The 238,471-nt window shown below is 35.9% G+C and overlaps 31 protein-coding genes, 2 long non-coding RNA genes and 2 pseudogenes across 46 annotated transcripts; 18 read left to right on the plus strand and 17 right to left on the minus strand.

Annotated features, from left to right (window-relative positions):
- The first annotated feature begins 310 nt into the window (after positions 1-310).
- On the plus strand, positions 311-6,529 carry ATSUV3 (ATP-dependent RNA helicase). Of its 3 annotated transcripts, none has more exons than XM_007034758.3 (16): positions 311-605; positions 946-1,085; positions 1,696-1,817; positions 1,948-2,138; positions 2,360-2,500; positions 3,181-3,303; positions 3,659-3,736; positions 3,882-4,050; positions 4,591-4,703; positions 4,854-4,934; positions 5,075-5,140; positions 5,330-5,394; positions 5,568-5,613; positions 5,691-5,807; positions 6,135-6,226; positions 6,301-6,529. In XM_007034758.3, the coding sequence occupies exons 2-16, from the start codon at positions 1,027-1,029 to the stop codon at positions 6,419-6,421; spliced, it is 1,584 nt and encodes a 527-aa protein (XP_007034820.3). In that variant the 5' UTR covers positions 311-605; positions 946-1,026; the 3' UTR covers positions 6,422-6,529. The 3 variants fall into 3 exon arrangements, with proteins under 3 accessions (XP_007034820.3, XP_017974654.2, XP_017974655.2); XM_018119165.2 differs by having other exon boundaries at positions 959-1,085; XM_018119166.2 differs by having other exon boundaries at positions 962-1,085.
- A 603-nt stretch (positions 6,530-7,132) lies between these two features.
- LOC18603029 (Pentatricopeptide repeat (PPR) superfamily protein) lies at positions 7,133-9,157 on the minus strand. Its single transcript, XM_007034763.3, has one exon. It carries the CDS (start codon positions 9,046-9,048, stop codon positions 7,384-7,386), a length of 1,665 nt encoding a protein of 554 aa, XP_007034825.3. The 5' UTR covers positions 9,049-9,157; the 3' UTR covers positions 7,133-7,383.
- A 69-nt stretch (positions 9,158-9,226) lies between these two features.
- RDM1 (RNA-DIRECTED DNA METHYLATION 1) lies at positions 9,227-10,844 on the plus strand. Its single transcript, XM_007034764.3, has 3 exons — positions 9,227-9,476; positions 9,634-9,818; positions 10,215-10,844. Exons 2-3 carry the CDS (start codon positions 9,656-9,658, stop codon positions 10,580-10,582), a joined length of 531 nt encoding a protein of 176 aa, XP_007034826.3. The 5' UTR covers positions 9,227-9,476; positions 9,634-9,655; the 3' UTR covers positions 10,583-10,844.
- Positions 10,845-11,015: 171 nt separating this feature from the next.
- On the minus strand, positions 11,016-13,745 carry LOC18603028 (LOW protein: PPR containing-like protein). Its single transcript, XM_018119156.2, has one exon. The coding sequence runs from the start codon at positions 13,562-13,564 to the stop codon at positions 11,036-11,038; it is 2,529 nt and encodes an 842-aa protein (XP_017974645.2). The 5' UTR covers positions 13,565-13,745; the 3' UTR covers positions 11,016-11,035.
- Positions 13,746-13,923: 178 nt separating this feature from the next.
- On the minus strand, positions 13,924-16,864 carry HMT3 (homocysteine S-methyltransferase 3). Its single transcript, XM_007034766.3, has 6 exons — positions 16,614-16,864; positions 15,263-15,546; positions 15,000-15,129; positions 14,548-14,751; positions 14,314-14,385; positions 13,924-14,236 (listed from the first exon to the last, which is right to left on the minus strand). The coding sequence occupies exons 1-6, from the start codon at positions 16,788-16,790 to the stop codon at positions 14,066-14,068; spliced, it is 1,038 nt and encodes a 345-aa protein (XP_007034828.2). The 5' UTR covers positions 16,791-16,864; the 3' UTR covers positions 13,924-14,065.
- A 7,110-nt stretch (positions 16,865-23,974) lies between these two features.
- On the minus strand, positions 23,975-28,282 carry LOC18603033 (Protein kinase superfamily protein). Its single transcript, XM_018119175.2, has 6 exons — positions 27,809-28,282; positions 26,268-26,389; positions 25,795-26,003; positions 25,538-25,712; positions 24,945-25,079; positions 23,975-24,328 (listed from the first exon to the last, which is right to left on the minus strand). Exons 1-6 carry the CDS (start codon positions 28,140-28,142, stop codon positions 24,122-24,124), a joined length of 1,182 nt encoding a protein of 393 aa, XP_017974664.1. The 5' UTR covers positions 28,143-28,282; the 3' UTR covers positions 23,975-24,121.
- Positions 28,283-36,801: 8,519 nt separating this feature from the next.
- On the plus strand, positions 36,802-41,957 carry TCX2 (TESMIN/TSO1-like CXC 2). Its single transcript, XM_007034769.3, has 10 exons — positions 36,802-37,092; positions 38,135-38,295; positions 38,408-39,161; positions 39,638-40,092; positions 40,190-40,264; positions 40,562-40,742; positions 40,825-40,920; positions 41,000-41,066; positions 41,194-41,353; positions 41,434-41,957. Exons 1-10 carry the CDS (start codon positions 37,042-37,044, stop codon positions 41,777-41,779), a joined length of 2,346 nt encoding a protein of 781 aa, XP_007034831.3. The 5' UTR covers positions 36,802-37,041; the 3' UTR covers positions 41,780-41,957.
- Positions 41,958-48,537: 6,580 nt separating this feature from the next.
- Positions 48,538-50,389, minus strand: LOC148763366 (uncharacterized). Its single transcript, XR_016025716.1, has 2 exons — positions 50,252-50,389; positions 48,538-49,933 (listed from the first exon to the last, which is right to left on the minus strand). It is a non-coding gene; the product is annotated as an uncharacterized LOC148763366 (long non-coding RNA).
- LOC18603036 (protein NETWORKED 1A) lies at positions 49,387-56,033 on the plus strand. Its single transcript, XM_088805178.1, has 3 exons — positions 49,387-49,522; positions 50,118-54,379; positions 54,626-56,033. Exons 1-3 carry the CDS (start codon positions 49,420-49,422, stop codon positions 55,784-55,786), a joined length of 5,526 nt encoding a protein of 1,841 aa, XP_088661304.1. The 5' UTR covers positions 49,387-49,419; the 3' UTR covers positions 55,787-56,033.
- An 803-nt stretch (positions 56,034-56,836) lies between these two features.
- Positions 56,837-59,139, minus strand: LOC18603037 (small ribosomal subunit protein eS1). Its single transcript, XM_007034773.3, has 7 exons — positions 59,006-59,139; positions 58,855-58,902; positions 58,642-58,747; positions 57,952-58,092; positions 57,666-57,851; positions 57,286-57,486; positions 56,837-57,148 (listed from the first exon to the last, which is right to left on the minus strand). The coding sequence occupies exons 1-7, from the start codon at positions 59,014-59,016 to the stop codon at positions 57,053-57,055; spliced, it is 789 nt and encodes a 262-aa protein (XP_007034835.1). The 5' UTR covers positions 59,017-59,139; the 3' UTR covers positions 56,837-57,052.
- Positions 59,140-60,665: 1,526 nt separating this feature from the next.
- LOC18603038 (leucine-rich repeat extensin-like protein 6) lies at positions 60,666-62,091 on the minus strand. The gene has a single exon (XM_007034775.3). The coding sequence runs from the start codon at positions 62,016-62,018 to the stop codon at positions 60,864-60,866; it is 1,155 nt and encodes a 384-aa protein (XP_007034837.3). The 5' UTR covers positions 62,019-62,091; the 3' UTR covers positions 60,666-60,863.
- Positions 62,092-67,222: 5,131 nt separating this feature from the next.
- LOC18603040 (Tetratricopeptide repeat (TPR)-like superfamily protein) lies at positions 67,223-71,709 on the plus strand. Its single transcript, XM_088805135.1, has 8 exons — positions 67,223-67,658; positions 68,154-68,247; positions 68,397-68,447; positions 68,537-68,710; positions 68,944-69,123; positions 69,275-69,394; positions 70,274-70,407; positions 71,154-71,709. The coding sequence occupies exons 1-8, from the start codon at positions 67,480-67,482 to the stop codon at positions 71,230-71,232; spliced, it is 1,011 nt and encodes a 336-aa protein (XP_088661261.1). The 5' UTR covers positions 67,223-67,479; the 3' UTR covers positions 71,233-71,709.
- A 295-nt stretch (positions 71,710-72,004) lies between these two features.
- On the minus strand, positions 72,005-76,800 carry LOC18603041 (sulfate transporter 3.1-like). The gene is made up of 12 exons (XM_018120187.2): positions 76,359-76,800; positions 76,070-76,277; positions 75,706-75,877; positions 75,488-75,553; positions 74,756-74,869; positions 74,081-74,197; positions 73,678-73,804; positions 73,208-73,494; positions 72,920-73,110; positions 72,743-72,828; positions 72,575-72,651; positions 72,005-72,484 (listed from the first exon to the last, which is right to left on the minus strand). The coding sequence occupies exons 1-12, from the start codon at positions 76,675-76,677 to the stop codon at positions 72,296-72,298; spliced, it is 1,953 nt and encodes a 650-aa protein (XP_017975676.1). The 5' UTR covers positions 76,678-76,800; the 3' UTR covers positions 72,005-72,295.
- A 28,774-nt stretch (positions 76,801-105,574) lies between these two features.
- On the minus strand, positions 105,575-108,191 carry LOC18603043 (protein IQ-DOMAIN 19-like). The gene is made up of 4 exons (XM_007034784.3): positions 107,496-108,191; positions 107,142-107,378; positions 106,107-106,796; positions 105,575-105,991 (listed from the first exon to the last, which is right to left on the minus strand). Exons 1-4 carry the CDS (start codon positions 107,946-107,948, stop codon positions 105,971-105,973), a joined length of 1,401 nt encoding a protein of 466 aa, XP_007034846.3. The 5' UTR covers positions 107,949-108,191; the 3' UTR covers positions 105,575-105,970.
- Positions 108,192-116,672: 8,481 nt separating this feature from the next.
- On the plus strand, positions 116,673-119,568 carry LOC18603046 (neurogenic locus notch-like protein). The gene is made up of 6 exons (XM_007034787.3): positions 116,673-116,933; positions 117,100-117,258; positions 118,003-118,083; positions 118,169-118,294; positions 118,455-118,550; positions 119,145-119,568. The coding sequence occupies exons 1-6, from the start codon at positions 116,831-116,833 to the stop codon at positions 119,213-119,215; spliced, it is 636 nt and encodes a 211-aa protein (XP_007034849.1). The 5' UTR covers positions 116,673-116,830; the 3' UTR covers positions 119,216-119,568.
- Positions 119,569-131,150: 11,582 nt separating this feature from the next.
- LOC18603048 (VAN3-binding protein-like) lies at positions 131,151-134,835 on the plus strand. Of its 2 annotated transcripts, none has more exons than XM_007034790.3 (7): positions 131,151-131,590; positions 131,954-132,073; positions 132,875-133,316; positions 133,428-133,643; positions 133,838-133,887; positions 134,128-134,185; positions 134,357-134,835. In XM_007034790.3, exons 1-7 carry the CDS (start codon positions 131,264-131,266, stop codon positions 134,569-134,571), a joined length of 1,428 nt encoding a protein of 475 aa, XP_007034852.3. In that variant the 5' UTR covers positions 131,151-131,263; the 3' UTR covers positions 134,572-134,835. The 2 variants fall into 2 exon arrangements, with proteins under 2 accessions (XP_007034852.3, XP_007034851.3); XM_007034789.3 differs by having other exon boundaries at positions 131,152-131,590; positions 131,957-132,073.
- A 2,077-nt stretch (positions 134,836-136,912) lies between these two features.
- CLH2 (chlorophyllase 2) lies at positions 136,913-139,043 on the plus strand. Its single transcript, XM_007034794.3, has 2 exons — positions 136,913-137,313; positions 138,250-139,043. Exons 1-2 carry the CDS (start codon positions 137,059-137,061, stop codon positions 138,925-138,927), a joined length of 933 nt encoding a protein of 310 aa, XP_007034856.3. The 5' UTR covers positions 136,913-137,058; the 3' UTR covers positions 138,928-139,043.
- Positions 139,044-143,764: 4,721 nt separating this feature from the next.
- Positions 143,765-146,066, plus strand: LOC18603050 (uncharacterized). Its single transcript, XM_018118810.2, has 5 exons — positions 143,765-143,924; positions 144,798-144,894; positions 145,050-145,167; positions 145,265-145,417; positions 145,604-146,066. Exons 2-5 carry the CDS (start codon positions 144,887-144,889, stop codon positions 145,835-145,837), a joined length of 513 nt encoding a protein of 170 aa, XP_017974299.1. The 5' UTR covers positions 143,765-143,924; positions 144,798-144,886; the 3' UTR covers positions 145,838-146,066.
- Positions 146,067-149,262: 3,196 nt separating this feature from the next.
- On the minus strand, positions 149,263-150,261 carry CLL1 (allergen-like protein). The gene is made up of 2 exons (XM_007034797.3): positions 150,004-150,261; positions 149,263-149,892 (listed from the first exon to the last, which is right to left on the minus strand). Exons 1-2 carry the CDS (start codon positions 150,095-150,097, stop codon positions 149,648-149,650), a joined length of 339 nt encoding a protein of 112 aa, XP_007034859.3. The 5' UTR covers positions 150,098-150,261; the 3' UTR covers positions 149,263-149,647.
- A 4,152-nt stretch (positions 150,262-154,413) lies between these two features.
- Positions 154,414-158,559, plus strand: LOC18603052 (protein TIFY 4B). Of its 3 annotated transcripts, none has more exons than XM_018119549.2 (9): positions 154,414-154,707; positions 154,872-155,032; positions 155,108-155,259; positions 155,739-155,829; positions 155,915-156,080; positions 156,598-156,657; positions 157,264-157,327; positions 157,431-157,645; positions 158,090-158,559. In XM_018119549.2, the coding sequence occupies exons 1-9, from the start codon at positions 154,569-154,571 to the stop codon at positions 158,104-158,106; spliced, it is 1,065 nt and encodes a 354-aa protein (XP_017975038.1). In that variant the 5' UTR covers positions 154,414-154,568; the 3' UTR covers positions 158,107-158,559. The 3 variants fall into 3 exon arrangements, with proteins under 3 accessions (XP_017975038.1, XP_007034861.1, XP_088662115.1); XM_007034799.3 differs by having other exon boundaries at positions 157,270-157,327; XM_088805989.1 differs by having other exon boundaries at positions 155,742-155,829.
- Positions 158,560-158,753: 194 nt separating this feature from the next.
- LOC18603053 (acireductone dioxygenase 1-like) lies at positions 158,754-160,581 on the plus strand. Its single transcript, XM_007034800.3, has 5 exons — positions 158,754-158,996; positions 159,112-159,199; positions 159,281-159,375; positions 159,932-160,171; positions 160,273-160,581. The coding sequence occupies exons 1-5, from the start codon at positions 158,985-158,987 to the stop codon at positions 160,399-160,401; spliced, it is 564 nt and encodes a 187-aa protein (XP_007034862.3). The 5' UTR covers positions 158,754-158,984; the 3' UTR covers positions 160,402-160,581.
- Positions 160,582-161,362: 781 nt separating this feature from the next.
- LOC18603054 (acireductone dioxygenase 2) lies at positions 161,363-164,596 on the plus strand. The gene is made up of 7 exons (XM_018119550.2): positions 161,363-161,522; positions 162,371-162,482; positions 162,574-162,668; positions 163,251-163,365; positions 163,453-163,577; positions 164,099-164,169; positions 164,275-164,596. Exons 1-7 carry the CDS (start codon positions 161,505-161,507, stop codon positions 164,339-164,341), a joined length of 603 nt encoding a protein of 200 aa, XP_017975039.2. The 5' UTR covers positions 161,363-161,504; the 3' UTR covers positions 164,342-164,596.
- A 2,210-nt stretch (positions 164,597-166,806) lies between these two features.
- On the plus strand, positions 166,807-169,097 carry HSFA6B (heat shock transcription factor A6B). Its single transcript, XM_007034802.3, has 2 exons — positions 166,807-167,385; positions 167,950-169,097. Exons 1-2 carry the CDS (start codon positions 167,089-167,091, stop codon positions 168,733-168,735), a joined length of 1,083 nt encoding a protein of 360 aa, XP_007034864.3. The 5' UTR covers positions 166,807-167,088; the 3' UTR covers positions 168,736-169,097.
- A 3,555-nt stretch (positions 169,098-172,652) lies between these two features.
- LOC18603058 (dyggve-melchior-clausen syndrome protein) lies at positions 172,653-178,754 on the plus strand. The gene is made up of 18 exons (XM_007034805.3): positions 172,653-173,151; positions 173,641-173,880; positions 174,012-174,075; positions 174,159-174,288; positions 174,366-174,513; positions 174,628-174,876; positions 175,007-175,091; positions 175,477-175,579; positions 176,017-176,142; positions 176,218-176,331; positions 176,565-176,683; positions 176,798-176,879; positions 176,973-177,065; positions 177,164-177,253; positions 177,408-177,527; positions 177,746-177,837; positions 178,061-178,118; positions 178,421-178,754. The coding sequence occupies exons 1-18, from the start codon at positions 172,965-172,967 to the stop codon at positions 178,499-178,501; spliced, it is 2,181 nt and encodes a 726-aa protein (XP_007034867.3). The 5' UTR covers positions 172,653-172,964; the 3' UTR covers positions 178,502-178,754.
- A 178-nt stretch (positions 178,755-178,932) lies between these two features.
- LOC18603059 (early light-induced protein 1, chloroplastic) lies at positions 178,933-179,884 on the minus strand. The gene is made up of 2 exons (XM_007034806.3): positions 179,574-179,884; positions 178,933-179,478 (listed from the first exon to the last, which is right to left on the minus strand). The coding sequence occupies exons 1-2, from the start codon at positions 179,721-179,723 to the stop codon at positions 179,047-179,049; spliced, it is 582 nt and encodes a 193-aa protein (XP_007034868.3). The 5' UTR covers positions 179,724-179,884; the 3' UTR covers positions 178,933-179,046.
- A 793-nt stretch (positions 179,885-180,677) lies between these two features.
- LOC148763367 (early light-induced protein 1, chloroplastic-like) lies at positions 180,678-181,525 on the minus strand (annotated as a pseudogene). Its single transcript, XR_016025894.1, has 2 exons — positions 181,371-181,525; positions 180,678-181,276 (listed from the first exon to the last, which is right to left on the minus strand). The product of XR_016025894.1 is annotated as an early light-induced protein 1, chloroplastic-like (transcript).
- LOC18603061 (perakine reductase-like) lies at positions 181,374-185,888 on the minus strand. Of its 4 annotated transcripts, none has more exons than XR_016025891.1 (9): positions 185,577-185,888; positions 185,336-185,430; positions 184,186-184,356; positions 183,457-183,660; positions 183,186-183,358; positions 182,942-183,038; positions 182,650-182,803; positions 182,238-182,510; positions 181,374-181,512 (listed from the first exon to the last, which is right to left on the minus strand). XR_016025891.1 is itself a non-coding variant. In XM_018119404.2 (8 exons), exons 1-8 carry the CDS (start codon positions 185,704-185,706, stop codon positions 182,335-182,337), a joined length of 1,200 nt encoding a protein of 399 aa, XP_017974893.2. In that variant the 5' UTR covers positions 185,707-185,888; the 3' UTR covers positions 182,074-182,334. The 4 variants fall into 4 exon arrangements, 2 of the variants coding, with proteins under 2 accessions (XP_017974893.2, XP_007034871.3); XR_016025892.1 differs by having other exon boundaries at positions 181,395-181,530; XM_018119404.2 differs by lacking the exon at positions 181,374-181,512 and having other exon boundaries at positions 182,074-182,510.
- A 143-nt stretch (positions 185,889-186,031) lies between these two features.
- On the minus strand, positions 186,032-189,311 carry LOC18603062 (perakine reductase-like; annotated as a pseudogene). Its single transcript, XR_016025893.1, has 7 exons — positions 188,830-189,311; positions 188,092-188,262; positions 187,587-187,800; positions 187,319-187,491; positions 187,055-187,151; positions 186,780-186,933; positions 186,032-186,518 (listed from the first exon to the last, which is right to left on the minus strand). The product of XR_016025893.1 is annotated as a perakine reductase-like (transcript).
- A 146-nt stretch (positions 189,312-189,457) lies between these two features.
- On the minus strand, positions 189,458-192,766 carry LOC18603063 (perakine reductase-like). The gene is made up of 7 exons (XM_007034811.3): positions 192,598-192,766; positions 191,679-191,849; positions 191,114-191,317; positions 190,841-191,013; positions 190,629-190,725; positions 190,337-190,490; positions 189,458-190,032 (listed from the first exon to the last, which is right to left on the minus strand). The coding sequence occupies exons 1-7, from the start codon at positions 192,649-192,651 to the stop codon at positions 189,818-189,820; spliced, it is 1,068 nt and encodes a 355-aa protein (XP_007034873.3). The 5' UTR covers positions 192,652-192,766; the 3' UTR covers positions 189,458-189,817.
- Positions 192,767-192,926: 160 nt separating this feature from the next.
- On the plus strand, positions 192,927-196,389 carry LOC18603064 (emp24/gp25L/p24 family/GOLD family protein). Its single transcript, XM_007034813.3, has 4 exons — positions 192,927-193,247; positions 193,740-193,926; positions 194,133-194,240; positions 195,919-196,389. The coding sequence occupies exons 1-4, from the start codon at positions 193,038-193,040 to the stop codon at positions 196,050-196,052; spliced, it is 639 nt and encodes a 212-aa protein (XP_007034875.1). The 5' UTR covers positions 192,927-193,037; the 3' UTR covers positions 196,053-196,389.
- A 1,062-nt stretch (positions 196,390-197,451) lies between these two features.
- Positions 197,452-200,448, plus strand: LOC18603065 (stem-specific protein TSJT1). The gene is made up of 4 exons (XM_007034815.3): positions 197,452-197,849; positions 199,034-199,274; positions 199,395-199,515; positions 199,998-200,448. Exons 1-4 carry the CDS (start codon positions 197,647-197,649, stop codon positions 200,186-200,188), a joined length of 756 nt encoding a protein of 251 aa, XP_007034877.1. The 5' UTR covers positions 197,452-197,646; the 3' UTR covers positions 200,189-200,448.
- A 507-nt stretch (positions 200,449-200,955) lies between these two features.
- DMC1 (DNA repair (Rad51) family protein) lies at positions 200,956-204,333 on the minus strand. Its single transcript, XM_018119546.2, has 14 exons — positions 204,259-204,333; positions 204,090-204,172; positions 203,401-203,492; positions 203,238-203,309; positions 203,106-203,144; positions 202,948-203,005; positions 202,808-202,853; positions 202,617-202,662; positions 202,089-202,150; positions 201,878-201,944; positions 201,704-201,796; positions 201,552-201,620; positions 201,385-201,463; positions 200,956-201,209 (listed from the first exon to the last, which is right to left on the minus strand). Exons 1-14 carry the CDS (start codon positions 204,273-204,275, stop codon positions 200,956-200,958), a joined length of 1,077 nt encoding a protein of 358 aa, XP_017975035.2. The 5' UTR covers positions 204,276-204,333.
- A 3,597-nt stretch (positions 204,334-207,930) lies between these two features.
- On the plus strand, positions 207,931-214,539 carry LOC18603068 (Leucine-rich repeat protein kinase family protein). The gene is made up of 11 exons (XM_007034819.3): positions 207,931-208,789; positions 209,187-209,451; positions 209,970-210,132; positions 210,251-211,001; positions 211,134-211,560; positions 211,679-211,860; positions 212,339-212,498; positions 212,727-212,954; positions 213,031-213,381; positions 213,736-213,837; positions 213,927-214,539. Exons 1-11 carry the CDS (start codon positions 208,218-208,220, stop codon positions 214,161-214,163), a joined length of 3,438 nt encoding a protein of 1,145 aa, XP_007034881.3. The 5' UTR covers positions 207,931-208,217; the 3' UTR covers positions 214,164-214,539.
- Positions 214,540-221,322: 6,783 nt separating this feature from the next.
- On the plus strand, positions 221,323-224,467 carry LOC18603070 (uncharacterized). 3 transcript variants are annotated; one of them, XR_001927717.2, is made up of 5 exons: positions 221,323-221,627; positions 222,174-222,245; positions 222,498-222,599; positions 223,431-223,973; positions 224,125-224,467. It is a non-coding gene; the product is annotated as an uncharacterized LOC18603070 (long non-coding RNA). The 3 variants fall into 3 exon arrangements; XR_016025803.1 differs by having other exon boundaries at positions 221,327-222,245; positions 223,431-223,607; positions 223,710-223,973; XR_016025802.1 differs by having other exon boundaries at positions 221,323-222,245.
- Positions 224,468-226,395: 1,928 nt separating this feature from the next.
- Positions 226,396-235,371, minus strand: AGO10 (Stabilizer of iron transporter SufD / Polynucleotidyl transferase). Of its 2 annotated transcripts, none has more exons than XM_018119879.2 (22): positions 235,181-235,371; positions 233,465-234,142; positions 232,922-233,130; positions 232,533-232,682; positions 232,304-232,437; positions 232,105-232,214; positions 231,912-232,018; positions 231,582-231,720; positions 231,369-231,485; positions 230,749-230,856; positions 230,593-230,664; positions 230,085-230,207; positions 229,807-229,966; positions 229,500-229,621; positions 229,208-229,345; positions 228,970-229,112; positions 228,818-228,880; positions 228,378-228,441; positions 228,150-228,285; positions 227,970-228,043; positions 227,232-227,358; positions 226,396-226,859 (listed from the first exon to the last, which is right to left on the minus strand). In XM_018119879.2, exons 2-22 carry the CDS (start codon positions 233,960-233,962, stop codon positions 226,669-226,671), a joined length of 2,985 nt encoding a protein of 994 aa, XP_017975368.2. In that variant the 5' UTR covers positions 233,963-234,142; positions 235,181-235,371; the 3' UTR covers positions 226,396-226,668. The 2 variants fall into 2 exon arrangements, with proteins under 2 accessions (XP_017975368.2, XP_007034888.3); XM_007034826.3 differs by having other exon boundaries at positions 233,465-234,145.
- Positions 235,372-238,471: the final 3,100 nt, after the last annotated feature.

Genomic DNA, 238,471 nt, shown 5'->3' on the forward strand with positions numbered 1-238,471 from the left:
GAATTAAATGCCTATTAATTTGCAAGTTTCATGTAAATGACCCAGTGGCTCATTAAGATCATGAGTGTTATGGAGAGGACATTATTAAGAGTCTTTAGAATTCTTCCAACATGAACAATCTTGGAAATAAGACAAGACCAGCAACCTAATCAGTGATAAGTTTTCTAGCCTCAAACGTGTTGGTCTGACTAGTTGCGTGAGAATACTGTGAGCCCATGTTGTTTTGGGCTGATTCAAACTTTGGACATTTTTTAATAGCCCACTTTTTATTAATGATTCTTTTTCATTTTCTGTTGTTTTTTTTTCAAAGCCAACTGCCATCAAGGCCAAGCCACGTAGTCTGACCCTGGAGTCTGCGAAAAGCGCGAACTCAGGAGAAACAAGTCTCCTAGCAAAGAAATCTGCGATTCTTCCATTCCACCGCATGTTTTCCTTAGTCTTCGTATTTGTGCAATAATGTCTATTTTCTTTGTCTTCTGATTTTCCTTTTGAAAGTACAAACATCGTTTCTTAATATTAAGACAAAAGAAGGAAAAAAAACATGGCGTCTTTACTTCTTCGCCAACGAAGAGTTTCAGCTTTGGGTGTTTCTCGGATTCTTCAAGGTTTGACATTGAAGCCCTTTTCTATTGGATATAAAGTTTTGTTATTTCTTTGGAAAGAAAAGGAAAATTTTCCCACTTTTTGGTTCTCCTTGTTTGACATAAAAAATTTTTAGCTTCGAGGATTCTCCATTTGAGCATATATGAAATTTGATAAGAGAGATAGAATTTTGGTATGCCATTTTTCCAATTTTATGATTTAGTTCGATTGTTGAAGTGTTTTTGGCAATTGGGTATTTGTAGCTAATGGAGAAAAGTTGAACGTAGAGAGATTTGTGGACATCGGTTTTGTCATTTCAATTAGGCTATTTTGCCGGTTCAGTCTTTGACTTATATTTTAAAGCTAAATGCTTTAGCAGATAATGGGGATTCGTTTCGACTACGACTGGAATCGAAGTTTGAGACATTTGCTAGTATAGGTGTTATGATAAGGAAGTACAGCAGTGGAAAGAGTGCTGCAAAGTTTGACTTTACTGATCTCACGTAAGAAATATGTGACTTACACTATTAATAGTTATTTTTGAGTTGGATTAGCACCCCTTTCTTGTATTTCTAATTATGTTGGTAAAAATCTATTTGAGGCTTGTTCAATTCCATTGCATTCTTTTTTGGTTGCATGGAGTTTTCAATGTTGAGTTGTTTCCTGTCTTCTTTGTTATAGATATCTTATATGCTGGGCAATGGTTTTATGAATGCAGATTTCAGGTTGTAGCCATTTTCAGATTTAATGGTTCTAATTTTGTTATAGGAATACAAAATCTTGAAAGACAATAGATTTTACAAATCTGAATGTCTTGAATTTTTCTTGACAAGTTAGCTCTCTATTTTAGCTGCAAATGCTAATAATTTGGCTTATGTATCTAAAAGATATTAGTTTCTGTTCTGTGAAACTGAGTGGCTTTAGGTCCATCTTCCTTACCATAAGATAAAATTCCTTGTTTAGTATTTCCACTAAATGGAAGAATATCTGAAAAATGAGTTTTGCTTAAGGATTTTCTACCTCTCTTCCCCCAGCTCCCATCTCACAAAATTTTATTTTCCTCACATAATTTCTTTGTATCATTCTTGTAAGTGTATTTTTTGTTCATCTCAGCTGTCCCCATACATGGTACCCTAATGCTCGAAAAAAGAATCGCAAGGTTTTCTTGCATGTAGGTCCTACAAACAGTGGTAAAACATACCATGCTCTGAAGCGACTCGAATCAAGTCCTTCTGGTATATGTCCAATGCTAATTCTAGCAACATTCAATTAAATTTGTTCGTTACGTCAGTGAATGGTTGGAGGGGATTGAACTAGTGTTAATAAACTGACTAAATATTTTGCATTGGTCCTTTCCCTCTTCAGGTATATATTGTGGTCCTTTAAGATTGTTGGCATGGGAAGTGTCAAAACGGTTGAACAAGGCAAAAGTTCCCTGTGATCTAATAACAGGGCAAGAGAAGGAGGAAGTGGATGGTGCGAAGCACAAGGCTGTAACTGTTGAGATGGCTGACGTAACTGCTGATTACGATTGTGCTATTATTGATGAAATACAGGTAAGTGTATAGTTTAATTTAACATTCACCCACCATGTTTTACCAAGCTCACAAGGAATTTTTCTGTTGATTAATTTGTGAGTGGTACATGCACAATTATTAAACATAAACTAAATAGCACAACTTAAATGATTCTTATGCTACTGTCCAAAAATGCTATCAGCATTTTCTATGAATGGCAGGTCACTTAAATTCCAGTTAAAATTTTTCTTTCTCTGCAGATGTTGGGCTGTAAGACTAGGGGTTTTTCATTTACTCGTGCCCTGTTGGGAATTGCTGCTGATGAACTTCATCTTTGCGGGGATGCAGCTGCTGTTGCTCTTATTCAGGAATTACTGAAAGTGACTGGTGATGATGTCCAGGTAATGCAATTTCGGGGAAATGTCTGGTCAATTTTCTTCTTTTTCCACTTGTAAACATCAATATATATGTTAGAACATCTTGTTTTCTGATGGAGATAATTTTTGCTAAGAGCTAAGGTATTTCAGTCATCAGTTCATAACCCCCAAGTGTCAGAGGGGAAAAGAATGACAAATGATATGTCTGCTGCAATCCCAATTCTTTTGGGAGATTGAAACCTCATGCTTTTGGGCTTACACTTAATCTTGTTAGTTTGTTGTTGGCAGGGGAACTGCTTTCTTGTCGCATTGCTACACTTCTGCTTATATCTTGTGTAATGCATATACATATTACCTTTAAATCTTTTTAATCAGAGGCAAAGTCATATTCAAAAGGTTTTCTTATTGTGCTGTCTCAGTTTTACTGATATAAGGAACTACCTCTGTATGCTGGATAAAATAAATGGAAGTTGATAATTCTTCTGCTGTCCAACTTAGATGATGTCCACTTTTTCTGTTCTCTATCTAGATGCACTGTTGAATAGGCATAAAAATTGCTTTCTTGTGAACTGGGCTTAGTGCCTAGCATTGTTGAATAGCCAGAAAAAAAACTTTCTTGTTGCTTCCATGCATGTGGACCACTTTTGATGTATCTGTTTTTATTTGTCGGTATCATACACCATCTTGTGTTTTTAATATCCCAGGTTGAATCTTATGAGAGACTTTCACCACTAGTTCCCTTGGAAGTTCCTCTTGGATCTTTTTCTAACATACGAACAGGTGACTGCATTGTAACTTTTTCACGCAAGGAAATATACCAATTGAAGGTCAGTAGTACTTTCTTTATGTTTTTTGCGTTATATGTATGCTCCCTCCGTTTGATTGTTTGATTATGCTATAGTTTCAGTTAGTTAAACCTTGAAAATGGATAATGGAAAACTATCTTCCTAACAAAATCCTGGCAGGTTTCAATATGTCAAAACACTAGTTTTTCTTCTGTCTTACTATTTTACTTCTTCTTTGTCTTTCTGGGAGAAAGGGAAATGCATCTCAACTTTCCTCTCTTTTATCCTCTGTATTGAGGCTTGCGTATGGAATTTCAAAATTTGCTCTCATACCCCTTTCTTTTGTCTGTCCACTTCCTTTCTGAAAATGATTTCTGATTTTCCCTATCTTTCATAGAAAAGAATTGAAAGCAGGGGAAAGCATCTTTGCTCTGTGGTTTATGGTTCATTGCCTCCAGAGACTCGGACGAGACAGGTATCACGTCTTTCCTGCTTTTTTGATCAAGTTTGTGCAAGTAAGTTTGTGTGAGCATGTGGGGATGATGATGGTTTCATTTCTCACTGTTGTGCATTTATTTATTTATTTTTGTTTATTGTTAATATGTTCTTTTGGATTGCAGGCAACAATGTTTAATGATACAAGCAGTGAGTTTGATGTGCTTGTGGCCAGTGATGCAATTGGGATGGGTCTTAATCTGAACATTTCAAGAGTGATTTTTTCAACATTGAAAAAATTTGATGGTTCTGAAATGCGGGATCTTACAGTACCTGAGATCAAGCAAATTGCAGGTACCCTGTTAATTTTGTGGCTGAAGTTTGGAATATTTTTGGATATGAGTGGTAAAATTGTTATGGTCAAATTACTTTATTAACTTTCATAAGGGGAGGGTCTCAGATTTTGTCCAATTATGGTGCAACTGTGGTTTGCCTTTGGCTAGGACTGAGAATCTATATATTGATGATGAGCTAAGTCCCTTGGGCTATGTCTCAGGAGGCATAAGGGTTAAATGGTGCTGGATTATATCTTAGTAAATACTTTCACCTGCCAAAAGATAGATAATAACACTAATCTTAACATGAGGAAATTCTGGATTGTCGAAAGTTGGAATGTCATATTCCCTTTCACCCTTCTTGTTTTATTATTGCATACTTAAACCAACCCTAGCTGCACAAATAACCATTCTATGATATGACTATGTTCTGTTTGAATATTCGTGCGTTAAGCATATTTAAGCAATTCATATAAGTTTTTCAGTTGCAGATTTTCTTATTTCATGAGGTACAGGAAAGTTGATAAAATTTCATTAGATGACTTTTATATTATTGTAGGGAGAGCTGGAAGGTATGGATCAAAATTTCCTATGGGTGAAGTGACCTGTTTAGATGCAGATGATCTACCTTTGCTCCATTCATCATTGAAATCACCCTCTCCTATTCTAGAGGTGATTGTATCATCATTGAAGTTTCCTATGAAATTCTACACTGATTAGGCTTGTAACATTATCAATGGATCTCCGTAAGCAGTTTTTATATATTTTCATGTGTGGTTCAGCATTGTTGTTGCTTGAATCTGAGTCATTTTTATAATGCAGCAAGCTGGACTGTTTCCGTCCTTCGATCTCATTTTTATGTATTCACGTTTACAACCAAAAAGAGGTCTCTACCAGATATTGGTAGGTTACCTTATGATCATCTTTTTCTTCCTTTTTTTTTCCTAGTCCTCTTTTTTCCAGTGACAGAGAGTATCTGAACCCATCCGGGGTTTAAAAATATTTGAACCTCACTGTCCCCATTATTTATTTTATTTTTGCAGGAGCATTTTATAGAGAATGCGAAATTATCTGAGAACTACTTCATTGCAAACTGTGAAGAACAGTTGGTAAGTTTCTTCAGTCATGTTCACTTCTGAATTTCTGGGAGAGTAATGATTAGAAACTCCTTACAGAGGGAAATTTGTTTTCAGATAACAATATCTCCCCTTATGGGTATTTAACCTTTTTAAATTATAAATTGATGATTCATGTGTATTTAACCTCATTGAGTGCTAAAGACTCTTCATTGAAATCAGAAAGTTGCCGCCATTATTGATGAACTGCCTCTCAGGTTGCAAGATAAGTATCTTTTCTGCATCAGGTAACATCTTTGATCTTTCTCCTCAAAGAACCAGAAATTTGGTTAGAATCTGTTAGTTTTAGTTTGCTTAGGTTTTTTTTTTTCAACTCCTTGGAATCGACTGGCTGGGCATAGTATGTAGCAGATTTGAAGAACTTGGTTATTTTCTTATGTGTAGTACTTTTTCTGTGCAGTCCAGTTGACATGAATGATGAAATTTCATCCCAGGGTCTAACACAGGTAAAAAATTGTATCTTCTCTTGATTGTTTTGAATGTGGAAATTAATGGTCATCTATATTGTACTTTGATGGATCAGTTTGCCGAAAATTATGCAAAGAAAGGCCTTGTTCACCTTCGAGAAATATTTACACCCGGTACACTTCAGGTGCCCAAAACACATTCTGCACTCAAGGAGCTCGAATCTATTCACAAGGTAGGAAATTTTCTTTTCCTGACTGTCATGTGTGTGAAGATAAGCTGTGAAGAGTTTAGTTGGCCATTGGTTTAAAACACTATATTGTGTGACTGTTTTTAACTATTAAATGAAATGTCTTTGGCCCAAAAATTTCTTGATGATTGGTATAACTGAAGCTTGTGGCACTTGGATGATAGATCTCTACTATCTTTTTTGTTATTAACTATGTGCTTTGCTTCCCAGTTCTACCATAAGAATTTTTTGACGGGAACTTTAATTGTAAATTTACCCCATTTTCAACCATTCAATTAATTTGAAATTCCTTGTTGTTTGCTACATCTGAAGGTCCTGGAACTCTATGTTTGGTTGAGTTTTCGTTTGGAGGATTCATTCCCTGACCGTGAGCTGGCTTCTTCGCAGAAGGCCATCTGTAGTTTGTGAGTAACAATTGCCATTCTTGTTTTTTGGTTTGTTTTACATTGTTACCTTACAAGCATTGTTGAATTTGTAGGTTAATTGAGGAATTCCTTGAAAGACTTGGATGGCAGAAGCCAACATCAAGAAGGTTAACTTCAAGTGCAACCTTAAATTCTTTAATTGCAAACAAGAGAAGACATTACCTATGTGATTAAAATTTGAACTACTATTCTGTATTTATTCATTAAATTGTACATTTGTTTCTTTGTCTCAGTTTGGAATTGATGTAAATGAAAGTTTTTCTTGTTATGTTTGCGATTAAACCTGACGTTGCATCGAGCTTTTATTTAAGACATATAATCTTTGGCTATAAACCTATTCCTTCCATCTCGAATTTGAACTAAAGATTTTTAAGATGGAATCTCAAATTTTAATTATCGAGTTGTCCCAGCTTTTAGGGAAGGATGTATGTTGATATCATGACTGCACAGATACTTTAAAACACCTTAACATGTAAAAAATGCTCTGCCAAGCATATGGGCAGCCAGATTTCTGATGAAAATACAGAATATAATCCCACACTTCTTGCCCAACAAGTTCTAATGAACAAAACTTTTGCACCCCGTTCAGTTCGTCACCTAGAAGTTCAACTTTTGGATCGTCCTCTGCAATGCTGAATGCCCAGGCCTACAACTACGAGAATTTGTGGTTTTCTACCTCAAAGGATAACATAAGAATAGCAAATCCATATTGGTGCCACCTCCATGTATCAATACGCAAAAAAGGACTATTATCTGTCTGGAATCAGATGACACCAAACTTAAGCAAGTTTGTGACGAAATGCTAAGCATTCAAGTAACCCTGCGGGTTACGCGTGTGTGTGTGTCTGGAAGAGATATATTGCTCGGCTGATTGAAAAGGACAAATTATAAAATAGTACAACAACAGCTTTTAGAGGCAGAAAAATTGGTCTAAGAAAACTGCTCCAAAAGATTAACAGCTTCCATCACCTAGGTACCATTTCACACTGGCTTAATCAAGATTAACACACTGGCATGGATTGGTGTTAAATACTGGCAAAGACTAATGAACAATACATATGACAAATACTTACATGATCAAAACGCAGAAACATTGACAAAGCCCAATCTGGTGAGTCTATTCTGAATCTTAACAATCATTCTCTGTGAAAGCCTGTTTTTACTAGCTCTTTCAGATTTGACATCAATTCCTGAATTTGCTCTTTTGCTTTAGCCATATTCTCCTTCTCAAGTTTCTCTACCAGTGTCTTACGTATGGAATCCTTGGGAATCATCCCCTTCAGCACCATTTCTTCAAAGAATGCACAAGCTTGCTCCAGCTTTCCACTATTACAAAGCCGTTGAACCAATAGACTATAGGTTGCAAGATCAATACTGACATCGTTGTTTAACATGTGGCTTAACAGAAAGTTGAGCACCTTCATCCTCTTCTTCCTGCAGCACATTTTAAGTAAAGGCCCATAAGTTGAAATATCTGGCTTGCATGAATCCTCTTCCATCCTCTGAAGCAACTTCAATGCTTTCTCTTCAAGTGAATGCCCACAAGCTGAAGTAATCATTGTATTATATGTCAATACGTTCGGCCTAACACCTTGCTTTTTCATGTCCTCAAAGATTTCATCTGCGTCCTTAAGCCTACCTGACTTGCTTAGAATGAAAATCAACGAACTATAAAATGAAGAATCCGGTAAACAACCATCATTTTTCATCTTCTCATAAACCTCCAACGCCTTACCAATAATCCCTGCCTTCCCTCTAGCATGCATAATAATAGTATAGGTCACTACATTCGGCCTACACCCTTTCTCTTTCATTTCATCCAAAACAGCATCCACATTGTGAAAATCCTTTTCATGACAATAAGCCTCAATGAAACTAGTATATGAAACAACACAAGGCTGACACCCGTATTCCTCCATCTCATTCAAAATCTTCCTAGCATCATCTAATCTCCTAGCCTTACAAAATCCATGTATCAAAATATTAAAACTACTAGAATTCAAAGGCATACATTCCTTTAACTCAACAAAAACTTCATAAGCATGTTCTACACCATCCCCTTTGACCAATGCATCCAACAATCCATTCAAAGCCACAACATCTTTGCCAATCCCATATTCCTCTAACCTTCTGAAAGCCTCAATAGCTTCACTAAACCGACCAGCCTTAGCTAATCTCCTAATAACCTTAACCATTGTATTTAAACGAATATAACCTTTTAACTGATTCATTTCGTTAACTAAATCCAACACTAAATCAAACTTTTTAGCCTTCCCTAATATATCAACCATGGAATCATATAACTCAGGAGTATGCCTATAACCTGATTGTTTTTTCGCCCAAATGAAAACCCCATAAGCTGAAATCCAACAATGATAAAACCGCTTCAATAGTTGATCAACTGAAACGTTGGAAACACTTAAACTGGACCCGTCTAAGGCTTCCACAACTTTTTCATGCGATGGGTAGGGATGTTTAAGGATCTTAGTGAGTTTGTCCACTTGGGTTTCAGGTTTTCTGGTTGGCCAGTGCTTAACTTTGGGTTGGTTTTCAATCCAACTGGCAAGTGAAGGGATGACAAAATCGTCATCCTCTGAGGTTTGGGTCTCTGGGTTTTGGTTAGTGACCCAACTTGGGATGTCGGGCGACTCGGATGTGGGGGATGAGTCAGGGGAAGCTGATGCCTTGCTGTTGGTTGTGGTGAAGAGAGCGAAGATGTAGTGATTTAGAAGATTAGCATTGAGGTTTCTCTGAGGATGGGAACGGGAAATGGGGTTCAAGATTTGGTTTTTACGGAGCATCTTTCGGGGATGATCATGGAAGTTGACAGAGAAAGGAGAAATGTAAATGGGCACTAAAATGAGTCGATTGGCGACGTTGCTAGGGCGCGTAGGTTTTGTTTGGTATTCGGTAATGGTACAAGTTAATTGAAAACAAAAAAAGAAATAGAAATTTAGAATATAGAGTTTAAAATTTTTTAACCAACCTAAAATTGGAAAACTAATTCTCCTTATTTTTACTCTATACATATATATACTCGTATTCTCGAATAATAGTATAATAATATTACAAGCAGTTGTATTATTAATTTCTTCTTTCCATGTGTTCACTTTCACAGTAACCAAACAGGTCATCATCCCAAGGGGGAAAATTTTGATTAGGGTTTATGCAAAGACTTAGTTTCACCTTTCCCTTTCTTGCTATCACTCTGTAATAAGAGAAATTTCTGGTAAGAATATTTTACTTTTTTTGTTTGAAAACCTGAATTGGAATTTTAACGTTCTATTTCAGTTCTTCCGTTTCTTTCACTTCGGGTGTCTTCTTACATGGGTTTAGCTTGGAATTTGATTATGTGGGGTGATCTCTTTGTTTTTTTCTTACTTCAGGAAGGCTGGCATTATAAGCAGCATGAAGAGGGCATTGCCATGGAGTGCTCAGGTTGATGTAATTTTATCAGATGAATCCTCTTCATCATCATCTTCTTCTTCTTCTTCAGATTCTGACATTCAGGTCAATAATGGAACCACAAATGCCGCAGTCGATCAACCTCCTAAAGAGTTATCCTCTGAAGGTAATCTTGTTAAATGGGTTTCAAGTTTTCTTCCATTTGATTGAGCCTATAAATAATTCTTTGTGTATATTCTTTCATTTTCCATGTTATTACCTGAGAGCAGTTTTGTTTGATTAACAAGTTGATTATTTACCTTTCTGATATGGAAAGCTATAGGCAATTTCGGCTTCAATTCTTCAAAGAAACCCAGTGTTCTGTCTGTGTTCTTGTTTCTGATAATTGTCAGAACACTATGGGAATGCTCTCTTTAGGGATACTTCTTGTTCTTATAAAAATCCTTGTTGCATGAAATCAAGTTTATTGGTCAGAAGGGCAGAAATGTATCAGGAATATACGAAGCAATTGCCCATCCCAATACTTCTTGTTCTTATAAAAATCCTTGTTGCCTGAGATCAGGTTTGTTGATCAGAAGGGCAGAAATGTATCAGGAATATATGAAGCAATTACCCATCCCAACACAGCGTGGCTCTATTATTCCGTTTACCACATGGATGGGATTAGGCAGATCCATCAAACAATTATATGGGCAACCTTTGCATTACCTCACCAACATTCTTCTAAAACAGTGGGATCATTTGAGAATCGGCAGTGAGGATGAGCATAGCCCCCTCGATATCGTCATTCATCCTTGCAAAGCAGAAGCCACTGTCTGGCTCGTTGAGGAACTCCATCGGTGCACATCATCTCATCATCACATGGCCAAACTGTGGCAGTCGGATCCAATGCACCATGCTTTCGTCGATTCCATTTTCCCAAAATTGTGAAGTGCATGTTGAAGGGTTCATAAGTTTTTGCATACCCTGGACCTGATTCTGGGGTAAATCATTTAACATTCAACACAAAGTAGCAGAGGTTGAAAATATAAGTATCTTTCCTCCATTTCATCCAGTAAAAAATGTTGTTACTTTGTTAATGTAGTTTCAGAGTACATGATATCAATCCAGGATGAAAAGTTCTTGCGCACCCATCTCTTTTACCATGGAATTCTGCAGTTATCAACCGCATTGCATAAGTTTTTTGGTAAAACATGTACTCTGGTTGTTCAAGCCTGTTAATATTTTCTGCATCTGACTGAAGGATAAGTATGATGTTCATTTCAGAATTGCAACTAAACTGGTGTATTTATATAACAATAGAATTTTCTTTGCATGTGAAAGTACACGAGACTAAGTAATACAAGTTCTGTTACGGTAAGTAATACAAGTTCTGTTACGGTATTACCAATAATCATTACAAGAACAGATCCCTCTTTGGAAAAAGTGAAATCTGTTATTATCTCGGACAATAATCTCTCTGTCATATATTTTCGACGCCAATTTTGCAAATGAATGGCAGTCAGAACAGATTCGAAGATTCTTAACGACCCGAATTGGCATTCCCTGATTGGTACTGATTAGCCCAAACGCCATCGCTAGTTTTTCACTATGTCTACTTAGTAAATATTCTTTCTCCTGTTCATCAACATTTAGCAGAACATTAGTTAGATCAGGAGCATGGCCAGCGTCCCTTACTCTACAGTTCATTTCGTCCAGCATTGGTGCTATGTGGATCATTTCTGGATGTGATTCATCACCAGAAGTGAACTCATGAATTTCTCCATTAATCTCTATGGAGCTTGATCCAGGCACTTTCCTTGCCCCCTTCTCCTTCAAGTGCAGCCTCACCTTTGCAACATCAGTCCACTTCCCAGCAGAGGCATATATGTTTGATAGAAGCACCTGTATACCAGTTCTCTCAGAAGCCAATTCTTTGATCCTTTCAGCTGCATATGCTGCCATATCAACATTTCTGTGCATCCTGCATGCAGCTAAAAGAGATCCCCAAATTACATCATTAGGCTCCATAGGCATGCCTTTTATGAGATCTAGAGCTTGTTCCAACAATCCAGCACGGCCAATTAGATCAACTATACACCCATAGTGCACAATTTGGGGAGAGATTCCATGGACTGACTTCATTGACCTGAAAAGATCCTGGCCTTGTTCAACTAATCCTCCGTGGCTGCATGCTGTTAGCAATCCCACAAATACTACTCCATCAGGTTTGACTCCTTCCCTGAGCATCTCGTTGAAAAGCTCAATAGCTTGATTACCGTTTCCCTCCATAGCCATTGCTCCAATGGCAGCAGTCCAAGCCGACACATCTCTTTTTTCCATTTTATTGAAGATTTCCATTGCACTTAAAGGATCACCACACCTTGCAAACATATCAACTAAAGCTGTACTTAGCCGAATGTCACGGGGAACCTTATTCTTTTTAATATAAGCATGGATCCACTTAGCAAGATCAAGTGCTCCTAAATATCCACAGGCAGATGCTATACTCACCATAGTCACCCTATCTGCTTTTATCCCCTCACTCTGCATCATTCGGAAAAGTTCAATGGCTTCTTTGAACATGCTCTCTTGTACCAAAGCACTAATTATGGTGTTCCAAGACACCAAATCACTCTCTGGCATATTGTTGAAAACTTCCCAAGCTGAACCAGTATCACCATTTCTAATATAACCTGCAATTAATGAATTCCATGACACAACCGTCCTGTTTGCCATGCCATCAAAAACTGCACATGCAATCTTTTGTTTGCCACACTTCATATACATGTCAATTATAGCATTTGAAATACTATCCCAACCTTCAAGTCCATTCCTCAAAACATAACCATGACAGCATTTTCCCCACAAAATACTGCCTAACTGCGCACACGCTGACATTGCAGATAACATAGTGACCCTATCAGGCACCAGCCTCTCTCCCAACATTTGATCCAAAATAGCAAGTGCTTCTCTTGCCATCCCCTCGCGCACATAATTAGACATAATTGTATTGCACACAACCAAGTTTTTCTCTCCACATTCATCAAAAAGCCGCTTTGCAGTATCAAAAGCACCACATTTCATATACATATCAACAAGGGCATTCACCATTAACGTATTAACCTTCACTCCCAACTCACCAATACATCCACACACTCTCCCAGCCATATCAAGATCCTTCAACTTTGCACACGCAGAAATTACACAAACCATCGTAACTGAGTTCGGCCTAACACCTTCCTCTACCATCTCAAAAAACAAATCAACAGCTTCCTTAGCAAAACCCCACCTTGCATAACCACAAATCAAACTAGTCCAAGATACAACATTTCTCTCAGCCATTTCATCAAACACCTTGCGTCCCAACACAACTTCCCCGCACTCGGAAAAAAAATGTATCAAAGAATTTAATACAAATATATCTCCTTGAAAACCCATTTTTACAACCGATCCATGAACCTGTAAACCCTCAGCACGCGCTGAAATCTTCGTGCAAGCGCTTAATAAGAACGGAAAAGTATATTTATCAGGCGAAATGCCAAGTTCCAGCATTTCAAGATAAACCCAGATAGCTTCGTTACCCAGATCAATAGAGGAATAGCCTCTAATCAAAGAATTGTACATAAATAAAGTACCATCATTTTGATTATCTTGTCTAAACTGATTTAAAATTTTTCTAGCATAAATCACGCTATCAAAAGTGCCCATTTGAGTACATGTAGAAATAAGCTTGGTTATAGAAGACGGGTGGTGAATTAGGCCTTGTTTTGTGATTTGACAGTGTAGTTTTTTGAGTTCTGTCAAGTGATTGCAACTGTAGAGAGAACCAGTTGAAGAGGAGTCCTTGGTTTTGGTTTTGGGTTGGGTTTGGTTTGTGAGAGTTTTGAAGGTTGGGGAGGTTATTAGAGGAGAAAGAGAGGTTCCTGCCATTGTTGGTGGGTGAGCTTTGGGTGCTGCAGTTGCAGCAACGGCCAACTCGAGTAGATATCTTTTTCTATTCTTTGGCGTTGTATAGGCATTGATATTAATTTTTTTCACTTGTCATGGCAATAGTATATATATATATACGTATAATGGGTTTCAATTCATTACAAATTGTTGAGTTCTACACTGCCACTATCTAATCGAATCTTATTACATGTATGGGGTATCCTAAGATTTTGACAAGTATGATCGAAACCCTCCAGTACTCTACACGTAACAAGTTCTCCAAATTTGTCATTTGCACTTTGTGCATAGCAAAGCAAGACAGATAGCCAGCTGAGAGATGGAAAGTTTGTAGGCTGTCGTTAATAAGGTAAAAAAACCTTTATTTTTTTGACACATAGAGATGATCATTACATTGACTTCATCAGGAGATTTCTGCTCCATTAGGATTCACGGGATCGGTGCCCAAGGTAGCAAAATTTCAGATTAACATCTGATTATTATCTACATATCAGCCTTGGATAAAGTGAGTGAAGATTTGTCAAAGAGAATCCTGGATATGGCTCTGATAGTGTTTGGAGTAGTCCTGCAGCAACCACCAAAGAGAGATGCACCAATGTCTCGCCATTTGGCTACATATGATACAAAGTCCTCATCTGCTACCCCAGTTGATTTCTGCAAAAGAAAGCAGCAATTCAGTTTCTTGATCACTAACAGAAACCATAGAAAAAAAAATGCAGGCAGATACTCACCACCCATGTCTTGCGTTCAGCATCGTAAGTCTCACCGCTGTTGGGATATATGACCACTGGTTTATTTGTCACCTGAAATTACAAGATCATTGGTAGCACAACAGTCTTAGTACAGAAGCAGAAGAAAATTTACTACTCTGAGAATTTCAGTTCAGGACTTAGTTGTTTAAGGGAGAAGGGAAATTTTAGCAAAATCTAGCTAAAAAGAAGTTGCAAACACCAAATGATGATTACCTTCCTGATAGAGAGAATTAGTCCATGTATAAATCTAGGAGGGGTACAATTGATTCCTACAGCAGCAACTTGCTTGCACGAATCCGCAATGGAGGCACAATCACAAATAGAATCACCACTAACCACATTGATTCCATCCTTGGAGGTGAAAGAAAACCAAGATGGAATGTCTATACCTTCCTCCTCAAGAAGCTCAGCATATGCCTGCACTTGAATCAAGCAAAATCAGTAAGGAAAATCCCAGCTGGGAGAAAGTACTAGGAAAAGTTATTTTGCTATCAAACCATTGGTTCATAGTTTCTAAAATTATGATAGGATCAAGTTTTGTAAATCAGCCAGAATTGGGTGTTAAAGAGAAAATGGAAAGTGTCACGCTTTGCATGCCCAATTAGCAACTCTGCTTTTGAACAGCTATTGAAAATGTCAACACCAAGCCAATAATTTGCAAATACCTGCGCTTCTAGCTTGTTTGGAATTGTTTCAAATGCAATTAGATCAGCACCCGATGTAGCCAGAATCTGAAGTCTTCTCCTGTGAAAATCCTTCAATGATTCCAGTGTCACTGAATCCCCATAGTTGCCACTGTATAGGAACACAGGAAAACGTGATCGAAGAGATGATGTCAAAGAGCTAATATTTCACACACTGTTAGAAATGTTAAAGATTACTTAATGAAGACCACAAATTGAATAAAATGATAAAAAAAGCTACATACGTATACTCAGATCCATCAGCCAAATAAGCCCCATAGCTGCCCACAGAAGCAGCAACCAAAACTGGACGTCTGGTAATGTTCCCATCGACAAGGAAGTCCCAAGAATCTTTGGTGCATTTGTCATGATAAATTTGCCGAGCCTCACAAGCAATTTCAACACTTCTACTAATCAATGTTTCAGCTTCTTCTGTGGACAGGCCTTTGGCTTCAAAACCCTGAATAGTGGCCTGATAAGATGCCGTTATAATCACATTTGCGCCGGCATCAAGGTAATCTAGGTGAACCTGCAATATGTTACATCAAGCATGTCTATAAGCAAACAGAAGGGAGATAAATCAACATCTGTTTCTCTCAAGTAAAATATCAGATGGTTATTACTTGACAACCCTGAATTCCGGAATAAACTTGGAAGAAGAATAGCTTCTATCGACTGCCAAATACCAAAACCAGACTTATAAATTGACTGTATTTCACTGCTTGGGGACTTCTCCCTTTTCCAATTTTGCATTCCTGATTCAACGGAATCAGAGGTAACCTTCTTTATTCCCTTAAATCTCCAATTTCTTATGCAAATTGAATTGAAATTAATCAGTTATACTATTTGCTATCTCTCACTTTATTGCAGGGTAATATAGAAACGAAGAAGAAAATGAAAAAGTTAGGAACAGTAGCACCTGAGGCACTACTTTTAGCAGGGGGAAAGGCATCGTCAAAGGGAGAACCCTTATCTTAATCAAAAAGAATTTGGAAGGAACAAATATATTACAAACTTTGATTCAAATACTTTCAACCAGTGTGTCTCACTTTTTCAATTGCAACTGCAACCACATTATGCCATGTGGCCACCACGTCAGCAATGCATTCCTAGATTATTGTTGTTAGAAAAAATGAAAAAGAAAAAGATTGTCTTCCATTCCATCCTTCATCCTTGTTGGATGGAACAAGCAACCATGTGAAATTTAATACTCCTTTAATTTCCCCACTTTTTTCCAATTAGTATACTAATTTTTTAGCCTGTCAAATACTATATTAATCTTTGCTACCTTTCTGTCAAAATATTTCAACATGTTCTGTTCCATCTGACATTTTCAGATCTACTCTAAACCTATTATCTGTATGCATCTTCTGCATTCACGAAGATGAAGGTAAGATATATAGTTGAGTTTATTCATATACGTCCTAAAACGCTTAAAATTTCTCCCTCTTTGGTTTTTTTACCTGTTTATTATGTGTTCTATATATATATATATATATGAAAGAAGAAACTGATGACTAATAACCTAAAAAATGAAAAGATGAATTCCCCTATACGTCAAACTCACACAAGGTGAGAAAAGAAAGTAGTATGTACCCTTCTAACAAGGTGGGGAGAACTGATAAGACATTTGGCACTCCATAGAGGATCATTGAGGTCTTGGCCATGGCGTTCAAGCTCGGTGGCGAAGCCACCATCCACCACGGCGTAGCCACCGCACTTCGCAAGAAAATCAGACACGAACACCGAAGGTTCCACGCCTTCCAGTCCCATGGTCGGGGAGACAGAGAGTGTGAGAAGCACGCTCCGAAGAGATTAAGGAAATGAAGTGAAGGTGGTCGGTTTTCAGCTTTCTTGTTAATACACACGTTAACGTTTTATAGTGGGAAAAGATCATGTCAAGTTACACATTTCTCCCTGGTATTTATATGAGAAAGAAATTCAGCTCATGTGATTTCTGTCTTTTTAGGCTTTGGGGTATTATCATTTTTCTTATATGTAAATCCACCATATTTACTTGTCACGGATTTGGAAAGACTAAGTAAATCTATTTTAAATATTTACAAAATAATGTGGAAGTGAATGTAATTGAACTCGAAGAAAGAAATTTTTTGAGAGAAAAATAATTATATTATTTTTAAGAGAAAAATAAAAAAAAATACCTAAGATCCTAAGCAAATAGCTTGAATGCTTGAATAATTGATTACTTGGACAATTTGACTCTATTGTCTTTCAATTAATTCTAAGGGTGCTATTTTAATATAGACTATCCTAATCCTAAGGAAACTTCAATTCTTCTTGTAGTATAAGTAAAATTAATAACTATAAAAGAAATATAAATAAAATAAGAGTTCTACACCTAATAAAACTCGTCTAGCCTAAAGTCCTAGATTGATTTAACTATTCCTATCCCAGCAATCTTTTGAAACTCGGACTCTTTGTGCAACCAAGCTGCTGCTACACATCCTAATGTGTAGGCCGGGGACGTTTAACTTTCTTGCTTGTGGTCCATAGTCTGGAGAGATTGGGCAGTGCAACGTGTCTTTGACCTAATTGTTGTTGAAGATGGACCCTCAATCAATAGTGTCCCTAAATCGATTTACGGCCTTGGGAGGTGTTCGGCATTTATGAGTGTTGTTGGTTTGAGCCCATTATCGAGTTGGATGTGTCATGGTTCTAAGGATCATGACATTCTCTTCCACTTGCTATAGGCAACGTTCTCATTGCATCGTGGTCTTTCGTCACCACAAGTCTTTAACAGGGTTCCCACGATACTCATGGGTTCAATTGAGGTAGCCCTCTATTGGCAATCTTAGGAACACTTCCAAGTTGGGAGGTGTTCGATCGTGTGGATATCTGGCTCACGGTTGGTCTGTGAATCCTCTTTGAGACAACTCTGTCGCGTCCAAGTGCACGATGTCTCCATTTGCAACACACATAAGACACGAGGGGTTTGAACTTGATGTTTGGGTTGTCAATCCAATATCAAAGTTTTGTTGGTCAAATCGCCTAGTCTGAAAGTCACGTTGTGTGCCTTCTTGGTACTTGTCAACTAAATACATCACCCTCTATTCGAGACCTTTGACAACTTTTGTCATTGTTACTGCTGCATTGCTGCCATAATTCATCTAGCCCACATCATAGCGAATTAGCAAATCCACCACCATTCCTTATGAAGCTCATCATTATTAAACTCCAGCTCTTAGATACTGCCCTCGACGTGTTCAAGGTCTACAAGCACTTCCTTTTAAAAAATCATTTCCGAGCGAGACATGAGATCGTCAAGTGCACACAAGTTGTCCTTAAACTCAAAACGGTTTAGGGCACGTGTGTGCGTAATTTTCATGTTTACAACGCTCACATTATTGTAAATCAAGACGTTCAAGCAAGATGTAGTTTGGTCACCAATTGATGTCGATTTCCTTTCCATTCTCTTACTTTTTTTTTTCAAATTTTACGACTTAGATTTGGAATAAATTTATACTTTTCCTTGGCCGTCATAGTTGTTGAACCTTACTTCAAAACCTATTTCTTTAAAAATTGAGGTTTTTTAATTTTTCTATTTTTAATATAAACTTTCTCAAAATTTGGGATTCACCTATCCTAACTCTCCCCTTGGATCTTTTTCTAGCTCTAATACCAACTTTTGTTTGAAAGTTAGGTAAACCTTACCTAACCTAGCTCTGATACCAATTATCATACGTTTGAAATTTTAGCCAAAATCCATATGGTGTTTAGACTTAAGTATGAAAGACTAAGCAAGCCTATCCCTAAATATTTACACAATAATGCGAAAGTGAAAATAATTAAACTTGAAGAAAGACACATTTTGAGGAAAAAATAATTCTATTATTTTCAAAAGAAAAACAAATACCTAAGATCCTACGTAAATGGCTTGAATGCTTGAATAATTAGCTACTTGGACATTTTGACTCTATTATCTTTCAACTAATCCTAAGGGCTCTATTTGTAATATAGCTTTTCTTAGTCCTAAGAAAACTCTAATATTTCTTGTAGTACAAGTAAAATTAATAACTATAAAAGGAATATAAATAAAATAGAAGTTCTATGCCTAATAAAACTCATTTAGCCTAAAATCCTAGATTGATTTAACTATTCTTATTCGAGCAGTCTTCTAGAACTCAAACTCCTTGTGCAATCAAGCTATTGTTGCGTGTCCCAATGTGTGGGTCGAGTGTTTATAGCTTTCTTGCATGTGGCACATAGTCTGACGAGATTGGGCAGCACAACGTGTCTTTAGCTCATTGGTTGTTTAAGATAGGCACTCAATCGATAATGTCCCAAGATCGATTTACGACCCTAGGATGTGTGCGGCACTTGTGGGTGCTACTGGTCCGAGCCCATTATCAAGTTGGACGTGTCACAGTTCCACGGACTGTGACATATTGCTCTTTCATCTTCTAAAAACAAAGGCATAAGTTCTAAAAAAAATCCTTATACAATACATGTTTATTCAACTAAGTCCTTAACTCTATATACATTCAAATAAATTCTATAACCTTTATTTTTAAATTAAAAAAGTTTTTCGATCTAACAAAAATGTAATTGTTATTAAACTTTATACCAATTATGCTTTTCTACTCACATAGCATATCACCTAACCAACATGATATGATCGCGTGGCAAGATCAAAACTCATAATAATCAATTGTTGAACATGATTGAAGCTAAAAAAAAAAAAAAATCATTTTTGATTCCTCTCCTTTTTAGTTAATCCGAATCATTTTTCAAAAATTTCTTTTTTTTTTTCAAATCTAAAAATATCAAAATTTAAAATTTCTAAATTTTTATTTTTTAATTTGAAAAAAAGAAAGAAATTAATTAAAAAATTATTCTAATTTGTTATGAATATATATATATGAATGTCTATTATGTCATGATCCAAGAATTCAAACCAAGCCAAACACATGAGTGTAATTTAATGTGAACTCTTATATTTGATTGTATATATCCAACAACATTATATGAGGATAATACCGTTTGCATAACACAATTAAAAGAAAGATACATTAAAGACGATAGAACAAAACACATTTCCTCAAAATTTTTCTTCACTTATGATCTCCAAGAAAAAAGTGATATTAACAAATTCAGTCAAATGACAATCTAGCAGATTTATTCACCAAAGCCCTTCCTACTGCAATATTTAAAAAGTTAATACAAAATATTAGAATATCTAATTTTAAAGGTCTTAAATAATGTAGTCATTAGGGAAGTAAAATATGCACTTTACTCTTTTCCTTCACCAAGGTTTTTCCAACTAGTTTTTTATTGGTAAATATTTTAATGAAGTAGTATTTCAAAAATGTATTCTTGAAAATAATTATATACTTTTTTTCTTTCACTCAAATTCTTTTCATGAGATTTTTTCCTACTAAGATTTTAACGAAGTATATTCTTAATACAATTAACATTCAAGGAGGAGTATTATGAATGTATGTGTGAATGTCTATTATGTCATGGTCTAAGAGTTCATATCAAGCCAAACAGTTGAGACAAGCCAAACAGCTTAGCAAGCCAGACATAAGAGTGTAATTTGATGTAAATTCTTATATTTGATTATGTATATCTAGATTTGAATGTAGATTAAATTGGATTAAGATTAGAATTTAATCTATCCAAATTAAATCCCTTAAACATTATCTTTATCTTGTAAATTCTATTTAGATAAAAGATTATTAACCTATAAATAGACCCCTCACTTCATTTTTAAATGCATATTCTTACTTTTTTAAAATATCATTTCTCATATTTATTCTTTCAAGTTATATTGTATAACATGATTAACGAATGTATGAAAAAGAAAGAAATCGATTAAAGAAATGGGAGAAGGAAAGAAATCTAAAATTGATTTTTTGTTCATGATTTAAACGTTAATTGACAATCAGAATAAGTGATTCTAGATTCAAGTTCAGTCATGTTATATGCCATATAGATAGAAAACACCACTTGACATTGGGTCGGATCCGACAACAATTAATTTTTCATTACGGTTAAAGACTTGTTTGGTTTAAAATAAAAATTCAAGGACCCATTTGAATATTATTAAAAGTGAGAGATTTAATTGAATAAACAAATATAAGAGAGTTTTTAGAGTTTAAACCAGTAAAAAAACTTTGTTTACGTTTAATTAATTAAATTGTTAGATTATTCTCCTTTTGGAAAGTTTTTATTGATGGAAGACATGGTATTTATATTCTCCAATCTAATGATTAATTAGTTAAAATGTTATTTCTATCTAAAGATGACAATTAGTGTCGGTATTGGTTTCAAATATATATGTTTGTGTGTATGTGTGGCAAAACATAAGAAATCTAATTGATAATTTATAATAAGATTATAAGTAATGATATGTTTTTCATCTTTTGCGTGGTCAAACAATATTATCGTTTTATTAAGAGGACGAATACTTTATATTATCATTTTCATGAAGACTTTATTTTATTCCTCAACTTTATCATCAGAGATGAGAGAATTATGGAGAATATTAGCGGAACCCATGCATGTAAATAATTCTAAAGTATATATGGAGAATTGCATTGTTAGCCAACAAGAAGCATAATGGATATGAACTCATCAAATCCAGCCAACCTTGGGTTAAGATTAAAGCTAGCAATTTGTGGGTGAAGTAGGAATTAAAATAACTGGGAATCTCAACGCCAGACTGAATTAATCATTGTCACCATGACTCATTCAGACTATCACGTTGATTTTCCAAGTTGATGCATTCCATCGACGAGCCACAACTCAAATGCATGAGAGTAGGAGCCATAACCCAAAGGCCAGGTTTATTTTTCAGTAACTAATATGATGCATGGCTGACGTCAACCCAAATCAGCAAATTAAGTACAACCCTAGTCAGTCTTTTATTCGCCTTATGCACGCATAAAGCACCAGCTCATCAGCCACATGCCGTGTAAGAAAACCCAAGCAGCTTAGTTATGGTTCTTTGTCGATAATTAAGGTTACTATTTGGGAAAACTAACATGCCTGAACTTTGTTGACATGATGATAATCATTATCTTCACAATAATGTCCCTTTCTGTTTTCCCCTAAGAATGACAGCCTCTTTAGTTTCTTCCTTTATCAACTTTCCCTCTCGGGTACCATTTCTCACGTATGTATCAAGTTTTCTTCTTATATCATCACTTAGTTATATATATATTTTACTATACATCATAATGTGCAATGAACTGGCAACCTCATCGATATGTAAGCCAATTATTTTATTTATTTCTTTATTTATTTATTTATTTATTTCTTAACTGGCTCTTCTTGTCGGTTTTAAGGTTTGATTAATTAAGATTATGGCACAATCCTGGAGTTAAGGAATCAAGTAACATAATTATGCAATCAATTGTACAGAAAAACACCTAATATAAAGTTTGAGAATAATGTAGACAAAGGAAGGTAGTGGTTATATATTTTGTTGCAGATTCTCCACTTCAATCAAAAGGTTTCCTAATCATATTTATAAAAATCCCCGTATATCTTAATAAGCAAAAGGGGAGGACATATCCCAGTGCAAATTTTGGACAATACCCTTTTTAATTTGTTTCTGTCCACTTTTTCTCGGTCATCATAAAGGAAAAAGTAGTCGAACATTGAGTTCCACATTCTGAACAGCACAATTTTGGTTCAATTAGCAAAGATTGATGCTATTACCTATTTACCTTAAAAGTTTTGGATTAGTGACTTGTATTAATATTAATTTACATTTTCACTTGGAGTTAGAACAATCTATATAATCCATTTTCTTATCAAAAAATAAAATAAAAAAGCTTGTATAGAGTCCAATTTATAGTCCAAATTCTTCGCTATGTACACAGCTTTCAAAGCATCCAAGTTCAATTCTTTTTTCTCTTTTACCTGGCTCCAGAAAACCTTTCTCTTTTCCCCTTGCAATCAGGAGAGAAGCAGATACCTTTTGTTTCTTATGTTGGAGGATTTTGGATAAGGGTGAAGTGAACAAGAAAAAGTTTGTTTAAGTATAAGTGGAATGGAAGTGGAGTCACATCTAGGAGGGGAAAACACATGAAATATAATCAAGTGCGTTATCTACCAACACAACAACAAGACAAATCAATTGGAAACATTTGGGCAAATTAACATGCTGTCACGGCAAGATAAGGGTAGCCTGGCCTGCCATCAATGGTGAGGTTGATAGAACCTCGCATATGCAAGAAAACTGTCTTCTTATGCCCTTGGATTATTCATTGCGTGGAAACTTACAAATCTTGAACAAGACCAAAAAAGTTTTATCAATTTCAGAAACCACTACTAATTCATTACTTCACTGCGTTTATATTTTTCCATTACTTCTTTTGCTTCCTTTTTTTTAATGAGTATATAATCACGGACTTGAAATTTTAATCAAGATTCGTCTTATCCTGAATACCCAGTATTCTTTACTATTTACTCATATTTCTTCTTATGCTATGGTTAGACATACCAAAAACGAAACAATCTAACGGTCATCACCTTCCACCGATATGTGTAAATTCACAATCAGATGTTCACATTCATTGGTTTTATTTTCCCCTATTTATGCTTAAATTGCTAAAGCCTAAAGCTGATTTGTACAGCAAGCATGCAAGGGTTGTGGCCATATCGCCTTTGAGCACGTTCACAAAGAGCCCAATAGAATGATTCAACCCAACCCAAGTTCGTGGTTGTGGCCTGGGACTGCAATCCATCCCTTAAGGCAGAGCCGGCCATTCCCGTTACTGAACTGGAATTCTGATCCACCTTGCTTTGGAGGTGTTGGATGGACCCAGGGGCAGTGGCTCAATGGATCCTTGTCCAAGGACTGATTAATAATAAAGTTCCGGGGCAGGTTGCTGTCTTGAGGCGTTTGTGCATGACATTCGAACCAATAGGTGTTTCTGGGACTAGAGTAAGATACTACTACTAGTTATGTGATATTAACAATCAAATTGAAAATAAGATACTTCATTGAATTTCAATGAGGGTAAATCTGTTCTTTTAAGTGTGGTAGTTACAGAATACTACTACCAAAAACATTAATAGGATTTTCAAGGGCAGCTGCCCCCACGGCCTCCATTGGAAATCCAGCTCTGGAATCATGGACCGCGAGCAGGGGCAAAGCAAAAGCAAGCTGGCGTATGGTCATCAGGTATCATCCCTCCTCCCTTGCTTGTATCAACTGCTTCTAGCATCCTTACAACCTCATCCATTTCAGGACGTTTCTCAGGATTTGCGTCCCAGCATTTTCGCATGATGCTTGCTAAAGAACTTGGGCAGCATCTAGGGATCTCTGGTCGTAGATTCTGCCAATACACCACGTAAGAGTTAAACTCGCAAAATGGATTCAATCTTTCCATGATATATGTGAGCACATATAGTAACAAACATGCACACTGACTTCACTATTTTTCCCTAGCTGAAGCTAGCTACATACAAGATTACCAATGGCGAGAAGAGGACAATAGCTTCCTAAATTGAATGCAAACCATGTAAAAAACTTTTAACCTCAAGGAAAACAAGGCTTGCACATGATAATCTAAATGAGAGCTTTGGAATTTTAAAAAGTGCAATTTAATTATTAATAAAAACTTTCACTGATCACATAAACTAAATCAGTACTATCAATGATATCATACTAAATTGAGACTAGGATCATCTGAAAGCAATAGCCCATTAGCAAACATAATCAAGATATGTACCAAATTTACACTAGAATTCCTATCCATGACTCTAAGCATGCAAAGACTCTCAAATCTATAGACGAGTAATCATTCTTCTATGCTATTTCAAAACCACTAATTAAACACAATGATGAGATATATACATCAGGGTCTCCTCATGTCATAATGTTTCGAACAAAAACTTCAACAGAAAAATAGGATTGCTTTGACTATAAAATAGAATAGTCTGCAAACTAACCTGTCGAACAACAGCAGATGACACATCAGCAAAACTAAGATCCGGATAAGGCATGTCACAGCAATAAATTTCCCACAAGCAAATGCCAAAGCTGTAGACATCACATCTTCTATTGTAGGGCTTACCATCAAGAACCTACATAAAGATTTGTTAGCTTTCTAGTTTAACATAGAAAACAAAGCACACGGTCTCTCACAAAGTTTACAGTTCCTCTCCCTTCCTGTGCATGTGACCATTTGTGCATGGCACACTAACATATCAAAGAAGGAGGAAGGATTTTCTTCGTAGCACAGTATGCAAATCCAATTGAGTCTTCAATTCTAAATATTCATCTATATAAGGAAACCAAGTAATAGTATCACAAATTCACTAAGAGAGACCCCCACAGGTGCAAAGCAGATATAACCAGCCCCCTATTGGAGAATATATTTACCCCCATCCATAAAGTTTGAATGCATCATCCACAATGTCCATGTTATTAATCATTTTGGACAAAATGTAAACATAAAATATGTGGATGGCGTAGACTCCTGAACATAAATGATTAACCTTTCAACTATTTATGTTTTATCAAAATATTTAAGAAGGCGTACCTCTGGGGCCATATATCCAAGAGTACCAGTTTCACCAGTCATGTCCCTCGGATTCTGAGCTTCAACACGTGCAACACCAAAATCAGCAATTTTGAGATTTCTGTGAATATCTAGTAACATATTTTCTGTTTTGACATCACGATGTACAATCTTTCTTGAGTGTAGATAGCTGAGACTGCAATTTCGAAGAAGTATAATTGTCATTAGAGAGGTTTTATATACAGACTCTTAACCAAGGATAAGAACCATCCAATTACCCTCTAGAGAGGTCCAAAGCAAGTTGGACCACGACCTTAAAGGCGAGTTTCTTTCGCCTATTTCTTATCAAGTATTGTTTAAGCGTGCCACCAGGGAGATACTCCACAACAACACAGCATGCTCTAGAAGGAAGGGAATTGTGACTGTCAGCTGAAGGATTTTTTGAAGGAATCTTAAGGTTTGAAGTTCCCATTGAGGCCCCGACAAACTGTAACCAAATTTTAAAAAGCATAGGTTACAATAGAAAATTTTCAAAAAAAAAAAAAAACAAGAAGTTTTAACTTTTAACAAATCGAGAACTATATAAATAAAAAAACAGTGAGCTAATCATGTCAAGATATAGTGTACAATTTCTCACCAATTATTTGAAATGGATAACAATGCATTCCGAAAAGCCAACATTTACACTAAAGCTTTCACTGTCATGATGATATCAACAAGTAAACACAAGAAGCAGAAGAAAAAATTGGACCTTTGTAACATTAGGATGGTCAAGCTTGTGCCAAACAGCAACCTCTTGCCGAAATGACGCTCGCAGAGCAGCAGTTTCAGCAGTTGTGGCAATACCATCCTCGCCCCAGTCCAACAGCTTAACTACAATATTCAACATGACAGTGCAGTAAGACTTTGTAATCAACAAAGTGCTGAAGGCTATTAATTCTCAAATTAGTCAATAATATAAGAGACCTGACCAAGATAAGCTTCATCATACGCAATGTTCCGATTTCCCCCTAAATGAACCCAAGAATAAAGATCCTACTAGATTAATTCACCAGCAGCCAGACATTATTGCAAGTTCCTTACTAAATTCAAAAGGTCAAGGTAGTCCTAGCCATTTTCTCTATTATACTGTTTGACATTCTGCAAAAGGCCAAAAATCCTCAAGGCACGCTAAATAATTTTAGAAATTAACCACGCACATTTATTGTCACATGCCTCATGAGAGAGAAAGTATTGGTTTCTAAGGTGACCTGTATTCTAAACAAAATCATGTCATTATCCCTAATCATAAACAGCAAAGAGCAGTCCACAAACATAAAAACAGTTAAATCAATGAAAAGATCATCATAACCATCTTCCACTCTGACTAGCATACAGCTATTCCGATATAATGGAGCCTGCTAATGCTCAACTACACAAAAGACAGATATCACACCTAGGAGCTTCTATGTGAGGCTGTAGACTTGCACATGAGAAAAAATAGCATCAAAATTAGATTTCTATTCTCGAAATAGATTGTCAATGACAAAAAAATATATTTAATTGTCAGTCAGCGTGTTGGGTTGTGGGGGGGGGGGGGTGGTCAAAAAGTAAAATCAAAATCAGATTACAAGGGTGAAAACTTCAAAAATTTCCAAAAATCAACCAAAGATCAATAACACAGAACAGAGTAGGGTAGAAACACCAATATGAAGCAGAAATATGGTAGAACACAAGCCAATACAAGATAAAGTCAATTGCAATTAGGTGTTTTAATGTCAGGTAGTTCCAATTGAGCACATTTACGCCAAGACACTACCAAAGCAAACAGCCATGAAATACGTTTACCTATCATGAACTACACAAAATATTGTACTATCATGCCTTCAGCCCCAATCTGGCTTAGCACATACCATGTAGACATCATCGGCTTAAATTTTTTTCTGTCTCGTGAACTAATACCTAATGTTTAATTTTAGAAGAGACTGCAAGGATTTCAGGAATGCAGATTTGAACTCAATAAACTATCAATATGAGGTTCAATAACAGATTAACCTATTTTTATGTACAGGACGAACTCAAAAACTAAGAAATACCTAGGAATTGTTGCTGCTTAACAGAATTTTCAAGCTGCATCTAATAATTGGTCATTTTGATCAACAAGAAGCTACACAGCTTAAGAACTAACAGAAACAAAACAAGGGATATGGATTCCAAATTTTCCTTTCTTCTGTCTCCATCTCTTAGGAAAGATCAAAATAAAACAATTACCAAATAGTAAGAATTACGAAAAGGGAAAATGAGGGCAAGTACCTGCAACATCTTGATTATCATAAGTGGCACGATACACTGTGCCATAGGTTCCATGGGCTATAACATGCCTTAAATCCAATTTCGCCAAATCAATCTCCCACTCCTCTACAGGCCTTTGGTTCTCAATGCTTCTAGACAAAACCCTGCTCAGGTGCTTCTCCAGCTGAATATCTAAGCTTTTTAAATCAATTTTATCAGCTCTAAAGATCATATCTTTGCTACTAATGCCTCCTGTACCCTTCATCTTTGAATTTCCACCTCCTTCTTGTTCATCTGATTTCTTTGGTGTCCTGACACCACCACCTTCCTCTCCACTTTTCCGTTCCATATTCATAGAATAACAAAATTTCCAGGTAAAAAATTTTTAAAAATACAACCAAAACCCAGGTAAAACCTATCTATTTGTTACCTTAAAATGACATGAGCAAAACTGATGATGGAATTAAAGCGCAGTAAAGTTTGAAAATTTCTCCAACTAAGAGCTAAAAAGAATCAAGAAAGCGGATCAAATATCACTCAAATGAAACGGGTTGAACAATACATAAATATGATCGGATATAAAACCCAGCTTCACCAACCCCAGTTCCTATTAGAACTCTATCCAATACTGACCTTATAACCCAAAATTTATGGTTTTTTATTTTCAAAATTAGCTTTTTTTTTAGCCCCGAAATATATGAAACTTTGTAGCTGAAAAAACCAAAATTTCCCGTCACCAACAATTTAAATAATTACAAACAGAAAAGAACAAAAACCCAAAAACAAAAAAGTAAACCCCCTAAGAAAACGACCCAATTCCCACCATTAGCTGACCGAGACCAATGACCCAGAAATTTTTTAAAAATTTAAATTTAAATTAAAAAAGGAACAAACTTTTTAACTAAACCCCAAAAACAAAGAAGACCCAAGAAAGAGAAACAGGCATGCGAAGAACAGAATACAAAATAATGCAAAACCCAGAAATAATAAAAAAAAAAAGGTATTTAAAAGAGATAAATAGACGAAAAATTTGACTTTGAATTGAACCCTCTATAATGGAAATAGAAGAGGAGAACTGGAGGAGGGAACAAAGGTCAGTGGTGGTGTCGTTGAATTGAATTCCCCTTTAAGAATGAAAGATGAAAAAAGGCCATTGAAGAGCTCAAAGCAAACGAGAGAAACAGGAAAACCTTTTTGAGGCTAAAATAAGGAAGTAATTATTCACGGAGGAGATTAATAAAAGGAGGCAAGGAATCCAAAGGAAGAGAGAAATTGGAGTTGGAGAAGAAGAAGATTGGTTTTTTTTTGAAGAAGAGAGAGGATGACAGAAAAGCGCGGGGGGGTTGTTCCCTCTAGTTTTTTCTAGATATAAAGGCTTCAAATGAAGGGATGCTTTCAACCAAAAATAAAAAAAAATAGCTAAACAGCAAAAGCACTCTGTTACATGCTCTGTATCCTCAACGAAATCAATCTCCTCTGTTACAAATGGCCAAAAGAAAATATCCCTTCTGTTTTATACTAGTTTGCTCCCTTGCCTCTAAATTAGCTTTTCTTTTTCCAATTTTATCAAATTTGAGGATTCTATCATTATAAAATTTAGCAATATCTTAATGAATTATTCAATTTTATTATTAGCAAGATATCATAAAGAGGAAGGATCCAATTGCATTCTACTAATTAATGACACGTACTAGACATGGGAATACAATGTTTCTTTGTAAGGAATCTAAATCTGCCTTGTTCACTCACGGTGCCACCGAGGCCAATCTTGTTTTTGACCATTTTGAGTCCATGTTTTGTCTTTTAATTCTTCCATGGGGTTTGTATGTCTAATTTCTTTTAACTTTTTGAAAATAAAACAAGGTGTATTAATTATAAAGACATATATTATATTATTAGCTTTTGGCTTTATCCAATTTAATTTGTGATCAATATCTTTTTTTTTAATACATTAAAAGTTGAAGGGTATAAGAAGAGTTACCTTCTATCATGTTATGTAAACAAAAGAAAGAAGTCCATTTGGTCTTGGAACATCATACAATGATAAGATAGATATTGCAAATATGTATTCCAAATGGTAACATATATTAATACCTTATGCAAGTTATAGCTCCAAAGGACAAAGGGCAATTCAAAAGGACCTCAACTTATACATTTGAGGGGCTGATGAGCAGACGAAGACAAATGTATGATACCAACAAGCTGTCGAGGCTTACTTTTTCCCCTTGCAATCTGTTTTACAGCATGAAAAAACAATTTGTTTTTTCAAAGTACGTCTCTTCTCTCTTAACTGTAACATGTTACAGTTTAACTGTCTCAGGCTCGAATGATGAAATTAAGAATCAGTCGCAAGTGTCTTCACTTAAGATCATACAAGTCAGCGATTACAGCAATGTGATTGGCATAAAAATCATACGCATTTCAAATCAAGAATAATGATTATAATAATAATAATAATAAAAGGGTGCAGCTATTGAGGCTGGCATTCATTCTCTTATGATGATAAATGGATGAAAAACAAGAGAAGCACTAAAGGATTACAGCAACATAATTGTATTCAACAACTAGATCAACAGCAAATTCAATTAAGTGGACTGTTGAAGAATTACTATAAACGATTTAAGTTTCAAAGTTTTCGGCTTTGATTCGTCTTTTCAATTTCAACCAATGTTTTTTTTATTTCATTGTCTTTTAGTCAAAAGCTAGGGCACATTTCGGATGTTAAATTATCCGACATTGTACATCATATTTTCATTTGTTATAAATATAACAAGAATCTTTCTATTTATCCTCAATTAATTTTAAAAATTAAATATTCGTCATAAAAAATTTAATATAGTACCATTAGAGTAAGTATTGCTTTTGTTCATTGATCGTTTATGAGTCTTTTTTTATTAATCTCTACACATAAAGAAGAATATTAAATTAATAATAATTCTACATTTATAAAATTCGAATTGTTTTGAACATATAAATATAGTAATAACTTCTTCATTTAACATATCACATATGTTAAATTAAGAGTATCTTAAATATTTAAATATAATAAGATCCTTTGTACTATAACCAATTGATTTTAAGTAACAAGTAATTAAATAGTGATACTACACGAGTGAAAGCACAAGTTAAGTGGTGTAGCAAGCCCCTTGCCAAAAACCATTTGAAACTATGGTAATTAGATAGAGAGTTCCCTTTTCTCCTTCGAGCTAGTTGTTCTTCCTTCTCATATATCGTTCCTTTTTTGCCCATTTTTACTTAAATGTACTATCCTTGGGGAAAAATAAGCATGCAATTTGAAATATCTGATAGAACTTGGAACTTGTAGTTGCAATCTTGGGAGTGTTTACTATTGTCTCTCAGAAGATGAATAGCGACCAACATGGTGTCTCTCCATCCTCTGAATAGCCATTGAAAGTAATGGACTGATCATCAGCGACGCTAAAGGTCAATCCCCCCGGCACAACCACCTATGTTTTTATGACTTTAGCCAAAATTCCTTTGCTCACATCTTGGACTCACACTAGGAGTAGTCCGAGCCAAACTTGTTTCTAGTGTGTAAAATATGGATGGAACCCAGCTTGAACCTTTGACCATTATATTATGTTCTGTACAATTCTCATACTCTGACCAAACAAAGCCTTACAAATCTATTAATAGAGTTGCAAAAGCTTGTAAAGGCATGTTTGCTTTTAAGCTATAGAAAAGTGGCTAGTGACTACACCAATCATTGCCTCAGTGCCATTCTTCCGTCTGAGTCATGATTATGTGAGTCGTGGCTCTGGATGCAAGAACTAGCTGGACTAGGAGCGCTGGGGGTTGCTGGCGTGCTGCTGTATATTCAGGTCAGGACCAGCTGAACCGTGGGGCCCTGATTGCATGGAATTGGGCCAACAAGATTTTTTGTGGTCCGATGAGGTTGTTCACTCTTTGATCATTCCTTGTGGCCCATTCTAAACTAATGCGAGTAGTACTATAAATTTTGATATAGAATTTAGGAGACATGGTCAGCCAGGAAATTATTCTAGTGTGATAATACATGTACTTTTCCTTGTTAGCAATTATGCGCTACACGAACTGGAACTCTGGTAGGGAGAATTATAACATTGTAAGTTATCTCCTAAAACCTCAACCTAGTCCTTTACCCTAGGATCACAACCTAGTTGGCGACAACAGTGCTTACACTTCCAAAAGCTTTATCTTTTTCATTTTTCTTTGTAAGGGATGCATTAAATCTCACATTTCTTAATAATTGAACCCCGTATCAGATACAACTCATTTAATCCAAGAAAGGAGACTCGGGTCTTATCACTCAAAGTATCTCATGTGAGTTTGTGCTAAATGATGTTTATCCTACATATGTATATAAAGGCTATTGGACTTTCGATTATAGATAGAGTAGAAATCTACTCTCATTCTATGGATCTCAATTCTTATTTCAAAAATTAAACATAAAATTTTCATAATGAAGTTTTAAATTTTAATCCTTAAATGTTCATTCTCAGATAAGTATATAATTTATAATAACAAAACGGATAAAAAAATAATTACTAGAATACTTGTATAGAGAACAATTAATAAAAGTACAAGTGCCTAAACCTAACTCCACTTAGAGTTCAAAACAAGCTGAAACAACTTTTATTTATTTAATATATATATATATATATATATATATTATTCTTTTGTACAACCCTAGCCATTAATGTTTAAGTCAAGGTTAGATTCAACATTGAATATGTTTCCACAGTAAAAAGTCAAGTAGGCAAAATGTAGCATGCTGTATATAATTATTATTCTTTGTAAATCCATAGCCATGAATGTTCAAGTCAAGGTTAGATTTAACATTGAATTTGTTTCCACTGTACAAAGTCAAGTAGGCAAAATGTAGCATGGTCCATTTGGTAGGATATGGTTGAGTAGTTGGTTTGCACAAATAAATTGGCCTCCCTGTAGCCCTTTTCTACCTGCTTAGGTTCAGTGGTTAGGCTTCATAGTTTTAAAAAACATATATAACCCTGATTTCCTTCAAATTTTCAAAGTCTTAAGCCAAATGTAGGGAATATTCAATTACTCATCAATAATCAGCACTCTTTTTTCATACAAAACAAACTACTATCTAGATTCGAATATATGTTGGCATGTAAGTCATAGTTGGGTAATTGGGTATTATTTTATGTTAGATATCTGCAAACCAAACTAATAATCCAGAAAAAAAAAACCAGTGAACTTTTTGAATTATAACCTGTAAGCCTCTACCATGGGATTCAAATCATTAAGGACGATAAGAGAATCACCTGTCTAAAAGGTTGGGGATTCATATTTTTCCAAGGGAAATGAGCCTGCAATGGCCTGATGTGCTTGTCAAATGGGAAAACTCAGCAAGCAACATAACATGAAGAAAACCAAAGAGAAAAAGAAAGGAAAACACCCTAGCTAATATAATAAAACCAAAGCATTAAAGCACAAAAAATTCCCCAAAACCCAAAGTTTCTAACAATGGCCCACCCAACAGGATCTAATTCTGCGAAGAAACTTTGTCTACACATGCCATGGATCCCTTTCAGAAAGCATTAACAGACAGTTTCTCATATAATTATACTTTTAACAGCATGACTTTTCTTCTGTTCGCTTGCAAACAGCAAAAGCATCCAGGGATTAGTTAAGAAAATGAAGCCCCGAGTGTTTAGTCAATAAACCCTTTGTTATTCTATTAATCCACAATCTGACATTCAGATAAGGACCTCCTAGACTTTGCTTATTTCTAGATCAAAGCATCACCCAAAGAAATCATGTTCATCATTAAACAATAAACCTTAGTACTATAATATTGCTTCTCAAATTAAGATTAACGTTTTGTCGTGTTTTGCCCATGTGGCACGTGCTAAAGCAGGCACGGAGTAGTGGACACTATGATTTTGGCATGAAGTTTAGATCACAGAGAATGTGGGGAGTTGGGAAAGAACGAATGTATAATAGTAGCAGTATCATTATTTGGTTAAGTACTTGTGCCTGCTAAAATTTTTGGGGGTTTGTTAAATTTTTGTGGGGATAGGTACTCTCAAGGTAGAGTCTCACGTGACATATCTCTGGCCTTTATGGGTGCATGGACCAAGGGTACCTGCCCTAATGAAGGTAACCCCCTCAGCCCCAAAGGCCAATCCCAATCCAATAATTTGTCCTACAAATGCTTTGGAAAAGTGAAAATTTCAGTTGGGTGAAAATGAGGAAGGAACAAGGTTTTTTTACTTCCACCATACTTGCAAGTGGGACATAAATGGGAATAAAATTGATGACGGACCCATCGAGACCGTACACGTGGCAGTGATGGGTGGGTTGATTAGTGTCGCTAAAAGGATGCGGATTTTGAAACTTTGATGTGAAAGCTTAACAAACCTTGTGATATGTCGTTTAGTTGATGTTTCCTAATATGCAAAGAATAGAATATATCCTTTGTGAAATGGAAACACAAGACATGGGATTGAGGTTTGGTCTTTGATAATGGAGTCATGAGTCAACTTATTATAATTTTTTTAATTATCTAATTAATATTCATATTAATGCATTGATCTAATACAAACATGTGGCTTCTTTCGTGAAAGATAACTAAATACTTTGTTTTTGTACCTTTTTTTTTTCCTACGCACAAGTATTTTCCTAACAACCTATTAAACAATCAAACACATCACATACCACATTAATATTTAAATTTATTAATAAATATGTTGATACAATCTTCATCCATATTAATTTTGAATAGACAAATTTTAAGTAGTATAATATATATAATGTGAATCCGAAAAATTGAGCAACAACATATCTCTGCTTAGAACTATTACTACTATTTGACATGAATTGGTGAATGGTTGTACAAGTAAAATATACATGCGAGGGTCTATTGCCATGTGGTGGAGGTGAAACTTACCAAACCATGTACCAACCTTTTTTCAAAAAGTTTTAGGCGGGAATTGCTGTTTGCCCTGTTTACAGGATTATGTGTTTGGACCGCAACCGCATGAGTCATTCTCAATGATAAAAATGGTATAATTAATAACTAGTGGAAAACCACATTTCATTTCAAAAAGAAAAAATAAAAATAAAGGTAAAACTTTAGTATCATAAAATAAGTGGGTAAGGATGAAAATTTTCCTTCTTTATGACTCACGGGGAAACCATGTTCTCTCTAAATAAAGACAATTTAATACCACGTAGCTACTTTCTCATTCCTCTTTGTGACATACCATAATTAAACCTAGCTACCATTATCAATTTCTCATGCCTCAATGTGCCATATCCCAAGAAAAATTTCAGACTTGCATTAATATTGTATTTTTCTTTCTTTTTTTTTTTTAATTTGCTCCCTATTGAGGATGTGATCATGTCATTATTAAAAAAGAAGAAGAAGACGTTATTACACGGATGGTTCTAGTTCGGACAAATTTATTTTATCTTTAAATATGGAAACGTAAATTTTATATGTAATAATCACTTATTTTTATTCATAGTCTTATAATTATTATTGAACGGTATTGTTTTTTTCTTACTTATTAAAGCAAATCTAACCCAATTAATATTCACTAATTAATGTTTTAGTTGCAACAATCAAGTGTACTAACAAATTATCAGGTACTACTATTAACAAGATAAATATCAAAGTTATATATATATATACTAGCTTGACAGCTAGCAGTGAAACAAAAATTCAAGAGCAATTTAACTCTCGTAACAATCGAAATTAATTAACATCAAAGGTGTAGTTTTTTAAATTTAATAACATTATTAATATCTTATATGTTACGGATGAAAATAAATATATATTTCTAGTAATTTTATCTTATTTTATTTACTTTATGAGGTAATTTGAGCATGTCGACATTGTAGAACATGAAAGGGCAATGGTCCCCTCTCGTTAAATGTGCGGCATGGAAAAATTTATTTCCACCAAATTTAATAAATTATAGTAATTTATAACCCCCAAGGAAAGGTTACAAAATTATTGTTTCTTATGGAACAGTTACAAAAATTATTAATAGCAAATAATGAGTAATTAAATCCATATTGCCTTCTTCTTACTTTTTTTGGATTGATTCGGGTACTTACAAATTTGTCCCGTAGTTATCAATCGTTTAATAGCAAGAAAATATTGATGATTAGGAATTAAAATTAAATTAAAAAAATCCCAACCAAGCAGTGTCAGAAGTCTAGATTGGGTTTCTAAGTGAATAACACCTGGCAGTGACTCATCCTTAATGAATAAGAAAAGGGAAAAAATTATTGAAGGTAAATGAATTTCTCAAGGTGCTATGCTATACACCAGGAACGGTGATCATGCATTCCAATGTACATAGATTTGACCACTTACCAACAAGTACCATCAAAGTTAGTAATTCTCTTAAACATTTGCTAAGATTACCATTTACTAATGATAGTACTTCAAAGTTAGCAATTTTTTTTAATTTTATTTCTTGGGTAAATTTCAGATTCTTACAGCATTTGGTAAAACATATACTAGCATATTGTTCTGAATCAAGGATCATTCAAAGCAAAAGGAAACCAACTTCAGAACTGAAGATTATAGTTGCAGAAAAGTGAAGCAGAAGAAACAAAATAGAAAAGACTATTAGCAGAGCTAACCAGAATCTGAGTAGTAAACACTTCTTTTTATATATATATATATATATATTTGTTTTTTCCATATGTTTTCCCTCCAAAACCCCAGAAGGCCAGAAAGAGAATATGTTAAAATTATATAAAAGAAACAAAAGGAAGGAAAGAGAAAAGAAGGCGGATAGTAGATTATTACAAAATCCGGTAAAAGAGTAAAGAGTGGAAGATGAACAACTGTAGGTACGTTACTTTATGTTAAAGTGAATTTGGGTTTCTCTTTCTCCACGTATAATGACTAATGAGCGGCAACATGGGAATTGGGACAGCTGTGGACAATGTGGGGCTCTCTCTTTTGCTTTGCTCATGGTTATGTAGGGCCTCTCTTTCATTACAATATCTCTCTCTCTCTCTCTCCACGAGAAAATCCCAAGCTCCCGCCTTCCCGCTTCTTCTTGAATCTTACTAACTTGTAGTGGTAAGTAATATACTACTCTCTATAGAATACTACAAAGAAGTAGAAAGATAAAGTAGATAGATTTGGATATTGAGATAGAGAAAGAGAAACAAGATACAGAAGAAACAGAGATAAAGGAGGGCAAAATATCAACAGTAGTGAGTGAGGGAGAGCATGTGGAGGAGCTTCTTCTCTGGAGATGGATACCCCAGAGAAGACCCAGATCAGCTCTTCACTCTCAAAGTTTGAGGTAATTCTGCTGCACTTCAACTTGATCTCTCGGGGTTTTTTTTTTCTTCTTCTTCTTGGTGATGGTTTTGGTTTTGGTTGCTTTCTGCTTCACTGCACTGCATGTGCTTGGATTCGGTTTCTGCGTGAGAGTTGACCTTGACCTTTCTGTGTCTTGGTGTTAAAAGTCTGTGCTTTCTGTTCATAGTGATTAAAAGTTATGTTTTTTGGGAGTGTCAGTTTTTTAGTTTCATGTGAATAGATCTCTTGTTAGAGTTTAATTTTTGACAATTTTCCTTCTTCTGGTTTCTGGGCTCTTCTTGTTTTGGTGTTCATTTGATGAGCTTACAATTAAAATTTTGCTTTAAGTTCTGATTTATTTGTGAAACTCATCTTTCTGGGATTTTTTTGAGGCTTCCTTTTCAATTATATCCTTCCCTGTTGGCTCACAGACATTGTAATGAATTTACTTTAAAATTTTCAGTCACTCACTGCTTTCAATTGTTCTCCTTTCTCAGACTCAAGCCTGGCTGATATCTAGCCCTTGCTTTTCTTTTCTTTTCCTTTTTAATCACAGAGGTTTCCTTCCACAATCGGCAGTAGCAGAATGTCTTCTTGCTTACTGTTAGACCTGTGAATTTTTTTTAAAAAAATTTTCTTTTCATCTTTTTCCATCGAAAGTCCAAGTCCACCTTCCCCCCCCCCCCCCCCAACCCCCTCTTAAGATCATTATTTTAACCTGGATTGCGTTGATAGTAATTTGACAGTAGAACTTTTTCACCGAGCCCAGTTATTTGTTCAATATTTCTATTTTTTCAAGAGATTTCAAAAGCTTTGCTGTTGCAACAGCATACATGTGTCATTTCCCCTGCTCTTGCTTTCATATTTTATTGCAAAATTTTGTGATGTCAGAGAAGCAGTTGATTTAGATCAAAAGTGTTTTGCGATTGTTTCAAGCTTAAGAACATCTAATTCCATGCTAGAACTTGATTAATTTAAGCATTGCATATTAACTTTGTAACATTATCTCAAAAGGGTGTTTTCATTTTTGCCATTATGTACAGGATTCCCCAGTCTTTAACTATATCAACAGCCTCTCTCCTATCAAGCCAGTCAAATCAGTACACCTTACGCAGACATTCAACCCGCTTAGTTTTGCCTCACTTCCGTCTATCTTCACATCACCCCATCTCATCTCTCACAAGGAATCTAGATTCCTGAAAAGGTAACGTGAAATATAATATATTCTTGATTGTTGGTGCCTAGACTGTTTAATTTCATGCCTTATTACCTCATTTTCATTTTTCTTGTTAATGCTAATTATTCTTTCTTTCCAGGCATAGCTATACAGATACATCCAAACCTGAGTTATCTTCTGGAGAGGGGACTAAAGTTAGTACAAATGAAGAGGCTGGTGTCGAAGCAGGTCAGCTGTGTGGTAGCTCTACTGAGTTGCAGGAGAATTTTGATCCAGGAGTTTCCCTGGGAGAAGCTTCTCTTGAGCTGCCTAATGAAGCTTCAAGGTTTGCAATTGAGCTGCCACGAACCTTAAAGTATGATTGTGGTAGCCCCAACTGTGACCCAGCACCTTGTGTTATTGAGACAAATTGTGTCTCAGAATCGAATTGCGCATCTGTCTCAATTGTTCCATTTGTTCAAGAGGCCTCTGAAAAAGGTTTATCTGATGGTGGAGTGGAAGTAGCGGGCGTTTGCCAGATTGAGCAAAAAAGGGAAAATATAGGATGTGACTGGGAAAATTTGATTTCTGATACAGCTGACCTATTGATTTTTAATTCCCCTAATGGTTCAGAGGCTTTTAGGGATGTAATTCAGAAATCACTGGACCCAGATACAAGATTTTGTGCTACTCTTATTTCTCGGTTCCCACAGAATGATATCAATGAAGTGTCAGAAACTACTATTGATTCTGATAAACACAAAGATCCTTCTCTGCAAACTGGAGAAGCCGTGGAGCTGAAGGAAATAACCCATGCACATGGAAATTTTGAGAATGCTCGTCTGACCAACTGCATGTCTGGCAGTCTGACTGATAATGTGGAGACTGGGATGTGTGCCCCATTTTCTTTTAAGGTAGGAGATGCTGCCTAGTTTTGTTAACAACATTCACGCGAGTGTAAATTTGAAGTGATATAGAGCAATTTGTGCAGCACAAGTTGCAGAAAAAGTAGAAAAATTTAAACATATTTGTTCTTTAACTAACTGCAGTATGGTCTGAGTATTTTCTTCATGTCATGTTATAGTACTAGCGATGTGGACACTTTACTTATAATTGTCTTCAGCTCTCAAAATTATATTTCATTATTGATCTTCACTAGAAGTGAAGAAAATGTTTGGCCTTAAAAACAAAGTGAAGAATATTTCCACTGTGGTAGTTCAAGTTAGCCTGTACTCCTGCATATTGATTGGTCGTCTCATTGTTACAAGGATTTCTTTATTCAGTTGTCTGTGCAAAAATTTTGTTATTTCAGTTCTCCCAACTCGTCATATGAAAATCCATTTCTATTGATCTGCTATCACTGACAATGCCTTTATATATTTGCATACAGCCTGGTTCTAATTTGCATCGTGGGTTGAGGAGGCGCTGTTTAGACTTTGAGATGCTGGCAGCTCGGAGGAAGAACTTAGTTGACGGTTCCAATACCAGTTCTTCTGTAGATAACCAATTTGTGCCTAGTAAGCCTGGCAATGATTCCTCAAGGCGCATTTTACCAGGAATTGGTTTGCACTTAAATGCTCTTGCAACAACTTCAAGGGATAACAAGAATATCAAGCATGAAACTTTATCTTCTGGTACACAAAAGCTAAGTTTCCCTAGCTCCACTACATCCATTTTACTCCCCACAGCAGGTCAGGAAGCTGTTCATGAATCGTTGACTTCAGTCTCTACTGAAAGAGAAACAGATCCTGTTGAAAATGGGGTTCAACTTGCAGAAGATGCTTCTCAGGCATCTGCCTATTTAGTTAATGAAGAGTTCAATCAGAATAGTCCCAAAAAGAAGAGGTACAAGAACTTGACAATAAGTAGTTTATTGGATTATTACTGTCTGATATTATATGTCTAACCTCTGTTTTGTACATCATCCTTCCACAATTTTCAGACGGAGATTGGAACAAGCTGGAGAGACCGAGGCCTGTAAGCGTTGCAACTGCAAGAAGTCAAAGTGTTTGAAACTGTAAGTTCTAGCTTCGTTATAAGTTTTAGAACATGCTTCTTCATATTTCTGGTTACCTCTGTAATCTACTAGAATGAGTTCTGAGTCCATGCCAGCTCCCTCGCTTCAACATTTTGTGTTAATTATTATTGCAATGTGTTGCCAACATTCTCCCTTCTCTGTGAAAGATATTGTCCATATTGCCTGTTTTACTTCTATATCTGTGTGGAAGAATAAATAATATGTGGGAGGGGACAATAATAATTTGTATTTTCTCATTAGATGTGCTCATTTTGATTTTTGAACCTTCTTTTTCAGCTACTGCGAATGCTTTGCTGCTGGCGTATACTGCATAGAGCCATGTTCATGTCAAGACTGCTTTAATAAGCCTATCCATGAAGATACTGTTCTTGCAACTCGCAAGCAGATTGAATCTCGTAACCCACTTGCATTTGCTCCCAAAGTGATCCGGAGCTCTGATTCTATACCTGAAGTTGGGGTAGGGAATAACTCTGGCATTTATCTATCTAGTCAGTCAATTGCAACTTGCTACATAGCCTAATTGCCATTACTTCTTGCAGGATGACTCTACCAAAACTCCAGCTTCAGCTCGACATAAAAGAGGATGCAACTGCAAGAAATCAAGTTGCCTGAAGAAATATTGTGAATGCTATCAGGTTTTTCTCTGCAGCAAAGCCTCTCTGCTTACATTGTTCTACATAAACTGACATAGAAGTTGTATTTTTTCTCTTAAAGGGTGGTGTTGGATGCTCCATCAACTGCAGATGTGAAGGGTGTAAGAATGCATTTGGTAGAAAGGATGGTTAGTGTGCCTTTGGCTTGAATGATTATTTCAATGCATGACTCTAGTTCAATCTATTTGATATTTTGTTATTGTCTATTTGACATTATTTTCAAGTTCTTATTCCCTTGATTACTTCATAACACAGGATCTGCTATAGTGGAAACAGAAGAAGAGCCAGAAGAAGAAGAAACAGACCCCTGTGACAAGAATGGGGTGGAGAAAAATTTAGAGAAAACTGACATCTTGGATAATGAGGAGCAAAATCCAGTTTCTGCTCTCCCAACAACTCCACTACAGCTTTGCAGGTTTCCTCTTTGAACTGCTTGTTCCATGATAAAAGTAATACTCATTGTTACTATAGCTTTAATAAATATTTTGTACACAGATCTTTGGTTCAGCTGCCATTTTCATCAAAGAGCAAACCACCACGGTCCTTTATTGCCATTGGATCATCTTCCACACTGTATAATGGTCAAAGATATGGAAAGCCAAATATTATTCGGCCTCAAAACATCGTCGAAAAACATTTCCAAACTGTTACAGAAGATGAAATGCCTGAGATTCTACGAGGCAATTGCTCTCCTGGTACTGGCATCAAGACTTCTTCTCCCAACAGTAAGAGGATCTCTCCTCCTCAATGTGAGTTAGGTTCAACCCCTGGTCGGAGGAGTGGCCGGAAGTTGATATTGCAGTCAATACCTTCATTTCCCTCTCTTACTCCTCAGCATTAAAATGGCAACTTTCCAGTTTCCATAAAGTTAAGATGAAATTTTTTTAATCTTTGCTCTGTTAGAGAGTATGCCGTTCGCCTTTAGGCTGTATCTGTATAATAAAATTACATCTTGCGTCCATAATGTTCAACTACTCCTGTATAATATGGTATCTTGTATCTCTATTTTCCAAGCTCAATTTTGTAAATTTCATTATGGTTCTCAGCTTCTCTATCTGGACATCTCTTCCTGGCATCTGTATTTGAGCGTCTTTCCTTCTTTCTTTCAAAGGGAGGGGATAGGCCGTGGGGGGATTCCAACAGTTCAATTTTTTCTTTCTGCTATATTAAGTTCTACTCGGATATGCTATCGAACATAAGCCCAAGTTTCTAAATTTCATCAATGTTCTTACCTTGTTCAACTCCCGGTTGAAGATTGTAGCTTTACCTCACACGGGACTGCTTTCGGGGTGATGAAATAATGTTTAGCTTTTGACCAGGAATGCAAATAATTATAGCAGCTTATTGAATTATCAGGTCCTGTTTGTCTTGGTGCAACTGTAAGATATTGGCAGAGATGAGTAGAATGTCTAAAAGATATGTTGAAACTTAGAACCTATGTTGGGACAGGGGCTACCATTTTATTTTATCATCTTAGAAATTAACCAGGAAAAGTCTAAAACATATACTAAATCTTAAACTTTGAACTATGAAAGTGCACAAAACGGTGCAAGGTAGTTGGGATTGTTATATTGACCCTGATAAATTCAGAGAAGGGTTTATGCTGTAGTTATCTAGAACTAGAAGCATGGCTAGCAATAGCATCTGTGCCAGCAAAACAATGTGTTGGAAACCAAAAAACATTAGGCATTGAGATCCGACGTTTTCCTGTTAGGATACATCAGCGTCTGAACGTTGAGAGATGTCTTGCCCGCATGTGGCAATGGCAAGGATTATATGGTGTTAGAGATATTTCTTTATAATGCCTCCATTTTCTTAGGTTTTGGTAATGAATGGAATCTCTGGAGAGCCTGCGTAGATGAAGAGGGGCTTTCGGATGGCCATTACAGACGGCGTAGGAAAACAAAGTTGGGTTCGATAATTGGTCAGACCTAGGTGCCAATTGTTAGAAACTTTTGTCCTCCTCGGTAACGCCTTTGGCAAAATTTAGAGCTACAACATATGCATAAATACGTTAAATTCGAGCGTTTTCTTCATGAAAGCACTCTTAACTTCTGACTGGGCCGACCTCCGAATCCCAAAGTTAAGTCATGCATGAATGCCCACTGGCCTTGTAGGAGGCCCAGTAGGATTGAGCAGGATTCTGATGGACAAAAGTGGGCTCGTGCCTCGTGGGGTTAATCAAAGGGCTTTTTGCAAGATTGTTTGGCGATCCTCTTTCTTTGGTCTAGTTCTCCGTTCAAGTATCACAACATGGGTTAACTTCGTCAAAAGTCTTTATAAATTTAACCGGTGAAGGTTGCAATAGCCGTGCCAACTCGAAAGAAGCAGAATCAAACGCGATAAGCTGTCGTTGGAGATCTTTCCATAAATAGAGCTTGGTCCAAGTGGTAAGATAGAATTAGAGTTAGGACTAAGTTTCAGTTTTGCTGTTCTTTTGTTTCACTCAATGGGTTTATTATGGATTTGGCCAGTGTTAAAGGTTTTATGGAAAGATTAAGATGTTGTAAACTCAACCAAAAATCATTCATAAACAAATTATTTAATTGACATTCATCAGTCGAAAATTTTTTTGTAAGATCCAAAGAGAAAGGATGATAGGCAAACAAAGTATATAAGCATCCACTGTGGCTTCCGCAAAGAGTATAATGTGGTTAATCTAATAGGAACCCAGTGCCGCAAAATAGTGTTTCTCCCACTTACTGTTCACACCTTTCCATGTTAGAGAATGTGGAGAATAGCTGCTCCAGGACATGGGCAAGAGAAATGGAGGTGGCAATGGCCAATGTCATGGCCTTTTTCCGTTCATCATGGCAATGTGTGGGAGATTTTGTTCCTTTTCGCTGCTTAGTTTACTACTACCTTTTTCCTGTAGTAGCACAAAACCCTGAAAAAATAATTGTTGCTTTTGATTGAAACTTTTCAGAATCTTTGGAGGGGAAACAAGAGGTAGCCTAGCTGGCTACTTCACTAAAAAACGAGAACACAATCTGGAATTATCTTTATGTCGGGGTCCCCATTGCATTTTTCATCCTCTCTTTTCTCTTTCTCCACTTTTCCTTATCAGATTTTGTAGGCAAAAGTTGTAGTTGTGGTTGGTGGGGGGGGGGGGGGGGGGGAGGGGTGCTGGTTTTAATAGTGTGAATTAAGGGAGGTAGATAGAAGCCTAAAAGTCTTCCATACCATCCATCCATTTGTTTTTTGCTCACAGCTACTTTTTCCCACCCAATAAGTTTTAGTGAGACCGACTGCTTAGTTTTCCATTTTCCTTCTCTGGGGAGAGAGAGACTGAGTTATCAAGATCAATACTGTCGGTGATTTTTGGTAGCTCTAGTGCCTTCAAAGCATGGCCAGGCAGGCTTTGGTAGCGAGTAAGCATCAATAGTGCTTTAAAAAGGATAGGAGTGACATTCAAGTTGACCTGTATACAAACTTTGTCTAAGTAAAGTTTTAGTTGTATTCTTCTCCTTTGGCATCACATAAATTTGGGTTCAATTCAAATCTTCATATTTTTTGAAGAATTTTGGCACTACTTTTTCTTTACATCGGCATCTATTTTTGGACTTGAGCCAAATCCTGGCAAAACCATCACGCTTTCAATGACCTGTAAAGTTAGATGGGGTGTGGGAAATACAATTAGAAAGGTGGAGAAACTGGAGTGAGACAGAACCATTTATGCCATAACCTGATTTTGGGGCCCAACAATTCCATGGGATCAAAAACCGACCATTCTTCGTTGATCCTACAGATAGTTTTCAATTCTTCTTCCAAGAATATTCTCATACCCTTTTTTCCTCTCTCACTGTCTCTCAACTTATTGGTACCAATAACACATATGGTAAAAAGTTATTAGTTTGAAAAAAAAAATTTCAATTATTTTTTGATCAAATTAGTGATTGGCCCATAACAAATTTAATCAGAAGGGGACTATGTCCATAACTATAATGTATAGCTAGGGGGTCTTGGTTGCGGTACCTAATGATCTAATCTTAAGGCTACAAAAGCCACCTTCCCCATCAAAACATTTCGGTTTAGTTTGGCATTACTGTTTGGGAAAAGTTTTAGGCTGACAAAAGCACCTCTCCATTTCGTTTACTTTCAAAAGCTGCTTTTAGACAACTTAATGCGATGCCAAACTCAAGTTTTAACAAGGATGGTCTCCTATAAACATTGGTTTTGTCGATGTGCAAAGACTTGCATGGTTTCGTACCCTAAGACACTGCAGACACAGTGAAGAAATGGTGCTACCCCATGTGGCCAGTGGACCCATAATGATCCGTCATCACATGTAGTTTTAGAGTCAAGATCCATCCCTTGTCATCATCCATGTGGGGGATAATTAATCCCACGGCTTTGATGTTTATTAGAATATTCAAAGAATTTCATTGAAAACAGCTGTTTTCCGAAGCTAGAAACAAGACAATGGTGAACTACCCTACTAAAGCAAAAAAAAAAAAAAAAAAAAAAAGAGAAAAAGATTCAAATGGTTTAACCCCAAGAATCATGATTATGGTTCTTAAACTCACTTTCCCTTGTGTAATCATGTTTAGTTTTCCCGGTTGGTAAGTATCATCTATCATCTTAACACCCTTTTTTCCTTCCTTCTTTGTAATGGAAATGATGTACTACCTTTTCTTCTTTTGTATATTAAACAGTTTTATTTTGCCTTCCCACCTTTAGCAAAAGGGAAAGTAAATGAACCATGTGAATAATACATATCTAGTAGTTAAATAGTATTTTAATTTTTCTCAACCAAAAGGCAAAATGTTAGGCAAAGATTAGTGGGTGAGCTACCACCCTTGTTAGGGGCAGTTTTGCCAGTTAAAATGTGGTTGTCCATAAACCCAATTAAAAGCTTGATCATAACTAGAAAATATATAATATAGTTCATCAAATACTAGCAACATAATGTTGAGAGTGAAAGAATAATGATTCTGAATTTGAATAATTCCATAGAAATTTATTAGTCTTGAGATTTGAAGGGGTTAAGTTGAAATTCTATAAAGGAGATTTCTTACAATATGACAAAAGTGGCACCACTCCTAGAGGCCCACCCTTTGAAAGGGAACAGCCTACCTCAATAAAGAAACAAACGTAATCCAAAATCCTAATGCAGATAATGTGTCAATTTTGAAGAAAATGGCCATTAGGTTTGCCATATTGTTTAATATAATTGTACCATCTGTTGGCTTGCTTTGCTTGCTTCAAGTCCATACTATTGCAATAGAACAATTTGTTCACACGTATATATACTTTATGAACTAAGAATTGCATGCTAGCTAACTTCATTTGTTTTTGTTTGATGGGCCAATAACAACTTTATTTAACTTATAAATTTTGGGAACCAAAAAATATATCAAAAGCCATGATTGATCCACTCTTTATAATCCTTTCCCTTTGTCTAGTTCTGAAAATGATCAAAATGTCAGAATTGTTAGAGCTTCTACTATTTAATTTGACTTTTAACCTATGATGGATCAATCTTGAAGAATTTTCTAGTCTTTTCCAATGTCTATCTCTCATAACCGACACCATTTAAGTGTTGTTAGTTGAATTTCTAGTTTTGTTGATAAGCAATAAGTCAACTTGCTTGGGGCTACCAACATTGAAATCTTTACTCCCATAATGGAACTTTGTAATTGTCTTGCTCTAGGGTGGTGCAAGAGCTATAGTGTACTCTTTTTTTAGGTTACACGAAGGGTTTGAATTGCAAATTAAAAGATAATTCGATAATCTTCTTTCATCTTGTCCAAAATTTTTGAAATCGAGTCTTGAAATTTTAACTGTCCAAATGTCTTATAATCGAAAAAAATCTTTAACCCTAATTTAAGAGCATAAGTACTAGCTTAGAATTTTCTTTTGAACAATATATATTTTTGTAGTAAACAATGAACAAGACCTTAAACTCACAATTCATTAGCAATAATAATTTAATTCATTTCATGATTAATTAGTTTCACATTTTAGTCATATATTGGTCTTAAATATGTATGTTGAGTTTTCAAGAAGGCCTAAACACAATTAATTTCATATTAATTTGGTAACAGAAGGAGGAATGGATGTCACCACTAAATTGCTTCTCTCACTCTATCACTTTAGTAAAAATTGTGATTTTCAAAAGGTGACCTTTAATATGCAAATCAGTTCCTCAGTTAGGTTTGTAGGTGATGTGATTTGTGTGAAAGGTTACCAACTGTACCAAATTAATTGTCTATTTGAGATGCATTTAATGGCAATTATGTGTTTGATAAAACAAAAAGAAGAAAAATGAAAAAAAAAAAAAGGAAAAGCAAGAATCCTTTGCTTAAACATACATCATTTTGATATTTTATTTTTACTTTTTTTTGGATATTACAAGACAATTTTTTGTATTTTATACAAATGTATACATAATTTAACTCATAAATATTATCATGGATATAACTCGATGTTAATTATTATAGGTTCACTTTAAAATTTCAAATAATTTCGTAAATTAATAGATTATATGAGAATAACTTCGAACCCTAAATCTTTGAGTACTCACTAATAATTTACTATTATAAATAAGGTTTATAAAAACTTATAACTTCGAGAATTTAATAAAGAAATTTAATCTCATGAGATACTTTATTATAAATTTATGTGTAAAAAGGAATTTGAAAATTTCATGCAATGACAAATAATGAAAATTTTTAAACTTGAATGATTAAGGAGTATAAGACAAAATTAAGACAAAATTCCTTTTTTTTTTGTTAAGGTTAAGATAGGGTTTTCTCTTCCTTTTCAAAAGAAAAAAAATTAACTCTTTGATTAGGAGCATAATTTGTGTACTTGAATCCAGAAAGCAAACTTTTTTGAAACCCAAGAAAGAACATTATTGAGATCTTAAGCAAGGGTAGAGAAGTCATTTAGTTTCCATTTCCATTTCCATTTCAAGTATACTTGCCCATAGCACAGTAAAATTAAACAGAAAAACTTTAGAAAAAGACAGCAAAAAGGATTTGACCATTCCCATAATCTCCCCATTCATAAGTACCATATCTTTAAATTTAACAAAGCAAAGTCCTTCTATCATAAAAAAGAAGGCAAAGTCCAATTCAGTCCCTTCCTTACTTGCAAATTATTTGTACAGGAAATATCATGAATTTTTAGAAAATTCATAAATGTCTGACCTGGTTAACTTTGCTCATTCTTTTTTACTCTCTCTCTCTCTCTCTCTCTATCCTTCTCTCTCTCTCTCTGCCAAATCTAAGAATATAATGCAAAGAACTCATTTGAGAGAGAAAAAGGAGTGTAGAGAGTGTGTGTAGGAAACAGAGGGAACAATGGGTTAACTTTGGAGAAGATGCAGCTGGAGGTTTACTATCACAGCTGCTGATCATCAGAGTCCCTTTTCCCAATTTTCTTTAGGTGTTTTTGGTACGGTTTCTTGATCCTAACTTTTGTTAACGATTTGTTGTTTTGCAGGTTTTTTTTGTTACCCATTTGCTTAAAGTTCATGTTTTTGATATTAAAATACTTCTCTTTTCATCATTTTTGCTGTTTTTGTTGATTAACCATTTGTTTAAAGTTAAAGTTTTTGTTGTAAAGATCGTTTTTTTTTTCTTCTATTTTGCAGTTTTTGTTGATGACCATTTGCTCAAAAAAGTTGATTTTTTGAATGTAGCTTTTGCTTGCTGATCAGATTCCAGTACTAAATTTTGTTTTTTTGGTATGTCTTTGATGTTGCTGTTTGTAAAGACTGTATCTTTTCCCAGTTTTGCCTACTCGTGGTCATGTTGTAGTTTTTCCTCTTTTTCGAGATCAATTTGCTTAAAGATCATGTTCCTTTTAAATAGTAGATTTGTATGATGAACTCATTTGGTAATTGGACCACTGGGTCCAAATAACTTTTTTTCTATCTAACATGATTCCATTCTTGTTGAATCACTTTCACTGCAAGTACAAATGCTTTATGTTATATCCTGCCTTTTGAGAATCTGCATGCACTGTGTTTTTGTTTCTAAATTCCTGGCATTCCAGTTGTTTGATTAATCATGAATAATTTTAGTTGTCGAGTGTTGACATTATTTTTACTAGAGCCTTTTTTGACAAAGTTGAAGATCTGACATCGCCCTTGTCATTTCAGTGGATTAGTGCTTTTTCACTTTGAAGGCTGGATTTCAGTCACAATTGCCAATCATTCGAGTGATCTTGATTGAGCAGGTAATTTGCACTATATACATGATAAGTTTTCAGGCATTTTTTTCAATAGTTCAAAGAAACCAGTGTGAATTTTGTAGTTTTGAATGTACTTAAAAGTCCCTTGACTTGATTATCTGGTTGCACAGGTGCAAGGAGTCAGGCATAAAGACCTCTTGTTTCAGAAAGATATAGGGTAGTAGAGCAGAGTAAATTGTTATTCTGGCCTGGATCCACTACTTGGGTTTTTATCACTGGTATAAGGACCAGGCTTTTGCAAAGTCCAAACCTGTTGCACTGTTGTTCTTTGCTGGAATCATGGCAACTTTGTTACATTCTGAGTCTAGACGCTTATATTCCTGGTGGTGGGACAGTCACAACAGCCCAAAAAATTCAAAATGGCTTCAAGAAAATCTTACAGGTATAAATTTTCTTTCTAAAAAGTGCTCTGTCAGTGTTCTAGAAATATTCTCACTGCAAAAATATTTTGTATGTTAGAAAAGATGTAATCCAGTTCATACTTTTATGTGTCAGATGTTAGTGTGAAACTTAGGTAATATGTTATGTGTGCCAGTGGGAAGTTGCTAAATAATTGAAAGCTTACTGAAGGAAATGTTAAAAGTCACTTGCATCTCTAATTGATTCATTAGGATGGAATATTAGAAACTGTTTTTTTGTTTTTTATATTAGGATAAAAGCTTTTACTGTTTGAATTACTGTTGTGCAGTCTTCAAATATGATAATACCAAGTTGGTACTGATTTTCCAGCAAGTGTGGGATATCACTGTTTTTCTTTTCTCTGCATAACAAACCAGCTAGCACATAGTTGCATCTGAAAAAAAATGGATGATCCAATTAATATCACAATTGTTTTGTGCATGATCTGCATTGCATACCCCTTAGCTCTTAATCTCTGGAGTATAATTAAGATATGGAGTGTCATTTTCTTTTTTCCTTTATGATTTACTATTGTATTTTGGTCCATCTCCTCAACTTGAGCTATTCTGTTTCAACAGATATGGATACTAAAGTCAAAGCAATGATCAAGCTGATTGAAGAAGATGCAGATTCTTTTGCCAGAAGAGCAGAAATGTACTATAAAAAACGGCCAGAGCTCATGAAATTGGTTGAGGAGTTCTATAGAGCTTACCGTGCATTGGCGGAGAGGTATGATCATGCAACCGTGGAGCTTCGCCATGCCCATCGAACCATGGCAGAAGCCTTTCCCAACCAAGTACCTTTTGTACTGGCTGATGATTCACCCTCGGGCTCTTCAGGCCTTGAGGTCGTGCCGCACACCCCAGAAATGCCACACCCGATCCGTGCGTTCTTTGATCCAGATGACTTGCAAAAGGATGCAGTGGGACTGTCTTCAACTTTTCATGCTATAAAAAAGAGTGCTGGAAATTTAGAAGAATCAGACTCTGGAATAAGCAAAAGGGGTTTAAAGCAGTTGAATGAGATATTTGGCTCAGGAATAGTGCCTCCAAATTCCAATATTGCTGAAGGAAGGATGAAGAAGGGGAATGGTGGTGAAGCAGAGGAAAGTGAGCAAGGTGGAGTTTTTCAGTTATCAATTGAGAATCAAAATCTGAAGACCCGGGTTCTTCCCGAGTCTGAGCGTGCAGGTAAAGCTGAAATTGAAGCACAAGCCTTGAAGAAAACACTTGCTGAGATTCAAGCTGAAAAAGAAGCTGTCCTTCTCCAGTACCATCAGAGTTTGAAGAAGTTATCTAGCCTGGAGCGAGAACTTAATGAGGCTCAGAAGGATGCTGGGAATCTTGATGAACGAGCCGGCAAAGCTGAAATTGAAATCAAAGTATTGAAGGAATCATTAACTAAATTGGAAGCTGAGAGAGATGCTGGTCTTCATCAGTACAATCAATGTTTGGAAAGAATATCCTGCATGGAGAATACTATTTCCCAAGCCCAAGAGGATGCCAAGGGGCTTAGTGACAGGGCTTTTAAAGCAGAAATTGAAGCTCGAAATCTTAAGATAGAGCTTTCTAGATTAGAGGCTGAAAAGGAGGCTGGTCTTCTACGATACAAGCAGTGTCTTGATATGATATCTGCATTAGAAAATCAAATCTCACTTGCTGAGGAAAACGCAAAAATGCTTAACATGCAAACTGAGAGAGCTGAAAGTGAAGTTAAAGCACTAAAAGAAGCTCTTGCTAAGCTGAAAGAAGAGAAAGATACTGCAGCTTTCCAGTATGAGCAGTGCTTGAAAACAATAACCAAGATGGAGAGTGAAATTTCTTGTGCCCAAGAGGATGCAAAACGATTAAACAGTGAAATTCTAGTCAATGCTGAAAAATTGAGGAGTGTGGATGAACAGCGTTTTCTGCTGGAGAGGTCAAATCAATCTCTACAGGTAGAGGCAGATAATCTGGTGCAGAAAATAGCAATTAAGGATCAAGAACTTTCAGAGAAGCAAAAGGAGTTGGAAAAACTTCAGACTTCACTGCTGGAAGAACATTTACGCTTTGTGCAAGTTGAAGCCACCCTACAAACTTTGCAAGAGTTGCATTCACAATCTCAAGAGGAGCAGAGAGCTTTGACATTGGAGCTTCAAAATAGGCTTCAAATGTTGAAGGAGTTGGAGATAAGCAACACGCAATTGGAAGAAGACATTCAGCAGGTGCAGGGAGAAAATCAGAGCCTCAATGAATTAAACAGTTCTTCTGCTATTTCAATCCAGAATCTGCAAGACGAAATTTTCAGCTTGAAGGAACTGAAAGAAAGACTTGAATGTGAGGTTGCACTACAAATCGAGCGAAGTAATGTCATCCAGCAAGAAGTTCACAAATTGAAGGAGGAAATTGAGGTCTTGAGTAGTGCATACCAAGCTTTAATTCAGCAGCTGCTGTCTGTGGGTTTGAATCCGGAATGCCTAGAGTCGTCAGTGAAGGAATTGCGAGATGAGAACTCAAAGCTGAAAGAAGAATGTGGCAAGCATAGAGGTGAAACTGAAATTCTTTATGAGAAATTGAGGGACATGGATAGCCTTTTGGAGAAGAATGCTGTTTTGAGAAGTTCACTATCAGAGTTGAATGGGAAATTGGAAGGGTCAAGGGAGCTGGTTCAGGAATTACAAAAGTCCCGTGGATTTCTTCAGGGAGAGAAATCTTCTCTTTTTGCTGAGAAAGCCACTCTTCTTTCTCAGTTACAGATGATGACTGAGAATATGCAGAAGCTCTTGGAGAAAAACACATCGCTGGAAAGCTCCCTTTCTTGTGCGAATATTGAGCTTGAAGGCTTGAGATCAAAGTCAAAGAGCTTAGAAGAATTCTGCCAGTATCTCAAAAATGAGAAATCCAATCTTGTAAATGAAAGAGAGAGCCTGATCTCTAATCTCGTAAATGTCGAAAAGAGGCTATGCATCCTGGAATTCAGATTTGATAAACTGGAGGAAAGATATGCTGACCTGGAGAAGGAGAAAGAATCAACACTCTCTCAAGTGGAAGAACTACGAGATTCCCTTAGTGTGGAACAACAAGAGCGTGCGTGTTATGTGCAATCAAGTGAATCTCGGTTAGCAGATTTAGAAAACCATGTGCATCTACTGCAAGAAGAAAGTAGGTTGAGGAAGAAAGAATTTGAAGAAGAGATGGATAAAGCTGTCAAGGCTCAGGTTGAGATCTTCATCTTACAAAAATTTATAAAAGATCTTGAGGAAAAAAACTTGTCTCTGTTGATTGAATGTCAGAAGCATGTTGAGGCATCCAGATTGTCAGATAAACTAATTAGGGAGTTGGAGAGTGAAAATCTTGAGCAGCAGATAGAGGGTGAATTCCTGTTGGATGAAATTGAAAAACTGAGGTCAGGGATTTATCAAGTTTTCAGGGCTCTTCAGTTTGATCCAGTTAATGGGCATCGAGATGTGATTGAATCAGATCAAATTCCTCTTTCACATATATTGGATAATGTTGAAGACCTAAAGAGTTCACTGTCAAGAAACAATGAGGAGAAGCAGCAGCTGCTAGTTGAGAACTCAGTGCTCTTAACTTTAATTGGACAACTCAAATTAGAGGGCACTGAACTTGAGTCAGAGAGTCGAACCCTTCAGTATGAGTTTGAGATTGTGGGAAAGCAGAATGCCATGCTGCAGAAAAACAAGCAGGAGCTTGTGGAGATGAATCAGCAGTTGATGTTGGAAGGGCGGGAGGGAAAGCTGGAGAAAGAAATATTAAATGCTGAATTGGAGACCCAACATGAAAAGTTGAAGAGCATGCAGGGAGCTTGCCTGCTGTTACAGGAGGAAAATTTCAAGCAGCTTGAAGAAAACAGACTTTTGCTCAAGAAATTTTTGGACCTCAAAGAGGATATGCATATTCTTGAAGACGAAAACAATGTTGCCCTACAAGAAGCAGTAGCCCTTAGTAGTCTTTCTTTGGTTTTAGAGACCTTTGGTGCTGAGAAAGCTAATGAAGTTAAGGCTCTTGCTGAAGATGTAAGTGGTCTCCAAGTGATAAACACTGAACTCAAGGAAAAGGTTGGGAAACTGGAGGAGAAGCTGGACAAGAAGGAAGCTGAAAATTTACATCTGAATGGAACTTTTGAAAAGTTGCACAAGGAGCTATATGCTGTCAAAGATTTAAATGACCAATTAAACTATCAAATTATTATTGGTAATGATTTTCTAAAACAGAAGACCATTGAGCTTTCAGAAGCAGATCAAAAGCTTCAGGCTGCACATAACTTGAATGCAGAGTTGTCCAGGATTCTTGAGGAACTGACGAGGGAATGCGAGGAATCGAAACAGATTAGAGAAAATTTAGAGAAGCAGATTCTCAAACTGTCCAAAGATAGCAAAGAACAGAAAATGGAACTTCAACACCTTCGTGAAGTAAATGAAAATTTGGGGTCTGAAGTTTTTACATTACAGAAGGAAATTGAAGAACAAAAGTTGCATGAGGAATACCTGAGTCTAGAGCTGCAAGAGAGATGCAATGAGTTTGAACTCTGGGAGGCTGAGGCTGCTTCATTTTACTTTGATTTCCAAGTTTCTGCCATCCGCGAAGTTCTACTTGAAAATAAGGTGCATGAGCTTACTGAAGTTTGTGTGACTCTTGAAGAAGAAAGTGCTTTGAAAAGTGCGCAAATAGGACAGATGAAGGAAAAGGTTGAGTTTTTAGAAAGTGAAATTGGAGGTTTGAAGGTCCAGATGTCTGCATATGTTCCTGTCATAGCTTCACTGCGAGACAGTTTAACATCCCTTGAGCATAATGCCCATCTTCAGCCAAAGCTCTGTGTTCCAAGCTATGACAACGACAAGGTAATTTTTCTTTCTATTTTAGGGGATTTTTTTATGATTGAAACAACTTAGCGTCTCAAATCCAAGTTTGGAAGAAGTTTCTAGTGTCCCCTTAATTGGTTCAACATAATGTAGCCAAGTTTGTTGGTCAGAATAGAAGATTTTTGGGCCCAATCCATGATACATGCATGCATATATTCTACCTTTTGCTTGTTGGATTATCAGATTTTACTACTTTTATAACTACTATTTATTGGCTTTCTCCAGGATGTAGAAATGGCTGATGACCTTCATGAAATGAGCTTCGAGAAAGTCAAAGAAGAACAAAGTTCTTTTTTGACAGCTGGTATTTCTGAGTTGCAGGAGATGCACACTAGGCTTAAAGCAGTTGAAAAGGCAGTGGTGGAAGAAATGGACAGGCTTGTAATGCAAGAAAGTAATAGGAACAGCTACTACATAGAAGCTTCAGTGAATGGCATTGAGCCCTCGTATCAAGAAAAGAACATAAAGAAGAAAGATATGCAACCTAGTGATGAGCTTGCTGAAAACCTCAAGTCAAAGAAGATGAAACCAGAAATTTCTGAATTAAGGAATGGGATATTGTTGAAAGACATTCCCCTGGATCAAGTCTCAGATTGTTCATTATATGGAAGGAGCAAGAAAGAGAATGGCACAGCTGATGATCAAATGCTTGAGCTGTGGGAGTCTGCTGAGCATGAATGTGGTGTTGATTCAACAATGAGTGACATGCAAAAACGGGCAATTGTACCAGGGGAGATCATTGCTTGTCATCCATTCAATGGTGTAGAGCAGAAAAATGATGATCTTTCTTTGGGAACACAGGTTGAGAAGGAGCTGAGCATTGATAAGCTAGAGATATCTACAAGCATTAGAGAGCCAAAGAAAGGAGTGAAAAGCAGAAAGGTCTTAGAGAGGCTTGCTTCTGATGCTCAGAAATTGATGACTCTTCAAACTACTGTAAAAGAGCTCAAAAAGAGAATGGAAATCAAAAAGAGGAAGAAGGCGTATGATCTAGAATATGGTCAAGTGAAAGAGCAATTGCAAGAGGTGGAGGACGCAATCACAGAGTTGGTGAATGTTAATAGTCAATTAACTAAAGATGTTGAAGAGAGTCCTTCATCTTCAGGTGGGACAAACTCAGCTGAGTTGGAAGAAGCTGGAAATAGCTGCTGGAAAAAAGTGCGAGACCAGGCACAAAGAGGGTCTGAAAAGATTGGAAAATTGCAGTTTGAGGTGCAGAGCATCGAGTATGTTTTGCTGAAACTGGAAGATGAAAGGAAGAGCAATGGGAAAAACAGAACAGGTATTCTCTTGAGGGACTTCATCTACAGTGGTGGAAGACGTACTGGAAGACGGAAGAAGGCTTGTTTTTGTGGATGTGCAAGACCTTCTGCTAAAGGAGACTGAGGCTAGCATTCAGACAAAAGAAAACCTGTCGTTCCTTGTTAGCCACAAATTCCCTTGGAATTTTCCTGGTTTTATGCTTAAGATCTGTTAGAGCAGACTGTTACTTCTAGCTTTTAGAGCATTGTAAGGGTTACGCCTGATCTAATCAATTAATAAGCTGCCTCCAGCATTTTTATTTTGTAATTTCGGGTAGCAGTGTCAAAGAACTTACTTATATATCCAATTGCAGTTAGCCTGGTCAATTAAATTGAAACACGAAACATGCAGTTCAACTGCTCAAGGCTCATATTCTCAACTCCATTTTGTTTTTAGATTTTATAAGCAGCCTGTTTGATCTTACAGACTCAGGCCATAGAAATACAAATCATTTGGGTGTTATTTAAGCAGAGCTGGTGTCTGAGGAACGAGGGTGAAACTAATGACGCTGCACTATACTGCAAATGACCATGATCATGCTTTGTACGAGAGGTAGTGAGTAGCTCTTCTAATACTTTCAAAGCCATTTTAAAACCACCGATTGTCTTGTTGAAAATGATTTAATTGTCGGCCTAACTTCCACCCAGATACTTTTGTAGTTGGTTTAATAAATAAAATCTAATGCTAGCTTTAAATCGCAAGTAACTTCCAAAAGAATCAAAACTCCATTTTCCATCTCAGATGGCATCTTCTAGTTCAAAACCTCCATCACTCCTCATAGCCTGGCTGGTCTTAGAAATCCAAACCTACGAGGCACGCATACGATTATAATCAGAAAGACCCAATCCTTGCACGTTGGATGGTGATCAGAATTATAACCTTCACGACTTCACCCTAGCATACCTTCCGTGCACCACAACTTAATGTTTCATATAAAACCAACAAATTATCAAGTTTTAACTTATAGTACTAACAAAGACATAATTAAAGATAACGCAAGCCAGATCTTCGGACCTTTAAGCAAAGGGGGGCGGGGGAAATCGATGATAGTACTTGAAATGATTTCCCCACCATTAAAATATTCAATGTTCCTGATGGCTGTTCATGTAGCAATAAAAGCTTACAATAGGGTCATTTTAGATAAATGGCATATGACATTAATTGTATAGATGCTAGATACCAAAAACATGTCCAATGAGTAACAGAATGTCTACTCAATTACGTTGCAAAATCATATCCTTAACATCAAAACCATGGAGAACTCTACTCAAGTTTTCAACAAAAAGAAAATGATCAACAAAACTCTTAGAAGCTGAAAAAACAAAAACAAGACATTCAAGGATTTTTCATTCAAGCTCCTACGACCTCTGTAGTAGCCTCAGCCATTGTCTCATCAGCAGGCCTCTCTAATTTCACACCAACATCTTCGCCGTAATCACCATGAACCTATATGAGGAAAATAAAAAAATTAGGCGCAATTGAAAATTTGCCTTTGAATATCTTATTCATGGGATACTTTCCAAGCAAAGGTTGATAGTAAACGGGGAAAAATAAAAGCAGAGAGGAGGATATAAGAAACATGCCTCCATCAACTTTCCAAGATCGAACTTGGGAGCCTTCAAAATTTTGACTTTACGAATGAACACATTCTGCAAAGGATAGATGCTAGATGTTGCCTTTTCAATTTCCTTTCCAATCATCTCGGGGATGAACTTTTGAACTAATTCCTTCAAATCACAGGATGTTGCCTGGGCAGTCATTATCTCTCTCATCTTCCGGCGTATCTGAATAACAAAAGCAACTTCACTCAGTTATCATGGGATTCACCATATCATCCAATTACAGGAAAAGCACACAGAATAAATGATCAGGGAAGTTACAATATGTATCAAGGTATGTGAGTCAAGAAAATTCACTCACAAGTCACAAGTACTAAACATTTTGCAGAATATCGGGGTGGTACCTGTCTAATCTGGCTGGATTGTGCATAGCAAGTCCTTTTAACTTGGTTTGGGCGTCTCTTAGTGAATCCAATGCAGAACATTCTCAAAGTGTAATTGTCCGTTGTCTTCACATCAACATGAGCTTCAATCAGAGTTTGCCATTTACGCACCAAAGACCTGAGTTTGTCAGTTGTAAAATCCATTCCCTGGATATTTAAAAAGGAGAATAAACCAATTTTGTTAATTTATTACTAGAAACAACACTTTATTAATAAAAATAAATAAAGATTTCCAAATTTATCATACCCAGAAGTTGGTCAAAACATTTCTTCCTTGAACATCTTCAGCTCTCAACCGAATCTTTCTGTAAGCGTGATCCTCATCACCACCTTGAAGATCGGCCAGTGAAATCTCAAACACACGGTGTTTGAGTCCTTCTGAAGCAATCTGTCATCATATAACCAAGTTCAAACAATTTATCTGTATACATAGAAATCTGTACCGTATCTTTACTAAATGTAGCAAGCAGGTCTAAGCTCCCTCCTCTAAAGAAGTCTCCATCTTTTAAAAGTGAGGACAATATACTGAGTACTGGACACATGATCTTTAAACTGTATTAAGAACTAAGTATTCAGTTGCCAATTTGCTTCATAATATAATAACATGTCAAGCTTTTAAAAGTTTAGTAGATGAAACAAAATAAAAGATTCAGCATTTGAGCCAACAAAAGGATCATTGGGATCAAACAAAACAACCTACAAAATAAAACATGGCAGAGCTAAAAAATGCAATTCCCAATTTCATAGTGAGCAAAACAGCAGAAAACAAGAATAATCAAAATAACACTACACTTACTTATCTCGTTTCTATAAAACCTAAAAACCGTAATGAAAAAAGAATCTCTATGAAACCCAGTTTCACCTCAGCCTCAAAATATCAAAAAATCATACATACAATAAAAAGAAGCATTTTTAAAACGGTAATAAAAAAACAAACCTTGGTACCCTGAGTACGGGTAACAAGAGTCTTCCCCACATTTCTGGTAGTGAAAACTGATGGAGCTTTGATATCATACCAATCCTTCTTAGCAAATGGATCAGCTCTATAAGAAAAACCCCAACAAATAACATCAGCATTAAACGAACAGATCCATTTACAAAATACCCAAAATGAGATTCAAGCTTAAATCAATGAAAAAAAAATACTCACGCCTTCTTCTTTCCTCCCTTCTTTCCCTTGGAAATCCTCTTGTTCTTCCTATATTACAAATCAAAGAAAAAACCCAAAAGCAGATCAGACCTAAGAAAGGAAGCTAAACCCACTTCATGAATAAGATAGAGGAAGAGATAAAATGACGTACCCGACGGCCATGGTTGGAGCTGTGCTGGTTAGCAACAAAGAGCAGACGGCTGCTGGAGAGCAAAACCTTTTCCTCTTGGTATGGGAGAGACTTCAAAACCCTATTTTTATCGTTTGGTTTATAAAGCTCTTCGGCGGTTCGTTTTTTGCCTTATTGGGCTCTCTAGAGTTGTACTTTGAGGGTGTTTTGGGTCTTTTCTGGTGAATCTGAGTTGGGTTTTAGCCAATATGTAGGCCCAATTAATTGGGCTTTACAATTTGTTCTTGGAGAATTGGACTAAGTTCGATACTTGAGCCCACTAACCAAGCCATGTTCAGTTATTCTTGTCAGGCGCTCAGGGTGGTGAGCCCTATTTTCATCCCTTTTTTTTGTGAATTTTCATATTTATCTTGAAGAAGAATATACGTTTAAAATCTTAATTTTTATTTACAAAAGTTAATTAGAATAAGATCATATTTCATGGAGCCCATTTGATTTTTCCTTTTTTCCAAAAATAGAGCTTGCTTGCACCCGAGCATTTAGCTTATTAGTTGGTGTGTATCCCTCTGCATAATGAGTAGGGCTCAAATCCCCCCCTCTCAAAATTATAAAAAAAAAAAAAAACTTGCCTAGCTAAGAGCACAAATTCTTTTTACAAAATTTTTATTTTTCCAAACTCTACTCTATAATTATTAATGAAACAAAAAAAAAAAGTTGAAGAGTTCAAAAATAAACATAATATCTAAAAAATTTCTAAATTATTATAAAAATTTAAATAAATTTTTAATTTTTTATTATATTCAATCAAATTTTTATATTTTTATATTAAATCAATTAAGCCCTCATAAGTAACCGTTAATTAACTGTTATTAATCAAACTACTCTTGTCAAATTTTATACCACATGATGTTGACATGTCATAATGGATGATGATATGATATATTTATATAATATAATATTATAATTATGTGACATTTTCACCATCCACATGAATATAAAATGACAAGTGAGTGCTGAGTTGATTAATGGTAGTTAATCGACCATAAGTTATGAGAGTTTATTTAGTTCAAAATAAAAGTAAAAGAGTTAGATTGAATGTAGTAAAAAAAATAAATATTTATTTCAATATTATTAAATAATTTAGAAACTTTTTAAAACATTCTGTCAAAAAATAATGATAATTTGGAATTACTTCTAAAATTTATTTTATTTACACACTATGTTGTTATTTTCTTCCTCTTACTTTTTGAATTTGGATCAATTAGCATATTCCTAAGAACATATAGAGATTCATCTATGTTCTATCCGAGTTATTACTGATTTTTTTTTCTCAAAACTTTTTATTTAAATAGTCAAATAATTTAATTAGAATTTAGGTACAATTTCTTTTTTGCTTACTTGGTCCCCTCACCTCTCACGTTGACCATGAGTGCATGATTAGTATGTAAGGCAGATCACCTCGACGTGCTTAGATATATATTTTATTGAAGGCTGTATCTTGCTTTGATTTCATTTTTCCTTTGCCCAACTTGTTCTTTCTTGTAGAATCGTATTGCATTCCAAAACAGTTGGTTTCTTAACTTATTGCTAAACAAGAGAATGTGGATTGAAACAAAAATAATCATATAGTTTCTGAACATATAATTAATTATATGGAAGCATTTGGGTATGAAATATAGGGTTGCAAAGAAAGAGAGGACCTCAGTAGCATTATTCTCCAATCCAGAAATGTACATGAAATAAAAATTGGATGTTGATGCTCAACAGTCAAATTGAAAAGAAAAAACCCAACTGTGTTTTAATATCCATACATGACAAGATCACCAAAATGAAATAAAAACGAAAATCTTCTTTTTCTTTTTCCTGATCCTTGATTTGGTCATGGCCAATGATGCACTGGTGGAGGCGGAGGTGGAGGTGGTGGACTTCTAGGTGAGCAGCCCGAGATACTACAATCGACTGGATGTGCATAGAAAGACTTGCATTCCATTGGTGATCTCTGCAATGGCCTATAGGGAATACAATTCTTTCTGTCATCTTTGTCAGGCAACTTGAGGCATTTTGGAGGTTCGGAAGCGAAGAAATTATTGGAGTAGGTGAAATTCTCCAGCTTAGGCAATGAACATATGCTCTCTGGAATATAACCAGATAGTTTATTGTTTGCGACATTGAGCTGCTCCAAGCTCTTCATTTGCCCAATAGCATCTGGCAAAGGCCCAACAAGCTTGTTAGAGCTAACATCAAAGACTGTCACTCCCTTTAGGTTACCAATTTCTGGTTTCAAACACCCTGTAAAGCCATTGTTCATCAAAATGATTTCCTGGAGAGTTCCTGCCATCTGTGCCAAACTTGATGAAGGAAAGCAGCCTGTGAGGCCACTATTTGCCATGACAATAACTGATACAGGAGAGTTACCAAAGTTTTTGGGTAAGGATGATTGAAACTTGTTGTTGTTAACGAACAAGGCATCTAGTTTCAGATCAAACAACTGTGAGGGGATTGTGCCACTGAACTGATTATATCTGATGTCAAGAAATTTGAGTGAAGGTAAATAAAGAACAACATAAGGGAACCTTCCACTGAATCGGTTATTACTAATATCAAGCTCGTGAAGAAAGTTGAGGTTGCGAAAGCTTTCAGGTACCTGGCCACAAAAGCGATTGGAATTTATGTGGAAGAGAGCAAGGTCAGTGAGGAGACCAAGATCTTCAGGTAAAGTACCAGCTATGTTGGCATGGTTTAAGTCTATGCCCGCCACTGTAGTGATGTAAGGGTCATCCGGAGCTGGTGCACAGTAGACTCCGGTGTAGTTGCAAACTTTTGGGCCATACCAATTTGAGGTAAAGCGATTGGGGTCAGAGGTCATGGCATGTTTCCAAGCTTGGAGAGCTGTATAGGCCTTCAGAAGTCGAGGGTTTGGGATCAATGGTGGATTAATATCGGTATCTATCAGGCCATGAGAGGGTTTAGAGAAGAGAAGTATGATAGTTAGGATCACTCCAAGGGATGATCTTAGGTATGGTATTTTCTTCATTTTGGAGAAGGATATGTCAACGAGGGATGATTACTGAAATTTTTGCTTGATGGCTTTGGAAAGAGGGAAGCAGATTAGGAATTATATAAGCTATATTGACGACTCTTGGAGAAGGTTGCATGTTGTAATCAATAATTTACTAGCAGCATTAAAAAATGTGCAGTTAAAAGGATGAAAAGCTTGACTACCTCTTATCATCATTGTTTATTTGATATCTCTTTGGAAAATTGAGGCTATATTTAGTGGAATACAGAAGGGTTTTAATTTAAAAACTTTGACTTTGATCATTAACAGTAGCATCATCATGTTCTTTCTTTCTCTTAGACTTGAAGTTTGCTTTTACAAACTGTTAATGCCAATGTACTGGCATCCTGAAGATACAGTAAAGTTTCTGGTGGATGGTTGGGCAGAAACTGATAAATGATGTTACCAAAAACACGGTTTCCGCCATTGAGGCACTAGGTTTAAAATTATTTTTTGAACCATAGGTTTAAGTTTTAGATCAAGATGACTTCCAGTTATTATAGCAATTCAGGGTGGAAATGAGACTTTAATTAAATTAATGTTATATGCAGAGCAGGCATATTTGACAAAACACATACTCGTGGCTAGAAAATGAAAAAAAGTTAACATCGAGATAGGGTTATAAAACTGCTAATTTGTATGGGAACAGGGTGAAGACAGGAAATGGGAATCTGAAGAATTATGATAGCTACATTTTTCCCGATTATAGGTTCAAGTATACATTTTGTTTAGTTTTGAGAAAATTTTTATATATGAGAGGGAATCTGTTTCAGATTGTGGTTGGCTATCCACAATGTTTTTCTTGGTGGTTGGAAACTTAAGATCAAAAGTTTCCATTCTATAACACAAAAAAAGCTGTCAGTTGTACATGCAATATTTTAATGACATGTTGCTTGAGTTGACAAAGGAAATGTTTGTGGAACAAAAATGTTAAGAATAAAAAAAAAATTCATATTTGTAATTGTTCTAATATATATATGATATTCTGATTCATGAGAAGCTGATTAAGCTTCCATAGCTAGGGATCCCATTTGATTTTCTTATTCTAGTTGTAAAGAAGAGCAAAAAAGATTTAGACAGGAAGAAGCTAATGACTATAGTCTAAAATTTAGATCACCTGAACCCCAATGATTTACATGTTACAAGGCAAGAAAAGTTGGTCATTTAGACCCTAATAAACCAACTGCCCTTTGACTAGAAATTAACACCAAAAGTTAAAAAAGAGTGTGTGACCAAAGATCAACAATAACTAAGTTGCACTATGAATTCAATCATATGTTTGAATCAGAACTCTTTTTTTTTTTTGGTGGGGGGGGGGGGGGGGGGGGTGTTGTTCTCCTGATGTGAACTTTTGTTTTATTTAATTCCAGTTGCTAATGGAAAGTTTGTGTATGAGAGAGAGAGAGAAATCAAAAGTCTGCCATTATAAAGTTTTGGTTTTAAGGGACAATATGCTTGAATCAGCAAAATAGAATAAAATGTAATGAAACAAGGAAATCAAGACAAAAGTATTTTATAGAAAGAAAGAGTAGGTTAAGGTCAAGTACCGCAAGTTTGGTTGGAGGGAGAAAAAATTACCAAAACTAGAATATGAAATAATACTTAGCAAGAGCACCCAGAAATGTCTCAATAGAAGTAATGGATGAAGAAGACTCCTGAGGAAGTTAAGCACATAGATATCAGAAAACATATGACCATGTGGAATTATATGGCTTTCTGGTGGCAAGAAAGAGCACTTAAGTTAATTAAAAGAAAAATTCTAGCAACAAACTAAAACATTTCAAGAATGTCGTGTCCCCTGGGGTCCATACGACAATATACCAAACTCATTAGACCAAGTCACTGAAATTTGAGCAGTTACAGCATTCAGCAGACAGCAACCTTCAACAATGCCTTACATGTGAACAATTAGAAAATAAAGCCAGAAGACCTTTTCAATGCATGGAGCAATAAGATATATAGAAAATCCATACCAAAAAGACGATTAGCTAAGGACCAAACTTTGAATTTTAATTAACACAGTTCTCTAGTTGATTATTGGTATGCTGAGGTTTGATAGTGGTTTCTATTCGTTGTCTTGTTCTGTTTGAGGGTGATATATGGCTAGGTGCTGGTCAAGTATCAACGTCCATGTGTTTTGGCTTATGCAGTGGATGGGGTACATTAATGAAAGGCACTGTTGCTTGTAAGTGTTCTTTAAGGTTTAAAGAGGATAATGAAATTAATGTAGGTCCAATATTGATGGTATTCCATGCATGTCTACAAGGCTTATTGATTTGACTTGGTATATTTGTTAAGTTTTCTTAGCAACTTGAACGTTTTGGAATTTGCCTCTTCGATGTAAACAATTAAAGATATTAGCTGAATTAATTTGTTATGTAAGCTTAGAATGAGATAAAGCTATAGTATGTGTTTTGGTAAATTAATATAAAAGTTATTGCTAATGTTGATTTTGGTCTCATTCAAGCTAACATAGCAAAATCTGTAAACTGGTATACCAAAAAGTTCTAGAAATTCCAGATATTCTTTCTCCTGGAAGTCAAGAAACCAAAGTCATTAGAGTAAATTGCCTAATCCAATTATCTTCAACAATGTCGGCTTTCGGCACCTAGCTTGGTTGGTATAATGAGTTACATTAACTCAAGAATGAGATAACCCTTTTTCTTTTCACCTAAAAGAAAAAAGCCTCATAGCAATCAGACAAAAACTCTATAGAAAGCGCTGAGCATTGTTGTCATGACTATTGAAATGGATGGTTAGTTGATTACTGCTGCAAAAGTGAAAAATAAGACCTTAAAGATCATTTAAGGTCTCTTTCTTTCTGTCTCAGCATATTGCAAATGAGAGAATTAGTCATTGGGTCATTTGTTCTGATGGAATTCTGTATTGGCAATGCTGTCATATTGTTGACAGCAGTCGACGAATGGCAAATTACAGCTTTATCAAATGTTGGAAGCACCATTTAGTTTGCAAGCACAGGAGGAAATAATGTAGGAGGGCATAAGTTTAGCCAATGCATGATCATCTTTGTTCTTACGCAAAAAGTATATAGTCCCTAAATTAATATTAATAAAAGTGTACTTGTTATATTGGTTTTTTCATCAGAAAAAAACAAAGGGTATTGATTTCTCATGCGTACAAATCCAGAATCCAGATGGACATTCTGCTCCTATCAAAAGGATTATTATTATAGTAATTAAAGTCAATTGCACAGGTATTTAGGATATGCATAGACAAATTTAAGTACAATTTGAAAGATTCTGCTTGTGAAACATGTATGGACCCATAGAGAATGTTCTTTATGTATTAGCATTAAACAAGGAAGCAACATCATGAATTTTGGATCTCCATATCAAAAACATCAGCAGTTGCATCACGTAAACTAAACTCCAGTGACTGTCTTTGGGAAATGATGGATGAACAGGGGCCAGAGTATGATCTTTGATAAAATTCCTTTCTACAAGTTCTATATATATACATATATATATATATATATATATATATATATATATGATTATTAAAACACCACCAACAACATTTTTCTTTTGTTTTTTTTTTTACTTTAGAGTAATGGAAGTCACCTGGACTTGGGTTAACTGGTAATGGCAACAGATGAAGCATTAATTTAGGTAGGAGTTGGGCTCCCCTTCACTGGAAAGTAAGTGACAGAGAAGTAGTGTAGAGGAGTCGGAATCAATAGGTTGAGCTCCGCGATCTCCTATTGCTTATGGAAGAGTTAAGCTATACTTAGACATGTATCTTTTCTAAAGGCCCAAAGAATAAGAAGGTTATGCTACAAATGAACAAATGGAAATAAAAAATGACAATTAAATTGATAAAAGAAATATAAAATTTTGATCAGAATGTCTTCATTGTTAAGAAATAGTTTGTGTGTAATTTCCCCACACTCTGTATGTAATTTCCTTGGAATCTGTACTTAATTTCTTCGTAGTTTATTCCTAATTTCTTCGAAGTATATGTTAACCGACTAGAATTTTCTAGGCAAGTTATGCATTTCTATATAAACGTACCAATTCCTGCCTGCTTCTGCATTACTCAACCCTGATTTGTCATCCTAAATTTCCTTTCTTGTAACCAGTACAATGATGTTTTCCTGGAAGCCATTCTCCTGCGTTGTCAAAGTAGTTCTTCTTGCTTTGCTGTTAATTTCTGGTCCGAAGCCTCGTGAGGCTACTAGGCTTTTAAATGACAGGAAGCTGAACGCGGCTCACACGAGTCTAGAACGTGCGCCTCCAGTGCCACCGATGGGTTCTAATCCGATCAGATACACCCCTAAACCTCCTGCCCATCATTAACAAGGCTTCTCCAACTTCTGCATGTTCTATGATCCCCGGCCAAAGCTATCCATTCCTATTTCTTGGACTTCGTTGCAATATAAAGTAGATAGTTCTAAGACAATGTCCAGATAGCTAGACGTTTCTTTTCTTTTCTTTTCTTTTTTGGGGGTGGGGGTGGGGGTGGGGAGAGAGCTAGACTTTTGTTCATTCTTATCCTTTAGTGATCATATATGTAAGAAATTGTTTCATTTTGTTAATTTCATTGTGTAACATATTGTACATTATACATTAGTATCAAGGTTTATGATGTTCATTATTTATTTATATATATATATATATATGCATAATATATATATGTAAACCGTGAAGATTACGATTAACTTAACTCATAAATTTATTTGATAATGGTACCAAAATTTAGAAATTCAATGTTGCTTTTCACTACCGATGACTGGTTTTGAGAAAGATTTTTCCCCTCTTGTTTGCTAGCCAGAGGTCTTGAACCAGACAAAAGTAAAAGATACATGTAAATCTATGAAAAAACATGAACATCAATCATATACAAATATTGAAATAGAATAACAAACATTTTAAGGAGTCAATTTGTGAAAGAACATCGAAATGTCCGAACATTTTACATGAAACAGACTTGAATACAAGCAAAAGAAAAACACCCGGAAAGTTCAACAGGCTGAGGCCGAAGTTATGATGGGCAGCGTGCCCCAATTTCTAAAGGGCTTTCATACAGAGTATAACAGTGAGTGAGCACATTTTTTATTTTGGTTGGGCTCATTTGTATTTGTTAAAATGGCAGGTCAGGACCAAAGTTTAGATTCCTGGACCGGTGCTAGAACTAGAAAATCTTTCTTGACACAACTCGAAAACTCCCTTGTTTGCTGCCTCTATCGAAACAAAACCAATCCCACGTTTCTACTTTAAAACCCCATCAAGCAGGATCTTTCTTTAAAACCCCATCAGCTTTTCACTCTGCAGATGAACCTCCAAAATTATCCAAAGCAAAAGCATTTCTCTCCCATTAACCCTAGCAGCAACAAATAAAAATACCCACCAGAAAACAGCAAACCTGAAAAGAGAGATAGAAATAGCACTTTGTTTGAATCCCTGTGTTATTGAATAGGATGGCAGAAGCAGAGGTGGGATCTGGTAAAGGAGGGCCTGCAGGAGGTAATGGTGGGGAAGAAGAGATATCATTGAAGGATAAAGGGAATGAATTTTTCAAGGCTGGGAACTACCTCAAAGCTGCTGCTCTTTACACTCAGGCCATTAAGCAAGACCCTTCAAATCCCACTCTTTATAGGTAAATTCATGACTTTGGGTTGATTAGTTGAGGTTTTGAGAGTTTTTATCAAAATGCAACTTTAGGTTGGTTCTAAAACTGCTCACTTATTGTTTGGAGTCTTGCCAAATGCAATATGGGGTTGATGTTAAAAGCTGCTAATTTGCTAGCTTTGCATCGTGTTCCACTTGAAGCTTTTGCTTTCTTTTTCATTTTAAATCTTTCTCCGTTTCAAACATCATGTCCTTAAAAAAATTCTTGAGAATTATCATATAAATGAAAGTAATCCCTTCTGAAATAAACATGTTGGCTGATTTTAGCTATTTAATTCTATGCCTAGATTGATGAATGTGGGTTCATTTGCTGTTATCATTTATTTGTCCTTTTGAATTGTTGCTTCTCTACAGGTTCCCGATATGTAGTTGTATGTGTGCCTCTATAGTCTTCCTCATTTCTTTTCTTTTTTTCTTTTGCACCAATGCATAATGTCAATGTACTTCCTTTTTCCTGAACCAGCAATCGAGCAGCAGCATTTCTAAATTTGGTTAAACTTAACAAAGCACTTACTGATGCTGAGACAACAATCACATTGAATCCTCAATGGGAAAAGGTAGACTTCTGTATTGTCTTTTTTTAAAAAAAAAAAAATTTGGGGGGGGGGGGGGGGGGAGGAGAGGGTGTCAGTAGTAGGGCCTATAGGGATCAGATAATCATCAAACTTGAATTGTTTAATTTGTGTGTTTTTTGGCATATTTCCAGGGATATTTTCGGAAAGGATGCATATTAGAGGCCATGGAACGATATGATGATGTAATTTCCTAGCTTCCCTCGAAATTTTGATAAAGAGTCGATGCCTATTGTTTTATGCTGCTGATATTTGTAATATTCATTTATTATAGGCTTTAGCTGCCTTCCAAATAGCTTTGCAATACAACCCACAAAGTGCGGAAGTATCAAGAAAAATTAAGAGGCTTTCCCAGCTTGCCAAAGATAAAAAGCGAGCTCAAGAAGTGCAAAACTTGCGATCCAATGTAGATATGGCAAAAAGCTTGGAGACACTGAAATCTGAAATGGTCAGTTCATTGAGCAAAGTGTTGTGATTTCCTCATAATACTATAAGACTAAGTTACACTTACATTTGATCTTTGGTTTGATTATAGGTTCTGTTTTCTCTTCCCGTTAGTGAATGCTTGTCAGCTAAGAATTTTCTATTAAAATTCTGACCTACTGCTGTAGAGATTTGATATCATTAGTCGGATTCTTTCCAGTATAATTCTTGGCAAAAAATTGGTCTTTCTCTTTGCAGTCTGAAAAGTATGGAGCTGAAAATTGCTGGAAAGACATGTTTCTTTTCCTTGTTGAGACAATGGAAGCAGCTGTAAAATCATGGCATGAGACTTCAAAAGTGGATCCTAGAGTCTACTTCCTTCTTGATAAGGAGAAGACCCAGACTGATAAATATGCTCCGGTTGTCAACATTGATAAGGTATTAGACTTTTGAAACTATCTAATGTATATTACAACCAAGTCCAAGAAACAGGAATTATATAGCTCTCAATAGTATATTGCAACCAAATTAAAAGAAAAGGGTTCTCAATCATATATAATGAAAAATTGCATCTTTTCTCTTGTGCCAGGCATTTGAATCACCCCACACACACAGCAGTTGTTTTTCATTTCTTAGGCAATATGCTGAGGATTCGTTCTCTGGAGCGGCTTGCTTAGTTGCACCCAAAAGTATCATAGCTTATCCACAGGTAATTCTTCATATCTATTCTAAAATTTCCATAGAGACTTAGCTCATGGACAACCTCCATAGACTTCTGGATATCTCAAATGCTACTTTTATTTGCAGTGTCTGTCTGTCTTGTGCACTTTTTTTTTTCATTTGCTGCAGTGCAGGAAATGTAATTATGGTATAATAATTTTTTTTTTTTGAAAGGTTGTATGGTAGTTTGGATAATATAATAAGTTTTAAGTTGGTACAGTCTGTTGGAGACTTGAAGTGCTGCTGAGCTTGGCTTTCTATCTATCTATATTTGAAAGATAAGAAATAATAGTTCTTACTATTATTCATTGCAGTTTATAATCTTTAAAAAATGTGGCTTATGGTTGTAGCTAAATGTATGTCATGTTTTTCACATTCTGTTTTGTTCCTCTATTTGTTCTTCGTGGAATGGATGAGTGCTTCTTATTTTTTGAAGTTTTACTCGTTTCTTTTAACAGTAGTAAGGCAGCTTAGAGCTGATTCACAATTTATAGCTGGGTTAACAAATCCAAGCCTTTGATCCACCAACTAATCTTACTACAAGTAATGGAAGTTTTTGAAGCAAATTCAAGTGTTAGTTCTTACTCACATAAATGTCACTCCATCGGGGCTAGAGTTTCTGCTCTGAGCCCATTATCATTGAGTAAGTTCAAAGTCGGTGGTGATCTTTGCTTATCTGGGGGAAAAAGCAGATGGCTAGTCTTGTTCAATTTTGCACTCTCTTGAGAGTCCTGCCATCTCTGAATCTAAGTTATGCTTGAAGGGTCTAATCATATATTTACATCAAGTTTAATTGATAGTTTATTCATTGCACAATACAAGATTCATCAGGTCTACAAGCACCTTTGATTCAATGCTATCATTGCAGGTTTGGAAAGGTCAAGGGTCAAGGAAGTGGAGACATGGGCAACATGATGGTTTCTTTGTACAATTTGAGTCACCACTCTTGCGAAAACTATGGTTTATTTCAAGTGCCAATGAGATGGGGCAGACATTGTGCAGGTTCGCGCTCTCTCTCTCTCTCTTTATGCTTGCTTGTAATTTCATCCCTAATAAAGGTGTAGATAATCAAATGCAACTTAAGTAATTTGAATTGCTAAAATTATATGACAGTTGAAATATGTCTTGTTTACTTGTGCCATGAATGCGTTCCACTGAAATTGTATTCGGATAGTTCATTCTCTTAAAAATTAAATATACTGCCTATCTGTTAAAAGAAAAAGTTACTTTACCTTCCAAAATACTGCAACTGGGAGAGAGTGTGTACATTAGCTGGCTTGTCAATTCATGCATTTCACTTCTCTGGCTGCATACTATTTGAAAATTTTTCTCCCTTATGGAGCGTTTACATTGATTCTTCACTATATTTCACACACATGCTGATTTAGGGGTTGGGAAAGAGATGTACTATGATGGTCGATCAATTTAAAATGTCACTTATTTGCTGCCCCTAAACATTATAACTCTGTTTATTTCTGATCTAATGAAATGATGGAGAGTGATTGTATTAGATTCCTTTTACATCAGTCTTGGATTTTATGTTTGGATTGCTCCTTTCAAGGAAAAGTCTTTTTGAAAGTTTCTCATGGAAATATCAGTATTCTTGATCTATTCTCTTTGATCATAAGGCATCAACAATGTATTAAGTATGCTTTGGTGAAAGTTTATTGTACGAAATTGATTACTCCTTTACTGAAAATTTATTTTTGCGTAAATGATTTGAGTTCAAGGACCGTTTTATATTTCAGGGCTCCAGACGTTCTGGATATAGGTGCACATGAACTGCTTCCACGCCTGTTCAAAGAAAAGCTGTCCAATTCTTCATGAGCTTTCTTTTTGGCTGAAGGAAATAACTAAGGCAATCGGGTGGACTTGATTCGAAGGTTCTCATATTCAGAAAAGAACAGACAACATAGTGTGCTTTTTTGTTGCTTTGAGCTGGATACAAATTCCCTTTTAGATGTGAAAGTTTGCAGCAAGGTGCTTTTCTAAGTCACATACATGTTCTTGATTTTGAAAATTTTCTAAAGAAGTTTACAGGCATCTTTGAGTCATACTGCATTTTGTTGGTGTTTATTGAAATTGCTTTCTTGCACTTGTTGATTCAAGTGTTTTGGCTCTTGTGTGGGTTTATGCTTTATTTTTGTTCCATTCTTACGTTATATGTTGGAAGAGCATTAAAGCTACTTGGTGTAGAACTTACTACTTTGTGTTGTAATTATATGTAGAAAGTGATTCAAGAAGGGCCATAGTAGTTTTGACTCATTTCCTATTGATTTATGCATCAATTTTTTATTAGCCATTTCCCTCCTGCTTCTTACCTTTTATGTTATACTATTATAGACTATATCAATCGATTTACGCTTGTATGTTTTGTCGTCAACTTCTTTAGCATTTAATCTTTTGTGTCTGAGGTCTGGCTTGGTTGTAAGCCCCTGCTAGAACTATTAAGATGATCTAAGAATCTGTACATTTCACGATTGTTAGGACAATGGTAATGGTAATGGTATAGGCCTCTAGATTGTATCTGCCATTTTTCATTTGAAAATCTACAAAACAACCAGGTTACTGAAAATACATCAGAATGGAACAATCATACTTGTATTTAAATGTTATTATTTTGATTCCACTCATAAACATTAGTTAAGGATGGTAAACATTAGTTAAGCATAGAAGGATCCCACCAGGATCTTAGCTTTGGTGAGAATTACGTGTCATATTTCATACGTAATATTACAAAGCTTATACTCATAAGCACTTCCTCAAAAAATTCTTCTCTTTTCCTCTTCTGCATTAACCAAAACAGGTAAACATGCAAGCTTCCTCAGATGGTAGCTGCGAAGCTTTAGTACTTAGCATCAGTAGATTCATTCGTCTAATTGATTGTAAATTAGACATTGTTATCTTGTGCATGATAGTCGACTGCAACGGGGTTTGACTTCCATGTATGTAACATGAAATTACATGCTGCTACAGCCTCTCCTACTGTTAGGTAGATCCATTCTTGACCAATTGTGTCGATGAGTTTGGATTTGTCTAGCTTCTTCATGACCTCACTCTTTGGATTAGCTAATACAAGCTGAAATCAATGACAAAACATGTCATTTAAGCAAACGATTTTAGACGTGAGAATAACTCAACACGAAATGTGTCAGAAAACAAGTTATACCTTTAGACCTTTTCTATCTACATTCTTCTTGACTTCTTCCAGCATGCTAATCCCACTAGTATCAATGCTACCTACGGCTGCAGAATAAATTTGCTCCGCTGTTAGAACTTAAAGAGTCATATTTAGGTGTAGGTGTTTATTTGTTTCTGCCTTTATGACTCAACTTACCACTCAAATCTAATATGACATAGTGTAAGCTTGTTTCTCCTGCAGATTTTAGCCTGTCTTCCTCCTCATAAATCCATCTTGAGATCCTGAAAAAAGTTTGGTGCCCACATGAATTAAACAATAATCACCTTAACCTTCCTAACTATGTATATAGCTGAGATAAAACTGTTTGCCCACCTTTCCCTTAGATAGCTTGCATTGGCAAAATAAACAGGCGCATCTATCTGAAGTATGAGAATCCCTGGAACTTTGTTTGCAATCGGGTATTGATCCATACTTCTATAGATACCAGAGTTTGGAATATTGCCTAGAACAATTGTTCTAGGCCTCGCCACAAACAGAAGAATCCTTAGCAAGGAAACCATGATCTGCATTGATATATACAAGTTGAAGCAATGATTTTATGTATGATTTGAGGTTAATTTGTATAGGAATTATTGCTGGGCAAGGTTTAGCTCTACTTACCGCAATGATTAGACCAATCTCAACACTGCCAAGGACAACGCCAAGATACGCACCCAAGCAGATGAAGAAGTCGAATTTGTCAACTTTCCAAAGGTGTATAGCAGCTTCATAGTCAAGCAGGCCAAGCATGGCAGCTATAATTATAGCGGAAAGCACCACAAGAGGAGTGTAATGAAACAATGGTGTTAGAAATAACAATGTGAGCATCACTGCTGTTGCCATGACAATGTTAGAGACAGCAGTTTTGCTTCCGGCATTGGAGTTTACTGCAGTTCTAGAAAATGGTCCTGCAATCACAGCCATGACCCACAAATAATTAAGTTTTCAAAACTTTCTAATGACAAAAGTAATGATGGTTATTGGTAAGAGCATATTCCAAAGGGCCCGTGTTACTTGGCCCAACCTATGCTCAAAGTCAGAGAGCAATCATATCTGTTACAGGGCATGACTTGCGAGATGTGAACCAGTACCTGCAGTCAGGTAGCAAGAAGTGCAAGAGCCAGCAATGTTCATCATCCCAAAGGCTATCATCTCCTTGTTCCCATCAATGTGATAGTTCTTGAACATGGCAAAGGTTCTTCCGACTGCAATTCCTTCCTGTATATTTACCACAATGAAGATTAGTTTAACCTATAGTTTTTCTTCTATTGTTATTATAATCAAGATTAGTTATATTATAAAGTTATAAAATTATATTGTCCATGTGTAAGATGATAATTCTGACACTCTGGATAACCACAATTGCTTGGACCCACAAAAACGAGATGGCGTGTCATTAGACAAAGCCAACTCTTGTTTTTGAGGTCAAAACGATGACGTCCCATTGTCGTGGAGCATGTTTTAGTGACAAAAGGTTACGATCAGATTACTCACAGCAAGGCCAATGACGCCGATGATGATTCCTGTTTTTATCGCCGCCGCCAAATGGGGAGACCCAAACGCCAGATCTGACACAGACGGCGGATTCAACCCTTTCTTCAAGTGCCCAATCTGGAGAAAACCAACAAAATTTTTCATACATATCATCATCATCATCATAAAACCACACATCTCATCAGCCTGCAGAGATTTCCTTGGCTACATAATTTTCTGTCACAAGATTTTGGAGCTTCGCATGACTGTGTGTGCTCAAGTCCAAATCCTTTTTTCGGTTTTTCCTTGGAATTTAGTTTGAAAACTCTTTTCAGTGTTGATGTGATGATGACAAGAGAGATCAGTTAGCCTGTTGCTATATCATGCATTAAAAAGCTACCAACATATAAGCTAAGTAATTCTTTGAATTTCGATACAAGAAGATAAAATCAAAGTCTCCATATCCATTTCCTTTGAAAGAGTGTCCATATGCAATTTACATATATGTTGGACTATAGATGGAAATGGACTCTTAACCTTCATTTGAAAATACAGATCGACCAACCTTAATAAATAATAATCCACCCAACATAAATTAGATATTTGGACCAAATATGATTAGAGGGTATAAATATATCATAATGAAGCATGTGAAAATGTTAATCTAGAGAGAGAGAGAGAGAGAGAGAGACTGACCACTTGAACGCCATGTTTCTCTGCATGAGTCACATAGACGAGAAGGCTTCCCAAAATAACTGATGTGAGCGGTGCCATGGCGTTTATCCAAAAAAAGGCTGCCTTTCTCTTGCTCTACATGGAGTCAACATTTAAATTGTAAATATTTTAATCCCCAAAGGCACAAAAAAAAAAAAAAAAGCTATACTCTTGAACTTGATATATTAATATGTCTATGTTATTATAATAAAGATATCCACAAATATTGCCCTTTATGAATGTCTTTCTGAGGCCTTTCTACTCGATAGAATTGCACCAAAGTCATGGGAAAGAATACTAGTATTAGATTATCAGCCTCTTTATGTGAAAACAGCTGGAATTCGTACATTAATCAGTCTGCATAGTTTGCAATTCAACTTTTTTGCTTTCCCGAACCATCAATTAATATATATACATATATATATCTATATGGAGTGTAAAATAGCCAAAAACCATCACTCATTCAAACCTCTAATTGAGTTATTTCTAGTTGATTTATTTTACGCCATAGCCTTGCAGTTAAAGAAACTCATCCTTTTCGCAACGTTATGATTATTGGGTTGGTTGGAAGGGTTGATTTTGCATACATTTTTGACAGCAACAACTAGGCAAATTATGATATGAATAGCTTCCTTCTTTTTCTCGTAAAAAAGAAGAATTAACAACTTTTCAATGGAAATTACTCAAAAGTAAAAGAGGGTACACTGCACTCACAAAGTATCTTGTCAGGAGGAGGAAGAAAAGGAAACAACAGCCCAAAACAGCACTCTCCCATCTCCACTGCAACCACCACAAATAGAATTAATATCTTAACCATTTCAATATTTCTAAGAAATATATATATATATATATATATATATATATATGCTAACATGAACAATTAATGGTTAAAATTTAATTAGTTAGCAAAAAACAAATGGTTGTAAATTAACCTGGTGAAATTGGCCGAAAACTGAGCGCATAACGGATACAAGATCAGTCTCATGTGTGAAATGGAGTAAACCAAGCATCCCTTTCAATTGCTGTAAACAGACAATCGTGGCAGCGCCACCCATGAATCCCACTATGGTTGCATGTGACAAAAAATCCACGATAAATCCAAGTCTGCAATATTTTAACACATAATTACAGCACCATGTAGTCATCAACTAATCAAGGAATTGAGTATGTTTTAGAAAAAAACCAATTAGCTAATTAATCTTTTCTTCAGTCTTTGTCCACAACTAACTTTTTGATTAAGGACTAATGACCTTAATTAAAATTTAAGCAACAAGACAAAGTGTGAACTAATTTTACCTTAAGATGCCAAGGGAAGCTTGGAACAGCCCAGCAAAGAGAGTAGCCGTGAAGACTAACTGAACATATTGTTTGGGGTTCTCAGTAGGGCTAACCTCCTTGCCCAGCATAGAAGATATTAGGAGTGATGCCACAGCTACAGTCCCCACAGCCAAATCTTTAGAACTCCCCAACATGGCATATACCAACGGCGGAACAAAGCTTGAATCTGCATTAATCCAAGTTCATGATATCACATTTTCTACTAGGTAAGGTTACATGGTTATTCATAAAATTAAAAAGAACTTACAGAGTCCAATAATTGGTGGTATGCTGGCCAAATTTGCATAGCTTATCCCCTGAGGAACTGCAAGACTGGCAATGGTGATGCCAGCAATCAAATCAGCCTTGAAGAAGTCGAAAGTGTAACGAGGAGCCCATTCCAGGATTGGTACAAAGTACTGTAATCCCAACAAAAACTTCCTGGAGGCAGGCTGATTCTTGAACTGCCTAAAAGGGTCATCAGGGAAGAAAGTCTCCTTGAGACTAGTTTGTAAACACTTGAGAAATGGTTTGGAAGGAGGAACCGGCACTCGATGCGGGCACTCATATTCTGCTGTAGTACCCATTTCAATAATCTAAGTCGGTATTTCAATAGATTTGCTGCAAATTAGAGCTGCTTTTGGAGATAGTGATGTTAAGACTAAAAGACTAGCTAGATATCGCAGGCTAGAGTAGTTCTGGTTTGTTGTAATGAAGCTGATCAGGGCAGCCTTTTATAAGGTGGTGGGAGGGATATCTAAGTGCTTCAAGGGACCCATAAGTGGACTGGCACGTGGCAGGTGTCAAAATTCTTGACCCCCTTGACCATCAGCCCTTGTAATTTGCCTCCCCAACCCTTAAGCATTTCAATATTTGCTTAGTATAATTAGTTCACTGCCATCTTCGCAGCTTCAACGCGTGGTTCATTCTGATAGGATGCAGGTTTCGCCTACCACACGTGGTGGTTCACTAAAGGGTTGGGGACAATGAGTCAATGAGACCGAGGAATTTCGGGAAGATACGCGAAATTTTTGTTATAATCACCTTTGTGTTTTAGAACTAATTAAAATATTGATGTCCCTCAATGATATTATTGACGGCCGGGCAGCTTCATTTAGTGGGATAATTAGCTGGTTGTGGCTTCGAAGCAATAACATTTCAATATGCTTAGGTTTTGTAACAAACAAAACCTAACTATGTTGGCTATATTTTCATGGAATCATTGAGATCTTGGAAATTCCGAAAATCCATTTGACATGGAATGTGTTTCAAAATTAGCATCAATTCGAGGTGCATGATGGTACTTTGAATTCTTCAAATCATTTAGCTTTGAACAAACCTTAAATCAATCTTTCATTAATTAGTGGATATCGAAATAGCTTGTGAATTTTAGGTTAAGTTTTTTTACATGTGTTTTTAGTATTTTATTTTTTTCAAAAAAAAAAAAATTTCGATCTTAAGCATTGTATTTAATACAATAAAAAATAATAACATAACAAGAATATATGAATTCGTATATTTTTTTTATCAAAAAAAGAATAAGCGAGTTCATACTATGCATTAAGTTAAAGAATATCATTATTTTGTTCAATAATCAATTATTTGATTATTCAAAGTAGTGAAAAAATGATAAATTGCAACAATTTTATATATATTTATTTTTTATAAATAATCAAATATTTAAGTATTTAATTTAATAATAATATATTAAAAATAATCGAATTATACACTGTAATAATTTTTCGATAACCATGTCTTGTAAAGGTACGCAAATGGATGGATTAAGTGGTTTGATCCACCATACCTAAGAACCAAATTGACTAAATATTTTTAGAAAACCGATTAAAATCAACCAATCATAAAAGGAAGATCAAATTGACCAAATATAAAATTGGCTTGCTTAGTTTGATTTTGGACTAATGGATTACAATTTTATCATTTTTTTTTACAAATTATAATATTAAAACTTATAAACTTCATCCATAATTATAAAATATACAAATTAGTATAAATTAAATATATATAATATATTACTTTATTATTTTTATATATAATTAATTACACAACTTATATATTATAATATTTTATTTTTTATATCAAAGTTTGTATAAATAATAACTAATTATAAACAATATGTTATAAAAATTAGGGCGATAACTAATCAAATTATTAAGTGTAATTATATAAATAAAATTTATTATAAGTTACAGTAATATTTATGTATAAATTAAATATATCTATATGTATAATATATTACTATATTATGTATATATGAAATTAATGACACAATTTATATGTTACAATATTTTATATCAAAGTTTTCATACATAATAACTAATTATAAATAATATGTTATAAAAACTAAGATGATAATTAATAAGTTTATTAAGTGTAATTATATAAATAAAGTTTATTATAAGTTATAGTTATACATATATATATAAATTAAATATATATAATACTTATACAATTCTATATATTTATAACATTTTATATTATGAACCATTATCAAGGTGTAATAATTACAACAAATTAGTATGTAGGATATTTACTATCATATATTATAATGTTAACATATAAGTTATATCATTTAGAATATATAACTTGTAATTTCATATTAATACAGATTTATAAATAAGCATATAACTAAAATTAATATATTTATGAATTATATATAATACATAATAAATTAATATATTTTAAGTATATTATTAATTAAGTTTACCATCAATTCTTCTTAACATATATAAAAAATTAGTTTGATTTTTTAGATAAATTGATTTAAAAATTTTAAAACTAAGAATCGACTAAAAAATTAATTAAACTAAACATTTTAAATCAATTAATCTAATAAATTAATTAAATTGAATCATTTTATTTAAATTATTAAATAATTAATTTGATTTGATTTTACTCACACCTAATGCCTCATACAACATACCAGGGTTTAGCTATGTGACTCCAGGACGCAGAGTGCCACCCATGTTTGACGATTTAAAGAATCACGTTGACTTACCGTCTAAATCAAACGTTTCATCTTTCAAAATGCGAAAGTTGGCCGACAACGCTAAAGTTTGACACACGCGTGACCCACAACATGGGTGAAAACTGACGCTTAACAAACAGGGCACACCTCTTACTTCTGTGTTATCACTTTTCCTTTTACCTAAAATGGTCAAAAAATGCTGTATTTTAACCATACAAAACACATGCTGTACTCTGCTACTTCGTCATGGCTGACATTCACTCGACTTAAAGCAGCAAAATTTTAATTTACAGACTTATGAACTTTACAACAATATAATTCACATTTATAAACCCTGGCTAGATTTATCCTCTCCATCACTATAAATGTAAGTACTGCTCTTGCCGAAATTAATGAAAAAACTAAAGAAATGGAAAAAGGTTTATCAAGAATTATTTCCTTAGGTTGTAAAAGTTGACAATTTATTTTTTTAATTTTTGGAGAGATTCTAGAAATGGAGATTAGGTGTTGGGTCCAAAATGAGGACTAAATTATTAGTGGGTTTGGTTTGTTACTGTCCCTTATCTTTAGACTTAAGTAAAATCTTTACCTGCACATCAATAATGATTACAGGTAAATTAATCAGCAAAATGGATAATAATTACAGTTACTAGTTAAGTATAGAAGATCAATTTTCTGTGATCATCTGATGACTTTTTTTTTTTTTTTGAAGACAATGGTAGGAATAAATCATTAGCAGAAAAGAACCTTTTGAGTTGAAATTGAGTGCAAAACTAGTTTGCTGAGCTTACTTTTGTATCATTTCAAGTTAGGGGTTGTAGGACCATCTTGAACACAATGTTTCGAAATTATAAGTGAAAGTAGGACGAAAATGCAATAAGTTATCATCTCACTTTAATGATTCATTTATCAAATTCCAGGCCAAGTTATTTGAATGCCCCAAGTGAAACGCAACACATTTTATGTGGAGAATAATCACATCAAAGAGAGCAGCCTTTTTTGGAATGTCTCTCTCTCTCTCTCTCTCTCTCTCTCTACATGCTTAGAGGAAAAGCTCTTAGTCATGTAGACACATAAATAAAAAAAAAATAATAATAATAAAATAAAATAAATAAAAAAAATTAAAAAAAAAAAAAAAATCGGGATGGCTGGGCGTACGCCCAGCCATCCCGTCGCCGTCCCATCCCCCACCCACTACGCGGGATGGGGGTTCTGGCCACCAACCCCAGGGGTGCCAGAACCCCCCCCTCACCGGGTTGTCCAAAAAATTGGACAACCCGGCTCCTTAAAACCCTGCAAAAAGAAAGAAAACGGGAGTTAGCCACACAAAAAAGAAAGAAGCAAAAAACAAAAACAACAAAAAGGAGGGGATCTGAGAGGAGGAAGCCGGCGGACGGAAGAGAGGGAAGGGGTCTGTAGATGTTCAACCAGCGTTGAGAGAGAAGAGAGAGAGGCCGACGAAAGAGAGGGGAGGCGAAGAGATTCGCCGGGAGAAAGAGAAGAGAGAAAAAAACCGAGAAAAGAGGGCGCCGGCGCCGGAAGAGAAAAAAAAAAAAAAAAAGATTTTTAGAGAGAGAAGGGAGAGTGCCGCCGCTAGAGAGAGAAAGTGAGGGTTGGAAGTGAGGAGAGAAAGAGAGAAAAGGGGGTTAAATACCTAGGTTTAGGGGGGCAAAACGGCGTCGTTTCGGAGAGGCAAACAGAAGCTGGAAAGACCGGGCGAAACGGCGTCGTTTTGAGCGGCTTCGCAGGCATCAAAACGGTGCGTTTTGGACTTCTCTTTGCGGGCTTCCAGAAACAGGCCGGGTGCTGGATTTGGGCTCCCACGGGCCGCCGGGTTGGGCCGATTGCAGCCCAACAAGGTATAACCTTTTTTACTTGGGTCTAGCCCATTTTAATGTATTTATCATTTTTTAGGAGCAAATATTTATATTTAATATTAAAAAATAAAAATAAAATCAAATAAATAATAATAATAATAATTCAATACGCATATATATATTATATTATATTTTTAGATAAAAAATGAAAAAATAAAAAAAATAAAAAAATATATAAAATAAAAATATATAAAAATAATGATAATAAAATGAATAAATAAATAAATGAATGTAATAAATAATATAATAAATATTTGAGTATTACCACCAAAAAGGGGCAAAGAGTTGCCTCTTTCGGGTGGATGTTTTTCGGGTACGAAGTTCGAGGCGGATTTTCACCGAAGCGTCGGGATAAATCCGAACTCTAAACTCCAAAACCCATTAAGTCAAATAGTCATTATTAGAAAATATTATATGTAGAAAGATTTCGTTAATTTAAATAAATATTACTAAATAAAGTTAATCCAATCGTTTAAAAATTAATTAATTATCTATTAGATAAGCTTTGTAATTAAGTAAAAAAATTGGCCAACAACAAACATGGATTTTAAATAATCAAAAAAATAAAGTATATATAAAAATAATAAATAATAAATGATAAATAAATAAATAACCAATTTTTTTTAAACAATCAATAAACGCGTGCATATAGATACCATCATTTTATACTGTCATCGCACGCCACCCTTATTTTGCAAATGGCGCGGGAATCCCGACGATGGGATTTTCCTGAGGAGCTCGTAGAGACGAGTTCTTCCGGGGATATCTCTAGGTGAGGAAAATTTCGAGACTTCACCAAAGCGTTGGGATAGTCTTCGAATAATTTTCCAATAAAAGATTACCGACACCATCATTTAAAATAAACAAGTCACGACATCATTCTACGCTTGCATCATATGCATACGTAAGACCAAGTGAAAAACTCAGTCTGACAATTCAATAAAAATTTAATTAATAAAATAGGGATTAAACTAAGAAAAGGCTACATTAAGATAACTTAAGATTAAATGGTACCGTTCGTAGAATGGGCGTCACGGAGGTGCTAACCCTTCTCCGTGCGTAACCGCACTCCCGAACCCATCTCTAAAACGTGGACCAGTTCTCGTTCTTTCGACGGACCTAAAATTAATTTAGGACTTCGTCGATTAAGAATCGGGTTAATAGGTGACCAATCACACCTAGATAAAAAAGATTGGTGGCGACTCCCACACCACACGATTTTAATCTTCGCCCCGCGTCTGGCGGACGGGTTTCCGGACCCGCACGTCACGACAGATGGCGACTCCACTGGGGACCTCGAGAGTCAAGCCATTAATTAATCATAAGTTATCTTAAGCCTTAAATAATTTGTTGTTTTCCCTAACATTAATTTTGCATATTTTTGTCTAGTGCACTTATTTATTTGTTTGTTATTATTACTTCACTATTTTAATAATTGCGGGAAATTTAGGATAAGGAGAATGTGAAATTATTGGTCCAAGGTCGGTATATTCCTTCTCACACACTACACATCTTGCATTCATGCATAAGCCTTCCACCCGGGCTTTATCCTTAATTAGGAGGGAGTTAAGTAGCTACGCTCTCGTGAGGTGATAACCTCCGCATGGGCTAGTGAAGACTCCCACTCAAATCGAACCTAGTCCGTTTGAAGCCTGTAATGGGTGAGGACCGGGGTGCCTTACTAGTCCGTGTGGACGACAGTGAGGAGCGATTTGGGAACCTTTAGCTCCATTTTTAACCCAAACTCAGCATGTAGAATACCGAGAGTCACCTTTGCCTAGGTAGAACTTCACCCGTGAGAATATACCTTTTGACTAGGTACACATGAAGGAATTTTCATAATCCCCTTGTTCTAAATTCTTCTCCGCGAATAATAAAGGTATCAGGTTACTAATTACTTTCATTCATCTTTTGGAATTTTTGTTTATAGTGCTAACTTGAATTTTTTGTCATATGCATATTTGCATCATAATAGGAAAAGTATTTGTCACCTGACAACCATTAACAGAGTAGATCCAATTGCATACATGGAGTCGTCATGGCCATCCTCCAGTTACGATGGAATTTATCAAGTGACTCAGCATATGGCGAGTACCCAACAAAGTGAAGGAGATTGCTTGTCAAAGGATCACTTCTCATCACTACCTGATAGGGTCCACCTTGATCTCAAACAGAACGACTTCACCGATTTGCTCAACATATGGGATAAGTGGGGGGCTACCACTCGGGCAAATTTCGATAGAAAATATGGTCACATTGCTCGACTCCTTAAGGTCCAGGTAGATGAACAGTTGTTGAAAGCCATTGTGCAATTTTGGGATCCGTCGTATAGATGCTTCGTGTTCAATAAGGTGGATATGGTCCCCACGATCGAAGAATACTCGGCTCTCCTGCAAATCGATCTCGATAATCCGGACAAGATATATTGGAGAGGACAGAAGACCGGACACAGGCGAAAGTTAGCCAAGATGATGGGTATTACTTCGGCAGAAATTGATCAGAACCTAAGGAAAAAAGGGGACAATGAGTGTATCCCGTGGAGTTTTCTACGTGGTTATATCATGAAGCAACGGGACACCGAGCAAGGACAGCTTGTGATGGCCTTGGCAATTTATGGGCTAGTGATCTTCCCCAAAGTTTTGGGACATATAGAAGTCGGAATTATAGACTTCTTCGAGCAAGTCATCAACAAGACCAATCCTTCACCTTCTATTCTAGCGGAAACTCTCAGATCACTGAATTACTGTCGAAGAAAAGGTGAGGGACGATTTGTGGGATGCGCACAGCTTCTTTCCATCTGGATAGTGAGTCACTTCGAATGCAAGGTCGATAAGTTCAGAAAGCCATTTCATCCGCAAACCGCCCCTATCAGAGAATTTTGTGAGAGTGAATGGCCAGAAAATAGGACTAAGGAGCAATGGATCTCTAGATTTCGGGAACTCATGAGTGTGGAAGTGACATGGAGAGCTCCGTGGATGCCGCATCACCCGGTCTTGTACAAATGTGGAAACGAACCTTGGGTACCGTTAATGGGGCCATGGGGAGTCATCAGTTACGCCCCAATTATGGTGAGAAGACAATTTGGGTCAGAACAGTTTGTACCGATGACACACCGACTTAATACTTTAGAGTTTGCTTATGGAGAGCCGGGTTTTCTGAAAAGGATTGAGGAAATTGCACAAGCTTGGAAGAAAACTAGCCGAGTTGATCAAGGGAGGTACACCGATGAAGTGACTACCGGATATCAGATATGGCATGACCAACGAGTTAAGGACGTGGTATATCCGAAAAAAGATGCACTACGTGGCCCAGTTGATCCAGAACCACGAGACGCTTTGCTCGAAAGTGAGTTGGCTCGAAAGAAGTCCGAAGCTGAAAATGCCAGTTGGAAGCAACGGTATGAAGACCTCCAAAAAGAGTGTGAGAAAATGAAAAGAGAAATAAGTGAGCAAAGAAAGAAAGTCCGGAAAATGGAAGGGAAGTATGAAGGCCTGAATGATAAGTTTTCTGCCACAACCAGCGAACTTCAAAGGGAAATACAGGTGAGAGAAAATCGAGGCAATGAACTTCAAACGCACAATGATGGGTTAAGAAGACAAGTGCGATTCCAACAAGAGTCCATCCAATTACTAAGACAGGAGTATGAAGAGCTCGAAGGGGTCATGACGACTTATCAACAGGAATATGAGCGCCTCAAGCAACAGAGCACCAGAATCCAAGAATGGGGTGAATCGTACAGACAAGCTTATACAGAGAAGTACAACCAGATGGATTACTTGGTTTGGCAAATGAGGGAGGTGGCTTACAAGGCGAGAAGCATGGCTTGGAAGACGGACATATTAAGAAGCCAGATCTTTCCAGTTGGAAAACAAGAGCAACAGTTGATCAAGTATTTAGATGAGGTGTATAGCCATTATAATAAGATTGGCGAATATTTCTAGATGGCCTTTGAGTTGTAATCTAAGACAAATATCTTATGCAATGGATGACTTTTGTTGTTGGGTGTCATGTGATGAATACTTTTAGTACATAATCATTCATACATGCATAAATCATCATTTCATGGCAATAAGTATTTCCATTTAAAAATAAAGATAATGGGTTCACTCATGCATCAAATACGCATCTAATTCATGTTTATGATCAATAATAAGGTTCCAAAATAGCTCGACCACCTAAGCCAAGTGATCAACGTGTTCATAATACGCGTCAACGAGCAAGGATCATGGAAGAAGAACAAAGAGAGCGAATGGACAGAATGGAAAGAGCTCAGGAAGAAATGAGAGAACAGTTAGCAAAGATGATGGAATTGATGATGAGTCTCAGTAAAGGAAAAAGAGCGATCGAAGAGCCAGCTCCGTTAGAAAACCCACCAGCACAAGACAGTGAAAACCAAAGGGATGATCCATCCTATCCCCCAGGGTTCACTCCACCACATGCCCAAACCTCTCAAAGGGTCCACCCTCAAGTGATGCCATCCATCTATTACAATGCACCACCCCCGCTAGGCCATCAACCGACTCAGGGGCAATTTGGGCCATATTCTGGGATAAATCCTGCTGAACCAATAAATGTCCCAGATTTAGACGATCCGAAGGAGCAAGAAAAACTAAGAAAGGACTCGTCACAAACAGGGGAAAATGAAAAAGACCAGAAAAAGTATGATCTGTTGGAAGAACGTCTTCGTGCTATCGAGGGAGTTGATAGGTTTGGTACCATGGACGCAACCGAGCTATGCTTAGTGCCTGATGTATTGATCCCTGCCAAGTTCAAGGTTCCGGAATTTGAGAAATACGACGGAACAAAATGTCCTATGGCACATATTACTATGTATTGTCGGAAGATGGCGGCACAGTCTCACGATGATAAATTACTGATCCATTTTTTCCAAGACAGCTTGACTGGGTCAGCTGCTCGGTGGTACGTACAGCTAGATCGAAACCGTATTAAGACTTGGAAAGACTTAGCAAGAGCCTTCATAGCCCAATACAAGCATGTGGCTGAATTAGCCCCTGATCGTTTGTCATTACAAACTATGGAGAAGAAGCAAAGCGAGAACTTCAAGGAATATGCCCAAAGGTGGAGAGATACAGCAGCGCAAGTTCAGCCACCTCTCACTGATAAGGAGATGACTGTTTTGTTCATAAATACCCTCCGAGCTCCGTTCTATGAACGCTTGATCGGCAATGCCACGAAAAACTTTGCAGATCTGGTCTTATCGGGAGAAATAATAGAAGGAGCTATCAAAAGCGGAAAAATTGAAGGGCATGAAGTTGCCAGCTCAAAGAAAGGGAGTACGCCCAAGAAGAAAGAAGGGGATGTGCAAGCAGTTGCTCACGACAGCCAATAAGCCCACAACTTTAACCCATATTACCCGTACCCTCCATACCAACCCTTCTATCCGCACATAGGCAACGTCACACAAAACCCATATGTGTACCAACCCGTCCCGCAACCAACATTTCAAACCAATGTTCTTCCACAAACTCCACCACCCAGACCGGTAGCTTCAACCAATAATCCTGGCAATGGTCAAAGAGGACCTAGAACTACCCTAGAAAAACCAAAGTTTGATCCTATTCCAGTCCCTTACACTACATTGTTGCCACAACTCATAGAAAATCGACTCCTTGCTCGAACCCCTTTAGAACCACTCCGACCACCTTTCCCGAAATGGTATGACCCGAATGCACATTGTGATTACCATTTTGGAATTCAAGGGCACTCCACCGAGAATTGCACTGCTTTAAAACACAAGGTCCAAGCGCTCATTAAGGCAGGGCTTTTAAATTTTGCCAAAAAAGACAGCTCGAGTGTTGATGGGAACCCGTTACCTAATCATGGAAGACCGACTGTGAATGCCATACATGAAGGGATGATTCGAAGGGTGAAAAAGGGTATTGATGAGATTCAAACGCCGATGGATAAAGTGTTTGAGGCGTTGTCCAAAATAAATGTCATCACTCCAGAACCCATCGACACAAAGGAATTGGGGCATGATCTCGCTTATTCTTGCAAATTTCATATGGGGGCAATTGGGCATTCCATTCAAAATTGTGATGGCTTTCGCCGTAAGTTGCAAGAATTGATGGACTCATCGGTAATTGAGTTTTATGAAGGAGCTGAAGAGAATTTGGTCGGAACCATAAACGGAGACACCCCAGCTGAAGTGGCATCAAGTTCATTCGGGGCAAACAAACCTAAACCTCTCACCATCTTCTATGAAGAAAACAGAAGCCCGATGAATGATACGTCCCCAACTATGATCCGAAATGGTATCACCATCGAAGTCCCCAGCCCATTCCCTTACAAGAGCGATAAGGCTGTCCCATGGAATTATGAGTGCAATATTTTGGGCACAGCTTCATCCGCCCCCCAAGCATCTTTTGAAGACCTAACTGGTGTGGGGGGTATAACGCGAAGCGGGCGATGTTATTCCCCTGAGGTAGCAGAAAGAGTTGGAAAAGGGAAACCATCACAGGGAGAGGGAGGCCTAAAGAAAGCAGATACCGTTGCCAAGGACCAAGTTGACGAATCCGTAGTTGCCCCGAACAGTGAGGTCAAAAATCCTGTCACCGAGAAAGAAGCGGGTGAATTTCTCAAGTTTATCAAACACAGTGAATACAGTGTGGTAGAACAATTAACCAAGATGCCCGCTCGCATCTCGTTGTTGTCTTTACTGTTGAATTCGGAAGCACACAGGAACGCACTGCTCAAAGTCTTGAACCAAGCTTATGTGGCACAAGATATATCAGTGGAAAAGTTAGACCACATCGTGGGGAACATTACAGTGGGAAACTTCATTGCCTTTAATGATGAAGAAATACCATCGGGTGGTCGAGGAGGTAACAAAGCGCTGCACATCACCATCAAATGCAAGGACCATGCCGTACCTAGGGTCTTGGTCGATAATGGTTCAGCTTTAAATGTCATGCCTCGCTCTACTTTAACCAAGTTGCCAGTAGATGTGTCGTATATGAGAACCAGCCGCATGGTTGTGAGGGCTTTCGACGGGACCACAAGGGAGGTGGTAGGAGACATTGAACTACCGATAAAAATCGGCCCTTGCATTTTTGAGGTCCAATTTCAAGTCATGGACATTGCCCCGTCCTACAATTGCTTGCTAGGGCGTCCATGGATTCATATGGCTGGAGCCATACCATCTTCCCTTCACCAAAAGGTTAAGTTCATAGCTGAAGGCCAACTGATAAGTGTATGTGCGGAAGAAGACATACTGGCTATTCAACCATCATCTGCTCCCTATGTAGAGGCAACAGAAGAAGTCCCAGAATGCTCTTTCAGATCTTTTGAATTTGTTAATGCTACTTATGTGGGGGAAAGGAAAGTGATACCAACCCCTCGTTTGTCAGTAGCCACTAAAATGGGAGTTAAGCAGACTGTGGGTAAAGGATGCCGTGCTGGTTTGGGGTTAGGCAAGAATTTACAAGGAATTAACCGTCCTCTGACTCCAATGAAGAACGAAGAAAGCTTTGGTTTGGGGTATAAGCCTACCAAAGAAGAGAGAAGGAAGCTGACAGCTCAAAAGAAGATTAAAAGGATGGCTCAACTGGAGGGAAAGGAAGAAGAATTCGGGGAACGGACAATCCCACACCTATACGAGACTTTTCGCTCTGCGGGTTTCATCCATCCCGAAGCGCCATCAATGGTCAATCAGGTTCCACGGATGTTTGGTGAGCTATCAATTCATATGATCAGAGATGAAGAACCTGATGGGAAGATCCCTATGGTGTATCCAGTACTGCCAGGAGAGGAGCTAAGCAATTGGACAGCCACGGAACTGCCCATCATCTTTAAGTCTTCCAAAATGTAATGAACAATTTATCTAAATGCCTATGCCCAATGGTGTTAAGATTAATTTCCTGTTTAAGTAGGGCTTTCTGTTACCTTCATCATTTGAATAAATGACAATGCATAATGTGTTTCATAATTCATCAATCTTTTTGCGTATTTCCTTTCATCTATTCTTTTAGCCAATAAATACTTGCCCATACACCCGTCCAACTTTACCTGTTTGCAGGTCTTTAAATAATGAACACGAAGACAATCTAGACAACGATTTGAATATCGATTTTGAGATAATTCCGAACATTGATGAATTGAAAAATGAAGAGGAGGTGGATGACTACAGCTTACCCCCTGATTTGTCGAGAATGTTGGAACAGGAAGAAAAGGAGATTTTACCTCATCAGGAACTCACGGAAATGATTGACCTCGGAAGTGGGGAAGAGAAGAAAGAGGTTAAGATTGGCACCTCGCTGTCATCCGATGAACGGCAAAAGCTGGAAGAATTGCTCCATGAATATGTGGACGTGTTTGCTTGGTCATATCAGGACATGCCAGGTCTTAATACTGACATGGTTGTTCACAAGTTACCTTTGGAACCAGATTGCAAGCCTATTAAACAGAAGTTGAGAAGGATGAAGCCAGAGATGTTGCTGAAGATTAAAGAGGAAGTAAAAAGGCAATTCGATGCTGGATTTTTGGAGGTGGCTAAGTACCCTGAATGGGTGGCTAATATAGTTCCAGTTCCTAAGAAGGATGGAAAAGTTCGAATGTGCGTCGACTATAGGGATTTGAACAGAGCGAGTCCGAAGGATAGCTTCCCTTTGCCACATATTGATACTCTTGTGGACAACACTGCAAAACATGCTTTGTTCTCATTCATGGATGGCTTTTCTGGTTACAATCAGATTAAGATGGCACCCGAAGATATGGAAAAAACAACGTTCGTGACCATGTGGGGAACGTTTTGTTACAAAGTAATGCCATTTGGATTGAAGAATGCAGGCGCCACTTACCAAAGAGCAATGGTAGCTTTGTTCCACGATATGATGCATAAAGAGATAGAGGTATACGTGGATGACATGATTGCAAAATCTCATACAGAAAGGGATCATACTGTCAACCTCAAGAAACTGTTCGAGAGATTGCGGAAGTTCCAGCTCAAGTTGAATCCGGCAAAATGCACTTTCGGTGTAACCTCTGGGAAATTGTTGGGGTTCATAGTCAGTGAAAAAGGAATCGAAGTGGACCCGGATAAAATACGAGCTATTCAAGAGCTACCACCTCCCAAAACGCAAAAAGAAGTGAGAGGATTTTTAGGGAGGCTGAATTACATTGCTCGATTTATATCCCAGCTCACCTGCAAATGTGATCCAATCTTCAAGCTGCTTCGAAAACGAGACCCAGGAGAGTGGAATGAAGAATGTCAAATAGCCTTTGATAAAATCAAAGAATATCTCACAAATCCACCGGTGTTGATGCCACTGACGGTCGAAAAACCTCTCATTTTGTATTTGACTGTGAACAAGGATTCTATGGGATGTGTATTGGGACAACATGATGAAACTGGGAAGAAAGAAAGAGCCGTATATTACTTGAGCAAGAAATTCATGGAGTATGAGTCCAAATATTCTGCGCTCGAAAAGATGTGTTGTGCACTAGCGTGGACCGCTCAGAGGCTCCGGCAGTATATGTTGTATCACACAACATGGTTGGTGGCGAAATTAGATCCCATCAAGTATATTTTTGAAAAACCCTGCCTGTCCGGAAGAATAGCTCGATGGCAAGTGCTATTGTCTGAGTATGACATTGTGTATGTGTCCCAAAAATCAATCAAAGGGAGCGCCATCGCCGATTTCCTTGCAGATCGAGCTAATGAAGATTATGAATCTGTAAGTTTCGATTTTCCAGATGAAGATTTGATGGCCGTCTTGCATATAGAAAAGGTTGGTCCCAATGAACTTAATCCATGGAAGGTGTATTTTGATGGGGCATCCAATGCTTTGGGGCACGGAATTGGGGCAGTGTTGATTTCTCCAAATGGGAAGTACTATCCAGCCACGGCGAGATTGAATTTCAATTGTACTAACAATATGGCGGAGTATGAGGCGTTGGTACTGGGATTACAAGCAGCAATTGATATAAAGGCTGATGCGATAGATGTTTACGGAGATTCGGCTTTAGTGATATGTCAAATGAAAGGTGAATGGGAAACTAGAGATCCAAAACTAGTTCCATATAAAAAGCTGGTTACAGAATTAAGCAAACAATTCAAAGAAATCAGCTTCAACCATTTGCCTCGAGAAGAGAATCAGATTGCTGATGCTTTAGCCACCCTCGCAGCGATGTTCAAAATAAAAGAGGCGGCCGATGTACGCCCTTTTGATTTAGAAGTCCGTGAAGTCTCCGCACACTGCTTGAATGTTGAAGAAGAGGTTGATGGTAAGCCGTGGTATCATGATATCATGCAATACATCAAGCACCAGACATACCCTGAGAATGTCACGGATAATGACAAGCGAACTCTTAGAAGGTTAGCAATGGTTTTCTTCCTTAGCGGAGAAGTGCTCTACAAAAGGAGTCGAGATCAAGTACTCTTGAGATGTGTGGATGTTGCGGAAGCCAACAAAATAATGAAAGAAGTCCACGAAGGAACTTGTGGAGCTCATGCTAATGGACATATGTTGGCTAGACAAATTATGAGAGCTGGTTATTATTGGTTGACGTTGGAATCAGACTGCATAAACTTTGCTCGAAAATGCCACAAGTGTCAAGTATACGCTGATAGGATCCATGCTCCACCAGCACCATTGCACGTTTTCACGGCACCTTGGCCATTTTCAATGTGGAGAATGGACGTGATTGGACTTATTACGCCAAAAGCCTCTAATGGACATCGATTCATATTAGTGGCCATTGATTATTTCACGAAATGGGTAGAAGCAGCTTCCTATGCCAATGTGACACAAAAGGTGGTGTGCAAGTTCATCCAAAAGGAGATCATATGTCGGTATGGGCTTCCAGAAAGGATCATTACGGATAATGCAAGCAATTTGAATGGTGCGATGGTGAAGGATGTTTGCACTAAATTCAAGATCAAGCATCATAACTCGACAACTTACCGTCCGAAGATGAACGGAGCGGTAGAGGCAGCCAACAAAAACATCAAGAAGATTGTCGAAAAGATGACTGAAGTTTATAAAGACTGGCATGAGAAACTTCCGTTTGCCCTACATGCATATCGAACTTCTGTGCGTACCTCCACCGGGGCAACTCCGTACTCATTAGTATACGGTGCAGAAGCAGTCCTACCTGTTGAAGTAGAAATCCCATCATTGAGGGTGTTGATGGAAGCGGAATTGGAAGATGCTGAGTGGGTCCGCTCCCGCTACGAACAGTTGAATCTGATTGAGGAGAAAAGGCTGGCGGCTCTTTGTCATGGTCAGATGTACCAACGAAGGATGATGCGAGCATACGAGAAAAAAGTTCATCCCAGGCAGTTCCGAGAAGGAGAGTTGGTTCTCAAGAGAATACTCCCTAATCAAACTGATTTTCGGGGAAAATGGATGCCGAATTGGGAAGGGCCATACGTGGTAAAGAAGGCTTTTTCAGGAGGAGCTTTGATTTTGGCTAACATGGATGGGGGAGATCTGCCTAATCCAATAAATGCGGATGCGGTGAAGAAGTACTATGCCTAAAAAAAAAAAAAAAAAAAAAAAAAAAAAAAAAAAAAAACGGAAGGGGTTCGTGTTGAAAACCCGAAAAGGGCGGCTCGAACCTAAGGGAGGAGGCTCATGCCGAAAACCCGAAAAAGGGCGGCTTGAGGCCGAAAAACAAGAAGATAGAATGGAATTTGGGGATGTCAGCCTAAACACACCATGGATGGAGCTCCGCAATTTCACAAAGAAGGGGAAGCTAAGGAATCTGCAACCTACAGATTTGATCAAAGCATCAGTCAAGGACAATTCTTGAAGTCGAGTATCAGATTGTTTGCTCTTAGTGGTCTGGGTGTTCATTATTTAAAAGATCTAATGTCTGCCCTGTAAATTCTGTTTACCTTGAACTATTTGATTCCTCATATATGAAGTTTTTCCTCGCCTCTTTATTTCAACTCTTTCGTTATTTACCATCCCATGATTCACATAGTGATTGTCATAGAAATGAATGATGATTGGTAAAAGAAATAAACTAATTAAACAAGAAATTACACTCATTGTTCAGCAAAAGACTTAAGGATGAAAAAAGAATGACAGAGCCCTGAACCAAAGGCAGAGCCAGATGTCAAGAGAGAGGGTACTTAAAGGAAAATTTGGAGTTACCTGAATTCTACAGGAGGAAAGAAAACAGGCAAAGAAGATCGAAAGTTGCAGTGAAAAATCGGATGAAGCAAGAGGAAGGTCTTGGAACCTTAATGAATCGTAAACATGAAAAGCATTCAATCATGTCAATCATGCATACATGCCTAGCCATGCACTCGACAAGAATCAAAATTAATTCATGTTCCAAGCGTCAAAGGTAGAAAGTCACTCGACCTAAAGGGTTGAGATTGTAAAACTTCAATGGAAGGATTTGAGTCTTTTCATTTCATGTTATTCCAATTAAGTTAGCATTAAAGGAATTTTTAAATCGAACCTGTTGTGAGATAGGTCGAGCCTAGATTAAGTCTAGGAATTTTAATTTTCTTTAAATCGAACCTGTTGTGAGATAGGTCGAGCCTAGATTAAGTCTAGGAACTTCAATTTTTTAAATCGAACCTGTTGTGAGATAGGTCGAGCCTAGATTAAGTCTAGGAACTTCAATTTTTAGATCAAACTTGTTGTGAGATAGGTCGAGCCTAGATTAAGTCTAGGAATTTTAATTTTGTTTGAATCGAACCTGTTGTGAGATAGGTCGAGCCTAGATTAAGTCTAGGAATTTCAATTTTGTTTAAATCGAACCTGCTGTGAGATAGGTCGAGCCTAGATTAAGTCTAGGAACTTCAATTGTTTAAATCAAACCTGTTGTGAGATAGGACAAGCCTAGATTAAGTCTAGGAATTTTAATCGAACCTGTTGTGAGATAGGTCGAGCCAAGATTAAGTCTAAGAATTTTAATTGAATTTGTCCTAACATGGGTCAAGCCCAGATCAAGTCTAGAAATTTCGTTTTTGTTTAAAATCGAACTTATTTTGAGATAAGTCGATTCTAGATCGATTTGATTAAACCAACTGGCTTCGAGATAAGCTAAATGTGGTGTCTACGTCTTTGCACTATCCTTGATTCTCAAGAATGTGCAAAGAGGGGCAACTGTAGACACATAAATAAAAAAAATAATAATAATAATAAAATAAAATAAATAAAAAAAATTAAAAAAAAAAAAAAAATCGGGATGGCTGGGCGTACGCCCAGCCATCCCGTCGCCGTCCCATCCCCCACCCACTACGCGGGATGGGGGTTCTGGCCACCAACCCCAGGGGTGCCAGAACCCCCCCCTCACCGGGTTGTCCAAAAAATTGGACAACCCGGCTCCTTAAAACCCTGCAAAAAGAAAGAAAACGGGAGTTAGCCACACAAAAAAGAAAGAAGCAAAAAACAAAAACAACAAAAAGGAGGGGATCTGAGAGGAGGAAGCCGGCGGACGGAAGAGAGGGAAGGGGTCTGTAGATGTTCAACCAGCGTTGAGAGAGAAGAGAGAGAGGCCGACGAAAGAGAGGGGAGGCGAAGAGATTCGCCGGGAGAAAGAGAAGAGAGAAAAAAACCGAGAAAAGAGGGCGCCGGCGCCGGAAGAGAAAAAAAAAAAAAAAAAAGATTTTTAGAGAGAGAAGGGAGAGTGCCGCCGCTAGAGAGAGAAAGTGAGGGTTGGAAGTGAGGAGAGAAAGAGAGAAAAGGGGGTTAAATACCTAGGTTTAGGGGGGCAAAACGGCGTCGTTTCGGAGAGGCAAACAGAAGCTGGAAAGACCGGGCGAAACGGCGTCGTTTTGAGCGGCTTCGCAGGCATCAAAACGGTGCGTTTTGGACTTCTCTTTGCGGGCTTCCAGAAACAGGCCGGGTGCTGGATTTGGGCTCCCACGGGCCGCCGGGTTGGGCCGATTGCAGCCCAACAAGGTATAACCTTTTTTACTTGGGTCTAGCCCATTTTAATGTATTTATCATTTTTTAGGAGCAAATATTTATATTTAATATTAAAAAATAAAAATAAAATCAAATAAATAATAATAATAATAATTCAATACGCATATATATATTATATTATATTTTTAGATAAAAAATGAAAAAATAAAAAAAATAAAAAAATATATAAAATAAAAATATATAAAAATAATGATAATAAAATGAATAAATAAATAAATGAATGTAATAAATAATATAATAAATATTTGAGTATTACCACCAAAAAGGGGCAAAGAGTTGCCTCTTTCGGGTGGATGTTTTTCGGGTACGAAGTTCGAGGCGGATTTTCACCGAAGCGTCGGGATAAATCCGAACTCTAAACTCCAAAACCCATTAAGTCAAATAGTCATTATTAGAAAATATTATATGTAGAAAGATTTCGTTAATTTAAATAAATATTACTAAATAAAGTTAATCCAATCGTTTAAAAATTAATTAATTATCTATTAGATAAGCTTTGTAATTAAGTAAAAAAATTGGCCAACAATAAACATGGATTTTAAATAATCAAAAAAATAAAGTATATATAAAAATAATAAATAATAAATGATAAATAAATAAATAACCAATTTTTTTTAAACAATCAATAAACGCGTGCATATAGATACCATCATTTTATACTGTCATCGCACGCCACCCTTATTTTGCAAATGGCGCGGGAATCCCGACGATGGGATTTTCCTGAGGAGCTCGTAGAGACGAGTTCTTCCGGGGATATCTCTAGGTGAGGAAAATTTCGAGACTTCACCAAAGCGTTGGGATAGTCTTCGAATAATTTTCCAATAAAAGATTACCGACACCATCATTTAAAATAAACAAGTCACGACATCATTCTACGCTTGCATCATATGCATACGTAAGACCAAGTGAAAAACTCAGTCTGACAATTCAATAAAAATTTAATTAATAAAATAGGGATTAAACTAAGAAAAGGCTACATTAAGATAACTTAAGATTAAATGGTACCGTTCGTAGAATGGGCGTCACGGAGGTGCTAACCCTTCTCCGTGCGTAACCGCACTCCCGAACCCATCTCTAAAACGTGGACCAGTTCTCGTTCTTTCGACGGACCTAAAATTAATTTAGGACTTCGTCGATTAAGAATCGGGTTAATAGGTGACCAATCACACCTAGATAAAAAAGATTGGTGGCGACTCCCACACCACACGATTTTAATCTTCGCCCCGCGTCTGGCGGACGGGTTTCCGGACCCGCACGTCACGACAAGTCAAAGGCTAGAAGGGTGTGTTTCATGTGGGCTTAGATGATAGCAAAGAAGGAATTTTATGGTAGCAAAAGAAAGAAAATCATGGCTTTTTTAAAACAAGGGAAGGGCTGGCGAGCTACTTCCATCCCCTTTCCATCATCTTTCCTTCTGTATAATCATTTAAAGGATGGGAGGATTGCAAATTGCAATGACCTTTTTGTTGCTTCTAGATTCTCTTTCCCTACCTTCACCCAAGTCACATGGTAGTGGCAATTATTTGTTTTTGTGATGATTAAAATGACATTCTCTTTGCGATTTCTGAAATGGCCGATCTTAAAACCAAAATTGTTAGTCCACATCCCTAAAACCTAGTTCTAAAGGGACCCAATTCAACATTATGCATCAGCAATTGTCTAATGCTAAAGAATCTTTTTGCCACTATTCATGGAATCATATAGTATATAAATTGAATCCCAATCCCAAGGTAACTAGTGGATCCCATGTATCTTACTTTCTTTTTAAAATAAATATGTAAGTCTTTGTATTCTTAATGCATACATACAAATTAGCTTGAATAATTATCTGATATATCTGTTTCAACACACCTTGGCAACAAGTAGTGGTGAATCCTTCAGCAAACTGATCATGTTGTAATAGCTGAATCCCCCCTTCCCTAGTCTCAATTTCCCACAATAAAATAAAATAAAACAACTCAACATTGTCGGAGTATGTTCTGTCCTATAGCGCAAAAAGATACTAATTGATTCATCATTCTTTTTGGATGAAAGCTAACATGATTTAGTAATTAATTAATGTAATATTAAGATTATATATACTGCTAAATCTTGATTATGGGAACCAACATTAATGATGCCCACAAAGCAATTATATATATATATAAAATGTCTTCTTGCAAACTTAGAGTTAAGATGCTGACGACATATTGATGATACAAAAAAGATTCATGAACTTGATCCAATTTTGTAATGTTAAAGTAGGCTATTATTTAAATAAAAATAAATGAGCATTTTGGCACATGATTGAAGCAAGATGCTCATACCATATTTGAAAAATAACTGAAAGTCGAGGTGGTAATGGAAGTTTCCATTACATTGGGGTTAAAAAAACGATCCTGGTAATGATTAAATTCCCCAAGCAATATGTATTTGGTGACTCTGTGACTCCCAAAAGATGAAATCGGGTAAAGCTGCCCTAGTTGAGACCTTCAGCTTCAATCTTTGTCTTCTTCTTATCTTTATTCTTCCACTACAATTCTTATGGAAAGGACCTTCACTTTATAAAAATAATCATAATGATATCGTCAATCCAAAGATTAAAGCTCAATAATTAACATGGTAATTATAACTTGAACCAGATTCTAATTAAATTCTCCAGAAAGTAAAAAAACAAAAGTTATTTTCCAAAGAAGATATTTCACAATGGACCTGCATGCCTATGTTATTTTCCAAGGAAACAAAAGAATAAGTCGGTACTATATTGCATTCTGAACTAACCAGAAAGGGGGTCCCAAGGAGCTTGAAAACAATGTAACATATCAAGTCAAAAATCACATACAACAATATTTTAGGTCTTCAGATCACTTTATATGATCATGTCCAATTTTTCCTCTTTTAATTAACTGTTTAATCAGAAATGCTTTGGTTTTAATTTTTGAACTTGATAATAATGAAGCACTTCTATTCCCAGCACAGTTGAACTAGACTATTTTGAAACCTAAATGACGTTGAAATGGTTTCAATAATAGGAAGAGAGTCAAACAGATAAAGCAAACTCATGTCCACAACTGGGCTGGCAGACCATGTGGGGAATTACCCTTCATTTAATTGTGGGAAGCACTGTTTTCAGCGTCTCCGTAAGATCATTTGATTATGGATGATGTTTTAAGTAATGGACTTCATCATTATGAACCATTTGAAACTTAAAAAACTCTATAGAGCGATGAATATCCTTTCGGGGAACATTTTGTTGCTTTTGATGGAGAACTCCAAATGAAAGAGAACCAAGTGAAATGCTTGAGGTGGTTGATCGACCGCGTAATTGCAATAGATTAAGAGCAATGAATCCGTTTGCTTTAATCATCAAATGATTTCTCCGTGTAGGGAAACAAAGATGGGGCAGCAACACACCAATTTCTCTGCTCTGGGTGGAACAGAGATTTTGTGGTCTGTCAGGTGGTCTGATTTGCTGGGTAGTGATTCATCTTAATGTTTCATATGCCTGCAGTACGAACCTCTGTTGTTGCGACTCAGATATATATGCATGCATATACGTATTCAATACTCACCACTAAATTCGAATAACATAGGTATGAATCAACCAATATTCAATAGTTTCTGAAGTACAATAATTCGTAAGATGCTGGTCTAATGGGCGGTGATCCCCGTGCATTTATCGGTGATAATGGTTTTGACTCTCTCAAGTCTTGACACCCCAAAATAGAAGATTTTGTACTTGAAATCACGCGTCTGCTGTATATACTTGAAAATGAACCCAGGCCAGTTTCTGTCATATCCTATGGTGTTAAGATTGTCGTCTGGTTTTATTACAGTCGTCAAATCGAGTGTGGGATTCTTTTCCTAATTCCTTACTAAGATCAGGGTTCATAGAATGATCGGGCATCTGACATGGTATTGTTATTATTATGTATATTCCAACCAATCTTTGTTTCGTTAACTTGACAACCACCATTGACATTTGACAGTACGCCAGTTCTTAGCCGCTAGTTTAGGTATGGACAAATCGAATTTTCATTCCTGATGTTACCTCTCCACGTTATTCACATCTGTAACTAGAGTAGTTGGGGGGGACCAAGTTCTTGTATAGGAAGGCTTGATTTGACATCAATTCTCCCCTTGTCGGCTAGGGAACTAAAGTAAGCATCTCTGTGAAAAAATTGGTACATAGGTCAGAGCATGGGTGTAGAAGATACCAGCAGAGTAAGAATATCAATCGCAGAGCCTCTAAGAAAGGCGGATGTTGAATAATTTCAGATGAGTAGTTACAAAGGAACTTTAGTGGTTACTAGTCTGTGTTCATTGCATTTGTCAGCTTTTTTTTTTTTTTTTTATGCCTAATTTTTTGGGATTCTTTGCTAAAGATTTGGTCAGGACTTGACAAAAGAAAGCACTCCAGGAATTATTCATGGAGAATCTTTAATATCTTGCATAATGCAATTTTAAAATATATATATATATATATATATATATATATATAGTACTGTGTTATGGTAGTGCCTGCACTCTCCACACTGAGCTGTGTATTTGGCAGATGAAAACAACTAGAAAGAGAGTACAGTAGGAGAGATGGTCCAAGAAGAAATGTGGATGAAATTAAACTCTGCTAAAAAAGAAAAGTGGAGGACGTTGCACCAATAAAACAGGAGAAACTTTCACATGCGCAAATGTCTATCTCATCATCGTCCAACTAATGGCCGGCCATCCACACTTAGCTCTTTTTCTCTTCCCTAATCTCCTTTCTCCTCCTCTCCTCCATAAATCAAAATATTCCTTCTATACTCAGTATCGTTGCTTTTTTTTTTTTTTGCAAGTCAAACCCTGTTCTCTTCTTTCTTTAGATTTGGTGCATTTGGAACTCTTATCAAAATTTAGAACTTGAAAAAGTGATAGTGGATAAAGCTGCAGCTGCCCTATTCTTCCTTTTTCGAAAATGTGGCTATAACTGCAGTATCTTTCCTTTTAGAAACGTGGTTGCAGACATCATTATTTTTCTGATCGAATATTTTTTATTTTTTGTTTTTTAAAAAATATTTTTTGTTATTAATATTTGTAAGATTTATTTAATTTGTAAATATTCTAGAATTCCTCCGTACTATACATATACACTAATTCATTTCTTTTCATCTTTCAACATCAAACTTAGTGTTGTTTCACCTCCATAAGTATATAGTAAGAATTTGAGAATCTTGTTTATTCAAGGTTTTACAAGTTTTCTTTTGAAAATTACAGTAATTAATAAAACTTTAACATCAAAAAAAGTCAAAAATGAAGATTTGATTTTGAAAAGTTAAAACAAAGCATTTGTGGGACAAGTGAGTGTATACAATATACAGGGTAGTCAGCTGTCAAGTTTGAATCATTATTGCTACTTTAATTGGCTGAAATTTAAGTTTAGATATACAATAATCAGCTGCTATCTGATTAACAATATTTTATTTTTAATGCCTATTTGATTTGATTTTTTTTAATTTATCTACCTCTTAAAAGTTACAGTAAGACTAAATAGAATTTTGAGACACTCTTGAAAAAAATAATTTTTTTTATAAAACAAAATCTAAAAAATTCAAAAAAAAAACTCCAAAAAGAACTTTCTCTCCTATTCTTTAAAAACATACCAGCATTTCAAGAAATTTTTTTTTTATGTTTCAAAATTATCCTCATTTACTAAATATAATCCTAACATTACCCTCTCACAAATTACCTTAGTCTCTTTCAATCGATCTCCCTCTCCTCTCCACAAATCATCCATTTTCAACACAAATCGCGATTTTCTCCTCCTTTACTTCTCTATGTAAAAACCATTAGAAAAAACAAATAGAAAACCCAATAGCAGAATAGTAAAATCTGTTATTTTTTTAGTTCTTACAAAAATTAAGAGAAATTAAGATTCAAAATTCAAAAGTGCATTCTAAGTACTATTTTTTTAGGCTTTGAAAATTATTTTATTTCTCAGTTCACTTACCTTTTTATTTTGAGATATGCATTTGAGTTCTTGTTAAATAGATTAACGAATCAAAGTTACCATTTTGGGTTTTTTTATTAAATACTCTTTATGATAATTTTAACCAAAATTAAAATTTATACAAGTTGTTTTGCCAAACAACTTATCTATCAAAAAAGTTTATAAAAGTAAATTTATTAAAAGGTTTTAGCTTAATTTTAAAAATTATTATTTTTTATGAGAGTTTCACAATAACTTTTAAATTAAATGAAATAATTCAAATTAAAAAGAGAATTCAAATCTTTTGATTTTATTAAAAAATAAAAAATTCTAAGTTGAGTAGTTCTTATAGGGAACATGCAACATCATCCTCAATATGGGAATTTGACATGCAATGTATCCTTTAAATTTGGGAATTATATTAAACATAGAACAAAATACCCGAAAAGGTATGAGGAATCTCCTTCTCTTCCCCACACTCTTTTTCTTTTTCATTTCATTATCTCTTTTATCTCTTGTCGTGTGCGTACACGTATATGAAAATCATATTGATGAATATAATTATTTTATAAAAATATATTATTTCAATTTTAAAATGTATAAACCATTTAGAGTGCGTTCAATATGTTAGACAATTAAATGAATAAGGTATTTTTCAACTAAACACTTTTTCTTTTATTCCTTTTCTGGAAGGAAGATATAATTATTATATGGATTTCAAATCTTAATTATGTGGACCAAATTGAACTATCAAAGTACGATTGCAAATGCATCAAATTCACTAATTCAGCCATGAAATATTCTTACGGCTTATGATTATATATGGATATCGATATCGTAACAAAGTTGAGTGATGAGTTAAAATAGCAGAGCTTATTCTTATGATTATATATGATAGGCATGCAGGATGGCAAAGTGACCATATGGGGTTGACTTCTCTTCCAATAATTGAAGAGGAAGTAGACTTGGGAATAGATTTGAACCAGACTAATTCCAGTGCTTCTTTCTTTTTTCTCTCATTGGTTTGGAAAAAGAAAACGGATTGGAATGGCAACTTTCACAATATTTTGAGAGAGATGGAGACCTCTGCTCTCTGGGACTCATGAATAGCTCCTAAGATTCTGATAATATAAAGTTTCAATTTCCAATATATTCACTAGATTTTCATGACCACAATGTCATCCTGGACCAATTATCATTGGGCCATCCAACCATTGCTAAGAAAGATGACAAAAGTTCTCAAAGGATCTATAAATAGAAGAACTATCTCCTCATTTATGCTTTAATTAATTGGGTTAATCTCCTAAATCAGCAAAAGAAGAAAGTCAGCTAGCAAAAAGATTTTTTTTTTTTTGGGATACAAAGCTTTTTCTAGGAAACAATGATTATCTTTTATTAAAACATTGAAAAAACAAGGATATCATTTTTTTTTTATTCAAAAGCATGCTGTCACCCTAGTACACACTGACACACACCAAAAAGAAAAAGGTAATAAAAATATTAATGTAAATACTCATAGAAATGAGAAAAATATACAATATTTATGTTATATTTTAAAAGTGAGAGTTCAAAGATTAAATATTTTTATTTTTATTTTTATTCAAACAATCATTTTATGTGTGGGGAGAGACATAACAATCGAATTAAGCAACCAAAAAGAGAAATATATTATATCTTACCAAAATTTTAAAATTAAAATCTCAATATTTCTTATAGATAATATCTCTTTGTAGACAAAAAGGTTATATATAGAACTGACCTTACATAAAAAGGTGAGTCAAAAAGCGAATGAGCAGATTTCCCCTTAAGAAGAAGAAGGAACGTGATACAGCAACTACTGGGGAGCCATAATCCAAAAGCGACACAGAATTATCATTGTTGATGAGAACCTCAAACTAATTTATAAGTTTGGCAATGTTATCAGGTTTAACTTTAATTTTAAGCCAATGGCAATGTTATATTCTTCATAGGAAGCTAGACTTGGTCTATGGATAAAATCGAAGTCCGAATTAATTCCATATTGAAAATAAATTTCTCCTTTGTGATTTTTTCTTTCTTTTTCTTCTACGCTCACATTGGCACACGTCGTGCGCAAAGGATTTGCTGTCTTTTCACAGGTCAAAATAAAATCTTAACAATTGTTCGTGTGTGTTAGAGATTATGATTTGATTCCCCCATAAAGACTAGCTCTACTATTATATATCATTGTCAATAAAGCTTGAAAACAGATTTGCTCTCACATGTCTCGTATCACTAAAAAATAAAATAAAATTTGAATATATAAATAAAAATCTTTTATCACTTATTAAATATATGTTTTAGATTCAAAATATGAACTTATAATTTATAGGTTTACTGAAATAAACATAAAGCATTTTGTAGTAATCTCAAACCACCAAATTACGTAATAATTTTTTTTTTTAACTTTTATTGCACACACATACATAGATACATATTTCATTAAAAGTAACGGAACCCACTCATAGACAAATACTTTAATACTTGACTCCCTTAAATTCTCCTTGTATGTTGATGGAGAAATAGAAGGGTGAGGCAAGGCTGATTGAACTTTGGAAACACAAATTTTGACAACTCTAATTGATGGGCATCAGCCTTAACCAAGCCCAAGTCTAAGAGACATTTTCAGATCATTGTCTATAAGAATTATAGAGCCCAAAGCTCAAAAAGGCTTTCTTTAAACTTCCATACACAGGTTCCAACCCATTCTGGTCAGAAGAACTCTAAACCTTGAAAGGGAGCCTTTGGGTTTCATGATTTAATCTCTTTGAAATCATCTACATGTTCTTCAGATATTGTTTCCTTCTTTATTTTTTAAATTTATAAAGTTGGTATTTACTACTTTTTTTCTCTCCATTCTCGTTCCCTCATTCTCCCCTTCGCTTCCCCTCACCTCTCTGTCGCTCCTCACTACACACCGCCGACGAGAGCACTGTTCTCGCTGCCGGCGGCTCTTTATTGCTTCCTCCTCCTACTCCTTTTTTCACCGTTTCTTTTCTTCCATCTCTCTCACTTTTTATTTTTATTTTCATGTGCTGCCGTCGCCGGTGGCGTTAGTTCTGCCGCCGGTGATGTTTTATCCTTCTCTTCATTTGCGTTTTCTAGTTTAGGTTTTTTATTTTTTTATTTTTTAAACCGCGTGGGTTTTTAAGAAACCCTTGAATTTTTCAAACCCTTAAACCGGTTTTTTCGAAACCCTCGAATTTTTCAAAAGCTTTAAACCGGTTTCTCAAAAACCCTTTAACCGTTTTTTTAAAACCGGTTTTTTAACAACCCCCCAGTTTTCCAAAACCCTAGAATTTTTAAACCCTTGAACCGGTTTTTGGAAAACCGGTCAACAGAATCGTGAAAACGATTCAAGAAACCATCTTGCCATCGCATCTCCATGCCGCCTTGGTCTCGCTGTGCGGAAGTAGTGGCATATAGCAATGGTAACGGTACTATATTTACGATAAGGGAAGCAAGCCAAAACCCGATCGTTCTAGTCAATGCGGCATGCACATGCTGTTGGGGGCATCTGTTCTTGGAATGAGATTCTCATCTTACAGATAAGTGCTTTTAAGGGCAGCCTTTCTTTCATTCTTTTTTTGGGTTGAGGAAAGGAAATTTCAGGGGCATTCTTTATTTTATTTTATTTTATTAATAGCTAATTTGATAATTGCCTTATGTCATTACAAAGTTTATCCTATATGGAGTACTAGACATAATTTTTCATCAATGGCATGGTCATTTTGATGGGTTTCATTGGACTGTCAATTCTGCAGTAATGCCTGGAAATCCATATTTATTTGTGGGTTGAGTTCTTACTTATGGATGGTTGCTTACATCTAAGTTGCATGCATAATAGTTTGTTGGTTAAATTCTTGTGTACACCTTACCTTAATAAATATGTAGGAGGCGAATAACTTTATTATGGGAGGTTTTGTGGATTATACTGCATTATCTGATTTACAGTATTGCTTAGAGTCATTTGTACCTGCACTTTAAGGAAGTTCATTTATGCAATCTATTTGGGTATTCTTTTTCTCTAATTATTATTTAGACCCATAGTTGTTCTCCCACATCTGACAGTGATTTACCTCGATTTTGGCAGTGATGGTATAGTATTTTGGGCAGATGCAATTGGGGAAATCATGTATATAAGTCTAAAGAAATGGTCAGAAATGTATGGTTGCTTCTATAAAACCATCGAAGTTTTTGGAAGAAAGAGCCATTAAGGGCATCGCAGTTAGTGCAACAGCAACATCATCAGGGTGTGTTTTTAAGGTGAGTGGCGATGAATGGGTCGAAGTAAAAGTAGTGGGAGTTATGACAAGACTTCGCGTACACCTTGGGGCGAGCCTTGTAAGCGTGGGTACAGGACTGCATCTAGCAAGCGCAGAAAGTAGTGCTTGATCCATTTGGCATTTAGTAGTACAGGACGGTATTTAATGTTCATATTTTTGAAGATTTTGTTCAGTTATAGAACTCCTTGTATGGATTGAGCTGTTGAAGTTATACGAAGGTGTATGTTTGTTCTTCAAAAAAAGAAATTCTTATTTAAAGCATAACATGAAGCTGGTGCTTCTGGAAACTTACTATCATTGTGGGGAACAGAAAATCTGCAGGCAATCTCTTAAATGACGTTCGAGAGTATATAGGGTGGAAGTTTAGGTTTAATTCTCAGAAAAAGAGATAAAGGGGGATCCTGGATTTTTGTGGCAAAGAAGTAGTAAATCTCTGATTGAACTAAATTAGAGTAATAAGTTATTATGAGGGAATAAATCACACCATGAATTTCTATTGACATATCATTACTAAATCAGTAAAGCTGAGCCCTGCAATTCTTGCAGGTCAGTTTCCTCAATGGTTTGCCAAAGGAAGACATTCAATCAACTCATGTTCGAAACATCAAAAGCAAAGAACAAAAACGTTTCTACACAGGGGAAAGGGGAGGGGAGGGGTGTTCAAACAGTGCTCAACTTTGAAATCAGGAGTGAAAATTTGTCAGGCCATCATAGCAGCTTCTACATTAATCGTAGATGTCAGTTTCTTTGGCTTCTCCCATCGCAGCTTGCACTATTTATTTGATTTAGATCTACTTTTTTTCAGTTGAGTTGAGCCACACTCTATGTCTGTCCCAATGGTAAGAGAGATATGCTATTAGTACCTATCTCCATGAGGCTGCAGCCACAGAAATCAACCAAATTAATAATGTAAATGAAGCTGAATTCACGCATTCTTTATATTTACTTAAATCTGAAATTCTGTTAATATTGTTTTGTAATTTCATACTCACATCATATGCAACGAGGGATCTGCAGTAGTTGGTGTTTGTGAGTACTGTACTGGTGGATCCACACTCACTGTCTTTAAGGGATACTGCTGATCTATCAAGTTTTATTGACCAGGGGTATTGGTAGTTTTGAGCAGTGGCTCCAACGTGTGAAGATGACCGCTGCATCCTTACCGCCCTTGGGACATTTCTGCCTTCAATCGATGCCCTTCGCCTGCTTGGTTGCCTTTCAAATGAATCTGGCCTTGACTTTGGTGCACTTTGTGATCTGACTTTGGCTCTTGAAGATTCTGTGTTAGCCATGTAATTGGGGAATAAGGGGTAGTCATATGACACAGACTCTGCATATTCAGGCCTTGGAAATGCAAAAGGAAGTTTTGATGGATCAGGTTTTGAGATAGCTGAATAGTATGGGGGGCTGCTTTGTGCTGTGCTGAAAGAATAGTCCTCAAAATGACCACTGCAGGCCCTGGGGCTCATGTCAGTCAAAGCTGATGGTGCTGGAGATACCTGATAATTGTCTTGCTTCGAGTATGCATGATTTGAGGAATAATGAGTTGAGAATCTATGTTCCACTACTCGTTCTGCTTGAGGATAGTGTGAATAGCTATTTCTACTCTTCAAACTTCCCTTTAAATCACCAAGATCCATCTCTACAATCTTAATGTTTTCTTCCATTCCTCTATCAATCTCCTACATGCAGAAAAACCCATGTTGCAAATCAAATTGTATAAGAATAAAAAACGGTCGTTTAACAGGTGAAATGAAATACTCCTCTGCTGCTTCTCTTTTACGCCCGGAGCCAGTAGTAAACTGTTTTGTTTGGCTTTTGGTTTTGGCATTAGTACTAATTAACTATGACTGCTCTTTCAAAATTGAAATTGATGAAATCCCTGGTAAGTTTGGCATACTTTTTGCCACAAATTGTTGATGGAATATATTCCAGGATAGAAAGAAGAAACGAAACAAGTTCTTTTTGAGATATTCAATATCAGATGATAGCAAGAAAACTCCTTGAAAGGCAAAGGAGAAACGTACATGATATGCATGCCTGAACCTGTGATCTGGTGTTGACCTTCTGTGGGGTGATTGTCTCTGGCTAGCAGGATTTGATTCTTCAACCATCCGAATCCTCTGAGCTCGAGCTCTGGCTTGTGCTGTAACCAATGCCTGCATGCATCGGAGAGTAGCTGTGGCCTGTTTTCTCACCAGGTGACCCCTTACCAGCGCCTGTAACTTTACTAGTCCTTTTAATGCATTCAATGCTTTTCTAGCCTGTTATAACACCAATGAAACGACTTGCAAATATCATATCTCATAATATGTCTTTTAACTTGAAATTAGATACATTAGCTACAAAAAAAATTCGTGGACACTTCAGAAGTTACATACCAAATATGATCGAAAGACAGATTGAATTTTTATGGCAGCAGCCTCTTCAGCTGCGCTGGCTTTCTCATTGGCAGCAGCAGTTAAGCGGATCACAGCAGCTGCAGCCTGTGCAGCTGCCACAGCAGCGTCAGCAGCAGCTGCTGTAGCCACTGCCACAGCCATGGCATGCTTTTTCTGTTCATCCCCATTGTCCAAGGTGGCCTCCACTGAAGGTGGTGGAGTGGCAACTTGTTCTGTAGAATTCAAGTCCTTTGTAGGGGTTGCTCCAGCTGAAGATCTCCGAAAACTCCATCTTCTTTTTTCTTTAGGAGTTGTTGGTGGGATTGAAATGGGAGTAGTTGGATTCTCGGGGGCAACTGAAGAATTCTGATTGCTTGTGTATTTTCCTTTTTCTTTCTCCTTATCTTTCTTGCCTGTCAAGAAGCTTTTAAGCCATTTTCCTGTCTTCCCCATCCCTGTATAAGACTCTTCTAGTCCACCATTGCATCACAGAGGATCATAGAAAGAAGACAGCAACAAGTGATATATAGATCCCCTAGGCTATATCGGATAAGTAGCTTTCAACATGTAATGGGCTTTCTTGTTAAAGCAGATCTTAATTGCAGTTTTTTTTGTCTTTTTTGACAGCCTAATCTAACTGCTTCATTATTCCTTCAGTGATGTAACTACCACTTTCGGAGGATGATTGGGTAATGCTCATTAGGTAAGCCCTCAATGATGGGTAAAGAAGGAAGGAGGAAGCTGCCTTGGCAAGCCACTTGCCACCATCCTGGAAGATTAATGGTGAGATTCCTTAGCTGTTTAAACTTCTTCAGCAACCCATTTTGTCCTTGCAGTTAAAAACTGTCTGATATAATTTTCAAGGGTGTTATGGTAACTATGTCCTGGTTAACATGGAATGGGACATCTCAGAAACCATGTGAAAATGGGTCGAGAACATGCAGAATCCGTGTAAAATACTCGTTTCAGGGTGGGAGATCTGTCCACTTGAGGTCTATTTTTGGGGTCTTGGATTTTTAGAACCTGGAAAACCTTTGTGGGGATTGTGGGCTCCACTGAGAAAATGTACAGAGTAGAGTAGCTTGGATTGCTTGTTGGATGAGCACATGCTTATTTACATCCCAGCGGTTGCAGTATCCTCTCGTCTTTTGCATCAAGTTTTCTGTCATGGTCCCTAGGAAAGTGAATTTAACCTTGTTGATACCAAGACCCTGTAAGAAGTCATCTTCTCACCAGCTCTTTTTATCCTTTCCTCATTCCAGAAAGCTGTGGGTCCAATAGATTTATACCACTGCACTGGAGACATTGGGATGTGATCGAGGCTTGATAAAACAGTTGTTGGGGAGACAAGGGGTAGTTTGCAAATAACTGTCCTGTTTAGCTTGGAATTTGAATTTTCCCACTGTAGAGGACCACTAAATAGGTGTAGCTGATTGATTAGGAATTTTATTTGGGGTGTTTACTGACACTGAGAGCTCTTACCATAACAACATTAAAGCTGCTGTAAGAAAATTAACTAGCTGCCAGCCTATCTCTCTGCACAACAATCAAAAACTGAAGTGTGTTTCTTTATGTAGTTCCCATCAATATATTTCTGTAGATTCAAGTGTTTAAAGCTTTCAGAATGTTTTGAAAATTGCTGATTGTGTCCATTAATTTATGACCCCCCCCCCCCCCCCCCAACCCCCTCAAGGAAATTAATCATGGTGAGTCTTATTATTTACTCCACAAGTAATAGATTTCTGTTTTGGGGAGTCTGTTACCTTTAGGTAGTTAAAAAAATGAACAAACATTGCTGCTGCAGAAGCAAAACCCATAGAAATCAGAAACTCAATGTGGAAAGTCTATCCTACTCAATGGGATCATGAAAAACATTGCAAGGAAAATTTTCTGTTGACCTCATTAAAAAGAAAAATAATTATAAAATTAATTTATTATCTGCATATATGCCATTTAAAATTGCAAAAAAAATAACAAACTTTTATGAGTCAAAAAATAGTAAGACATACTAGTATACAAGTACAACAAAAACAGTTGTCCAAACCTCTCTGGGGGCTCATATATGAACAATGAAATAATGTGATTTGGACCAATCTTAGCCACTGTACATGCACAATTAATGTACAATTTATATAGAAATATACTTTTATAATATGGAAGGATTAGTTGGCACTCACATGGTGTGTTTATATGATCCCCCATTTTGAATAGGTCCTGTATCCAGGGAAACACTGTGGGATCCTCAGTTTTTCAATTCCAGTCTCTCAATCCCTCTTCGTTCAATTATTAGAAGATCACAAGCATGCATGGTTCCCTTTTGTTTTTTGGGGATATTAACAATTGTTATTCTCGTACAGAAAAGAGGTAATAATAATTTTAGTTCTTGTAATCGATAGAAACTTGTGTTTGTTTCTATAAATAATAAATAAAGACAAATTACTTCTTTTTAATTGATATTTCTAATTACTAACTTAATATAGAATGCAGAAAAGGAAACACAAGGTCGGCGTAGGGAATTTGCATTCACTTATATTAGAGTATGACTCGTGCGTTTTACACAAGTTAAATATAAGACACTCACGCATACGATTCGTGCAGAGTCCATACCTTACAATCTTTGTGAACAATTTCAGGCCTCTTTTAATAGTGTTGTTCAACCTTTTTATATATTTTCTAAAATTGACACGTGGTTAAACGAGAAAGTCCCTTTAAAGCTTTTTTTTTTAAGTATGTTAGAGATATTATTTGTAAAAATGATGCAAATATTCTGAAATTTTAAAAAAAAATGATATGTAATTATTATGTAAAATTTACCCACTTTCTTAAGATAAAATAATTTCATTAATTCAAGAAATTAGATTACAATTATCAATAATAATGAACAACAGAAGATGAGGGCAATCTTCTTTGCAGTAGACATCTTCCCCCTCATTCATCCCACACTTAGCTAATGCATGAGCAGCTTCATTTCAAGTAATTCTTGGCAAAATTTGTTGCTGTGTGAGGGCCTTTCCACTGATCACCATTGCAGTTCACCAATTCGGCTGGACCAAATATCCCAAGCAGCTACAAGAAATAAATCAAAGCGGTTTTGCTGTCCTTTACATGCCACCTAATGCAACCAGTTCTGCAACATTCAAAAAACCGTTGCTGTCGCTGCTCCATTTGAAGTTTAGTTGCTCCCACACTGCGTTCGCTAAAGAACAATCTTCTATGGCATGCATCATTGATTCCTCTTCTTCTCCATACTGAAGGCAACTTTTCTCCACATTTAACTTTCTCTTTTCCAGGTCACTTTTCACAAGTAAAATTTCCTTCATTACCAAGTAATTTGTATTCAATGTATCCCTTTGAAGCCGTAATGCTAAACTAGTATACCTAGGTATCCAAGTTTATTAAGTGGCAGAGCATAAATGGCCTTGAGTACACCAATAATTGCTTAACATGCTGTTAAATTCCTGACACAACGATTTTGGCAGCAAGAAGCAGTTCATAGCACAAGTTGGGATTGCTTGTAGAATCAACTTGATGAAGACTTTTGGCTTTATCCTTGCTGCTTTATATTGATCTTGTCCCATGGAACCCTATAAGCACATTTAAGACCCTTTCCCACCGGTGTAGTAGCTTTAACTATTTCTCTGGATTGGAATACATGATATAGGGTCAGTTTTGTTCTTACATAAAATATTTTTGGAAAACATTTTTAAGATTTGTAATGAAAAATTGATTTCAAATGTAAAATATTTTATCAGTTAATAGAAAAATATCCATTAATCACGTAAAATGTCTTACACCTTTGAGAGTTGTAAGACATTTTTCAAAAAATAAAAAGATGTTGTTATATTAAATAATATAGATTTGATGAATGTTAATATTTAATTTAAAATATTAAAAAATTAAAAATATTAATATATAATTTTAATTAAAATATTAATATTTAAACTATTCAATACTATTAAAATTAAAAAAATATTTTTTAATAAAATCACTCAATACAATTTAATATTTTTATTTATAAATAAATAAATCTTACTAATAATTATAACAAAAAATATTTAATAATCGTTATTTGATAAATACATATTTACAAATATAGATTTTGAATGTTTTACTCAAATTGATGAATGTTGATATTTTTATAATGTTATGGTAAAAAAATAATGAGATGAAAATCTTTTTAAAAATTAGAACGTACTTTCATTACAATATGTGGTTAAATATTTAGAAAATATCATTATTAATTTTTCTTATTTTCATTTTCACTCCTAATTTTTTCTATTTATCATTTTAATACCCAAATAACTCATCACTAATGATGAAAAATATATTTCACCAATGATCCAAACATTAAAAAATGTTTTCAACAGTTTATCTAAATAGTTAAAAATATTAAATTTTTTATACAATATTTTACGAAAAAAAAATTTTACACAAAAATTTTTTTTAATAAGTTATTTTTAAATTAGCAAGGAGATCGCATTCTTGACGTCTTTTTTGTGCAATTCACCTTTGTTACGACTGATAAACAAGCTTGATCTTCTGCCCGAAGCCATTCCATTATTTCTCCAGCATGTGCTTCAACCTTTCTCTTTCCCTACTGTCAACTGTAGCAAATAATAAACTATCATCTGCGAAAAAGAGGTAACTCTGGCTCATATCTGCTTGCTTTAACAACCTTTATTAATAATAAACTATTATACATATTAAGCAAAGCTAAACAAACTTTCTATTATTTCACATCAAGGAAGTAACTAAAAACAAGAAACTTTATTTCACTAGGAATTGATTTTAGCTTAATATGGTTTAAATTGGAAGATGTGTATAAGCACATTATTAGAAATTAGCATCCAATTTTTGTAGGCCCGCACCTTTACCATTAATCGGAACAAAACAAAGAATCATGATTCATGAACCGAAACTCATATTTAGGGCGTCCCAAAAATAATTTCGGGATACCCCACATTGAAGGATAAAGATTTAGCAGTACAAAAAACATGATAGATAAAAGATTTGGTTTTCTTTTCCTCTTTGGGCTTGGGAGCGAAGGAAGGTATGGGATAAATAATATGGTGAAACATCTATGACAATTGTCTTTAAAATTTATGATAATCCTGATTTATGTATTTATTATTTTAGAAGATGTGAAACATGAGAACCAGCAAAGATATGTAATTATTTAAGATCCTATCTCAATTTCATAAATTATGAACAAGAAGTTAATCCAAATCCATTTAAAGATATTTTGTCAGATCAGGCAATATGAATCAAATTATTGATTGTGTTATCTGTCTTAAATTACACTATGAATTGTTTACATATGTACAGTGAAAGATATATATATATCAAAGTGGTAAGGAGAATCCATTATTAAAATGTGAGTGTTGCATGCTTACATTGTTTAAGTTCTCAATCACATGGACTGGGGAAAAGAATAAAAAGATTTTCAACATGCATGTGAAAAGATTCATTGATTGAGGATAGGTACTCTTCTCCTTTTTGTTTGCATTTTCTCACTGTCTATAGGATGGTTCCTTCTCATGTGCACTTTGGGCATTTCCGGCATGAGGAACCATATTTTTCCTATTTCACCATTGAGCTTGTCCTCTTCATTTTCATGTGGCCTTCCTAACTGGGGAGAACCCTCAAGTGGTCAAATTTCTTTTCTCAGAAAGATCTCTATTCTTATACTTGATCCAGCATTTTAAATTTAAATATTATTATCTTATACACTGACAATAGAATTTATATAAATGTATCATGTGTTCATTTTAACTAGATATCATGTAAACTCATAATTATTTCAAGTGAACTTCCTTATTCTAATTCACTAGCAATTTTGTTACTAAAAAAAAAATTGGAATACTAGTTCTTTTTAGTTTATAATAAAAAAAAATAGTCAAATACAAAGTTCTTGTACACTAAAAATATATTAGTACACAAATTAATGGAAATGAATGGCATATTGAATAATAAAATAAGCTTCAAATTTTTATCGTTTAATTTTACATAATATTTAATTTTATGTTGATTTATTTAATTTATTAGTTGATATTTTCTACTTAATATGTCATATATATATATATATATATATATATATATATATATATATTAAATAGATCAATATAATTTTTGCTTGTACATATAATCTCATGAAAATCTTTGTACTAGTTTGACTTCATATTGTTGTTGGAATAATAGGAATTTTTCTTGTTGGAAAGGTTGTGTTTTCAACCTCTTGGCATCCGTCTGTCATGCTTGCTCTGTTCATGGACCACAGTAGGTATGAAAATGAATTCCAGGAAATGTTTTTGTATGAGGATTGTGCTGAGAGGTCAACATCTTGCACCATTGATCCTTATATTCCGATGCGCTTGGATCATGTCGGATTTTGACTCCAAAGGCCCAAATTTACTATACTACTTATTTACCTTCAAATATCCCACAATCCTCGAGGTGAACATTGTTGATCCCAAAGCCAAAGCCATTTTCTGACTTTGAATGCAGTAATTTTTTTTTTTTTTACCTTGAATTATCAAGTAAAAGAACACAATATTTTCCGTGCCCATCCACAATCTTGTAAAGGGCAACAAGAGTTCCCTAATTAATCTTATCAAATGTCACAACTCTCAAAACAAGTACATAAATAAAAATTGTATTAGAATATTTAACTAATTAATTAATGCATGATGTCCTACCTAAAAAGTAAAATTTAAATCTCTTTCTTTAATTAAAAAAATATATAAATAAATATTGTTGAATTCTAAGGAAGAATAGCAGCAACATCAAGGTTTTGGACCGTTTGGATTTTAACCTTGGGCTGAGAAAATGGTAACCGTGTACAAAACTTGTGGTCCAGTTTAAAATGGTCTTCATATTTGCTTCACCTTCCTACCGACTTGCATTTGCTATCAGCCCATCAATCAATTAAATTGCACGCTTTTTGTACCAAATCAACTAAGCCTGTCCAAATAGGCCTTGAGGGACAGTACAAATTCAGATCTGTCATCAGTGAGATTGGATTCTTCAGCTACTTCTTTATTACCACATTCACTGAGTGCTCACTGTTCCGCTTAACAGGAAGCCTGTGGTCCCCGAAAATCTTTCATTGTCCTTCAATTTCCAATGCAATTGCATTTTGGCCTTCACAATCCCAACATGAACCGTGTTGAACTAGTCGACAAAAACCAATTAAGTAATTCCCAAGAAAGTTTCTAACCAAATGGATTGGACGAGTGTTACTTTCACACCTTTTCAGCTAGGAATACATGCAAACTGTTTCATCAAAGACCCACAATGAATGTACATAGTTGGAAAGCGTGGCAATCAGTCTGCAGCTCCATCAGGCTATGTCCGGCCTTACACTGAACCCAAAGGCCACAACACTGTTTTCGCTGCCCCAGATATGTATTGAATAGCCTAGAGGTTAGAGCCCTAGACACGAGCTAATTAGGCCCACTATGTATTGGGCTGACTCCTGCAAATCAAAATGTTCATGAGGCCCGGTTATTCTAAATCCCTAATGCCTGAGGGAAGTTAACTACGGAAATGAAATGAACTTTCTGACCTGTCAAGAAGAAGAATCCAAATACAGAGAGGCAAAAGGATATTTAGTTATTTCCTTTGACTTTTTGTGGGTGGCGTGAATCATTCATTGAAGAGTACCAAAACAGATCGTGACTAGTGTTAGCTGCTAAGCATACTGATAATGGGAACACAATTAATAAGCATTGAAGAGAGTCTGATCCAAAGTCTATGGCAAAAGGGTATTTATTGGTAAGGTTGCACCAACATTTTAGATGGCATCTTTCCAGAAACCATACCTTCAGAACCGAAATGGCTGATTCCATTGATAAATGCAGTTCATCTGTGAATCATCATGCACATGTCTTCAAGACAGACCTTCCCATTTAGCTCTCTTAGGTTGGGCAGCAGAAAGTCATACCTTCAAAACCCAAAATGGCTAATCCTATCGATAAATGCAGTTCACCTGTGAATCATGCACATGTCTTCAAGACCCTTCCCATTCTGCTCTCGTCGGTTGGGCAGCCGAAAGTCATTTATTAGGCATATGATTGAAGACAATGCTTTTCTATATTCAAAGTTCAAACAAAATTATGATTCTTTGTATCTTCTTTTGCAAGTAATATAAAAAAAAATTCAAACTCGACAATAAAATGATAAATTTTTATTCTTTCTTATATATATATAAAAAAACTTACGTCTGTCTCAAGTAAAAAAAATAAATTATTTAATGACCCGTATTTATTTAATATGAGATTCCAAATTCAATCTCAATTCTTTATTTTTTTTTAGAAAAAAGAGTAAAATAAAAAAATATTTATATTCTCATGAAATTGAACAAACATCTCTAAAAAGAAATTTGGAAAATTTATTTTTGGTTATTATTGAATAACAACTTTTTTTTTTTGAACAAGATGAATTTGATGTCACATTCTATGATTTGGAATTGTGATAATGATGATTAGTAGTTATGAAGTCAAGCCTTGGCTTGCACTATAACCTCACAAAAGGTTAAAATTAAACCTTATTATCAAAAATCATTAAATTCAAATATTGACAAAGAATATTAAATTAAACACTAGCATTAGAGTTTTTTTTAAAAAAAAAAACAATATTTTCATTTAAGATAAATAGCATTGAGGATACATACATGAACAATTGACTCATTAATTAATATATAATTCTTTACGAAAAATACCAACTCAAGCCACACGCCAAATTCTAGTATTAGTTTTTTAATAAAAAAATCATGGAATATCTTATTATTAAAAACATCATAAATCAGTGTGACAAATATTAAAAAGAACTATGTTAATTAAAGGGTCTAGAAAATAAGTCCAATAATGACTCAAATTCATGAACAATACTAGTTTAAAATTTGAAAATAAATTTTGGCATAATATTTTTTAAAAAATTTTAAATAAAATCTTTTATTACATTTAATTAAATTTTTATAATTTTATTTTAAATAAAAAGATTTTTATACTTTTAAATATCATGTCTAAAATTTTTATAAATGAATGGACGGCTATATTTTGCAAATCTTTCCCATTGTAAAATGAAAACTGCCGTAGATAAATCAAGCTTCGAACCTCCAACTAACAACAACTGAGTTTAGCTGAGTCCACGCCACGTAAAACACTACAACCTCCAACAATCAAAGCACCGTCCACTTACATTTTTCAAACTCTTCCGGCTGCTTGGAACTCAATAAAAAAACCCGACCACCCAGTTTCACTCTCTCTCTCTCTCTCTCTCTCTCTCTCTCTCCATCTTTCTATCATCATCATCTTCTATCCTTGCATGCTCTAGACATGGCTTCTCTTAGAACCGTTGCTTTTATTGCAATCCTTCTTGTTCTGCATCTTAAGATTGCTGAAAGTGACTTTTTATCTCCACTTTTGTCTCCCGTGTTTGGTTTGTTACTTTCCCTTGTAGTCTTTGGTCTTTTGCTTTTGGCTTACAAACTAATGGTTTTGAGATCTTTGAGCTTTGTTATTAACTTTGGTGTTTCTTGTTTGTGATTTTTAAGAGTTTTGAGCATGTTTTGTTTGGGTTTTTTTTTTTTTTTCCCTTGCTGCAGATGATGTATGCAAAGAAGTGGAATGTGGAAGAGGAAAATGCAGGCCGTCTTTAAATGGAACATTTCCTTATTATAGGTGTGACTGTGATCTTAATTGGAAACAAACTCGGGCTGACAATGATGATCATCTCAAGTTTCTCCCCTGCATTGTTCCTAACTGTAATTAAGCTCTGCCTTTCTCTTGCTTTTAAGGCACATGTTCATCTTTGAAAATTACCTCTTTTCATTCATACATGTACTCTGTTTTTAAGTTATTGGTCATGGTTTGTACATATAATCAAATCATGAATGTTTTGTGACTTTTGCATTAACTTGGTCAGGCTATCTAAGGAGCTTTTTGGACATTAGAAGTGGTCTTGGGGTTGTTGTGGGGAACTCAGAAAGATTGGATAGAACCATAGATTAACCCCCAGCTACATCATGTGAAGGCGGTTAGGTTGTTGTTTTAGAGCCATCGATTCACCCCCCTTTCTTTGCTCTTCCTTCTTTGTGGCTAAGAATAGTGGTAGCTTTAATTTTGGACTAGATGTCTTGCTAAGGAGACAAAAGCTAGATTAGATTTGACAATGAGAAAAGCAATAAAATATGATGTGAACAAATAGAAGGAAGATAGAAAATGAATATTTTAATTCAATTTGGTGATGGATGCTAATCACACCCAAATCCTCTCAAGATTATGTCGTGGTGAGGACCTTTCTTGAACAAGGGGTACTAAACACTTGTCAATATGTGATTTTAATATCTTAGCTGAGTCAAAGATTGAAAAGTTTAATCTTCTTTTGAAAAAGTTAGATTGCTGATCTGAAGATGTGATCGATTAAGATTTTACATTTGTTAAATAAGAGTTATTAAATCATTTCATTGCTTTGCATTTTGATGATGCTGACAATTCGGTGTTTTTAGGTACACTAAATTCTGCTTGTGCAGCAGCTACCTCCCCTGTGCAAGAAAAGGCAGCCAAAGCGAATGAGTCTATCCTTGATAGTAAGAATATGTACCATTTAGGCTTTCTATTTGGTCATTTGATATCATTTTGTTAATGCTAATGCACTTTGTCATGGTTTCACAGTCTGCAGCTGGACTAACTGCGGAGGCGGGTCATGCAACAAGACATCACCATTTACATATGATTGCAAATGTTCGGAGGGTTATTTTAATCTTTTTAATGTCTCTGCCTTCCCATGCTACAGAGAATGTAAGAACACACTCCTATGAATAGTTAAGTTGAATCTGGAGGTGGCTGTAAAATATAGGATTTCTTGTTTTGATGTAGTGTTAATTACGTTGGTAAAGTACTATGTTCCATTTGGTTTTCTGAAAGAAATTGCTAATTGAGTTTGAACTTGTGATTTTAGGTGCAATTGGAGTGGATTGCTCAAACCTTGGGATCTCAATGTCAAATAAGTCTACTTCCACTGCACCAACATTGTCTCAAAGTGATTTGAATCAAGGTAAAACCAGGCACATAGATTTTTTTCCTTTTTCTGTTGCCAAAACAAAATCATCATATAATGATGCTCTTATATAGATTTAAATGTGTTTCAAATGCTTTCTGAAAGAATAATAGTCGGGCAACAATGATGTAGTTCAACCTTTTACTTCTCTCTGTATCCAAGCATTTAATTTATTGGTTGGTGCATGATCCCGTGCCTAAAAAGCAAGGCTTGAATCTCCTTCCCCCAATCAAAAAAACAAAAAAAAAAAAACCAAAAAACCCTTTACTTCTCCTTTTAAAGATATGGGAATTTCATGGTCATCTTAGAAAGCAGCATCTTTGCACTCTCCATCTCCTGAGTTTTAAGAACTGGAGAAAAAAATACTTCTTTTTCTGAATTTTAAGAACATTTTATCATAATTTCACCCATCATGCAAAGATTTTCTTTCTAAAGACACAAGCCACTTAAGGACTAATTTACTTAGTGTAGGTCTGTTTTCACAGTTCTGATTTAATGATTGAAATAAATTCTCCATATCGTTTTTTATTTTGGGATATACATAAATTGCTATATCAATAATTTTAAATAATTGCTTTCTATTTTTCTCAGCTGGCTTGAAGCTTCTAGGAAATGGTCATTGGGTGATAATCTCAGTGTTGTTGATGGCTATGGTTGCTTGATTCATATAGATGAAGCTGATGCTCAGGGTTTCCAGTTTCATGATCCAGATAGGACATGGAAATTCTAGCATCAAGCAGCAGCATTGTTTGTTGTGTTATGGCGATTATAGTTAGATGTTATGCTTTCTATGTAAATTTTTCATCTCATATCAGTAAGTCTGCTTTGCTGTACAGTTTAGGAGGAATTAGTTATTGTAGCCAGTGCTTGCATATGATGTAGGAGGCGACTTTTTGGAGTTCACTTATGGATGATGGCAGTTATTTACAGGTTGTGTGTAGAACATCATTGCCATGATTGTATTATTTCTTGTTATCCATTTAAGAGATTCTGAGCTTGGTGTTGGTTTGTGTAATTTATAATTCCTTTTACTTCCTTAGTCCCCATTAACTGATACTCTTCCATTATGAAAGTGTGTGCAAAATAAATGTATGACCATGGCCCATTCTAGTTAGAATCTAAGGCATTTTCTGGATGGGTACTTTTATTTCTTGGGTGTTCCAAGAGGAAAAACTGTAGCCTGAATTTACCAAGTATCAGGTCTCAGGACGATTTGTGAGGCTTGTAGGCTTGGGTTGGAACCCAAGCAAACCCATCCCCATCACCCAATACCATCTGGTATCAAAGAGAATTGTTTGATGATGTGGGTAATTGATATCAAGCCTCGAGAGTAGTAATGAACAAAACCCATTCTCTTTCAGGCCCAACTCAAGGACCTGGTCAAAGTCTTGAAGTGCCAAAACTTCCAACAAAACTTGGCACTTGGGGCTAGTGGGCCTGTGTAATCACCACTAATAGTGCAGGTTGCAAGGATGCAGTAGAATTGTTTTTCTAAGGTAGTAACTTGTGTTTGTTTTTTGGGACCAACTAGCCACTATATTCCCAAATTATTCACCATTTAAGATTTCCAGGTCGATTAAACTTGAGGCAATTCCTAAGATATCAAATCTTGATCCTATTGGATCCCAAGGCTTGGCTTGGTGGTTCCTAATTCCCTTCAAAGGATGGAGAAGTGTTTAATCTAAAAAGATAAGAACAACTCTGTTTTCTCATCAAAAGAACAACACAAAGAAAGACAATTTTATGCTAATAAAAGATGGTTGCACTTCCTATATAGGAGTTAAGCAACTGGATCTCATCTTTTATCCTTTGCTTTTTGCCCGTACAAAATAATGGTACTACGAATCAGCAACAGGAGTCTGTATTTAACCCAAAAGAACAAAAAGAAAGCAAATGAGGGAATACAACACAGAATACTTTTGCGGTGAATGATGGAGTAGTAATAGAAAGGCCGCTGAGAAACATACATCCTAGTCTGTCACGAAGCCTAATTACTACGTATAGGTCTCTGCAGCTTGTCATTCAACCAATCAATCTCTCCCCTTCTTGAAAAAGCAAGAAACTAAATCCAATCTCATTCAGCATAGCCCTACACCTATTCCAACCTCTACGATCCCAATTAGTCCAATTACCTGTCCCATTTCCGACAAACAAATCGATAAAAAAAAATCTCTCTCTGCGTCGGCGGCTTACAGAATCACTCATATATATTTTTTAAAAATATTTTAATTTTTTAAATTTTAATCAAAATTATATAAAAATTCATTAATTTTTAAAATAAATATTCTATTTCAAAATTAAACGCCCTATTAATAAAAATAAAAAATAAATTTATTTTTTATTAAATTAAAAAATTATTACTATATTTTTAAAATAAATAAATAAATAAATCGATGCTCCCTGCTCTCCAAGAAAGGGAGCACTTGATCTGGTCCTTCCAAACTCTCCTTGGGGAGCTCGATCGAGGCTCCTTAAGGGAGCATCGAGTTCCCCAGGCGGAGCACCAGGTGCTCCCTTGAGAGCCCTGATCGGGCTATCCAGGGGAGCATCGGTGCTCCCTTGAGGAGCCCGACCTGGGCTCTCCAAAGGAGCTCCGTGCTCCTCAATAGAAATTTTTTTTAATTAATAAAAAACTAATAAAATTATATAATTATTATTATAAAAATTAATTAAAATAAAATTATTTTTTAATATTTATCAGGTTAATAAATTAATTAAAATATTAACGATTAATTAACAACTAAATCTATATATCTAACTAATAATATTTTTTAAAAATAAAATTTTATATTATTTTAATTAAATTTAAAAATTAAAAAAAAAATTTACCCATTTTTTATAGTAACTCCCCCCTCTCTACACAGGTTTATTCTGATTGATTTGAACCGTTTCTTTCACTTCTTTCTTTTATTTTTTGATATTCGCGTCTGAATTATTAGTGGACCTTTTTTCCCTTCTTTGCCTATGCTTTTCTTCCCTACCCATTCTTCGATTTCGTTTCACTCGATGCTTTTTGATTTTCCTTCAAGTGTTTCTTCATCGCGGTGGTGCCTGCCCATGCCTAGTGCCTCCCATGCAAATAAAAGGACCCCTTTGGTTTTCCTTCCAGACCCCACCTTTTCTTTTTTACCATACTTTTTTCTTCTTTGTTTTGTTTCACAAATTTTTTGTGAGAGAGGAGAGCTGAATGACGGCTAAATCTATCAGTGTGGAGAACTGCTGGCCTGCTGGGGGGTTAAATGTTGTTGGTACTAAATCATGGTCTTTGGGAATTGGAGCGACTGGCCACCATGTTTTCAATCTCATTTATGTGATTAATGCTATGCATTGATGGTGACAGATGTGTCCATTATTGTGACGGTGCTCTTTCACCTAGTTGGTGCATAAATAGCTACTAACTACTAATTTGGTTTTTACCAAATTCATGTTTGCAACTTAATTAAAAAACCAATTCCCTTTTCTTTTAAATGCTAACACAAAAACCACTTCTCGGGTTGCGTTACACAGTAAGAGCTGGGGAGAAAATCAATAGAAGCAAATAATAATATAACTATTTTGAAAACGATGCATGTTGCTAGAAGAAGAAGAAGAAGAAGAGAGTTTCCAAAGGAAAAAAGCTACTACAAATAAATGATTTACCTTCGGGCTATTACCTTTCCTCATTATGTGACAATGATTTATGATTAATGCAAAGTGAAAACTATAGATTATGCCACGCAATCTAGCAAGTTGTACATAAATTAGAAGGCGTAATAAGTACAAACATCGAATTTATTTTGGTTCGTTATGTGTAATCATCATTGAAAAAAACTTATAACATAATGTAAAATGCATTGTTTTTAGTGGGGATGGCCTAGCTTCCACTTCCTTCTTTAAGGAATCGTCTAAAGTTGGATTCCCTCTACTGGTTTTATTCCTTATCTGCAGACAAGTTCTAAGTCCCCCTATGGCCCATCCAGTTGAATTTAGGCATTGTCCGTTTCTCAATCTTCTTGAACCAGTGGCCAAAACAATCTCCTTGGGATCCAAGTATCAGACCTGAAAACTAGAACTGAGTAAGCTTTCTGATCTATCCAATATCTTCCAAATCAAATTTAAGTACTTGAGACGTTGTTTTTTCCATTCATATAATGTAAGGAAAGAAAATATAAGTTAAAATTTTGATGTTTGGACATGCCGATGTTTCCTTTTCAATCATTTGTTGCAGGGGGAATTATTGAGAAGACTTTTGGTGAAAATGAATGGTTGGTCCACCTTAAATGAACGTGTAAGAGATATGCATGAAATTAATAGCACTGTTTTGATGCAAAACTGCAGAAAAAGATTTTGAGTTTCACAGAGGAAAAATCAATTACGGAGATGGGATGTGTGACCGAGAATGTGATATGTGCTCTCAATTGCCCGGCATCCATATCAGATCTCCCTGATGTTGGTATGGGCCTTAATTAAGAACTGGACCACTCCTTTGTGGGCTCAAACTTTAGGTTCGAGACAGCTTGGATAATTGATATATATATATCTATATACTGATTTATTTTCGAAAAAATAAATTTGATTTTGATTTTGTGAATGGGATGTATATACTTATCATGGAATCAATTAAAACCAAATGTTTAGGTGCATCTCCAGTCATTTTAAGCGCTCTCATAATGTAAATTGAGCATGGTTGCTGACCAAAAATAAGAACATACATGTATGGTGCCCTTAATCAAAGATTCCACTGATATTGAAATTGAAATTGAAGGATGGGTTATTCGGCCAAGTGGGATCATAGAGCAAGATATTGGTTTCAGCAGTGCAAAAAGAAACAGTAGGGTCTCCTTGTCATCCACAAATAAAAGTTTCTCTACAGACATGGAATTCTGTGAAGCAACTTCAGTGGCTCACATCACCTTCCTTGACCTTGGAAGTTGGTGGTGGGTTTTAATCTCCCATTTAATCCTCCCTTTCCTCTTTTTGGTTATCCTTTGTTAGGGCACTGTCCCATCTCATCATATCTATATGGATTCTTTACTCTATTTCCCCAATTTCAGCATTATTGATTTTAATACTCTGGTAAAATTGAGCCGTTTTAAATATTTAAAATAAATATTTAATTTAAAATTTTTATTTTTATTTTATTTTTTTACATATAAAAATAATAAACTTATCACATAATATTAAAAATTGAATGTCTTTTTTATATTTAAGTTTTTAAAATATTTTAAATTTAATTCATATAAAGTTTCTTTTATCATCACTTCAATATTTCTTTAAAAAAAAAAACAATGAACTTATTATATAACATAATATCTTAATAAATTAGTTCTATATTCATATTATATTGACATCAATTTGAGATTTCAAATTCAAAATTTTAGTCGAATAAACCAAATAAGTTAAAGATTCGAATAGAGTTGCTTCACATCATTATGAAAAAGCAATTGAATAATAAAAGAATAATTAGATTATAAAAAGTTCAATATCATACAAACATGTCATATTTCATTCCTTGACTTTTGTAACGGACGTGATATATGAACATTACACCTTACAATTATCAAAATCGAGATTATTATGGCTTTGGTAAGATATTTCCATGATAATCAAAATAAGATGGGTTTTACCCAAATGTGGGTGATGGCTAAAGAAAGAAAAAGACCAACGGTCATTTTTGGGTCCAGCCAGGAACCCCCCCCCCCCCCCCCCACCAGGTTCAGGCTCAGGGGGTTACGAGTCTGAGTCACGGTTAACTGATCTTTGGAGCCATATAGGGGTTTATAGGTCTCCAAAGAAACACGTAGTATCGAGTCTTAATGATGACAACGAGATCCCTCTGTCCTACCAACTCATTCACTCCCCACTTTAATCTGTTTCTTATCACTCTATCTGTCCCTGTCTCTTGATATTTAATGAGAGCAACCATTGGAAAAAAAGAGAAGAAGGAACAAAAAGGAAAGTGTTCTCTGGCAGACTTTCATGTAGCTTAAGTTTATGATATTTGTATATATAACACACGGCTCCAATCATAAAGCCTATCATGCTTAATGAAGGTTTAGAAAAGGATAAAGGGGAAGCCAACAATATTTTTGGTGCATTACTTATGTGTATAGTGCCAATATTTTTTTTGCTTTGGGGGCCAAGGTGAATGATGAAGAAAATGCTGCAGTTGTTTGGCTCAAAAGTTACAGCAGTGTACAGATGTTTTTCCCTCGATTCCTTAGAATGTTTTATTATTATTCTCTTTGATTCTCAGGATTGTTCCTAAATGTAATGATAATGATTCTCTTGTTTTCTTTCCCATTTTTAGCTAATGAAGTCTACAGTCAAAATGGGCAATAGTTGTCTTCCTTCAATCTGTCACCAAAGCTTTTCCTACGATTGAAAAAAAAAGATTATAGAGTTAGTCATAGTAACACGTAAAAATGGGATGCAAAACATAATAATCGAAAATGCATCTCCAATTTTCACCATGTACATATGGAAGACAAGTCAAATTATTTGAGAGAGAAAAAAAAAAAAACTTCCCTTTCTTCTGCAAACCATTGAGTCTCTTTTTATGGATGAGATGTGGTTTTTGGATGAATATAAATATAGCAAAGTATTGGCCCATGTTCATTTAATTTTAACGTGACAAGCTAAGAAACATCCACCTTAGGCATATGAGAACAGAAGTAAACAAGGGAATAGACACCATTATTTTTCGGGTAGATGGTAGCTATCAATTTGCACATGCCCTTTTCCTGAGAAGTCACAAAAGAACTTGAATGAAAGAAATGTGCCCTTTTTTGGCCTTTGGGTGAATGGCCAAAATCAATTTTTGCATAAAAGGAGAAGCACCTGACCTAATGGATATACTCCTCTCGATGGCCCTTACCACCCCCACTGCATCAACATCACCATTAATAATCGGTTGTCTAGCTATCCCAATGTGCCTGTTCAACTCTCTTCTGTCACTGTATTGTTTTTAAGTGATCAATTAAGATATAAACTCATTTATCTTCAATATGATTAAGCATGAGAATTACTTAAATGTGACATATACATTATTTCAAATGTTAGATGCCATTATTACCTTGGGTCACACTAGCCCAAAGCTTTTTCAGTTTTCTCCATCGCTCTTCCCCTCTTTTTGACATCAAGGACAAGCATAATAGTCCTTGTAGTTTTGTCTTTAAGATACCAAGTTTCAAGACATGTTCCCACTCCCCCACTCATAAAAATGAGAGTTCACGCCCACTTAACTGAAATTAAGGTTTTATGAAGTTTTAGTGAGTTGCTTGGTCTATGATTGGCTTCCCAATTGATAAAATAAATACTACCATTTTGATTTTCCTCTCATTTTCTCCCAGGAACATGATTTTAGTTGACACAAACCTCAATAAACTTGCTTAAGCTGAAATTAAACTCTCTTTCTTGTTGGGTTTTATTGGAAAAAGGAATGTTTTAATCACTTCGCATTAAAGAAGTACAAACATTCTTCATTTACGTCAAACAACCCCTACTGTTCAAGCCCATTTATTTGACCGTAAGGGAACACTGTCTGTGATCTGTCCCATATTAAATTAATAGCACCATTGAAGTCAGAATGTGAAGATCAAAAACAAAATCCTGGTAGGGTAATAGCATTGGAGTTTTAATATGTTCTTAGGATATTACTTTCATCTCATTAAATTTTGAAAATATTTGTGATACACAGAGTGATTATTTGGGTCTCTTCCACTTTGGATTTTGAATCATTTAAACCAAAGAAATAGTGATTTGTAAATCAAGGTCATTTTAACTCGTGCACTTTGTCATGTTAGCTGCACTGATCAGGTGGCTGCTTGTGTACTTGAATATCTAATCATCCTAAGTTTATAAAGGAAAGCTGCTCGTTTGAAGAAAAGAAGAAAAACAAAGCAACAATCAGTGAGACAGAGTCCTCTTGCTGGTCTCCCTCGTTCCATGGATAAGAAACAGAATGTCAAAAGAGAAGGTAGAAAGTGGCAAAAAAATTTTTTTAAAAAGTAAAAGCCTGTTGTGTTTTTACACTTTCAAGCCTTTTGGTCCCAAGATGAAATCAAAAGAGGGAGATGATGACGCAGCCAGGCACGCCTACACGCGCAATTTTTCTGCAGAAGGGGTGTCCTTGGCTAAGCCTCCGACCCTAGCCCCCACCTCCCAGCCACAGAGCCATAACCCAACCCCAAAAATCTCTGCCAAAACCTCTCTATTAACTCCACAGAGTTTACTGCTAAAATGACCAAAAGAATTGCTGATTCTGTCAGGTTTCTCTCTATGCTTGTCTGTCTTGCTGAAAGCCAAGGGACAGGATCAGCTGAGTCACCTGCGGATGTCCTCTATTATTTTGTATTACTATTACGTGGCAGTTATCTCTTGGGGAAGTACTGGTTGGACCCACAGGAGTTTTGATGGGCCCTAACTTGATTGAGAAAATTAAGGAATGTGAGGCTCAAGATTCGTGCCCATGTACACGTTGGGGTCCCTCCTCCCTCTTCGGTCTTCTCCCACCAGAACAAGCTTGGACTAGAACACTGAATTAGCTAACCACTGCTTACTTACCGAGGAACTTTCCTTGTCTTTTACTATCACAAGTTGTTCAAGTCGGTAGCCTAAGTTTGGAAAATCACCCCAATCTTCATCTTAAAATATAAGTTGGCATGGGGGACATAAACTTGCATACCATTACTACTAATCTTCATCATTACTATACACAAGTACGTATATGTATGATCCTCTGTTTTCATCCATACCTCTCGTTTTAGTGCTTTATTAACATCTGATTACATGTATACGAGTCTGAATTTCTACTTGTTTTCAGCAAGCAAATGTCATCTAGTTTTATTGATGGCCGATGGGTGCCTTGTTGGAACTGAGTAAGCAATCTAGAACGATAGGACTGAAACTGACAGGCAGTGGATGAAACAGTGTTGCAATTAGGACCCCATTATCAAACTGTTTCCCCTCGAAGAAAGACTTGCAAACACCAGCCAGCTTTAGTTGCGGTTTCTTGTCTCGCCTTGAGGCATGCAAAATCTATAATTGGATCACATGAACCATTGGCTGCAAGGCTGGCTTGGTTTTATATCAAAATACTACAAAAGAACATTCACCACTGGCACTCTCTGGTTTTAGGTACTCTAAAGCCCCCCATGATTTCTTGTGACAATAACAGGAAAGCCAAATGCCAATAAGGAAGACTGGTACTGATTTAAATTGGTTTAAGACTTTGACTCCTCAATGGTCCTCAGCAAGTTAAGGTCCCAAAATTTATTGGTTGACAAATTTTTTTAATGTGCCAAAATTCCATCGACAATAGGACAAAGTGCATAGCTTTTCTATTGAAAAAAATGTAGCACTAGTACTTACTACAGGAACCAAATAATTCTTTCCTATTAAATTATAAATTGCATAGATTTGATGGAATATATAATTATTGAGATGTGAGCATTTTTCCCCATGTCGGTGGGATTTTTTAATTGTTCAAGTGGAATCGACTTATAATCGAACTCAATAGTTTCTTTCTCTTGATTTAAAAAAAAATAGTTTCTTTCTCTTTTTTTTTTTTTGGTAAAAATTATGCAAGGGTTATCAAAATGAAAGAAAATGAAAAGGAAAGGGAGGCCATTAATGGTGGCATAATATTTATGGTAGGAATGCTTTGATTCCTCTATGTTACCATCCTTGCCTGATGGGAACATTTTGCTATATGTAATGTAACTAGAGAGTGGTGCTTCCCATCTTCAGGTTCAGACTTCAGACCCTAAATATTAAAAGCACGAACAACCATAGAAACCTTACAATTAAAGTACTCAGCAACTAACATGAAGAAAGATAGTAAAATGCAGTAACTAAATTTTTAATTGAAACTATTTTAATATGTTTTCGATCTTTCATTAAAAATAGAAATACGAAATCTAAAAAAAAAAAAATTTCAACAGATGAAATGTAGAAAATATATATCTGTGACTGAATTTTGAAACTCAAACTCAAAATTTCAAAATTTTCGAGATATTTTTAATAGCATATTAAAGAGCAAACCCTATAAAAAAGAAGCCATAATCCGAAGCAGAAGAATGCAATCCGTAAGGACATTTTTCATTAAAAAGCAATGCTCGTAGTCATCCCTATTCCCTAATGATTGATGTTAACCATTCAATGGTTGCTCGAGGCCTTTTACTTCCATCGCAGGATAATATTCATAACAATAATAATAGTAATAATAATCTTTACATTAAAAAGAGGCCCATTTCATTAAATTGTTCCAGATGGATACAGATAACAAAGCGTGATTCAGTTCTCCCTCCAGGGCCCCTCCTGCCAGCATTTTCTGTTTTGAATGTTTTCCTCGTTCTTTTTTTTTCCTTCCTTCAGAATTCATGCTTGTTTTATTAAATTTTCCTGTTTTTCCAGGTTTCTGTTCATGAAAAACAGTTCCTTATCTTATCTGTCCTCTGTTTTTTAACCAGATATGCTGGCTGGGATGGAATTATTTAGGTTACAACTTGACATGATACGCATTTTTTTGACTTGACCTAACCTATTAACTTGCAATGGTTCATAAATATGGCCTTCCGTCTTCATTCATACGGTAAGTAATCTGCTTTTTGTTGAAGAAATAAAGGTAGAATCAGTAGTTGAAACTTACAAATTTGTGATTGAAATTTTTCATGTTTTGTTTTTTCATCATTTTTTTTTTTTGAGAGCTTCGGATTTTTTTCCAACAAAAAGGAGGTAATAATCCTAAAGATTTATATTTGATAAATTATCAATATATAATTACAAATTGTCTTTTCATAAATGTGTAAAGTTTAAAGTTTATTAAAAATTTTTAAAACCATGGATTTTTATTTTTGAGAGTTTCAAACTTTTAAATTTATTTACTAACCAGACGGGAACCTTAAGTTAATTATTAGTGTATAGAATCTATACACTGATAATTTATCAAATATAAACTTTAATTATAATAACTTTACAAAGAATTTCATGAGAAAATTCATGCCATAATTATCAAATATGATTGATTTCACTTTTTTTTCTTCTCTGTTTCCATTGCATAAATTCTATGATATGTTTGAGGCATTGTACTTAGATTTGGTTTGTTATTAATATATAAATTATAATGAAAGCAAAAATCATGTAAAATTAATTAAAAAATTCAATATATTTATATATTTGATTGAATCTAGGAAGATAAAATTTAAATCTATATTTTGTTTAGACATTTCAAAAATTATCAATTATATATAGCAATTTTAATTTGTACTGAATTTGAAATTCATATATCTTCTCCCTCCAAATAAATTCAAGGTGGAGGATGTCAACCATAAAGGGGAAAATCCCAACTCCAAGTTTGCCAAACAATTAGAAAAAATAGTTGCCCTACCTCCATTCATTGCTAAAAAAGCCTATAACCTAACATGATGGCATGCATCCCTTGTGTGTTTTAGATTGAAAACTTGTCACCTCATTAATGGAAAGCTAACCAATGAGGAACAAGAGTAAAATATACTCATTAAGGAAAAATAAAAAAACCTAAAGTAGTTGCACATGGTCAATAATAATTAAAATTACACCAATGGAAAAGGATGATGCATTGTCAAGTCCCTTATAAATGAAATTAACTAACACCCTACTCCCACATTGTACAAAAGTTATATGCTGCAGGCTTTGGACCTTGCTAAGTTTACTATTCACTACATTCACTTTATTAAAATGCAACAAATTTCTGTACCCAAAAAGTAATGTAATAAATTCAGTTGTCAAATTTTAATATTTTTAATTAAATTTTTATGTTATTAATTGGAGTCAAATAAATTTTTAAAATTAATAATTGACTAATAATATTTATTTATTATTTTATGTCACGTAGTGATATTGAAGTGTTATGATTTCATGGTCACATGGTCTACAATAATTACTTGTTATTTTTTGTTACTTGGCATTAAAGTATTATGATAACATGGTACTTTTCACACTACATGTTAATATCATATTAATGTTATACGGATACAAAATGATATTTTGTTTAATTGTAGTTAGTGAATTGTTAGTTATAAGATTTATTTGATAAAAAATATATAAAAATTTTAATTAAACATAATAAAATAATAAAGGATTTATTTATTTTTTTATATAATTGAATTGTTTTTAAAACATAACTTCGGATATTAAAATTTATTTTATATTAACAAAAAATGAATCTATAAGTTAATAATAAGGATGATTTTATATGGATATATAATGATGTTTAATGACATGTTTAATCTTAATTTCTTTTTTTTTTGTTTTTTGTGATGAGAACCTTTGTTTTAATTTTTTGTAATGATTGATAAAATAAGAATTAAACGTAACATAAAATAATATGTCCATAAAAGGCAACAGCCAATAAAATACCGAAAAGTGGCATGAAGAAAACCCTGAGGATTACTGATGCTCTCTCACTGATTAAATTCAGCCGTTCGATTTCTTACCACAACGTACTTTCTTCTTCCAGCGCGTGAGCACACTCGAATCCCCTCAGAAATTTGCATACTTATAACAAAAAGTTTTACTTTCCACTTTTATCCTTCCCTAGTCATTCAAATTACAACTTTTAACATCCTCAATAAAAAGTACAGCCATTTCCATTTCTTCTACATCGGACACTGTCACCCTCTATAAACCTCAGCTCAATTCCTTCTCTCCCAGGAACTTAAATAAAAAAGAAAAAAAGAAAAGAAAAGGAAATGGAAAAACCCATTGTCGAATCGTGGAGGCCAGAACCGGTGCCAGTGCCCTTCAGGCCACCGGAGACGCCACGTGAACCAATGGAGTTCTTGTCACGTTCATGGAGTGTTTCAGCTTTAGAGGTTTCAAGAGCTTTAGCTCCTCCATCTTCCCAAGCTGCTGCTTCTCATCAAGTGTCTTTGAAAGGTTCTTCGAGTGGTAACGTTGTCATACAAGAAGACGTCGCGGGTGAGCTCGAAGACAGCGGCATAGTTTCAGGCAACCCTTTCTCTTTTGCTTCTTCTGAAACTTCCCAGATGGTCATGGAAAGGATCATGTCACAGTCGGTACGCATAGCAAGACAACCCCCCATATGTCAAGACAAAGAAATTTTTTCATTCTTGTTGAGGTTTTGGTTTTTAGTTTAACGTTTTCACTCTTCATTTTTTGTTTTGTTGTTTCTAAATGGGGTTTTTTCCTTAATGTTTTTCTTTTTAGTTTTCAACGTCTGGGTACTTTTCATTTTCTTTGTTTTGGATTGTTCTGTTTCGTTTAAAACAAAATATTCTTGTTTTGCCTTGTTTGTTTATAGGAACATTTACGGACTTGTGCAATAATTCAATCATTCAATCTCTTTAAAGTTCCATTTTATTTTTTTCTTTAAGAAAATCTCTTGTTAAAGGTTTCTTCTGTTGTCTCCTTTGTATTAGCAGCAAGAAGTATCTCCAAGAACTTCAGGGAGGCTATCTCATAGCAGTGGGCCATTAACCGGAGGTGGTTCCTTAACAGATAGTCCTCCAGTTTCTCCTTCAGAGATTGATGATGTTAAGGTTGGTTTTATTTAACCCACAACTGCCCCTGGAAAACATGAAGACATTCAATAATTTAGTGAAAGAAAATCGAAAGAAAGAACATTTGGGGAATTATGTGGGTTTTAACTTTAAAGGAATCAAAATTTTGTGGGCAAGTGTTTGTTTCTGTTTTGTTTGGGAACAATTTTAGGCAACAAAGCACCGATTTGAGCTTCTGAGTCACTGACTCAGAAATATAATTCTCAGGCTTTCACTGTAACCAAAGCCCTCTTTTATTTAACAGAGTAACAGACCCCTGAGCCAAATAGAAAAGAAAGTGAGAGTGTAGCATGTGTTTATGCTTCACTTTCTTCTATGCAAAAAAAAAAGGGATTTTTTTTTTTTACTTGTAGGAAAGAAATCTACTGCCTTTCACTCGAGTGATTCTGCTTCGTCTAGTACTAAATATTTTGTTTTTGGATTACCAAAGTTACCCTTGTTTGGTGTTTAGTTCTGTCCCGAAATATTCACTGTCCTTTTGATAGGAGTAAGTACGCGGGACGCGTTGGTCCCCTAAGGTATTCTTTACCATTCTCAAAATTGAAAGGTTTCATTTAATGGTCTAAAGGTTTAATTTACTAGACCCCAAAGAAAACCCGCCTTTCGATGGTGATGGTTAATAGTTGTTATGTTAACAGGCTTTTTCTTTTTTGTTTTAAAAATATTTTCATGTTGAATTCTTAATATAGATGAAAAGAACTTTTTTTTTTCATTAACGGAAAGAGTCCCAATTTAGACAATTCACTCCAGCGAATGACCGACGCCCATTCACCTTTGCAGCAATTTTGCCGCGTCAATAATTCCCTCAATTCGCAGTTTCGTACAACCGCTGCGGTTGCTGCGGCCACCCCCGCTACAACTGCCGTGACAGGTGGCGGAAAGACGGTGGGACGATGGCTGAAGGATAGGAGGGAGAAGAAGAAGGAAGAAACCCGGGCTCATAATGCTCAGCTGCATGCTGCTATTTCTGTTGCAGGGGTTGCGGCAGCCGTGGCTGCTATTGCGGCCGCCACCGCCGCCTCCTCGAGTGCCGGAAAGGATGAGCAGATGGCAAAGACGGATATGGCGGTGGCATCAGCTGCCACCCTTGTAGCTGCGCAATGTGTGGAGGCGGCAGAAGTCATGGGGGCTGAGCGTGAGCATTTGGCCTCCGTGATCGGCTCCGCTGTCAATGTCCGGTCTGCTGGAGATATCATGACCTTAACTGCTGGGGCAGCAACAGGTATATAAAGATTATCCAACGTTTAAGGAAACAAAATTTAGCATTGTCCAATGCGATTGTGTTTCATTTCTTAAATGAAATGGTTAAAAATTTTTTGGGGTGTCATGGTAGCATTAAGAGGGGCGGCCACCCTGAAGGCAAGGGCGCTGAAGGAGGTATGGAACATAGCAGCTGTTATTCCTGTGGATAAAGGTGGTGGCAATGGGAGCAATGGTAGCTCTAATGGCAGTTTTAGTGGGGAGCTTGTTCCCGAAGAGAATTTCTTGGGAATATGCAGTAGGGAATTGCTTGCTAGAGGTTGTGAGCTTCTCAAGCGCACACGAAAAGGTAAATTTCATTGATCCATGTGCTTTGTTTCTTGGGATAAACTGAGGAGAACAATTTTGTTTGATTTATCTGGTTGCTGTATTTGAAGACATTATTATACGACATGTTGTTTGATTATCCTTTCTCCATTTTTGTTTTGGTTAGTTAGATTAGTTTCAGATGGTGACCGCTTTGGTTAAATCTGATTGTTGCAGGTGACCTTCACTGGAAGATTGTCTCTGTTTATATAAACAGAATGAACCAGGTACGGCTATCTGGTTCACCGCCTTGTTTCTTTGATATTTTAATGAAAGATCAAATTCCTCAATTATTGGGGAATCGATTGTGCTTTAGATTACAGAAATGAGTGTGAACCTGAGAGGGTAAAAAGTCCCTGAACAAAAGTGAAAATTCTTAAAAGCGTGATGAGATAAATTGATCCGTTTGCTTTCTTTTTCTTCTTTGTTACATTCTTTTAACTCTTTTGAAACTTCTTTTTGTTCAGGTTATGCTGAAGATGAAGAGTAGACATGTTGCTGGGACCATCACAAAAAAGAAAAAGAGTAAGTGATTACTTTTGTCTTTCTCTAATAATGTGAAATTCAGAAATGGATGTGGGTCTTTCTTTGTTCCATTTGGGGATTTGAGAAAGCTAGAGGCACTAAAGTAAAAGAAGATCAAAAGGGGTTGGCTTTAACCTTTAATCTTCATCACTTTTTTGAATTTTTTTGCAGATGTGGTCTTGGAGGTGATTAAAGATATGCCAGCATGGCCTGGCCGCCACTTGCTTGAGGGTGGAGAGAACCGGAGATACTTCGGATTGAAGACCATAATGCGCGGGGTTGTAGAATTCGAGTGCAGGAACCAGAGAGAGTATGATATTTGGACTCAGGGTGTGTCAAGGCTCCTCTCCATTGCTGCAGAGAAGAACAGCAGAAATAAAATTTGAAGCTTTGGGGTACATTGGGGGAAGAAATCTAGCAAAACAAAAGCGGGGTTGGGGGTATATATACATATTGGGGATTATAGGATCAAATGCCTCTTATGAGCATATCAGATTTTTGGAAAGATTTGATGGGGCTGTGATTTTTGGGTGTTTTCTACTGTAACAAAAGTTGAAATTAAAGAAAAAGTTATCCAAACGAGTTTGTGGGCTGTTGTTCTTATTTTTGAACTGGAAAAGAGTGAAGTAATTTGAATCAAAGTACCCAAATCCATGTGATCCAACTCTCTTGTTCTTTCACTGTTGAGGAAAGAAAAGTTTGAGTATCTTGGACCGGGGATGGTCAAAAAGAGGGAGAAAGGAATCCCATTTTGATGAAGGAATAATATTTGAAGATGATAAAGACACCCCCGATTCTATGTGCTTTATTATTTATTCAAGTGAGCTGAGCTTTTTGTTTCTTTTAAATTACCCTTTGGGCTCTTAGTTTTAGGTGTTGTATATAGTGGGACTATGATTGTCTTTGATTTGTATGTGTCATTTTAATATATGATAATAATCTGGCTTGGACTAAGTCAATCAAAAGAGTTTGGTGAAAATATCTTATTTGTGATAGCTAAGAGAGGATGAGAACCGAGATCTTAGTTGTCAGAGGAATGTTTGAAATTTAACAATTTCTTAGAAACTGTCTCAAATGATGCTTTCAGACTTGGATGAATGAGCACTCTTTGATAGATTCTTGCTTTTATATACATACATATATATATATATATTATCTTAATTAAATTGTATAATTGTTTGCTTTGTTAATGACAATTATTCTTTTTGGACTGTTGTGAGTTTAGGAGTTTGGGTTGCTCCAATGAATGACTTGTGAAACTGTCTTCTCTGTTCTGGGGGACCACTAGAAATCTGCCTTCTACCTTCTCAATTCTGCACACTGTTTCAAGTTTTGATTGGTGGATGTGGGTGGGAGAGCTGGGCTCTATGCAAAAGCTGACACGAATTTGTTGGAGGAGCTGCCCAACTTGTAACTTGTAAGCAAGGCTCAAAGGGTCAGCTTGTGCTACCTGGGCCTGCCATCTAACTGCATTTGATCATTGAGAAAATGGTTTAGCCAATTTAACTCATTGTGGGCTTTCCAACTATTTAATGTCTGTCTTCAAATTCATATACAGTAGCATACAGAATGAAAACGATCAAAATTTAAGAAGCAAAAAGAATCTGTAATTGCAAAACAAGAAAAGCGTGATACCCTGCAGGAAAGAGGAATTGAAGAATGTCCCTGCCAGCTTTATAATGAGAGGAGGGTGAAGATAAATAAGGGAACACTAATAGGGAAAGAAAAACCCGAAAAAGAACGGTTACTGTCGCCAAAGGGAAGAGCAAATTAACAGAAATCATATTATGATACCAAAATCAAATATAGTAATAATATGTACATGTCCTATTCACCTGTATTTTGACAAGATTTACATGCTTAAGGTTTTATATTTGGGCAGTAATTGTCCTGCTAATAAAGGAGTCAGGAAGCTACAGAAGGATGGATAGAGCAGAGGCGCCATGAAGGTGCTTAGCCCTCAGATGCCCCGAGTATTGAAATGAAAAGGTTGATAATGTCCAGATAAAGAGAGACTGAGGCCGAAACATATTCATCATAGCTGTAATGCTTGAGTCAACTTACCAGTGTCATATACTATAAAACCATAGAAGATGATTGCAGCAATGCTAGCTTTCCAAGAGGCAAAAAGAACTGTCCATTGGAGAAAAAAAAGTCCATAAATCAGAATTTAGGAAGTAGGAGAGAAACAAGCAAAATATAAAAAAACCGGAAGAGAGGGAGGAATCTCAAGTATAGGAAAATGAAGGTATGGAAGCGCAAAATAAACCTGCATGAGAGCAAAACCACAGAGCAGACAAGAAGGGTCTCCAAGGAAGCTACAATCATAGCCTTTGTTAGCTGCCTCAAAATGTGTAGAGTGTTAAGGATTACGACCATAACACTTGTCAGAACTACAGCCTCCAATACAACCCTCCCTACAAATTAAGAAAGTTAAGAGGCTAAGTAAGAGTTAGTAAAAAATGAATTAAAGAAATGAGTTAAATGATAAATTTAAAGTTTTTAGGGGAGGTAAAGTAAATATAATAACCAAATAAGGAAAAACCTTTTGGGTCAAAAGGCAATTTACGCAAAGCCAGGCCCCTCCAACCTATTTTATTGTCAAGAAAACTTTGGCCCAAGAAACACACTTGGGTCTAGATATTTAGGCCCAAAGTTTAACCCTTAACCAGCTTTTGAATTACTCGCTCCGATCAAAATATCTACCTGCTTGATATGAAGTCAATTCCTTAGGCCATTGGCGTGGCTATAGAGGGTGTCATACGTACCAGAAACTTATCCCATTAATGCCATAAATCTAAAGCAACAAACAAACTTAGTAAAGATCTGAAAAAAAGGAGGAAGCAGAAGCAACAAGCTAAAGAGTGAAAGACATGTCTGCTCCCACAACTTCTGCTACAAATGTTTTTGGGTTCGGAAGCTTCACCACCATGCTTCAGAAGGTGGACTCAGTTACCACTTCTTCGCTTCCTGTTCCACCTCCAAAGCCGCTTCTGATTGCCACGCCTTGTGAAGCAGGAGAATTCCCACTAATCATTTTCCTCCATGGTTACCTTCAGTACAACACTTTCTACTCTCAGCTTCTCCAACATGTTGCTTCCCATGGCTTCATTGTCATTGCTCCTCAGGTAGCCCTAAATGCTAATCTGTTTCCTTTTCCCTTATGCCATGCATAAGCATAATTGTGTGTTATCTCAACGCATTTTTGCTGTTGTTGTACATAGTTGTGGAAGAAAATTATGATTATTTTAGTTTTCCCACTGATAACCTTGATTTTTTTTTTTCTAAAATTGGGAAAGTAGCTCAAGCTTTGACAGCCATGACCTGCATGACAGAAAAGAAATTTAGATGCCCCTATGCGTGTATTGTAATTTGATGAGGTCCCGAATTTCTTTGGAGTTATTATGGTCCACAAGTCAGCATGAATTCCCTAGTGTTACCACCCAAGCAGTCAAAGATGACACCTATCCTAGTTAACTTAGCCAATAAGGCAAAACAAGCAAGTGTGAAAAGCTTGGGCTGTTTATTATGCTCAGTGTTCCAAGGGAATTCTGGAAGCACTAAGGCCACCGATGATTATGTTTGGCCAAAAAAATGGTAATGACGTGATTGGTACTAGGTGAGCCAGAGGGGTAAAGATAATTGATTATGCTAATATAATTCTGTTTTACCCCCTTCGTTAGACTCTCCTGTGCATATAATTCTCCCAGCTATGCCCCTTCAGATTAAAAGCTGCTGTTATAGTTCAGTAGTAGTACTAATTCGTTCTCATTCAAGAGGATGTTGAATGCTATATACTTCGATGATTTTTGGTTTTCTTGAATGTTGAATCCTATATACTTTGATGATTTTTGGTTTTCTTAATGTTGATATTGTCTGATATGGACCATATGGTGTATTCTGCTATTAGTTTGTGTTCCATTTTCTAAGGCCAGAGCTGAAAAGGGACTTCAATGAATAATATAGAGAAACAAAAACCAACACAAAATCAAGAATCTAATCACTTATAATTGCTACTCTGTCTTTGGCTCATAGCAAATTTCTGCTTAATTCATACTCAACAGTTGTACACCGTGGCTGGAGCAGATGCAACTGATGAGATTAAGTCCACAGCTGCAATAACAAGTTGGTTATCCAAAGAAGTACTGCAAGGCTTGCTTCCACCGTATGTTCAGCCAAATTTAAGCAAGCTCGGACTCGCTGGCCACAGTCGAGGAGGCAAAGTTGCTTTTGCACTAGCTCTGGAGAAAGCAATGACTACATTAAAGTTTTCAGCCTTAATAGGTGTAGACCCCGTCGATGGAATGGATAAAGGGAAACAAACGCCTCCTCCAGTACTAACCTATGTTCCTTATTCATTCAATCTTGATATGGCAGTGATGGTTATTGGTTCAGGCCTTGGTGAAGTGAAAAGAAATCCTTTGTTCCCCCCTTGTGCCCCTAAGGGAGTCAACCATGAAGATTTCTTCAAAGAATGTAGGAAACCGGCTTGTTATTTCGTTGCAAAGGACTATGGTCATCTTGATATGTTGGATGATGATACTAAAGGGATCAGAGGACGTTCATCGTATTGTTTGTGCAAAAATGGGAAGGCTAGGGAGCCCATGAGGAGGTTTGTTGGAGGAGTTGTCGTTGCTTTCGTGGAAGCTTATCTAAATGGAGATCACACTGACTTGATTGCTATAAGAGATGGGTATGAAACTGCACCTGTGGAGCTTAAAACTGTTGAATTTCTTGTTTAACACTTAAATAGGTTGGTTAAGGAGTTAACCATAGTAGCAACCAATATGTAGTATCAATATTGCTAATTGCCCTTTGATGACAGTATTATATGGTCAAAATCTTTTCTTTCTCCTTAGGAATTTGTGATGATTACGAGTCTTGAATTCTTTCACAGTTCAAACTCCAAAGCTCAACCCAATACCATCTTTTGATAGCTAACAGGGTCTTTGCCCACCCAAACGAAGGTCATTCAGATCAAAGAAAAAGTGTAATACCAAATTACTAACATTAATAATCACTACTCTATGACCCAAACCTTCCATCAACTTGAAGGATTTCGATTTTCACTACCAAAGTAAATTCTGATGATATTGATGTTGTTCCAGCCATCCCGACCGTAATTTTGTTGAAAATTTTCCATGGAAGAGTCAGTAAGTTAAAGCATCGGAGCTAGCCCAACCTTGTAACTGGGTTGGACACCTTGAGCAAAGATTTTGAAGATTTAGGCTCAGTTCAGTTCAACCCGAATGGAAATCTTCATTCCCAACATCCTGCTACTCTTTCTGCTCCTCCAACAAAATTATTACCACTCTGCATAATAGAAATCAAAATTACCTGTTGTTTTATTATTAACAATAACACATTTAATCATAAAGTCAACACTGCCTGTTTGATGAGATATTGACATAATTCGTTCGTACTGAGATTTGACTTTATGCTCAAATATAAAATTAATTAATAAATTAAAAATATAATACAAAAACAGTCGAATCTTACGAGATTAATATTTATATTTTTCATATAATTATTTAATTAATTATAAATACTCATAAATTTAAAAGTAATATACCTTGTTCTATATATCGTAATTAAGAGCCAATTAAATCAAAATCTTTGCTTCTTAAGATTTATCAAATCTTCAACCACCCAAGTGTTTGACTTTTAACAATAATCCACACAATAGTGACCGAATAAGGCGTTTTCAAAAGTAAGATTTTACTTGTGCTAGTAAGTTTTTGTTTCTAAAACAACAAGATCAAAAGTTCTTAATTTAACTAAGTCTTTATGAACTTAATTAATTTCTCATTTTATTTTGATTCTTTTCAATTAAGTCCAACTTAATTAATTATCTTTATTTAATCTCAATCATGTCACTTAATGTGTGTGATCCATTAACCTTCTAACATGTTGGCAATAAATATAAATCCTAATTAAATATCAATTTGATAATTAATTTATATTTATAGATCATGAGCGGCACTCAAATGTTAGAGAGTTAATTAAAGAATTTAACAAAGTCTTTTAGTGCAATACAGTATTTTCATCAAATATCCCAGATATGTCATAAAGCATGACTCAGTATCTACTTATAACATTCCATATTGGTTCTCATAATTTATTATTAACCTTATGATTTTAAGAAACTAATTTTCCTCAAATTCATCATGCTTTGACCAAAGACTTTATATAAGTTAATAAAAAATTGAAAACAAGTGATATACATTCCCTCATATCACTTGGAGTGATGAATTTCTTTTAACCACTCATTCACCTTCACATGTTTCATGGCATTTCAAAAAATATCTTGTTTAGGCATTTGGTTGCCTCCAAGCCCGTAGAGATGAAATCAAAGTATGTTATTTTCTATACAAGTTGACCTAGTATCTCAAGTCATAGGACTAGTTGCACAACAATCACATGAGAATATATTTCATAGACATTTGAGTAAAATATCAAATAAAATTCTCATAGTGGGTCATGTTCAATGAACTTGCTCTTTAACAAATATCTACATGTTATCCTCAAGTATCTCATATATTTCAATTTATGATATCGACTACTTATTTTCTAAGTAAAGAGGCTTAACATGTACTAGTATTTGAGTATTGTCAATGCCCTATCTTAATAATACAATGATCAAGAAAAATTTTAAGAACATGGCTTTAATGTATAGTGATCTCATAATTATAATAACTTTACAATTCCCTTGTAAGATCTTTATGTTTCATGAGTTTTATCCAATTAATACTTAATAACTCTTTATTATTGTACTAACATGAAAAAAAAACCTCTATTACATATAGTTATGTGATTAAATATGTATTAAATAACAGTATATATTCTTTGACCAATCTAATTGACTTAAAGGTATATACCAACAATTCAAGTTGCTGTTAATTTGCAACTATCTCGAAGGGCCAAGGCTGATTGGAATTAATAGTGAACATTATTACCTCGGGACCGCCCAACATTGCTGCGACTGAATGTTTACAAACATAAATAGGAAAAAACTCGTGCAGTCAAAAATTTTAGAACTAATATTGAAACGCGCAATGCATTTTTGAACCCATTTTTGGAACTTGAATCGTTAAAACAAACTGGCCAAGTCTGTCTCAGCAACTTCCAGCAACCTACGCTCTAGGTCCAGTGTTATTATACAAGAATAAAGTCTATAAATATCTCCCATGCTTAAGCTTGTGGCAGCCAAGCTCGGAACATTTTCTTCAAGCATGGGAATATTGGACAATGTCAAGGCATTTTCCTTTCAATCGTCCTATTCATTGGCCAAAAGCTTGGCAATTATGAGCCACCGGCATTGCCACAGCCAGCTGCCTCCCCTGTTGATGACATTGAAGCAGCAGTACTTGAGCTGCCGGTGCACGCTTCTGCTGCAAGAAACCAAGATCTCCAGCAGCTCACTACTTTTGTAGCTCTTCAGCAGAATCTCCAATGGCAAAATGTAATCTTAACATTTTGCTTCACGTTAGCTATTGAAGTATCCCTACACCAGCAATCTTCACAAACCAATCAGACCCAATATTCTTCCATTTTTATATCTTTGGCTAGTTTGTTCACCTTTCTTCTTCTTTTGGTTGTAAAGCTAATGGATGGGACGTTTACCAAGATTTCCCAAGTGCTGGAGAAAGTGGCCATCCTCCTTGCCGCAGCTGCGTTCTGCTACATTGTCGCAATCCCAATTTCACCTGGCCTCAAGTACACCATTTGGGCTATCTCCGCTATCTCCTTGCTTATTGCTCTGGTCTGTAAATGTATCCATGTCACGGGCAAAGCTGGTTAGAGTTAGTCATATCCCGTTTCAGCTATCAAATAAATTGAATTATGGTCAAGAGAGAACGCTTGTGTTCTTTCCAGTTGCTCTGCATGGAGGAAATTATGGTTTTGCTTTCTTCTCTGTTTTATAACCAAAGAGCACTAATTAAACTCTTATGTTTTTTTTTTTTTTTGAAAATCTAATTAAACTCTTCTCTATTAAATTACAGTAAAATCTCTAAAAAAAAATACCCTTGAAACTATTAAAATTTATTAATTAATCGATATATTATTTAATCAATAAATTAATAATTTATATATTAATTATTAAAAAATTAATTTATCAAGGTATTTTTTATTTTTTTAAATATTTAACTTAATACATATTTGTGTATTGTAATTATACGAATATTACGTAATTATCAAATTATGAATGATCATTATTCTATATGTTTGTTTAATCAAAACAAGTTCATGAATGTAATTAATCTTATTAAACAGAAATTATGAATTTATCTATTTTTGCAACAAACTAAAATTACATTTGATATATACTCAATTAATATACTTAATGAACATTAAGTAAAGCAAAAACATCTATAAAAAGAATATACAATATCACAAACTGTAAAACTAAACACAATAACCTCTTGTGATGTAAAGAAATTAATAACGATGGATAAAATGCGTCAAGCATATATAGAAAATCCAAATTGTACCCAAAAGCAATCGTAACAATAGATGTAAAAAAAGTTTAACTTGCAAATAAGTCAAGTAATAATATCAATACAATCAAAATGCAACAATCACATTCTATAATTTTCTCTTACAATACCAGAACACTACACTGAAGCTTCTTAATCCATTATGAAAAGTTATAAATGAGGTCTAATAAGACATCAATTTTAAAAAGGAACAAATAATATTGGAGTTATATTTTGTAAAAGTCTCTTAATTTAGTCAGATAGATATATAATTTTGAAATATAAAAATATTATTAATTTATATATCAAGAGAGACTTATATATTTTATTTAATTGTATTATCTTATAAATTTGATGAATTATTAATTTATTACGTTAATTTCAAATCGAGACCGATTAAAAATATTGTTTGATCAAAATTATTAATTTATTGAGATTTTACTGTAATTTAATATTAAAGACGTGATCCCTTCTTGAGTTTAACGAGAACATGAATGTATTTGCTAGTCTAAAAGGATTAATCCAAGCCATGGCCAAACCTTGTTGCACATTGTCTTGGAGAACGTTAGTACTTAAATCCTCTCAAGTACAAATATATGAAGAATCACAACAACTAGCCACACTGGGCTCTGCTTCATTCTCTGTTATATATTAATGGGTTTAGATGATGTTAGGGAAGCTAATCACCCAACCAAAATTTTATTAATGGGTTGTTCCATGTATGACATAACTGGAGGGTTTTAATAGAATAGAACCTTTAAATTTGTGCACCCCTTAATCATATTAATGGGTTTAGTCTAATATTATATTGATTTTGTTTGATTTATTTATTGATTTCTTCTGTCGATATACTATTTGATATATATTAAAAATTATTTAGTAAAAATATTCTATTTTCATCCATACACTATTAAACTTGCACCAGAAAATGCAATATACTATTAAAATTACACTAAAACCAAAAGGAAACCCATAAATACGAAGCCCCCAATATAACACAGAGGTAAATTCGACTATTTTTTCATTATTTTATTAGTTTGTTAAGCCCAATGTTAACTAACCATGGGCCACTAATCGAGCCCAATTCTTTTATTCTTTAGTCCCAACAGTCCAATAGCAGCTAAAACAGAGCCAACCCTGTTTTGCTCCGCGTTGTATGAGGAGCTTCTCCGCCGTCGTTGTAGGCGGCGCCAGCACCACCACTCATCACGCCGACCACCACTGATGAGGACGTTTTGTTCATGGTTTCAACTTTTGTAAAGGTACCAGAAAATCCTTTTTTCCCTATTGCTGACTATTCTACATTTCAGTAAAATTTTTGTGTTACAATTATCTTCTTTTAATCTAACATAGACTCCATAGGCATATAAAATTTTGGGTACTTCAAATTTTGTTTAGTTTTTCTCTTTAGTTTCGTTTAAGGGTATTTCTCTTTTTCTTTTTTTTTTCATATTCTAATATGTATGAATTTATATCAATTTTGAGGGGCTTTTTTTTTTTTTAGTTTCAAGTTGTTGTTTTTGTGATTAATTTAAGTTGTTTAACGTCCTGTGCTCAGGTGCAATTGAAGTGTTTGCTTATATTTTTCAAAGAGAAATGATTAAGAAGCCAAAGCCAAAATCGTTACATGTTCTAGTTATTTTTCTACATCTGATGTCTTTTTTATTTTCTTTCTAAGAGAAATTTTAAAATTTCAAGCTACCCCTTTTCTTTCATATAATGCTAGAATAAAACTTTAATTGAAGGGGCTTTGATTTTTGTGCATTGGTTTGTCTATGGCAGCATGAAGAAGAAGTTTGTTTTTCTCGTCTTTGTGAATATTATTGATATAAACCAAACTGTTACCGGTTACTTTACTTCCAAACCAGGAAATATTGATCTTGTTCTGATTTCTCAGTTCCAATTGTTCATTTTCCAAGGTGTTTCATCACTTGCCAATATAAAATTTGGCATCTTGATATCTATTGGTTATCAGTATAAGCAAAAGGCTATTCAAAACAAGGTTTCATTGTTATCTATACTTTTGATTACTTATGGAGAACATTGCAGCTGTCTAGGAATACAAGTGGAAAACTACTGGACATAATGGTGGTTTTGTTTTTCTTATATATTTGATTTTGTTTTCACATTTGCAGGATCTAGCCACCCAGCTGAAAACTGCTTGTGCACTGTGTACAACTCGTATACTTTACAACGATCAGTTTCATCTCCGTTACCCTGCAGGATGAAGATGTATGTGCTTCCCTTCATTTTGTTTAGTTTGTTGCTTTAAATTAAATGCTTTAGCTTCTTTGGTCAATTTGTTGGGGACTTTCTTTCATTTTTTTTCTTATTCATTTGCCTTGAGGTTTCTCTTAAAAAGTGTAAGAAGGTGGAGTCTTTTGCAGAAAAGAAGCTAATGCTGGTGCGCTTACCAATTTTGAAGTACTTGACTTTCTACGATCTAGAGGGGCTTCAAAGGATCCTACAAGAGTTATTGTTCCAATAGCACCATCTGAATTCAAGGTTGAATTTTTATACTGATCTTTTTACCTATATATGTTCCTATGGTATTGAAGAAGTGAAAATGTATTTGTTGCTCAGTTGTCTTGGTATGTTCTAGGTCTATGATTATTTGGTGGAGAGTGCCGCTTGCAATCAAACAAAAGAACACATCAATGACTTCTTGGAAAGGTGTAAAAATTATAAACTTGCAAAAGCTGAGGTTCTCAATATCATCAATCTGAGACCATCTGCTTTAGTTGAAATCGACCCGGTAAAACTCTTCTGTTCAATGTTTCTATTTTAGTAATATTCCTTGAGCACCGTCAATCATATACTGTCATCCATGATCATTCCTGTTTTTTATTGCTATGGTGCATTTATTAAATAGCCAATTTGATTTGGTGAAGAAGGGTCTTTCTTTGACACTTGCATTGCTGAATTTTATTTGTTTTCCCAGATAATTGAGCAGTCTGAGAAGCGTTTTGGAAAACAACTAGAAGAGTTGGTTAATTTGGTGGTGGAGGTGTTGCCAGAGCCTCCTACACAAAAGAATGCTGAACAAGGGAACAGTGAGGATAAAGAAGAAACTATAGACAGGAAAGACATGGATGAGGGTGAAAGGGAAACTACAAATGGTGATGAGGATCAAGCAGAACAAACTGAAGATGGTGAGAAAATGGAGGATAGTTAAATCCCTCTATGCAGGGATAATTCCAATAGCAATCCTGCTCCTGGATATATAAACAGGGGAAAACCGGTTTGCTGATCTTATGAACTTCAGTTAATGCATTTGGAAACCTCATTCTTGTATACTTGACAAGTTCATCAGAAGTAGGTTGCTCTAGGCTGTAATCGTGGCATGAGATTATTATTATTTTTTTCCTATGAATCAAATGAGGTGTACAACTGAAATTCTAGTACTATACCCTGTTATTTTCGTGGGCGCTCAAGGCAAACCATTCAATTTGTGGCTCAACCTAAATCAGGCTTTAGCGTGAACCTGCCCCTAAACAAGGATTGAAAGGGGAATCCAATTAGGAAACCCTTATTAAGGACATAATAATAATTGCATAAGATCGAAATGTTTGTACTTTGAGATGAGGGTGTGAACGAGGATGTTGGATTTCAGAAAAAAGAGCACTCGTAGATAATTCAACCATCTAGTCCACCAGCATCCCCAACCATTCTGGTCAAATCAAACATCACTTCCAAATGTCAATTCTCTCTCTCTCTTTGCCCTGAAAATTGCCCACAGTTGGTGAAGGTGGTGACTGATGACTGGTGAACTAGATGGGCAAACCTGACCAACACTCTCCTTTGGGATTTGAATATATTTTGGAGCCACGAAAGGCCCTGCCCCTCCCCCCACCACTCCACCTTCTCTCTTCTTTTTGTCAAGCTGTCTCACCGAATCCAGAAAAATAACTCACTACTTTTTCCTTATGAATATTGTGAATTACAAAAAACCCCTAATAGTCTTACTTAAGCACTTACTAATAATTTTAAAGGAAGAAATTCTACCTTATTGTAATAACTAAGAATTGATTCATCGATCTCAGATTTTAAGTTATCTTATACTCGAATACCATGATTCCAAATTGACGTTATAACTTATCCGTATTTGTATTTTGTTTCGAGTTAAAAATTATATATTTTAAAGAATTAAGATAGTAATACTGGAATTTTATAGAAGTGATTTTGTAATAAAAAATAAAAATAGAGAGAATTTATTGTAAAAAAAAAAAGATTGCAGTATTAATTTATGAAAAGATAAATATGTCAGGTCTGGTGAAAGGACAGTTGAACAAGACATAATAAAGAAATTGGGAGTGGAATTCTCTGACTACATCTACAAATAATCGTCCCTCTTTGATTGATATAAAGGTTCGTAGCGAGTAGGGACCCTTTAACAGCGAAGGCTGTGCCCTTCTTTTACTATTTTTCTTTTTTTTTTTTTGGCTTTTTAACAGGCCCTTTTTTTGCTTTTTGAAATTCCCTTCTTTTCTCATACCTTATTTTAGATAAACAACACTGCCACATGGAAGCAAACAGATATGTATGTTCCAATTCCAATCCTATAAGAAAAACACAAGGAAGCCAACCCCCTCGTGTGTCTACAGTCTACTGAATTTATTACGTGAGCTCTCACTGTTTCCCCCTCTCCAGCAATGAACTGCTGACTTCTTTTTTCTCCTTCCATGGATTGTTGAAGGAGTGGAGAATACAACTATTTTTCCATCATAATGATGAGAAAGGAAAGCTTATTCCTGCTTCCTATCAATTGGAAGCAAAGAGAAAATAGTGTTCATGCATCTGTTTGAGATAAATATAAGCCTAACATTGTTGAAACTACATTGATTTGCATCAGAACAACAATAATGGAAGAGAGGCGGAGGAGGGGGGGTGGGGTCCTGGGGATAAGGTTTTTTTTTCTCAAGAATGTACCTCAAACATATGAAAAAAACTGATGTACTAACATTAAATTCAAAATCTAATCGAAAGACTTTGAAATGAGCTTAGAAAGCAAACTTGTTCCCTCGTTAGCAAACATTCCACATGCTATGGATTTTTCTTTTCCCTCAAGTTAATATCAGCCTGGGAGTAAATATATGAGCAAAACCGAGAGAAACTCACTCTTTGCACACAACTTCTGACCAAAGAAAGTTGACTCGTAATGAATTATCATAAAATTTTCCATGATTCAATGGTGATGATACAAAGAAATGATCTGAATTCGAAAATAAGATTATTTAATTTGGAAGAGTTTTCCGTAAAATTCAAGACAATGATAACATAAACTCATTTGACTTTGTCTTGATGATCACCACTTCCCAACACAAGGCACATTCCTGCTGTCCATTTGCACTCTTCCTGAGCAGCAAAATCGAGCTAATGGTCTTAACTTACGAAACATGTCTCCCAAACTCAAGTAAAAAAAGGTTACTGTAGTAAAGACATACGACAACTTGACAAGTAGACCAGAAGCATTAAAACTACCCTAATGGCCCTAAACGAAGGTAGAGGGAATTCGAGGGATTCAGTGAGGGTAGCTGTGGGGAAATAGAAATAATAAAAGAGACCCTTTGAGAGCAGGGTACAATGAATGCTGTACGTATCCTTCAAACAGCGAAAGAGATTATGGATAGAGAGGGAAGGGAAAGGGGAAGAAAGAGAGAAAGAAGAGAAGAAAATGTGTGTGTAGTATTAGAAGAAAGGAAACAAACAACCAACCAACCAACCAACCAGGTTTGCAGATGAGAAAGCGAAACAAACAAGATGTCCCCATCATTGTTCGCCTTTGCTGCTCTATCTCTGTAGGTTCCAATTCTATTCAGAATAGAAAATAATGGAACCCCATCTTATTGATCATTCACATGCACTTTTTCTTCCCTATCTACTCTTTCTTTGAATTAAGAACATTGCTGAGATGATTGTTACTGTTCAACTAACAAAACTTGAAAACACATCCCCCCATTTTCCGAACTTGAACTTCCCCCATCTCACTGGCTTCCTCTAGCATTTTACTCTTAAAATTCTTGATATTATTTCAGCATGATGGATCCTACAGCATTGAGTATTATATCGAACCAGAACTAAATAGACCCATTATGATTTTTGTTTTCAGTTCCTCATTCAAATACCTAGAGATAGAGATGTCACAGGATACTTTTTAGGTGAAAGTATTTTTTATGTACAATCCATTGAATTTTCAATAAAATAATGTTATATAGAAGATGGCGCATGCAATTTTGCCACGTTGTGTGTACTTGTTAATTAACTCTTAACTCTACTAAATCCTACTTCAAATGATACTTAAGGACAGAGTACCGCAATATCGATATTTGGCCACAAAAGATATTTCGTCATAATAAAATATGGTAAAAATAACAAAGATGGGGCTGAACTAAATAGAGCTAAATCTGGGTACATACGGCTTCATATCAGATGTAAACCATCATGACAATTGACAGTACTAAAAAAACCTGTTAACTGACGATATGTAGCTTGAAACAGATCTCATATTCAGTGTCAGTATCAATTACTGCAATTTAAAGCTAACAATAAGTGCTCAAAAAAAAGTAAGAAGAACAATATGCATGATACTACAAGTTAACATTACACTCGCAACTTCTGTTTCTCATAAAACATAATCTTAATTACAGTCTTTAACTCCCAATCTGTCTCATACAAACTTGCTTTAATGCAAGTGAAAAAGGAAAAAGATCATACGCAAAAGAGAGAGCAGCTGAAGAAGAACTAAAGAAAAGAAAAGAGAGAGATCTCTCTTGGTAATCTCACCTACAAATAACTTACATTCCCAAAGCTTTCCTGTCTCTCACAGGAAACGCAAAATCATTATATAAACATAGAAAGAACCAACAGTGTAAGTTACCAAAATAGCAATAATATATAGTAAGTACTAATAAAAAATTTTTTTTTCTTCTTTTTTGAAAAAGGTCTTAGAATTTTAATGTGTTTGCTTTGTTCTCTTCTTTTCCTTTTAGGGCATAAAAAGCTTGTTGCCACACTTGCAACGCCAAGCTTCAGGATAGTACTCAAGTGGCATACTAAACCCTGGTTGAATCGGCACGTGAACCGGTTTACAAGGTGAGCAACTTCCACACTTGGATCTACAAGAAGGTGGTGATGAACCAGGGCCACCGAGTCGTTTCTGAGCCAAGAACCGGTCCAACACCCCTGACCCACTTCTCTTCTTACTACCCTCTCTCTCCTGGAACCCGCTGCCTGCACAAAGAAACACAAAACCGCACTGAGTTAAGACCGAGTCGAACGGTTACATATACATATATTCAAGGTCGAAAGTCCTAAGAACAAAATGGAATTAATTTAAGTTACCGAGTTGAGAAAGAGTGATGACTGAAGCAGAAGCAAATAAGAGAAAGGTGAAGGCAACGACGGTGTGGTGGTGGCGGTGGCAGGATACGCCCATGCCGAGGAAGAGCTGGCGGAGGGGAGGTTACAAAACTCAGCTCAAAGAGTTAAGGACTCAGGGAGGAAGAAGATTGTTTTCTTTTGAGAAAGGGAAGGGGAGTTGCTATTATTGAAGGGTTTTTTTTTTCCCTTTCTTTCTTCTGTTGCGTGAGAGTCCAAGTCAAAGACACAAATACACAAGGAAGATTATAAGAGAGAAGGGATATCTTTTTGTTTTATTGTTTGGCCAAATGGGTGTGGCTGGGGTCTACCAGTACCCTGAATGATTGTGATGGTGTTTTCTACTGTGCCTTTATAGTGGGTGACTTATTACCATTGTACGTTAAAAAACCCAAACATTAGATGGTAACTAAAAGCACATTACCACTATACTTTTACTTCATAATGTCAGCTATTTTCTCGTTGATACTTTTGGACTTGCTAAATTTTGCCAAAATCGTAAACTGTGTGCTAGTTGGATCCATTACTATATAAGCTCTTCCTATACATTACGATCCATATATACATATATATATATTATTTAATATTTATTATTAAATTAAATACTCGAATACTAGATAAGAAATTTTTATAATGTGATACCTTATGATTTGTTGGATTTAGAATTGATAAGAGTAGAGTTAAGAGAGCCTGGGATTGCAAGCTTTCAAATGGTACCAGTATGCTATGGTACTTGTGAAGAAAATTTTTACGGATCGATGGTAATAGAGTGTTTCACATTGAGAGCCTCAGGCTGGCTCCAGCTCTAGATCCTTTTGGGTTATGTTCATAACTATGCACCAAAAAGTGAAAAGGTTTCTGTTCACGTGCAAGTTGATGTGACAGATATTCATCATGTTTCGGTTTGTGAATAGCACCTTAGTCCTTACGCTCTCTATGAAAATTTCTACTTGTATTTGTACTCTTATATATTGTTCACAACATTTATTTTGACAAAGAAAATGTCAACAAGTTATGAAAATCCTACCCTAGTTTCAGTCAAAATCCAATGGTTTGCAACATTGGGCCCTTAACCTGTTGGAGATTAAAGAATGGAAATACTTGATTGAATACAATGATCCTTTTTTAAGGTAAACTTTTTGGCAAGTTTCAAGTTGGATATTTTACCATTGGACCTACCTTTCCCAGGTTCGATTGAATCCCTAAACTTAACAAAAATAGCACCCTCATTTCATATTATCACCAGGATAATTATGGGAATATTGGTACCTGTATAGCCATAATAATTGTGGAGAAAGAAAACAGAGGAGAGGCTTAAAACGTAAATTTCCCAAAAAAAGTGGGTGTTGAGTTGGATGGAAGCAGCAGGCAGCAGGCAGCAGGCACCCGTGTGTTTGCGTACGTGTGTGAGAGACTAGGGGCCTCTGATCTGTCCCCGTACGGGATGAACATCTGAGTCAAGCCCCTTAGCCTTAAGCCACCATTATTGAACTCCCTTCCTTTTAGAAGACCTTCTCATGGTGAGTCTTAGTGGTACTCTTATCACCCTATTAAATTTGAGGTGGGAACCCAAGGCCAAAAACCAAAAAAAAATTGTTGACAGAGACGGATAAAGAGGGGAAGCATCAAATTCAAAGAGATCAAGCCAATAAATCACAATAAATTTTTGTTTTTTGTTTGTGACAAAATATTAGTAGGGTCTTGGCTCACCAAATAAAATGGTCAAATTTGATAATAAATGGTCTTTAATTTCTAATTTCATCTATCTCGATGTTAATGTTTGAATATACGATTTTTGTAAGACGTGACGTACGTAAGATTATTATGATACGAGTATTATTTGTATCCATATATTATTTTTGTAACATGTGAAATATGTATTCTTAGGATGAGATAGTTACAAGGGGAGAAGGTTTAATAAATGAACATGACCCTTTTTGTAAGTGAGGACCTGGACCTACTGCTGCCTGCCACTGGGGTTTGGTCAGTGATCCTTGGGTTTGGTTTGGGTGGGGTTGAGACTTACAGAAGCATTTAAGGCAAAATTGAGTAGGGTGGCTCAGGGCTCTTGATCGGTTGGCTAGGGTCATTGTTTTTCTGGTTCGGGTCCCATTAGGTAACCCATCGACATTTCATGATGCTACTTCTCAGTCTAACTGTAAACGCTATAATTCCTTGTGGAGTCTATACTCTATCCGATCATTTTAGGTCTCTGTGGTAAGTTTATTTTTATTTATATATATATATATATATATAAAGAGTTTCATCAATTTTTTAATAAATATACTATGCAATTACTAACGAACATAAGGAACTAAAATAATATAAAAATGATGGTATCTATAAGATAATTAGTTCATAATATCATATCCATTAGATTAAATTAAAAAAATAATATAATAATTAAATAAAAACGTGTAACTTAGAAGTTAATAAATTTTACACAATAAAGCAACCCTTTTAACATTAATCATTTAATTAAAACTTTTGGTACTTTTCTTGTCAGAAAGAGTTTGCCTAATAGACCTATTAGATTGTCTGACATCATGAACAATACTTATAATGCACTTATTTTGAAAACATAGTCCTATATTCTTCCTTTTTTTTTTTTTTGTTTCCTGTTTTTGTCTTCTTTTACACTATGCTGTGAAAATGATAGTAGTAATTCAAAATAGGACAGGGAAAATGAAAGAAGATATTAACAAAGCAATAAAGAAGTATTGGACTGTTTGGAGGATTTGAATTGAATATCCAAACTTTCTAGTTTTTCCAATTTCTACTGTTTGGTTGAGGGTAAATAGTGTGAGAGCATGATCATGGAATATGACTTATGAGACAAATAGGGAAAGCAAGTGGGCCTATTGAAGGACCAAAAGGCCAAGCCATGAACCCTTGATAGGGCCTTTGGAGATTCTAGCATGAGAAGGGCCATGTTTTGAACAGTGTCCCTACAAGAGGGACAGTCATGCCAGACAGCTACCATTACTTCCAAGCTTAGCACTATATACATTCATTGGGTGTAGAAACTAGAAAGGGACACTTCATAAAACTGGGCCCTTTTTGTGATACTAAATTATGATAAATTAGAAAAAAAAAAAAAAAAACACACCAAAGAGATCTGCAGAAACCTGTTTGGTCCTTACCATGGAAGCTTTCAGTAGTGAAGTTATTTTTTACAACTTTTCTCTCTAGATATTTTATAATTTTTTAAACAAATTTTCATTTTGATTTTTTTAAAATTAGTAGTTTGTGAATAATTTATATTCTCACAAGATGATAAAATATAAAATTTATCCAATAAAATTAAAAAAAAACTCCTAAATTTGAACAAAAGTGACTAATTTTGAACTGACTATATTAGACAAAATTAATAACTTAATTTTTATGAAAACAAAAAATATCTACAAAAACATTAGTTGAACAAATTGATAAAAATATCATAAAAAAAGTTTAAATCAGAGACGAAGATGAATTTTCTTTTTTTTTTCAATTTTTTGGGTCAAATGCTAAGGAAAATACCGAAACGCCCACAAGAGAGAGAAAGAAAACCCCACTTTCCCTATTGGTAAATTAAACTTTTACCTATTTCTGAACAGAAAAAAAAAAAGGAGGGATAATGCTCAAAAGAAAAAAACATGAAAAAGGTTACAGCAACTTTTAATATTCATACCTTTTGGTGCTGACAAACTCGAATAGTCGAATTAGTAGTCAAAAGTCATTCTGGGCTGGAACTTGAGCAGACAAAGGAACAATAATTTACTTCCTTGGCCAATTTATTAAAATAATATATTTTTTCAATTCAATTATCTGATCCCGTGCCACGTGTTTGAATAACATAGGTTGTTGCTAATTTTTCCTTCTAATAATTCCATTAAAATAATAAAAAAAGAGCTTAATGTTACTAGCCAAAAGGTTCACCTAAATTAAGAACATCTATAAGTATTGTTAACTTGTGTACCAACATTTAATTGAGCGCCTAACCACAAAAGAAAATATTAAAATAAAGTTATAGTATTTATCATTTATTAACCTTAAACCAAAGTAAAGGCAAGAAAGAATTATCCGTTCTAATTTTAAAAGTAATAAAAAAATTGAACAGGGAGAATCTAAGGACAAAGATACCTTAATTTCCTCGCTACAATGACATATTAACACTTGTCAACAGGAACGTGAGATAGTTTTCAACTCCCATTAACGTTCGCCACGTCTCTCCTAAAATGGCAGAACCGCAATTTCTGACATGATTAAGCCCACATTTACTCTCCCTAAAATCTCATTATTACCACATAATAACAACAAACCCCCAGCTTACGTGGCAGCCTAGGGTGCTTCGCAGCTCCTCAAAATCACCCCCCACCCCCGAAAAAAAGAAAATAAAAAATAAAAAACAAAGTCCCCCCATCCCACCCCAGCCTTCTCCCATAAGATTGCTTAATGCCGCGGCCTCTCTTTTAGTAGACAAAATTGGGCCTTCTAAGTACTTGTATTTACTAGCGCTGCCACTGTGGTGGGTTTCCGGCGACGGATAGATGGAGGCGGGGGTAGCGACGACGACGACAACGACGGAGTCGTTTAGGTCGATACTTGATAAACCCCTCAGCCAACTAACAGAAGAAGACATTTCTCAGCTCACTCGGGAAGATTGTCGAAAATTCCTCAAGGAAAAAGGTTCTTTAGATTTTTGGGTTTTCCTTTTTCATTTTTGTTTTCCACTTTTGCCCTTTCATGGTCTCCGTATTTTCTTAACTGTATCCAGAATCCCGGGAAACATGGAGAGATAGGAAAAATATGTAATAATAAAAAAGAAATTATATTGACACGTGGCGTAACAGGAATGCGGAGGCCGTCGTGGAACAAATCGCAGGCGATCCAGCAAGTAATTTCACTCAAGGCGTTGTTGGAGAGCAACGAAGATTCCGGCGCCGGAGCTATCCGGAAGATCCTCGTTTCTCCACCATCACCGTCAGTGCCTCCGCAAAATGCAGCGGCGCGTGTCAGTTCACGGTCCTTTTTGCTTCATTTTATTATTTAGAGAACTAGAGTAATAATTTTGGAATGCTCTGTTTAGGTGGCTTCCAATTCATGTGATTCAGTAAAAGAAGCGGTTGTCGGAGAAGAAGGAAGCCCGTATCGGCGAAAAGATCCTCCTTTGAAACCTTCTCCGGTGGGGGAGATAAATTGCCTTGGCGGTGACACGGATAACAAGAATCTCTCTCCTAGGTTTATTTTTTTCCCTTACTAGTAATTTTTTAAAGTTAATGTTGTGTTAGTGTATTTTGCATTCAGGGTTTTATCCGATTCCCTTGGTCGATCTAAAGTTTTACTTGATTTTTGGAGTCCTTTTAAATTTTTACAAAGCAATGCAATTCAATAATTGGGCTTTCAGAAGGGATGATATGGATGGGCTCTCTATATATTTCTTCCAATTTACAATAGTTCATGTTTTATGTGAAATTCTGTCATGCTATTGCCTTTTTCTTCCATTGATTTAGGTGGACTCTAGAATGTTAGTGTTGAGAGCATACCATAACACTGGTAATATAGTCAAGGCTAACAGTTAACAACTTGAATGTGTGATTTTTGTATGTGCAGATAGGCTGCATGATGTTCAAGTTAGATAGGGTGATGTATAATTGTATGCTTTTGTTTGTATCCTTGACTTTAAGTTCTCAATGGGATTATTCATAACTGTTTGACAGAAGTCCATGTGAATCAAATGAGTTGGGTGGGCAAATGACAATTTTCTACTGTGGAAAGGTCAATGTGTATGATGGAGTACCACTTGATAAGGTAATGAGGCTTCTTCTTTCTGTGGATACCTGGAGAACAATGATAGCATGTTGGCCTTCCAATGCATCCAAATATGGGTTTGCAGGCACGGGCAATCATGCATCTGGCAGCGACTCCTATTGATTTTCCTCAGGACAATCAATGTAGTGGAAATGCAGCCCTTAGGTCCTTTATGTGCCATGTCCAAGCAGTCGGTGACAAAAATGGCCTTGTTGCTTCTACTGCCTTGAACTCTCATACCATGCAAACAGGTTAGGTTTGCAAGGATAAATGAACTGTTTTGTTTGGCTACTGTCAGGAAGGAAATTATTGTGTTTGAAAAGGTTATCTAAGCTATACTTGAACAGTAGCTACATTTTTAGTTAATGGAAAAGAAAAATCAGGAAATGGTTGTTTCTGATGTTTGGAGCAGAATAACATGACTGGGTTTGTGCTTGAAACATATCTATTTGTTATCTAAATAGAAGGAAACTAACTTTCGCCATGTTTATTAGTGGCAGTTACACTTTATGTAGCTGTGTATCTTCTTTTGAATTGGATACGTGCATCTCATGCGTTAGTTCAGTTGCAGTTGTAGAACCAAAATAGAGCTAGGTGCAGTTTAAACATTTTAGGTCTTCTACTATTCATAATTAATCATTTGACAGTATTGGCATGAAAGTCTTGCTTCCAATAATATTGCATGGTTGACAATGTTTTTAAAATCTTATTGCTGGATATAGTAGCTTGGTGATAGTCTAGTGACAGTGATTGCAATTAACTTTGCAGAGAAGTTGACAGAATATCAGCATCAGTTTAGGGAAAAAGGAAATATCGCTCGTGACGCTGGTATGATATTTGTTTCTCCTTTTCCATTTATTGTTCTTGTACAGTGTTCTATAATGTGCAAATGTTAACGTAACTCTTGTTTGGTGAAGTGATGATTCTATACATAAGTAACTTGAATAAAAGGAAAAGAGTTTTGAATTTCAGTGGCTTTATTCTCCAGCCGAAATGCTAGATTTAGCTAAGCAGGCAGAACCCTTTATCATGATGATCATTATCTTAACTGTGGAGAGATCCCTAAGGAGATCATGCATAGGGGTTTGTCTACCAAAAACCATACCCATCATCTGAGCTATAGAGTTGGTTATAGATAAAGTCTAAAGCGAATTCCTGACCATAGATTATTATGGAACCTCATGCTACTAATTATAGGTAAAGCAAATGTGGAGCAATATCGCTATTTGTGCAACACAAAAAAGCAAGTGCTTGATCATATTAGTTATCATAGCTAAATGAGATGCTCTTGAAAAGCATATCTGAATGGTTCCTGAAAGGACATTCATGATAACTTATTGACGACTGGGGAACTAAAAATCTTTTCTGCTTGATAACATATGATAATTCATGGCTCTTTATATGCTTTCTTAACAATTGATGGTTGGTCTTAAGATGTAGATGGGCAGGTGAACAGAAAAGTATCATTGCAGAGATATCGTGAAAAGCGAAAAGACAGGTATCTATTGTAATGTATACCACTAATCTCGACTTACTACAACACCTTCAAAGCACTAAACATTTCCAATTTTAAATTTCTTGTCGGTCTATTCTTTTATTAGGGGAAGATTTTTTAAGGGCAGGAAGAATACAGGACAAGCTTCCTCTAGCTTGGAGATGTACCTGAACCATCAGATAAGAACTCACAACTCAAATGGACAATCAAGCCGGAGCAGCACGGGTTCTCCACCACAGTCTGGATTGCCACATGCATTTTGTAGCTCAGCTGACAACCAAGCAAAACTTGTGAATCTTTCTGTAGATCTCAATGACAAAAGTAAGCTATCAAATATCTTCTTTACATTTTTTATGATGTAAATATGCTTTTTGGTTGGTATTCACAACGAGTAGTTCAGGATACTTGATCATGTATTGGGTAAATTCTGGTTCTAGTAAGAAATGTGGTGGAAGGATGCATATATACTGATATACATAACTGCTGAGGAACTGTTTTGGCAATCTTTGTGTGCATAGATTGTCAGATATGTGAGGAACAATCTAATAATTTTGCAAGTACTAAATTCTGTTAGATATTTAGTTGACAACTGCCTATAATATTGTTAACTATATGAAATAGTTCATTCTGGAGTTTTACTTGCATAATGTTTGTACCAAGTGAACCTAATTCAACATAGTTACCCATTGGTCGTCCGTATCATCCAAAGTCAACCTTGTAAGTATGCATGGGTGGAATCTTATTTGTGGTGTGATTTCCATGCAGGTGTTCAAGAACACTGAATTTAATGTGCTTTATACGTCAGAATATATGTGGACTTAAGGAAAGAGATATGATCTTTAGGTGCATTACCATAGCAGACATAGAAGGGAAGAAAAATTAACCTGAGAGCCTTCTACATTGCTGCCTAATATATGATTTGGCTTTGTAAGGGGTTGAGATTCTCACACGGAGAATCCTCTTTTGAATGGTACGAGTTTTCACAATCCTCTGATCAATTTTGTACCTTGTGAAGCTTAGGACCATCTTCGGGAACAACTTGTTTCGGATGGTCGGATCTCTTTGGCTTGAGTTATAGAGCCACTTGTAGCGGCAGCGCTTTTCTTCGTTATATGTAAATTTTTTGACTTACCTTTGGCTATATGCTAATAGCTAAAGCTTATTGTACCACTTGAACTAGCTCTATTTCCTATTAACCACTGTCATCATATCTATATCGTGCTTGTTACTTTCAATTTCAGATTCCGACTCAATTTGGGTTATGGTGAGTGCTGACATGATTCCTTGGAGATAAGCTTTAAGACAGATTTTCTTTCCCAGTTCATATATTTAATTTCCCCATAAAATTTAAAAAAGAAGGCAATTTCTCTAAAATCCCATTCATAATTTTAGACCAGAAAGTTGAGAAAAAAAAAAAAACACCGGGGAAAGGGTTTCAATTGACGCCAAAAACGATATTATTCGGATTGCGGAGGCAAGCACCACAAAAACAACAAGAGAAAACCAAACCCCGCACGTGGCAAACCTGCAATTAATCAGAACCAAAAGTCCAACACGACAGAAATCTCCATATCGTTAAATACGAAACTAGAACTCACTCAACTTCAATGTTGAAATCGAGTCACTGAGTTCCAACACCGAATCATCATCATCATCATCCATGGCTATCGAGGTAGGTTTCTTCAATGCCAATTACATCTCTAACCTCAATCAAAATTAGAGCTTTTGCAATAACCTTGAAAGTATGGGTTAACTGATATTGGTTTTTCTTTAAATGGAAAAACCAGGCTTGGTTTATGGATGAAAGCAATGAAGACCAAAGGTTACCTCATCAACGCAAACCCAACGAGCCTGTTTCGTTGGACCACTTGGCTGGTCAGTTCCATTTCTCTCTCTGCTCTTAGGTTTTCTGCTTTTTTTTTTTAGGTTAATGAAAATGATGTTCATAAATGGCAGAGTTGGGAGTGCTGTATTGGCTTTTGAACCCTAAGGTTTACGAGAATGATGTGGAATTGAAGAAGATTAGAGAAGCCAGAGGTTACAATTACATGGTACTTTTGTTTAATTTTTAACTTGTGTTTTTACTTTTAAGATTAAAGTCACTGCTAACATTCTGTTTAAGTTCTCTGCCCAATCAGCTTTTTCTATCTATGCTTTGTCTGGTCGTTTATGGTACTTTTGTGTGCTTTAATAGAAGCCTTTTCTTGTTTTTCTGATTGGAGAAAGTGAGATTCGAATTCGGCTCTTTGAGCAATAGAATAGTTGCACCTATCATTGAGCTTATACTTGGCATATTCAAAAGTGTAGCAGCTTTTTTTTTTTTTTGGCATCTTAGTATTGATTGATAACATCCACTAGACCAGGAGTCAATACATACATATCCTTCAAGTAAAAATGAAATTTTGACTTTTTAGATAAGGAAAGCAAACAAGCGAGAAGTAGTTAAAGTTGTGAATATATGAGTTACTTCATCGAGAATTTTTCGAGTTCTGAAAATAGGATCTAGTGTGACCATAGGTAGTCTATCAGCCAAAGCAGAACATAAGTTACTAGGTAATTTCTAGGTATAAGAACCTTCATTTGAATAGGTCATTGTTGTATGTATAGGATATGCTTGATTTACGCCCAGAGAATGTTGCTAACTTTGAGGAGAAGCTGAGGAACTTTTATACTGAGCACATACATGCTGATGAAGAGATACGCTACTGCTTGGAAGGCAGTGCATACTTTGATGTTAGGGACAAGGAGGACCGCTGGATTCGAATTTGGATCAAAGCAGGTGATCTCATTATATTGCCTGCTGGAATCTATCACAGGTTCACTCTTGACACCAGCAATTATGTCAGGGTAAGGAAATCTGCAGCTTCTCATGCTTTAGAATGAAATTTATTAGTGAATGTGGATATTGAGGAGCTGTGCTTGATCGATTTGTGTGTTTCAATGTGCAGTTGATGAGGTTGTTTGTGGGAGAACCAGTGTGGACAGCACATAATCGGCCACAGGAGGATCACCCAGCAAGGAAAGAGTACGTTAAAAGTTTGACTGAGAGAGTTGGGGTGCCACTTGCAGCTCATTAGAGCTATTGAGTACTAGAGTTTATGCTGTTATGTCTCTGCTTTTATTGTCTGTATACGTTAGCTGATATGCGTAGTTTGGTAAGTTTCTCATATACAAAACGTAGTAAAACCTTATATAGCTGTATATCAAACATCAAACTTCATCTAATAATGTATCGACTATTGATGTACTTCTTATTATGATTCGAACGTGTAACTACATGCTGTGTCTTCATTTTGTTGTTCTGCTTCTCTTAAAGTGAATTGGCATGAGAACGAGACACGACCCTTGGTACAGAGGATGGATGTTACAACCTTATTACCTTATCTCTGATTAGTTGATTTATGAATGGCACCACGTCTAGCGTGGCTAGAAATCAATCGGGAGGGTAATGCGAAGCAGAGGGGGGTCGTAATTATGTAAGAGATTTTTCTAATATGATGTAATGCCCGCTATGATTCATCATTTCATCTTTGTTGGGAAATGAAGATTGGTGCTTCTCGTCTGCATCTTCTCCCAAGTGAAAATTTTGGTCATACAGATTTGGTTTGTTAGTTAGTCTCCGAAAATGAGGTCTGAGGCATTATTGAAATCTTTTTTGCATTCCCTTGGACACATTCAAAACAGGTGGAGCAAAACTGAGGAACATAGAATTCTTACAGTTGACCAACTTCTGTAAGATTTTCATTGGAGATAAAAGCTGACTTGCCTTCTTGAACCGGGAAAACCAACTTCATCGCTGCTTGGTTTACAGGCAAAAACATCATAACACGTTGACCGGAAACTAGGAAACAAGGTAAATAAGCATCAATAAGCCGGCATGGGATGGGAAGGATGACCCGAGCGCCTATGTAAGCCTTGACTCGCGTAATGGAATTGTCAAGTACGCACACGGACCATAAAGCCCCTCTCGCGCTTCCATAGAGATTCAATTAACCTGGACATACCGCACGCCCCAACAAATTTAAGGGCATAGTGGTCTTTCCATATTTACTATCGGGCATTTTTTAAACCCGTCCTCAGATTCTCCTCCTCCTCCTTGTGGCGTTGCCTTAAGGCGTTTTGGAAGAACAGAGATATTTTATTATTCCTTTGACAGGAACAAAAAAAGGAGCTGAGAAACATGGGTGCTTCCGATAAGGTAATCTGTTTGTTTCATAGGAAAAAACTGTGTCTTTCATCATTAATTTTCCCGAGAAATTTTTGCTATGATCAGTGTTTGTATGTATCTGTTTATGAGGATAGTGTTATGTTAACCGTTTGGGATTCGATTTTAGTGTTTCTTTGTTCAGAAGCTGATGAATTTGATGTTTTTTTTTTTAAAATATGGTGAACTGAAAGAGGGATTTTTGTTTAAAAAGAAAAAGCCATGGAATTGAAAAAACTAGTATTAACTTTTTAGAAGCTGTTGGCATGACTTGGACATTGAAGTTTTATTGGATATCTATAGTATTTTGCTCCTTTGGATTGGTGGGCTCAATTTGGATTTGGTTGTTAAAAATACTTAGGTCTTATTTTAATAATGATTTTTATCTTCATGTTCTGTTGACATTGACGCATGTAGAGATATTGCCTTAATCTTTTACTTTAAAGATTACAAAAAGCCAATTTTCTGGGTCATGTTTGAAGAAATGAATTAAGGATAATCAAGTTCTCCAATTGAGGGTTTGATGGATAGGCTTGTTCTGTTGTGTCTTAAAATTTTCTTAATGTTTGCTTACACTGCATTGTTGTAAGGACTAGATGTGATATTGAACATGCTAAACCTTGCTGGCTTCATTCATTCTGCTGTCTTCCCATTCTTGTTTATGATGTGCTGCTGTGTGGAGTCAGGAATGAGTTCTTGGTGAAGGGTGCCTAATAGTTAACATTGATTATTGGTTTTCTTTGGTTGAATGTGCTGTATATGATATTCTTCATTTCCGAGAAAGATTGAAAAAAAATGAGGTTGAGGTTGCCTGTTGTGTCTCTAACTTTTGAGTTCTGTAGGATTTGAGGGAGGAAGTGATTCAAGCATGGTACATGGATGATAGTGATGCAGATCAGAGGCTTCCCCATCACCGTGAACCTAAGGAATTTGTATCTTTGGATCAACTTGCTGGTAACCATCTTAAATAAGAAGTAATTGTCATTAGATGACCAAAAGATTTTAGACATTGTACTCATTGTATGCAGTCATGTTTATGTTGCAGTACTTGGAGTACTCAGTTGGAGATTGGATGCTGATGACTATGAAACTGATGAGGAATTGAAGAAAATTCGTGATGATCGTGGTTACTCCTACATGGTCTGTACCGTAATTTTGTTTTTTTTCCCCTTTAATTCCAATGCAAACAAATGAATCATATTTGGCCTTAAGCCTTGTACAAAGAGTTTTTTAAATGCTCATAAGTAAGGTTTGTTATCCATCAAAAGATTATTATTTTCCAGTTGTTTTATTCTGTACTGATACCATTGGATCATTTACCATTAGGACTATAGTAGATTCAAAAAAAGGACTTATTAGTTTTTCTTCTATTTTCTTTCTCTGTGTCACATAAGCAGTTTTGGTTCTGTACGGATACCATTATTTTCCCCTTTGATTCCAATGCAAACAAATTAATCATTTTTGGCCTAAAGCCTTATATAAAGAGTTTTTCAAATGCTCATAACTGAGGTTTGTTAACCATCAAAGATTATTATTTTCCATCAGTTTTGTTCTGTACTGATACCATTGGATCATGACTTATTAGTTTTTCTTCTATTTTCTTTCTCTGTGTCACATGAGCTGTTTTGGTTTAATGCTTCCAGTTTCTATATACTTCCTCAAAGTAACGTTTAATCAGATTGTACTACATGTTTGCATTGACAAGATACTCTTTTTCTTCAGGACTTCTGTGAGGTTTGCCCAGAGAAGCTGCCAAATTATGAAGAGAAGATAAAAAATTTCTTTGAAGAACATCTTCATACTGATGAGGAGATTCGTTACTGTGTGGCAGGAAGCGGTAAGATTTTTTGCTAACCGTTTTGTTTAAATGGTAGTCACATTTCTTACTAATTTCTGGCTGTCTAATGTCCGCTTCCCGGTGAAGGTTATTTTGATGTCAGGGATCACAATGATCAATGGATTCGCGTGTGGGTGAAGAAAGGAGGCATGATTGTGCTACCTGCTGGAATTTATCATCGCTTTACACTTGATACAGACAACTATATTAAGGTACAAACTAGTCCTCCTTCCCCTGTCTATTCTCCCATAAAGTGGACTTCCGTTGAACACATTGTTATAGGGGGTTCTCCTCATTCTTGTAATTTGACTTTCATTTTATGAATGAGTGTGAATGTTTGCTACTTAGACAAGGATGACTGTTCAAACATTATTAAACTTCTGCCACCACTTCCACCTCATCAATTGCACAACTGGCTCTTGTTTTCTTTGCCTGAATGATGATTGTCAATGTGGGTGTCCTTATTTAATCAGATCAATGGATGTGAAAGGTTGATTTTATTTTTGGAAGGATGGTTGCTTTCTTCTACCCGCCTTATTAACTACTGCAAAAGTTCTTTTTTGTCTTCCATCATGCTTCTGTTTATTTGCATGGGCTCAATGTTTTCTATGGAACTTTATTATAGTATTTCTAGCATGACTTTGAATCTTAAGAGATTTTTAAAGATATTTACAAATACTTCTCTAGTATGAATTCTAAGCCAAGAGATTTCCTCACAAATTTATTCACGCAGGCAATGCGGCTCTTTGTTGGTGATCCAGTATGGACTCCTTACAATCGTCCTCATGATCATCTTCCTGCAAGGTATGCTTCTTTCTTCTAATGCGATGGAAATCTCTACATTGTCTGCATGTTGCTGGCGAAAAGCATTTGAGGGGCTTATTCTTAAACATTTGATTTCTGTTGCAGGAAGGAGTATATTGAAAACTTTTTGCAGAAGGAAGGTGGTGGTCAAGCTGTTGATGCCGCAGCATGAAATTAGCATTTGCCTCTGTATTGGGTCTTCAAAACTACTATAAATAGGAAACCCTGGAATTGGTTGTAATAAACAAGTGTAGGCTTGTGTGCTTGTACTGCGTGGTTATGTGGGGGTCATTTTACTTACCTGTATGGCTTGTTATATGTAGCTTGCTACATTACTATTCCATACCAAGAACTGGCATGTTATTTGCTACAGTCTCCTAATGATCAAGTACATTGTACATTGCTGGTTGTGTTTTCTGCCTCAAAATGTTTGGGTCTTGAATAAGTTGTCAACTTCTCTCCTCTAAACATGCTTTGGTCTAAATTTAGATTTACCATTGCCCATTATGTTTAGCATGTGGTTTGTGTATGAAACAAGCTATAAATCTTGAAATTGTTTACCATTTGGCCATATAAATCTTGAATGCAGGACCCTCTTGAGAGGCGTTATGTGCAAACCATGAGCGGGGGAAGATGAGGAGACCTCGATTTTCTTTGCAGTTAGCCTGTGTTATGTACCATACTAGCACGTCGTACACAATACTGCTGACTTCTGTTCATTTGAGAGAGGAGTGCGGCATCTTAATGCCTTCAATAATTCATTGCAATAATTCATAAGCTAATAACCAACCAGACAGGTAAAAAAGTCCCAAAGCTAAAAACAAATTGAACACCAACAACTCCTTTTAACCTCTCAACTTGCCTTCGGAAATTCTTGTCAGATTTGGCTCTGTCGGGTATATTCGGATAAGTTCTACACTAATCTTCATTAAGCTGTTGCTCGTACTATTTATTTATTGCCACAGGCCCCTCCCTTATCGAGTGTAATTGTCTCTGGCTATCGTGTCTGCTTGGAACACTGCCACTTGTGTCTCTGTAGAGTTGAATGAAAGAAGCGAAGTGAATCTTTCATCACATCGGCTGTTGTCTGACGCTAAGGGCCACGTGCCCCATACCTTTTGATGCCACTTTTGCCTTTTTCCTTGATTAGGGAATGAGGGTCAAGGACAATGAACCCCAACTTCATAAATATCTTAACTAAACAATTTGTTAATTAAACCCCTTGTTTAGGTTCATAGAGTTCAATTTTTGTACTGTATCAATATACAGCAAATATTCATTAGTGTTACTCAAGAATAACAGTCATTATCACTCTCTTTCTTAGTAATTGACCTTGCAAGAGGTATATTGCTTCAATTCTTGTTGTTCTAATATTAATACTTAAAAAGAGAAGATTCAACAGGTTAAGCATTGGATTAAGACGGAAAAACAGGGTGAGAAGATAAAAAGGACAACAAAGAAAGAAACAGGGCATGTGATTATCTTTTTGACTTCATTAAACTAATCCAACCTGTACACTTTTCAGCAGCTGATTAGAGCATGGAAGTGCAAACGAATCACATTGTGCCACACAACCAAATTTGAAATTACCGACATCAAAAGAAAAGTACACCACATCAATGATAATCAAATTCAATATTAAAGACCTAATCAGAAGGGTGGGGCATCCACATATCACCATCAAGAAAATCTGGTGAATGAAAATATAAAAGATAGCAGGGTCCAAACTCGTACTCAATTTGATGAGTGCGTATAATAATACTACATCAGTTAAGATATTTTCCAATAAAAAAATAGAAGCAGCACCAAGATATTTCTGGGAAACCCAAATCTTTTCCCCCTTTTCTCCCCTAAATCCTCCAAACCAGAGGCACTTTCCGGGCGCAAGTCTACAAGCCTCCAAGATTCTGTAACTGTACCCTAACCGAAGTTGTTTATAGTTACTGAGGTTACCCCCTGTTTTTTCAGGGGTCCCCCAATACGTATGTATATATAACACAGAAACTGAAAGGAGAAAAAAGTTTCTTAACTATTATTTCAGGGGACCCCAAAAAAACCCAAAAAGAGCAGAAAGCAAAATGCTATTTTCCCTTTTTCCCAGGAACAAAAATGAAAATTATGAATAGTCTGAAATCCACTCAAAAGGGTGCAGCACAACTTGCGGTAAATGGGAGTAGCAGAACTTTCTAACCCACAATTTGATTGCCGTAGAGACAGGAGGGGGCTAAAAAGCAAATGTCCTCAGTTTCTTTAGAATCTTCGTTGTCTGAAATTTCAAAATTTTTCAGATCCATTTTTGCTGGTAAAATCATAAATACATAAATAAATAAATAAATGCTATTTGTTTGCATATTTGTACTCTTTTACCCTTTCAAAAATCTTTGTCCCTGGCCTGTGACAGATAATACAAAGCTACAAAAGCAATGCCAAATGACTTTCCCAAAGGAGTAAACTGTGGGGGAGAGCGCAAAATATCTCATTGCCGTTCTGGTTTCTTTTTGCCTCATCAGTCTCCCAACCAACCACAAGGAAAAGGCAAGGAGTAAAAATATAAAGAAACAAACAACCATTTTTTTATTGAGGCTATTTATATAAACTAATGACACCCATGTTCACATCTGTCTCTTGCTTCTCAATTCTTCCGTGTTTTTCCTGCTTCTTGGTCTCTCTATCTAACCATTGATCTTTGGCTCCATCCATAACCAGAATTCAATTTCACCTCTTTTGAAAGGCTTAACCTGCATTTCACGAACCCATTCTGAAGGCTCTTTCTATCATCCAAAAGCTCTGCAGAAAAGTTCAACAGCTTCCTCAACTGCATTGTGTATTCATTTACAATCACATTGATATACAAAGAAAAAGAAGCTAACCCAGATCAAGTTTTCAAAATTTTTTTTGTTCCCTGGTGAGTAAACAAACATGAATCCTTATGGCAGAGTTAAAGAAGAGTTTCCGGGAGAAAGCTCATCATATCCTGGTATGCCTTCCATGGCTACCCCTCAACCAATGAAAGGACTCCATGATGCAGGTCCTCCTCCTTTTCTCACAAAGACATATGATATTATTGATGATACAAGCACCAATCACATCATCTCTTGGAGTGGAGGCAACAATAGTTTCGTTGTTTGGGATCCCCAGGCATTTTCAATGAGTCTTTTGCCTACATATTTCAAGCACAACAATTTCTCAAGCTTTGTCAGGCAGCTCAATACCTATGTAAGTATTACTAATAGTTTTTCTTTCTTTGAGTAGCCAATGATTTTATGTCCTCTTGGATTGACCTTTTACTACTTCTTTATTACAAAGATGAAAACTTTATCAATAAAAGAAATAAAAATTGCTTTGATTAGAGTTTGAAACTGTATAAGTTTCTCTAGATTTGACTTAATCCATATTCATTCATATTCATGAAAGAGCTAGATTATTTATTTTATTTATATATTTAACGGGACCCTTTTTTTCCTTATTGATTAATGGGGTTATTTATTGTGGACATTTTTCTGTTAGTTTACTAGTTTTGGAAGTGGAAACTGCAGAAATCAGAATATAAGAAACATAGATTTCATTCATTATTATTATGTTGCTTTGGCATCTGTTGGGGCATTGCTGTCACATTAGAATTGTTACATTTTATGGGATTTAGGTGCGTCAGTTTAATTTTCTTCCAAGAGAATGTTGAGTAATGCTATTAATTCAATACTATAGCCTGCTTTTCTTTTCCTCTTTCCTTCTCTCATGTTTTGAATTTGATCATGAAGAAAAAAGATTTGATTCATGTAGGGGTTTAGAAAGGTTGATCCAGATAGATGGGAGTTTGCCAATGAAAAGTTTCTTAGAGGGCAAAGGCATCTGCTTAAGAATATTAGGAGGAGAAAGACACATCCAACGCAGGCTTCACAATATGCTTTAGATCCTTGTGTTGAAGTTGGGAGGTTTGGACTTGATGGAGAGGTTGATCGGTTAAGGCGTGACAAGGAGGTTTTAATGGTGGAATTGGTGAAACTTAGACAGCAACAGCAGAACACTAGAACTTGCCTCCAAGTGATGGAGGAAAGACTAAGGAAGACTGAGATGAAGCAGCAACAAATGATGAACTTCTTGGCCAAAGCAATGCAGAACCCGAACTTTGTTCAGCAACTAGTCCAACAGAAAGATATGAGAAAAGAGCTTGAGGAAGCAATCACCAAGAAGAGAAGGCGGCGGATTGATCAATGGTCCAGCAGTGTTGGAAATATTGAATTAGGCCAGGGTGAGGGAGGAGGAACTTTTGTCAAGACTGAGGCTGAAGACTATGATGATATTGCTGAGTTTGAAGTTTCAGAGCTAGGCAAACTTGCTATGGACATGGGACTAACTGGGAGTGAAAACAACATAGAGCTTGAGCATATAGAGGAAAGAGAAGAACGTGGAAGTAAAGATAAATATCTTGATAAGTGGTTTTGGGATGATTTGCTGAATGATGGAATTGAGCAAGAAATATCAGTTTTGGATGCTGAAGATGAAGATGGGGACGATGTAGATATGTTGGTTGAGCAGCTGGGATACTTGGGTTCTAGTCCCAAATAGAGAAGAAGCTAATTATATCGTTAAGTTTCATATCAATGAGCTTAGTTAGACGCAGATCCCCAGCTATCTAACCGTTTCATTTCTGCCTTCATGACGGGTCACGGTGATGCCAAAACCAAGTAAAACTTTCAGGTTTGTTTCTTGACATTGACAACAGAGAATTAATGCTGTAGATTTACAATATTGAAAGAATGTGCTCAGAAGAGATCAGCAAGACTCGACCAATGTGCAACTGGCAAAATATTTAGCTTATATGCTCTGGGATATTCAAACAAAGACAAGTTAATTTAGTATTCTTGGTGTTGTTGTAGTGCTCATTTCACCCCTTCATGTGCTTTCTTAAATCCATTGTTTTTAAGCCATTTTAGGCCATTCTTGGAACTTGGGAAGACCCTCATTGATTATAACATCATTCAACTTAAAATTTTTAGTTCTAAGTTTCACACATCTTGATACTTTAAACTCCAGGGTGCATGGAATGGAATGTAAACTTGTAATTAAGCAGCTTCACGTTAGGTTTTTGGCTCAAACACACACACACACGCACACAAAAAGAAGAAAAAAAATAGAAAAAGACTATTGGCAGACGGCAAATACCGTAATCATGCTGCCTTGAAATCATGTTGCATTTTGTCTCTGACTGTGTTGTCGGTCATCTAAAACTCCTACACTTTCCTATGGAACAAAATTTGACAATTTAATAATAATTATGAGGAAAGAAACTCGATTGTCATAGTGGATTGGAATCTGTTCTTGCGGCCTGAAACAACTTTGGTCATAGCGTTAGTGCTTATTTATATATGACCGCTGTTCTTGTGATTGTGTGTTTTTTGAGACAAATTTGCAAATTTGAAATCCTTTTCTTCTCAACATCAACCTGCATTACAAAGGTTGGTCTGCCTTGCATTGGATTTTGCAATGACAATTGACGAGGTCAAGATGTCACATAATTTTACATAAGACAGCTGACAGTGTAACCAAAATGACATGTGCATGTGCCTACGGCTAATCCATGGGTGATGGGTGTGTTTTATATAAAGCTTTAAAGATTAGAACTAATTTTGGGTGTAATGATCATCAGCATCATCTTGAGTTTCGAGGCCGGGAACAAGCAAACACAGCCCAGAAGACGGTTGGGCTAATATGGAACATGCGTTGCTCTTACAGAAAGGGTTTGGGTCTTATCATCCCTCCTTTTTGCCTCTTTTTTCATGGACAAAGAGGGGAAGGTAGATCATGAACTTCCCAAACTTGAACGAGAAATTTGACTATGGTTTTTTGGCCACCACAAGAATTGAGTTGGCTCTCATGAAACCTTTCTCAATTGTCTGCTGGAGAGATAGAATTGCACATGCTGCGCATGAGATGTGTAGTTGGCATGTGTGTGAGTAGCCAACAAAAGTATGGGAATTACTCCATCATCACTTTCCGAAAGCCCAATCTTGAATACTGATAACTTTTCACCATTTTCCCATTGTCAAGATTAGGAGGTGGAGTCAAGATTTTTGTAAAGAAATTCTATTACAATGTCAAAAAAAAAAAAAACAAAAAAACAAAAAGAGAAAAGAGGGAAAAGAAAATAAATTCACACTCTTATATTGTGATCCTGATAACGAAAGGAGGCCTGTCACACCTTTTTATTCAAATTGGGGCTTGCTACGAACGGCCCCATCAGACCCAAAAGGCTTCTTTAGCTTAGTTTAAAACTTGAAGCAAACATTTACTCAACCAACACTTCAACTTCTCATGCAAAGGCTCAAAACAACACTAAGGTACAGAGATCATTCGGAAGGTTTCAAAGCCCGGGAGCCAATTTAGCATTAGGCTTTACAGAAAATGTAAGTGTATATTTTCAATAAGTCAATTCTATATACAATATGAGTATTATTAAAACCATTATCTTTGGTCACTGATTAACAATGACTTCTTAGAACTGGTGTAAAACCAGAGTGTTTGACTTGAGCTTGGAAGGTTGAGTTGGTCCAAAACCTGAACTGGGTGGTGTCATTCTCATGGGTAGGTTGAATTCGTCTGCTCTCTTAATTCTCTTCCATGGTGTATCCAACACTAAACTTGAAAATTTCCACATTATATCATTACCAAAAGCTCTGCCAAGATGTTTCCCAGCAGCATCAAGTTTGGTGGAAACCTACCACTTTCTACTTTCCCAAACATTTCCAAAGTTTTTAACTTCATTTTGGCACTTTGCAATTGACTTCTTAGGTTAGTTTTCGGTGTAAAACCAAAAAATACCTAACATTAGGCCAAAACCCATGCTCATCTTAACAGAGGTTTCTATTGGTTCAGCAAGTTTCCTCCTCAACATCATTGAAGATGCCAAGCCAAAACCAGTATTTTTTCTATTCAAATTGTGAAATTGTAACCATCACACAAGCATTTTAAAGCATATCCAAAACTGGAGCCGGGCCAATGACAAGGTTTTATTCGAAGGCTCCTCTGCGATGGTGTCAAGAAAAGGACCCAGCCAAGGGCCAAAGCATTACCTCAGCCTCAATGGACTACCTTTACTACCCACCGACACAGCCCAACCCTCAAGTCTCAATCTTTTTAGTTATGAGAAATCTTATCCCTTTAATATTCCTTCGTAATTATCCACAAAGCTTTGTCCCTCTCATTCCTACGACATACTTGAAAAGAAGTCATTGCCGGCTCTCTATCAATGTTTAAAACTCTAGTACGTACATTTACTTCTCTTTCATAGAATCATATGTTACTAAACATTGTCCAATTTTTGCATAAAATCTTGAAGTTCAAAGGAAAAGTAGTATCAATGGAGGACATAAACAAAACCTAATCAGATGCCATTAACACTAGGCTTCTCCCTTTTTTTATACTTCAAGGAACCTACAATCACTAAGTAACAACGTTTTTAATTCTAAATGATTTTGTTTGGAAGTCAGTGTACAACATTAGATTTAGATTTCGATGGGCAGCAACGTACTGCACCTTTCCACACGTTAAATTATTGAATAAAACGTTTTGGTCAACAGAGACTCAGAAATCTCCCAAAGTCAACAAAACGGATGGCGCACGTTCATTGATGGCACGTCCACGCCAACATGGGATCAAATTTATTAGCTCCATTAATTAAAAAAAAATCATTTATAGACGGGAATTTTATAAAAATATGAAATGTGTGTGGAGAAGAGAATTGTCATTGGACATTGATTTGTTTAATTGATATGATATTTTAATTATTTTGTGGTAGTTTGAAAGAAATATAGGGGTATCAAATGGAATAAAGATGGAAAAAAATATGTCACTAATTTCCAGGTGGGCTCTTGCCGACGAAGCAAAATATAGTCTGCAAATGACAACGAGTCTGTAATTTAATAAAGAACCTTTTACCTTGTAAGACATGAAAAGACTAAATTAACCTCCTTTATAATGTTGAAATTGCTAATATTTCTTAAGAGGTTAAAATTCAATATCTAAAAATTGGAATATACCATTTAGTGGCATGTGTTTCCTCTTCATTTTACAGATAATTATGTTTTATTCCTCATTAAGAATCTGATTGAATGATACTTTTGTTTTTAATTTTTTATTTTTGTGACAATAAATAAAAAGAAAAATAAAAAACAATGATGTTTAATGATTATTTTTTAGTGCTGTAAACGATATAAAAAGAAATGATAAGCATTCCGTACAATTGTTAGGTTGTTATTGAGAAAAACCCTGCCTAATCCCATTATTAAATGAGATTTATTATTTATAATCCTTCTAGCCTTCCTCGTATTATATTTTTAGTATAAGAAATCAGCACTAGTTTATCTCCAACTAAGAACCCATAAATTGAAGAAAGGTACGAGGGCAACCTCGTCAAATCAGAAAAAGAATGACGGCATCATCGTCTAAATATACAATTTTCCTGATAAAAATATATATAAAAGAAAAAACAAAGTCACCCTCGATTTATCCCTCTCTTCTAAACGCTTCAAAATCTTCGTCTCTAAGCTCGCTCGCCAATTGAAAATTCATTTCCATTTTTGAAATTTCGCTTTCGGAATCTCAAATCTCTCTCTCTCTCTCTCGCTCGTTTACTCTCCGAACACACCAACCGGATCGCTCTTCTCTCTGCAATGTCTATTGATTCCGAGTGCAAGATCCCCTAACTCTGTTCCTCCGTTTGATCAAATCCGTTTTGTTTCTCGACTCACTGAGTCAAACTGCCATTCCTCGACTTTTTATACGAAGGGAGCCGAAGAATGGGGGCGGTGCCTTCGACGCCGCGCCACACCAGCACCACCATCGAAACGGCGGAGTACCTAATCGGCTCCTTCGTCGGCAAGAAATCGTTTCCTTTGGCTTCCGATTTCTGGCAGAAGCTTTTGGAACTTCCTCTCACTCTCGGCTGGGCCCCTCACCGTGTTCGCCAAGCTTGCCAGCTCTTCGGTCCGTGCTTTCTCTCCGAATTTCGTAAACATTTTAATTATCATTTTTTTGGAATACTTAGTGGAGTAATTTGTTGCTTACTTTTCTATAATGCGCAAAATTCAACCATTTAGAGAGTCGGTCTTTAGAGCTTCTGCTTCAATCTTATCGTGCTAGGAATTTTATTGGCTAAAAATTAGATTATCTCAAAATATCTCAATGTTATATAACATATTTGTTTTTATCTTTTGATATTTCATCTTACTAAGTTGAAGGCATATGCTTTCTATTATGAAACTATACTCAACTTCCAAACTTAGCAAAACTGAGCTAACTGAATTATATTGATCAAATTCCAAATTGAACGATTATCTTGTGAAATGCATTTGCGAACCCATAACTCTTTAACAACTTCATTTCGGTCATTATTAATTTTGAATAGCTAATTTTATTTTAAGTGTTTATGATGATACTGATTTTGTTGCTGTGTGCTGGATCTTTCATGTGCAGCACAAAACAACCGCCATACCAGGCACCTTGCAAAGATTCTGATTCACTTGTCATGGTGTTTACAAGAGGCAATTCAAACTTCTGGTGCTCCATCCCCGGTTTATATGAAGGCTGTTAATGCAGTGTACATTTCATCTGTGTTTTTGAAGTACATAATTGAAAATTCTCAGAGTGAGACCATTGAGGATTTATGTTTGTCTCTTAATGAAAATGAACCGGTGCCTAAGGATTTTGTGGCAGGTAAATATTTGACTCTTCATCATCATTTGTTTACCAGTTTTGAAATTAAAGTTTGTAACTATGGATCTTGCAAATTGTTCTTTTACCAGCAAATAGCATCATGAACTGAAGCTTTTATTTCTAATGTGCAGATCAAAGCATCGAGAATCTTGTAATGCATAATGTGCTTACCTTTATTGGTTCAATAGATGTAAGGTACACCATGGCTTAATAATGTATTCTAACATTGACATTTCTATTTAATTTTTCTCCTAATATTACATTATTTGCCTCGCAAGTCCAACTACGTCCCTTCTACATCAGGAGCTGCTTAACTTCATGCTTGTTGGGATGTCAACTCAACTTCTTTCTGGACCATCGCCAGGGCCAAAGGATGTGAATCCTTTTATTGATGCAGCAATGTCTCAGGTTACAAATTTAAACCTTAAGTTGAAATTTTTGTGCCAAAATTTTCAAATTTTGCATACTCATTCTTTGCTTTGCAGGAAAGTTTGCTGGTTTCTCTGGTGGTTCGTAGATTGCTGCTCAACTATATAATGCGACCTCATGTTCCCTCGAGCAGTGCTGCTTCTTACTCTATTTTTTCTGAAGAAAGTCAACCTGGTGTTTTACAAAGAGTTGGTTCTGCTGCTGGTATGGTGTTTTCCTTGATGCTCTCATTAATTTCGTTTCCTAATCTGTGTGCAATACTGCAGGCTTCTTGTACTATAAAACGTTTATGATAACATTTATATGTTATGCTTGCAGCAACCATTGTGTTGTTGCCATTCAATTATTGGGTCAGTTCAAATGGTGAAGGCTCTAGAAATCAACTGGCAGACTGCAGTCTTCGTGTGCTACTTATTCTTATTCATTACCATAAATGCGTTGTAAGCGATGAGTCTATAACAGATAGAAGTGATGACAGTGCCGCCTCAGATTCTGTTTCAAAAGTGAATACATATTTTACTGTCAACCCCTACAGCAAGGCCTTAGAAAATGCAAGAGATATTGAATGTGAGATAACATTTCCTTTTTATGATAGTAGGATTTTATATGTAATTTTCTCTTTCTACTTTTGTGCATGCATGTCATTGTGATGGCATGTTAGACATTGTTGGTGAATCTATAAGTACTCTGCTTGCAGTTGATCGTCTTGATGTTGAGGGGAATGCACAAAATGGACCAGTCATGAGATTACCTTTTGCATCCCTATTTGATACCCTTGGCATGTGAGTGTCTTTCCACTCTAATATCAATATGTGAATGAATAAAATTTCCTTTATGAAATTATAAAGGCTTTCCTTTTCCTTTGGTATTCATAGTGGGCAACTTTGGCAATAAGTTTGTATGATTGGTTCTTTATTCCTGTTAGTTTTCACTATCATTTTGCCAAAATGGGTTCTATTTCCTTGGTAATGGTTGTTGGCTTTCTTTTTTGCCTCTTCTTTTTCTTTCTCAACTAATGATTTTTTCAAATTTGTTGTTCCAAGAACATTTGACTTAAGCATAAGCGAATGCTGTGCTACTTGTAAATATCTTTGAAACCACTTTTCTATCTTTCATGGCTCCTCTCTCTTTCTTGTGGAGTATTTCATAACAGGCGCACATCTGCAGGTGCTTGGCTGATGAGACTGCTGTCCTTTTACTTTACTCTTTGGTGCAAGGAAACTCTGACTTTTTGGAGTATGTACTAGTGCGAACTGATTTGGATACGTTGGTAAGAATCTGCAGCTTACATTATCTGCATTTCATATGTAGCGCTAAGCAATTTCCTTTGCAAAACTACCTTCAAATCTATGTGCAGCAAGACATAAACTTGGGCAGGTGTCTGGTTGATACATTTAAAAGGTTTTTTGGCCTCTCCTACACCCCTTCTGCCAAAAAAATGAAGGGAAGAAAGAATGAGCTTGAGTGTTTGTAGAATTTATGTCAGGCACTCAGGTCAATAAATTGCATGAGATTCAGTCCATTCTTTTATTTAGTTTGTTGGTTCATTCTTTTACTGAGTTGAGCCATAATTGTTCCTAATAATTCTTTGATATGGGCTGGTGTGTTGTTTTTACAGTTTATGTGGCTTATAGCCACACCTAAGCCTAAGTATATTATGTAGCATATCGCATGGTCTTAATCTGTTTGCACTATGAAAATTAACAGTTGATGCCCATCTTGGAAACATTATATAATGCTTCGAGGAGGACTTCGAATCAAATATACATGTTGCTGATTATTCTTCTCATACTTAGTCAAGATTCTTCATTCAATGCAAGTGTTCACAAGATGGTAAGCATCTCATCTGTTAGCAACTTTTGATTTTGATGCATGAGTATTATCTTGATGTGTTATATATATGGACAGATACTGCCTGGTGTTCCATGGTATAAAGAGCACCTCCTTCATCAGACATCTCTTGGTTCCCTGATGGTCATAATACTGATAAGGACAGTACAATATAACTTGTCTAAGTTGCGGGTATGGCTCAGAATGTCTTAACTCTTACGTGACAATGTATGTTTACTGAAGGAGGATCCTTAATAATTTTATTGAATAGGCTGAACTTCTCTCTTCATGCGTTGCTAGCGATAATGAGTGTTTTAACTGAATGGCAGTGAATCGATGAGATGGACTCTATGTCTGTTAATAATGTGTTAATTTGGTTACCATAAGGGGCAGTTAATTTTTCTTCTTTTTAACTAAACGCACAGGATGTCTATCTCCATACCACTTGCCTTGCAACTTTGGCAAATATGGCTCCTCACGTCCATCGTCTGAGTGCATATGCTTCTCAGAGACTTGTCAGCCTTTTTTATATGCTTTCACGCAAGTAAGTCATCTATGTATATATTAATTTTTAATTAATCATTTGGCGAATCTTACATATATTGTTATGTTTGCACTGTCTTTTTAACTGTCTTTGCAAATGTGTTTTTGATATTAGGTACAACAAATTGGTGGAGCTAAGAGATGATAAACTGCAAACCAAAGCCATCTCAACAGGGGACGGTCTTGTGGAAGATATGGTAGTTGTCCTTGTTCTTACATGTAATCTAGCACTTTCTAAAAGTTTATACTATCTGGGTATCCTTAAGTAATATTTCTTCCCCTTGTTGCAGTCAGCAGAATTGCAAATTTATACTGACTTCTTGAGAATCGTCCTTGAAATATTAAATGCAATTTTGACTTATGCACTGCCACGGAATCCTGAGGTATATCTTTTAATAAAGCTGTATGAGATAATTTTTTTTCGTTCTCACCAACACTTATGAACATGGATCTGAAAATGAATTTTTATGCATTTGGGCAGGTTGTATATGCCATTATGCACAGGCAGGAAGTCTTTCAGCCATTCAAGAACCATCCTCGCTTTACAGAGCTGCTTGAAAATATTTACAATGTATGCTCTATGACTTTATGTGATGAATCTCATTGTTTAATCTCCTATACTTGGTTTTTATCGGAGAAACTGTTCTGGAATTCATTGAACATTAAGATTTCCTAATGTTTTTCTACATGCCTTTTGATTGTTTTGACCTCTTTGGCTTTTATAGGTATTAGATTTTTTCAACAGTCGAATGGATGCCCAGAGGTTGGATGGTGAATGGTCTGTAGAAAAAGTTCTGCTGTTCATAATTAATAATTGTCGATCTTGGCGAGGTGAAGGGATGAAGGTAGAACTAAGCGAAAGTATATTGCTTAATTTGGAAATAGCGAAGTTCTACACACACACACACACACACACTAAACCCTTTTGTTATCTAGCACAGCTGCTACCATTTCAATGCGATTTTTTTTCCTCAATGTGGACAAATTGGTGTTCTTCCTCTCTCTCCTTCTCTCTTATTCTGCAGTTTTCTTCACCTAATGTAGAATTTTTTCTAATTGACAGATGTTTACTCAGTTACACTTCTCATATGAACAAGAGAGTCATCCAGAGGAGTTCTTTATTCCATATGTGTGGCAGCTCGTCCTATCCCGCTGGTAACATTCTACACCTTAAAAGAAGTATAAATTGTAATGTGGAGGGAAAAATGTTGTTGTTCAGGTTATTGTCAATACTTGGTTTAATAACTCGTACTGCTAAACTGTCTCTATGTGACCTACCCTTTTGACACTGTTTTAGTTCTTAATTTATACTCTACACATGATTGTCACTTTCTCACTGATATCTACCCCACTCTGCCTTTTTTTGTTTTTCTTACAGTGGATTCAGTTTTAATGCAAGTGCTATAAATTTGTTCCCTGTTGATCTGCAGGCTGATGTAAGCATACGAATCTCCTCTAAGTTTCATGAAAGCTAATATAGGATTTACATTTTAGAGTTTCCTTCATATAATTCGTTCACACTGTATTAAACTTATTTCACACCTTCGAATCTAGTTTCTGAGGATGGTAGAGGCATACTCTGGTACAGCATGTGATGGTTTTTCTTTTGTTTGCTTGTCATCTGAATCAAAGATGTTTAATTTGTACTCTGTTGTAAATTTTGATAAAGTTGCAGGGGAAAATTAGTCAGCCTTCTTTTTGATTCCTGACTCGTGATTTTTCATTAACTTTCCTGCAGAAACAAATTTACTATGGAGGAGAACCCACTACAAATCAAAATGGAGAGTTGAATGAACACGAAGTTCAGCTCGATCCATAGAGGGTATGATATAACTGAGGCTTCTTCTATGCGTGTATGGTTCTCGGTGTATTTGTAAATATATAAAAGAAAATAGCAGCAAATGTATTCTTCTCATTCTTTTCTGTTTATATGTTTGAAACACTGTAGAGGCCTTTTTGAGGTAGATATATTTTTCGAATCCTTGTATGAAATAAGAGAGGATCGGTGATTCCATTTCTATAATATAATTCTCAGGAAAAAAAAAAAGAAAAGAAAATTGATCCCCTCCTTATCCACTTGACTTCGGATTACTGCTTCATGCTGAGGTTGATTAAGTTTGTACTTAGTTTTTAACTTAGTTTTGATGGAGTTTTAGTTTATCACGATGTTGTTGGGAAATAATTACCTTCACCTCCATCGTTGATCTTAACCATAACAATAAATATAATCCAAATGTCAATCAAAGAGAGTTTTAACAGAATGAAACCTCATTTCCTTTCCAATTTGCGAAGTTACATAACTGATTGATAATATCTCCACATACAGATCTGCATTATATGCATAACCTAAAAAGGAAAACAAAGTTACACAAGGGTTCCGCCCTTCACATATTCAGTGAAGGCCAAGGCAACAAGTCCCAGCATGGCAAATCTCCCGTTCCACAGCTCAGCATCTGAAGTCATGAACCCCCCAGACTTGGACTCTACTGTGACACCTCGAAACAATGGGATCAGGGATGCAAGCGATACCAAAATGCTGGTTCCAAGGAACAGTGGGATCCCACCGTCGGATATCTGGGTGAACACATCTTGGCCCTTGGACAGCTCCATTGCCAGGGCTGCGACAAACCCAACCATCGCCAGCCTGCCGTTGATCCTCTCCGGTGCAGGTCCACTGAATGCCAACACATCAGAGAATTTCGTGCTCACTTTTGGAGCGGCTGGAGAAGGGTTCGGCTTAGGTACTTGTGGGGGTGCACTTGTTACCGGCTTTGTCGGTTGCTCCGTCGGTTCTTCCTGCAAGTGCAAAAGTCGAATCATTTAACCGGTTTATTCCCATATCTCAAATCTTAAAACCCGGAAGTAAGAAAACATGAGCTTCAGATACTTACCTCTGCTAAGCATCGAACATGAAGATTGGCATTCCTCTGAAAACGAGGCACAGATTTTACAGGAAAAAATTGGATCACCCTACCCCTATTAGCAAGGCCAGTCACAGGACCAGCCAACAGGAGGGATTGCATGGCACTTGATGCAGCCATTTTCTAGCACGCCTATAATTTCTGACCTGAACAAGAATAGCAAAAGCTAGGGAAGATCTTTGAGGAGGTATAAAGCAAGAAGCCAAGAACTTTATTAACCTATAGCTTAATCAAGAGAATGCAGTTTACTATAGCTACTAGCTCGTAGCAATGAATGAGGGTTCGCAGCATTAAACTTATAGAGCAGGGCCAAGGGAAAAAGGGTTAGTGGATAGTTTTGGGTCCACGTCATTGTGCATCTAATTTTCAAAAGCGAGTGCGTCACGTGGGCTTGTTTGTCCACACATGATGGAGTTTGGTGACGTGGGCTTCTTAATGACCAGAAAGTGAGAGCAGTGAATCTGAGGTCATTGGCATTCTAGGTTGTTGGTTCCGTAACATCTAGGACATTCTGGTCTTTTAGGATGGGGCCTTAATCCTTTTCTCGATTCTCGCAAGAAGGTTCTAGGCTCTTGGGTGTTGATCAAGACATGCATACACGTTCCTCCCAAGATGCTGGGGCGGAACATCAGATGTTTTGGGCCTTGATTTCAAGACGTGGGTGATGGATCATGTTCAGGGACAAGTAAACTAGTTAACTGTTCTACCATGTAAAACTAGGGTGGCAACAATAGAAGATAACAAACCTCTAGTTACCATTTCATTTAAATTGTTAGGTGAACACTAGATAAAGTTTTTTTGAAAGTCAGTATAAGAGGTTTTAAAGTACATTAAAGTCAAATATGTTGAAGACACTGTAGTAATGAAACAGATAAAGTTGCATAGTAGTGTGGCTTTTTCTGCTTCCTTAATTTCCAACTGTTCTGATGTCAGGAGTCCTGACCTTTCATTTACTATAGTCTGCAGAAACAATTAATTTTACTATGGAAGGGAACCCAATACAAATCGAAAGAAAAGGGCAGTTGAATGAACAAAAACAAATGGTTCAGTTGGATCCATAAACAGGAAATGTTCACGGCCCTTTCCCCGTATTGGCTTCGACTTTTAGTGCTTGATGGTAAAAGCTGATTAGGTCTGTAATGACTAATGAAGGATTTTTAGATTACCAGATTGTATATGCACCAGATATACTTCTATTTTTAATTTCTCTTTCCAACAGATCAGTTTTATTAAGAGTATTCTAACTAGTTCTAACTAGATTTCACTTCCATTTGATGGAGATAAACAAGTACATAAGATCTTCACATGTTGACCCTTGAAACATTCAATGAATGCCAAAGCAAGAAAATAAAAACATGGCAAATCTCCCATTCCACAGCTCAGCGTCGGAGGTGAAGAACCCCACCGAACAGGACTCCACTTTGACCCCATCAAACAACGGGATCAAAGATGCAACCGTTATCACAATGCTGCTTCCAAGTAACCATGGATCCCACCGTCGGATATCTGAGAAAACAGGTCCTGGCCCTTGGATAACTCGACTGCCATGGTTGCAACAAAGCCAATCATCGCCACCCTGCCATTGATCCTGTCCGCTACTGCTCCACTAAATAACACACCAGAAAAGTTTTTGCCGCTTTCGGTGCTTCTATTAAATGCTCCTCCTCCTCGTCCTGAAAGTGCAAAAAAGGGGGTTTACGTAAATATCAAAACCCTGCATCATGCATGTTCAAATGACCAGGGAAACTAGCAAATCAATGAACGTACCTCTGCCAAGCAGCGTACGCAAGCATCGGCGTTCCTTTGTAAACGAGGCACAGATTTAGTTTTACAGGAAAAAACTGAATGGCCCTACTTCTTTTGGTGAGGTTTGTACTCAGAGGACTTGCCAGGAGCAATTGCATGGCAACTGATGCAGCCATTTTTGCTTTGAACAATAAGTTAGTAATTGAAATGATGAAAACTATGATAAAAAGCATGAAGCCAAGAACTTGTTATTACTGATATAAAGCTTTAAGCAACTCAATGCAGTAGTAATTTAAGCAACTCAATGCAGTTTAATTACTACTAATATAACTAGTTCATTGCATTGACGTAAGGCTGTAAGGTTAGTTAGCATTGCCATTATATAGAGTGGCAAGTGAGAAAAAAGGGTGAGGTTAAATTTTGGGTCCACGTCATTTTCAAATCTAACTTTCAACAGTGACTGAATCATGTAGGCTTGTTTGCTTTCACATGAAGGAGACGTTTGTGAAGTGGGCTTTACTTTTGCAGGAATCAGATCAGAGCCCATTAGCTGTTCCAGGTTATTGGACATGCTTGCGAGCCTCTTTGACTGGGGCTTGGCCTATTTGGAATGAGTTTCTCTTCTTATGGATAGATCAGGAGTGTGATTTTTCCTGGTACAGTATAAACTTTTCTTTGGCTTAAAAGTTTTATTCTGAAAGATTGTAGCTGCCATGTGCAATGATTCTTTATCTCTAGAAACCCTCGCTAAAGCATCAGATGTATAAAAAAAAATCTACAGACATTTGTTTTAGAATTCCATAGACAGCAATGTGTATCAGAGTTCAAAGTAGAAATGGTTCAGACTATAAAAGTAATTTCAAATCACAATGAAGCATTTCATGTCACCTTCATAGTTTGCTAGCATCGACACCAGCATAGAAGAAACCCAAAGAAAGTTTCACTTCGAGAGGCTCTGACTTTGGCAATTCTCTTACATTTGCAATCACTTTTTTGGGGTATTTGCAAGCTTATAACAATAGTCAGCAAAAACATCATAATCTCTTAGGCCACTCACTTCTTCAACGGGCACTGCATCACCGATTTCTTTCAGATCATCTTGTGTAAGCCTCAATGCCAAGGATCCTATGTTGTTTTCAAGGTTTTTAATCTTTGTTGTCCCTGTAAAATACAACTAAAAAAATGATAAGCAGCATTAATTTAGGCATGGGCAGAAATTGGGATTGTAACTTTGAAAGAAATTTCATTGTTTAACCATGCTGAGATGGTACTTTGAAAGAAAAATGAGAGGCTGACAAACCAGGGATTGGAATTATGTCTTCTCCTTGATGAAGTAACCATGCCAGAGCTAACTGAGGAGGGGTGCGTCCACGCTTTCGAGCCAAGTCTTCAAAACGGGCATATACAAGTTTGTTCTTCTCTAAATTATCCCCTGTGAATCTTGGATGCATAGCCTGTGACAAGAATATCAATGTGAATTAAAAAAAGGAGATCTTTCATAAGAGAGATATAAGATGAATATGGTTTTCGTAAAAAAATTCTGAGATAACAACTGAAATTTAGAATCTTTAACTCATATGCATTTGATGTACCAAAAGACTTTCAGTAGGCAAGCTCTCAACGGTTGCCTTCCCACCAAAGAAACCTCGACCAAGAGGACTATATGCCACTATCCCAATTCCAAGCTCTCTGAGGAAAGAGGCGGTTGAATTTTGAAAACAGTGAGAATTAACATAAAGCTACAATAAAGATTAGAAGATCAGAGTTCTTTATGAGTGAAAGAAACCTACATATCTACTTAATCGAGTGCAACATCATAGCTAAATGCTAACAAACCTGCAAAGTGGAATTATATCCTCTTCAATTTCACGAGTCCAGAGGGAATACTCCATCTCTAAAGCTGTAATAGGATGAACAGCATGAGCTCTCCTTATGGTGTCAACACTAGGTTCAGATAGCCCAATGTACTTTATCTTTCCCTCCTCTACCAGCTTCTTGAGTTCCCCCATCTGTCTTTGCAAATGCCAATTCAAATGTTTGATACATTAAGCAAAGTCATGAACTATAATCAATGTAAAGGAAGAGTTGGCGACATGGTATTGCTTACAGTATCCTCTATTGGCACTGAAGTATCTACACGATGCTGGTAGTAAAGATCAATATAGTCCACACCAAGCCGCTTAAGGCTAGCTTCACAGCATTTTCGCACATATTCAGGGGTCCCCTTGACGCCAAAGCTAAATCCCTCAAACCTAATAATTCCAAATTTTGTTGCTAATTGCACTTCATCCCGTGGAAGCTGCTTTAAAGCCTGAGAAATGGAAAAAATGTATCAATATGTGTTCAGGAGACCCTACATATCTTACTCTAGTTGGTAAAGAGAGGAGTTTCTTTTCCTTGTCAATCAGGGTTTGATCCTTGTGGAGAGCACTCGGTTAACTAAAATCTTGAATGCACTAGATTGATGTAGGTGAGTGCACCCTTAAAATTGTCCCAGGGGGAGATTAGGTCCAAATAAAGCCTGAGATACCCTTGACTGTATTACAAAAGAAAATTATATCTTTATCAAAACAGAAATTCAATTTAAGTTTGATCAGTGCAGTTCTTGAACAAATTGGTGCTGTTAAGCCTTACTGTGTATTCTGACCAGTTTCCCTAACCTGCATTCTTTGATAAGTATAAATTGAGTGCTTCACATTCCTCTCCCTGATGCTCATGGTGAGTGCCCCTGCCCCTTCTTTCGATACAATTTGTTAAATTTGCTAGTTTTATTTTTGGACTTGATATTACCAAAAAGGTTGAGGTTCTTTGTTTGGAGTTGAAGTAAGAAAGATACCTTTCCAACCATAATCTCGTTATGGTGATCATCGCCATAAAGATCAGATGTGTCAAAGAAGGTGATGCCCTTGGAAAAAGCCTCCTTTATAACAGAACACCCTTCTTCATGGGAGAGAGGAGCATTATATATTCCAGACAATCCTCCACAACCAAAGCCCAATCTAGATACCTGAAATAGATATGGATGCTATTATTAGAAATATTTCTTTCTTTTCTTTTATTGGTGGTTCTTTTCTTTTATTGGGGGTGGAGGGGGTTGGATATATGCCAATAACAATACCATGAGAATAACCAAGAAAAGCCATAATTCCTTAAAGAACTTTTCAAGTCACTGATGCAACTAATTTCCATGGCAATATGATCACAATGGCAATTACAGCTGACAGGCAGTCCTTAATTCCCATAATTTTTAGGGGTTTTTCTACCAGGATGTCCTTGTTATATACGGTTCACTGTAGTAATAGTTGTCATTTAATCTATATCTAGCATCAAAGGTCAACTTTAAACGGCTGGTCTTCAAAGTACAGCTTTAGATTTGTTTCACATGAAGAAAAAACAAAAGAAAAAGAAAGACAAATGGTTGGGAAGTCAAAGCTTGGAACTTTTTTCTGGTTGGCCACAAAGCTAAGACATTTCTGTTGCCCATTTCTTACCCTTGTTTTCAAGGAAAAAAGCATTCCAAACTGTTTATCAAGATTCAAGGTCATCCACACAAATCTTAGCAACAAATCCTGATTCTGAAAATTATCAAGAGGCCAAGAGCACTGCACTGTTACAACAGTCATCAGACAGATGTATCCCCAGGGAACCCCAAGTCCCCAACTCTCTGGAATAATTAACAAATTTTATTCAAAGAACTGTGAAGCCCCTTTATACGATCACTGGAAGTAATTGCCATAAAAAAAATGCATGATTGGAAATTCAAACAATCAGACTTTACTGTCACATCATATCTGCTGGATGTTCTGGGCTGCTGAAAAATGGTGCTGGCCATTAAAGGGTGATTCTTTTTGTCATGGTGAACAAATAAATTTTGCTCGATATGATATGCTTCGTATAGCAAAGAACACCCGTTTATGGTATTTGAGTATTGACTTAATCCAGCTCAATGAGAGGGGTGAAAAAGGAAAACAAAAACTAAGGCTTACCTCCAATCCTTGACTTCCCAGTTTCACCCTTGGGATTTGAACTTGGCTTTCCTTCTCCATTTTCAGAGCAACCTGATATTGGTGGAAGATGCTAGCTGGAGGAAAATTGTAAACTGTCAAACTCCTAGGTAGTAAAGAAATTAAATATTCTTCAATTGTTAATCATACCTCCGTACTTACCAACCTTTCATTTTTTTTATTCTTTTATTTTCTTTCAAAAAATCAATGATATGCCACCAACCTTTATTATATTGATGGAGGGAGCCACTACCAGACGTGACTTTCCACTTTATTCGTGTATTAAAAAAGAAGCATCTTGGTCTGCTGAATGCTGGAAGTAACCCCATGGAAATCCTGAATCGACATGCCATCCTCTATTTTGAGAAGATTCAACAAATATCATGGTTCTTCATTATTTAGAAAATGCCTTTTGATGCAGTACAAGAATGTGAGAAGGCTGTGCCACATTCTTGTTACTCTCTTGGATTTAAGGGCTTGACATTTTGATTCTACCTTCCTTGGTAGTTGTTGAATGACAATGTAGTTGATATCAGCTTCTTATCTTTCAAGTTGTCAACTAACCCTCAAAGCTTCTTTGGAATTATACTTCTTCCAAGGTGATAAGACTTTATTTACACTTTCTTTGGAATACTTAATATGTCTCTGAGAGAGACAGTGCCCAGAAGCAAGAATAAATTACTAAAAAAAATCAACTCGATTATCACAAAGCACCAATACAATCACAAGGGAGATTATCATATCCAGAATCACTGCCTGGACATGCATTTTATATGCCAAAAGGAAAAAAGAAACACCGTTAATTTTAGCATAATAACTTAGGCATCACACATGGACTTCTCTTTTCCATGGAGATTTCTTCTGCCTAATTATGAGCAAGAAAATTGAACTACATAGGAAAAACGGCAACTTGCTTTAAACTTCTGTAATTTTATTCACTTTGATGGAGATTCCTTCTGGCCTCATTTATTTCTTTCATGTAAACTTTTTCACTTTGATGGAGTATTGGCAAACTTCCAGGCATATTTAGATAAGACGCCTAAATCATTTTCGCCACTTACTTCATCAAGAGGCACAGCATCACAAATTTCTTTCGAATCCTCTTGCCTAAGCTTCAATGCCAGGGTTCCAATATTGTCTATAATGTTCTTAACTTTAGTTGTCCCTGCATAAATTCAAAACAATAATAAAGAAAAAATAAAGAGGAAGATTAATCCCATCACCATGCTGCAAACCATGTTGATGCAGAAGCATTGTACTCAAAATACGTGCAACGCTATTAAAAGGAAGCATTTCATTTAGAAAGTATCAAGAAAATCTATTGAATGAACTAGCAAATGCCCTGAACCTCCAGAGGGGGACGGGTTTGGAATCAAATCCATATCAGTATGAAGACATTATTTGTGGAAAAAAGACCCAAGCATACCAGGGATTGGGATTATATCATCACCCCGATGGAGAAGCCAAGCCAAAGCAAGTTGAGGAACTGTGCAGGCATGCTTTATAGCTAGGTTGGAAAGTCGGGTATATAGAAGTTTGTTCTTCTCTAGATTCTCCCCAGTGAACCTTGGATGAATTGCCTGTTCCAGGAATAACCCAATTTCTGTAGCTAACATTCTTTATATAGTTACTGCAAAAGTAATAACTCTTATATGTAGAAAGAAAAATGCAGTTACTGAGAATTTGGTTTTAGTCTCATACCAACTGACTCCCATTGGCTAAAGTCTCCACAACTACCTTCCCACCAAAGAAGCCTTTACCAAGAGGACTATATGCCAGTATTCCAATTCCAAGCTCTCTGTATGAGTAGATGCAAAAAAAGGTTGAAATTACTTAGAAAACTTATTTAAAGTATTGTAGGCCTCAATGCCTAAAACAAATTCCAATAAAGAACATAAAGCTATCAGCGATATAGAGTGTCTCGCAAACTTGTTCTGTAAACTTCATGGCAAAATATCAGCATACCGGCAAAGTGGAATTATTTCATCTTCAATTTCACGGGTCCAGAGAGAATATTCCATTTGTAAGGCGGTGATGGGATGAACTGTATGTGCTCTCTTTATTGTATCAACACTAGCTTCGGATAGCCCAATGTATTTTATTTTTCCTTCCTCAACCAGCTTCTTGAGCTCTCCCATCTTTACAAGAAGCAAAGTAAAGCAATCCTTGGAGCTATAAGTTCTACTGCAGTTAAGCTAACAGAACATAAAACAAATGGTCTCTTGATACTTACTGTCTCTTCAATTGGTACTGAAGTATCCACACGGTGTTGATAGTACAGATCAATATATTCCACATCAAGCCTCTTAAGACTAGCTTCACAGCAAGCCCGAACATGTTCAGGGGTACCCTTGACCTCAACTAGACGACGCCCCTTTGATTCTGATTTGATGATACCAAATTTTGTTGCAAGTTGAATTTTTTTCTCAAGGAAGCTGCTTCAGGGCCTAACAATGCAAATAAAAGAAATTTGCTGATGAATGTCAGAATCTAAATGTTGCTTGGGCTGTAGAACATGTATCTTCGACAGATCACATTGAAGATACTCCATCTAATTGAATCAAAAGTTTCCCATGTGAACTTTTTCATATCAGTATTATCATTTGTTTTGGAGCATTTTCTTTGACTTTTGTCCCATTTGTTTTGCTGTATAATCATTCTTTATATCATTGTTCTATATAGAAATCGTAGCTGGGAAGGTTAATCTGGACTCTGGAGGAGGATATGATGAATTGTACCTTGCCCACCATGATCTCATTATCATGTTTTTCACCATTAACGTCAGCTGTATCAAAGAAGGTGATACCCCTATTGAAAGCTTCTTTGATGACTGAACATCCATCTTCATGGGAGACAGGAGCATTATATATTCCTGAAAGTCCTGCACATCCAAGTCCCAATCTGGAAACCTGCAGGGTAGAAAGGAATATTATAAGAAAATAAAATTTCTCCAACATCACTGATGGCTATAATGAATGGAATATGCAAAAACTATCTTGGAACTTGGAGGACTCTATTTCATTTAGTTCAAGCACCATGAAATTACTTAATTTTCATCTGACCTTCATCCATATGACACATCATTTTACATACCAGTCTACTGGAGTAAACTACTTCCAGATATTCCAGCCGATCAAAGTTACTGAAGCTATACCAAAAGTTGCTAGTCCAAGAAAATCCAGCTCCTAACTCTGTAGGTTAACCACTTCAAACTAAATTTACCAGATCCAAAGTCCTGTTAAAAACTTAATGCAGTTTAGAAATCATCAGAAATCGAATTGCTACTTCACTGAAACTGTATCCTAGCATGAACCAGTTGACACAAGGTCCAAATCTATCAGAAAAGCTGGATGATAATGTCGATGAAGAAGGGAAACTGACCAATATAATAGATGTTTTTGTACAACAAATTTAAGGATACTTGTCTAAGCATTGGACTTAATCCAATTCTGTGAAAGAGTAAAAACTAAGCTTACCTCCAATCCCTGACTGCCTAATTTCACTCTTGAAAATTGAATTTGGGGTTCCTTCTCCATTTTGAAAGAAAATAGAACTTGATTGAAGTTGCCTTCAGTTAAAAAAGGACTTGATTGAAGTCTTAAGATACTGGCTAGCAGCTGTAGTTGGAAAGTAATGTGAAGACTCAGCGCTTTCAAATACCATAGCAATTTCTCTTGTTTGACTTACCAACTTTTCCTTTTATTTTTAAACAAATCAGCCAGACCCCAACCATTTTTATATTGATGGAGGAGATAAAGGGATTGGTGCCCACTTAGTTTGTTTATATGACAAGAGCATTTCCCTTCGAGAATGCTTGGCCAAAATATCATCCTTGATTGTATCCTTGATTGTAACAAGAGCAACATGTATATCATGATCCTTTTTATTTAAAGATAGGTTTCAACTGGCAACCTGAACTTTCCAGACTTTAAAGTATCATGGATCCAGAAACCATTTGGTAAGCAACAAATGTTCTTTCTTGGTACATATGGTACATTGTGTGGGATTGTAAACTCTGAATGCACCGTGAAATCTACAGAGTTAGCTGAAAAACAATCTATAGAAAATTGAGTCTTGTGCCTTGTAGCACAGGTAGTCTCTTAATTTAAGAACTAGGTAACATTTTATTTAGTTGTACCTTTCTTTGAGAGAGTTCCCTGAAGCAACTAGGACAGTTCTGAGCAGATCAACTCTATACAGTACATTACAAATTCAATCACAAAGGAGATTTTGCCTCCTTGTGTTATCAACATGACATGCATTATTTTCTCCAAGAACAAGCTACCTTGATAACAACAGAGGAGAATTTTCATATCCACAAAGGCACAGCGTGCAATTCCTGATGCAGTAATGATGGTGTTAGAACACTTCTTATTCTTCACAAATGTTCAGCACTTCTCCAAGAGATCTGCTCTCAGCTACAAGCAAGTTCAGCTTTTCTCATTCCTTTTCAACAAGTATGTTTTACTCCAGACGAACTCTATCTTTTTGTGTAACATTCTTCATATTTGATGGGGTATCAGCAAACTTGCAGGCATATTTAGATAAACTGGCCACTTCTCTAGGGCCACTCACCTCATCAATAGGCACAGCGTTACATATTTCTATCAAATCCTCTTGTGTAAGCTTCAGTGCCAAGGAACCAATATTTTCTTTAATGTTCTTAAATTTAGTTGTCCCTGTGTAATTCAAAGTAGAAAAACAAAGATTCATCAAACTATTATAACCTCAAATGAAGCTGCAAACCATGTTCATGAAGAAATTTTGCAGTGCAATTTAGGCAGCTGAGAACGAAGGTCAGCAGCCATCAAGTAAGGCTCAATATGTGCACCACTATGAAAAGTAGCAATTCATTTGCAATATAGAGCAAAGCCCTTAAAGCGGACTTAACTAACAACATTCCTGTAGCTTCTGTGAGGGGAGGCTTGCGGATTAAATTCCATAAGTATGAAGATTATGTACAGTGAGAGAACTCAGATGTACCAGGTATAGGGATCATGTCGTCTCCCTGGTGTAGAAGCCATGCTAGAGCAAGTTGAGCAACTGTGCAGGCATGCTTTGTCGCCAGATTGGAAAGCCGATTATATATGATTTTGTTGTTCTCTAAATTCTCCCCATAGAACCTTGGATGCATCCCCTGTTCCAGGGATGCCACACATTGGTGTAAGTTGAACAAGAGTCAAATTTAGCCATGTACTTATTGCACAAGTAAATAAACTCCAACATACGAACAAAATATTGAAGCATTATTAAGAGTTTGTTTCTGGTCACTTACAATCAAACTCCCACTGGGCAAACTCTCCACAACTGCCTTCCCACCAAAGAAGCCATGACCTAGAGGACTATATGCTACTATCCCAATCCCAAGCTCTCTGTACAAATAGATTTGAGGGTCGATTGAAAGCATGGTGAGATAAATAATGCCTCTCCAAAATCAAGTCCAAGAAAGGAAAAAAAATCTTTCACCAATGTAAGTATCTGACAAACCGGCAAAGTGGAATTATCTCATCTTCAATTTCACGGGTCCAAAGAGAATACTCCATTTGTAAGGCAGTGATGGGATGAACTGCATGGGCTCTCCTTATTGTGTCAACACTAGCTTCTGACAACCCAATATATTTTATTTTTCCTTCCTCCACCAGCTTCTTAAGCTCCCCCATCTGCCTTGTGAAAAGCATATCAAGGCTAACAGTTACAAGATCTAATGAGTCAAATTAAATTGATTATCAGTAAGATGATTAAAGGCCTCTTGATACTTACCGTCTCCTCTATTGGCACTGAAGTGTCCACACGGTGCTGATAGTAGAGATCAATATAATCCACATCAAGCCGCTTAAGACTAGATTCACAGCAGTACCGAACATATTCAGGAGTACCCTTGATCTCAAATTGAAGCCCCTCTAAAACAATAATACCAAATTTTGTTGCTAGTTGAATTTGATCTCGGGGAAGCTGCTTCAAGGCCTAAAAGTAAAAGAAAATTAATTTTGTTTATGTGTGCTAGACTCCACATGTTTTTTTTTTTTTTTTGAAAGTTAGATGGACTCCACATGTTTCTCAGGCTATTTCACCATAAAAAGATTTTGGACAGAAAACATTAAAAATATTATATATTCACAATCAAAGTCCTTCCATATAAGCGAAGCAGAAGCTTGATTCACAGTTTTATTCCATATTCCGATTTGCTTTGGTGCATCTCCTCATACTTACTCTGTATTGGTTATTTAAGTTGATGTATAGTAAATCATTTTATCTATCATTTAAATGAAGAGATGTAATAGCTTAACAAGTAAAAGGAGGAGGGGAGGAAATGGTGAGAGTGTACCTTGCCAACCATGATCTCATTATCATGGTTTTCTCCATAGACATCTGCTGTATCAAAGAAGGTGATACCACTGTAAAAAGCTTCCTTTATAACTGAACATCCATCTTCATGCGAGAGAGGGGCATTTAACATTCCAGAAAGCCCTCCACATCCAAAACCTAGTCTAGAAACCTGCAGGCCAGAAGGTAACACGATGAGGGAAAAGACTTTAGTCATCGTTCAACAAAAATACTACAAATACAAATTATAGCAGTTAATAAGATAGCAAAATAAAATAAAATTTTATGTTTGTACCATTCAATAACACTACCAATTCTATTAAGTTGTTTATAAATTGAGCTGTCAAATGAAACTTTAGAATCTGAATCCTATATTTGATTGGTTATTGTCCATATGATCTTGTTCTGGCATAGAACAAGTAATAATCAAAAACATTTCCATATCAAGGTGAGTCCAAACTTAGAATAGGATGCAAAAAACAGTAAAGACCAAATTGAAATTGACTAATGAGTTTTTTTATAGTATGAAGTAAGTTTGCTGAGAAGGACTAAGAACGTTAATTGGGAAATAGCTAGAGGGAGTATACACCAGTCCTTTTTTCTTTTTCTTACCAATTTTTTTGACCATGAACTCCTTCATAGGATTCAAATGACTTTACCAATTATCCATGTTTCCACTCATACTGTAGTTTGGAATGAAAGCAAAAGAAAGTTTCCCTTTTTCCAATTCTTTCCTGCCCAAGTTTAGTAATTTTAAGTTTCATAAACATGAGACATGAAGAAGAAATAAAACCCAGAAAAGGAAACGAAGAAACAAGCAGACTAAAGTATTATCATCCTATCATTGAAGTTATTGGCAAATAGTTGAATTTTAAATCTTGAGTTGTTGGTTGAGCAAGTATAATCTGAGTTTTGTTTACCTCCAAGCCTTGATTGCCTAGTTTTACTCTTGGCATCTGGACCCTCTCTTCCATTTTCAGACAGCCAAAACTCCAATGCTCAGTTTCACTTTGAAGATGCTTTCTTTACTAATTGAATGGAACACGCCCACAACCTTTTATTTCATCTGCCATTGCCAAATTTTGGCAGTTGCAAGCCCGGCCCGACCCAAACGACTTGTCCGGTCTATTATTAACTGAGCCAATATGCAGCCAAGGTTTGGCAAAAGACGTCGCCACAATGCAGCCAAGCGAAACGGTGCCGTTTTAAATCTTATATACGGAAGTAATTAACTGTTCGGTAGTGGAAGCTCAAATAAATGTGAAAAGTCCAAACATCTGGCTTCTTCGTGAAATTGAACCAAATCAAATCAGGGAAAAAAAAGTTAAAAAAAAAAAACTCCAAATCGAAATCCAAAAAGATGGAAAAGGGATGGGGAAAGATGTGGGCTTTGATGGTTTTGCTTCTTTTGAATTGGGTGAGTAACGTCTCCTCCCTTTCGGTGACCGTAAACGAAGTCGAGTGCGTGTATGAATACGTGCTTTACGAAGGGGACACGGTTTCAGGCAACTTTGTCGTCGTCGACCACGATATTTTCTGGAGCTCTGATCACCCCGGCATTGATTTCACTGTGAGTTTATTACCTGATCTCTAAATGCGATGTCTTTTTCGTGAATTTTGGTTGATTTGATGTCTGGGTATTGGATTCCTTACAGTAAAGGTCACGTTCTGTTTTATTTTTTTATGCTTGGCCGTTGAATTGATTACAGGTTTTTTTTTTGTGATATTTTAAGAGTTTTGATATCTTGTTTTTGCTGGAATCATGGGGACTTTCTTTGATGAATCATTTTGGGTGGGTTTTAATTAGTGAAATTTTGATCCCCAGGTGATTGATTTTATTGGGTTTAAGGTTAATGTAAACTTTTGTAGTGTGTTGAAAAGGGGATTTCTTGTTTAAGGTCATGCATTTGAATTGACTTGATTGGATCTATAGGATATCTAATTTTGTCGAATTTTAGTTTGTTGTTGCTAGTATTGTTTAAGGAGTCTTTTGGAATGCTTGCTTTTGATTTTCCTTGAAAAGGAGCTGATTATAGTCTGTCTAACCTCTTGCTTCATACAGGTGACTTCTCCTGGGGGTAATACAGTTCAGAATTTGAAGGGGACATCTGGGGACAAGTTTGAATTTAAGGCCCCACGAAGTGGAATGTACAAATTTTGTTTTCACAATCCCTACTCTACACCAGAGACTGTTTCTTTCTATATTCACGTTGGCCATATTCCCACTGAGCATGATCTTGCCAAAGATGGTTCGTTATTTTTTCCTTGGCGTATTTTGAAGCCTATATCTCTTTCTTTGTAGTGCAAGCTGTGAATCACTGTTATCATTGGCATTCAATTTTGACTCTTTAACATTTGAGTTGTTTTTTGTACCCTGTTTGTAGAATACATTGCATGTTATTGTTATTTTCCTTCACAGTTGATAATTTGTCTTTAATGATTTTCTTTGTTACAGAACATTTGGACCCAATTAATGTGAAAATTGCTGAGCTGAGAGAGGCTTTGGAGTCTGTAACAGCAGAACAAAAGTACTTGAAAGCACGTGATGCTCGGCATCGTAATAGTAAGTTGCTACTATCCTGCTTATCCGTTGAGTTGATAATTAGGGATTACTATTTATTAGTTTTAGTCTGTGAGCCGCCAGCAGATATTATCTATGCAGAAAGTTCCCTTTGTTTTTGGCTACTGGGGTGGTTTTGTCATTTAAGAGTTGCCTCTTTATATGTTTTTATTTTGGTTCGTTTTTCATTCTTCTATCTCTTTCTCAGACAATGTGACTGCCTACAATCTTGATCTGAACCAACAAGACACCTACCATCTCAACAATTTTGCCATTATAAGCATTTAGATTCTTTTCAGCCACCCATAGTTTGTTACCCTGCTTGATTTTATGAGAAATTCTTACTAATAAGCATGGATATGAGGAGATATGTTAAGTTGACAGTAAATTCCATGAAATGTGTCTTTTTAGTGCTAAGTACAGTTTGGTGAAACTAACGAGATAGCCACTGGCTGCATGGTTCCAAAATTTGAAAGAAATCTTGGCCTAATTAGCATTAGACTCATGAAAGGAGAAATTTTCCTATGTAATAAATAGTCAGATTGCTGAGAGATCTAGAGTGACAAAAAACTTGCAGACCGATGCATATATGATTTAGGGTTTATATTTGATGCATTGTCATTTTATGGATTTTATACACTATCAGTGAACCAAATGTTGCTATCTCGTTAATAGTAAATTTAATAGTTAGGAACCCTCAAAAATAAATACTCATAATTTTAAAAATATTTACTTTGGATGACTTTTGAACTTTACCTTTCTACATTTATGAGATAGCACTATGTGGTTAAGTGATGGTATAGATACTATACATTGACAGTGCATCCAATATAAGCTGTTTGATACAATTTCCCAGTGCCTTGTGATATCAGAAGTTTGTCAGGCATTGCACTCAACTTAGATGTCTATGAATATGCAGATTTGTTTGCTTTATTTCATTTCTTTTTGGTACTTAATTCTATGGTTTGCAATTTCCTGCGATATTCACAACATATTTATGAATGTGTGTATGTATGAGGATCAATAAATTATCTGCGGTAATCAATATGAAACTTCTTAGGCATCTATTTATTATTCTGGAGAAAATAGAGATTGAAGTCTCAGGTTCTAGAAAGTACATGATATACTCCAAGAGATTATGTGTATTTATTACAAGTGTAATGGTAGTTTCGTTTGGATCTTTGTTTGTGTTCATTCTTTGTGGTATCCTCTGATAACATTGTTATTATTTTTTATTTCTACATCGAAATTTCCAGTAGTAGCCTATGAATGCTTCAACAAGTTTATTATTAGGGCCTTGTTGAGTTGTGAAACTAACATACGAACACTCAAACAGCAGAACTTCTATGTGTTTGCAAATTGTTGGAGCTAATAGGAATTGTAGACTTTCTTATCCTTTTGTTCTTACTTTATTTTGGAGAGTTGCACCCCACTTTATTCATGGAAGCTAAGCTCAAAGAGACCTTAGTGCAGCAAGAAATGTCTACTGTACAGGATAACTGTGTGATTGATGGTTTTCTCCTATTTGATTCGCTGGCATCTATATTTTTTTTTGGAAGTCACTGGCATCTATATGACTGTATCACATTTGTAGAATACCAATGCCATGCTGTAATGTCTGTGAATATGGCAAACTTTGCAATAGTTCCTTATATACCATATGATTGACATTTGCTTGCAGCAAATGAGAGCACCAGAAAGCGTGTTATAGGCTACACAGTTGGAGAGTACGTTCTGCTAGCTCTTGCTAGTGCACTTCAAGTCATCTATATCCGCCAGCTCTTCAGCAAATCAGTTGCATACAACCGAGTTTGAGCCACCTGATTATACTTTTAGTTCTCTGTTCCATTAACCAGAGAGTCACAGGGACAAATCCTATAGATGAGTCACGAGTTCACCAAAAATCCGATTCGTGTAACAGATCATTTTTGGTGTTTTATGTTATTCGAGTCTTGTATTTCAATTACAATGTAGCTTTTCGACCCTAAATGTTTTAGACTAACTATTATCAAATTTGAGCTACCTTTTTTTTTTTTTTCCTTATCCTGAGCCTCATTAGCAGCTGTACAATGCTTCCATCCAGTCTGATGGAGGGCTGGCTTAATAGTTAATATTAATAATGGCTGTCATGAATAATAGAAGAATTTGCCAAGTTTGGTTTCTCGCTTCTATTGCAAAGCTACCATTACTTCAGGGAAAAACCCTCAAAACTGTCAATACAGTAAAAAGGATTGTATAAAAGATTTAGCCAGCATTCCACCGACCATTGTCAGTTTACATGTGCAAGCTTACAAAAATGTCAGAGATCTTGGTGACACATATGATGTATTTAGCAAGTGACAGGTGGGGGAACAGATTTTCAGAACCTTGTTAGCCCCAAGATATCTAATTATTTTTTTATTAAAAAAATATTTTGCTGACTAGAAAATGGGACCCATTAAAAGGGCAAAAAAGAATGTAGACATTTAATTCTGAAATTTTCTGGAAATTAGTAGAGAATTGACTACAAATTTGTACCCATTCCTCAAATCATTGACTTGTTCGTATCTGCTTTCTGTTTGTATCAAATCTTTTGTTTCTATTTTTTTTCTGTTCCCATGAGGCATCTACCTTCTCAAAAAGAAGGCTTTCTCTTTATTATTTTTTATAGTTTTTATGATATTCTACAGCTGTGTCCACCACCGCCACTTGCCACTCCACCAATTTTTTGGTGGATAGGTTCTGACAATTTCTGTACTAAAAATCATTTATGAATCCTAAGTTCCGAAACTACCCTTTCATTCTTTAACTATGATTTAGTCAAAGACTTTTTTTTTTTTATATTTTGTGTACAATTAATTGAATTGTTATTTTGCACTTGCAAAAATCACTGATTAATGATACTTACCATGAAAAGTTAACCATAAATCACGGGACCATAAAGCACGTTTAAGCCTGTAACTTAATGGTTTTATTTTTAAATGAATTTATAATTTTTATTTCAAGTGCTTTTAATATACTTATTAAATTTATTATTACTATAAAAGCATATCTTAATCAAATAGATTAAAATCATCCTAGTCATAACTAAATTTTACATTTAATACAATTTTTCTTTTTTGAGAATATCCATTGATTTTTCTAGATAAAATACCCCGTTCACGGAAACTTTGAGAATATTGTATCTTTTTTTCTTATAGTTCTTATAAATCTTCACCAGACAAGGGCTGTATGGGAAATGGAAAACTGCCCTAAAGTGCTTATATAATTCCCCGAAATTTCTCCCACAAAACTCCACATTCCTAATTTTTGGTACAACGTCACAGATTTTCTATCATTCGATACCCATCAATCAAAGAAAGATCAAGAGTCCTTTTTTGGGTTTTGCTTCGGTGGGAGCTTTGGATCTTTGCAAACAAAGGGGAAAAAAATGCTGGCAGTTTTTGACAAATCGGTTGCCAAGAGCCCAGATGCTCTTAATGCTCCTGATCACTCCGAGGCAGTGTCTGCTCTCCAAAATGGCTTCTTGGCTAACCACTTTGGCTCTATTCACCCTGGTTCTGTTACCGTCAATCTTGGCTCTGCTGGTGTCATGGCTTACTCTCTTGAAAAGCAGAACCCACTTCTCCCAAGGTAAGAATTTTCTCTCTCTTTTCATCTTCTTCATGATGCACAAGGTTTCATTTTTGGGTTCTTTTTTTCTCTTCTTGCTTGGTGGTTTTTGATTGATCTAGTCCCGATCGTTTCTGGGTTGTTTTGTTTCTCTGCTTATTGGTTCATGGCGTGGTGAAAATTTGTAGAAAGTTCGTCTTTTTTCGCCTTTTGTTCTCTTGCGTTTTTGCTCTTGTTTTCTCCGTTTTCTTTTTTCATTTGTTTTACTTTAATCTAATCATGCTATGTAGATGAGTTGTACTTGTGATAGTGCTTTTTTTTTGTATGGCTTATAATGTGATACAAAGATTTTATGTGATTATATAATTGGAGTAATCCAAGTTCTTGTTGGTTTGATTTGCTTCTTAGATCTTTTTTCACATTACTTGATATTTTGTTGGTTGTTCTGTTATTTACAGGCAGTATGAGATTTGTGATTTATAGATGCAATTGTTAGTTGATTGTTTTCTTACCGAAAAGGGAAAAAGAAAATGAAATATCTAAAGAAAAGAATAATTGGCATCAATGGTTGTCTGCTAGTCATTGATGACTTATCTTTTGAGTTGTCTTCTGTTTTCTAGTATTATGTGATGAGAATGCAGCTTGAGAAAATTCTGCTGGTGAAACCCTTGAGTAGGGTGTCATTTAATCATGCACAACATAAGTTCTTTTGTGATAGACTTTTAATATAACAATTTTTTTTGTTTCTTTGTTTTCTTTAATTCAATGCCTTACCAGGCATGATTTGTTTTATTAGATGATATTGTTTTACCATGGGATGTAGACATTGAGTATAGTCCAAAATTAAAGATCTAATATTATGGTTTGGAGAGAGACAGAAGATAGATTGACTTGATTGGATCTATTCTATTCTATATTCTTTTTGGATTAATTATTTCATTGAACATGATCATCGTATCGACGCTGTTCTCCTTCTTGAACTGAACATGTTTTTGGATTTTGCATAATTTGTTTAGTTTATTTAACTCAACTTCCCTGAGAAGCCAGTTTAAAATCGTATGATCATACTTAATAACTTCATGACTTAATTATTTCCTATATCAGAATTTATTATAAAAAAGTTATAAGGTTGTTCTGTTCTTTTATTGTTTTCACGTGGAGATTGAGAAATTGACCTTTTCATATTCTTCCTTTTTTGTTTCCAGACTTTTTGCAGTTGTGGATGACATTTTCTGCCTGTTTCAAGGCCACATTGAGAACGTTGCTCTTCTTAAGCAACAATATGGCTTGAACAAAACTGCAAATGAGGGGATCATTGTCATTGAAGCTTACAGGACCCTCAGAGATAGAGGCCCTTACCCTCCTGACCAGGTTGTAAGAGATATCCAGGGAAAGTTTGCTTTTATTCTCTATGATAGCTCTTCCAAGGTCACATTTATAGCTTCTGTAAGTAAACCTTTCTGTCCATAATTTTTGTCATCTAATGCTATGGATGTCGCTTATTTGATTTTTTTCATCAAGTTTAGTCTCCAATATGATTCAGTTTTTTACCTTTGTCTTGTGCAGGATGCTGATGGAAGTGTACCTTTCTTCTGGGGAACAGATGCTGAAGGCCATCTTGTTCTTGCTGATGATGTGGAGACTGTGAAGAAGGGCTGTGGGAAGTCTTTTGCCCCATTCCCCAAAGGTAAGACTTCATGGACATATGCTAAATTTATTGTCAATTAGTAAGTTATTTGACATGCTTAGGCTCTCCTACTTTTTTAAGTAATCTGATTGGACAAAATGGGGGAATAGACTTGGGTAAAGATTAAAGCATGTTTGAAGTGGATTTAGAGACTAGTGTACAATGACATAGCGAAAATCAAGGTGAATTGGAAATTGGATGAAAGTCGAGGTGGAATGGAAACTGGGATGGCATACAGATTTCTATGCATAAATTAGCATATGATATAACTCTTTGCATACGTTTCCTTTATTGTTATTCTGTCGCAATTATTCCATGTTCTTTTATATGCAAACATTAGTTTAATGTTGGGGATCATCTGTCTATTTCCTTATCTTCATGCATGTCTTTTAGCTTCTTCTTTGTTATCCCTAACTATGATTATTTTCTGAATTCAGGAGTATGAGAGTTTTATTGCTGATTTTTTTTTTTATTTCTTTCAGGGTGCTTCTTTACATCCTCTGGTGGGTTAAGGAGCTTTGAGCATCCCCTTAATGAGTTGAAGCCTGTGCCAAGGGTGGACAGTTCAGGTCAGGTTTGTGGTGCAACTTTCAGTGTGGATGTAGAGACGAAAAAGGAACCAACTGGAATGAAAAAAGTTGGAAGTGCTGCAAACTGGTCCTCACACTACTGAGCTTAGAAATGTCTCCTGTTTAGCAAGGCTTTTGTTATTAGTGAGCCTCCTGGTTGTATCCATCTTTCTTAGTCTTCAATTCCTAATATCCTATCTCAATGACTTGGCTGAGCTAGTGGATATTCAAACTCTAAATTGTTGTCAGCTTTTTTAAAACTAAGACAGCATTTTATGCAGCTGTACATGTTTGCTTACCATCATAACTGAGCTTGACGTGGTACATAACATGGAATAATATTTCTTCTCATAAAGGCTGCAAATCTCTTTTGTCTAACTGGTTTTTCCTCTCTAGTAGCTTTTGGAAGATTGATGTTCTGCTGCTCACATTGTGCACTTCTTTGCGAAAGGAAAACTTTGCTAGGTATTCCATCTTGTCCGCACATATAAAAGAACTCAGTGTATGGGTAGATTATACAAGGAAAGGCAAATCCTTTCCTGCTACTTAAAGTTCTAAAGGAGGGACTATAAACAGTCAATCAAAAAAACTGTTTTGTCGATAGAAAGAAAATGTCAGTACATTACTTTGCCCTGTCTGGTGTAGGTAGCAATCTTGGTCTCACCTCTAAGTTTAGTCCTTTGCATCTGCAATGCCCCCTGGCGTTATCTGAAAGACGTTCTTTTGTCAAGGATAACTAAACAACAGTGGTACTAAACTTAAATGTTGCTTTGCAAGGTAAGATTTCTTCTCATCCTTTATATGAGGAGGCTTTATTAAGGTCGCTGATCATGATGAACCTTGCTGGTGAGCCATTTTGGGTTTATCCATACTATTTGGAGTTAGTCATATGGGCAATCAGGACTTGAAAAAATATCTGAACGAATTTAAAACAGTAACAGTGGTCAGGTAAGGATATTGCTTCAGCTTCAGGAAGATTTGGGGCGTCAAACACCTTGCAGACCCGCTGTTCACCTTTGCCTTTCCTGAACATCAACCTTATTGTGGCTGCGTGGGCAAGCACGTGCCCTCCGGCTGGTTTCTTTGGATCTGATATGAACACTCCACCACCAGGGTCGGCGATTACTGCAACAAACAATCCAAAAATATAATTTAGAAATGGACCTCTACTTGGGGCCCAGTTGGTAGAATTAGGTAGCGAATTTGCTGCCTAACGATCTTGGTTGTCGACTTGTAGCTTTGCCTCTGGAAAGGATCAAAAATTAAAGAGGTTAAACGGACCGATCGGAGTTAAAAGTACCTTGGTTAGTCATGTAGACTGCAACATTGAATTCCTCAGCTATTTTTGTTAATCGGGAGAGCATCTGAGCCAATTTTTGCTGCAAATGACAAACGGTTCATATGATGAAAGAGAACAGACTCAAAACCAAGGTTTTACATATGTAAGTTGTAATAGGCTTTTTCTACCTGGCGCTCTGCCAGTTCTCCTCTCCCAGTGAAATCCACTCGAAATAGAGCAATGACAGAATCCACAATCTGAAAATATGAGCGTAAACAAACATGATCAAACAGACTCCGTAATATCAACATTATAGAATGATTCTATCAACGAGACTCACCAGAAGTCTGAATGGTTCTTCAGACATTTTTGCTGCCAAACCAAGAAGCAGGTTGTACTGATGCTCATATGTGTACGCACGAGCATAAACGATCTTTGACATTCAAAGAAAATAAGCAATACGCGACATCTGTTTCTACAATTCAATTGAGGTTATACGGATATTAATGCTTACATTGTCAAGGACAGCTCCTGGGTCCATCCCAAATCTTTCGGCTATGGGTATAATTCTATCAGGCCGGCTGCAAGTGTGTGAAGTTGAAGAAAACATAGTGACTCTAGTTTGGAATTCTTTGTAGATAATACTCTTATTTTTGTTAGCTTCTCACGCAAGAGAAACAATAATACGTAACTTAAAATATTAAAAGTAAGAACAGAACGGATACAAAGTTCCTTCAGTATCAATGTAAGCCACTTTCCCATTCCCACCTCGCATATTTGTAGGGAGCTGCAAAGGCAATATAAATACCAGATCAACAAAGTTCAACGTGGAGATGGTAAATATAGTCAGCTAATTGAACTAAAGCTATACCATCCACGGAGCATGACAATTTAGCAATATTAATTTATGTTCTCTAAACCTGCTCTTGAAAACAATTCATTTGGTCGGCAAATAAATTCTCAATTATGATATACTCCTGCACTCCTGCCTACTGCTGAAAACAAATCCAAAGATCAATGAACAAACGTGATTTATTATGTATTTTTATGTTTCAGACATGTGGCATATCCAGGGGTTATCTCACTCCAAGAGTCAATTTGGGACAAATCGAATCTCCTGCAAATCAAACCGTATAACAAACGTAGTTTGAAGTTTATTTAACAAAGTGAAAATTAAATATCTTCTTTCATTCCCAATTCCCAAGGATTTATAAAAATCTCACAATTATGGATCACAAAGGTGAGAAAGGAACCTGTGTAGAAACACATAGAGTATGTGCCAGCTGTGTTTTGCCAGACCTAAATCAACATTGGGATTAGAAGGCAATTTAATCATGCATTAGGGTAGACATGAACCAGCAGGAAAGATTTTAACAAGCAAATGATATAGTAGTATTTAATGTCCATATGAAGAAAGCAGTAAACTATGTGCTGTTTTCCTTACCTAAATTCTCCAAAAGCTTCTGTGATAGCCAGAGTTTCTATGCCACCTTTGAAGGTTTAGGCAAAAAAATCATTTACAGAGAACTCTAATCAAGAAATCATTTAACAGCAATATAACATCTCCCAAAAGGCAAAAGTTACCCCCTAAGAGTTCATCAAGGGCTTGGCTTCCAGTTGTGATGCGAATCACGGATTTTCTCTACAAAGCCAAAAACAATAAATACCCAAATCGCATTTAGTTTCACCGTAAACCGTAAAACATAAATAAATTAAAAAGAAAACATACAATTTGAACTTACTCTTAGTAAAGCATCGCTTCCAGTGATATAACCATAATTCTGAGGCAATAAAACGTGGAAAAGCTAGAAGTCAGGAATTTGATAAAGGGCCAAAAAGAGAAACAAATCAATGAAATAATTAATTTAACTAACCACTATTTTCTCAGCAGCTTCACAGATCTTATCAACCTTAGCTTCAGATAAACCTTTGATTCCAGTCAAGTGCTGCAAAAGAAAATTGAAGATAAATAATAAATTTTTAAAAAATAACCGCCATAAAATTAAAAACTCCAATTATTTTGAAATTTAAATTTACCTTCTTAGTGTGCATCATCAAGCCGTTGCAGGTGTAGATTCCTGCATCTTGAAGCTTCTTCACGTCTCCGGCATTGATTCCTGCAGATATCACTGCACAAAAAAAAAAAATTGCAGTTCAAATCCAATATACTGAACAGCTTGTTGACCATCTTATTAAAGCATGGAAAAATACTAAAAATCTAAATGATCTTTCTATGTATAATGAAATTTGATGACATAGCAAAGAGAGATGTTCAAATCCATCTACTTCAACGACAATTTTTCAAGGGATGTCGACGAAACATGCTTAGATTTACAACTGTGTTGAAACAAAGAAAAACGGAACGCAGATCCGAGGCTCAAAAATTAATCTCAAACGAACGGAGAAAGAAATAGAATTTCTAGAATACTCCTGAAAATCGTAACAAGTCATAGATCTTCAAAACAACAACTAAGTCTAAAACTTAAATCGCAAATATACGATCAAAATTATCCGAAAAAAAGACGATCAAAGTGTAGACTGAAAAAGCGAACAAGCTAAAGCGAGAACATGAAGAATCGTAGACAATAGAAATGATTCAAAAATCTTCAAAACGAAATCAATGCGAATGTTACTTAATACGTCAAAGAAAAACAATAGCAGAAAAACATAGAATGACGAAGAGTGAATAGGACAAAACGAGAATCTGATGGATCAGAATAGTTTACATTTGTCGATGGCTTCAAACAGATCCTCTTCGTCATCGATATCTTCTCGCTCCACCAGCTGCAGCTGGCTTGCTTCTTCAGCTCTGATTTTCATGCAAATTCTCGTTTACGATCCAAACAAGCAAAAGAAAAAGGAAGAACAATAATGCAAAAGGAATGTCTAACTTACTTGAGAGTAGCGATCATCTTCGTTGCAGTAGATAATTGCTCTTTGTTTTCCGCGAGAGAGAGAGAGAGAAAAAGAGAGGGAGATTTTTTATTTGAATGTGATTGAATTAACGAAGGACATTATTTATATTATATTTGTGCAATGGAATGTCCTCTAAACGACGCCTGAGATCCGCGTTTGCATTTGTGAGATGAGAACGACTTTGTTAGCCGTTTGGTTTGAGAGTTCAGAGCCGGTTATGATCTATACGATGGATACAATGAGCCGCTGATGTTGCCATGTCAGCCATCGTCCCCGTAATAATACATGATTTTTAAGTAAACTAGCATAACTTGAAATCTATTTATTGGTCAAATCAAATTCCTTATTTCTTAAAGAACGAAAAAAAAAGTTGATATTGGGTCAATGAATATGTGTTAATATGATGATGGTCATCGAATCTATAGTGATGGATTAATCCTAATATTCAACCTTTGAACCAAATAAAGTACTATATATATATATATATATATATATATATATATATATATATATATATGTATTTATATATATTAAAAATAAATTTTTATTTTTTTTAGATTACAAGATTTTAAGAGTGGGCATAATATTAACCCTAGAGTCAATCATTAAGAAGGATGGATCAATTTACAATCTGAAAAATTATGGTTCATTTTGACAAATTTAGTATGTAATTAAAAATTTCAAATACCATATCTAGCCTTAGACCAAGAATTTGGAAATGACCAATAATGTTGAATAATCCTATACTTAATTTGCTGATTTTTATGTTTATATGGGGAATTTTATTAGCGTTACCTTTTTGTGGATAAATTTAAAAGTCCGTTTATTTAGATACTAAAATTTGATTTTATATACTTTTAATTGTTGAAATTTACTATAACAATGAAATTAGTCAATTTTTGTTGACGGGTCAAAGACAGAAAAAATAAGAACTAAAACTTTTAAAAACTAATATATTTAAATTAACCAATAATCAAAAAGTTCATAATAAAAAATAATTTTATATAACATGTAAATTAATAAAAAAATACTTACAATAATTTTTTAATAAAGTTGTGCACATCGATTATTTTGGATTTAAATTCATCAATTATTAACTCTGTATTGAAAAACATTCATCTATTCGAGATTAAATTTTGGATATTTTGATTCACATTACTCTTGTTTATGAGTTAAAGCATTAAAGTTTACTAGCTCAAGCGTAGGAGATTTATTTAAACAATTTGTATATTTATTTTAAAAATTTTGTCAATTATTTTCAACTTATTCATACCTTAATTAAACTTGAGAAAAAAAATAATGCAGTCAACATGCAATATTTTTATTTAAACTTATAATACTAAATACAAAACTATAATGCATAAAATATAAATAATTAAATACAATATACAAGATTAATAATTTTCTCTCATATTATTAAAATTAATAAAAAAATGATCTATTGATGAAATTTTAAGTAACAATACAACATTAGAACTTATATTTAAAAATTATATAATAAATTTTTAATTTTTTAAAATTAAACTCATAAAAAATAAAATTAAGATAACAGAAAAAAAAACATGACATGTAGAAAATAAAATCCACATATGTCATAATTAAAAAAGAGTAAAAATTTAGAGAAAAAAATTTATAAAAACTTAGAACATATAAACAAATAAAATTAAAATGAAACAAAATAAATAAAAATAAAAATATAAATATAAATTGAAATGAGAAGACAAAAGAAAACTTTTCATTCTTTTAATTTCACATTATGGTGTTGAGTAGTCCCCATCCCTTTTTGTTTAAATTGTCAAGTTCATAAATCCCTCATAAAGAATTAAATGTGTTTCGATAATGAGTTACATACAAGAGAGTAAAGTAAAAATGAAAAAAGAAAAAAAAAAGTGAAAGAGATGTGAAGAAATTTTTTTTTTTTATGCTGAAAATTTTCGCAAGGCCCAACTATCCTGTAATTATTTTATTAATAATAGAAAAAATTAAATACATTAGGGAGGGGGACATAAACCGAACCTCCAGAATTACATTAAATCAAGAAGAATTTCGAAAAGTACCTAAAATGGAGAGTTTCATTTTGTGTGCATATTTGTGAATGCAATCATAAAATCAAAACACTTCCATGTTACAAGATTTTAAATAATTAAAATAAATAAATAAATATAACAAAGTTAAATTATGAGTACTACTCCTTTACATTTATTTAAATATGACATAAGGTAAATTTGTTTTATCTAATCGCATAATACCTTGGAGCTCACCTTGCGCATGTGTGAAGACATGGAGATTTTGAAGAGTATGATCGCAATTCGACAAATAATTAGCAGCTTGATTTCCCTCCTTATGAATATGTGATATACGAAAAGACATGACCTGCAAACATTTTCAAATAGACTATAGCAAATAATGAATTTTGTATGAGCCTTTATGATTATCCTGTATCATTTGTTGACAACTTGCACAACTATCTCTATTCACACTCTTGACACATTATGCTCCATACATAAACGTAGGCCTCTATGAAGTGCCATTAATTCCGCCTGCAATTAATTTTGTGAGCCAAAGTTTTTTGAAAAATCCAAAATAAGATTACCTATATGGTCCCTCAAAACATCTCCCTCAACAACATTCTGATAATCGTCCTTAGAACTACTATTGACATTCAACTTAAGTTCGCCTATCAATAGTTTAATCCAATGAATAATTTTTGGTCAGGACCTGGCTCTCCTGTGCAAATTTAAATCCCCAATGTACAGCAATGTCAAGGTCTCCTTTCCACTGTCATTTACATAATAAACCTCATTGAAAAAGCTGTCTCAACATTTTCATAATTCGTCAAATAACTCGATTAGGATTCATGCCTAGGTCTTTATGCTTTTCATCATTCTTATCAACTCATAAGAACCAGAAAATAAACAAAGGCAATAATGTAAAGAAACTTAAAAAAGTTAAAGAGTGAAAAAATTAATAAAACATACAAGTCATTTTATTATTTTTTATTTAAGATTTAGGATAAAATTATTTTTTAGTAATAAACAAGGTGGATCCGCCCTTATTTATTAAGAGAATATATAAAAAATTTAATTATAATTTTATATTCTTACTTTTTTTACATACACATGTTTCTTAATGATCAGAACATGAAAATGTACAAATGATCAATTCAATAAGATAAGTATTAAAATTTTGAAATTTGAAAAATTCAAATTGACCTTATTAAAAAACAAAACGAATCGAATTAATATCCTTAACAAAAAAAAATGACAAAACATATGCTATATTTGTTGATTGCTTTGTTTTTTTGTTCATCCTCTTACCAATTTCCTTCATTTTACTTTCTTTTTTATTTTAATAATGAGAAGCTTCGGTCATTAAAATAAAATTTACTTTAAAATATCTCAATAATTAAAATTTAAAATTTTAATTTAAAAATATTTAGTTCGAATCTAAAATACCTCAAAGAAATCTGCAAGTAGACTATGTGTAAAAGACTAAAAAAAACCTTCCAATTTATATTTCACGTGGCCACCAATATTGACTGCTCCACTTTCAGCTGAAGGTTATTTTTGTCATTCCGAAAAATCCCACTAAAATCAAATTAAATCATAAGAAATTACATATCATCTTCTTTCTAAAAAGAATAATAAAAAAAAAAAAACAACTGTAGAAGTACTACGGTTCCTCTAGATTCTAGGGTTTCTCTTTCTTTCAACGAAAAAGGCCAGGGGAGGGGTACCTTTCGAACTTTTTCCCTCTCCGCTCCTTCTCTTCAATTTCCCTGTAACTTTCTCTCCAATTTTCACAAGTCTTTCCTCCTTACCAAACAGATCTCCTGTTCAAAGCCTATCCCCAACCCTCTTTTCCCTAGCAAATCCCTATTTCTTCATTCCCCTCCCCGTTTCCCCTCTCTAAGAGTACAACTTTGTCCCCTAAACCCAATGCAGCTCCCTCATTCTACCGATGTCATTGACACCCTACCGGAAAACCCGGACCGAAAACCCAACCAACAAAAGGAGGAAAACGACGACGATGAAAATGACACCAACAGCACCGCCGTCACCTCCGCTGTCGACGGCGGAGCTGACAGCAACAACAACCATAGTAGTAGTGGTACGGTTGAAGACTCGGTTCTCGATGTTTCCGGGAAAAGCGTGGAGTTTTCGATATTGGAAGAGTCGGGGGAGTCCGTGGACGGGCTTTATTTATACAAAAACGTGTTCAATTTGATTCCGAAATCAGTCGGGGCGTTTAGTCGGTTAAGGAATTTGAAGTTTTTTGGAAACGAAATTAATTTGTTTCCGGCAGAGGTTGGGGGTTTGGTAGGATTAGAATGTTTGCAGGTGAAGATATCGTCGCCGGGATTTAATGGAATGGCTTTAAGAAAGTTAAAAGGGTTGAAAGAGCTGGAACTTAGTCGGGTTCCGCCTCGGCCTTCGGTTTTGACTCTGCTGAGTGAGATTGCCAGGCTTAAGTGCTTGACCAAGCTTTCTGTTTGTTATTTTTCCATTAGGTATGTGTTTTATCAACAATTTATCTTTTTTGAATTTATAATTCTATAATCCTTTGGGTTAGGAAAATTTTCAGTTTTTTTCTTATATGTTTTTATGTGCATGCTATATTATGTTTTTGGTTTGTTCCATTCATTAATATTATTCCAATTTAAAATGTCATTAGGAAATGTGCTGTCAAAGCTGAACTTAACACAGGAATAAAGGAGATTAAAGAATAATGAAAACTGTTAATAAAGATTCTGCTATCCTACTGTTATTTGTGAACAGTAAAAGTGTGGGGAAGGGGTGTATGGCTTTTAAGTTTTTGTCCTGCATTAACAAGGGATTTACTATAGAATTGTTTGGATAGATTGAGAAAACCACAATTTGAATTCGAATTGTTCCCTTTTCCTGCAGATACCTTCCTCCAGAAATTGGATGCTTAAAGAATTTGGAATATCTGGACCTTTCATTCAATAAGATAAAGAGTTTGCCAATTGAAATTAGTAATTTGAATGACTTGATTTCATTGAAAGTTGCCAATAATAAATTGGTGGAACTACCCTCGGGCTTGTCTTCATTACAAAGATTGGAGAACTTGGACTTATCAAATAATAGGTTGACGTCACTGGGGTCTCTTGAACTTAGCCTTATGCATAATCTTCAGACTTTGAATCTTCAGGTACTTATCCTATGAATGTAGACTTATTGATCCGTATCCTGTAATCTATTCTGATAAATCTAAATGAGCAGTTAGCCTCAAACTTTTGTCATCACCAGTTATTTGCTTGTTCTGACCAGATTTAGATAGTCCTAACTCCTAAGCCCTTCCCTTTACATTTTTATGTAGGATGCAGACAATTCAATTCATTTTGAGATTTATTCAGGATATACACTTGCATACTATTTCTACTTAAGGAGCAAAAGCTTAGGTGGTACAAGTACCGAAATAAATATTGTTCTACTTTTAGTTAGAGTACATAGCATGTTAATTGATTGGTTTGTAACTTGTATGTCACACCATATTTAAATTTGTTGTTTATGTTTTGTTTCGTTTTGGCTTTTTTTTGGAAGAGGTGATTTTCATCATAATAGATAACTAGCGGTATATTTTTGTTAAAGCTTTAATGCATTTGCACAACATCTCAATATTTAAATCTAACCTTTTTTCCTGTTTACACATCTACACCATCAATCCAGTACAATAAACTTATAAGTTGTTCTCAAATACCTTCTTGGGTACACTGCAATTTGGAAGGAAATGGCAAAGGCACATCCAGTGATGATTTCACCAGTTCTTCGGTTGAAATGGATGTGTATGAAACTGCTGCTCAGGATAGTGATGGAAGTGTTTCTTATAATGGTAAGGTGTTTACAATCAGTTTTCTTATATAATTTCTCCCTTTCCAATCTCATAATATTATTTTTCATTTTTTTTAAGTGTCTTTAGGAATTAATTTATTCCATTCAAATCGACACAGGCTCTCATAAGACCTCATCAGGTATCTTAACTGTTGCATTGTCAAACAGTAGATGTTTTGCAACTCGGAGGTCAAGTAAACGATGGAAGAGGAGACATTATTTGCAACAAAGAGCTCGACAAGAACGTCTAAACAACAGCAGGAAGTGGAAAGGTGAAGGACATGCTGAAGTATTGACAATGAAGGCAGGTGGAGATGTACCAGGCAACAATGATGTCCCTACCTCTGACACTTGTGCAGAAGCTGCATCAGAAGTTGTGGGTGTAGATGATGACAAAACATTATCATCATCAGAAGCCAAAGATGAAAAATTGGGTAGTGTTAGATATGAGGATGATACACTTACTTTGGAGAAGGGGTTCTATGTAAAAAGTAGTACATCAGTTGGTCATGAGTCATTAAATAAAGGGAGTGAAGATAAATGTTCTCAGCTTGATGCATCCTTAGACCCTGTAGGAGAAGGAGCTATTGAGCAGGATGAAGGTTCATCCTCTGACATATGCAAGTCTAATTCTAAGTCGAAAAGGCATTCTGATAGGGATCTTAATAATCCTAAACCATGCAAGTCTCGAAAACCAACAGATTATTGCTACAATTTATCACGAAAGTATAGTACTAATTCATTTTGTGGGACAGAAGACCACCTACCAGACGGCTTTTATGATGCCGGACGTGATCGGCCCTTCATGCCATTGAGTAGATATGAGCAGACTTTTCATCTAGACTCTCGTGAAGTAATTCTTGTTGACAGGTTAATTTTACAAATGTTAATAGAAATAAAGTTGCTTTGTGAACCAAGAATACTAGATTCTACTTAATGGGTTGGCAAACCATATTTCTAATCTTCTATTTAAGTAATGATTGTGTATATCGTTTTCTCTAGGGAAAGAGATGAAGAGTTAGATGCAATTGCTCTCTCCGCTCAAGCTTTGGTATTTCATTTGAAGAACTTGAATGGTTTAGCAAAAGATAGAGAGCGGGTTCCAGTTGATAACTTGCAGATAGCATCATTGCTTGCTCTTTTTGTATCGGATCATTTTGGAGGGAGTGATAGAAGTGGTATTGTAGAAAGGACACGAAAAGCACTATCTGGTTCTAACTACAAGAAGCCTTTCATTTGCACATGTTCAACTGGAAATGGTGACAGTGTTAGTGCATCTAACAAGACCTTGGATACTGTAGAAGATATTGTATTCTCTGAGCTCTGTGAGAGATCTTTACGGTCAATAAAGTCCAGAAGGAACTCCATTGTTGTTCCTATAGGTACTCTTCAGTTCGGTGTCTGTAGACACAGAGCGCTGCTTATGAAGGTGATTTTTTTTTCCTTTTTCTCTTTGGCTTTTTTGTATTTTGTGTTTGGTATTTATTAATTTTGTGCATTGTTACCTTTTGTCTTATTAAGACCTGGTATGACTTCAATTGCTACAGTATCTATGTGATCGGATGGAACCTCCAGTTCCTTGTGAGCTTGTTAGGGGCTACTTGGATTTCATGCCACATGCCTGGAATATCATTCTTGTAAGGAGGGGTGATTCATGGGTTCGTATGGTGGTTGATGCTTGTCATCCGCATGATATACGAGAAGAGACGGATCCTGAATACTTTAGCAGGTTAATTTCTTCACTTGACGCAAATATTCAGAATGTTTGTACTTGGAAAAACTATTTTGGAGATTTTCCCTTGTGTTTCTAGCATATTCATTGTTATGTTACTGGTTTGGGTTGAAGATTTGGTCTCACTATAGAGCTGCAGGGTGGAATCTGGAAAGAGAGAGCTTGTGAAAGCAGAATCTTATGTTTAACATTTTTGTGTTTACTAACTGCAGCAGTAACAGTCATTTTAAAATTTTTGTTCCTGTTATCTTGTGCTGATAATGTGTGTGTGTGTGTGTGTGTGTGTGCGCGTGCGTGCGTGTGCGTGTGTGTGTGTGTGTGTGCGCGTGCGTGCGTGTGCGTGTGTGTGTGTGTGTGTGCGCGTGCGTGCGTGTGCGTGCATGTTTGTGTGTGTTTGTGTGGATCAGATGTGATGCTATAAAACATTTTGCCTATTTTCATTGTTGTTTTGATAGGTATGTGCTTTCTATTACAGATACATACCCCTCAGTCGAAAAAAAGCTTCTCTTAGAACGGAAAGCACTCCTGTCTTCAGTTGTTCGTTTCCTTCTATGACCATAAGTGATGAAATTGAAAGAGTGGCTTCTAGTTCTCTCATTCGATGCAAATATGGATCAATGGAGGCTGCAGCAAAGGTGTGTTACTTGAGTTGTGTTGTCAGGTTTATATGATACTGCTGGCACTAAATGTGATGAATTTCAGATTATTTCCTGTGCTTTAGATATACGAGTTACAGTGTAATTACTATCGATTCAGATTTTTTTGTCATGGCATTGTTTTGCCTTTTCAATTAGCTATCAGTTTTTCAATTGTGTTCTAAGAATTTTTTTAGTTATGAATGTTTCCATGATGTGGATTTGCAGGTGCGCACTCTAGAAGTACTTGGTGCTTCACTTGATGAGGTGAAAAATTTTGAGTACAGTTGCCTGGGAGAAGTAAGAATACTGGGTGCTTTGAAACACCCTTGCATAGTAGAAATGTATGGCCATCAAATATCTTCCAAGTGGATTCCTATAGGGGATGGAAAGTCAGAACATCGAATCTTGCAGTCTGCAATTTTGATGGAGTACATAAAAGGAGGATCTTTGAAGGTATGTATTTAGTGTTATATGTGGTTAGTTGAGTTGCTTGTTATTACACCTGATTTGTCCTGTTGCTTATGTGCAGACTCATATTGAGAAACTAGCTGAAGCTGGTGAGAAGCATGTCCCTGTGGATTTTGCATTGTGTATTGCACGAGATATTGCATCTGCATTGGTGGAGTTGCACTCAAAGCATGTTATTCATCGTGACATAAAAAGCGAAAACATTCTGATTGATCTGGATGAGAAGAGAGTTGATGGAAGCCCTATTGTGAAGCTCTGTGATTTTGATAGAGCAGTACCTCTTAGGTCTTTCCTGCATACATGTTGTATTGCTCATGTAGGGATACATCCTCCTAATGTTTGTGTTGGAACACCTCGCTGGATGGCTCCTGAGGTTCTGCGTGCAATGCATAAGCGAAATCAGTATGGACTGGTAAGTTTTTTTCTTACCATGTTATTCAATTGATAATATATTATTCCTTGATTTGGTGAAAATGATTGTGTAGCATGGAAAGCTTAAGCGGGTAACTTTGACAATAAAGAAAAGATAAATTACTTGGTAGGCTAAGGTGTACATGTTTATGTTGAAAAGAAAGGGGAGGGGAAGGGAGGAAGTGGAAGTGGGTTTAACATATAGAGCAATAGAATCCTTTTATAGATTTAGATATTGGTTTGAAGTGATATTCTTCTTGCCATATTTGCTTTGAGTTGTTTTGCTCCTTTCCGTGTTTAAGAAAATTACTTTGGTTTTGTGGATGTTTAAAGTCATGTTTCTTATTGGTTTCAGGAAGTGGACATTTGGTCATTTGGATGCCTGCTTTATGAATTGTTGACTCTCCAAGTTCCTTATTCTGGATTATCAGAGCTACACATTCATGAACTTCTTCAGGTAACAGCAAATGTAAATCCTGAGATTCTCACATTCTTTTTTGATACCTTTGATCTAAGCAGGTTATTTCCTCTGATTACTATATGCAGATGGGCAAACGTCCAAGACTAACTGAAGAGCTGGAGGCGTTGGATTCATTGAGTGAGAGTGCAATGACCCAATCTGGGACAGAGCTTGATGGAAAAGAAGCTGAAGTAGATACACTTAGATTTCTTGTTGATGTCTTCTGTCGATGTACGGAGGAAAATCCAACCGATCGCCCAACAGCCAAAGAACTTTATGATATTTTGCTTGAACACACAAATGGTTTCAGGAATTCGAGTTAGGAACATGTAGGTTAGCCGATAGTAATAATTGCTTCCCCATCCCAAATTATTGTAGCCTGATTATGTTGTGTTATTATATTTAACCCCTATACCATTGAGGACCAAATACTTGGACGTCTTCAGGAGTTAATTACCCTCACAATTAGTTGCACTGACTAGGTTTAGCAGCCGGACTTAGTTTTGTTTTAGCAATAGTGCAAGAAGTTAGATATGTCCAGCGGTTATAAATCTGTGATGGTATTGAGATGTGTAAATTTTGTAGGTAGTTAATTTGGGTTCCCAGTATTTGGTTATCAAATGTATCTGGTCCACAATGTAAGTAAATCTGAGTTATTTATTAAAGCCCCCCCGATTTTGATTTTTAGTTTTCAAATAATTAGTCCTCTCTTATTGGGCATTGATAACATGGATGTTGGGGTATTTTGCTTTTTTATTGCTGATTCAGTTTCCCTAGCATTCATATGAATCGGATCTTATTTATATGATACATTATCTTTGTAGGCAAAGCATTTGACAGGATCTAGTATCGGATTTAAAATGTTGTTTATGAATGTCAGATTGAACTTAAATAGGTAATTGCTGGTTGATTTTTATAGTGTATTAGTCTACAATGTACACGAAGATTACAAAACGACATTTTCACTTGAAAAGGAATCTGTACCATCGTTCATTTGGAGTATCTCTCCCTTTTATCAATTACCTAAACGATGCGTGTCAAAATTTGAGTGCAGCAAGAAAGGAGTCTTATCTGACAAATGAAATATTTATGTTGCTGCTAGATGGATGACTTTTCCAAGACTCTGCGTGTAAGGTTGGAGCTGCAAATTCCTCGATGTGCATATTCATGGTGGTGAGGATGTAAACTTGAACCATCTAAGGTTTCAGTAGTCCATTTCTTTCCTACCACTGACTACTAAACGTATGCTACGTTATCTGTTATCTTTCTTTATATTTGGTGAAAATCTTCACGTCTATCAGGACTCTAGCATAGATCACCCCCTGGAAGCTGAAGGGAAGGAAGGGAACTGAGACATTTCTCACCATTTTCAACTGCTACAAGTAAAAAAAAAAAAAAAAACTGCTTCAAACAGCTCTAACAATTACTAAAAATCACTTTAGCCTCTTGTTTACTGGTTCTTCTAGTCTATATCCCTTCTCTCTTTGTAGTGTAGAAAGCCTTGAATTCAGGGTCTTCCGTTGCACAAATGTATTGGAGACAATTAGTTACTAGATTCGGAGCCAGACTGACCCAAGTCTAGGGCACTCACGAATTACCAATTAGCCAATTACTTTTGGATTTTAACCTTTAATTCTTCTATTCTGGAATATTTTGTCCAGAGTGGGTTCAGGTAATAACCAATTCTAGGGAACTTTCAACAATCAGGCAAGAACAAAACTTGTCATAGAATCCTGAAATTGTCATTCTGTATGCTGATATGCTTCAAGTCTATGACTCCTGGATAGGAAGCTCTTTAATTCTAATCAAGTTCCCTTTATACAAAAAAGAGAAAAAAAAAAAAAGAATCTCGAAATTGTAGTCTACCATCTTCATTATAGTTATTTAAAAGCACAGGACTTCTTGCAATTGTTGGAAGGCTTTTGTGAAAATTAAAAAATAATAATAATATCCATCATATATATTTTTCTATATTAATCTGTACAATCAAAATATTATATTTATATGCTTCTATAATATTACAAGATAAAGAAATATTTAAAATGTACAAATAACTAGATTAAAAGATAATAATAATAATATCGATTGTATTTTTTTGTATTAATATTTAAGGTAGAAGAATTATATTTATAGACTTCTATCATATTACAAGATAAAAAGATATTTAAAATGTATAAATAATTAAAAGATAAATTTTATTTAAAATTAAATTACTAATTATTCTATCTCCTGTTGAAGTGACCTTATCCTTTACAAAAACAAGTAAATATGATTATTCCAAAAGAATCCTAAAACTGATGCTCCTCCAACTTGGGCTCGTTAGTTGACCTTGGTGCCCCCTCAGCCCCAGGTGTTGCAATCATTTAACCCTTCCCTTCTCTACCGAAAGGAAAAAGTTGGCCATCTTTTTCTTTCCAATTATCATAATAAAGCATATGTAAGAGAGAGAAGGGAAAAGATGCCAACCTGTCTTGAGAACATAAAACAATAGACAGGTCACAAGTGAGATTTGGTTGGAAAGAATCCCAAACCAACTCCTGTTATAGCATCCCCTTTCTCTCTCTCTCTCTCTCTCTTAGATGGGTCTTCTGCAGTGTACCTAGACCCTGCAAAATGCAAATGCCTTGAGTCATGAGACAGAAAGGCACCACCCTTCCCTTCCAAAGATGTTGACTGATTAATGAGGCATTGCAGTAGCCATTTTATGCCCTTTCTCCCCCACTGTCTTTGTGTTGTTAGTTTGTTACCTTTTATGTGACCATATAATGTTATATTTCTGTGAATATGATGTGTATCTGGGTTTTCATGAGAAAGTACAATGTTTTTATGTTTATTGTTTCCCCTTCACAGTAAGCTGTGTAAAAAACTGTAAGGGACCACTCTACTCCAGCCCCACTTCCTGCAATGCTGCACTGCTTGCTGCCCCTCAAACCTGGCAATCCCTGGAAGGATCCAGAGCAGCAGCGTTTTCATTAGTCTACTCCTCTTCAGTCTAGAGTGTATAGGGGGGCTAGCATAGCAGAGCTATTAGGGAACACACTTACCGAAGATATCAAACAAGATTATACTTAAGTAGATCCAAGGTCCAGGCCGGCAAAACCCCAGTTCTCTTTGTGAAATGAAAACCTCATGTGGTTACTGCTTAGTTAATTACACGCGTGTTTTAACACATCTTCTGGCATCACTCCGCCATTTGGCATCATAATTCTACTGTACCCAAATCATTTATAGTATTTGTTAAAAGGTCTCTAGATCCAAGTGATGATCACTCTGGTTTCACTTGTTCAAAACTGCAGGTTGAATTCAAGAGATGGAGATTCTGAGTAAAAGTTTCGAAGTTAAAAGTCAAAATGTTCTCTTCAATTATATGGAATAACTTAGAAACAATTGTAATAATGGGGTTGGACTAATAACATTACTCATGTTTAGAAATCTTACGGATATGAAGCCAAATAAATGATACAGGAACTTGTATCTACCTGACAACTTAGTCACAACTTTTTATATACATAAGAGGAAAATGATATCAATGTGTGACAACTACTGTTGGCTAAGAGTTGCATCTAGAAGGGGAAAAGGTTGTTGATATATACTAGGCCTAGGGTTTAAATAATTAATTAATATGCACCGCAGCAACCACATTTCCTACTCTCTTAAATTGTTCCAGCTAAGCAAATTTTTCATTTTGGGGCTAAGCAACTGTAATATTTTGGAATTATATGTTAGAAATTGAAAGTTGGAGATTCAATGGTGGCCTAAGAAGAAGACGTGGCCAAAAACAAGCACGCCTAGTTGCAGCAGTTGGACCACAAACATTAAGGCAATGTAGCGAGTAGAGTTGCTGGTTTCATTCACTCTAGTAGCAAATCGGCAGGTACTATAAATAAGGTCTCTGTTAAAGATTTTGTGGCCCAGGGAGGGGGGGGGGGCTGCCTTTGATTGAGAAGGTCCCTAAAATTGGTCCCAAAATCATCCCCTTTAGCATATATCGAATTGAAATGCATGGGATGTGTTCAAATTTTTATAGTTGGAAGAGGACAGGAAATAAAGTTGTGGGACAAACTGCCCCCACTTCTCATAAACAAACTGGCAGCAAACTATAGATTGCTTCAATACGAGGGAAAATTTTCAGGTCGAACTATGTATCAGAAACTTTTAGAAATATGGATGCGTTGAGACTTGAGAGCATGGTCTATGGACAATTTCTCCTGAGGATAGAAATGATTCCAGCAACTTTTTCTTCAGTTAACTATTACATGCTTTCTTGGGTCAGATAATGTTAGTGAAAGGTTTCAAACTAGTGGCAATTAATTAAAGGGATGAAATAGTACTTGGGTTTTCTTGTTATTGACCCGAGACTAATATTTTTGCTGCAATTTTTGTTTTGAATAGATATAAATGGAAAATATCAGTGACCTTGAATCATGAACCTACCAGTATAGTATTTTTCTCCTTTTTCCTACCTTAAGGAACTAAACTTGTCTTTGAAGAACATGCAGAGAGGTTAAAGATAAAACCCTAAACCCTGCCTTGCTCACTCAGTCACATAATGCTACAGGCTAATGCACTTTGAAAGACATAGTAACACCATTTTGCAGCTGCGCATAGATCAACAAGCGCAAAAAAAGGAAGGAAAAAACACTCAGGAAGACAGCAAATGAATATTTGGTTGAGTACTAAACTCCAACAGAAAGAAGAACGAAAGGGACAAAAGAATCAAACTTATTTATTAATCTACAATTCCCTTACACAACTCTATCTTCAAATAATGGCACCACCACATGACAAAAGTTTTTATAACTACATATGCATGAAGAAATGGACCACATTTTCGTAAAAACATGTGACACAGCAGGCACTGTTTCTTTACTAGGCAATCAAATCTGCCTCCTTTATGTTTGTTTCTCATAAACACAATTCTCATTAAGCAAATCTTTCTATTGTATGCGCAGATATTAGTTACATGGAGTAAATGTGGAATTTATATCTGACAGCGAATCAAGAAACATAAATTTCAATACGTTGGATTGGTATATGGTTTTGGGAGCAAATGTTTTACTTTGGAATAGATGCTTCAAAATCTTATCCTTAAGCATACAATCCCATTAACAAATGATCGATGCGGTAGTACAGATGTTCTACATACAGTTTTTTCTAGAATGATTGCCTACATTTTCCATTAACACCTTCGGATGAACTAATAAGATGTAGAAATATGGTTGGATGATTAAGCCAAATGGGATTTTCTTATGCTTTATATCTGGAATATTTGCATTCATATCTTCTCCTACATCAGAATAATTACTGTGAATAGCATTATGATGAATAAATTACTAACCATCTCGTACGTTAGATGCTTCAATGGCCTAGACTTAGGAACTAAAGAGAATTCATCCGTGGATTAAAGGGGAAGGTTCCTTTCTTCTCCACATCATTATACTCTTCAATCATGGCTGATGAGAGAATTGAATCTTTGTTGACATCTATTTACATAATTAGATTACACAACTTGAACAGAAAATTAAAAAAAAAAATGCAGACATCCGCTACAGGTTGTTATATATTCCAACACAAATTTCAGATCATGTGCCATAGAGTTTGGACATGATTCTCGTGATGAAAAAAACGATAATTAGACGCCGGTGATCACCCTAGCAGCCTGTTGCTAACAATGAAAACAGTAAAAAGTAAGCCATGCCAGAGCAGAGTGGGTATAATAATTTAGAGTACTATATATAGATTATATTAATCAAAATTTTTTAATGTACATTTCTATTTAGGGCAGGTTGTTACAGCCCTTTAGGAATGAACATTTCCCAAATTTCTTTGATGCATTTCTTTATGTTATCCGTTTTATGATGGAACCATTAACTACTCTCTAATAATTTCATTGCACAAGTCTCCATATATAGTCACATGTTCATCATCATCATCATTCATATATACATAGATGCATGTATATTTACAGATATATATATATATATATATATTTATTATAATGGGTAAAAGATCATGACATAATTCCTAATATGGGAAATGCTCCACACTATGTATAGCTAGTGTCCAACATGCATTCACATGAGAGAGAGGAATTGGACAATGAAAGTAGAAATGTCTATGCATAGTAGCTAGATCTTATGAACATGGTTCATGTAATCAACTTTGTTGCCAAAAGAAGAAAGAAGAGAAACTTGATTATTGACCATATATATTTTTCTCCTCTCCTTTGGTTTCAAAGCTTAATAAATTAAATTTTCATATAGTAAGAATGATATTTATTTGATAAGTGATTAATAGTGATGGACTTGAACCTTTAACTGTTAAAGAGATGGGTTCTTGATAATATTCACACATATTTACCGTTTATTATCTAGGATATGAAGATTGGGAGAATATTAGCCATAAACCCTAGAGGAAGCTAGGGTAACCTTAGGCCTACATTATGATAATTATAGGGGTTTCAGAAGTGTAAAGTCTTGATTGGCCCACTGCAATTCACATTCAGAGAACTTGATTATGATTGTTTGAGGAATATAACAACCAAAGGAATATGTTCTTAATGGCAAGAAAATTTATTTTAAACAATAATAATATAATTAATTTGTATTGAATAGAAAAGGGTATTCCATACCGGAATCAACATACAAAATCTCGAAAAGGTAAGGCAAATCTCATCGGGTATTTAGAACACTAAACATTTTATTAATCATAACCTCATAACTTATACCAATTAAACCAATCTCATTTTCTACTTCATAATGCAAGGCTTTATTCTAGAGATGGTGACTTTCACACATAAATATATATATATATGTTGGTTCCATTATCACACCTATAGAGCTAGGGCACATAACCAAAAGGGATAAGAAATTTCTAAAGCAACAACTTTTTCATAACATCATAGTCATTTTCATCATTGTCTGAATCAAAATTTTCAAAAACAGAACTATATATATATATATATATTTATATATAAAGTGGAAGTAGTAGTAGTAGTATTTTGCAGCTGGCACCAATCTGATGCAGGTTTAGCAACTATCCAACAAATGGCAAGTTTTGCAAGAGAGAGGGTATCACCTGTGAACAAAAAAGAAGATGCTTATAAGGGAATTGGATTAAATGCACTTTCATATAATTACAAAAGTAAAATTAATGAAGGAGAAAGAGAGGGAGAGAGTGAGAGTGAGAGTGAGGGGATAGTACATAATTTTATTTCTCTGGGTAGAGATGCTCTTTCCTTTCCTTGTTTAATTTTGAATGAAACCATGCAAATATCCCTGGTCCCCCATTTATACTACTAGCGCTTACCTCTCTCTCTCTTTTTTGGCTCATGGCCGATCCTCCCTTCTCACAGTTACAGATATATATAGAGAGAGAGAGAGAGAGATAAGCAAAGGAAAAGAGAAAGAGAGAAAGAGGTTAAAAGGTCCCCCACTGCCCCTCAGGCCCAACATAAAAGTTATTAATGCTCTTAACAAATATATATAGAAACACTCACTAACCTGTCTGCAAACTGCATGGTGGTAGTCTTGGCGTGACAATATTCAATTTGCATCACTTGGGACCACTCTTTTTTAATTTTTTTACATCTTTTGTTTTGTTCTTTTATCAATTTTATCAATTTTTTGGGGCACCCTTTAGCTTTTCAGAGAGTTTTCTATATTCCATCATCAGAAAAATAATATTAAATATATGATAATATCCCCCACAATCCTCTCCCTCTTCTTCTATTTAAGACCCTCCCTTTATCCTCTCTTCTCAGCATGGAGCCTAGCATCTACCAAATGGTATAGGCTCTCCCTTTAGTGTATAGCATGGTCTTCCATGGTGGTTTTTTTTTTTTTTTCAGTTTTAATTGTTTTTTCTTTTTGGTCCTTGTTTAAGGAGAGTGTACACATTTTCTTATGGTGCTCCACCATCAGTTGAAGCTGCCAGCATGATCTTAATTTTCCTTCTTTTTATCAAGGAAAGATCAGATCATATGGCAGTTTCACCTGTTGCTGCTTGCACAATCCCAAGAAAGAAAAAACCCTAATTTCTCTCAAAATGAAACCCTAATTGCCACACCTTTCTTTTCTGCAAACACCACCATTCTTGTTTTCTTTCAATCCCTGGAAGCGTCTGTCATCAACTTAACCTCTTTGTGCAAATTCAGGCTTATCTGGATTTCTGGGGTTAATTTCCTTCATCTATCGATATATTCATTTGAATACTTTTGCTTTGTATATATGTTAGTGTATAGATTTTTTCTTTCTTCTTTCACCATGTTATGTGAAACTTTTACACCGGAAAATGCTAACAGTTTTCAGGTTTGCTAATGTTGTATGTGTCAGGAATTTTTGTGTCTCGGTGCAGTTTTGACGATATCAAGATCCCTTACTACTGCTTTGGTGATTGAGCCTCGGGTATTGTCCTTAACTTCCGTACAGTTCCCCTTTAATGGATTTTGATATCAGTTTATCTATTGGTTATTTCCTCTGTATAATATGCTGTTTGTTTAGGGTTTCTCATGACATATATATGGTTGTAGCTCAATTTCGTTATGATTCTATTGAACTTTTAAGGTTTTGATGAACATGCTTTTATGTATTTGTTTTAGGACTCCCAGATTCTTCTCTTTGCTACTGATTTGGAATTTAATCTGCCATATGTTGTAGCTAGGGCTTGTTTCTGAAGTGGGGTTTCTTTCATAATCCAACTACAGCAGGATTACAAAACCAGAGAGAGAGAAGTGACCTTAATTCACATGCCCTGTGAAGGTTTGAAAGTTGTGACTGAACCTGCATTTCCATCTCTTGTATTCTTGAACGAATTCCATGAGCTTTATCCTTAGTTCATTACATGATATATAGCAGCTTTGGATCTAGCTTATTCAACTCCCAAGATTTTGTAAATCATGAGAGAGAAGGAAGAAAGGAGAGGGGGTGAATCAAAGAGAGACAGAGAGAGTGCATCTTTCTGTTCTTTTACAAGTTCATCACATTATGTCCAACACAGAAAAAGATATATCACTGATATAGGAACTTAGCAGCATGTTTTTTTTCTGAAGTTTGCTGAACATGTATCATGGAAATCTTGATGCAACAGGAGTGGAGAATTTTTGAGATATAGGGAATATGCTAGATGACTATATAGCAACATAAAGAAAACTTGTCCTATGTGAAGAAATTTTAACTTAACTTGTGAATCTAGCTAATGTTCCACTACATATCTTATCTTTTAAGGCTTATAGCTGCTTATGTATGGTGTAACAGAAGCATGAATGTACTATCCTTGTGAGACACTTTTTGCTTCTTGATCTTAGTGCAACTTGTACACCTTCAAAGTCTAAATAATCAAGATAAGAACATTTTCTTGGGAGCAAAAATATGAAACCTGCCGCCAATGCTTACCATGAAACAAGCAGAAGATCAATTTTGAAGTGCTTAGTTTCTTTAACGGTAGAGAAAAAGAAACGTATCTCTCTAAACTAAAATTTATTCTCTCGTTTCAGCTTATAAACATAATGCAAATAGTCATGTTTTGGCCGCACTTTCTGTCTAAATTGATCTGCTAAAAACCCTGTGAATTTCTTTTAAACCTTAATACAGGTGAGTTTGATTAAGAGCTGCTGATGTTTATTCTAAAACTATGCGGCTATGATCAATATCATGCGAAGCTCCTTTCAGTTTTCATGAGAAAATGTTGTCTCTTCTCTCTCTCTCCCTGAGGGTTGCTTTCTTTCCCTCTATCTTTTCTTGCTGGACTTTGGCCCTTCTGTTTTGGTGGTAAGCTTTATGTGGACAAGATTCCATGCAGCTCTCATTTTTCCATTAAGTACCAAAGTAGTCAGATACGTTACTAGTTTTGATTCGTCCTACTCTTTCCAGAGTTTTTCCATATGTCAGCTATCATGCATGAAGAAAAACTAAGTGAGGATTCATTGACAAGTACTCCTTACATTCCATTTGAAGATGCTCTTGGGAATTAGTCTCCATAAAGCTAGATCTTTGGCATCATTTTAATTACTGTCTTCTGTAAGGGGATCAAAGATGGGTCAAGTAATTCATTCTCCGAATGAGAAATATCGATAACAGAAGTGGGCTGCCTCTGTATGTAGGTGGGGGGCGCGGGCTAGCTGTTGTAGTAGCTAGGTAATTCAGTTTCCTTCACCCTGAATGCTTTTACTTTCTCTCCCTAGTACATAATTTTTGCTCCTCACAGTTTATCAGACCTTAACTTCTCTTTTAAGGTCTTTAGCTTTGACAGCTATATATGAGAAATTGAACTGATGCTTTTACCCAGGGTCTGTTTGGATCTCAGGAGGAAAAGCAAGGATGGTTTCCCTTGGGGCAACATAAGGATTGAACAGAAGTGAAAATCCTTTTGTTTGATTTTCATGGTCTTACTAACGAGTTGCTGCAGTAAATAATGCATGTACACCTAAAAGAGATAGGAAAAAATTACATCAAAGTGAAAACAAAAACCTCAGAGGTTGGATTGTAAGAGAAGCTGCCAATTTTAATTTGATGTGATTGTGATGTTATTGCTTACAATGTTGAGGAGGAGTACTTTCTTTCAGTGCTTAGTACTTTGATGTAATATCTCATGCACATTACATGTTATATATATATATACATTATATGCACATGCATGTCCATGTTCTTATATCAATTATGTTAACAGAACTTTCTTTTGTCTAGTGAAAGTACAAAATTCTGTCATGTAGTCATTGTATGGGGTGAATCTGTTCTGTTTGTTGGACATGAGGAATCATTTTTTCCATATGCAAAAACTGTACTATATATATGCAGTACCTTAAATGTTTTTTTCCTTTTTGGATACATAGATACAACAAGTTAGATTAAAATTGAGCGACGAAGTACCTAATTATTGCATGTGGGGTTGGTTCCAAATGAACTTGAATGAATGATGAATAAATATAAGCATTACTTAATTTCTCCTGTAAGGAAGTGAAGATCCAAGTCAAAACTCCAAGTTGGGTTGATGTCCTAGGAACATTACTTGGCCAATATTAAAGAAAATGTCTTCTTACCAACTTATTTTCTTTATCTCATTAATACCATCTAAATGTGTTTTATCATTTATGTAGAGAGATGGAGAGAGTGAGAGACCTTTTGTTTTTATTATTATTAAACAATTGACGAAAATCCAGGAGGATTTTGAATCATGAACCTTTAAACTCTTGGCTAGACTGATTGCAACTAGATAGGTTATAAGTATTTAGCATTTGCATTTATATATATATGTATACATGAAAAGAAGAAATAAAAGTGCAATATTCTTAAAAAGAGTGTTTTTGTTTCCAGTATTGGAAGCAGTAACTTCGCCTTGACCAAAGATGTTGGAGAAATATTAAGCTTCAATCAGAGAGCTGCTGCTCTGGGCAATCGAATACGAAGACAAGGCTTTAATCGAAACGTAGAGGAGCAGGCAGGCAAGAAAGTCATGCTAAAACCCAGAGGATGCACAACTAATTTCATCCAAGAAAAAAAAAACAAAACGCTAACACTGAGAATCACCTACCTAACTGCTTCTAAGAGCTCTGAATTAACTACATGCTCCAAATCAGATTAAAGAGCTGAACATACATTTATCCCTCATCCAAAAACTTTGTGGTAACTCCAGACCCTCAAACCTAATACACAAATATATTATATATATAGCTTTTCGCTACCAAAACAAAGAGCAAAAACATCATTGCATTCTTCCTTAAAAACGGTAGCAGAAATATGACCTGCCTATTGATCCATCATTAATACATTAAAACACAACACCAATCTATACTTATTGGCAGATACGGTTTCATCTGTAGCCTTGGCTGTAGCCAGTAGGGCTTCTTTGGGTGCATAAACAATCAAAATTTGGGCTTCTTTGGGTGCATAAAACAGTCAAAACTTGGGCTTCTACCTTGCTGGCTGATTCTACCAGCTGAAAATCCCGTCCAGGATGATAGCATGCCAATCCAGCTCAAAGCCATGGTTTAAGCTTTGGTTGACATAGCTTGGCCCATTGTAGATGTGTGCGCAAACACCTGCTCCCATGTGTGAGAGAGGAAGTCAGTGCTGGCAGCAGGGTCAAGCTCAGCCCTCTAAGCTTTCACAAAAGTAAAATCGGATTCTCTTTATCCCTACTGTCCAAATATTTCACTGACTAGACATCAAACAGTGGGTCAGTACCCCATTTTGCTCTTCCAAATCATCTGGGGACATCTGAGTTCCCAGTTGCAGTGTTAAGATAACTTAAAATTTTATATGGGTCATACAGCTCCTTTAAAACTATTGGCAGTGCCCCGCTGGACAAGTGACACATTTCACTTTTCTGATTCCTGAAGATATGGGCGTACACACAGTGATGACCAGCATTTTGAATGACGTTCTCCCTGAAATTAGATATTCTAATCAATGCACGAAAAGTTTTAACACCAGCTTTGGATTAAATCATATCTTGAAAGTTGAAACATACTTAAAAGGTTCAGCATATATCTGAAAAAGGGTAGGTCGTGTCGAAGGGGAAAGGAAATAGAGGGAACAACTTCGTGATCATATATAGGTCTTGACCAAAATTTCCTAAATTTAGATTGATTCTAAATAAACATTTCTTTACATAGCCTAGTTTCACATTCTATCCATGAAGGGCAGGAACTCCAGGGGACAAGATTAGTGGTCATGCCTCCCCATGTTTTGGACATTTTATCACTACCTAAATTTGAAGACCTTGCAATCATGCGTTAATATTACAACTATACACGGAAAATTAAGAACTGGAAACCTATTCATGATTGCTGCATCTCCCACCTCACTTGATTACCATCAACATCTCTCCATTCTAACAGTAGAACATAACTCTCTTCACATTCTCCTTCAGGGCTGGCAATGGCCGCACCCCGGATTCTCCAGCTGCCCTTGTACCTTTTGTGTGACCAGCACCTCCAACTGTTGAGCCATTCTCTTGCATCTCTGGTTCCATGTAGAACCGGGCACGGAATGCAGCTAAATGAGCATAATATGCAGGAGGAACTGCAAACCGCAAATCACCAAATTAAGTTGCTAGTAATCAAATAATTGGCTATAAAGCCCTCATGATGGTGTGATGAAATACATTACAATTAAGATATTTCTACTCTTGCTTTAATAAAGAGGCTAGACTTAAAAAGAAAGTAAAAACCTTCTGAATTTCCAGGCTCTGTATACCAGATAAAAAATCTCACCACATCCTTGTTCTCTAAGTTCAATATGAGATTCCCACTTACTTAAAATCTGAGAAATTTGTAATTTGAACTGAAATGAAATTTTCAGGGTCCTAACAGCCTTGGATTCATTATCTTTCAGGAGAATGAAAGAAGCTTTGGTTGCAAAGATACTAAGAACATATGAAAAAACCTCACTTACCAACAGAGACTGAGCGTGTGCACCTTGCGTATGTGTAACAAAGGTTGTTTGTTAGAGACTGTATTCCATCTGCAGTAAAATTGTTCTCATCCCAAAGAACATGGTAGTGTGCAGGCCGACTTGTCCCCTGCCATATTAATGAAGAAGATAAAATTAATTCTAAAGTTAAATCAATAAAGACTTATGCTACAGAGGATGGCTTACTTGAAGAATGAGATGATAATTTATAGAATAGTATCATGTTTATATGATATGCCATAATGTAAAAACAAATTTCTAATACATCCTGGTGAGAGAACTATAACTAGCTATGAAAACCAACAATGTCAAGGTCACAACTTCAAGACTATTAGCCTTCTTCAAATCTCAAATCCTACAGGCATTACAACTTTGCAGAGGATCTCACACAGGTCTTGCTGAGTTCAAAGTACACACACTGTTGATTGGATATGTATGAGTTCAGAGTACACAGACCTACAGTGATTCAAGAATCAAATTAAGAAAATGGATCCATTTACTTAACATTTCACCTTTTTTTTCTTTCTTACAAAGCTTATTACTTAGAAACGTCTTCCAAACATCCCCTAGTTAACCCACACGAAGTCAATATATATATCATCATTCGTAGTTAACATATATAAACACATAAATTTTAAAGCAACAGTCAAATCAAAGTCAATATACATGAATCTCCAACTTCCTGTAACTGAAAAGAGATGAAGAATATTAATGTTCTACCTGAATACCAGCATGGCTGCAAAGATAAAAATCAAATTCTGTTGGATGACAGATTTTAGAATCAACAACAGTGCCTGAAAAAACAAAATGCAACATCATTAGAACAATTAATGATGCTCAAGTTCAGCAATGCCTGTGAATCCTGAATGAGCAAATTGTCCAAGAGGCATAATCTTTTACCAGGCAAAATGTTACCACTCTTGTCTGTGCTGCTTCGGTCCCTGTGATTATTAGCAAACAATCGGGTGTGGTGTCGCTTTTGTACGACAATGAAAGTCACCGGTGGTTGATAGTTTGGTTCTAGAGAAGCACAGGCCTAGAATATATTCTTTATCAGAACAAGAAATGTCTCCAAATTTGTTTCCAATTGATAACAGTGATCGGAAAAAAAAATATATTAATGCTCACCTTCCTGATTGCGTCTAGCTCATACAGCAGAACTTGATAAAATTGCCCTTCACTTACACCATCCCTGATCAAATTATTTACCAATTTGTATGAGGCAAAAAGGGTCTACAAAGTATGCATATGGATGTTCAATGGATCCAACCCACCTAACTAGTTTAAATGCAGGACTTAAGTGCACGCAAGGCTTTCATAATACAAAACACTAGTAAAGCAAGCAACCATGTACTACCGAAGCATGCCAGATTTTACAGATGCATGAGTCCCATGCTAGCTAACAGCTTTGCTTGGATAAAATACATAAAAACCTTGAAAACTCTTCTTGGCCTTTTATAACTTTGAGAATGAGATTTCTATCTCAAGTTGAATTCTAGTGAAGGTATGGCATCCAGGAATGGAATACAATACTAAAAATATTAACCAACAAATCCAGCATCACAAACCTGTAAAATATGATTCTCAGCGGCTTCTGCCCCGTTGCCTTCCTAAAAGATACAAGAAGATCCCTACACAAGAAGTTGTAATTAGAAATGAAAATACATACAACTTCATGGGAAAGAGCAGTACAGCTCTAGAGGAATTGGCATCTGTATACCTGATCATGCCACCACTAACAGTGCCACGTACAGGATCCTGCCATGTTTTGTACAAGTCTTGTATGAGTTCCTGTCTATGAGCTTGAGCACAAACTAGTCCGGCATATTTTGTCACTTCAGGCCAGTCTTGTGATGCTACTACCTAAACAACCAGTATATTTCATAGAGCTGAGTCCAACTATTAGCACAAGGGTGAAAACAATATTAAAGAAAATAAACTAGGAAAAAGACTTATACAGCTGCTATTGAGGGGCTGGAGTCTTCTCCATTTTCTGGGTGAGTGACATCTGCTCCAAATATTATGGTTGGTATGTCACTAACTAATGGTATTCTACAGCTGATAGCATCCAAAAGAACAGTGTTTCTGCCACCCATCTGCATCACATGACGAGGGAGAGTCATTTATTTGGGACTTTCGAATATATTGCGTGAAAAGAGTTAAACATAGTTACCATAATATTGGTTTAAAGTTTGAAATCATTTTTGGGAACAAATTATTATGTATATTAACCAGGAGAACTGATTTAACCTTAACATTGATCTTAAGTGCCACATTAGCCAAGTACTGTTTACTGATCTTGAAGACATGTTTTGTGAGACAGCATTGTGATATCAAGCCTAGATCAGTTTCACATATTCGCTTGAGATCACCTGAAAAAGTAGAAATATGTCTTAGTACTCCAATTCCATGTTAAGATCATTCTTCCTTTTTTCCATCTTTCCTTTTGGAGGCAAAGGAGGGTGGGTTTAAGAAGCCACCAAAAGCACATAAAAGCACTGAGGAATAAACCATATATCTATGATTTAGAACTGGAAACCATCATAACATGGAATACCATAAAGCGATCCATTGTTGTCAGGCAATATAGCTAATAGAAGCTCCAGTTCTTTTCCTTTGGTTTTATTCATGGATGCATGATAAACATGCTTCAAAGCTTTTTCCACTTGCTCAGGCCTGGCACTGTAGATTGGAATAACAGGCTCTGAATTGAATTCCTATAAAACAGCAATGACTTATACTTTACTTCAATTATGAAATATAAAGAAAATAAGGAAAAAGAAACTAGAATTGATTGATCTTAAATGTCCAAGATTGTAAGATATAGAAAACTACCATGCCAGAGACTTGGCACATTTGAGCAAGTTCATTGCAAAACCCTCGAGCAACACTCTCTTGCACACTTCGTGAGAAGTTAATACATGCCCATCGGTTTACAGTCATCCCATTGATCATTTTCTAGGTCACATAACAACAAGATGCCAAAACATCAGCAACAAAAGCTAGAAAAAGAATACATCTAACTACAAGAAAAATTATAAGATCCTCAAGACTTCAGTACTAATGAACCATCCAAAAGAACACTCTACAAGAACCAAACTGAAGAAACATGAAACCATGCACCATAGGTTTATAATGTTTTAAACTAGACATAATAAAAGACCTAAATTCTTCTACCCTGTACCTCAACTGATCAGCAAAACTTGATTAGTGTAAAAAGTGGCACGAACATTTCAAAATTTGGAATAACTTCTCCGTTACTTCTATAATTTTTTTCTTTTCCTTGCTTACAAGGGAATTAGGGAAGGGTGGAAAAAGGAGAAAACTAGACAGTACATATCACCTTGTTCATCATATTCCACTGCCCGACTTGAGGCAGACAATCCTTTTCTTTTCCAGTTTCATGATATTTCAGCTGCAAGAGCCAATGACATGGTCAATAATGAATAAAAAATCCTTTTTATCTTTCAAATTATGCAGAAACTTGAGGATATATTACCCAAGGGGCAGGAAGGATTCGCGCCTCAACTGAGGCAAGTTTTTCACTGATTTTGATTCCAAACTCATTTGCATAAGGGTCTTGATCATAAGAATTATGTTGAACTGTCTGCTTGTTTTCAATATGCAGCAAAGACAAACCGCCATTAGAAAAACCAAATCAACACTCAAATTATTTCCAAGATCACAAACCAATATAATTTATATCAGATGCTAGCATCTTTGCCTTTTCTTAGATTCCTTTCTCTAGAAGTCAGCAACTTTATGTTTAGAGTCTCAGTCCAGTATTCACATCAGTTTCATCCTCACATTAACATACTTTTGAAGTAGAAATGGAAAGTTTGGCAGACATAGAATAGATTAGCAACTTCTTAAATTGTTCCACAAGTTACATATTGCAGGAAATCTGCAGCTCCTTTGATAATTCCTCATCAGAAGGATCAAGGTAAGATAGTAGTTACGCTTCAATACTTAAATGCTGATGGAAAGTAGCCATGTATTTTAGAGTTTCTTTCATTCCTTCAGTTCCTTGTAAACAAACCAAGGCTATAAATCCTACTTTGCACAAACACTGAATCTGATATTTTGATATACATACAAGATTGTGGATAGCAAACGTACCTGCAAAATGTCATTTTCCCGATCTCTTGGTCTTTGGCATGTGACTTTCAAGAGAGCAGTAATTTGCCTCTCATTCAGTCTTTTTGTGTATCGCTGCCCCTCAACAATTTTGCAAGCCTGGCAGAGCAAAGAATACAGATTTCTCATGAGAGTTTGCCAAAAAAAAAAAGGGCTTAATTAGTGACAATGATAAAATTTTCGATATCTTCTGACCTCCATAGGTAAATAGTTTGCCTTCCTCTGGTTTCCTACTTTAAGGCAAGGTAGATGTGTGTGCTGAATTGTGAAGCCATACATCTCTTGGAAGTATTCAACAACAGACTTCATGGTTGAGTTGTCATCAACAGGAAACCTGAACAAAGCACCATAGGTAATAGGGACAGCATAAACACTCATCAAGATCCATACATCCTCAGAAATAAAAAAGTGGTCAGAGGAACTTATTCATTTCACTCTCGTTCAAGCTCTATCCATGATTCTTATCAATGAACATATATGATAGAAATTTAAGCAGAAATAAGAGAGGAAAGAGCTGAAACTTACATTAGTTCTCTAGTAGGCTGAGAAGTCAATCCTGAAACGCGATATTTTCTTCGTACATTCCCTCTATGAGTTACCTCTACTTTCACTCCTCTGAGTGCCTTTTTAATCTGCCAGTTATTTCAAAGTTAATTATGATTAAATCAAATGCTAAGAATGAAACCAGGCTGCAGCAGCCGTAAAAAGAAAAAGGTACCTTCACACGATCAGAATCGGACGATGGCCTTGACAATACATCCTTGCCTAGAAGCTGAGCAACAAAATCTATTACAGGGAGAGGCTCGATGAATGCAGCTGACGCCATATCTATTATAAAGGTAAAAACTTAAAGATGACAAACACCAATTGAAGCTAACTGTCAAGTAATTGTAAAAATTTTATCATAAATCATATACCAATATTCAGAGACAAGCCCATTTGAGTAGGCCTAATACTCTGGTAAAAACCACACCATGACTCCAAACCATCACCAAGCCTTTGTGGTGCTCTAATATCAGGTGAAAAGAAGGATCTCCCAATAGGACAGTACCTTAACAGAATCAGGTAAAGTGAGGTCCACAGAACAACAATTATTGATAACCAGAACCATTTTTCTATAAACACATACACTTTTAAAACTCTTACCTCTTCATTGATAGCTCTCGTAATACAATGTCAAGAATCTGCAGAGCTTCTTGTGGAGCATCAGCACGCTTACCAGCTAGAAATTGGCCTAAATGATGCATGTTTGCTCGTGCAACAAACTTTATTACCACTTTGTATTCTCTTTCTCTTCTGTAAAGTCATAAATAGGGCATTGGGGATCAACACAGAAATAAGTAATGCATGTTGTGTACAATTGAGTAAATGAAAAAAACAAGATACTTCACACACAGAGAGATGGTAAAATAATTTTATCTTCGTACTTTTTTCATTTTCATGAATTGTTGTCAAGAAAGTAAAACCCACATTGCAAGAGAGAAGAAAGTAAAATGTCCATGGACAAGCAGAAAGAAGACACAATTCGTACTCACTTGGGGCCATTGATGCCATCCTCTTCATCTACAAGCTTGATGATGAATTCCTTCCATGCAAAAGGAAGTTCACCAGCTGTGTACAGACTCTTTCTGCCATCATAAGCAGGCAATCTCATTCCTAGGTCTGATTCTTTGTACAGTCTTACAAGCTCTGCCATAATAGCTCTGTTCACCATTCTGGATGCCACTTCAGGAGATATTGTAACCTGCAAAGAAACAGAAAACAGGTTGCAAAAGGGCAAACAACAATGAGAACAAAATTGGATCACCATAAATGCCATTAAAAGAAAAGGCCATGGTGAAAACAGAAATCTTATCCAATTTCATCTTCAATGTAACAGAAAAAATGAAAAGACACAGCAGCATACACATGATGAATGTCAGATTAAGGGCCCCCCCAAATATTACCATGAAACAAATTATAAAAATCACAAACTTAAAAAAGATACTACCATAAGACGTTTCTGTTTTGATGCAATAATACTATGAACCCTTTTTAATGTAAAAAGAAAAACCCTAATACAAGAAAAAAGAGCTTACATCATACTGGTTTAAGTCCTTGTCCGGTAGCTCTGCAAAGAAATGGTTAGCCTTTACAATACACTTTGTCCCAACTTGACCATAACCAGGTCTAGGGGCAAAATTCGAAGACTTGCTAGAAGTAGGAAACCCCATTTCCATTCCGCGCAAATTATGACCATTCTGAATAGGCCCATTTGAAGATGCAGCCACAAGATCACCAGCAGCTGGATTCACTGGCTTATGTGCTACAGTGCAGGGCCTTGAACTTGGTCTCATACAAACATCTCCTTGGTCAGATTTTCTACCACCTCTTCCTCTTCTTCTTCCTTTATTCTTTGTGGGAGGTGAGGTTTGGTTATGAGGCAGTTTCGTGTTCTGTGGTTCATGAGCTGCTGGAGGACCTTTGCCGTTTTGTGCAGTTTTAGGTGCTCTTTGAACTGGGTTCATAGTGTTTTGCAAGTGATTCTTGATCACAAGGTGTTGCTCTGAGTTCTCTTTCATTTGCCTAATAGGCATACTGGTTTAGTTTTTCTTAACTTGCGCACTGAAAAAGACACAACACAAGAACAAAAGCTTTGTCCAGAAGAGTTAAAAAAGATGGGAGAGTTTTCACGAAATGGCACACGCAGAAAGCAGTGGTTTCTCCTCTATTCTTATACTTGTTTTGCTCCCCCTTCACGGATTAAATGACCCTTTCTGCTTGAAAATACAAGAAACAAGTAAGGAAAATGTATGTCAGTGAAAAACACCAAATTTTGCAAAAATTGCAGGGTAAAAATACACGTTGATAATGCACCAAAGTTGCAAAGGCAAAAGTAAAAGTAGGTTGGGTAAAAAGTCCAGACTTTTTTGAGCCATTACAAGCTTTACCATTCTTTTGCAACAATAAAAACCCATCCTTTCACCTTTGTTTCAGCATCTAATTCCCAAAAACCACATACTAGTATAACTAAAATTGCCAGTCAAAAAGCAAAATGGAAATACAGATAACTTAGAACTGTAAGCACCCTTTTATAAACATATATTTAATAAATTAACACAATTATTATTATTATTGTTTTCAAAACATTGCACAACAATCGCCTCAAAAGACCAAGCAAAGGAGACTTAACCAAAAGCACAAAACCCCAAACCAGGCTTGCAACTAAAATCAGCTCTGCAACTTTGAAAAAGAAAATAGTAAGAGGCAAAGACAAAACTGAACATCAACCCCAAAACCAGACCTTCTTGAGAAACCTCTAATGTGATTCCAATGGCCATAAAATCATGAGACAGAAACATTAACAAAACTAGTTAAGAATAATTTAATGGTACCCCCAAAACAAAAAATGGATATACCCAGAAGACAAAACCATTCTCCAAAGCTTGTCCCTACCAAAAACTGAAACTTTATTAGGAGAAAAAATATCAGACCACAAATGAATATAAGCCCACGCAGATAAAAACATAGCAACAGCATTTAAAGAAAGTTCATTTATTTTATTTATTTTTATGTAAAGAACATATTTTGAAACCATGAGACTTGGTTTTAGAATGAATAAAAGCCATCTAGAAGAAAACAAAAAACAAGAACGTGTACACAAAGAGAAGAATAAACATTGAAAAGGGCAGTGAAATCACTATCTCATGGATATTCAAAAACCAAAATTTAATGCTTAAGAGAAAAATAATAAAATGAACCTATCAAAAGCCATCATGAAAGATTACCGGGTAGTACATATCCAAATAACTCACCAACTTAGTGAAAAAACATATGAAGCAGTAACTTTGAAGCAAAAAAACCACAATAGAAAGGGAGAGGACGAGGTTAGAAAAGATGGGTTGAAGCCAAAGAACGTGAAGAGAGATTAAATGACAAGGCAAAAGTGGGAGATAAAAGATGGGTTTTGTGGAGGATTCAGAGAAGAAAATAAAAAGAGAGAGAGAAGTAAAGAGAGAGAGTGAGTGAAAGAGAGATGATGATGATGATGAATCTTTATACACGCATGCAAAGTGCTTTTGGTGTTTTCTTTATCACGTGTAAAAGCCTTTGTGAGCCCCCTGCCCCTCTCTCTCTCTCTCTCTCTTCGCTTTTAAAAAATGGCTTTGGCCTTAGCTTAGCTTTGCCTCTCTTTCTCTCTCTTCTCTTTTACTTTGTTCTCGGTTCTGAACTGATGGCGCAGCCTCGGGGATGTACCATGACTTTTTTTTTAAGACAAAATAAAAATAAAAGTAAAAGAAGAAAAAGAAAAACCCTGTCTTTGAAAAGCACCTACATATTTATATGCGTAGATAAATATAGCGAGTAAGAGAGAGGAAAGTGGCTGGGGATGGCGGATGGAGTGGCTTTGTTACATAGTCCAAAAGAACTAACTGAGGGGATTTTATAAAAGCAATCATACACAGAAGAAGAATAATTCGAACTTGCAGTCCTCTCTCCTGCAGACTTCTCCATTTGGTGCTTTCTCTTTCTCTCTCTCTCTAGTCCCTATGTAATGCTTGGCCCCTCTCTCTCTCTGTCTCTCTATCTCTCTCTCCAAAACCATATTAATTTTTTTTTATTACTCCATTTTTATGTTGTAGTACTGTCTTCTGCACCATCACCATCCATCTTAAGGCCTACTTGTGACGGTCGATATATTAGAGACTGGAATTTGGGTCCTACTTTTTTTTTTAAGCGGTCAGTGGCCCACTAATCCTTATTATCTTCTCATCTTAGGAGTGATTAATTGGTAATTAATCAAACTTTCTCAGGTAATTAAAACTGTATTGGATAATGTTATGCTTACCCTTTTTCCTCCATTCATTCAAAGAGCAAAATCTTTGTGATAAATGAATGAAGAGAATGACAAAAATTATGACTTCTATATAGCAGTATATATTAAACTCTCCCGATAAGATTTGTTGTGTACATTGGATTGGAGTTCAGCGTGATAATTGATATGAATGTTGACCAACAGGGTCCACATTGTTTTTGTTTTTGGGGCCCAGAGATCAATGGTAGTGATGTGGTCATGTCATGGGGTTGGGTGGGGTAGGGATGTACATTATACCTTATGATGGATCCTTGGACTCTGAGAGTTACAGGACAAAGACCAGCAGGGAGGTGGAGTAGTGATTGTGTATCATGACATTCTGGACTTGGAGGAGATTTTGGGTCCCAGCTTTAAAGACTTAGGACAATGTTGGCTAGTGAAGTAGATCAAGTTTCAGTTTGATGGGAAGGGAAGCCAGCCCCCGCTCACTCACTCATTATATTTTGGATGCTTCTCATTGGTGAACTGGTTTGGGAGATCATTGCTCAGTTGACCCTGTTTGAAGATTGCTTGAAATGATTGTGTTGTGTAGCTCATGCTTTGGCCTTTTCCTACCAGATGAGATCAGTGGTAGTATTTGAAATCTTTCAAAGGGGGAAAAAAGGTCTCTTTAAAAGGGGTTTCCATTTATTTTTTCCTTTATGTTATTTAGCTGTAAAATTAGACTGTTTTCACAGATAAAAACTGTTTAATTCCAGATTTTGTACTTCATCTTAACTACAAAGTGGAATAGTTATGGAGACAAATTATGAACATCGTAAGTTTGACACATATTAAGGCAAAAATCCAATGCAAAGTGTCAAGGAACTTAAAAAGAGGACCACTTTCATCTTGGATTCTGTTCAGGAAGTCCTTGAGTTAAAAGAGCAAGAACAAAAGGTTAGTATCATCACAAGATCTTGTGATGTGAGAGGGGGGGGGGGGGGGGGGGGGGGGGGGGGGGGGGGTGGCATGGTCCATATTTACTCCGATGTTGGGTAATTATGTGGCAATGCCCACAAAACTCCATCAAACAATGAATGCACCAAATCATTACCCCCACAAGGCCACAAAAGAAAGAGGGAGGAAGGGTAAAAACTTTTTTTTTTTTAAAAAAAAGGTATTTTGTGGGGTATGGGCTTGTTTTGTTGTGACATACAAACAAATGGGTTTTTGGAATTTTCCAAATTAAACACGAAAGAAGAAGATATACTAGTTTAGGGACAAGTGCTACTAAGATAGATGGGCAGGGTTTGTTTTGTTTTGAGATTGGGATTTGTTTTTTGTCACCAAATACTATGCAAAGTGAAGGGTCTATGATCTATGGAGGAGAGGGTTACAGACAAGAAAGAGGGATAAATAGCTGAGGGGGAAGGGTGGAGTTTCCCAAGTAAATGTCCTTCTTTCTTTCATTTTTTTTTTTTTTTTATGTTTCTCTATCCCAAAGTGAGAAGGAAGGAGGAGGAGGAGGAAGAAGAAGAAGAAGAGGGGAGAGTGCGTGTGGTGGGGCCCATCCTCCACATTGCACAAGGGTTACAATGCACAGCACAACACATCCCAACGACATTGCACATTTTGCACTGCTCCATTGCTGCTATGATTCCACCTATCTCAATGTTGGGTGCTTTGCTTTGTAGGGGACATAGTGTTTTCTACTTTCTAATGAGCTACAAAACAATTGGACTACAGTAGTTTGTGCCACCAAACCCATTTCCAACGCGTGCCAAACACGACCTCTTTCAACTAGTATTGTTGCAAAAATAATTATGGCACTCAGATAGATAGATATATATATATATATATATCCCAACAAGGGATTAAGAAAAACCAAACTGAAGCATGTCGTTGAGTCCAAAGAAAGTTGAAGATGAGCTAAAAGAAGACTAGTAAAAGGTTATATAGAATCATAGTTTTCTTCCATTTATGCCAAGTGAATAAAGAACAATCAAGAGTAACATGGGGAGCAGCTAGAGGTTTTTAGAGGTTTTAATTGCTGTCAACCTACAAAAGTTATGGTATCATCCCACCTTCATTCTTATAAACCTTATAAAATTGGATATCTAAATTTTCTATATATCAACATGCATGCAGGGCACTGGTTATTTTTCATTATTACTAATTAATTGAGTGACTGATTCTTGGAAATGCAGAGGGAATTAAGAACCTCGGGTCAGACCTTGACAAGTGGTAGTCATACTTATGGGGCATGGTTAAAGGAGTTAAATAAAGATTTGTATGAAATTCTTCCCAT

This window comes from Theobroma cacao, chromosome 4 (genome assembly GCF_053813885.1).
Source record: "Theobroma cacao isolate CCN51 chromosome 4, ASM5381388v1, whole genome shotgun sequence".
NCBI lineage: Eukaryota > Viridiplantae > Streptophyta > Magnoliopsida > Malvales > Malvaceae > Theobroma > Theobroma cacao.

Bases quoted from the DNA above. Each gene is read 5' to 3' on its own strand.
- LOC18603059 (XM_007034806.3), bottom strand. From the start codon at position 179,723: ATGGCTGCATCAAGTGCCATGCAATCCCTCCTGTTGGCTGGTCCTGTG. The intron at 179,479-179,573 runs GTAAGTATCTGA...TTGCACTTGCAG, and splicing joins ATGTTCGATGCTTAGCAGAG to GAAGAACCGACGGAGCAACC.
- LOC18603036 (XM_088805178.1), top strand. From the start codon at position 49,420: ATGGCAACTTTGTTACATTCTGAGTCTAGACGCTTATATTCCTGGTGG. The intron at 49,523-50,117 runs GTATAAATTTTC...CTGTTTCAACAG, and splicing joins GCTTCAAGAAAATCTTACAG to ATATGGATACTAAAGTCAAA. The intron at 54,380-54,625 runs GTAATTTTTCTT...GGCTTTCTCCAG, and splicing joins CAAGCTATGACAACGACAAG to GATGTAGAAATGGCTGATGA.
- LOC18603029 (XM_007034763.3), bottom strand. From the start codon at position 9,048: ATGCTCCGTAAAAACCAAATCTTGAACCCCATTTCCCGTTCCCATCCT.
- ATSUV3 (XM_018119165.2), top strand. From the start codon at position 542: ATGGCGTCTTTACTTCTTCGCCAACGAAGAGTTTCAGCTTTGGGTGTT. The intron at 3,304-3,658 runs GTCAGTAGTACT...TATCTTTCATAG, and splicing joins AGGAAATATACCAATTGAAG to AAAAGAATTGAAAGCAGGGG. The intron at 4,935-5,074 runs GTAGGTTACCTT...TTATTTTTGCAG, and splicing joins GAGGTCTCTACCAGATATTG to GAGCATTTTATAGAGAATGC.
- LOC18603046 (XM_007034787.3), top strand. From the start codon at position 116,831: ATGGCTTCTCTTAGAACCGTTGCTTTTATTGCAATCCTTCTTGTTCTG. The intron at 116,934-117,099 runs GTTTGTTACTTT...CCCTTGCTGCAG, and splicing joins ACTTTTGTCTCCCGTGTTTG to ATGATGTATGCAAAGAAGTG. The intron at 118,295-118,454 runs GTAAGAACACAC...TTGTGATTTTAG, and splicing joins CTTCCCATGCTACAGAGAAT to GTGCAATTGGAGTGGATTGC.
- LOC18603037 (XM_007034773.3), bottom strand. The intron at 58,748-58,854 runs GTGAGTATTTTT...TTTTTCTTATAG, and splicing joins AAGGGAGGAAAGAAGAAGGC to AGCTGATCCATTTGCTAAGA. The intron at 57,487-57,665 runs GTACCACCCCGA...TTTGTTATTCAG, and splicing joins AATCCAGCCAGATTAGACAG to ATACGCCGGAAGATGAGAGA.
- LOC18603043 (XM_007034784.3), bottom strand. From the start codon at position 107,948: ATGGGGAAGACAGGAAAATGGCTTAAAAGCTTCTTGACAGGCAAGAAA. The intron at 107,379-107,495 runs GTATGTAACTTC...GTGTTATAACAG, and splicing joins CTGTCTTTCGATCATATTTG to GCTAGAAAAGCATTGAATGC. The intron at 105,992-106,106 runs GTGAGTATGAAA...CTGTGGCTGCAG, and splicing joins GATCCCTCGTTGCATATGAT to CCTCATGGAGATAGGTACTA.
- LOC18603050 (XM_018118810.2), top strand. The intron at 145,168-145,264 runs GTTGAATTTTTA...GGTATGTTCTAG, and splicing joins TAGCACCATCTGAATTCAAG to GTCTATGATTATTTGGTGGA. The intron at 145,418-145,603 runs GTAAAACTCTTC...TTGTTTTCCCAG, and splicing joins CTTTAGTTGAAATCGACCCG to ATAATTGAGCAGTCTGAGAA.
- LOC18603054 (XM_018119550.2), top strand. The intron at 163,366-163,452 runs GTAAGATTTTTT...TTCCCGGTGAAG, and splicing joins TTACTGTGTGGCAGGAAGCG to GTTATTTTGATGTCAGGGAT. The intron at 164,170-164,274 runs GTATGCTTCTTT...TTTCTGTTGCAG, and splicing joins CATGATCATCTTCCTGCAAG to GAAGGAGTATATTGAAAACT.
- LOC18603033 (XM_018119175.2), bottom strand. From the start codon at position 28,142: ATGAATATGGAACGGAAAAGTGGAGAGGAAGGTGGTGGTGTCAGGACA. The intron at 26,390-27,808 runs GTACTTGCCCTC...TGAATATTGTAG, and splicing joins TGATAATCAAGATGTTGCAG to TTAAGCTGTTGGACTGGGGC. The intron at 25,713-25,794 runs GTAATTGGATGG...TCGAAATTGCAG, and splicing joins GCTTTGGACCTCTCTAGAGG to TCTCAGCTATCTACACTCAA.
- RDM1 (XM_007034764.3), top strand. From the start codon at position 9,656: ATGAAGAGGGCATTGCCATGGAGTGCTCAGGTTGATGTAATTTTATCA. The intron at 9,819-10,214 runs GTAATCTTGTTA...GCCTGAGATCAG, and splicing joins TAAAGAGTTATCCTCTGAAG to GTTTGTTGATCAGAAGGGCA.
- HMT3 (XM_007034766.3), bottom strand. From the start codon at position 16,790: ATGGGACTGGAAGGCGTGGAACCTTCGGTGTTCGTGTCTGATTTTCTT. The intron at 14,752-14,999 runs GTATTTGCAAAT...ATTCAAGTGCAG, and splicing joins CAAACAAGCTAGAAGCGCAG to GCATATGCTGAGCTTCTTGA. The intron at 14,386-14,547 runs GTAATCATCATT...TTGTAATTTCAG, and splicing joins TAATTCTCTCTATCAGGAAG to GTGACAAATAAACCAGTGGT.
- LOC18603041 (XM_018120187.2), bottom strand. From the start codon at position 76,677: ATGGGTACTACAGCAGAATATGAGTGCCCGCATCGAGTGCCGGTTCCT. The intron at 72,652-72,742 runs GTAAGTTGAGTC...TTTATTCTGCAG, and splicing joins TGTCATATTAGATTTGAGTG to CCGTAGGTAGCATTGATACT. The intron at 72,485-72,574 runs GTATAACTTGTT...CATTGATTTCAG, and splicing joins TAGATAGAAAAGGTCTAAAG to CTTGTATTAGCTAATCCAAA.
- AGO10 (XM_018119879.2), bottom strand. From the start codon at position 233,962: ATGCCTATTAGGCAAATGAAAGAGAACTCAGAGCAACACCTTGTGATC. The intron at 229,346-229,499 runs GTTAAATCAGTT...CATGTGATGCAG, and splicing joins CACTTAAGATCAATGTTAAG to ATGGGTGGCAGAAACACTGT. The intron at 229,113-229,207 runs GTATAAGTCTTT...CTGGTTGTTTAG, and splicing joins CCAGCCCCTCAATAGCAGCT to GTAGTAGCATCACAAGACTG.
- LOC18603052 (XM_018119549.2), top strand. From the start codon at position 154,569: ATGGAGGCGGGGGTAGCGACGACGACGACAACGACGGAGTCGTTTAGG. The intron at 155,260-155,738 runs GTTTATTTTTTT...ACTGTTTGACAG, and splicing joins AACAAGAATCTCTCTCCTAG to AAGTCCATGTGAATCAAATG. The intron at 156,081-156,597 runs GTTAGGTTTGCA...TTAACTTTGCAG, and splicing joins CTCTCATACCATGCAAACAG to AGAAGTTGACAGAATATCAG.
- LOC18603040 (XM_088805135.1), top strand. From the start codon at position 67,480: ATGGCAGAAGCAGAGGTGGGATCTGGTAAAGGAGGGCCTGCAGGAGGT. The intron at 67,659-68,153 runs GTAAATTCATGA...TTCCTGAACCAG, and splicing joins TCAAATCCCACTCTTTATAG to CAATCGAGCAGCAGCATTTC. The intron at 69,395-70,273 runs GTAATTCTTCAT...CTATCATTGCAG, and splicing joins GTATCATAGCTTATCCACAG to GTTTGGAAAGGTCAAGGGTC.
- LOC18603028 (XM_018119156.2), bottom strand. From the start codon at position 13,564: ATGGCAGGAACCTCTCTTTCTCCTCTAATAACCTCCCCAACCTTCAAA.
- LOC18603048 (XM_007034790.3), top strand. From the start codon at position 131,264: ATGGAAAAACCCATTGTCGAATCGTGGAGGCCAGAACCGGTGCCAGTG. The intron at 133,317-133,427 runs GTATATAAAGAT...GTGTCATGGTAG, and splicing joins AACTGCTGGGGCAGCAACAG to CATTAAGAGGGGCGGCCACC. The intron at 133,644-133,837 runs GTAAATTTCATT...TGATTGTTGCAG, and splicing joins TCTCAAGCGCACACGAAAAG to GTGACCTTCACTGGAAGATT.
- LOC18603038 (XM_007034775.3), bottom strand. From the start codon at position 62,018: ATGAAGAAAATACCATACCTAAGATCATCCCTTGGAGTGATCCTAACT.
- LOC18603053 (XM_007034800.3), top strand. The intron at 159,376-159,931 runs GTACTTTTGTTT...TTGTATGTATAG, and splicing joins CCAGAGGTTACAATTACATG to GATATGCTTGATTTACGCCC. The intron at 160,172-160,272 runs GTAAGGAAATCT...TTCAATGTGCAG, and splicing joins ACACCAGCAATTATGTCAGG to TTGATGAGGTTGTTTGTGGG.
- DMC1 (XM_018119546.2), bottom strand. The intron at 202,151-202,616 runs GTTCCTTTCTCA...TTGCCTTTGCAG, and splicing joins CTCTATGTGTTTCTACACAG to CTCCCTACAAATATGCGAGG. The intron at 201,210-201,384 runs GTACTTTTAACT...TGTTTGTTGCAG, and splicing joins AGTCTACATGACTAACCAAG to TAATCGCCGACCCTGGTGGT.
- LOC18603063 (XM_007034811.3), bottom strand. From the start codon at position 192,651: ATGGAAGAGAGGGTCCAGATGCCAAGAGTAAAACTAGGCAATCAAGGC. The intron at 191,318-191,678 runs GTACACTCTCAC...TTTTACTTTTAG, and splicing joins ATGAGATCATGGTTGGCAAG to GCCTTGAAGCAGCTTCCCCG. The intron at 190,726-190,840 runs GTTTGTCAGATA...CTATTTGTACAG, and splicing joins GAGATAATTCCACTTTGCCG to AGAGCTTGGGATTGGGATAG.
- HSFA6B (XM_007034802.3), top strand. From the start codon at position 167,089: ATGAATCCTTATGGCAGAGTTAAAGAAGAGTTTCCGGGAGAAAGCTCA. The intron at 167,386-167,949 runs GTAAGTATTACT...TGATTCATGTAG, and splicing joins TCAGGCAGCTCAATACCTAT to GGGTTTAGAAAGGTTGATCC.
- CLH2 (XM_007034794.3), top strand. From the start codon at position 137,059: ATGTCTGCTCCCACAACTTCTGCTACAAATGTTTTTGGGTTCGGAAGC. The intron at 137,314-138,249 runs GTAGCCCTAAAT...CATACTCAACAG, and splicing joins TCATTGTCATTGCTCCTCAG to TTGTACACCGTGGCTGGAGC.
- LOC18603058 (XM_007034805.3), top strand. From the start codon at position 172,965: ATGGGGGCGGTGCCTTCGACGCCGCGCCACACCAGCACCACCATCGAA. The intron at 176,332-176,564 runs GTATGGCTCAGA...CTAAACGCACAG, and splicing joins ATAACTTGTCTAAGTTGCGG to GATGTCTATCTCCATACCAC. The intron at 177,528-177,745 runs GTAGAACTAAGC...TCTAATTGACAG, and splicing joins GGCGAGGTGAAGGGATGAAG to ATGTTTACTCAGTTACACTT.
- CLL1 (XM_007034797.3), bottom strand. From the start codon at position 150,097: ATGGGCGTATCCTGCCACCGCCACCACCACACCGTCGTTGCCTTCACC. The intron at 149,893-150,003 runs GTAACTTAAATT...TTCTTTGTGCAG, and splicing joins CATCACTCTTTCTCAACTCG to GCAGCGGGTTCCAGGAGAGA.
- LOC18603064 (XM_007034813.3), top strand. From the start codon at position 193,038: ATGGAAAAGGGATGGGGAAAGATGTGGGCTTTGATGGTTTTGCTTCTT. The intron at 193,248-193,739 runs GTGAGTTTATTA...TGCTTCATACAG, and splicing joins ACCCCGGCATTGATTTCACT to GTGACTTCTCCTGGGGGTAA. The intron at 193,927-194,132 runs GTTCGTTATTTT...TCTTTGTTACAG, and splicing joins GCATGATCTTGCCAAAGATG to AACATTTGGACCCAATTAAT.
- LOC18603061 (XM_018119404.2), bottom strand. From the start codon at position 185,706: ATGGCATGTCGATTCAGGATTTCCATGGGGTTACTTCCAGCATTCAGC. The intron at 183,661-184,185 runs GTATCTTTCTTA...TCCATTTCTCAG, and splicing joins ACGAGATTATGGTTGGAAAG to GCTTTAAAGCAGCTTCCACG. The intron at 183,039-183,185 runs GTTTGTTAGCAT...CTCTTTCCTCAG, and splicing joins GATATAATTCCACTTTGCAG to AGAGCTTGGAATTGGGATAG.
- LOC18603065 (XM_007034815.3), top strand. From the start codon at position 197,647: ATGCTGGCAGTTTTTGACAAATCGGTTGCCAAGAGCCCAGATGCTCTT. The intron at 199,275-199,394 runs GTAAGTAAACCT...TGTCTTGTGCAG, and splicing joins AGGTCACATTTATAGCTTCT to GATGCTGATGGAAGTGTACC. The intron at 199,516-199,997 runs GTAAGACTTCAT...TATTTCTTTCAG, and splicing joins TTTTGCCCCATTCCCCAAAG to GGTGCTTCTTTACATCCTCT.
- TCX2 (XM_007034769.3), top strand. From the start codon at position 37,042: ATGGATACCCCAGAGAAGACCCAGATCAGCTCTTCACTCTCAAAGTTT. The intron at 38,296-38,407 runs GTAACGTGAAAT...CTTTCTTTCCAG, and splicing joins GAATCTAGATTCCTGAAAAG to GCATAGCTATACAGATACAT. The intron at 41,354-41,433 runs GTTTCCTCTTTG...TTTTGTACACAG, and splicing joins ACTCCACTACAGCTTTGCAG to ATCTTTGGTTCAGCTGCCAT.
- LOC18603068 (XM_007034819.3), top strand. From the start codon at position 208,218: ATGCAGCTCCCTCATTCTACCGATGTCATTGACACCCTACCGGAAAAC. The intron at 208,790-209,186 runs GTATGTGTTTTA...CTTTTCCTGCAG, and splicing joins GTTTGTTATTTTTCCATTAG to ATACCTTCCTCCAGAAATTG. The intron at 213,382-213,735 runs GTAAGTTTTTTT...TATTGGTTTCAG, and splicing joins AGCGAAATCAGTATGGACTG to GAAGTGGACATTTGGTCATT.